Source organism: Melanostigma gelatinosum (assembly GCF_949748355.1).
Source record: "Melanostigma gelatinosum genome assembly, chromosome: 14".
NCBI classification, from domain to species: domain Eukaryota; kingdom Metazoa; phylum Chordata; class Actinopteri; order Perciformes; family Zoarcidae; genus Melanostigma; species Melanostigma gelatinosum.
The window spans coordinates 4,063,797-4,352,154 of record NC_136647.1 but is presented as its reverse complement, the minus strand read 5'-3'; the positions used below and the strand labels follow the sequence as shown (position 1 = coordinate 4,352,154).

Genomic DNA, 288,358 nt, shown 5'->3' with positions numbered 1-288,358 from the left:
AGTTGCCCACGCTTATTGACATGCAACAGACTTTTGCATCTCAAGCTCAGTAAACAGTCCTTCTCGCTGAAAGTTACAAATCAGAACTGCATACTGTGTAAGGAGGGCGTTCCTGGTATCTTCTAGGTGAAGCACCGAACTCCCAACAAGCGGCGATCTTACACCCAGGAGAGCGCTGTTTGTTCCTCATGTGAAAAGACAAGTCAACGTTGATTTGTCACCTAACTTGCGTACTTCTGTAACAGCACGTCCGTAGTTATTTTAACGCAAACAACAATATGTTTCTGAGGATACGTTGCTTGTTTCTACAGGAGTTCTCGTATTTGAAGTTTGATTTTGAAAAAAAAAAGCGAGTTTTTCTATTTGGAGCTCACATAAAAGGCAAAGCTGTGTACTGTTCCATCACAACATCACCTTTCCCTGCCACATCAGTGCTTGAAGTTGGAGTTTTCCCAGTTTTGTGGGAAATTGGTACGACCAGAAGCTTCTCTTCCGCGAGAAACAAAGATTGGCAGGAAGTGATGAAGGAAATTAGCAGCAACTGCTGTGTCTTACCGACAGCCAGCTGTCGTTTTGGGTCTCCGCACTTGTTTTCTACATTGATTTCATTCGTCTGAAGAAGCCTCTGCCACCAGCAAACTCCTGAGCCCATTCCCTCCCACTGTCACTCAGGCATGTAACACTGCCCACCTGCTTCAGGACACGCAGCAGCTGTCGCTCAACGCACAGTTATATCGGGAAGAGAGTCAGAGCTGCAAATATGCGCTGACCTCCCAGCCCCGGCTCTCTGTCTCTGTCTCTTCATGGGCTTCTAACTGTCTGTCTGCTGCTGCCTGTAACCAGAGTCAAGACGACACTCACTCGGATAGAATCACCATATATTTACAAGCAGCGCTGCTTTGCAGACAGTTGAAATACCCGCAGGAGTCCGACTTTAAAAACATGTTTAAAGTGAATTTCATAGATTGTAGTCGAGGCTCATGATTCCAATTTTGACAAATAAACCGCATTTTCAAAGAAGCGGACTGAGAAAAAATATTTTCACTGTGATTTTATGTCTACCACAAATCCAAACCTTACAGTGAACAAGAATAAGTAAATGCTTTCATCAGTAGAATGTAAAGAGAACAGTGTGAAGAAGCCTCAGATGAGTTGCTGATCGTAGTAAAAAATAAAAACACGAAATAATTAAAGTGCTGTGCGTACATACCACAGATTGTGTTATTTTACAATATTGGTTCTTAAAATATTGGCATTTCCAACCTTCCGTTTTGCTTCCTACATATTGAAAAGCTTCTCCTTCAGTTCAGTGAATCCCTGGAGATCTGAAGTCTGCAGCCTGCGATTTGAGAAGTGCCAGTTGAGAATGACGTCAAGTGTCCTTGTTTAAATCAATGCAACAAGAATATCACCTGTACACACATCAGACCAGTACGTTATAACTCAATATTCTGTTGTTCACGAGGGAGACAAAGGACAACCGGAGCTAATTGAAAGCATTTCTTTCCAATTTAACAAAAGAGAATCATATCCTCAAGTGTACGTTATGCAAGCGCTGCCAATTAGCACGAGAAATACTGTTTAATTATGACTGAAGTAGCGTTGCTTTGATCGGCTTCACATCATTATTTTTATTAATTTGTATCGACACTGTAACTGTTCAAATCAAAATGTGCTGTTGCAACAGGGCGTTCTTTTTTAAGTAAAAAAAAAAAGATGGAAAAAATATGCAGGTATCAGCCGTGATGACTGCAGGCATCACTTCTAACTTTGAATTTGTTGCTCCTTCAATGGAGTTTTGAACACTTGTTCATGTCAGAACGCTGTGACTCTGTAACCCTGGCTGTGTTTGCAGCCGCTGAGCTACAAAGGAGCCCATTCCAGTACAACAAAAGACTCAGCTGTTCGCTGAGTGTCTGGAGGATTTATACTTTCCACCAAATCTTTGCGGCAGCAGTTTGGCACATTGGAGCCGCACTTCAAACGAGTCAGCCTTCTCTCTTCTGAACAACATTTAGCATCCAACCAGCTGCTCCACTGAACAGGACAGAGACGGAGAACAGCCAGGCTGTGATTATTAGGGTTCCTGACATTTATTTCTTGATCATTATCATTACTAAAAAAAGAACAATGGTACTTTTAAGAGAGCGAGAGAGTTTCAGAAGTCACCAAGAAGGAGAGAGAGAGAAAAAGAGCAGAACGTTGAAGGAATCATACTGTGTGTTTACGCTTTCCAAACTAAAGCAACATGTTGCTTAGAATTAGAATTAGTTTGTATATTGATGAAGCTTTGGCTATCTTCATCAATCGTGTAAAACACACCAGCTGTGTTGCGTAGTGTGGCTGTACTACAGAGACAGAAGGCACAGTGGAAGCATGGATATGCCGGTCCTTAGAGTACATGTCATACTGTCTTTCTCAGAGATAACTCTGTGCTTTATCTTTGAAGCACAGCTTGCTTGTGCTCACACAGACATTTGTGTATGACGCAAGTGTTCGCGGCTGGGTTTTCACCCCAGAATAGGTCACATGCAGCTGCCAGTAACCCATCATTTACTTTAACCACTGTTTTTATTTTACTTGCGGTGAATGCACACGTTAATACATTCTTTGCGACATGTTTGTTTTTTTGGAACAAGATAGATTTTTCTGAGCTTTGGCACCGCGAATAAGTGCATCAACCAATCAAGTAGTGGTGAAAGGGTTAAGTTAACTCTATTCATCAAACAACAACGCAGAAGCTCCTGAGTCCGTACCGAGATTTAGTTATTTCAACCTCGAAAAAGGCAGCACACACTTTCTGTTCTTACCTTTCACAATAAAAGCTCCAGACATACAGTGTAATATTTGCAGGCCAGTATTTAGCATTTTTGTGTGGTTTATTCATCATGCCGCCAATTAATAGAGGTATGTACTTATGACTCGGTATTGTTACTTTCATGGACGTAGGAACGCATGATGTAGTTGTTGTGTCGAGCCAAAAAGGCTCAAACAGCCATGATGATGTGTGGTGTGTACAGTCTGGCAGGGAGTAGAGGTTGATTTGTATTTACTGTTTCTGTTTAATTATTTATCCCCCAAATGATTCTGATGTTCTTATGCAGGCTGCGGCTTAAGAGTACTGCCTCCTTTCTTATTATCATATTTAATATGTATTACACTGGTAAGTAAGTGGTATTAAATGTAACACACATGAACTATTTGAATGTAGCTTGTTGTGGTGACTTCTGCCCGCTGCATTAGCATCAGTCAGCTTTGCTAAGTGCACAGCATCAGTTTTTCAGTTGCTCAGACTTTGAGAATTGCAGGCACACGATGTTGGAGTGGAATATAAATTACAGACTTTGCAGTTTGTTTCCAGCCAAACCATACGATAGCTGTGTGCAGAGTTCGATACAGTACCTCTGGCTATGAAACAGACCCGCTGTGACTCTGATCAAAGACACCGTTCATCCTCAGAACATATTTTTAGCAGTGTGGCTGCCTATAGAGAGCACTATATTTAACAGCTGGAAACTTGCCTTGAGGACTCATACTTGAGTTTTCTGCAACCATAAAACCACCCAAGTCTGGAAAATTGTGAAGAATGACTCATCAGACCTTTTCATTTCCGTGCTACTGGAAATTGACGGACATCTTTGCTTGTTGACAAGGGACAAACACTGTGTCTGAATGGCAGTGTTGCCACAGAGACCAGCGTTGTCCAACTGTGTCAAACTGTTGATCAACTTACTGATTGCCAGCAATTGGCAAGAAAAGAAACTGTTAATGCAGCTTATTTTGTTGTTTTTTGTTCCGTAAGTGAGATGCGAAGAGCGATACTACTCATGTCTATCTGGTGAATATGAAGCTACCATGTGTATTGGACTATTTATTGTCCGTACAGATACAAGGGTACATATTCTCATCGAATTCAAGAAAGAGCTTGTTGTTGTATTTTTACAAACAGTTTTTATCATGAACACTTTCACACAAACATGAATATTATGAGGTGATGAAATGAGGTTCATTTGTTCGAGCTTCCGCGCCACGGATACGGAAGGCCTTTACACCCCGAGTGTGTAAAGGCCTTCAAACACAAGATGAATGCATTTCTCACCTCAAAGAACATTGGCAGAGCCTTTGTGTGTTAACACATGAAATATTTACATCTCTGTGCTATCTTTTACAACATTATACCGCATTACTGAAACGGAAATTGCGAGGCAGATGAGTGAGATGAGGAGGTGAAAAGAGGGGGGAAAGTGAGACAGGAGGGGAGCGAAGAGGAGAGGGGGATTTGCTGAGTGAGTGATAATTTGAGGATTGGACTTTGAAGCAGGAATCGAGTTGCGCCCATCCAACCTCTTCCCACGTTCGCTTGGCGTGGCTGCCGAGTCATTTCCATGGAAATGATGACCCCCCATCCCCGTTGTTCGTGGATTTTTCGCTGCAGGGTAAATAACGCCGAAACCCTCAAACGCAGAGCGATTTGAAAAGAACAGGCGCAGAGATGCCACAGTTACATCCGTGATATATTTGATTCCCTCTCTGTGTCTTTACTCGCCGTTTAATGAGTGCCGTCTGTAAAAACCCACTGGACACCTGGGGGTCCATCCATTACAGTCCTCCTTGCATTTATTTTCTTTTAAAGTGTGATCCAGCCATCAGGCAGGTCAATTAAGAGGGAACGTTCTTACTGCGGCGGACTGGCAGAGCCTGCTGTCTTTTCAAATCATTACAGCCTCCTCAGACCTCGGCCAGACTGAGGGACAAATATAATTAGATTCCGCTTGTCAATCAGTGTTTCCGGTTTCAAACGTACAGCAAGGCCTCCAAAATAAAATACAAAATAGAGTAAATAGATGCTGGAAGTGGCACTTTTTCCTCATTTCTGTTTAAAATATAACAGTCATTCAGTAGGAGGGGGCGGCAGTAGCACAGTCCTCCGAGGACTGTGCTACTGAGTCACAGTAAAAGTTGATTTCACATTTACATAAATACCTTTTTATTACCTTGCTGATTGTGCACAGTGTGAGTTCTGTGATTGGAACCATGTGAAACACTACAATCATGTATTTAACAAAACAAAATCTCTCTAAAAGGCCCTCATCAGGCCCTCCCGTCCTCATTATTGAGGCGCTCCAATATGTTAAAACTTGAATGTTTAATGTTTGCAAACAACTTCTCTTTTCTTTTTTTTCACTCTCCCGACAAAAAATGTTGTTCGTGAGACAAATGACAAGAACTGAAAAGGTCCGATTGGTCGCTGACACCCAGATGGATGTGTGTTTGATGGAAACGGGGTCTGTGCTGCCGGCTTCAATCTGCTAATGGGGATGCTCACAGCTCGAACATGAAGTCAGGGTTTGGGTCCACGTTTGAGCTGTTGAATTCAACATTTCAGAACTTTTCCTTTAAAAAATAAAATCCTCTACGCTTTACTCAACCGAGATATTGTGAGTGAAAGATTTACTATCAATGCATGAACATAAATGTTTCAATTAATTAGTATCACGTATTATTACTAATACACAGTAAGCACTGATTTGGTGATTTGCAAGTTAGAACTGCCATCTGAAAGGTCCCACATTGTAAATATTGTTTTCTTTCAGTTTCTTTTGTTTATGACAAAGCAGGTCTAAGTTTGTTTCCGGTTGCAGTGTATGCGAGTGACATCAGTTGGCAGGAAGTAAACATGGCAACTAAGTTCCATTAAAATACCTACGGAGCGCTTCAGACAGAGGGCAAATACAGGTTTAGTCAGACGGACATCATGAGGAAAATCAAGCATGTAAACATGTTATTGTTTAAACCTAAAAGACAAGGTTGCTGCTCACTGTTTGCCAGAGTCAAACATTTCTGAGCCAGTTGGCTTCCACTTCCTCTGACATCTCCTCTTCCAGTCTTACTTCCTGCTGACAAGACAAACAGGGGCTCTAAAAGCTCAAACTTCACTGAAGTGGCTCATATTTCTGGGCTCATTTCGTCTGTTGGTGCGCCTCTTTATTTCTGGAGATAAGTGGGCTGCTGCAGACAGAATGTTCATGTTGAGGTCCAACATCCTGTACACTGACAACAATGTCTGACAGGGAACCTTTCTGAAAAGTAAACATTTCAGGTATTTTGACTTTAATGGTCTTTGGGTCGTCCGTCTGTCTGTCCCATTCTTGTGAACCGATTATCTCAGTGAAGCCTTCAGTGAATTTCTTCAAATTTGGCACAAACTGATAACATTTTGGAGGTCAAACATCATGGTCACTGTGACAACCCGCGCTCGCCATTCTTGTTGACGCGATTTCTCTGAAACGTGTCCCTCCTGTTCTCGGTGGCCATGAGGCCACACCCCCTGCTATCATAAAGTCCTTGTTTTCTCCATAGCTGCTCGTCTTGATATTGCTAGGTGGTGATGTTGAGACAGTCGTGCATGCCGACTCCAGACCGGGGTGACGTCCATCATGTGGTTAAGTTTTGGCAACAACATTACTTCAGTTTAGGGGAAGATGGTGTTTTTTGTTGAATACTCCCTTTCCGTGCTGGCGTTTCCAGCATTAAATCCAGACTAAGTTGTTTCAGCTTCAAGGTCATGGTGTCTTTGTTTCTCCACGTCTCTCTGAAACATACAGATATCTATTCATCTCCTATATCTCCCTCTATGTCTCTTTCATTTTATCTTATGGTTTCTCCTCTGAAGTGCACTCGCTCTCTCCTCTCCCCTCCATCTCTTTTGTTTTTATTCAGCAAGTTCTTTCTCTCTTTCAGTGCATCTCCCTCTGTCTCTTCCACTTGTGACTCTCATTTCTCTGTTTTTCTCTCTATGTATCTGTCCTTTTCGTTTTCTTTTTTTTTAACTCTATCACATCCCTAAGAGAGTACAGCATGACCGATTGGCACTTACCATGAAAATTGGTGTTCTAAATAGTCCTAGACTCCCTAACAATGCACAGCCGTGCATACAAATGAATGTTGAGGCATCAGAGAAGATGGACAACTGCAGCCCAGAACCTATAATGATGATGCTTGCGGTAAATGCCGCAGATGTTTACCGGAAACCATGTTTGAAGTGCAGCGGAGTCAAAATCGCCATCAGTCAACTCGTGAATTGACGGCTGAGGTAATTTATGCAAAGAGGTTTTGACCAAAATTAAACTATATGTTACATGAAAAATCATGATCGGCAGACTAGGAGAGTTAGGCATCATGGACGGTGACCTAGTTCAAGCTTCAGGTGCACATGTTGTACCATGAGTTGAATCTCATCACAAGTCCCTGAAGTAGGGACCATCTGTCAGCATAACCCGGTCTCACTCTGAACTTGTCAAAAACTGCCACATCCATGTCTGCCCTTAGTCCCTTCTCTCAAGGAAGAACTACACCTCCTCGCCATCGATTTTTGGACTTTAAACATTCCTCTACTGTAATACCCGTCACTTCAGGTACGCCAATGCTGGGATCTCACCACAAACACCAGACACCACAATGAGACATACAGAGAGTTTTCCCTGGCTTCAATAGGCTTAATCAGCATGATGTGAACTTGTTTGGCAAGGGCTTGAATGTAACAGACATTCGTTTATATGTAAAAGCCCCGCACTCGAGCTTTAAGAATGCCAGCCATACAAATGGTGTACACATGGGAGGATGAAACACCTTCCGTTCCTGTGTGAGTTAACAAGATAGGAAATAGAACAGGTAACACATTTCCAGTATCTGGGTGTGGAGATTGACTAAATCCTCTCCCACTCAACTTTTTCAAAGCACATGCACTCCACAGCTTCAAAGTAAGCAGACAAATCCTCACACTACCAATCCCATGTCAGAATGTCATAGTCCTCAGCCTGGTTTCAGTTAAGTGTTAAAACAAAACTGAAACTTCAAATGACGGTCACCCAGGGAGGTAAAATCTCCAGACAACTCCAGTATCTCACCATCGTCTGAGATCTCGATGGGTCCAAGGGTCCATCGTCGAGATCCCGATGGACCCTTTTCACGCAGCCACTGCTTTTTTCAGGCCAACATAAAGCTTTGATATTTTTGATATATTTCTTTTTTTTTTAGCTTAAATATTATAAATTCAGTGTTCACACTCGCTTCTAAACATGAATTCTCATAACTTTAACTGTATTGCTTGCAGCAAGCATACATGTTTGATTTTTTCAAGGCTCTGTCAATAACGTCTCCAAATACAATATTGTTCTTTGACGCTGTAAGACCAAATTGTCCGTGCTGGCATTTCACTGTCTTGCTGCTGACGTGCGTAGCCCTTCCTACTCTGCCCCACCTTAGCAATCAGATCGCCTACTGACGATGTAAAGCAACCACGATTTGACCGAATGCCCAACCCTGCTGCAAACTATCTTAGTACCTTCATCATGTACTGAATTCATCCTCTCCTGTTTCTGTGCAGCACTGCAGGGTCAAGGAGGTCTTTATTGGTTCCCAAACCAAAGGACTCGTTTCACTCTGAGGCACTTTGGATAAAAGTGCTCTTCAAAAAGAGCACACTTGAAAAATAAGTAAATTGTGCTTTCATGCAGCAGTCACAGGGAAAGTATCGACCAATCAATGTTGGTCGATACTTTGAGACCGTCGCCTCAGACACTTTCTTCAGTTGGTGAATTGAGCGTCCACCTGTAATTCTACAAGTCTTACTTTGCTGCCACTGATAGCAGACAGTTGAAAACTAAACAGTTCAAATTATATCGGTGCAATGCTGCATAGTGCAACTGCTTCCTGTGGCTTTTCCTCTGTCTTCTCAGCTTGACATAAAGTTGTCCTGATTCTGAATTCATTGGATTACATATTTTGTAACTACTTAATTTAGAGAATATTCTATGTTGAGGGTTACTATAGTGTGTCTAACGGAAAGATAATAAAACAATTTCAGACACTTCTGAGGTCACTTCTTTCTTCGGAGAGTACGCTCTCTTTTTCCCATGATGTATGTTGATAGTCAGCTCTTAGTCAGAGACACTCAATTGGCCAAAGGGGAGCGCTTACCAAAGGCAGCAGAGGGCTATTTGCCGCCTGAGTTGACAATAGTTGGCTCTTCATCCGCAGTGAACATTCGTATCAATTTAAAAAAACGATCTTGGAGAAACATCAGATTGTAAATTGAATCATCCAGTCCGGGCCAACAATGTGCTTATGATCTCAGTTATCTAAACTTGCTATTTGATTGTGTCATATTGCAAACCCTTTCCTTTTTCGCGATGGTATTAGAGCAGCTGCAGCAGCCTGCAGTGTCGGCTAAAGGACTGGCGGATAGACGCGTCTGCACAGTTGCACCCTGCTAGCACCAACCAATTCAAAAAGTAGAAATCCAGCATCCTTTGGCAGCCGATGCATTGGTAGCAGCTTGTTGTCTGAAAGTTCCCTCAGGCTGGATTTATTGTTCTGCAAAGTTGCTGATTAGTTAATTAAACTTCTCTTTGGAAGGTGGGTCAGAAAGGGAAAAAAAAGCGTATCCACAACCTGGAGAAGCAATCACTATGTCAAGCAAGATTATGACTATATTAAACCAACCTACATAGCATCCAGAACGCTGGGATGAAATGACCTTGCCTTCGTTTTTTTCTGTGTCAATTAGCTTGTAATTGTTTTATAAAGCACAACTTTAATTAGAAAATGCAGTCATTTAATTTTCAGAGATTCAAATTGCCCAACAAAAGTAACTAAACCGACTGACAAACCGTAAACCTGGGACATCTGCGGCCCCAGTGGTTCTGGACCTAGGGGCAGTCATGCAGACAGCAGTTCAGTCATCACTGGACAGACAGTTGGAAGGACAGTTGATTAGTATGGGTGTAGCCTGAATGCTGATTTTCTAATGATTACTGGAATTGGATGGACAAAATGTCTAAGAAAATAAATGATGATCTTTTAGCTTTTCTGTCTTAACAAATACATTAAACAATGATGATGATTGAATCGCCTCATTTGCAAATATGTTCTCCACTGAGGGATTATGGGTATACACATATACCGATTTAAAGCCAGAGAGATTGTTTTTGCTTGGTCGACACCCCTGCTGAGCTCAAAAGACAACAGACGGGCTTCCAAGGTTTTGTTTCCGGGAAGCTGCTTTTGGCTGTGGGATTAATATTTATTTACTGTGGTTTTGGAAAACGAAGTTGTGTGCCATCTGGTTGAGCCACAGAAAATCCACAAGCTTCCTCTGAAAAATCCCCCACAGGCTCGTCCAATAGGCAGAGAGATCCCGCTAACGGAAAGGCATCTAAGCCAGTAGAAGTTGTCTGGATCACCATCAATCCCTGTGTAGTACTAAGGGAACACTGAGAAAGGACTGCGGCCGAGGCACGGAACCAACTACTTCTCAACTGGAAATAATTGTTTGTGCCAACAGTACTTTAATCTAACAGCACAGAGCAGTCCCTCGTCCTGCAACTGCATCCAAATGTAGTTTTAGTTGTGATACAGTGGCATCCTGGAGCTTTTACATGTCTGAACCACTTACATGATTGTTAAAAATAACTTTGAAACACTAGTTGACTTACTGGAGGGGTCTGGTCTTTACTCCACCAGCAAATGTCACCACAGGACTTACATCAGGAAGGTGAAAAGAGCTCGTATATACAATGCAACGTGTATGAATCTACATCAAAGGTCTAAGTAGAATTAGATACAGATATAGCTTGATCTTATAAAAGCAGCTGAGCAAACATTTCCTACCTCTCAGTAAGCCATTCGTTTCATTGTATTCCAGTAAGACATGGAAATAGCCTTCCTGCCACCTAAAACTACGACACACTATGGAAACCAGAAAACGACGTATGCCTCTTTTTACTGTAAATCAAACATTTTTGCACTTAAACTCATTATATTTATATGTACCTACTATAGTGTGCTGCAGGGATCACATATTTCATAGTTGGCATCACGCTGGTTCCGTCAACAAAAAGCCAATGGGATTGTTCAATTGGATTTTAGATTATTGCCGAAATGAAGGTATGCATTGTGTGTGTGTTCCTTATTTTGCTTTTTACTACGAAAGTCTAGCAACACGGGTCAATTTCCACTTGTTACATGTGTACAGTATTTTGAAAGGAAACTTCAGTCTTCACAGGAGACAACTTAAGTTTAGGCAATTGAAATACCTAGTTAGGTTTAGGCAACTAAACTAGGTTTAGGAAAACAAAGTGGTTTGGGTTAAAACGACTTCAGAAGTGCTGTTACTCAGGACCCATCGGGACATATTGTTGACTTCTCGTTTCACACGGGTGACATGTCTTTATTTTTCTTTCTTTGAATCAACGCTGTAAGGACAGAGGTTATCATTCTTTATCGATTGTGTAGCCATCTGAGACTTTCGTCAATTTTATTTATACAAACCAAAATAAAATACAGACTTGACATTCTCATTGCACTGCAGAGGCAGCTTTATATTTTCCTCTCCACCATGTCCATAAATATAGATTTGTTTTTTAAGCAAGCCATTAGTTCTCAGATGTCTAGTGTTCATCAGTTTGAAACCAACAGTGGTGCAGCTGCATAATCAAATTTGGTTCGCTAGGATTTAAGGGTAGACAGTGAAACATACAAGTTGTAGAGAGTAACTCCTCTCTGTGTTGGTATAGCATTGTTGGGAAATAACAGACTATGACAGAAGAAGACGTATTGTGCATTTGGTTGTAGGACTGTTGAATTCTTTATAATTCCACAGGCTGAACTGAATCAAACTACATCATGGCTTTCTTTTACTCAAGACTTTCTCATGGGGTTGGATTAGAAGTGCAGCATTAGTTCAGCAGGCACGTCTTGGACTTCATCTGTCTGGCCACTGTCTCACTCTGACTCATTCTCAATGAGCTACATCACCCTTTCTAGTTTTCTAGTCTCAAACAAGTAGGAAGTTCCTGACTGAATTATTTCTGGCTCTCAGTAACAACATCTAAGTACTCCGGTTGCCCCATTAAGAGCAGCACCCATGGATTTCTCTTGCAATATTAAAGAGTCTCAGTGTGTGATGTTCTCTAAAGTGACATTTAAGACTGTGAGAGTAAATCTAAAGCTAAAATAGTCCATGCTCCGTTATGAGTTGACTTGTGGTTCCAAGAAATTAGCAAAAACTGTTGAAAATGTTTCACAAAATTCTAAAATCTCTCGAAATGCTTTTTTAAAAATGGGATTGTTATTGTAGTTGAAGTGCTGCCTCATGCATCTTCATTGCATGTAAACACAAATAAGCTATGAAAAGCAGAAGTGCTCTTCAAATAAAGATATTGTTATTATTCAGCACCATTACTTCCCCCGAGGCTGCTTCCACAGCCAAGCGTATGAGTGTTTATGGTTCGTGACACAATTATGATTAAGATGTTAGCCTCTCACAGTGAGGGAGAGAGGGAGAGAGAGAGAAGTAAAAAGAAGAGGGAATGGTGTAGAGCGAGCAAGAGAGAGCAAGGAAAGGAGACAGGCAATTTAGCATCACTGTCTCTCTCCTGGGATAAAGGCGAGCCGCTCACCGCTGCCCTGTCACTGTGCTGCTCTGTACATCTTTCCCACACAAACCCAAACAATGTTTCGGGTTTTTTTTAAAGTCCCAATGCTCTTCTTACAAGCTATATCTCCAATAATCTGTAAAGTAAAATCATTATTTAATATTTGTCAGTGTAATTGTGTCTTTCCTAAATTATTGAATCATAACATTTTCTTGTACAATTAAACAACACAAAGCAGCTGCTTGGAGCTGTGGCACAAACGTTATAGATTGACAGATTGATGTGTGTCACGTCCTGCAAGCTAATGAAGATACAAAACACGAAGCAAGAACCATCAGATGATGAGGTACAGTTTCACAAATTCAAAAAGGAAGATCTCCAACTTTTTTTAAAGAAAGAAATTCACTGAACAGAAATGGAAACATTGTTTTCTATCTGAGCCGTCATGTTTGTTTTCAACACAAGCTGTGGTTCCTCTGTCCTCATCTACTGTTCAGTATCATATCTGACACACAGGGCCTACAAGCACAGGCTTTGCCAAATTATCCGAATCATGTGCTCAACATTGCCGTTGACAAGCATGCTAAGGCCACTTACAAAACAGAGAGGAGGAGAAAAAAAGCTTTTCTGCGTTAGTTTAAAAAGAAAACCAAATAGCCCAAAGTTACTCAGCTGTCCAAGTGTTCATTATGACATCCAGTCAGGCTTGGCCCCGGGCCTGCATGGCCTCACGTCTGTACGGCGGAATTTACCAGTGCAATTGGATGTTTTCTTATTCTTTTGTCATTTTGTTTTGCTCCGAAAAGGAGCTTTGTCAAATCCTGAACAGATTGGAGCTCTCATTAAATTGTTTACTGTTATTCTCTGACCTTTTTCAGTATCTGAACGTATTAGCCACTCTTGTCTCATCTGTAATGGCCCAGTACGCAGCTGCAGCACACAGCAATGAAGGGCTGTGCTGAGTATGTGGCCTCTGTGTTAATGAGGGGCAACAGAGTGGGACGAAAGGCAGAGGTGCTGGTGCACTCAGAATAAGGGTCAAAGAAGCCGTTATTTACTGAGTGCGATAAATTCACAAGCATTTATCTCGGTGACTCTGGTGCACAAACATTAAAGGACAAGTCCGGTTATTTCAGCGTCTTACTTTTGTAGTTTTGGCCATTGATCCCACTGGCAATTAATTGCTAAGATCTGGGAGCAAGACAACATTGCTATCAGTAGTAGTAGTAGAACAATGTAGGCCATCTTCTCTTGTTCTGGTCTTGGTCATTGTGTAAGTCACTAAAACTTGCTGTTTGGAGAGACATAAAGTCTAAGAATGCATGAGATCCTGGAATTTCCATTACAGTAGCATAAAAACAGAATTTGAATGTTAAAATATGCATATTAAGTGAAAGAAATGTGATCTGTTCTCCATCTTCTGAAAGGGTTAACCTTAAGATAAACATGTTGGTGGGGAGGCTGTTTTCACCACAGTTTCATCAGATTCCTTCTGCTCTTTGCCTCCACTGAGATGCACTGCTTCAGTGCTACCCTCTGTTGTTGTTGCTGAGCGATAATAAAAGGGGAAAAAAATACAATACAATAAAAAACAATTGCTCAAGGGGCTCTTCAGACGAAGGAACAAGACAGTTAATGGCAATGGAGGAGTGGTAGGGAGCAATTCAGGACAGCAACCACTGGATCTCTCCAGGCCTGGTTAATGGCTGAGGCGGGTGCACAATACAAGGAGAAAACCAACACATCTAAAAACATCGAACAGAGAAAGATTCCAAAAAACACACTTGGTGAAAAGACGCAGAGACAGTCATGTATAAAGCAGAGAAACATGCTTATTAGCGCAGTGCAACCAAATAAACCCTAAAACCATTACGAGAAGAGCTAATACTTGTTCTCTCCTCTTTAGCAGTGATATCTTCAGTAACTTTCCAGTCAGACGATCACATTTCTCCGCTAGCCTCTTTGCCCACACATTGCAACGGCCATTAAACTGCCTCTGGCTGTCGGCCATTTTGTATCTTCATACATTTGGAGGCTTATGAGCCCGAGGAATGGCGTATCCATTGGCAGCAGCCGTTGGGTCCTGGTACTGATCCACATGTTGTCTATAAAGGTCCTAATGGGGAGCTGCCTGGCTATTTGGCTGCAGAATTAACCAATAACATTTTGTAGAAACCTAATTTCTCCCTCTAATCAGAGACAGACGTTTTTTTGGGACCACTGGGCTTCCTTCGGGCTTTCTGAATGAGTAGTTGGCTGAACAGGAGGCACCATTGGACAGCAGCAGTGGAGGGGAAAAGAGTCAAAAGACCAATGATTTGATTTGCCTCCAATTCCCCACTTATTTATTTCCTTCCTGGCTTTTCAACTCCGCTTTCTTAACACACACTTCCACACTTATGAGAGTGGCCATTACTTAGCTTGTAACCAAGCACCATTTTCTTTTCTTAGTAAGCCTGTAGCCTAAGAGCTTATTGCAAAGCTATCGGTACTCTTTGTGCATGGAGGGATTGTCTATAGAAAGGACATGAGAGGCGAGTCATATTTCATTACTGCAGTGCATTTATTTTATGTATGTATATTTTAAGTGAGAGACGTTAGATCCGCAATGTAATACAGCGTATGTGTAGAAATAAGAAACATCATAAAAAGAATACATTCATACAACTTTGAAAAATATCATCGATTTGTTATTGTGTTATAAGTTGTACGTTTGTCCGTTTCCTACAGACAGTCAACATTGGTTTATTTTAACCAATCAGACCAGAACAGGTTCCTTCGGTAATAACAGATTTTAAAGGCACTAACAAATGATGCCGTCCTGCCAATAACGACGTCAGAAAATGGTTGTTTAATATATCGGTGTGCAAGTATACCGGATATTTATATTTGTGTGAAAAATATTGACCATAAGGACACCATGCATGTTCACCTCTGGGATGAAACATCCTTAGCCGAAGCCAGAATATCTTCCTAGAGACCTGATTTTACCAAAAGCAGACATAAAAGCCCCCATTTCTGTTAGTAATCATGATGCCATTTATGAGTAGGCGGAGCATAGGTAATATCTCTAATAATGTAGCCTGCTGTGGTGCAGCAGCTGTGGCGGCTTAAGGTTAGCAGAAGGCTAAGCTGATCTATTAGCAACATTTTCTCTCCATTTCTGAAACAGTTTGCTGGTATTGTTGCTCGCTACAGCCTTGAATCACAGTTTATCATCACTCATGCATTCAAAATCGATTCTAACAGTCAAGCACACAGCGAGATGTAGTTTGGATGTGACTTCAGCCCGTTATTGTGAGATAACTATTGTTTGCCTCCAGTGTTTGCTTTGTTTTGCCTCCAGCTAACACTGAGACGTTATCATTGTGTTGGCTGTGAAAGGGTCTGTCAACATGGCACCACCGCCAGTATAGTTTCTTTTTTTAAACTATCGACCACTGTTGTTATTGTTGTTCAGTGTCTGCTGTTGACACTGCCTTCATCTCTCATGGATTTTACTGCATCTTGGTGATGTATGACGTATTGAGGAAGAGCGCACAACCAACTCTCCGACAGGGTAGCTACCATACAGCTCAAACCCCTGTACTCTGCTCACATAGGGATGTGTAGAAAAGTACAACTCAACTCAACTTTATGTGTGTGTGTGTAGATCGTATAAAGGCTTACCTGAGAAGTGACACATTTACACATGAATGCTTGAGCACACACACACTTCTCCATCTGACTTCTGAACAGGTGACACTCAGGTGACACTTTTGTTGGTGTCACTGTGAGTGTTGCCTTCCTGCCAAGCTGCTGATGCTGTTGTCTCCACAACACCTGGAGATGTTTGGCAGCTTCTGCAGTATTCCCTTTTTTTACCCTTTCCTTTCGTCAAGGACACTTTTCAGTTGACTTTATTTCAATTTCCTGAAACAGATTAGTTGAGGGTTTCACATACCACTATCGATTCCAATAAATGCCATTTTTAATCAAACAATCTATTTTTTAAATTAGAACTGTGTTACCATTTGCATTTCATTTGACTGGCTTACTGACTTCTGTCGTCCAAAATGCTAGAATTGCTTTCATAAAATATGTAACAAGAGCTGTTGCTAATTTACAGAAATGCAATTATTCTAGTAAACAGACTCCAAAACTCTGTTTCAAAATGAATCTCCTCGCTGCTTTCTGCTTACCAAATTTCACTGACATGATCGTTTTTTAATTTTAGTTTCATATTAGTTTCAGGGTCAGTTAGCTGAGCTTTCCACACCAAACATGAACAACAAAAACAAAAAAACTCCTTGATGTAAACACATGTCAGAGTAGCCCTGTCAGCTCAACTGGATCTTGTTCAAATGTGTGATTGGACAGAACAGCGGTTTGTTCCAGGGTGAACAGTGTGTCTGCCATGACTGGCAGCCATATTTGGAAGCTCTTTGCTGTGGCAGGTGCTTGAGGATGGAAAACAAAAGAAAATGTGATGCAGGATCAGCTGCGTTATTAATCCCCACTCACAGGCTGCAGGTCTTTGTGAGGATTTTGCCAAAGAGCTAATCAAATAGCCTTGGTTACTTTTGGCTTATTAAAGCGGACCCTAATGAGCTTCCATCCGCTGGTTGTACATACATTCCATTTGTGTAAACACAATATCTCAGGAACGCCTTGGACCCAAGGATGAACTAACACGTTTCTGGGAAATAATTCAAGAATGAATATGCTAATTATGATCATTTCACACAAATGTCTAATACAATAAAATGATTAAGTGATGACATTTTGAACAGACATGGGTGTAAACTGCAACTCGACTGGCTGGCAAAGGCATATTACTATTAGTTTACTCTCACAGTACTGATTTCCCTATTTTCTCTCCGCCTAGACATCACAGAGATACGCTTCTTCATCTCTCTGCATCTCACGTCAAACAAAAATGAAAATCCGAGCGTACACAATGAGATGTCCCTGTTTTTTTTTTTGTTTTTTTTTTGGCTGACTGGTGCTTTGGATCCTCTGTAGCTTTAAACACTTCCTCAGAGGGCCCCTGTCTTGTGCCATTTGTTTCAGTTACCGCGTAATGTGTGCGGTTGTCAAAAACAATTGGCTTTGGTGGTCTGAGGCGTGCACTCCAAAGCACGGTAGACAGTAAATTGTATTTTTCCACAGAGTTATTAGGCCATTATTATGGAGCTTGAAGTGAACAATGCCTCCACGTCTTCACAGACAGACAATTAGAATCATCATTAATCGGCACTATCAGCACATCAATGGGGCAGAGAGGGTACATTGGAGTTATAGACCACTTATGGGGCAATCAATCAATGCGATGGCTAACTAAACTGTCTTTCATCATGCCTGAAGTGAGTGGCTGGTCAGTATCGGAGTGCAGTGTGTGAGAGGAATATTTACGCCATGTTATTTGTACTAATGTTGAGATGTACCCCATCGCTTATCTTAAAGGTCGTTTCCTACACAGTCTCCACAGCCGCATCACAAATCTCCAATCAATCATGGGTAGCTTCACCATGGAGGCCAAATGGTTTCAATAATAGCTGACTACATTAGAGCCAGACAAGAGAAAGTACTAGCTAACACAGTGGGACATTTAGCAGCTAAAGGGACATACATTTCTCTCAGGAGACCAAGGAGCTAAAGGAAGAAGGAATATTGGACTTACATTCACCAGAACTCTAAAATAATATTGTTGCTCCGTGTCTACTGGATGCTTAAACATGCAACTTTGCAGACTCGTTTGCCATAAGTTTTCTAAAATGGCATATGTCAATGTTGCGTGCAAAACAAATAAATGAAAATAATGCAGCTTTAACTTTCTACAAATTCTCTCCAAGATCTCAAACCATGCAATAGTCTGTGTTGATTCCCTCTCTGCCCAATAGCCCAAATGGAGCTGGATAATTGATTAACACAGTCGGTGCAAACCAGGCTGCAAAATGCGAGAAAGTTAGAGACAAAGATACTGATGGAGTTTGACTGAGACTTCGTATAAGTAAGTAACACAGAGGTCAAGGCGTTGCCTCAGCCGTTAAAATGTCTTCCTTTTTTTCTCTCTGTCTCCTCTCAGATGACCCAAGAACAGTGCACTCATAGGAACAATGTCCAGAGTTCAGAGAAACCACAAGTGTACAAAGTGGGAATATATGGCTGGAGGAAACGCTGCCTTTACTTCTTCGTCCTGCTGCTGATGATCCTGATCCTGATCAACTTGGCACTAACTATCTGGATCCTCAAAGTCATGAACTTCACCATAGTAAGTCACTCTTTTATATCTTGTTTTCCCCATTGGATCTTATCATCTGTGTGTGTGTCTGCGCTGATGTCTCTCGCTCTCTCTGCCAAGAGGATCATGAGATTGTGAGTGAGTGAGTGAGTCAATGTGCATCCATGTGGCTCTCCGCGGCTAATCTCGCATTCTGCTGCAGCAAACTGCATATTTTGGGTGGCCAGTTCTGACTGATTGCTCAAGGACCTCTCGTGGTTGCAGAGAATCACACTTTCTCAAAACACCGTTTTATTGCCTGTTTTATACTTCCATTGACTGCCTGCTGACTCCTTACTCACTATTTCCGGCCGGTAGTTGCTGCTAGTGATAACCCAGCTGAGAGTATCTCCAACCCCTCTACTGCTACTCTGCCACTTCAAGACAAACGCCGGCATACATCGCCGCTTGTTTTTTGAGTTTGAATGAATTGTGCGTTTTACAACCCCTTACAGCCCATCTGTGTCCAGTTGGCAATGTGGTCAAGTGCTTGCAGGTTGGTTTCTGCAGTGCTCCAGTAGCTGATTGTAGATGCACTACGTGTGCCTGACTGAATGTGTAGAGTGATGATGCCCTCAGTGTGTCTTCAAAGCGTCTGTCGTCGGTATGCAAATCAATAGGTAAAGAGTCATTTTAGTAGTTTTCTGTGGACTTTATGCAGCTATGATTGATCTTAAGTCTAAAATCCCTCCTCTGGACTATGAACGATGATGTTCAAATTGTGAGAATTCAAAAAGTTATAATGCTCAGTATATTTTTTTAATGTAATTATGTCCGACAAGCATAAGCCTTGAGAGAGATTATGTGTTCGGGCGTGTGTGTGCGTCAGCCTATTTGTCTGTCCACGGCTAATCTGGCATACTACTGGACCCATATTGTTTGTGCTCATTCATGAATGTATGCTCAAGGACCTCTCGTGGTTGTGGTGATTCACAGTTTCTGAAAAAATATATTTTATTGGCTGTTTATACCATCATTGACTGCTGACTCACTCCTCTTCACCAAATGGAAGGGGCCGCAAGTGCTTTAGTTTGGAATCGTATTTGTATACCACATATCTTGACCACATACTTGAACTAAAACACTTCAGTTTGTGGTTACGCCAAACTGAAGCAGCAGATACAATCCTGATTCCTGAATCCTCATTCAGTCAAACATCAAAGCAGTGATCGTTGCAGACACATCTGGCGGAGATCTGCACTCTACTGAGTGCACTTTCCTAGTTGTAATCAATGCGTGAACTGTGAATTTGGGGGTTGGGTATCCACATGACGAATCATGTGTGACATGTGCCCATTGAGACAGTACAGTACTGCCAAGTAAAGGACCTGGCTTTATACTCTGCATCACTTTATTGATCAAACTTAAACTCATTTACGATCTCCATTGTTTCCAGCTGCATTCTTTCTTTCTTTGCTTCTCGTTCACTGCTCATCTCTGTCTTGTGAAAAACACAAAAACAAACACCTTTTGTTCTCCCCATCTGGGGTGCATCTAGTCATGCATTTAGGATACAACCTCGACTCTGAAGCTGTCGCCCTGCTCCTCTCCGCTAAACCATGCTGCTGTCGCTGTACGCCAAAACAAAACAGCTCACATATGAACCATTTTAACTCAGGACCCCAGACTTGAATAGTCCATTAACAGCGTCTCGTTCTTTTCATTTCATGCTGATGACCTTTTAGTTTCTGGTTGTTGTGTTTTTTGCCCGACCAACTCTTCGTCAGATTGTTATCGCAACAAAATTGAATGTACAAACTTAATTTCCTGTTTGACACTGAAGACGTACTGACACCGGGGGCCAAATGCGTGAAGCGTTGTGCCCAGTAGGTTCAAATCTCTGCAATCACGAAGAAAGAAATATGCATGTACACAGTTGCCTTGTTATCAGCAAACATCAGGGACGTAATTCATGGCGTTCATATTAAAAATGAACTTTGCAAAGGAGATGAATAAAAACAACATGGACAGGGAAATAGAATGCTGCTTTCAATGTCAATAAAAGAAGTTAAGCATTGTGCTTTTGATAGTCATATGTGCAAACTGCAAATAGTCATACCCAATGACTGTCACTCTCAGTTCTCTCTTTAAAACCATGTGTGCACTGAGGTATGTGTTCCCACAACTTTTATTTTGGAAATATCACTTTCTGTGTTGGACATGGCCAATCATGTCTTTGTTTTTTGTTGTCTCGGTACATCTTTTACCCGTCAGGCCCCAGATGTTTGTGGTTTTATGAACTGGGGATACAGTCAGTTTAATCAGTCAACAAATGAGCAATAAAAGAGCAAAATAGGCATTTACTCCAATAAAGGTTCCATGGATTATTAGGTTAGGTATGTGAACAATAAAAAAGATGTTTGTGATGATCGAATTATGCCACTCCACATCTGCAGTACTACTGTCTTTCCAGAACCCTGTGAGATTATCTCTGTTTTCCTGCCTGGTTTCAGATTTACTTTCTCTTCCTGTCCCTATCTGTCTGCTCCATGCTCTGTCTCTCTCTGTGCTAGTAATCCTCTGTGCCTGCGATAAGTCAGATACAGATGCTACAGAGTACGACGCACACACACACACACACACACACACATTTATAAAGCACATACAAACACACATATGGTCGTTGCTGTGAATAATGTATGAGGTCTGCTGCACACTGGGCTTTAATATGAGATCTCCATAAATCAGAGAGCTGTTTCTCCGATGATGAGCTGTATGTTGTGACAGAGCGCTGCACTCGGCTGTAATGTTTTTAATGCGTCTCCCTGCAGATTACGGAATAAGAAAAACATTTTGAAATGAGGTGGGTAAGTTTGAAAAGGAAGCTTGTTGCACCATCCTCCCCCGGGTCCTCTCACATTGGCTTCCATTCAGTTTCAAATCAGATCACGGTTGCTGCTGTTCCTCAGGTTCTTAAATATTCACCTATTTATTGTTGGACATTGAATGAAGACTGGCACATTTAAGAAGAGAAAAAAATAACTGACTAAACTCAAGCTTGCAGATATATTTTAGTGTTTTTTCGCGTCCATCACTCATCCGTGTCGTAGAACAAATGCACTTCCACTTTTATCTGATGTAACAATCTGTATCGGCTCAGAGTGTCTTGTTTTGAGTGAGTTGGAGGAGGAGCGTTGGAGATGAGGGATGTTAGAGGCGCAAGAGATTAAATATTTACTGTACACCAACTGCAATTACAGAGGCATGTGTGCACAATGCATATGGAAGTGGACATCAGGGAGAATGCAGTGGTGGTGTTTGTGGGACGATGTGAGTCTACATGCACAAACTGTACAATGTGTTTCAAAGTTGATGTGCCATAAAAAGTCACTGACCTCGAGCAAGTTTAACATGTGTAGTTGTCAAATCTTACCACGGTCTCAGTACTGTATACATATGTGTGTACACAAATCTGCATGCGCTCAGATTTCAAGAGTTTTTAAAATATGAATGTAAATATGACAATGACACGCACACTGTTTATCCCCAAGGATGAAGTTGTCGCAGCAGAAGGGATTCTTTTGCACGCGTGCAGGATTTCTTTTCAAAATCATTTTTTAGTGCGCTCACAAAGCACGCCATGCCGGGAGGTGTCTGTGTCTGCCAGCACCAAGGGCTCTGGAGGCCTAAGGACAGAGTTACAGCACACTTGTGTACAGTGATGAGCAGGGGAAATGTCTGTCTAGCTTCCATATGAGGTGTCTCAAGATTTAAGCTGTCCACTTTTATTGGACATAATAAATTAACTTGCATCACCACACTGGTGTATTGTCAAGCAGTGTTATAGATACAATATGACATACTTTTGTCGTCTTTTTTTTCCAAAGATGGCCACTTTGCCTTTTCTTCAGTCCTCCGCCAACAACTACAGCTGCATGGCTAAAAATACATGTAGTTTTAGGACAGGCAATTTAGCCCTTTCACCAAAAAAACATGAATGTGTGTTCACTGGGTTCTGTCCTTTAGATACACTGCTAGCTTCTTGTTGTCTTGTTTCCTCTAAGTTGGAGTTCAGACCTTACTTTTCATTGGTCCATTCTATCAATCAATGGATTGTGGTCCCTCATAGAGAGACTGACCTCTGCTCGTCTCTGCTTCTCCACCGTAAACTTGAGCAGCCTGTGGAGCCTCTAGTCGAGTAAAGGGAGCCCTTGTGGTTCGGGAATAAACATTGTTGTCACAGTATGCCATGGTGGAGTAAAGTCTGTAGAACAAAATGTTGTTGCTCAAACCCGTAGCACAGCCTAAAACAAAACATCAAGTGTCCGATTCCCAAACCCACAATGCACCTGAAATTCTGCCTAAAACTACATTTACCGGTTGGGTTTAGCTCTCGTGGGCGATCCTTCACAGTTACTGCAGTGTGTCCCTTTTCCACGAAAACAAATTCACTTATTTTGTATTCATAAGAAATCTGTAGCAAATATGGAGCATACAGACTGCTACAGTGGTCAATAATAAACAAAAGTTGTATATAAATATACTGTATATTAAATAGGGTTCCAACTGTTTTACTCCCTGTACAACCACAAACACAATCCATTTGGCAGAAAGTGTGCACCAGTGTTTTAGATGTTCAGATCCTCTTAGATTAGACGTGTTCACACACACATCACTTCAAAGCATTTTCTCCATGCGGGGCAGTGCTCTCCACTCGTATTTTGAGCTATTACGAAAATGCGTGTCAAGTCCAACTTGAGAGCTCCCCGCTATACAAATGTCTCTCTAGATAACCTGCATTAGCGTGGGTCAACAGCTTATTAGTTGATGTAACGTCGAGTACTGTGCAGAACACACGGGAGGACACCAACAGACACGTCTACACAGATGCTGATATGTCGAGGCATGTGCGTATAAATGCGTATAAATGCAAAAAAAGTTTCTGTGTTCCGATTCTCTAGGCACAGACTCGTAGGCTATAAGGAAAATACATATGTGCTCATACTGTTCATGCTTGGTGTGATATTGGTCCATACCAAACTATTTAACACTGTAAATCATACGTTGCATTTTTGGCGTGGTAAAAATGTTATTTAACTACCTTTGAAGTGTTTAATCTTACATCAACTCCATCTTATTGCAGACTGTGTACCAGATGGAGTGGAATGCGTAACATTGATGAAGTAAATAAAGCTCCTAAGGCTGAAGCAGTAGCAGTGAGATGGGAAGCCCACAGTTGGCCTTCGTAGTCAGGGTCAGAAACTAAGAGAGCTCGGAGCAGAACAGTCATTAAAAGTTAATAGAATTCCCATGAATTAGAAATGAAGGTTTAAAAAGCTCCCAATTGGTCTTAATTAGAAGCAGCCACGCTCATTTCACCCTCCAATATGTTTTATTAAGATGTCAAACACAGCAGTGTCAATACAGCTGGTGTCCCCTGTTAATCAATCAATGCATCACCCAGACAGATACAGTGAACAGTATGATGATAGTCTTCCAGCACCATCCTCTTGTTAATGATCTGCAGAAGGTTTCCAGTAGTAGTGGAAGTAGTGAAGGGCCTGTGGGACATATTGGTACGTTTGTCTGATATGAGATCTGCAGCTTCCTTCATAAAGTCAATCTGTGAGTTTGTGACCGTTATGTTGATGTGTTGTTGCAGGTATGTCTGCGTGCACATACAATAAATGTCTGCTGTTGGTCGTGCAGGTGGTTATGAGTGTTTTACTCCTCGCCTCCGTCTCCAGAGATCTACAGCTCGCGCGGCTGCATTTGCAGCTTCCCATCATGTTTAATAGGCTCATTGCAACAGCAGAGTCAGCTGGAGACTCTCAGATTGAGACAGATTGAAGTGGCTACTCCTCATGTACATGGCGGTCCGGGCTCGGAGTCTGTGTGTGGTAATGAGTAAAAAGAGGGGGGAGGTGATGTATCGACTGCCCTCCCTTCTGGGTTCTTCCACTCCGGTGAACCGGGCCTTTCAGAGCAGTGATTCTCAACTGGTGGGTCGCGGACCCATTTTCAGTGGGTCGCAGGCCTTTGCCTAAACAAAAAAAAAAGAAATCCTGTGCTTTTATTTTGAAGGGGAATTTGTATGCAGTGGAGTGCCCTCTATTCACACTGCTTAACAATATTTGGCGTTACTGCCTTGTAATGCTAATATCAGCAGAGGATAAACTGAAAACGATACCTCTGTCAAATGACACTATAAGTAGACGAATTGAAGACATGTCGGATGACTTCAAACAACTTTACAATTTAGGCAAGTGGTCACTTTGCATTACAAATGGACGAATCTACAGACATAACAAACAAAGCAGTTTTACTCGTTTACGTGAAACATGTGTGGGATGGGGACTGACGGGAACAATTTCTCTGCACAAGAGAGAAACACCCTACACTACGACTGCAGAGGACATTTTCAGCTCAAGCTCAAACTGCACCATCCTTTCATCTTTTCATCCTCGATTTGGGTCGCAGCTTGTCATTAAGGGGTGATGGTGGGTCCCGCAGCCAGACCAGTTGAGAACCACTGTCCTAGAGGATCATAAGAAGCACATCGTCGGATCTATAATCATCAAACGCTGCTGCTGAGGCCACTGGAACCTTTTGCCTGAAGCAACGTCGTATGGAGTTGTTTTCTTACTGCAGCTGCTTTTCTTCTTGTGAAGCATTGTGGTGGTCTCTGGTGGAAGATAAAGAGGAAAAGGAGGACATGGACGATGGACTAGTCAGTCAAGGAAACAGGAACACAAATGGAAATGATTCCAGTCAATAATTAACAAATCACAAATACTCAATTTGCCTACAAATGTTTCAGACAGAATCATATTATATATGAATGAATGAATGAATATGACCGCCCCTCTGACCATCCTGATGAATAGATTTGAATGGGAATATCTGTCCTATTCCTATTCTATTTATCTCTAAAGCCAAGGGATCCTACAATGGCCCTTTCAAATCAGAATTAAAAATATAACTCATTTCATCACAAAAAGGACAAACTAAGCAAATGGTGACCTGTCAGAGGGACGTTGTAGCAAAATAACACATTAATATAGTTTAACTGTTTTAGAAACGTTTCCATTAGTTGCAGACATCTTGTACACGCGGTATCAAAGGTCTTTATTGCAGTTGCTTGACTTACAGGGTGCCATTATGCTGGCAGATAGGAGTTAACTTTGTTACTGCAGAGCACTTTAACAGCACAAACAACCAGGGATGGTCTGCCTGGTCTCTGCTGCCAGGGAGAGATTAATGAAGGGGAGGGGGGGATAAAAAGCTCAAAACACTTTCATTTTCTGTGTCTGGTTCCCCACTGTAGCCTGTACCTAAAGTGGAGTGAGGTGAACTGTTGTGACTGCGTGATACGGCTCACTGCTCCTGGGAGACAGAGCTGAAGCCCGCAGCCCAGAAGAGGCCAAAGCGGGGCCCAGGCAGTGCCAACAACTCTGACATCCGTGCCCAGGATGAGCTTGACCTCCACCCCCCCCCTCATCCAAACCATCAGCACTCACATACTCCCCCAAAGTTCACTGTTGGATGTAGTCTATCCATGTTTGTTGCTTTACTGAATACAGATTTCAGCAGGAAATTTGGCAGGTGTCATAGTGATGTCTGGGAATTTGTAGTGGGAGCTTCTGTCTTTTTTTTTTTTAATCTGGTCATTCTGCTTGGCAGTCAAGCGGTTTTAAACACTTGTACAACCCGTCCAATGTTCTCATTTGGCTTTCTTTCTCAGACACTCTGTCTTTAAGCTCACTGTATACCTTTTTTGTGTAACTTTTGTTTTGTAGTTGGTCTTTCAAACTAAATGCGAATATTTTGTGTCGAATAAGAAACATGCTTTTTTTTCCAATAAAGCAAACAAAGGAATAAACCAATCGCATTGTACGGAACGCACAACCAGATCCACTACTTCCATTCTTACCTTCACAATAAAAGCCCTAGTCATATACACTACGTAACTGTTTAAAGTAAAGGCCTTCAGTCTTCTGTACGCAGGGATGCAGAATGAAAAAAATATAACTTCACAATTATGTGACGTCCCACATTATGATATAACAGTAGAGGCTTTGAAATGGTAATGTAAGCAGTCAGGGCAGGAGATGACGTCAACGCTGCTGAGATGTTTGCCTCCTGCTGTAATCTTAGCAAGGGGTGTCAACCGATATTAATGGCTCAGAGGCAAACACACAGAGAAATACACAAGTAAATCAGTCAGTGTGTGCTTGTTGTGCTGGGGAGTGCAGTCTTTTGGAGGGCATTGCATATCGAGGCTCAATCACATTTCAGAAACTCAAAACAGAGTAAAACAGAAAACATTCACATGAACACAATCAACAAAAGAAAAACAAGAATCAGAAAACAAATCATAATCAGATAATTAAAGTCTAAGGGATTCCTCAATCAAAATAACTTTGAGGTTTTCAATTCAAAATTAGATATATTTTTTACGACTGCTGCCTTCTCCGAGCTAAAGTTATCCAAAGTCATTTTTGATGCTGCATTTTTTTCAAAATGTAGGGCTTTGAGTTCTTTAGTAAATTTTTGAGTCCACCCTTTTTTTTTTACGGAAACCTACGCAAGTATATCTATTTTTGTGTCGGTGGAGAAAAGGACAAGCTACAACATGAGAGCATTCTCCCTTTGCAGATAGCAGTTCAGTCGTGATGCATTTGAAGACACTTAGGAGATAAACATCCCTGGCGCCGCTATGGATTGTTGGTGATGGTGACAGAAGAAAGAGCAGTAATTGTCCCTCTGATTGTAGCCTGCCTTCCTCCGAGCAACACTGATACGCTTTGTCACGGGTCTCACTCATGGAAAAAGAAGGCGGGTGAAGAGAAGTCAAACAAAGAGAAGATGCAGAAGGAGGAGGAGAGGCAGCTGATGATAACTGCTTTCGACTACATCTAAAAGAAAGAACCCCATTTTAGCGTTTCTTACTTGTTGCCAGACTATAATTTTACTCTGATCTCACTGACCTGAAATATATTATGATGCTACTGACTTAATTGGTTTTATTGGGCACCATTATCAGTGATGTCCTCAGGCATGAGCCTTACATCTGACTGTTTTCAGTATGGATGCTTTGCAATCCTTTGCCAAAGTTTTTTATTTGGGATTTGTTTTTTAGGCTATAAGAACTGGAGGTACAATAAAACTTAACTTTTCATTGTCTTATGGTGTCATTTTATAAATTCTGACCTCCATTTCAGGACGCAAGTCTTCAGTCATGTTTTAAATGAAAATGTATGAAGTTGTCTTTCCATTGCAAAAATGCTCTATGGATCATATTTGACTTTTGCAATTTTGCATGCATCTAGTTTTAATTTTAACTTTCATATTTATTGTTTTTTACAGAGTGAGTACATGAAACAGTTGTATCCATCAATGCATCATCCACTCATAACTGGTTGCCCTGTATATTAAAAGCATTTATAACAGTTCTCGTGTGGCATTGCTAAAGTAAGTACAAGCTGTTGAGGGAAAAGGATTATTCTTTACACATAGGTGTCATCATGATGTGTAAGCAGAATAGGTATTACAAATTACATGCTAAAAACAGCAGACAACACATTGTGCCTCTAAGGTCACATAGTTCTGGGTGTTTCTTCGTCGTCCAATGGTGGGGAATTTGCTTTTCACTCATGTAAGTGTGTATCTCTGTCAAAAAGTTCAGGTGAGTCTGTGAGTGCAGTGACTGTGCAGGGAGCTCGTTCTCGTGTGGGTGGTGAAGAGAACTGTCCATGACACTGCTCAGCTTGCCAGTGCCTTTGTCCTTTCCGGTTGGGGGTTGTGGAGTGGTTTGGGGGAAGGGGGGTTAATGAAGCCGCTGTCTCAGTGGGTGTAACCAGCTCTGCTGCCAGGATCATCGGTGTTTTTTAAGTCAGTGAATTGAGTCTGACTTGCTGCCAGTCAGACATGTCCTTTCACACCATTCCTGGTCCTCGTACCAGAACACATGTGCAATCTCCACCTTTTACAACTCAGATTGTGTGGGAGACAGAGAAACAGAGACAGCAGTATTTTTTGTCCAACAAACTCATTATACATTCCACTTCTCTCTCTTCTCTAAGCACACTCCAAGTTGATCACATTTTAATTGGCAAAAACTGCCTTTTTCAAGGAACCCCAATTTAGTCCACCCTTATATTTGCCTCTGGTTTAACAGGCTATTTAGCTTTATCAGACCCGAAGATATTTCTCCAGTCCGCCCGACTCCACCAAATGCCTGTTATCCTACTTATCCGAATCACCCACACGATTGCTTCTAAACAGTAAGCTGAGCTCGACCCGAACAACATGCCCCAAAGAGTTACAAAAAAACACCGCTTTAAGCCCCTTCAGCCACAAGTATCCAGTCCGCCAAGCTACAAAACACTGCTTTTAAACAAGTTATCTTGCTGACCCAGCAATGCACAAACTAAGCCAGAGCGTCTCCCAGCCTATGCACGCCAGTCCGCCAAGCAAACAACCGTTTATTAATCCAATGTGGTGATTTTAATTTTAATTTTATTTTTTTTGCTGTATTCTCCATATCACATTGCGGGACTCCAACCCGGCCTCTCTGAGGTCTTATTTAGCACATTGCGGGACTCCAACCCGGCCTCTCTGAGGTCTTATTTAGCACATTGCGGGACTCCAACCCGGCCTCTCTGAGGTCTTATTTAGCACATTGCGGGACTCCAACCCGGCCTCTCTGAGGTCTTATTTAGCACATTGCGGGACTCTAACCCGGCCTCTCTGAGGTCTTATTTAACACATTGCGGGACTCCAACCCGGCCTCTCTGAGGTCTTATTTAGCACATTGCGGGACTCCAACCCGGCCTCTCTGAGGTCTTATTTAGCACATTGCGGGACTCTAACCCGGCCTCTCTGAGGTCTTATTTAGCACATTGCGGGACTCTAACCCGGCCTCTCTGAGGTCTTATTTAACACATTGCGGGACTCCAACCCGGCCTCTCTGAGGTCTTATTTAGCACATTCCATGAGAATGCACTTTTCCAGCTACAGGTTACTCTGCGGTCTTTCTCTGTGCCCAGATGCGGCCCTCAGGGTCTATGCGGTCCGTGAACACCTTCGGCTAAGATTACCAAAACAGATTTTTATTAAAATGGCTCTGCTCACCTTTTATTCGTGTACACTCCGAAAGTATCCGCGGTCCCACATCCCCGTCTTAGAGTTCGTCAAGTCCCATCTGGGGTGCCAAATTTGTTAAGGCCACAACTTCTGGACACAGGGAGAAATCGCCCCCCCCCCCCCTTGCAGCCATGCTGTCTCAATCGCCTCCAAAACACAACAGCAGGTTAAAGTAAAAATCAAATGGATTTATTATCCAAGAAGCATAAAAACAGATACAAACAGTTACAAACCGAATCACACAATTATTAACAAAACAAACATATATATATAAAATCAAATGTGAGATCCAATCCGAGCCACCCAGAAGGCTGGTCTGCCTCCTCGGTGGCCAGCAGAAGATCTGAAATCCCCCCGTGCTTCACACCCTTTGTCCCCTCAAAGTTGCATTCCTCAGCTCATCGATCAGCTCACTGATTGGCTGAAGTCCAACAAGCCCCACCTGGGCCTATGCCCCATTGTCCTAAACTTCACACCTCTCCCTGCCACTTTCACACCACCCCCACTCCTGCACATTCCTCAAACCCCATCTCACAGACACTGAATGCATGAAATAAAACTTAAAACCCTCACAAGTCTGATATTGACAGAGTTGTGATGAAAGAAACAAACTGTGGTAAAAAAAAAGAAGTAAGGAGTAAGTTCGGTGACATGTGAGTTCAAGTTAACAGGACGATAAATACTGCGGTTATGTTGGTATTCACAAAACACAAAAAGAAGCAGAAAGGCTCTGCTAATGAGGCATCAGGTGGCTAATGCCTTTCCATAATTGCTGCTGCTGACATGCCCTCGAGCAAGGTCTTCACCCCACACATGTCGTAATGATGTGTGACCAAATAACCGGGCAGATACGGAGTCACTTCCTGCGCTCTCGGTCCACCCGTCTTCATCAGCCGTCCGCGACAGGCCAGGCAATGTTTTACTTTTCTGAATCCGAAATCCTGTAATTGGACCGCTGATCTCCGGAGAGGAAGAGGCCAGAGCTGCTTTTGTGTCGACTGGAAGTGGCATTGATCGATATGTCACTTCCTGCTGATCGGTTAAAGCGAAACGCTAACATGAACACTGTAGTGCTCACGCGGCGGAAAATGGATGTGAAAAGCAATACTAGGGTAGAAATATCCAAACACACAGGTACACCAAGCAGGAGAGCATTGTGAGATGCATCAAAGTCATCGACCCAAACTCGAGAGATCTAGTCATCTCTTTGACGTTGTCTGCTCTCCGTTATTACTTCAAAAGGTATCTCGGTTCCACAGGGTTACACACTTCCTGTTTGGTGTTGTGCTTCCCCGGCAATGGTCGGAGTTGCATCAGCATTCCTTTTTTGAAGGGTGTGTTTCAAGAAATAAGCTTTGCGCAGCACTTCTTTTTAGTTTGTTGATGAGATGTGGCTCAACAGTGATACTCAGCAGCACTTTGGTGAAAGGTGACAAGTTCCTCGAGCCTTTTGATGTACGACAACCTCCCTCACTTCTTGCATCCTGACTGATGCTCTAATCAAGACGTTGTCGCCCCCTGAAGATGACGGAAGATTAAATTCAAAGGTAGATGAGGGGAAAAGGGACAAATTAGAGAAAGACAGAGGGGAAAGAACACAGAGCAAAGGGGAGAGATTTTAAAAAGTACAACACATTACATATAGAAAGAGGAGAGGTAGTCGGTAACAAAAAGAGCAAGAAAAGGAGCAGAGGAGAGGAGAGGTCAGGGTTTCTTTGAAGTGGTGTTGGGCTCCCAGAGGACTACAAAGCTCTGCACTTCTGCTCTTAAGGGGGAGGGGGGATTGTTCCACTGCTGTGTTTCATTTAAGTTTGGTTTTTAGACCATTTTTAAAGCATGTGAAGAGTTTGCAAACAACTCAGAATTAACAAGGATCAAACAAAACAAAACTGTCCTCCATCCTTAAAGAAAATATCTAGGGAAAACAGTTATTGACTAAATGACTACAACAAAATTGCAATCCTGCTCGAGGTTGCTGAGGTGACGGTGCAGCTTTTGGGAGCAAAGTCATCGCTTTTATTAGCACGTGCTGCCATGTTGATATTCTTCCTGGACTCTCTCGGACGCGCTAATTATGAACTACCCTCGAGAGCTCAGGGGAGAGCTGGCGCTTCTGTGCTGTAATTACCCAAGTTAAAATCTATTAAAAATGTTTCCTCCTAAACCCTGATTTTGAATGAATTAATCAAACTGATTTATGGCACAGCTCTCGTAGCAGTAGAACAGTGTGGACATTGGATGAGCTGTTCTGTTGTCAGCGGATGTTCTCTCTGCCCGTTTGATGTGCTCCTGTCAGTGTGGTGATCTCTTGTGTCATGCAGATAAACACTGTCTGTGTTGTGTCCCGCTGTGGAGATCGATATCAGCATCGACTCATCCGGCTGCTATTCTGTCCAGACTAGCAGGGAGGGCAGCACGGTTTTTGTGCTTCACTTGTAGGTGGTCCTTCAGAAAGAAGTCAAGTCTCTGAGTCAATGACAAAAGTGCTCAGCATGAGGCAGATATATATTTTAGATGAAATCAGTCACATGTATTTGTGCCCCTGCAGAAAAAAATAGAAGCCCACCATGCTGTGAAACTGTCTGAATCTCTTTCAGTCGCTTTCTTTACCGTGTTGCTTCGTCTTTGCTGTCTCCTTTATTTAAAAAAAGGTTATGAATGAGACCAAGTGTTTGAAGAATAGACGTGCAGCTGCTTTTGATGACTCCCTTGAAAGGTACAAGCTCCCTCCAAGACGTTCTTATCGATCCCATCACAGAAGTCTGTGATTTACTTGGTCAAATAATAAGCATTTTCTGAGCTCCCAATCACAAGATGAACATACTATGAACTAAAATAAGTTTAAAATAGTTGTTTTACAACCACGTTTGGACACATGGTTACAAAACAAATCTGTTTCAAACTGTTTTCATTGAACATAAAAAACTGTAAGCTTTACCATAACATAACCATTTGTAACTGCATACATGAGTGTAATTGTCCCAAGGCTTACAACAAAATACAACCACTTTTATTTGTGTTGCAAAACCTAAAACATTAGGCCGACCAATCGCATCTCTTACAGTCCGCTCAACTTTAGTCAAAGTGGGATCACTCACGGTCCATATCTGAAATGATAACTCACTTTATTGAGTAAGTTGTTCGACAGAAAACAATATTAAATACTCATAGGGGTCAGTTATCAAGACAACATTGTCTGTTTCTTGCCTCACAAATCTGAGGAGTTGCCGCTTTTCTCTGTCTCATGAGCCTTGTCTCACTCCCAGAGCGTCAAACACCGACGCTGAGGCAGTGACCCTCTGCGTCTTAGTACCGAGGCAGAGAGGCTGCCTTCACCGGCCTCATCTTACTCCAATCTCAACCCATCCACATCATTATTCAACGTATGGTTTGCACGTATCGTACATGAACAGACTCCTAGTTTTTCTTGCTTTTCCACACATAACATGCAATACAATCTTTCCAAAATAAACTTCCCAGCTCCAGGAGAAACGACGTAATTAGGTGAAGGCAAAAAAACGACTTAGTTAGGTTTAGGAAAAGATCGTCAAACACTTAAAACCTTCAAATTTCATCAGAAACCAGATCAGTATGTCCCCTCTCTCTCTTCTTCTTTCACTTCTTTACTTCTTTGCTTATGCATTAGCAAAGTAATTACAAAAGGGAGGATTCAGTGCTGCCATTTCATACATCTTCAAGACGAACCTAGTATAGTGATTAAACTATCACAGATCATATATTTCACAGCAAGAGGTTCATATCTTATTTACAGACCTCGAGGATTTTTTCTCAGAAAATGGATTGGTGGATGGATGGAGATGTGCATCTGTGAGGTTTGTGTGTGTGTGTGTGTGTGTGTGTGTGTGTGTGTGTGTGTGTGTGTTGCAGAGTATGTGTTTTGATGATTGAAAGAGAGAGAGTGTCTCGCTGCGTCTGTTGTTCAGCGTTGTGTTTATGCATGACTTCCCATTGTTCAGTAAAGTCCCATAAGGTAGAGATCAGGGGGAGGGGGGGCCGATTAAGCTGACAACTTCCAGCCGTACTCGTGGCCTGACTTTTTCCTGATGGGGGATTGGAGATAACATTGGGAGAGTGCACATACAATTCTCCACACAGCCCGGCGGACTAAAGTGAGGGGGAAGTAGCTGCCAAGAATATTTTTCATGCATAACCTACACGTTTCAGACGAGAGGGAAAAAAAGACCCATTATAGAAAACTTATGACGAAAGGTAAAAAAAAAAAAAAGAGGAAAATGGACTTACCGGTAAGTCTTGGCACTCGAAAAGCAGAATATGAGAAATATGGTCCATCTGTACATATTCCATTTAAAAAAAATTGTATTACTGCACTGCCACATGGCAATGCAATCCACGGGGATGGCAGATATAAATATATGAATCCCTAAACATGGCCGTCTCTTTCTCCAATCCCCGCTGGAGGCTGAACAAACACGATGACCAATCTCACGCTGTTTTCTCCCAATGCCGATCTTGACGGAGATTTGGCAGAAATCAAGCAATGAAAAGTGCTCTTTCTTCTTTTAAATTCATAAAAATGAAACCTACTCATAACTCTTGCAGGCTGGGTCCATATACGTAGCTAAAGAGACTCATAGGAAATAATAAATCCATCGCTCTACCCAGTTTTTTAAAAGGACACACCTTGATGAGCAACACCCTTTTGAGTTATCATAGTGTTGTTGTATGTATGGCATTTAAAAATTGTGGAACTCATCAGTCTCCCCTGGAGGTAGTATATGCTGTATATGATTAAACATGGTGCTTGTAAAGTGCACAGATAAGTGAACCTAAAGATGCTGAATCCAAAATGTGTATGAAAAAAATAGTTTCATGAAATTGTGTGTCGGTTACACTTTTCCAATATCCATTATTAATGAATATTGAATGTATAGTTCAATAAACTTTTGTAAGTAATTAATAATAGTTTGTTAATGAATTATGAAGTGTTAATTAATAGTCAAATTGTACAACTATTTGTCGAGAAAATACATTTTGATTTTCTCTTACTCGAAGCCTTTTAAATAACCAAAGGGACAATGTGGAAGACTTTCTTCTGACCAGCGCAATTGAATTAGCGAGTAATTATAAACTGAAAACTCAAATGCCAGTTAGCTGGTCTTGTGCCTGTCTTTGTCCGTCTGTCCCCGTCCCATCTGCCTTCCAGGCGTCGGCGCCCCTTTGATGGCGCTCGTGCCTTGAAGACGAGGCCATTCAATCTGAGCAACCCTGAGAGTCAATGGAAGTCTGTGCGTCGTAAATTTCTACATGGTGCAGAGGAGGGCAGGGCTCTTATTGAAGACCTCTTCAATGGCGTCTGGAGCTTCGGGCTCAGCACAAAGACCTCATTTAAACCAAGCCTTCCAAAGAAAATAAAAAAAGGAAAAAGGAGTTGGTAGGAGACGTAGATCAAAGGGAGAACTGTGTCCGCTCTGTAGCAGCACTTTGTACTGGAGCTGAAGGGACTTCCAGGGAGGTTAGATTGCGTGTTTCTATGATTTTGTTGACAAATTCATCATTCAAGTTAAACTGAGAGTTTCAGGTCACTACTTTGGATGATATTGAAATGATCCATGAGCTTGTTTTGCTGGTGTTGAACCATCTCATGTCAGGAATGGGGGAAAACAGTGGAGATATGTATGTTCATACAATATTTTATTCTGAAGGTATTTCACTAGAAAAACGACAAAAAATGAAGAGCAAATACTTTTTGATACTACTACAATAAAACATTTGTTTCATGCGGCATGACATTAACTATATTGGATTTTTCTTTAAAACTCAAGGTCCACTTACTTTCTTTGTGCAGCTTTCAACCACATCTCCCGGTCTCCCTCAGTGATGGCCTTTGCTGGATGTAATCTGCTCAGTGTTTGTTTTTTTACATGAACTTACCATCAAGCCTACATTTTTAGTTCAACCTTACGAGGTAACAAATTTAATTCATGCATACAGTTGTAAAACCTCGCCACGACTGCACGCAAACGTTGAAAAAAAATATTAAAGAAGTTCTAAATTGCTGTACGGCAGCAATGGTTCAAGTCTGTCCAGTTGCTCAAAATTGCACTGTGCATTACCGTATATGATTAATTCACTTCATGTTTAAGAAAATGTTGACTTCAACATATTTATCTGACAGCTGGAGTTATATTTTTGTATTTTATCAATGAAATATGGCACCGTGTTGTAGCTCAGAATAGCTCAAACTGTCTGTGTCAGAGCGTGATTAGAAACATCTGAAATGGATCAGTCCTCACCATGAGACGCTAATGATTTCTTTAAGTGCACTTTCGTCCTAATACGTATTTTAACTTGGCAAGTGCTGAGTGCAATTTCCAGTGCAGAACTTGAACCTTCCATTAAGTATTTCTCCATTGCGGTTTTGCTTTTACTTCGCGCCCAGACACACTAAACCAACACCAAAGAACGAGCGATGAGCACCGGCTGTTGCCTGTTTCTTGGGCAAAAAAAACAACGGCCAAGTAGTGCATGCGTTCTGTGCCTGCGAGTGAAAATAACTCCCTATATCAGCATGTTGTGGTAGTCTACATGCATCAATGAATAGGAAACTGGAAGTCCTATAGGGCTACGATATACAAGCCGTTGTTCTGATACATACATGAAACAAAGCACTCTTGCTCACCACTTCATTCCTGATGGCAATGCTGTTTTGAAGATACTCGTTCATTGGAATGATCAGATGAGATGAGGATGAAAAATGACAAGAGCCTTCTTTACGTTCGCTTGCTTTCCTCACTTCAGTCTCTTTTCTTGTGCACTGATTAAGTTTAAGCTGAACAGCCAATGGGAGGGGTTTCTCTCACAGACGGACACCGCTGCCGATACACATTAAACTAAATGCCTTTGTGGACAGACGTGACAGTGACCGAACCTTGTTTCAATCTCTGATGAAGCTTCATCACAAAGCTGCTCCAAGAACCATAAAAACAATAACCGCTTCCAATTAGCTCACGGTAATTACTTAATAATCAGGAGATAATAGCACCACTTTGACTACTGTCACAATTTATTCATAACCGTGTGTGTGTGTGTGTGTGTGTGTGTGTAGGTGTGTGTGTGTGTGTGTGTGTGTGTGTGTGTGTGTGTGTGTGTGTGTGTGTGTCCCTATGGGGACTAAATGTCCCCACAATGTTTGAAGGTGAATTGTGTCCTTTGTTGCTCACTTTTTGCTCAGGCTAAGCTAAGTTATTAAGCTTAAAAGACACAAAGTGATTGTCAAGAGTGAAAACCAAACATGCCTGATAACAACAGCAATGAATGAATAGTCCATTCAGAAAAAAAGTAATTTCTGTCGTCATTAGTGAGGCTTAACATTCTGAAAACAAGTCAACACATCGGTGCAGATGCCTTGGCGTCATTCACTGTTTCCAATACAATCTGTCTCAAGCTTTTTGAGTTGGAATTCTATCGTCGGACATAAAGAAAAAACACATTTTATTCTGTAAAATCTTGAAACACTGATTTGGTCCAAGTCCAACCACTACATCATTATTTCACTAGGATGGCAGCCACATTTAGACCGCCAACGTTGAAAACGTGTGAAACTCAACCAATACTATGTGTCTCTGTGTGTTTGTCAATCCAGTGCCGCTCATGGCATCTTGTGTACGATCCACAGTCCTCGCTGTGTCTCTTATCCAGCACGCTGAGCCCGCAGGCTTGTGCATTCACACGTCAATCACTGCCGGTGTGAAGACCTTGATGCCACGCTGCCGTCGGCCTCCGAAGGCCTCGCCGTCCGTCCCAGATGGAGATGAAGTTGAGAGGAAATCTATCGGCCTTTGACACTGATATGTGGCAGCCGCAGGCACAGAGAGCAGAGATGGAGTCTCTGAAAAGACTCGCAACACTGCAACCTGGCTCCCGTTCCCGTTCTTCATCATTTAGTTGGGACCACATGAAACATTTTGAGCCTTCATTTGCTCTGTATCTGTTGGTGTGCTTTTACATTATTTGCAAGGAGATGATTGTTTGCTGGCTGAAGTGTGTGTGGGGGGGGGGAGGTGACTTTCACTAAATGCAGACAATGTCAAGTCATGAGAATTAAGTTGCATCTTCTGCCAAGCAACGCCGGAGACCTTCAGACGGAGTCCCACGTCATCATGGAAGTTCACCTTGCAGCGCTTACTGTGTGTGGTATCCGAGCACCGAGCAGATGTTTCATCTCCACATCTGTTTGAAAATGTCTGCAGCCGTGCTATTGTTGGTTGGCATGCTAACAATGGCAAGGCTAACGTTGTGATGTTAATGTGTATCATGTACACCATCGTAGCTTAATGTGGTAGCATGCGAATATGTGTTAATAATAGTAATTGTATTATATTATATTATATTTAGAAATAAGCTATCTTTTTTGTAGAATTGCTGCTGAGCAAAAGTGCTTTGTCTGCGTCTGAGAACGTTCGCACCAAAGTGGGTTTCGTGAAGCTCTGTTCTCTCCGTCCTCGCTGCAATGTGAGGCCAGTCTTTTCAAAATGATACCTTGGAGAGCTTTTTCCAACGGCTTAGTTTTCAAAAGCGGGGGTTTAAAGTGGATGTAATAACCAAACGGAGAGAAAAAGATGGCTTTTAAAATTCATCCACATTAGTGTGGACATGAAATCCCTCGCACCACTTGTCCCCTTTTTCTTTCTCGTCCTCGAATTCAGTCTCCCACACTTATTTTTCCTCCAGCCCTCTAATCTTTTCATCAGTCTACTTCCTCTCCTCCTCCCCCTCCTCTGCCCCCCCCCCCTTCTCTTGACTCCACTTGCAGTCGCCTCATTTACACCCCAACATGTTGTCTGTCTCATTTTCTCTTTACCCTTATCTTGCTCTCTGTGTTTCTCTATCTATTTTACCCAGTCATATCTCTCCCTGACTTTATCAATACCCCCTCCTGCTCTCCTTTCTTTCATCTTTCATTCTCGGGCTCTCCCCCCTTCTCCCCCATCTGCTTTCCCATCCCATTGATGGATGATGTGGTGCTGTGTCGAGGGCCTCAATCAGAGGAGCGGGGGTTTCTCTGTGGAGAGCAATCTCAAAGCCAATTTCACTGATAGCCATCGCAGGGTGTTGCAACATGACGTCGCAGCTATCACCTGTTGAACTGGAGAGAGAGAGAGAGAGAGAGAGCGAGCTCAGACTGTAGGACAGAGGGGGAAACCTTTTTTCTCTTGTTATCAAGCGGATCAATTGAAAAATGTATTAGTTTGGAGTTCGGCCATGTTGGCGCCTGCATAACACATAGGGCCAACGGAGGCTGATTGAAAGATGCACTCAGTGTTGCACGACTGGAGAGGGAATGGATTGCAAGAGACGCATTGTTGACGCTCGATGGTGCTTCATTTTACTCTCGGAGTGCCTTTTTAGGCGGAGGGCTCGCAGGTGGCCGGAGAGCTCTTTCATGTATTCATTTGCATTTGAAACGCTCACGCATATTCTGCTGGAAAATGAGAGAATAAACAAGTGCACGGCTTCAGCCTCGGTCGTCGTATGTTTACCTGTGGCAAACACGCAGCTCGGTCCTACCTCTGAGCCCCTCGTCATTATTTGCCGACATGTGCCTGGAGGGTAGGATTTACACAGGCCATGATTTCAGTCTGGTAATCTGCAATACTACATGATTCACAATTCCTATTTTATCATCGTATTGTTGTCATTGTATCCGACTCCCTGCCATGGAAGTGCAAGTGTGAAACAAATATCCATGAAAGCCTTTGTTTTGTCTCTTGCTGTGTGCCAGTTAAGTGGCCGGGTTCCATTGTAACGGCTCCTTCATACGCAGCCAAGAAGCACAGCCTGAATCTGTCCTGCCTTCATTGTCCCATTAACTCTTCTGTGTCAGTCAATTTGTTGAAGCCACCATGTGTAGGATTTGATGTGAATATAGCTTTGGTTTTGTTTGATTTTGTTTGTAGAATAAGGAGACAATCCTGGTAGAAAATTGGTGCAGTCTCAGCGCGTTGATATTTGATGATTCTCTTTTTTTTCACATGGCATTGATGGTATGGTTAACGTTAAGGGGAAAGTGGAGTTATGCCAAATAAGCTGTTTATAAGGGCTGGTTAAGGGTGTGCAATTAATCAGTTTTCAATTTCAATTAAGATTTTGGGAAGATAAGATAATCAACTTTTACCACACTTGGCGGGTCAGGGAGGGCCGCTCGGTGGCTGGCCCATGCTTGGGTTTTTTTCTGCTGTGGTGGTGCACCTGGTGCAGGTCGGCCTGGAAAGGCCCGGGGTGAGGGTGACGCTTTACCGCACCCCTTGCCCAGACCTCGCAGTTCCCTGGTGCGACTGTCCACCGGGGCAGATCGTCCTCACTGTGTGGTCCGCAGCAATGTTTCTCAACAAAACATCTGGCGGGTCAGGTTAGGTACCTAAGGAACCAAACATCCCCTTCTCACGGAAGGACTATGGCTCCTTCACATCCAGCTCTGATTTGGGACATGGTGCCTGTGTCCCATCCCATATATCTATGAAAGTATGTGATGTTTCCCAATGTTGTTAACTTGGATTGCATACAAGAGCCCTCCACAAGCTACAAGGGGGGAGAGTATATCTAAATAGAATAACGTTTACTGTGTGGGAGAATCGAAATGTAGATCTTAACTTTAACTAAGCGGTATTCAAAAAGCCGGACTCCTTGTGATATTTTCCCCCAAAGCCTCAATACGTCTGTATTTGCTTTCGCCTCGGGTGGTGGCTTGATGCATATCGATGCAGACGCTCAATAGCAGGCCGAGAGCTCTTCATTATTGACAGCGGCGACTCCCAGCTCTCTGGAGACGTCGACTTCAGAAGAGGAGATGGAGGGAGACAACAGGCAGATAGATGATAAAGAAAAAGGGACAGACAGAGGGCAGGTATGAGCAGAGTGATTCAAACATCCAATATTACATCAGACCTCATATTTGAGCTCCCCCTCCGCTGTAGCACACACAGCTATTCAATCTGGAGAACAACAGAGGGAGCTGAAGGCACAAATGCTATTTACAAGACAGACGTTTTCTCCTGCGCTCACACCCCCACAGACAGCCAGGTAAACACAGCAGCTAGTCCCACATATCTAGCAAACACAAGCACACACACAATCAGTCCAAGAGAGAAGCCCAAGCGCACACACAATACATCATCAATAACTATCAAGCTAAAATAGTGGTGACAGTGGAGGCAATGCTGGGATGAGTGCAGATCAATTTGGTCCTTGTTGCAGAGAGAGCGCTTCCTGCACGTCATTGTCATGAGAACAATAAACAAAGGGAGACAACACAATTGACTGATTTAAAAAACGTCTATGATTTTTAACACTATCATCAGCTTGTGTGACAACTTGTGAATTCTTAGCTTTCAGAAATGTTCCACTTTTTCCTGCTTAATTAAATTGCAAATGTTACATCGGCCGGTCGTTCAAGTAAATTCTCCTCATGACTGCTGTGAACTTGACGCCATTTGACAGCACCAACACTGATGAAAGGCAGGATACAGTCTGTCCAGGCTGCCTCCTGCCTTATCTATTGTATGTATCCTGCCAGAATTTGTGAAGAGAATGGATTTTGAACAGGATATGCAGTGTGACGAATGGCTCATAAATCTACTGATTAGGCTGTGACATTCATTTAGTTGTCAGTTTTTTAGGTATAGATGTTGTCACACATCAGCTTTTGTGACTGAAGGACAGATATCCGTTGACCCTGCAGCTCGTCCGACACAATATGCACATTTTATTTGTCTTAGTGGCAAGTGAGAAGTATTATTCAAGGTTTTGTGACAGTGTGAGGCTGCCAGTTGAATCATGACATTATCTGTAACCTGCCATTATGCTCTGACAGCATGGTATTTTTTTAAATATTGAATAGAAACGCCTTCCAGCTGGGGTGGAAAGAGGGATGGAGGTGAAGAAAACGGGAGGCAGCAAAGCTAGAGATAGAAGTTAGGGAGGATATTGAGGGAGGGGAAAAGTGAGAGAAGACAAACGTGGAGATGGAACAAAAAGGTGATACAAGAGGAATGTAAAACTGACAAACAGGATCATCAGCAAAGGCAGCGAACAATAGAGTGGATTATGAGAAGATGAAAGGCAGCAGGCGAAGAAGAGGAAAGGAGGAGAGGCTGGAAGAGACGCAAGGAGGCACACCTGAGTGTTCAGAGGCCGCTGTCCTGTTAAGAGCGGCCCTGAATTATTCATGGCTGCTCGCCACGCTGTGCTGGCGGCAGCGCACTGCTCACTGCAGAGAATGAAAAGAAAGGGTTCTGACTCGAAAATAATCTGCCAACAGTGCAGCTGTGTTCAGTGTTTTGAGTCAAGTCTAATTGCAGTCCTTCACTGACATGGAGACCACGATTTGACTGATGGATGCAGCTGGAATAAGTTGAACGCAATGAATATTATTACTATTATCTTGCATTCTTAGACGAGTTCTCCCGATGGCTTTTGCCGCAGGATTTCCATTCACCGTTCACGTCATTGAAAAAGAATCCCCAATCACGAAGACACATAACATAAAAAACAATAAATGTTTTTTTATCTCACTCTTTCTGTCACTACGGCATGTGGTGGCTGAAAGGCGACTGAGACAAACAACGGGCTTCACTCTGCTCCGTCACTGGTGCTGATCCAAACCGAGATGTCGGACACTTGTGAATTACCATTTTGCATCAAAACTGTACACGAGTGTATTTATTTCATCATGGGAAATGTTTCGATGGTGACAGTCTCTTCCCCCTTAGCAAGCGTGGCCTCAGCAGCTAAACTCACGTGTTTCTGTGCTGCAGCCCAGAGAGAAAGCCTTGCTTTGTAAAGTCTCTGTGTGTTCAGCTCTCGGTACCTTTTCATAGCAGCAGATATGGACACATTATGCTCTATTCCGTTAGCAGATCAGTTCTAAATATTTCACGGAGGAATAGTGCAATGTATGTGTCTCTCTCCGTGGTGAGAACATAGTCAAACCCCGGCTGTGTCCAGAATCACTCCTTTTCTCACAGATACCTCACTAGTCCTTGACACAACTCAGCAGTTTACTATACAGTGGGCAGTAAATTGACGTTAAGGCCACTTACAAATTATCTTAATTTAGCCAAACCGGTATTAATAATATGGGAATATTATGGCTCAGTGTAACTTCGATATTACAAAAAGCATTGCCGGTACTTGTCTGCATTAATGCCAGCTGCTGGAGTTACAAAACTAACCAAACTAATGGTTTGTAAAGCCATAGCAGTTTAACGATAATGCTATTGATAGCCAATCCAAATATTATTTCAGCGAGGGATGAAACCAGCAAATTTCAATATTTGAATTCAGTTGGTAGAAATGTCCACAGTAGCAGCAACAGGTATCCGAGATGTTTAAGTGACCAAGGTAGCGCACTGAGGTGATGTCTGCTTTGTTGACCTTCCAGGGTTTTCCAAATGAAGGAATGGAGGGAAGTACCCTTAACTGGCATTCCTTGAAGAGGGAGCAGGGTTTATGGACACAGCAATGGTTTCTGTCTCTGTGTCTCTCTCCGTGGTGCTGAAACAGCAAAAATCAGTTTGTCTTTGCTGAGAAAGTTAAACGAGGTATCTCAATCATCTTTCTGTTTCTGTATGAATGTCAATTTACACACACACACACACACACACACACACACAAATCAAATGGAATGTGATACATATTCTTGCATTTCACACACCTTACCCAAGTGCTCACTAAGTTATTTTATAAGTACTATTACTGTACCAATACTATTGCTACTGCTTTTCAAATCAACGTGTCAACATTTATACAGTTACAGAATATGAGTATGTTTCAGTGATGACAGCTTCCCAGCGCCTCCAATGCAGCTGAGGGGGGTTATACTTTTATTCCACAGACATTCATTAAACGTTGTATGAGCATTTTTATCCTGAAAGGCTATTCATTTCCCTTTCTGACATCCGTCATTATACTTTTCTCTGGTTTCCTTCTTTTTTCTTGTACAGCTGTCGTGCATTCACACTGATTTGCAGTTCTCCAATGGACAATGGCACCATTTGCAGCTGTTAGGAGATTGAGTTTATAAGTGAAAGAAGCACCAGAACGTCTCCCTGTTAATACTATTGCAGTGATTTCTTTATAAAATGTCTTTATCAAATTGAATTAACTACTTGTGAATTCCTAAAATGCAGTTCTTTGTAAGTGTGTTTTAGGACTTATCTCCACAGAGAAAAGAGATGTGTGAAATGGAGAGGAAGAGGTACAGACTGAAGCAGAACATTATGTTTCAGCTGGTATGCATCCTCAGCGATTATTCAGACTAAGATATGAACCAGCCATTGGGAGGAATCACTTAGTGCAGGCTGTACATTTCAGTAAAGAGGGTCCACATGAATCTGTGTGTTTATCTCTAATAGACATACACAGTATATGTCTGCGAGGACCTGTATTTATGAATATTCTGTTGAGAACCTCCAAGTAGGGGAAATATATGTCTCCTTTCTTACAGTTGATTTCCGTCATCAAAGTGTCTGGAAATTGAGTTTAAATAGCGTCTGCCGGCCTCCTCTGACAGGCCTGCTGATTTCCACCTGGGGATAATTCAAAATCACAACACGTCCAGGACTCACCCCCTTGTTGCCACAGCAGTGCCAGCATTTTAATATGTTTTACACAGTTGGAGGGGGAGGATTACATGAAGGAGGCTTGAAAGCAGTCCTCAGTTACTTTGGGATTTCAAGGGGTCTTGATCTCCATTTGCTCATCAGAACCTGCGGGATGAACAGCCAGAAGGAAAACAAAAAAAGAATTTGCGGGAGAAGATGACATAGGCAGATACACATCTTTGTTCTCTCCCTTGCTTACTCTTCTATCACACTCTTGTCTTTCAGGGGGTGATCTCATTTAACATATACAATGACTGGATGAAAAGTGAAGGGTCAGCCTTGCTAGTTGTATTTGAGTCAAAGCAGCCCCCGAACCAATCTCGTCTTATCATTGCTGGTTAATGTCCTTCGGTCTGTTGCTGTTCCAGTATTCCAACTGTTTCAGTATACTGCACTGCAATATTGCAGTGCAGGAGCTTGCCAGTCAGCAAGACGATGCCTTACTTTTATGTACTTTGACTGTAGTTGTTGAGGTAAGGGGAAGCATGAGTGCTTTACTCTGTTGCTGTTGATTGGACGATTTCATTCAGGGACCAGCTTTTCAAATGGGTTTTCCTTGCCTCTGGGTCTTGGTTGCTCCGACGTTATTTTATTTACCCAGTTTCCTGAAACAATATGCCGGCTGCCACCTTAAGCTACTTTACTTTATTTACCAAATACAGTTTGCATACGCATGTGATGTTTGGCTGTGTTTTAATGAGCCTGGCTTCCAGGGAGAGAAAAAAAATGTACCTTGTGGATGTTAATATTTCAGTGAACTGTTCAATTTTGACAAAGTTTACCAAATTTACCACGTAAATGAAGTTCTTTATAACTGAATGATATGAGGTTTTCCATATTGAATCATTATGTACACATCACATCCATGTAGATATCCTCAGTATCAACTCAGTAAAACTGTTTATCATTGTTATTTGGTTTCAATTAACACAATTAAATGTTCAAAAAAGCAACTCATTCTCTTGTATTTGATATTGAAGTATAATGAGCCTGTGCACTGTTTATGTATGCACTGTGTACACCCCGTTTGCCAATGGATCAGTTTGTAAAGCTAATGCTGAAGTCAAGTATCAACCACTGACTCTGCACTGAAAAAGATTAAAGGAGATTAGGGCGGCTGATCAACGGGAGACAGTTGAATGAGTCTGTGTACAGTGTTCAGAGTTTGTACCTGATAATCTGTGATTGTGTAGCACAATAACATCTTATCTCTAAACATCAGGTGTGTGTGATATTAACTACAATTTTCCCCCAGACATCGATCTTGCCAAATAGAAGGATAACAGGTGTTTCTAATCAAAATGCAGGTGTCAGAAAAAAATAAAGTGGCAGGTGTTAGACCCAGCCAGCGAATCATGTGCATGGCTCTGCACCATGTTGGCAGGAAATCCGTGCAGAGAAGAGTGTGAACAGTCCTGGCTTGCCCACAAGTGCTGCACTGACTCCTCTTTGATGTTCGTGGTAAAAATAGAACACGAATTGAGAAAAAATAATCAAAACTTAACATAACTTTCCATCTTTGTTACATCGTTGTCACGTCAAGACTGCTCATCCTTCACCGTTCTGTGACTGCTTTGACTTCAGGAAACACTGATGGTTGCATTGAGTGTGGTTGAACCGTAGATTAACAAAATATGTTTGGAGATAGATGAGGGTATGTGTGGAATGCATGACCAGTTGATGTATGCTTGCTGTAAAAGCACAAGAAGAGATAATGAACTAACTGTTACTGTGTCTTTGTTCCTCACAGGACGGCATGGGCAACCTGAGAATAACTGAGAAGGGTCTGAAACTGGAAGGGGCCTCTGAGTTCCTGCAACCCCTCTATGCTAAAGAAATCCACTCCAAACCAGTAAGTCACTCGCAGAAAGACACACGTGTATATATTTATTTAAGACAGACACACATAAGAATTCAGGTTTGGTCCCTGTGCAAAGGCTAAGCTAGCCATGCTAACGATGCTTAGCTCACACCTTTGGGAATAAACACACTGATGTCCTATCTGTAAGGAAGAAAGACATGATGCTATGCTCACAGTTTAAACTACATCAGTCAGTCCATTTAAGCAATCATTCCAGTAGTGTCATTCCGCATATCCCAAATAATGCAAAACTGCATTTATTCCCTCAATGTAAGTAGTAATACTGGATGAATGACAACACAGAGTTTGAGGATAGAAGTTGCGATGGTGTGAAGAAATGAGTGTCTAATGACTGTGAGTGTGACAGTGTGAATTTGAGACCCGGAGCCTCCATCCAACACAGTGGGGGGACGATCCTGTTGGGACTGATACTGGAAGCATCAAACTACAAGCGGTCCCACACCGCCTGCATTTGCAACTTGTATTGATTTCATTAAGCGTCTCTCAATGTTGCTCTAACAAAGCTTAAATTACGTTTGCAGAGGCTTTCAAAATCCCCTAACACGGAGACTGTGGAAGGACAGGTTCTACACTAGATGTTCTCCCAAAGGTAGCTGAAATTCATCGACCCGTTTTCTGCTACATATTGGAGTCAGGTTACGGTGTCAGCAGACTAAGCTGAGTAGCCCAAATGTACTCTATTCACTTCTAAAGGATCCTAAAACGCTCTTCGGTCAGATGGGATATGTAGTCTGTCTTGTTGGTCTGCCACATAGACTGTGAATAAGAAGAGGATGTCGTCGCAGTGACATCACCCATCGGTTTGTGGACTGTGTTTTTTTAAGTCTGAAATTCAACATTTTGGCCGTCGCCATCTTTTTAGTTGGAACCAAAAGTGACAGGAGCAGGTGGAACTAATTGCAGTGAGCAACCTTTGGAACCTCACTGTTAAGACAGTGAGGTTCAGTGGCAGTAAATCAGGAGCAAAGGCATGGTCTTTGGAATGAACCCTGGCTTCATGTATGTTAGCCGAAGATGGTTTCAAAAGCAGTCAAGAAATGTTCTTGTAAGACAAGACATGGTGCGCCACATCCATAGCAAGACGTGCCATTTAAAGTCAGGCCACCCCATGCCAATAAATGTCACATCATAGCAAAATCCAAACCTTTTGTGTCATGCCACCTCTGGACGAATCAAGAAAGACACGGCAAGATGTGACCTGCCGTGGTTCGGCGGGGTGTGGCGTTAAGCTGTCTCGTAAAAAGAGGCGACAGGACGAGGTGATTCAAGACATGACGAGTCCTCTCACGACTTAACTAGACCATTGATGTGGTAACTCCATGCATAACTAGATATTTTGAGTCAGTTCACGCCATAATAAGAGAAGACGAGCCATTCCGTGTCATAACAAGCCTTGTCACGTCATGTAATCTCATGTCATAAGACGATAAGCTAAGACACGACATCATGACGAGCACCATATGGCTCCATGAGTGCACCTGTTCCAGACCAGGTGGTCTTTGTGGGGAATGAAGCGCATGCAACAACTATGCCTCCAGTGTGCAGCACAGAGCCACAACTTCAGCATCCGTTGTCTTGCAGGAAATCTTTAGCGTTTAGCGATCCAACTGCAAAGTCTGTCTGCGGTCCCCCCGGTATGTTCTGTTTACAAAATTAACATGCTGATGTGCTTCCTGCCGTCCTCATTGCAACTACAAGAGGAGTATCTGGACCTAGAGATGTCAGAGAAATGGAGAGATGGGCCCGATAAAGTGATATGCACTCTCCCCCTGTGTCTCTTATAAGCTGGCAGTAATAACAGCCGTGTGCAGGTAGTGGACGGATGTCTTGATAATGCAGGAGAGCAGCAGGCTTTATCGCCGCTGTCTTGGACCTTACGCAAGCTGAGAGGGAGGTTGAGCGATGGAGCACAATGCAGCGAGGTAGGAAAAGAGAGCCAAGTAAAGATGGAGATGAAGATGGGGAATGAGAGGGAAGGAGAAGAGGTGGTAATGGACACAGAAACAGGGTGACAGATGGACGAGGACTGAATTAGAACGAGAGATATGGGAAGCCAGCAACGTGCAGGAAGTGGCCAAGTTCAACACCAACTCAAACAAGCACAACATGCTCGCAGTGTGATATCGTGGCTGCGTAAAATATTAACATTGAAATTAAGTCCTGACTTCACCAAACAGTACAAGAAGCAGCTGTGAATGACTGCAGATTTCTCGTGCATTGATTTTCTCAATGAGGATGTACTCTCCAGTCCTGATGTAACTGATGCTCATACAGCAACGGTAACCTGCACACAGGTGTTGTGAATTAGCGTTTTGTAGAGATGAGAGAGACGTTAACAGGGGAGAGGACAGATCAAGGGATGGAGGGATGGTACTGTCGCTTAAGCAGAGGAAGTGAGAGGAATAGTAATACCAAGGAGGAGGTGATGGCAAAAAGCAATTGGTGACTGCAGGAGAGGATAGGAAGAGAGATTTAAAAAAAATGAAACCCAGGAAGACCCCTGCTGTGCATTGCAGTTATTGCTCTGTTAATATGATTGCAGTCTTTTCTCACTCACTGTCTCTTTTCTATTGAGTCCTTTCTCCATGTCTCTTGTCGTTTAGCCCTCTATCTTTCTCTTGTTCAGTTCAGAATGTGGACATTGTTACCTGAATGTGATAGAAAACCTTTTACACGATTCAGAAAGTGACCAAACTAGTATCATGGATGAGTTAATGTAGCATATAATGATACGGATCAAACCCTTACGTTGCTCTTATTTCTATATTAACAAAACTAGATGGTGAACATTGTGAAAAAGAGACAGATGTTTTCACTTTAGTTAGTGTTAGTTGAGTTAGTTGAGATCAAAACAGAGCTCAAATGGGAATAAATACTGGATTTATGAATTGACAGAAACATGAAGCTAAGTGCTTATGTTGCAGTATACCTGCTGTATGTGTAATTCCTAAAAAACATATTGTTTCCCATACTCCCATATGGGAATTCAATTTAAAGGAGACCATGCTGAAACAAGCAAGATATCGAGCAACTTTCCAAGTATTGTGTCTGAGCTGAGGAGAACACATGGAAAGATTGACTGATTTAGATCCAAGTCAAACTGCCCATTTCTGCTCCCTGAACGCCGCATTGTTGATCGCTTAGACATGTTGTTCACGTTCTCCATCTTTTGTCTGGTATTGATGTCAGCACAGCTGCAGGTAATGAGCGCTAACGAGTGAGCGGTGACTCCTCAGCACACTGGGGCACCGCTTTCAACCGAACGCCGTATGATCGTACGGCCGCTGCAGGCAAAAGCTGGCCATGTGGGGAGCACTTTCATTGTGAATCCAAAAAGATGGTGCTAGTCCATAGGCCAAAGTATTCAAAACATTGCCACATAGGGGCGTATGAATCTATTCTGAGCTCAACCCTTTGGCCAAAGCTTATCATTATTTATTTCTCTATTCCCATTTTAGTGCAGAAATATAAACATTGTACCGTTCGCCAGACATTTATCTCATAATCTGCCTCGAAATAGATATCATGCAGTCTGTCACAGATGGCAGACCAAGATTGGACTCATCACTTTTGTCAGTGAGACATGCAATGAACCTGTAAGACCGCTGTTATTACAAAGTCTGTTGAGACACAAGTCCTGGTTTGTTTTTTTTCAAACATTGTTGCAGTGATGTTTAAGTAAAAACAGTTTGTTTCTCCAAAAGTGTACTGAGGAATCACTGCTCACTTGTTTGCACTGACTTTTTACAGAGCTTCAGTTTGTCTGAGAACATGGTCAGTTCTTGTGTGTTTTGGCAACGCTTCAGTCCCTGTACAGTCGCATTCCTTTTTTTTATTTCTGGCCCTAAACCACAGTCTGTCAGTAAACTGCCTCGCTGTAGTTTTAAGGAAGTTTTAGTTGGATGCCATTCAGGAGGCTTTTAGCAAAAGCACTTACACAGTCTGGACCGTGTGTGTTCCTGCGGTGGTGTGAGACAAAGTGTTTTTGAAATAAATGTAGGTAGAACCAAAGAGCTAGTCGGACACCACCATTAGATTAGAGATGGGGATGTGTCTGCAATTTGGAATATTTCGGAACTGTGATTGAGAGTAACCTTAACTTTTCAGAAAACATTGTACTTTTGAAAGCCGCACAGGGATTGTTTCCTCTTCATATGATTTTGACAAGCGTACTTGGGTCATGGTAGTACGTTTTTTTTGTTATGATGTTAGAAGTTATCCAGAATAAGAATAACCGTGCCGCAGCATCAGCTTGATGTTAAAAGGCAAAGTATTTTTAGTCGCACACAGCTCTACCTTAAAATACGAGTGGACTATGCTCTATTTATCAAACTGGTTAGTTTTACATTCAGGTCACAACACATTGTTATTGTCATAATTCCTCGCTTGCCTACCATACATTTTGTGTATTTACTGTGAGAACTTCAATAACTTTGGCAAGAGCCATAATGTTATCAGTATTATACACACAAGACATATCCCCTCCTTGGCTGCGAGCGCAGCACAATGGCCAGGCCGTTACCTCTAATTAAGAAGTTGACTGAGGCATGAAGATTAGTCGGGCACAGAAAGAGCAAAGTGTCCGACGTGATCGGCATTACAGATTGGTGCAGGGCACTCTGGGAAATGGAAGTTCTCAAACTGAGCAGGAGGCTGGAGTCAAGATGAAACAATTGGAATACAACCATAAGAGACAACCAAGGCTAAAAGTCTACGCAGCTAAATGCTAACTTCTGCATGGTCGACACCATCACACATTTGTATGCTCTTTTTGAAGTATCGCATTCAAAAAGCTAAAAGGAAACGACAAAATTCCATAATACTTCCTCAATTATGAAGAAAAGTTAAAGGTGAGGTGGTTTCCTTCTTTGTTGAAAAAGAGTCGACGCGTCAAATTGGATCGAGAAACACCTTTGCCCAATAAAGTCTGAGTAGCAAATGTTTATCCCACATATTTCTGCAATCGCAAATAAGGAAGTATTATTGAATTTCGCCGTTTCTATAAAGCTTTTCTAATGCTCAAAATGAGTGAATGGAAACGGGGCTGAGGGTCTTCAGCAGTACCCTCTTGCACAAACAAAAGTATGAACCCATTGAGTTGGTTGTGTCCCATTTAAAAATAAAAATAAATGATGAAAAATCAGTATCTGCTCTTTTGTCTTCAACAGGTGATGTTTCTTTTTCTTCTTTTTCTTCTTATACCTTTCCCTAAAAATAAACATGAATCAATAAATAACCATTGCACCACAAACTAAATAGATACACTTCTCCATCTTCTTTTCGCAGGGCCGCCCACTGTTCCTGCAGTCGTCCAGAAACATATCGGTCAATATTGTCAACAGCAACAACCAGCTGCTCACACAACTTGTAACAGGTAAGACGCAGCAAGATTTCATGTATTCGTTTGTTCGTGTTTTCTTTTTGATGTAAAACATGTTTTCATTTTTCAAAAACCTGACAACAGCGACGACATCAGCTGCAACAGATGCACGAGTCCAGACTCTCGGGTCCGGAGCCACGGCTCTGTCAGGAGTGGCTGGATAGAGATTGAGATAAATAGTTCCTCTGACCCACTTAACTGTGCCAGCAGAGGCCTCAGTCGCACCACCGTAACTCTGTGACTCTTCTTTACATCCCCCCCCATTCTTCGCCTGTCACTCTCTAATAGAGTTGGCAGTCTTCTGTGAATGGAAATCACTTTGTGTAAACATGCACAGGAAGTGTGCTGAAATGTGCCCCTCTGGGGTCTGAAGAGGAGGAGGACGAAGCCTGGTCGGATGTTGCTCTTGGATGAATAAGCGGTCTTCGTGAATGAGGAGGAAATTCTATTCCCAGATGGAGTGTGACAGAATCAATTGCGCGCGTGTCAATCAGTCAGTCAATCATACTTTAATTGTTGAAGTCTAAAGTTTCAAGAGATGAAGTCAAAGCAGGTATGCAAACATCCACTGACCTCACAAGACATGTTCTTGGCCATAACCCAGCAATTGCTATGCCAATTAAGACAATTTCACACAAATGTCTGATAGGATACAATGAATTTGTTTGAAAATATTTTATATTCAGCAGTTTCATGAAAGACACCAAAATTCATAAACAGTGTGATGGGAGTTGGTAGTGTTTTGCTTAAGTCAGCAAGTCCTGCAGGACACCTTAAATGTCTTTCCACCTGGCTAGATCTTAAATGTACGAATACTTAATTCAGTAAGAAATCAGCTCCGGCTCCAGTCGCTCCTCTTTGATGTCTCCTCTCTTTCTGTCTGTTCGGTTCAGGGTCCAATGGATTTAAAGCACGGGGCAAGATGTTTGAAGTCAAATCCACCTCCGGGAAGCTCCTCTTCTCCGCCGACGAGCAGGAGGTGGTGGTGGGCGCCGAGAGGCTCCGGGTGATGGGTGAGTGGCCGGCTGACGCGTATGGAAAGTGTGGATTTAAAGCGAGAACTGACGTTATGTTTTTATTGAATTTGTATTACCGACCGCATTTGTTTGTCCGAAGGTATTTGTTGCTGCGACTTTGGTTCTTGTTCGGTTGTGGTTGGGTTGATATTGACTTCTTTAGGGTTACGTAGAGCGTCATAGCTTGAAGCTTAGAGGCACTGACCAAGCTGCGATATTTGACGATATATATTTTTTGAGCTATAAAATGAAAGCTCGGTGAGAAGAATGATGGTGGAACGCTCATATTTCCATAACGCCTCAGGAAGGAGAAGCTGACATGTAGCCATTCGACAAATTAGCTCATATGTGCCAACAAATGACACGAAGCTGCGACAGCTGATTTCCTGTGAGAGAGGCTGAATATTGAAGGCAAAATGAGTTCACTGTGAAAACATGACGTCAATCACAAGCAAAGCATCCGCATACGATGAAAGCCGCAACAGAGAAGATCATCCTATCGATGAGAAATGAAGTCTGATGCGAAATAGTCTGCCCTGCAGGAAGTTCCCTGTGGTCCATGTGACAAGACCGGTTCATGAACCAAAACGGATGCCACGTTGTTTTGTCATTGGTAGCCATAACAAGCGGTGAACAAATTAGTGCCGAATTCATTTAGGAAGATAACGTGAATGCATTATGTCCTTTTACAGTCTTTTGCAGCACATTTTGAGCATCCTACTTGTATCTGTGTGTGTGTGTGTGTGTGTGTGTGTGTGTGTGTGTGTGTGTGTGTGTGTGTGTGTGTGTGTGGCTTGTTGGATACAAATACACGACCATTACTTCTTCAGCACAAAGAATATTTTCAGTGATTATGCAGCCAGGTGTGTAGGATAAGTTGTGGAAGAAGCGTGGGTTGTTGGTTTCCCCGAAAACCAATCCGGCATATCTGGTATCTTTGTATACTTTCAGATGTTGAGCAAATTGCTTTCCACATACTTCCTCCCAAATAAAATATGAAGAATTATTACAACAAAAAGCAACACTGTTGCTGCAAATATGACAAGAAAGTAATGTTGGCAGTGTACATCTGTGAGTGAAGATATACTCCCAATATGTACGCTGTGTATTTGTAATGTAACAGCAGCACATCCTACCACGTATCTCGCTTCGTGGTTCACCCATAATGAATGTCAGGTGAGGTTAACACTATGCTTTGGAAATGTTTGAAACTTACATCAGAATATTATGGAGTCATGATTACAGAATGTTTTAGGTAGCAGCCATCAATGAAAGGATGGTGTCGTTGCTCAAATTCATTTTGATGGGACATGGAAGACACGAGACGAAGCGCAGGGAAACTCGAGGGAGAGACGGGGGCACGTCGTGATATTTATAGTAGCTGAATTCATTTACCATGTGAATATTTGCTGGAATCCGGCCGGTCGTACGAGTGTAAATAAATGTGTTTGCAGGAAGCGATCCCAGAAAGTGACACTGAAAATATGAACCTGACATATATTTCTCCACTTAATGCAAACAGATGGGCTTCCAAACATACCACTTACCAATAAAGACTGTTTTTACAGATTTAAAACTCTGTATTAATAATACAAAGCAGACGGCCGTGCTGCGCCAGGACAGATTGAATCGCCTCTTATTTCCTATATTTTGTACACTCACTCATTCAGTGGTGATTGGGAGATAACTTGAATCACGCAGTGAGCATAATTAAGATATAAAAATTAGAGAGCCTGCTGGGTGTCGAGCCCCAGCCAATTGACACACACACACACACACACACACACACACACACACACACACACACACACACACACACACACACACACACACACATATATTTAGCTGTGATGTCTTTGATTCATCATCTTTTCCGTTTTTTACATCCTTTCCCTTCATCCCCGCTCTTGGTTTCTTTAATTTCTTCCTTTCGTCCCTCCAACTTAAAAAAAGCTCTTTCCTCTTTCCCGTTTCCTCTCGAACATAATTCACCATTATGCTTCCATCTGCCATCATTCACCGTCACTCATCCATCCGCCCACTCGGTCATCATTCCATCCATTCAATCTCATTAATAGATCAACAGATATTTGAAGTGTCTCCCTCTTGACTGGGCTGCACAGTTCCACTTAAGAGCTCCCATGGGTGCACTATCTCTCTCTCCCGCTGACTTTCTCTCTCTCTCCCCCCCTCTCTCTCTCACACACACACCTCTGAGAGCCCTCTGTGTGAGCAATTACTCTTCATCCTCATCTACATTCATTTACATCCTTTCTAGCCTCACTGAGTCAGAGTTCATTGCTGTCACCCACCTCAGCAAAGTGCTCCTCTTAACAGAGGGAGACACAGATGGCGGAGATGGAGGCCGGGTAGGGACGAGTAAGGACAGGTCGTTTTTTGGGGGTTTTTTTAACAGAAGGGAGTTGTTTTTGACGCAGTATTTATTTGAAAGTCAAATCTGTTGGACTATTCACCCGTCGCTGTCTTTTTAAGTGTCAAACTTGAACATCCACAGCATCCTGACATCAATAAACACAAGAAGCTTATGTTTACCGAACCCACTGCTGTGATCGCTGTTGTGTGACGATCACGCAGGCGCCTCTTTGATTGCCAACTTGAAACTGGAAGAGCACGAAAAAAGTGTTTTTAGAAGATTTCCTGGGCTTCAGTAAGGTTGAGCACACTTAAGAAGCAGAAGACTCGCATGTTGTTGTTTTTTCTATCTCACTTCCTTATCACAACTAACTGTTCTTCGACCTTGCCACAAAAAACGTAATAAGAAATAATTGAAGTGCCCTCTCACCAACATGCCAAGTTACCTCTTTCACAGCCATTTTTAAGGTAGTTGGAATCCGCAGCCATTAGTGCCCTGCTCTACCTCTGATTGGCTGATTGGCTCGTTCAATAACTTCTCAGTCCCAACTTGGTCAGCGGCCCGAAGCTTCAAACGGTTACAATCTAGGTTTCCCTCTTGCATCACAAAATGTAGCAGTTGTTGTTACAGTTTCCCTTCACGTCTTTTCTTCTTTTCTTTTTTTAGCCAGTGAACTCCACTGCATTTTAAACTGACTGCAGATTTGGCTTTCTTCTTTTAATTAATATAATCCAAGAACCAATCGTACAAATCGGGCAGGGACAGAACAAGAAGAATAAGGGATAAACCAAAGCATGACTGTTGAATTCGGTCCTTCACAGCACTTCAGTCAGTTGTTGTAATGGTAAAAAGCCGTTGAGAACAGGTGGAGGGAGAGAGCCGGAGCAGAAACACAGAGGGGGGGGGCAGAGTGTGCCAATGATTTGCCAATTACTCCATTTATCTCCACGGCCGTTTGATGAGGCCGCTCAAGGCTGCGCGGCTAATCAAGCACATTGGCAACCGCTGCCTCAGCAGAAAGAGACGTCCCTTTGAGTTCCCAACAGGTTACTCATGTGACGCATACATGTCTCTGATTATTGCATTATAATGCGTCTTTGTGTCTGAACTTGATGAGAATTGTCTCTACCGGAGTCTCAGTGCCGCTTCCAAAACAATACTTTTTTTTCTTTTTTTTAACATTAAACTTCTCACATTTGTCCGAACAAGAATTATTCTGACAGACAAGTATGGGCAAAAGTAAAATACAGTGAAAATGATCAATGTTTCATCAAAGGATATGGCAAATAAGTGAAGAATCCTACCAAGCATTTAGTGTCCGATGTAAATTCCACACGTTTCAATGTTGGATTCTACAGACATTAGATCTCAAAATGATTGTGTTTTGTTGCATTGGTACATGGACATGGCACATTGCTTTTACTGTCACACAAGATCTGTTGTAACATTTGATTAAGATGCATGTTTAAATGCATGCTACGTGTATACATCTGCAGTAGTCTGTGCATGTGATCCTGTCTGTCTCTCACACATGAGTAAACTAGCAGCTGTAAGTGGGCAGATAAGACCTAGGGACGAGCTGCTAGCTGTTCTCTCGTCCCTTTGATGTATGAAGGGACTATCGAGGCTGATAAAGCTGCCTCGTGTCGTTACCAGGTCCGTCCTTCCACACCAATGACATCCATAATTATAACCCTGCATATAACTTTAACTGGCCCGACTGAGGTCATTGGAATTCCATGATACTGCTATCATTGGCTTCATTACGGCTTCTTCGGCTATTTACAGTCCAGTCAGACACGCTGACGGGCTCCCAGCAGACAGACAGTAAATGAGAACACAAACAGGTGGATTCATATGATTGGCTGGGTCAAATCAAAGTTAAAGTACTGTTTTTATGGTTTGTTTTATCCCCACTTTGGCAGCAGTCAATCAGTCTGTTACATGTGAGGATGTAACACAGTCTTTTTTCTTAAATAACATTGCTCATAGGTGCGGTATTCGCTAAAAAACTCTGATTCTTAAAGGCCGGAAAGCAAGAACTCCTTTCCAAAAATGGTTCCATGAGTTGATCTTTCAATAACGTCAAATGTTAGTCATGAGAGAACAGCGCCATGGCAGACCTTCAGACATACCGAGGTCAAAAGTCCAATTTGTATCCCAAGTTTGTGACTAGCCACCGGCCATACAACGCATCTTTTTATATCGCAAATAATAGAAAAATGTTGTAGTTCAGTTACAAATGTAATCGTTTAATCATATTTTTTAGAAATTGTAACTCCTAACATCATGTTGTCATGAGTGTTTAAAGCATTATCTGTACTGCAAAGCATGTAATTCTGATGGACAATACAATACCACATCTCTTTTAATGTAATGTTTAATGAAATGTATTGAAAAGGTCAACATGATACGTGAATGTAGACTGCAGTAAATCAGTGAGTAATTGCTTTTTGAACCGATTTCTCTTGAACCAGCAATTCAAAAATATATAAAATAAATAAGTTCAATAAAAAGCTGAAGGGCAGCAGCTGGTAGAGCAGCATATGTTTGTAAGTCACTGGGTCAGCTGATATCTCCTCTACATATTTCATGTTAGCTGCACCAGCTCAGACCAGCCTCGAACCAAACTCCAGTTCCAAAAATAAGCACTGCTCACCCATGCGATGCCTCCATGCTGTTTTCCCCTCAGAGCTCAGGGGGAAACTGCAGAGCAGAGCAACGGATAAATACAGAATACAGCTTATAGCGAAGACCGGACAAGGCCAGAGGTGTTTAAATGTTCACAGGCGGAGAGCCCAGAGGGAGGAACACAGGAGTCACCTTGGTGCTCAGGATCAGAGTCGTGTTAACACCCGTGCTTCGGAGAGACCCAGCGGGAGGAAGGACTAATGCGGTTGCTTACTGGTCTGTGTGGGATCCAGGGTTATTCAAAAAACTCAAACTAAACAGAAAATTGCGGACACTAACTAAAACTAAAATAAAATGAATTTGAAAAGTCAAAACTAAAACGAACCAACACATTCTCACACCAATGCGTCAAGCACCACAGCTCGGTCGTACTCCTACGCTTTAAACTGTGACGCTCTACATCACACACTAGCTTCAGTCAGTGATGCCGTTTCAATACACGCAGGTTACATTTGTCTTCACTGCAAGTTTATGTTGAGACAACAAAACCACTGAGTTAGGTTTGGGAAAGGAGCGTTAACTTGACTGACTAACGACTCACGGGACGAGCGAGTGACAAACGAGTCGCACGACGAATGACACTCGTGACATGCGACGATGTCAACGCCTCCCCCGAGGAGCCTGGGTGGTTCGGGGGGGGCTCTAAACTCATTCAATCCTATTTTCTCATGACTCGTACACGTTAGACCAGAGCTTGTCTGTGCTTGTCTGTGCTCAGAGCAGCATTCGCGTTTTCATAACCCATGAAACGACATTTCCGACCCAAGGGCTCCGAGTTGCCCAAACATAATTCTGTAGTTCTATAGACCTGCATATGCAAATAGGGCAGAAACGTTCAATATGACCTTAATGTTTCCTCTAAAACGTATTAGCCAGAGTAAATGACTTGTACATGAATGTAATTCGGGGACACGGTTGACTCGCCCCGACAGGGATTTTTGCAGCCGTCTGACAAGCTGAAGCATCGAGTGTAATTACAAACCTTTAGGTGAGAAACTAATTGGCCTGAGTTTGGAATTAATCCGGGGTTGTCAAAGTTGAAGGTAAATGTGGTCGCGAATCAAAAGCATACGCTGGCATGCTTTTGTGCGTGTAAATGTCAAATGTACAATGTGTATTCGGAATGTTTTCACGCTCGCATTTCAGTTTTTCTTTCTTTCGTTCCCACATGCAAGAGCAAAACACACAACACCCTGCATTGCCTTTATCACAATGAAGACTTATAAGAGGTATAAGAGCCCCACAGCATAATGACATTACCTGCTGATGGTTGTTTTTGTGTTCCTCCGTACGAGACGTCTTATCAGCAGCCGCTCTGCTTTGATGCACTCACCGAGTAATTACCACTCTACATTATGATCCCCGGCCTCTTTCATGTTCTTTGCCACCAAATCAAGGGCTGGCTGGATGATTGTAGAAAAGCTTTGTGAACGAAAGAAAACAAATGCGTAGCGTTGTGCTGCAGTGACTTCATCTTGTCTGGGAGTCTAAGATGAGAGTCAGACAGCTCTTTGGTGAAAATCATGATCAATGATGAATTCATGTTCAGATTTGGCCACGATCACAACCCCAAAACATATTTAGCTTCTTGATGTTACACATCAGGGGATCAAAATCATTCTAGAAAACTACCATGAGAGGAAGAACATCAAAGCTTCATGCTTTTAACTCATCAACGATGTTTCAAATGCTTTGTGAAGTTCAACAGGCTTTATTTCTAAAGCTTTCTTAGTTCGAGGAATGCACAATGAGCAAGGCAGCTAGACGTGTAACCCCCCCCCCCAGAGGCAGCCAAAACACACAATCCACTACAAGTCTTCACTAAGCAGCTGATGGAGGTGTAGTGGAAGGGAAAATATATTAAGTTGAAGATGGATTACATTGATAGAAAATACATTACATAAATACCATTTTATTTCTCATCTACTTGAAATTAGCGTAGAGATCGTATAGGTACACCCACGCTAAAGCACGTCATGAGTCAAATAAACAGTATTATATTTAAGACACAGTGGTTTTGGAGTTCAACATGCTGGATTTTGAGTAGTGGCTCAACCAAATAAATATCATACGAACGAAAACCAAACCTTTAATATTCCAACTTGTGTTTCCACAGACAGTCCTTCAAAGACTGAACCCCCCCCCCCCCCCCCCCCTCCAAAGTCCAGGACATCCTTGACAAAATCACATCAGCAGTTCAGCTAACATGCCGTGACATGTGGGACTGAGGCAAAAATCTGCATCTCCCACTCTGGTCCTCCAGAGACCGTGCTGAGGATGATCTGCTGAAAGCACGATCAGAGTTTCAGATGGCAGATGGACGAGACGATGCCAAACTCGTAACTCTTTAACAGCCTCTTTGTATAACGCAACACGCCAAACTGGAAAAGAGAGCACAAACATTGAATGTTAAACTCAGAAAGAGAGAGGGTAATGCGTTGTTACAGTTGAGGCAAATGATACATGTTTAAGTGGGATGATTTTATAAACGACGTCCAAAGTGCAGAGAGCCCCTGGTTGAACTCTGCTGGATTCATCTGATCGCAAAGCCTCCTTTTTAATATTTGTGGCTGAACTTTGACTGCCATTTAAAACCAGCTGGCTTTGTTTCTATTTAAAACAGAAGACATGAGCCTCCAGAGGATGTTTTATAGATCGCGTTGTTAATGCTGCAGAAGATATGAATTGTTTATTTCATCAAAGGTTACAAACTCAAAGTGTGTGTTTAACATGGGATGACAGGGACAGATTAGCTTCATCATCAGTACCGTGGCGGCGTGGCAGCAAAAGAGAAAACACTGACGGCAAGTTCACCATCATAGCCAAAGGGTGCGTTTGATGTTGAAACCCCACAGGCGAAAAACTTTTTTTTTAAAGCACTCAATTTTGAGAATTTGGTCCGTTTTGCTTCTGAACCATGTCTCCTTTCAGACTGGCGGAAAGAAAACATCCAGAATACACATTTAGGTGCGTATATAGATGCTTCTATATACGTTAGGTTTGTGTGTGCGTGAGATGACACAGAGAGGCGACTGTTCATTTACAACAACAATGGCGGATCCTATGAGGTTAGCGTAGATGCTGCAATAGCATCAATTGTATTTAGAAATGGAGGGTATTTCTTCATTGGAAGAAGTTCAAAGAACGATACTGAAGGCTTTTGCTCTTCTCCCGACTAGCTTCGGCTCGAGTTCATTGACAGATGGTTCATCCAATCACCTGCCAATTATTTCTTTCTGAAAAAGTTTCCAATGAAGGCTTCTTAGAAGGTTCTGTGTTACAAACCATCAGGCGGGTCAGGTTATGAAAATGACGGCCTGGTTCTCGACCTCTGAGTCGCTGCCCAGCTCTCCGATATGACCAGTGATTCACATTGTCTTGTGTTCTCACTGACGGCTGCCTCCGAAACACGATGTCAGAATGAAGTGAAAGTAAATCTCATTTCAGTCTGATTATCAGGTTGTATGAATGCAGTGGCTTTGATTTCTCCGCTCACAGACACAATGCTACCGAATCAGCTAACGCTCGTACGTCAAACTCTTTGTCGATACATGAAATAATACATTCAAAAACAGGAAGACCTGACATCAATAAGCAGAAACGGAATGCTACGAAAGGTTTCTTGTGATATTTCAGAAAGACTGAGCAGTGACTGAGAACAAGGTGTCTTAACTATTTGGAGGCCTGTTTGAGTTTTAGCACAACACAAACAGAAACATATCTGTGGTAAACCTCAACTACCAATTCTGCACTTGAGAAAAATATCTACCCTCACATGAAACTACCTGGGTGATCTTCATCTTTATGTTCCATCAACACCTCTCCCAGGCTCAGCCATATATCCAGCCTGAAGGCTTCAGTCTCAGACTTTTATTTCCAGCCCTCCTTGCCTCAGAGTGGACACCGTTAAGCCGTAATAAGACCATAAAAGACACCTCAGAGTTACTGCGTAGGGGGACGTCGCGGCGGAGGATTTATTCTCGGCGAGACAGAGGCAGCCTACATTTCATGGTTTTATCTGGTGTGAATGGGAAATGTGCTTGTGTGCGTGCGCCCATTGGATTCCTGTCAGCTGACCACGTTAAGGAGATGATGAAGAATCCATTAAACCCCAGTCACTGCAGCAACTACTGATCTGTGTGTGTCTGTGTGTTACAACTGTTCATCACTACTGCATTGGCTTTCAAGCAGACCATTACAATGAGTGGCGAACTGAGGAGACACTTGTAAAATCCATGTGAGTTTTGGAGATGTATGTTTGCGCGTTGAAAGCACATCCCTTGATTACCGTAGATGTGCTACGACTGCATCCTTGCCGGAGCATGGTAGCTTAACCGGGAGGCCGCGCACTTGACTTTAGAAACCTTCAAGGAAAAAAGCTCTCCTTCATGTACGTTTACTCGCAGGTTCTGTACGTGTGTGTTTGTGTCCCTCACACCTGGCTGGCTTCAGGGTTCGAGGGCATCTCCCGCAGCCTTGTTTCATGGCCGACATTAATCCAGGCGCCAGCGGTCATGAAGCCAGATTAGATTGTAAGCGTGACGGGAGGGAAGACGCTCTCTCCTCCCCTCTGCTCCGGGTGCCCTCAGCTGGCACCGGCTCGAACAAACGAGGCGCGTTCGAGAGCCCTGGCGAAGTTGTTTGCTGAGATCCCGGCTGGCATTGTTTGTTTTCCAAAAGCACTTGTATGTCAGTGACAGGCAGTCGGCGTCCTATAGCTGTTGAGGAGTGTAATGACCTCTCTGTCTTCATACTCCCTCCCAACACGTAATAGGCCATCTGTGTGTGAGAGAAAGAGAGTGCAGTTAGTGCTAATGCAGTCATAACATCTAGCATGGAAGCATAACCGACAGCCATGATGCCATTCTTCCAACACTGATGGCTGAGTTTATTTTAAGGTGACTTTCACTATCATCTATGGCCTGTGCATGTGCTAAAGAGGAAGAAAGGGGGAGGTGGGAAAATAACAGGTACACTATGATGTGTTTCGTCTTGAGTCGCCTGTATTGTACAAGTGTAAGACTCTAGTTGTATGATGTTGTTGAACGGCATAGTATTGCCTTACATCATGAGATATTTCGGTGTTGAATAATGCAAGCAAAAAAGAAACTGGACTGACATGAACTGGTTCAAATTTGGTGTTAAATATGACCTTAAAAAACATGTTTTTGGTCTTAACTCGGAATTGATGTGCTAATTATGACAATTTTACACAAATATCTAGTCAATGTCTGGAGATAAACTCCAACTTCACTGGTTTACGGAGGCCTATAACCACGAGTCGATGATTCCAGTTTTTACGTGAAACAGATGGTTGCAAATGGTCGGAAGATCAAATCATATCAAGTGACTACAGATTGTTTCCCGACCCCGAGGTTGAGAAGCTCTGATTGAGGCCCTCGCATTCCCTCCCTCCACCTCCGCTTGTCTCTCTTTGACCTGAACAGCTGCGGAGATGCTGATTAATGCGCACACAGGAACGCAAACACGAACAAGACAAACACGAGTCGTCCCACCTACACATCGTGTTCTAATTGTCAAGATGGATCATTTTTTGTTGTTGTTGTGTAACTACTGCTTGTCATTTGCCCGAGCGCTGCCCTCATTTGTGTCTGCCATATGGCTCACCCATGATCATTTTCAACAGGCACTGATTGAATTGGAAGAATACACAGTGAGGATTTAACAATAAGCAAATGATGGCAAATTCAGCCTGGACACAGGGCAAGTGCTGAAAACCGTTATGTCCATTTGTGTAGTTTTTATTTTCACAGCGTTCAATAAGCAGGATCAAGATACACTATACTGTTCTTTATTCATTGATGAATGAATGTATTCATTAATGAGCATTAAAAAGGAAAATAAACACCTGACAGACAAATTTAGAAGCATGACTTTAACATCGGAAAATTAAGAATTCCGTGGAGGAGTTGAGCATTGGAGTCCTGGATTCGTCCTTTACACTAGATGCAGAGATTCAACGGTGAAACCAAACCCCAGGAGCAACACAATCATGACAAAAGCAACAGCTTTTAAACAGAAACGCCTCAAAAGGACTTCTACATGAGGCCATATCATAAAGAAATAGTTAATAAAAAGGCAGCACTTCCTGGATCTGTCAGGGATGTGAGACAAAACAGGCAGAGGCAGTCATTGGGCAACAATAAAGGGTAATTCCTTTCCTGAAAAGTCAAGGCACAGGGCTTCATTAACGGCCGTGCTAAAAAGCCTTATTATCATGGCTAGATGATTTCAAACGAGACCAGGGTCAAAGAATTGCACTGATTACCCTGATGAAGGCCACAGGCCTGATGTGTTGGTCTTACAACAAGGTCCTGCAATACATGATGTGTGTTGCTGGAGTTACGGCCTCTTCTCAGTGAATATACCAGTTCAAATCACACACATGCTCAACCATCAAAGTAAATGAACCCCAACGAAAGAAAAATCTGTTTTTAAAAGGTCGTCAGAATCGGCCTCAAAACAGTCAGTCAATATATTGCATCTCACATTTTTAAAAACACTCTCCTCATTTAGAACGACGGCACATTTGAGCACATGTCATTTGAGAAAGGAGGATTTTAATCGTCCGTTAGCGCTGCAGGTCCCCCCCCCCCTACTTGTTAAATGTGTCCGGTGGCTCTTTTTGCTCTGTTCTGCCCAGATCCTCCTCCAGCTCTCTTTGACCTGCCGTAATGAGATGGAGGAGAGCGAAATATATCTCATGAGTCATTTGCAATCTCACTGTCCTGTTGTGAGAACAAAGCATGTGGCCCCGTTCAGCCCCTGACCCTCATCAGGTCCAAGCCCAACACGCACCTTCATCCTCCTCCTCTTTCTCGTCCTGCCTGCGTTTAATCACCGGAGTTATTAAGAAGAAAGAACTACGAAGACAGACAGAAAGGAAAGAAAAGGAGGGATCCCACTGAGGTAGAAACAAATGGAGAGGGACGGAAAATTAGACATTCAGGAGAGCTTTTTGAGAAGGTGGAAGGTAGGAGATAGGGAAAGAGATGAGGAAAGGAAAGGAAAATTAAGGAGAGAGGGTTGCGTATATTGTACAGATTATAAAGCACCATGGGTAAAATTAGCTATATATATATATATACACAAACTAAAATGAACAAGTATGCAGAGAGTTAAGTGAGGGAACTGCTGTATGAGCAACATGACCTGAAGCTGCATACTTTCAGTGGCTCTTGTGTCTTCCTTCGGTTTCAGATTTATGTAATTTTGTTGGTAAATGAGTGGAGATGCGCCACAGCCGGACGGATGGCACCAATTTCCCAGCATCGGGCCACCTGGAGCAAAATTTCAGCAGCGACTTGCAGGAGGTTCTTTAGTAGAGAGGATGAGGTGACATGTTACTCTCTTATCTGGCTGGCAGCTAATAGCAGTCATGGAATTAAATGAAGGGCTGCAAACAGCGGGGGGGGGGGGTTTCAGGTACATAAATTGCTACAATTGCTCTTATTCTCCCGCTGTTCCACAAAATGTCTGATGAAAAAAGAAAGACAGCATTAATGGAATGAAAATAAGTATCTGAGTATAATAAGAATGTGTAACTCGCCGAAGCTAAAAGTTGCTTGACTTTTTGTACATTGTTGATGCTTGTAGTTTCTCGTTGGTTGTGTATCATATATCTGGCTGCTGAACATTGGGCCACTTGCTGATGTATTCTGTACACTCACTACGAGCACGTGGGTCTGCAAAGTCAATCTTTGGTGGTTAATGCACTTGCATAGATTGAAAAGGCATTGCACTCAGCTGTGCATCCATCGGCAGTCTGCGCGTGCACGCGTGCGTACGTCATCATGTTCTACTAACTGCAGGTGAGAGTCTATACTGTGCTTTTTTTGGCAGTCATATAAAAACGGAGAAAAGCCACACAAGCTGGAACTAAAGAATTGTTTTAAATGTATGCTTGCAACATTGAAGGTCGAAAACAAACTGAAAGACCAACAAATAATTCCAGTCGAAGTTGCTTTAAAAATATAACAAAGAACCACATGTTTGTGTAATTAGTGACGAAACAAAGCGAGATCAGGATGTCTTCACGCTGTGATGTGATGCTGTTCTCTGTTGCAGCCCCAGTGTGTGGTGTTGAACATACTTATTGTTACAGCTCAACATAATTCACCATTTCACCGAAATCCCTGTTAATGATAGCGTAGCATGCAGCCTGACATTGGCAGTTTTCTTGCGGTCTTCCATCTTGTTCGACAATTAACTTTGGATGGTGTTTGAATTGCTCTGACACATTGTAAATACGCACACACAATCTAAATTTCAATCTGTGTGTTTTGTTCGTGTGTGTGTGTGTGTGTGTGTGTGTGTGTATGTGTTTGGAGGTAGGGCTGACGGCTCTGGTGAAGAGCCGTTTAAGGTAGGTGGTAGTTGTGGTCTTAATGGTCCAGTGTGGTCTCCCAGGGGAACGTTTTTGGAACAGATGGTTGGTTGGGTTATAGACCTAATAGAAATATACATCAGTGCTTCCACAGCGGTTCAAACTGCTGCCGTCATCGCCTCAGCAGCTCGCCAGTTACATCACCTGACCGACAGTCTGGAGAGAAACTGCTCTTCTCTGTACGGACTCTCTCTGAGCTGAAAGTATGAGTCGACCCCGGTAGTTTGACATAACTTAATAGCATGAATATGATAGGTTACTGTGTGTGTTTCACCTGTAGTGGGTCGGCGCAATAATTCAAAATGAATTTGAATTAATAGATATCTTTTTTTTGTAATTAAATTTGTTTTCAACAATGTTTTTTTGTTTTACTTGTGTAAATACTTGTCTTATGTGATCATAATGCAGTTCATTATTGCTGAATTAACTGCGGTATTGCACATGTTGGTAAATTAATACTTTTGACAATTTAATAGAATGATGTTGATGATTATAATGAAGAAAATCCAGACCTGCTTAGTTAATTTGTTAGGTCACAGGTCACATTTTGAGAGAAAAACACATTTCATATTGCGGCTTTGTCAAGTTCCAACATTACAATTTAAACCATTATTTGATAGTTAACACAAGGACTTACATTAGTTCTTATATTTGCTGATACAGCGTGCATTTATTCTTCTATGGGATTAATATATGGTGTTGTGCCAAGGTTTCCTTCTGCTTCGGGCTGCTTTTGTTTTCCGATCAAATGGGATCTCACCTTTCACTCTCACTTGTGGCAGACGCCAATGAATTGACGACGGTGTCTTTCGGGGAACAGTAGCGACATAAATCAATGGAGAATCCAAACGCGGTGATATGATCATCAGCAGCCTGCCCTTCCCCCGTTTTTAATTTTGAAGGCTTTTTATGAACTCCCACATCAATTTATGCTCCATGACCTTGTGAGCAATAAATGAATTGATCTAACAGTCTAATCTGTGCAGCAGTAGTAGCTACACTGCAGTATTTCACTCTCTGTAGCCGCGCACCTCTTGGGTTTTTCACATTGGCAGTAGCTCCCTCTACAGTCCCGCTACCTCTGTCGGTCATCAGATGCAGAGGGGGGCTGACCAAGCTGTGGTATTTGACAAGATGGGAGTGAGAACGGGTCCACTGCAAAAACCGCACAGCGCTAGTTCCCCCCTGGCTGCAATTCTTCATAATACCCTATTTTCTCCATAATACCCATAGTTTACCCCCCACCGATGGCTCTGGTCTGGGTAAACAAAATCATTTCTCAGTATAGCAGATGGCCTGAAATTCCAGTGTGAATGCTGTCTTATTGGGTTTATAAAGACTGTTAATCTTTCTGCTCCAATTTTACTTTGTTTTATTTACTCTCCTCACCCGGGGCGTTTTTCTTTATCCAACACATTTCTCTCTCTGCCCCTGTTTCCTCTCCTCCTCCTCCTCCTCCTCCCAGTTTTCTCTCTTTTCTCACCCTCGCTCTCCGATGCTGCTGTTCCTTATCATTAACACTCGCTCGCCTACATGAAATACCATTAAGTGAATCTTCACGAGGCCTCCAAACACAACTGATTTATCCTGCTGCATGCTTCATAAGTTTCTGATTGAGCTCAGCCGCGGACGGCAAAAACACTGAGGGAGGGACAAGAGAGAACACCGAGAGAGGGAAGGAATCTGAAAGGGGACAAAATGAGGCAGAGGAAAGGAACAGAGACACGAGGACAGGAGGGGAGGACCAAAGGAAAAGAAAGGGAACATGGAGGGCAGAGAGAGAGAGATGCAGAAGCAAGAACTAGAGTAAAGGAACGAGGCATTAAAAATAATGGAGGGAGGCAGGGAATGACTGAAGAAAAGCTGAGTGAGAGGCAAGGAATGAAAAGTCTCTTTTGGGGGGGGGGGAATAAAGGAAAGATTGGAAGGAAATAAGGTGAGGTTATGAATATAAGGTAGGAGAAAAGCAAGGAAATTGGGAAGGAAACAAGAAAGAAGAAATGGAGAAGAAGAAAGTAAGATTACCACCGAGGTCAAATGTTTTGAAACGTACTGATGAAATAATTTGAAAGGAGGAGGCGTAATATTTTGGAGGAGGTCGGAAATAAAAACCCCCAGGATGGGTTTTATCGATCCCTCAAGCAGTCTGTTTGTACATGTTTACGAGGCAAATAGAGAGCGAGGAAGGATGGAGGAACAGAGTGGTGAAGAGCGAGCGTGGAGGCGGCGGGCAGCGTGTGAATGCGGGTGGGCCGTATCGATCCGAGTCTGCCGGCTCCTCATCGACTGGGCAGCAGATGAGGACCGATTACACCGCAGTCAAGAGGCAAATGAAAGGAAATGCTAGTAATGGTCCGACAGGTTCCCTCCACCCCCTCTGTAACCATTAACGGCTTTGAGAATATTGACACGAATAAAGTAGCCTGTACCATGCGTGACCTGCGAGGTGTGGAAAGTCGCACGTAAAAAAAGATCATCGTGTCAGTCATCGTTTTATGTTTCTTATGTCTTGATGAAAACCAGAATCAATTTGATACACTAACATTTACATTTAACCTCTTTAGCCCCACAAGTCTTCATTGAGCCAGATAAGAAATCCATCTGGGATATTTTCCCGCTGTGAAGAACCCTATGGGCCTCAGTATATGAAGTTCTTGTTGGCTCTAACAGCGTCTTCAACCCCCTTTCAGTTGGTCGAGCTGGGGCACCCGTTGGTGAGAGACTGGGTCTCTCTGTTCGTGCTCCGACGCACCCTTTAGCAACTGTATGAGACGCAGCAGGCTTCCAACTGGCTCCAATGTAAACCCATTCACATTAGTGTTGGACAGTCAAAGCAACTGTCATAGTATAAAGAGCGAAAGAAGTCCGAGGAGGAGGTGTACGTGGATGGTTGGGTGAAACCCAGACGTTCACCCAGGAAACTTAGTTTAGTTTAAACCAAACAACGATCTTTTCCGAAGCCCGACCAGATACTTTTGTTGCCTAAACCGAACCAAGTAAACCTGAAATGAGTAAACCTACGTTGAAAGTTTATTTTAGGAAGACGCTGTATGCGCGTAACGAGGGGAAACTGGCACGCTGCGAGATGTGAATGTAGGCAGGATTTGAAAAATAATGGTGTCTGAAGTGTCACTTTGAATGGATTAAGTATTAAAATCTCTGAGTTGGTTTTAATACTGTAGCTAAATGAATGGAAGGTAGGATATCAATCATAAACTGAGTTTGCTTTGGAAAATGCTTAGCAGTGATGTGAAGTATATACCAGTCATAGTTAATGAGCCATAACATTAAAGTGTAATACTTAAATTAAAATATGAGGTGAAAAATGACACCCCTAAGACCTGCACACACCTTTCATCGCACTATTTCAATGTCAAACTACTGCCTCTCTTCATCTTGTGCGCATGGAGCACAGGTTCGCCACGATGCAGTTTGATGAAATCTTTGGTGAGTAAACATAGATTCTAAATCATTTTTTTCATTCATCAGTCCCTGATTATATGGTGTTCCTGCTTGGGTTTATTTTTTGAAGTCTTAAGTAATTATGAAATTCTTTACTCGGGCACGAGCCTGGCTTCCACATGCAGCCTTCAACAGATGTCGACGCACATGCATCAGTGAGGTCCAACACTGATGCTGGGTGATCAGGTCTTGCTCCCAATCGTTGTCCCGGTGCATCCCAAAGGTGTTGGATGGTGTTGAGGTCACTGTTCTTTTCAGGCTATATGTTATTTTCAAGATGCACAATGTGCAAAGAAATGACCTGAAATGAGCTTAAAATACACACACAAACTCGCTGCCTCGCTAATTAGCTTGGCCCGACACTCTTCAAGTCGACGTCCCCGGCAGGCCTATTTGCAGAGGAATATCAAGCGTCCTGCTCACCGTCATTCTTTCCCATTAAAGGCTCAGGACCCGCCGGCTGCAGGCTTCAAACACACAGAGACAGACAGGCAGGCGGACGTCGAGGGTCAGGCTCTTAACTTGTCTTTTACAATCTTTGTTGAAGATTGAAGCGCGTTACCCGCCGTGTGCTCAGTAACGTCCGTCTGCGTCTCTGCCTGTCTCACTTTAGCTTTGTCTGTCGGCACTGCTGTGACTGCATCCGCATGCCGTCATGCCACTATCACGCATGCCGTCATGCCACTATCACGCATGCCGTCATGCCACTATCACGCATACCGTCATGCCACTTTCTAGATGGCTGCACATGGGTTTGTCTTCATGTGTGTTTGTCCTGTGAGGGGATGAGATGATGCCCCTTTGTGCAATAGAATTGACTTTGCTGTCACTTACACCTGAGAGTAATGTGACACATGTGACTTCAGTTGGATTATATTGTGAGGTTTGTTCGTTTAATTTTTTCCGATTTTTGTAAAGATAAAACTTAAATGAAATGTGGAATTTTCAAAATACACAAAGCAGTTACACAGAGTGTAACTGCTCTTTGGAAGTGTTCTTTGGTGCTCCAAGAAGACAACGATGTCCTTTTGTAGCTCAGGAGACTTTTTCTTGTGATAGAAAGTGAAGAGAAAATGCTGAGTAAACACAAATGAGCTGCTTATATTGCACAACAGTTTGTCATAGTAAGTCAAACATAACTATATTATTTGAAGGAAACAAGCGAAATGCTCATATCAGCAGGCTAACTTGCTTACAGGAGCCAATGTTAAAGCCCTGATTCTTCACAGGTATAACGTTTATTATGTCCGACATCTTCGTTTAGCGCGTTAGCATGCTGACATCAAATAGTACTAAATACAAATTACAGCTGAGGACAATGAGAATGTCATTAGTTTTTCCAGGTATCGGACAAATTTAAATTTCTATTTCCTATAATGCTTCTGCATGAAAAGTCAGGATTACCAAAGTTACCTCAATGTCCCCTGTGGGCACCGTGAATATCCGTACAAAACTAAATTAGAATACATCCAGCAGGTAATTCGATTTTTCAGTACGGACCAAAGTGGTGAACCGACTGACATTGCCATTTCAGGAATGACTCGTGCATTCATATGAATGGCATTGACCTATCATGGATTTGTACTGGGGTGTACAATGCAAATTGGCTGCATGTTTTTCTCAGTATCTGACATTCTTGCATGGGAAAAAAGAAGAAAGTAACCTCAGGGAACTTTTTGATTTGAAGCTGATTTGAAGTGTTTGCTCTGTGACACGTGTGGGACAAAAATCTAAATCTGGACACATTTCTCTGCCGAGTGAAAGAACATAGTTTGATTGCGCTTTAGACCTTTTCTCTTTTGTGTTCGTGCCGATGGGGGGGGGGGGGGGGAGCAAGTGGAGGTTTGGAGGTGGCAGTCAATTTAATCACCTTTGTCCCTGAATGATCACCACTGCCCCGGAGTGACGTGCACATGTGTGTGTGTGTGTGTGTGTGTGTGTGTGTGTGTGTGTGTGTGTGTGTGTGTGTGTGTGTGTGTGTGTGTGTGTGTGTGTGTGTGTGTGTGTGTGTGTGTGTGTGTGTGTGTGTGTGTGTGTGTGAGAGAGTGAGAGAGATGCAGAATAGATATAATGAAAACTTTTGTCATAGTTCTACCTCCTAAGAACAAATTTTATCAGTAAAGAGAAATCATTAACATCCGTATTGATTTCATACATTAGACATTACCATATTCATCGTCAGTGTTACTTTGTGTCAAGAATCAATTCTATGGGAAACATTCAATAGAGGCAAGCGTGATTTGAACTGTTAATCCGAATCGAGAACTGCTCTGTGATCTTCCAAACCCACCGGCACACTGTTTTATTGTTGTCTTGGATGACAGCTCGTCACTCGGTGCAGGCTGGGATGGATGTTGCAGCTGACACTGTGGACGGCTGCTATATGTATCCTCCATCGCCGATGCCACGCCGGCATTGTTAGTGTCTCTCGCTGTATCACCGATCACTGTCGGGCTCGCCTCTCACTCCGCGCTCTGTCAGCATATTTAGGCATGAGAAAAAAGAGAAAAGGCGGAAGCTGGGGAGTGATATGAGGGTAAATGATTGATATTCACCTGCAGTGTGGGAGAACTTGTCGGTGGCTTGTCACGTCTTTCCTATAGCGGGCTGTACTCTGCCTGCTGCATACTGTATGTGACGAGTCGTACTCTAGTTGAGAAAGAGAGATCCATTGGTCACCCTGGCTCATGCCACAGTTGGCTTCTCTCTCTCCTCTTTTTTCTTGCCTGCTCTCTCATATGTTCTTTCTGCTATTTTCCCTCAGTTTCTCCATCTCCCCTTTCTCGGTTTTGCTCCCGTTTCCTTCTAAATTCAGCACTGACTTTGATCTCTCTGACTTCGCTCTCTTTACTTTCTCTAATCCGCCGGCTGTATATTCTATTTGACAGCCTAAACTTACTGTTGAGGTGGAGAATTGCCCCCCTTAATGAAAGCGGCTGGTTTGCTTATGCAATTCAAAGGAGAAAGGGCAAAGCATCGCAGCAGGGGTTTGCTGGCTATTTATTAGAAAGAGCTGCTGGCTACACCTCCAGTCTGACTGCAATTCCAAAAGGGAAGATTATTATATACTCTGCAGCAGAGAAAGTGAGAGCAGGCAAATGATGGAATGAGAAAGAGAGATAATAATATGGGGCAAAGAGAGGGAAATATGAAATGGATGAATATTAAACGGCAGGTCTTCAGGATGATTCACGTCCAGGAGTTTGTTCTGATGACTGTTACACCAAGAGCACCAGTTTTCAAACCAAAACGTAGTTCCACGGGGTTCATTTTAGCTGCGCTAGTGTGGGATGGTGATGTCAGTTTTCTGGTCCATCAGTCTATCCAACAGACTGAAATATCTGGATAACTGTTGGATAGATTACCATTCACGGTCCCCAGAGGATGAATTCTAATGACTTTCATACTCCGCTTATATTTCGTCTATTGCAGCCAACAGGTTAAAACGTCAGAGAAGAATCGCTGACGACCCTATTTTTGTGTCCACGATTACAGACGACCAAACTCTTTGAGTTTGCTTTCAGTTGATGGTTACCGTGTTTAAGCTGATGGAATAGTCTAACTAGAAACCAGGCCACGCAGGCCTACTCCACTGATAAACAAAACGCCGTGCTCCAATTATAACGTGTAACTTTGAAACGACAGCTCATTTACAGCAAAAGGACGTAAAGTTCGATTTGCCAGAAAAGGCTCTGCTTTTTGAGGGAGCGCTAATTCAAAGATCTAAATCCTAATCAGCAATACAAGCGCTTCGGTCACATGAAGAGGGTTGTAATAGTGCGACGTGTCGGGTTCTGATGACAGGTACAGTTTGCAAAGGCTGCCCTGCACAATTGGACTTGATCCGTCAGCTGGTAACCAAACAGATGAGTAATGAGCAGGCGATGGTAAACATGAAGGAAGCAGCTGATGGCTATCAACAGATGCAAATGTGAACTATGCTACTGTTGTTGTAGGCAGAGAAGATGTGAGCAAAGCAGTGCAGCATCATGCACCGAAATGCATGGAGATGAATGCAGGATTTCTGTTTTTGGTTATTGTTGCTCGTGCATGGTCCAGGACCACCACCAATCATTGAAATTATTCCTGGAGGGAGTTTCCTCTGTGCCTTGTGTATCTCAGTATTTCATCACCTCTGAGATACTTCAGGCCACAACAGATGATATCCACCGCTGGTCTGACTACTGCCTCATAAACGCACACACACACACACACACATTCACATACACACAGATGCACATGGACACACAGCTGCTCACATAGACACATTCATCTTTTATGACATCATTTATTTTCTCACCCGAACCCCCACCGGTCCATGAACATGTCAGCGCTGTGACGTATAGCTGCTGTCTGCTCAGTATTCATGTGGAGGCTGTGATCAGAAAATCAGATAGATCAAGTTGTATTCACGGAGGTGGAGTCGTCACGCTGCTGAAAACAAATAGAGACAGCAGGGCAAAAATATAAACATCTGCAGCAGTGCCACAATATCAATAATCTGTGACGTTTATTGATGAAATGGCTTGTCTTCAAACTCTTCATTAATGTTTAACACACTTTTTGAGAATTAAAACAATATGATAACAATCTATTGGCCAATAATATTTTTTATAAACCTAATGTACACATAGAAATATTGATTCAATTAACTCGATTTTTATGACAGAATTGTGACCAAGATACTAAATGTGCAACATAAACTTGTCAGCAAAGTCCAGACATCTGCCCCAGCGACTTGTAAAAATAAAATGTGGAAGCATATTTGACAGAAGATGAACTGAGAAGTGGTGCTGCACAGATACGGAGGTGAGGAGGGACTTGTCCGTCTGTCAAAAAGAATTGGTTGAAGAACTGGATTTGATTTCGGGAAAATCTACAATGTTTAATAACTGAATGAAGTTGGAGGCTAAGCTTTGTTAAACAAAGTTCAGCTAATTGAATTACTTCCCATGTTACTCAATTTCAGTTCAATTCAGTAACATGGTGCTGGTTATTATTTATTTTTTCTGATTGCATCACAGAGCATTTCTAATGCGCAGCTCTGTGTGGTATAATCTCTACAGAAATAGTTGCTGAGATTCATGGGTACTATTATTGCGTACCAAACTACAGATGAAAACTGATTAGAAAAAAAATCATTTGTCATGAATAACTAAAATAGCCCTTTATAACTCCAAATGATCCTGGAGAGTCTGCATTGAGGAAAATGAAAGCTATCATGAAAAAAAATACTGAAATACTGAACGACTGCTGATTACATCGCTGTGTTAGAACTTCCTATATGGGCGATAAAAAGGGTGGTATGAATATGACATTGCTTTTATCTTTTAAACTTGGGATTTAAGGCAGAGTGACAGCCAGACGTAAAGGAAAGAGCTTTTTCTTCTTCTTACTCCGGCTGAGAGCTGAGGTTTCGAATGTGAGGCTTCTGTTTTATCTTCACTCACTTTACCGCAGGAAAGAGGCAGTGACACGCACTGAGGCTTCCACTCACTTTACATCCTCCTCTTTGTCCTCTGGCTCTAACTGACTGAACAGGGATTCAAATGTCACCAGAGCTTTCATAAGCTACTGGGAATAAAGCTTTTTAAATTTCTTTTGTATGCCCTCAGTTTTGTTTCGCTTCTAAAAAAGAAAACACTGAAATATTGTGAATTGTGGGCTCGAACCAGGCTAATATTGACGGACAGTGGGAAATGCAACTGTGACCTATATTTCCAAAGGTTACTCTATGATGTCATGGGGTACATCCCAAGTCTCTTAATTGCATCCCCGTTTCCCTCACTTGGGTCCTTTCCTTGCGTCTTAGTCCCTCCCACCAGGGATGCATGGAGGAAACCATGCGAGGAGAGAGGAAACGAGGAAATATGTTTTAAGAGACATGAGACGTCCTTTCCTCTGTTGCGTCACGTGAAGCGACGTCTGTTTCTGATGACGGAGGATCAGCTGATCACAGCTGGATGATCTGTCAGTCAACTTTAACAGCTGGAGAGACTTTTGAGAAGTTTGTGTCTGTTCACAGGATCACTGTACTTAATAACAGTAACTGATAAAGACGTGACTGAATGAAATGATGATGAATGATGTAAAAAGTGTTTCGTCCCTCCAGCTCTCTCTGACTTTAATTGTTTCCATAATAAAAGTTATTGAGGGAAATGTCAGATTATGAAAACACAAATCTTTCTAATAAATGAAAGTTGTTTGTGGTCCTTTTGTTGTTCAGTCTACAATGAACATTTATTTAAACCAGACTGTGAATCAGAAAACGAATCAAATATAAAGCTTGAGTTTAATCTGTGATCCGTCTTCACTGTTTACATGTTGAACAAAATCAGTCCGATCGGCTGCAGCGTCCAATCACGTAACAGATGAACAATGAGGGGGCGTGTCGGCCGTTAAAAGACTTCCTGGAAGTCTGTTCTCGTGGGTCCTCGCTCATGGCTCCTCGGAGATCCCTCCTCTCTCCTCGGAGATCCCTCCTCTCTCCTCGGAGATCCCTCCTCTCTCCTCGGAGATCCCTCCTCTCTCCTCGATCCTCGCTCCTCCGAGCTAAATAAGAGCTTTGGGACGGCCTTCAATAAGGCGGAGCAGAACAACAAATATTGCTACTTTTCCTCCTCCATATATCTTCGATGTGTGTCGCAGAGGGAGAAATGTGCGGCTTCCCTGTCGTGCCTCGAACGGTTTTCAAACACATTTAGTCATGGCCATTGATCTGCACCTGATGCTTTGTTGATTCGATGTACCTGACTGCTCCAGTTTACTCAAGCCGAGCGGCGGTATTTGCACTACAGACGGCGGGAGCCTCGGGCTGAGGGCCAGCCGAGTATTTCTCCTTTCCAATGCTGTTAGCTTGCACGTCGTCACAAACAAGCGACGGAATGTAAATCGTACTTCAGGTGAAGTAAGTCAGAGCATTTCTCTGTACTTTTATTCTAACTTGTGTTTGGAAGTTAATGTATTTCTAACAAGACTAAATGTCTTTTTACACAGCATGAAATGAAGTCATTTGGAGGGCTTCAGTATTTATACTTCACATCTTTACTATTCCATCATATTTACAACTGGTGGGCAAAATAATATTGCATTTCATTCAGCTGATTGCTTATATTAGCATCCTCACATGCTAATGTGCTAATACACACATAGTAATTGTTGGATATTACCAAAGAGGATGTTTAGCATCCAACATTAAGCAAACCAGACCGTGGTCTTCACTTCTATAATTTGCTGAAACTCAATGCAAATGTGTTTACGTTTTCAAAGTGCAGCACGCATCAGCTGCGCAGTGACGCAGCACGTCACAGTGCGCCGTTTCATTTGACTCGTGCCGCTCACCGAGCTGTGCAGACAGAAGAAAGTAGTCAGGGCGCAGAAGCAGAGAGTGTAAAAAGAAGAAGAAAAAAGTCTGCTGCTTATAATTCTACTACTGCTGTGTCTTAGCGTATTATAAACAGAAATACTATTCGATAGACACCTGGAATATCAAACTTTCTAAACTACACATACACATACTGTCACAGAACATTGTCCTGTTGCCGCTTATTGTGAACCCTGATCGAGATTCACCTCACTGCCCACAGGAGGCCATGAATAAGAGATTGAAATCCAGTCTTCTGAACAGCAAAAAGACTGGCCTGTCAAGGGAGCATATTTCTGACATGTTGTTCTGAACTGCCAGTGTCAGTGGCCTAAAGTAGTGGCCGCAGGCCCCGGTGCACTCTTTTATGACGGGCCCTGTACGCTACTAAGATATGATGCATACACACACACACACACACATCGTCCCGTCACATGATCACTTAGAAACTTCACAATTGACAACATTAACATAAAATGTAACCGACAATTATCAGTGCATATCTGTACATGACAAAAATACCTAAGAAAAAAAGAAATGACTCATTTAATTGAATCATTTTTTATCGTCAATTCATAGTTTTAATCGTTTATGTAGAATAAGCAGCATATCATTTTGTTAAAGATTGCTACTGACTATTTTACCCCAAAAAATGAAAATTATGAAGTGGATGGGTTTGCCTTTTCGAGGGAATATATAGCAAATGGCAAAAGCGAGTTCTCTGAGTTATTCTGTGAACACAGGCCATATTTCTGAGTGTCCGATTACTGCCCAACATGTTGTTAGAGGACCCGCTCTCTATGCCCCCTCACCCCCCCAGCCCAAGGGTCCTAGTGCAGCCGCATTGCCTGCACTATATATTCATGCCCCTGGTTAGTGAAGCTCTGAGCAGCTTTAAGTCTGTTACTGCTTTTTCCCTCATGATGAAATGAGGTTTTTAGTTTAAAAGTACATAAAAAGTGTTTTCAGTGGGGCGAGGTGTGCGCGCTGACTGGAGAGCCGTATGGATCGGCGGAGTCTCAGAGATTATGTCCATTGATCAGACAGGAGGGGTTTGTGGTTTGTATCGACGGCGGCCTCCTGTCTGACGTTGTGTTCTGTGATTACAGGGGCAGAAGGAGCCGTGTTCAGCAAGTCAGTGGAGACGCCACACGTCAGGGCCGAGCCGTTCAAAGAGCTGAGGTGAGTCAGAGTCTGTTTTTTATCACAGCGCACAGCATGTGCAATGATTAATTACATCATGGGCAAACTTGTATGTCAACTGAGGCAGAAACACAGAGACATGAGTACAAATAATGTATAAACAGTTCATAAACAAGTAACGTTATCCTGCATCTACGCTGCGTAAAAACTGCAGCATTCACACACAAGCACAAACGTACCTCCACAGAAAGTAATCACTCGCTGAAGCAAAACTTTGTTTCCTACAATCTGATTTGCCATTGCTGACTGACCGTTACAGCAGAGGAAATTGAATGCAAAATCTATTTTTTGTGAAATAGAGGTGTAGAATCTGCTGATTTAGATCAGTCCTCAGTAACAGTTCAAACAATGAAAAGACTACAAGCCTATTTCTGAATCTGTTTACATCCATACACACACTTACCAAACGATATTCATTAACAGTGCAGACTAATATTCCAGTACCACAGAAAGGCAATACTTACATTTTTCTGTATTTGAATTCATGATGTATGGATAATTGATGAATCATCAATGCTCTACGAATGGCTTTAAGATCCAGTTTGATTCTTCAAATGCGTTTATCAGCATTTTTTTACCCAAGAAAAGTCTATAATGTGTCAAAAAATGTAGCATTGAAGGATTTAGAATCTATGAGCTCATTTCAACATCGACATTTATGCATTTTATGAAACCGTGCATATTATATTTGAGGTCACAATACTTCCGCAACTTACTCAAGTGTATACAAATCTTGCCACCTTTCTATTGACTTGCGGGGGGGGTGACACGCAGTAAAGAGGCAGGATTTACATGTAGAAATCTATAAAGAGGTGGAAAGAGCACTTTTCCATGGGCAATTAGTTCTCCTGTCCAGTAATGTCTGTCTGTAGGAGCCAGAATCACTGCTGTCTTACATGCAAGTTATCTTTCGATCAATGGGTCCATCTTTGGCAACAGCTGCATCACCCCTCCCCCCGTCCCTTCCATTTTATTTATCAGTCCCTCTGCACTTCCAAATCAACATCAAATGTTCATTGACATCAAGAAAAGTCAGAGCAATATATCCTGTATCAAAGGGAAATGGACCAAATATGTTTCAGGTGAGAGAGAGGAGTAAATAGAAGCTGAGAGGAACTGGAGACCATCTTGCAATGGGATAACTGCAGCCGTGGGCCCTCAGGTCAACACTGTTTGGTTGCCGTTGTTTTCCGATCCTGAATATAGAGCCTTTAAAGTTGCGGAGTTATAGTTTTTATGGTGAAAACAAAGCAAAGTTGACATTCATCAGAGCCATTTGGAGCTGGGCAGATAGTGGACAGTCGGTTTATCTGAGTTTTTTGGACTAGAAATGGATAACTGCTTTGGCTGGAAATCACAATAATGAGAGCAGTACAGTAAAACCAAAGACTCTAAGAGAGAAAGGAGCTGAAACGAACTGCTGATTCACATATTCAGGCGGCAGAGGGAGGAGGAATCAAATGCAGTTCAATGATTAACTGACCAGGTGAAGATATCGAAGCTTCCTGAAAGTCCAAACAGAAGTGATTGAGAATCCACCGGTAATAACCAGAATGGGCCCGGAAAAAGGTGTCGACGTACAGATACAGATACAGGCGTCAGGAAACAGGTTGCAGGGCTCAGATTAAGAGCACAAAGAGCAGGGAAACAAAAGCATGAAGCAACGTTGACAATCTGGCAGGGAATGAGTGGAAATGAGCCGATGATGTTTGAAGAAAGCACTGCAATCAGACAGAGATAAATGCAATAGTTTAATCTTCAAGCAAAGAATTCAACCCGCGTTCACTCTCCGGAGAGCCACTGATCTATTCCATTCTTTACATAGTCTTATATCGCTGCGAGGACAGGGTTTTCTGGGAAAGCTTTACAAAAGCTGAACGTGATGTCATCTGTCATGCGCTACAATTGAAAGACCACACTCTTGAATAAAGACAGGAAAAGAGCCCCATAATTGTCCACTTCTGCCCTTAAGTGGACTAAAAAAGCCATCCTGACCACAGATTTGTCACGAGGGACCAAGTTACAGCCACCTTTCAAGCCCGAGAGTTTGGGTGGACCCTGTCTTTAAGGCAGACAGGTGTCACAGGTGTTCTGCTCCAACAGTCAAATTTAACTCTGACAGTGTGTGTGTGTGTGTGTGTGTGTGTGTGTGTGTGTGTGGCTGCATCCTGCCTCGCTCTCCTCCGTCGTGTTAGTACCCTGTCCGTGTGTGTGTTGTTCCGTGTGGACAGCCAAGGATGTCTCCTTGATGTAGACGTCTTGTTTATCATCTTTCTCCTGGCTGTGCTGTCAGATGTGATGACAGTCAATCAGAGCAGAGAGAGAGAGACATCGTGACGGTGGCGAGAGAGAGAGAAAGGGAGACATCGTGACGGTGGCGAGAGAGAGAGAAAGGGAGACATCGTGACAGTGGTGAGAGAGAGAGAAAAAGGGAGAGAGAGAGAAAGGGAGAGAGAGAGAAAGGGAGACATCGTGACGGTGGCGAGAGAGAGAGAAAGGGAGAGAGAGAGAAAGGGAGACATCGTGACAGTGGCGAGAGAGAGAGAAAGGGAGACATCGTGACGGTGGCGAGAGAGAGAGAAAGTGAGACATCGTGACGGTGGCGAGAGAGAGAGAAAGGGAGACATTGTGACGGTGGCGAGAAAGGGAGACCTCGTTACGGTGGCGAGAGAGAGAGAAAGGGAGAGAGAGAAAAAGGGAGAGAGAGAGAAAGGGAGACATCGTGACGGTGGCGAGAGAGAGAGAAAGGGAGACATCGTGACGGTGGCGAGAGAGAGAGAAAGGGAGAGAGAGAGAAAGGGAGAAAGGGAGACATCGTGACGTGGCGAGAGAGAGAAAGGGAGAGAGAGAGAAAGGGAGATATCGTGATGGTGGCAAGAGAGAGAGAAAGGGAGACATCGTGACGGTGGCGAGAGAGAGAAAGGGAGACATCGTGACGGTGGCGAGAGAAAGAGAGATTTACAACAGGACAGAAAATGAGAGAAAGAAGAAGAACAAAGCCACAGTGCTGTGTGACAGTAAAGGGGAAAAAAGAAGAAAAGGTTTAAGAAAAGACAAACTGTGAAACAGAAAAATGCAACCCATAATTGTCAGAATACTTATGATATAAATGTTGAACCCCTATGGCTTTTTATAAGATGTATTTACCTTGCACACTTGTGTTTTCACATACTTTATGTTCTCAGGTTTGATTGGGCGTGTACAGTCTGTGCTTGATTGACATCCCCCTCACACCCCTGTGACATTACTACCAACCACGACGACCAAAACACCTATTGGCCGTTCTTGTGCTCAAAATGATTTTGTTTATTTAGGTGAAGCCCTGACCTTTGACCCACAGCCATCACTCAGCCAAATGTCCAGGGTCTAACCAAGACTTTGGTCCATGACAATGTAGCTCTTAATCCAGGAGGCAGTTTGTCATGAAACTTGCCGTGGATGTTTTTGTTTGTCACTGGATGACTGGATGACATTTTGACTTCATTCAACCAGTGAGTTTTCGCTGTATGTGTGGCAGTGCTTAAAGTAGCCGGTCGTTCTTACACTGGAGTAAAGGTTGTGAGGAAGAGGTTGTTCTCAGACCAAGACCTGGTCTTAACGCACCATAGGTTTCCTTAATGAATGTATCCTCAAAAAACATTTGCGATGAACATTTTGCACTTCCGTTCAATAATAATGTTCTTCTTAATTCACCGATTTTTTTTCAGGAATCTTTGCATTATATTTCCCTCAGAGCACATTCATATACAAAGCTAAATAATGTTGTTTTGGTGCCCCAACAGATACACTACAGCAGTCATATAGAGCTTCGTCCTCAAAACCAGCAACACCCTGCTGATACCTACTCCATTCAAATTCCAAGCAGACACCAGACTTCTTTGCAAGTCTTCTTTGCAAAATTGTAACATTATTTTGATCTGCAGTAAAAGAGAGGCGGAGATGGAAAGTGTCTGTGAGGTGAAAATAAGAAATTCTAGAAAGAGAGAAAAGAAGAGATGACTAAAGTACAACGTGCGAAGATTAAAGAATGAGAGGAAGTGAGGGGGGATAAAAAGGACGTGAGCAAGAATGAAAGAGCTTAGAAGGACAAAGTATAGGAGACGGGCAAAACAGGAGAGAGCGAAAATAGAACAGAGGACTCGTGTTTGTCAGATACAGACGTAGATAGATGAGGAGTACGGGACAAAAAGAAGAAAGGCGAGGAATGAGGAATGGAGGCATAATACAAAGAAAAGAAATTGAGCTTTATTTGACAGAGAAGAAATGCTGCAGAGACGTGCGTGACGAGAATTAGGGTTTGGACAGAGAAGGACTTTGATGACAAATATCTAATAACAGTATTATCATCAATCACTGCTGCTTTCCTTTCAAAATCATCCTTTCCAATAATAAGACAGTGTGAAAAGTCCCGTCAGTGTTGCGCGGATCATTTCTGAGCGCCGCTGCAAAGCCCCTCATCATGTGATTGTCCGTATCATTTGTCAGTCAGAGTCTCGGGCAATGTGGGTCTTTTCCTCCTCTCCAGTGTTTTGCATCTTTGGTGACAAGCAGTCAATTGAGAATGAAATATGGCACAAACTATCCAATTATATCAGAAAGGTGGAGCGAGCTCGTCGGTGCATGGCTAAAATCCAATCTTACTCGAATCTCTCCCAACCCTTTGGCAGGTAGTAATCGAGGATTCAAACCCCCATTTCGGGATATCGCGTTAACCCCCAACACACACACTCACAAACACACACATTGACAGTAACCGTCGTATCCATCGGGAGGTCATGCCTTGTCAACAGGATGTGTCCTTGAGTCTGACAAACACCTTTGTGAATGTGAAATGGCAGCGTCGGGGAATTTGATAGTACACCTTGATTTATGTTCCGGCCAATTCCGAGCACATATAAAAGGAATAAAAAATGAAGCAATAAGAAGGACAGTGAATGTGGGACAGTGAGAGAACAAAATGGAAGCGATGGAAACAGCTGCGAGGAGAATTGTGGCGGGGGGGGGGGGGGAGGGGGTTCTTCAGGTGAAATGAGATGTGGCTCAGAAGCTGAGAAACTGAAAGTTTTCACATCATGAAAACTTTGATCGACTCACCCAAAGTCAATCTGGTGAAGTTTGTCCCATGGCTCTTCCTGTATGGACAGTTTTTAGTGCCCTGCAATCTTCACTCTGCAATATTATTGTGCTGAGATTGAAAAACTGAGCTGACACACGGAAACGCACAGCAGGAGGCTGAATTCAGTATTATACGGGATGATCACAGCATGTTTATAGAGCGCAGCAAACAATAATATGGACAGTATACTGTAGCTATATGACAAAGTAAGAATTCAAGTATGAATCATGAGAGAGGAAGCCATCGCACCTGCGAACCAACCAGTGGTCTAGAGCAGAGACTCGGTGAACGTTGCCTTAAGCTCTTTCCCCTCGGTATCTTTTCCTCTTCCTCTCCTTGTCTTCCTCGCCTCTCCATCTCAGCTCTTGTTTCAACTCTTGCCGTCTCCAATCTCCCCTGCGCTCTCTCCATATAAATGGCTGCTCTATCTCGCGGTCCCTCCTCATCCTCACCCTGCCCTCACTTACCCTCCACCCTCCTCTTCTTCTTGCCTCAATTACCTTGATCCACCGGCTTTCCCTCGCCCCTCCTTTCCAAGCCCGATCTGCTGGTCCTCTTTCTTCTCCTCTCATCCCTCTGCCCTTCGTCTTCTCCCGTTCTTCTTTCATTCTCCTCACGCGCTCACGTCCTTTTTTTGTTTTATTGTGCTCACTTTGCTTCTCCCATATTAATCTCTGATCCTAAACTTCTCTCTCTGTTTGACCTTGTTGTTTGATTTATAATAGCATGAAGCTGCACAGCGCCGTTATAAGCAGTTCACCAAAAAAAGGAATACTGCGACACCAACGAGGAATTTGGGCCAAAAAACACATATTCCCATTAGAAATAATGGGCAGAATATTACATTACTGCAAAAGAGAGCACGTCTGCTGCTAGCTTTCACCATGATCACCTTAGCGTTAGAATAGGGAGCAAACTAAGGTCCCATATCCATGACACTTCTCTTCCTCTCCCTATTTCCCCTTCCCTTTCTGTCCTGACTAATGTCACAGTCGCACCTTTCTTTTCCCTCCCCTCACCCATCGTCATCCTCCACACCTTCAGCTTGCACTGATCTCAGTAATTCAGCGGATGGTGTGTTCCCCCAGCAGAGTGTCCGGCTGTTGGCGAAGCAATCAGCTGCACTCGCATCGGCCCGAGATTGCCATTTAACCTATGATTTGCTGCGTGTCACGACGGCAGCCGATTTCAACTCACCGTTGCTTATATATTTATAACGGCAAACCGTTCTGACCGCTGTGCTCGCACCGCACAAGAAACGGTTACGGAGAATTTGGAGAAGACGTCGGTGCCAAGGACAAAGGAGTTACGTGTCGAGGAGACGGAGAGTGCGAAAGCTGCCCGCAGGTTTCAGACTGTGCAGGTTTACATTTCCTGTTCATCAAAAGCCTCCAATAAGTTCTGTTGTTATATGAAGGCGGTCGATATGATATTTACCTTTGATCCCAGTTGCAGATATGAAATGCTGCCTGGAAAATACAGAGAAAGGGTAAGAGGAGGATGTACAAAAGTGAAACAGAAAACAAGAGGGAGAACAAGGTGGAGCTTTATCGATCGCTGTGGGGAAATGAGTTTGTGGCATCCAGAAAAGTAAAAGGTGAGATTAAAAACCAGAAAAACCAGAAAACAAAAGACAAATGTAAGCAGCACAATAAGCCGGAGACAGAAACTGGAAAAGAGCAAATATCTTGACATCGGCTTGTTAATAGTGCATGGCATTCTTGAAGTTGGTTTGTACGCGTATAGCTTCCAGTTTTCACAGTTAAATCGAGATTTTTTTATTATGAAATATGAAAAAGTGTTTGTATTAAAACGACACAGAAAAAAAGTGAAGGAAATGGTCAAATTATTCACGGGGACTGTGTAGGAAATGAAAAGTCATGTAACCGTGGGAGAGACATATTCCGTGGCCTGAACCCCGGCGGAGCAACCTGGGAGAAGGAGGGAGAAGGAGGGAGGAGGAGGGAGGAGGAGGGAGGAGGAGGGAGGCCTTCACGTCCAACACTGAATACCTCTTTTCAATTTGGTAGAAACTCCCTCTCTCTTCCTCCTCTTACAGCATTTCTTTGTAGGGTTGAAGATCCAGGTACCTCAACCTAGAGCCACAGAAGTTTTTTACATTATGGATAGCTCCTTCTCAAGTGTATCCAAAGATGACCTGAGAGGCTTTCATGGCTTCAGACTGCCACCAAGCTTGATGAGGATGCCTTTAGGCTTGTCGGGTGTTTGAACTCCATTTTTCCACTCGAAGCCAGAACCCCAGAGCTCTACATCCCTGAGCTTTTCTGAAGCCTTTTATCATTCTCGCCGCAACCTCCGTGGGACGAATTTTTTGCTCTGTTGTCTTGCAAAGCATAGGATTAAAGTCTCAACCATGTTCACTTAATGTCCAGACGCAACGGGTTTAAATTGCGCTGGCTCTAATTTGTTTTTATTCGCCCTCCGGTGGCATCGGTTAACGAGAATACTAATGGGTTGTGTCAGCACTGTTGACGCAGGCACAGACAGAGAAAGTAAAATAAAACAAGCTGGCCGAGTGAGTGATCGGCCCGATGCGTTTGGAGGAGAGAAGACATAAAACTGCAAATTAATCCAATTTAATCGAGCGCTCGTTTTGAATTCAGTATTTCAACTGAACAACTGAAAATCAAACAACGATGACGAGGCGTTCGATGATGTGCGTTTGATTCATCACCATGTTTCACGCACTGTAATTCATCTGTGTTCAGGCTTAACCCTCTGTGGTGCAGAGAGCAAAGGGTAATGCAAAGGAGATTAAAGTTTTAATTTGGAAACTTGCTCACCCTCGTAATCAGTGGAGGTTTTGTCACGTATGCCAGCTTTTGGTCGCCATGTCTTCCCTTCGGTATACTGTAACTCAGGCAGTGCATCCGTGAGAGTGACCCGCAAATGGATGCACCTCAATATTGTTCCTGAAATACCTCAATAAACTGAGCCTTCGGAAGGAAATATTTGGAGAGGCACCACAGATCAGCCAATAGCTAATAACTACTGTAATGATTTGTGTTACTTAAGCACATTGTACGTTGCAGAATACATTTATATTGGTGTTTGCCATCTAAAACTCAAATTCCCTGTATGGGCAGGTTGTTTTCTCAGAGCTTCAGGTGGACACCCCATCAAATGGCTGTTGGTCACAGCTAAAGTGTTTATGTTGACAAGTTGTACGGTTAGGCGCTGCTGGCCTTATGGTGAAGAAATAAACAGACAATCTTCATGCTACAATTTCGTGTGTGTGTGTGTGTGTGTGTGTGTGTGTGTGTGTGTGTGTGTGTGTGTGTGTGTGTGTGTGTGTGTGTGTGTGTGTGTGTGTGTGTGTGTGTGTGTGTGTGTGTGTGTGTGTGTGTGTGTGTGTGTGTGTGATATCAATGAAAACCTTCCAAAGTGTTGTTTTGTTGTTGGTGAAGGTGATAAAAACAAATGTCTGCTCCGTCCAGCACAGTGTCAGAATGACAGCCTAATAAACAGCCTGCTTCAGAACCGTGACTTTAGTTTACAGGCCCTTGTTAAATTGGACTGTTTGACACAAATCATACAAAACAAAATGGAACAATTCCAATTTTCTACTGACGATCATAACAAAGAAAACTAATTGTGGGTTCATTCACGGCGTAAACTTCTGTGTTGCCTTGCTTTCTATCCTTTGTTTTTAATAATTAGCTGTCCTACTCAAACGTTTGGAGGAAACATTATCGGTGACAGCGCTGTTCTTCCTCTGACTCTTCCCAGACTCGAGTCGCCCACTCGCTCCCTCGTGATGGAGGCTCCTAAAGGCATCCAGATCCTGGCTGAGGCAGGAGACATCCAGGCTATCTGCAGGAACGAGCTGCGACTGGAGTCCAAAGACGGAGAGGTGAGTCTATCAGTCGCGCAAATGAACTTTTCACAACCTTTATAACCTTTCGTTGAGTTGTTTGTTTGATGACTATGAAGCTGTGAAGGTAAAACACCTAGATTTGTCCGGGAAACGACCAAACCTTCCTCTCTGTGTACTGACAAGTTGAGAAATCAATTTCTTAACTTGTCTTGTCCTCCGGCCATACTGGCTGATGGGGCTGTATCTCAATTCAATATTTCTGCTGTCCAAACTTATTTTTAGCAAACAGCGATCCAAACAATAGTTAGCTCCCTCAGCCAAAATGGACCAGCATTCAGCTCATTGGCTGGTGGCACTTTCTCCACATACTGGCCGTCCACCAGAATCTGAAAGAGCCTCACAGAAAAGCAGGGAAATAGAGAACGGAAGTTGATTGTTTTTCTCATTCTTTTCGCTGCCCATCCTCCTTTCAATCACCAATTCTTTGGGTCTTTCACATGCTTACTTTCTCTTTTCCATCAATCTTTTACTCTTTTCCAGCTTCCTGACTTGTCCCCTTCTTACTTCCTTTGTCCTATTTTCTGGATTCAACTTTACCTATTTACCATAATTTTTTCCCCTTTTAGCTAATGCACTTCTCATCCTCATGCTACTTCTTTCATCCTTTCCTCCCTGCTCCTAAATTCCTCCAACCATCCCCTGATTGGTTACACACATCACTCCTCACATTCATGACAGCCGGCTGTGCTGATAAAAGGATTTCCCACCTTAGGTTGCACCAGTCATGTCATGTCAGATCTGTTCAAATCAGCGAAGGAGGATTAGGGAGAAGAAAGTGTTTCAAAGTTTCCCACAAAAACATTTCCATACGTTGAGACAAGCTGTGATATGAGATGGACGAGGAGAGAGAGACTGTTTCTGCAAGGTGCCCTTGGATTAAAAGTAACCAAAGTAGCCACGCCCACACCTCATCTCCTTGCAGTTTTCACGGGTGTGTGGTCGAAAGTGAGGCTGTTGAACTTATGATGGTCAATTCATATAATTAGAATCACGTTCTCACACTCCATTAGTTTTGCAAATGTCCATTTGTCAAACCTCTGTCACACACACATACACACACAGCCTTTCTCTCTCGCTCTCTCTCCCCTCAGGACCCCGACGGCACTGCCACGGCTTTGTGTGCAAGGCTGTGCAAGGTTGTGCAAGGCTTCGGTCATTAGACACCGACAAACCACACAAGCAGATACAGAAATAGACACGCACACACCTGAAGCCACTCAGAGTCGCATAACGACAACTCTAAAAGGGTAACTTCACCCAGTCTAACCAGAGGTGACAACGTGTTTTCCCACACCATGCACACAGCAGTGATGTACTGTGGCACACCTAAAACCTCTGGCTCTGAAAAGTGAAGCCAATGTGGACGTGTCTTTTTCTTTCCAACGGCCAACAGGAAGACCCTGGTGGCTAAATAAGTCTGACTGTATCGAAGTCATTGAGAAGTTGACCTTACTTCTCACTGAGTAAACATGAGTTTATGGTCTCAATCGCTTGTTTCAAGTCTTCTTCAATGCAGCATGGTTTGTAAATGATAGGCCCATTTCGAGTCAAATGGACCATAAAGCAGGGTATGCTTTAGGCCGGGGCTACCTTGTGATTGACAGGTTGCTACCATGGCGTTGCCTGGTCTGGGATTGTTTGTTTTGTGCTAGAACGTTAACCATTTTACAGTGTGTTTATATTTCATGAAAGTTGATTGTAACATTTTGGATTCTAAAAAGATAGCGTCCGGTTGTGCGTAGCGTCTGACGGAACACGTACTTTTCTATTTCCATCAATGCAGCTCTCAACAGGCTGCATAAGGACTTCAATACACAATCACAAAGTAAGATCACACAGTGTGTGATTGTGTTTTGGACTCTGGGCACTGCATGAATGTGGGTGACCAACACTCAGCGCTGTGACTGAACACATTCTGTGTAGACAATGATGGAGGACTGCAGCTGCTGCTCTGCTAACGTTCTACTTTTGCAACACAGACATTGTGTGGACATCGAGATAGCTTCATTGATTCTTGTTCCCCGAGGTTGTGTGCAGAGTACAATGCAGAGGCAAAGTCCATCGTCAACGTGCGCAAAGTAGGAGAGTCCTGGGAAATTAGAAAAATTTATCGAAGAGAGAAAATCTGTAAAAAACCTTTACTTGCCTCATCCATATATACTTTTGTCCTTCACTACAAACAAGCACGCTCTCAGCTGCACACATACATGAAATCATCTCGTCACACACACTTACACCCAGTGGCTCACACTGTCTGCCCCTCGTGGTGAAAGATTTGTTCAACAGCAGCTGTCTGAGGTAGTCAGCTGAGACTCTGCTTTAAAAGTGTTCCAGGTCATTTGACGGCGATGCCTCCCAGAGGCGCCTGGTAATGGCTCCTTTACCTTTTTTATGGTTGGAGAGCTCCTCCTCTCCTCGGCCAGTGAGATACCAGTTCTGTACGAGCCCCAGGAGGCCGGGAGGAGAGGGCAGATAGATGGGATTCATGCAGCAGTGGTTCGTGTCTGTGCAGTGGGAGAAAGGCAGTTTCTTCCAATCAATGCGGGGTTGAAGGCAATGAAATGAGTGGATGAGTAGCTGTGTGTTTTTTGCGGTGTTGCAGAATGAACATTTCCGGTATTTTGCTCTCTTTTTATTCCTCGGGAGACGAGAGGAATGACCCGGGAGTCAGCAGACAGTTATGTTGTGCTCTGTTTTTAGCAGGACATGGTTTTCAGGTGTACCCTTCTCTTTGTCAACTAAATATTTCAACAATTTATGTGTAATTTGCTCACGACATAGCTGACAATGCACAGCTGATTTCTAGTGTTTGAGTTTCCTTACATGAATCCCAGAGTGAAAATGAGTTTGTGCAATACATTTACACGTCCCTAGGCTGTAAAAGACTTACTTTTACCCTTTACCCACATCTTGTCTCCTGCTTCAGGGGTTTAAACTGATGATTTTTATTGGTGACAATCCCGCTTCCCTGTCCTGTAGGCTACCGCTGCCTCAATCCATGAGATATTTCTCCATCGAGATGATGCCAAGCAGATGCATTCTGGGTGACTTTTCTCACGGATACTACTCTGCCTCTTGAGAGTTCACACTGTGTACTTCAAATTCAACACACAGCCTCCGTCATTCACTGCACCCACTCAGCTATTCTGTCACTGTGCAATTAATGTGTTAGAGAGTTGCAATTACGCTGTAAGTATGGATTCATACATCTCTCATACATCAAATCTGATGTCAGAGAAAATGGATATTTAGAAGTCCAAACTTTAACCTTTCAGACTATCTGAAACCGTTATAACTCTACTTAAAGATGTGTTACTGGAGAAACGATTTTAAAGTTGATGAATCTTGGTTGCTACAAGGTGACTTGAGGAAGAGCTACGTATGTTTCACTGCAGAACTGGGTCCACACGGAGCTCTAGGAGGTATTGACTCTCATCCGAACTGCTTCTCACTCATAGTGCTTGCTGAAGGTCATGGTCTACTGGAGCCAACAGAACCACATCATCTGCAAAGAGCAGAGATGCAATTCTGAGGTCCTCTAACCGGACACTCTCCTCCCCCCAGCTGCACCTTGAGATCCTTGTCCATGAAAAAATCAAAAACAGAATGTTTCTGGAGACCCCTCTTTAGCTTGACGGCCTCCTTGCCACCATGACAGGCTCCAGCAACCTTCTGACCACAACTCCGAGCAGCCGCTACCACAATGAAGGTTTTTAACGTAGCTGCACTCTGATTCCATGTCTCAACCCTCCATTCCATGTCCCAACCCTCCCCTCGGTTGCACGAAAAATTGCCACTTTAAGACACGATAAGAAAGAAACGCATAAGATATTTTCAATTCTCAGGACCTTTAGACAATTTGCTTTTGTTTCTCATTGACTTTGAATGCCATTTAATACCACTGAAATCTGCTCCGCATTCACCTAGCAAGCGTGCATGTCCCCCAGAAATGTCAGAGAATCTCTTCAACGACCTCGAACTGCCTATTTCTCCCTTTTCTTCCTATTTGTCCCACAGGAGATCTGCTTATTGTGTCCCCCCCCCCCCCCCCCCCTGTTTCCAATTTCACCAGTTTTCTCTCCCTGTACACCAGATCTCTCTGGATGCTCGGAGGATTCGCCTGATGCGGCTGCCTGAGGGGAAAGCCTCCACCAGCTCCTCGTCCTCTGGGAACAGGCAGACTGTCTACGAGGTTTGCGTTTGTCCCAACGGGAGGCTTTTCCTGTCCCAGGCCGGCATTGGATCCACCTGCCAGATCAGCAACAATGTCTGCCTTTAGGACTGATACGTACAAATATAAATAAATACACAGATATCCTGAAAGAAAAACGGACAAAAACAGACAGAAGTACACATATTGCCTGCCTCCAGGATCAATAAACAGCAAACACTAGATACAAAGACTGCCTGATCTGTACCTATACAGACACACTAATGTATACACATTACAATTACACTCTCAGACTGATGTTTAGGCTAAACCGATATCTTTTAACAGGCCAGTACCCGAAATTTTGGATTCAAGCTGCTGACAGCTGGTCTTTTGTGCCAATATTTCAATGCTAAAAGATATTTTCTCCCTTCATTTTCTACGTTTCAGAGTGGAAAACCTTTAAAAACAGTATTTAGAGCATCATGGGACACTAAAACTCTCCTCTGTGTCGTACACATCTCTCTCAGCTCTTTATACACACAGCACTGCAGGAGTTATTGGGCTTTTAAACTGAAATACATGAATAAAAACAATAAAAAATCTTTGCAACTTTTTTATACAACTGAGGTCATATTTGGAATATACATCGGACACTGACTGGCTGTTTGATAAAAGGACATTAATGGAAATATATCGGTCTGACCCTAACAGTCATACATGACACCGCTATTTATTAATAGCGTACACACATACGGCAGATGCACACACTAGCTTACAGACATGCATTCACACAGTATACATGTAGTGTACGTGGTGTACACACACTCACACACACACTGACACTCTTTGCTCGTAGGAGCCTCCTGGTAGAAACTGAGAAGAAAATCTCCAGAGATTTACGAGAAGAGACACCGATCTGTTCCCTTTCTCCCTCAAGCGCATATCAGTCCGAGAATCACTAGGGTGATCACCCATTGCAACAGGCCCCGCCCCTTTTTCCTCGTTTTTTTTTGTTGTTCTCGGCTGGTCACCCCAGCTGAGATAACTGAAGGGTTTATACTTTTCCTGTTGTTCATTAGGCAGTTTAAAGCCCCATAATGTCGGCTATAAGCACTTAATCGCAACTATTCAGAATATTAGATGGTGTAATGAACATGAAGGCGTGTCATGGATGTATTATAAGAACTAGATACCAAAATGCCACCCATTCATTTGCTCGGCCGGCACTCAAGCTAAAAAAAGGTTTCCAGTTCACCGACTCACTCGGCCTTTAGACTTTACTTTGGGATTGTGTCACTGGTGTTAAAATCACTATTCGAGGCTCTGTGGAAGTTTTACCAACATAACACCTTCATGGATTGTACAGTGGCCTCTGGGGTGACACTGTTTCCAGCTCTCTTAATACATCCACCGGACGTTTTTGAAGGCCGACCTCTTATGAACACATACCAAATCCAGAAGTGTATGTGCTGTGTACGTGTATCAGCATTAAGTTATGTGAGTGTGACAATACATGAACCCCCTTTGGATTTTGTGGAAAACAGAAAAAAATGATGCTTAAATGTAGAACAGTGGGGAATTTCCAATTGAACTTATAAACGATTGGGTAAACGTGTATTCCAGTTCAGAAGGCAGACAGGAAGTCTTTCTTTGTTGAGATCTGATTCATTACAACACATTACAGTGAAGTTGTTTATCAGTAAATTAGCCCACAGAATATTCAGCCCATTTGGTCGTTGTTACAATCAGTTTAAAGTGTATTGTGATAAACTAAGACTGTTCACATCATATCACACTCACCCAACTGGGACAAGCCCCTCAAATAAGCGTTCCAGTGCTATCAGCAGTTCTTCATGGGAATTATTAGTGTAGTCACTGTTAACAACTATTTTGCTGACTTGGATTCTGACATTTGAACATGTTGTGGTGGAGAGGTGTCGCCAAGTTCTTCCACTTCTTGTGATATGATGTGAACATGGCACAAGTTCTGCCACACAAACCACTAAACCACTGGTCCAGTGTTTTGGTTTTTATTTGATGTTGATTTGAATCTGAGTAGAAAGCTGTTTTGATTTCACATAATGACTGTCAGAGTTCTGTTATGTGTGAAACATGTCATGAATGTTCACTGTAAGCTGCTTTAGCCTCGTCGGTGGTCACCCTACTTGTTTCTTGCACTGGGACGTTTTTACAAAAGGACAAACAAACTCTGTTGAAAGAGGGGAACTGTGCCTGTGCCTTATGTCGATGCACTTGTGGCAAGAAGAAGCACATCACACGGACTTTCTTTGGCATCAACGAGTAACATAATCTCTGATTTCAGTTCCGTTTCATCCCAATCACCAATCTTTCCCTTTGTGTGAATGCAAAGACCTTCGGCCACATCTGACTGCTAATGGCACTTGACTCTGCAAAAGGATGAGTTGTTTTCCCATTTACCCCTTCAGCTTCCCCAGTATGGGATGACGCTCTTCTTACTTTGCTTTTTATCATCATATATTCTGTGTGAAGACACGTACGTATTTCTGTTGATGATTTGAGTGGCACACTTATGATCCTGTGGAGTTCAACAGACAGGTGACCTGATGGGTCTGATTCCCACTGCTTAATGCAGACTACTCGGCCGAAAACATCTGTTTTCTCCAACATGTTAAGATCTTTATGTCTTTGCACACTTGGTTTTCATCTGAACAGGTTCAGATGATGAAAGCATGTTAATGTATGAACTCTTTTCCTGTGTTTTAGGTGGAGACCACTTTGATCTTGTTTCGTATTAATATGCAATACCAAAGCACTGCAGCACTGCTTCCTAGCTCTATTCAAACCCTATTATAATTAACTAGTTAGCTAGTTGGTCTGACTCTCTATGCTTCGTAACATTACTCCTCCACTGCTCGTTCTAGGTATTAATTGAAAACGTGATTGCCGTAAATCGGTTAGTTTACATGGAGATTGGCAAGCTACAATGTCCGTGAAAGCAACCGTACACTTAAAATGTCTGCTGCTCTGACCATCGTGCTACGTTGATTTGAATGGGAAGGTCTGTTTAACTCACACAAACACAGGACTTTCACCCAGGAGAACCCTGTTCATGTCCCATTTGAAACCAAAAGTCAACATTTCTGCACGCATGATACAAGACTGATATGGTTGTAACTATGAAATATAGTTTTTGTTCAGAAACGATGACATTCAACGTATCGGTGGTTTTGCAGAAACGTACAATGCCGAATTGTTTTCTGGCGACTGGGATGTTTTACAATACGATTCTTTGGTGTGTAAAGACGTAAAGATCTTTGGCGACAACACCCACGAGAAACTAGACCTTTTGACCCAGTGCCTTGTGATAACTCCTGAACACAATCATCGTAGCGCACTGCATTTATTCACATCTTGTGTGGCTTAAAGTGTCGCATCCTTCTGAAGAGTCAGGTGAACCCACCTGCTCACTGTCTCTCAGCTTCTCTGTCGCTGCGTATTAAAGTACTTTCAGAAATATTTCACAACAAAATGGAACCGACCTGTTGTATTTGTTTTTTGAATACATGTACAACAGAGGAATACAAATTTTTGTACGGTTGTATTTGTAAATAATGTATACACAACCACGTCGGTGCGCATCAAACAATAAGCGCTGACGAAGGACAAAGTCTGCTCTTTTTCAAAAAGGAAAGCCTTTTTTTACAATGTACATCACCATGTGTTTTATAGTAAAATGGCGGAAAAATAATGTTACCGGATTCATTGGGTTAGCATGTACAGCAATGTATACAATGTTCGCCTGTGGAGAGCAAGCTGGTTTTGTTTGTATGCCTTCTCCTTCCTGTACTTGTCTCTCCTGCTGAGCTCAGATGTTTCACACAAACACAAACTTGCTCTCTTTTTGTTTTGTTGTTGTTGTTCTGTTGGGCCCAAGGTCTTTGCATTCTCTCCAGGTGTGATGTGTGTGTGTGTGTGTGTGTGTGTGTGTGTGTGTGTGCGTGTGTGTGTGCGTGTGTAAATTTGTGCAACTACGAGTGAGCTTTTGTTTTCTTCTCATGCTCCACAGAACGTGTTAAATGATTCTCAGAGAAGCAAAACACAGAAACCAAAAGTAAAGAGAAGGAAATGATGCACAGGGTCAACCATGAGTTACAACGATGGGAGTAATACAGAAACGGACAACAAAAATCTATTTACTAAAAGACACAATCATCAGATTAATCATCAGATCATAAACAATGTCAATCGGACTGAAAATATTCCTAAAGAGTGCACAATGCACACATTCTGGGGTGTAAGTAACCTGAAGGTGATGCGATGATGACTCTGATCAGACATGACCCGGTGGATTATATTGCTGATCAATGAATAATGTCACCCGGACTACATTCTGTGATTCAGCGCTGTGTGTTCACGCTGAGTGCTCTGTACTTGCTTCCCAACATCCATCTTGCAAATTTCAATTTTTCTTCATTCTTCAGTCTGAAACTGCCGTTTATGGAGTAGTTTTAAAAGATGCCAAAATAAAAGGCGTTGTTGAAATTGACTGCAGTCGTCATTGGATCCTCCCTGACGAGACAAAAAAAACAAGACGAAATTCTACCTGCTGAGCAAGAAACCTTTATCGCTGCAGACCTCTCTCTTTTTCTTCATTTCACTTCACTTCATTCTAAATTGAATTAAACATGACAATACAATGGTCATGTTGTAAGCATCCAACAACTGCAACTTTCTTCAAGCTTTGAAATTGTCCCAAAGGGGTTGTTGACACATTAAAACATATACTGTCACAAATGTCAGAGACTAATGTTTAATTAACATCCGGGTTAGCTTGACCGGATGCGCCGGTATTAAGGATGTGTTATGTTTACATTGATCTACAGATGGTGGATCACCAAGTTGACGTTTCTGTAGGAGTCAATATTCCTCTCACTCTCTCTATGAAAGTCAGTGAAATCTCAAAAACAGGACAAGCTGATGGTTCAACATGCTAATTCTCATCAATATTATGCTTCCCTTATGTAATCTTTGTCTTTTCTTTGCCTGCTGCTCTGAATACTGTAATGCCGACACACAGAACAAGATGTCACACCGCATTGGAGGCGATAGTAAGAAAGTTAAAACACAAGTTTCCAGACTTTTTTAGATGCTGGTTTCAGGGCACCTGAGAAAAATGTGACTTGACGGCATCTTAACAAAACAGGAAGTCATCATTTTCAGCACTTCGTAAGTGCAACAATTTTCAAATGTTTTATTATGGAGATAAAAGTTAGTGAAGCCCAGAAAAATATGTTAAAAATGATGTTATAGTTTAAACTACTACTTTACGTATACATATATCTCATGGTGTCCCCTGATCATATCGTTGGTGATCCAAACAGAAACTGGGACATTCAATCTACCCAAAATGTCATAAAACAGCTCTCCAGTGTGTGTTATCTTCTGCCGTTTCCTGAATCACCAAGTTTCCACATTTGGTTGCCATAGTCATCATCTTCATGGAGCTATATCGTTCTGATGGCACGTGGGTAATCATATGTGTGAAATTGGTTTCCAGAGAGTTGTGATGCCTTTCTTTGTCTCTTGAGCGTAAAAACAGCTGACGTGCGAATAAGAACCAAACACGCCCTGGAGCTTTTTATCGGTGTTAATCAAGCTTTTTATTCCAGGGAAAATAATGTGAACTGTCTCTTTGTGTTTTTTAAGGAGAAAAGCAGGCGGTTGTTTAAGTCCACGCCTTAATTCAAAGACACAATTGTCCTCTAGATGCCAACAATTGTCGCAGCAAGTTGGCAACAAGTCACATTGAAACGCTCTCTGGCTGCTATTTCTTTATCTAACAACAACTATCAAAGGATGAAAGTTAGCAGGATTAGCGGCTCCCCTATCAATCACACATTCGATATGCCAACTTAACTCTGTTATCAGGGTTTTGACCCGTTTATTTTTTCTTCACTCAACAGCTCTGTCTTTGTCGTTTCAGCGACACTGACGGCTAACCGAGGACGTTTCAAAGTCGAGCGTCTTTTCTTTCACAGGATGGCGAAGATTTCACATGATTTTGTAAAAAAAGAAGCTTCTTCTGATTCTTCATACAAAGAGCCGCTCTCTTAGAGATTACTCTTGGATTATTGGAATAAGAAGCCGATAAAGATGAGAGTGATGATTGACCGGGCTTCTCTCCGTCTCATGCCTCAGCTGAAAGGAGAAAGGCTTTTCACTTCTTTTTGTTTTTTAAAGAATCTTACCGAAAAGCCTGCATGATGAGGAATGAACATGGACAATTTGACAATTTGGCTTGCACATTTTGGGTTCAGGTGTTACAGGAAAGCTGCTGTAAGAAACCTTTACTTTTGTGTGTTGTGGTTTTCAGCTTTTCATCTGGTGGATGGAAACGTTCTTCTCTGGTTGTCATTTGCTTGTTTTGTTCATCAATTTGCTTTCGCCTGTGCTCGTTACTGAGATTTATCACAAGATGTTGAGTGCCATGTGTTTGAATTCTGTTTCATGTGTAAAAGTGTAAAACCTTTAAAGTATATTTTGCGTTTGAGCTGTTTCCTGAGCTGTCCGTGTGCTTAGTAGGTACTGGATCAATGGTGTTCATGAATACTTTTGAATGAAGTCTTTTCACCTGCCAGTGGTACCAGGTGGCCGGGCTTTTTTGAATTAAAATGTAACACGTGGACAGTCTGTACTCCACGGCGGCTAGAAGAAATGCTAACCAATATATTTACAGTGTTGTTTGATGAGGTGTGGTCATTTCTCCTTTTTTGTGTTTATTTTTTGGAACGTGCCATGTGACCTTTTGAAAATGAATGGTTTCATTTCAGCGGAGATCAAGGACTCTGAAACAAAACACTCCGAGGCTGTTTCAAAGCAGTGGATGTTTTTGTACTCTTGGGCCCTCAAGAAGTGTTCCGAAAAAAGTTCCAATTCTGTGAATCTGAGATTTGTGAGATTGAGAATTTGATTTGTCATTTCGTAACTTTCAGGATTGTTTTTTCTTTCTTTTGTGTGTGTGTGTGTGTGTGTGTGTGTACCGTGATGAACGCAAAGGGCATCCTCACACATTCTATGCAAACAAAGGGATATAGAACACATTGTGATAATGCAATGAATTATGTCAGTAAATGCTCTTCGATTTATTATACTTTCTGTATACAGTTTGTATTTATGAGTTGCAATCTAAACTGTATCAATAAACTTATTTTAAAACGAGTATTTCCACCTGACACAGTGACAAAGTGTTTCACTGAAACCCCTCAAACACACACGCAGCAAACCTTGATCATCTTACATTTACTGGATCCAGAGATAACTACAGCAACACATCACGTCACATAACCCATCGTAAAAGTACAGGGATTAAAACAAGTAATGCCGAATTTTCACCACTGCGAAAAAGCTTGCGGAGCTCGCAAAGAGCGATGGTTCACTGAGAGATTAAGAAAAGTCTTGCGTAGGCAAGGAAGGATGTAAATAGTTCAATAGGAAATAAACAGTTTTAAACAATGTTGAAGGCCAACAGTGGGGTAAACTAATTTACATTGATTTTATAATTGTGTATTTCGTTTCAGCTATTTTAATTGATTGGTTGTTGTAGGTATCAGTCGGTGCCACCTGTGGTCATTGATCAGAAACAGCAGGAAGACACTCCGAGTGAAGGATGAAAAGAGCTAGGTAAATGGAGGAATATATTAGCAGTAGGTCAAGAACCCACATTTATTTCTAATTATTCTCGGCTAATTAGCCCGAGCTAGTGGGAGTATAAATGCTAACTGCTCCGCTATAGTCTAACCGTCACTAATTAACGTTTCCGGTAGCCACACCTAAAACCCTTCATATGGTTTTGTAAATGATTGTTCCCACCTCAGCCAAGCATGCGTTCCCACTCTGCTGCTCCGTGCAGCGACATAAACCAGAGAACTGCACATCTCACACTTCTTCCACGCTGAAACTGGCAGCAGGCCTCACAGAATAGACCATAACTAGCCAATCTTCTCCCCTTTTTGGTCTTTTTTTTGGTTTTCAAACCATTGCGGTCAGTGATTTTAGTTTCTGCTGACACACGGCTTTGTGCGATGTCAGTATTTTCTCCCTCTGCGTGCCCTGAGGTGCCGACATTTTCTTTCTTGTGCTTCAGGCGAGGTGTGCCCGCTGGATCTGTTCAAAACCTGCACTCGTTTGTTTTTTTTCTCACCCAGAATACAGTGGGAGGAATCACATGAATCATCTACAGTGGATACACAGTTGTGGTATTCTCACAACAGTAGTCCCATTCGTGCAAGACTAAATAGCGAGACAATGTGAAGAGGGTGAATGTCTATTAAAAGGGCATTGTTGAATCTCATGTTTCATTCATAGCCCCTTTATGAACTGTGACGGGCGTCTTTGTCCTGAATCTCCATGCATTTCTGATTATTGTGCTTCCATACATTCTTTCAGAAAGGTCAACGTCTACTGATCCTGGAACAGTTTAGTGAACCCACATACTTAATTACTTAGAATTCTCACCATTTTAGACTCTTTTAACTGTTTGTCTTTAAAATGTACCACATTCAATCACCTGTATCAAATATAATTTAAAATGTCACACCTTCCGTTAGAGGCGCAGACCGAGCACGTTCAGGCCCCGACTCTCTGAACTTTGTTTGTTGACGTGATGAAGGGCTTTTGATAAAAAGGCGCTCCAAACAGTTCAAGCTGTGGACTAATTAGCTGTTCAGTGATTGAAAGTGTGTACAGGAGCAAGTCTTCTGTACGCCAGAGCTGCACTTTTGTAATTGCACTGCAGTTGTGAAGCAACAAGACAGTGGGTTAGGCTGCACAAGCTGTTTACACTATTTGAATGGTCATCTTATGCCCTTTAAACAGCTGGTATGTTGGGAGAAAGGATGCATAGAACTGTGCAGGGCTAATTAGTGACAGAAATGTGTTTGTTTTTTTAATTGTTTTCTCCATCATTTTATCCAAAACCTTTCATCAGTCTCCTAACAATATAATTTGATTCACTAAAAAGGTTTTCTTTAATTCATGCATTACAAAATGATAAAACAAGGACTAAAGGACGGTTGCATTCTAAATAGTTTCTCAGTGTAAACAAGTCCCATGAAAATAACAAAAAGCAACAATGTTTGTCCATCTCGCTTTGACTTCCCTTCTGTGGCACTCAGTCCCAAGAATTCATCTTTAACGCGGCTCACAAACATTACATAACATCATTTAACATTTCTGAAAGTGCCGTTATAGTTTTCTACAACAGTTTGGCACTGTCGTCTTTTGCAAACTTTACTCAAGAAGGCGAAAATAGCGCATTTGTTGGGGACTATTTTCAGCGGCGGATTAATCCATGTTTGGTGCCCGATATGCCCTATATGATTATTTGAGGCAGCAGGATGGTGTGTGTGGGATTGACTCAATATATAAAGGGAGCTCTACGGCACTGAGGAAGGCGGTATCAGGCTTTTATAGACACTCTATGGGCTGTTTGTTAACGATACATGTATTGTTTTTGGTATTTTCCGATGTGTTGACAATGTGAGAATCATTTAACATCACCTTATCCTTTAATACTCCTTGAATTTGAAAGCAAAGTATTTTGGAAGCAAATGACTTGAGAAGACACCGTGACAGATGTTGAGTTAGTTGCTGGCTGTCATTTTCTTCTATTTCAGTATTCTCAGATCTTTATCGTTGCATTCTTTTATACAAAAGCAGGGTAATATCTGAATGTAAAAAAAGTTTTACCATTTATTTATTTGTTCCTTTTTCCCTGAAATACACGTTAACCTGCTTTCACTTTGCCTTGAAAACGAAAATATTCAAATGTTTAAGAATAAGGCTCTGTCACCATAAAACTACGCTTTAGAAATGTAACCGTGACCATTCTTCAGGGGGAAGAACCCAGAATGAGGACTGTAAACTTTTTAATGATGGGCTGATATTCAGGAAGCTGTGCTGCTCTGTTGGGCTGTAAAGAGAAACAAAAGATATAAAGGGAGAGAAAACGAGTGGGTGAGAGCGTGAGGGTGAGAATGTGAGACCTCCGGGAGTCGTAAGACTGATGATATCCACTGAGGCTTCCTGCCTTGTTGGGATGTAAACAGAGAGAGAGAGAGAGAGAGAGACAAAGGAGCCTTTTAATATCAACTGACATGAACATGTGACTCATATCAACACTGTGTGCTGGCATTAAAATATGTCTCCAGGAAACAATATGAAATCAGATTATTCATTCCCTCATAAAATGTCTCTTTGCTTCATAACAAATGTATCAATGAAAAGTGACAGCGTTGAACTTCTGCTACAGGAACAGATATCATAACAATTCATTGTGTGCGCTTGCTGGTTGAAACCAGACGTCATGTCGGATTGTGGGTGGTTATACAGTATGTCTTGATTCAACAAATAAACCAAATAAATGAGTCACTGGTCAACTAGGGATCAGAACAGAATTAAAAGCCATCGCTCAATACAATGCATGCGTCTCCAGTCCATTATATCTACGTGTCTCTCTCCTCAGCTTTTTATTGGACAATCATTTTTAATATTATTTTTCTAAAAGTAATATCTTCAGTCGAGGGGTTTCAATACCGCCCAACCCTAGATCACTTTGCATATTTTTTTTTGTCAGTTTATAGTGTTATATATCAGTTTCCCACCAGGATTTGTGTGTTGTGTGTATTGGAGCGCCCCCTGCAGGCCCACTCAGACATGATGGCGTGCCCCGAACTCCGTTATAGTAATTGTTGGAATGCTGTTCATGCAGCTTGAGATTCTTGTGAAAAAAACATTTGTATTTTGCCACTGTGTCCACAATCTTCACTCTTCAAGCATCATTTCTGGATGTAGAAGTAGCTAATCTTGTCCGAGGCATATAGTGACAACTTATGGTCTTTAGTTTTTATAAGACTGCAAAAGGCATTCACAGAAGAGTCAGAAACAACCTCTGTGATAGAAATGCAAGTTTATTCGGCATGCCCAGGCCTCCCTCCCGACCCGCCGCCCGACCTGCATAGCACCCGACCCCGATGCATGTCCCTGCGGGTGGTGGGTCCACAGGGTGGCTGCTCCATGGTGTTTATTCAGGCTGAGCCCGACCGGGCCCCATGGGCAAAGGCCCGGCCACCAGACGCTCACCTACGAGCTCCCCTCCTGGGTCTTCACAGGAAACGGTTCAGTTCGATTTCATACACAAAATGACTTGTTTAGGTTTGGGAAAACATCGTTGTTTGGGTTAGAATAACTACAGAAGGGCTGTTACTGAAGTACGTAATTACGTGGCAGATAAATCAACATTGACTTCTTGTTTCTTACGCGGAACGATCAGCGGTCTCCTGGCTGAAAGATCGCTGTTTGTTGGACCCACCCTCTTGCCCCTGTGTGGCTTTTTGCAGTCTTTACACTTCCTCGTTGAAGATTACGTGGATATTGTGGGATATTTACAAATGATAGGGCATTAATTAGGTATAGCTACGAATGCTGGATAAGACCAGCCTCAGTAATTTGTTCAGAGAGTCATTTTCGAGCACAGCTTGACACATTTCGTCAGCTTGATTGTTTCCATGCCTCATGTAGCTTCATAACAAATAAATGTGGTGCAGTTTGCTAACCATCAGAAGAAAGCCAAATGATAACCTCTATAGTTTAAGTATTGTATGGAGCTTGTAGCAACTAATGCTGGCTGTAGGAGAACAAATTGAATTCTGTGTTTAGAATAAACGGCTGCACTGCCCTTCGCCGAAACAAATTGTGCGTTTTGGTCCAGTTTCATGAAAAATTTGTAATATATCGTTGCAGATTATCCGTTTCAAAGCTAGAATCATTGATGCCAACTGCATCCGGTTTAGTGCCGAGCTGTTTCCAGTATAAGAGCGGTCAATCCAGCATGGACGAGCGGTCAGACTTACTGCGAGCGGAAATTTACGCTCGTTGAGACGCGGCACTTCTTGCAACTTTACTCGCTAAAACTTGTGTCAATCAACACCAAATTCGACACACGCCTTCCTGAGACTATGACGCTTCGAAGGCGGGCTCATTGAATGAAATCGGACAATGATAGGCTGAGGTACCCCCACATACACACACATGAACTGAGAAAATCCTATGGCTGAGACACAGAGACAGGCTCTGATGATGTTAGGAATCTCAAAATGATTCCTAACAGCTATATTTGGATGTATTGAATAATATGAGTGATAAAAAAGTGAAATATATTGTTATATAGTATATAACATTATAATAGAGCATGAGAGAGAAATGAGAATTCGGCTTGAAATTCTGTACTCAGACCTCCTATTATGCAGGCCTGCTTCACTCAATCTAAGTAAAATTAGCTTAGAGAGACCAAAAACCTGTTGTACTATGACACAGGAGTATTTGTAGAGTTCATTAGGTATTATTTAAAAAGAAATGTCAATGAAAGTGCTTTTTTTTTCAGGCGAACCTCAAACTTTTTTTCAATTTGAGCTGTGTGCCATCTTGATTCACTATTAACCAGTAACATATACACAATAGTTACACAATTGAACACATCTCACAAGTGTAACCAGTATTCCAGCATCAAAATTATTAAAATAGACCTTGTAGTTAGAGCTGTGGACTCTCTTGCGTATGGGTATGCAATTTTCGAGCAGAGGCCTAAAAATAGGGCTCGGTAGTCAAAAGCTTTGCCAACACTAGCTGTGTCAGTTCTGAGAGTTGTGGGTGAAAAAAACATTTAACGTGCTTTTAAAAACACCCATTCGCTGTGCTGTTAGACTGTCAGCCCGTAAAGCGTCAGGAAAGTGGAACATTCATCATCACTGTTCTGAGGTCGACGCAAAGCTTTCACACTATGTGAACAGTCGGCTCAGAAACAATTCAAATGGATGGCTTTACTTGTATTCACTTGATGCAGACTTCATTATGCTGACAGCTGTGATTGAAGAGAAAATTTAGAAAAACACTGTGGTTTCTTTCAGATGTTTTGCTGCTCCGCTAAATATGGGAATAAACTAAACGATGAAGACAAACAGTGTTGCTCAAAATGTCAGGATCCCTTTTTTTCACAAAACCATTCACAGAAGATTCATTCTTACTTGCGTTGATTGTTTGCTGTAACTGTCATCTGATTCTTTCAAAACAAGGCAAAGGTAGAAACACAGGAGCAAACAGGAGACTGAAGCTAGTTTAATGTTTGTCAGACATCCCTGTAATGAACCGCTGTCTCATCTGAATGGCACTTCATTTCTTTCCTCCAGAAGGGCTGACTAAGCTATTGATATGACGTCTCCATCTTGTTTTATTGATATGAAATGCACTGTTTGTTGGTTCAAAGCGCCAGTTCTTCTATATAGAGCTGGGTGGGGGTCAGTGTCCTGCTCGAGGACACTTCAGCAGTGCAGACTGAGTTCCCTGCTGCCTTTTGCCAAAGCAGGAGAAAACTAAATCCAAATGATCATATTACTGGTTGTATGAGCACAAAATGTCACCATCTAAAATGTGATATTATCAACACATAAACCAGCATTGTTCACAGAAAGACGTTTAATCACGGAATAAAATGGTGTGTAATTAACATGATGATCATAATAACATATCATTGCCTTTAAGACAGGATCTGAAACTGAACTGCTTGCAGTTATTTCGGACAACATTTGAACAGGTGGATATTTTGTGTGACATAATGTCAAAAGGGTTTTTGATTGTGTTTTTACGCACCTAATCTCTGTAAACATATCTGCATATGCAAAATCCGCAGGCAATGGGTCATTGCATCTCAAGCGTTCTGGTTTCTGTTTGTAGTCTGAGTTGTATTGTGTTGTATATCGTTTGAGCAGGCTTTGGTAAACAGTCTGTGTGGAGAGCAGAAGAGGCCAATTAATTGACTGTCTTTATACTTTGCCTGCTGTTAACCAGTCTGCTTTCAGGCTGGCTACCTATCGGGCTGGTGCTGAATGCACAATGAAATCATGAAGGGAAAGAAAATGAAAAGTAGTTTTCTCTCAATTAATGCACACAGATAAAAGCACCCGTGATCAATTTGACCCAGACAGACGTGATCACTGTCAGCCGTTTCCACTGAAGCTAAATCAACTGAGAGTGGACATGTAAACCAATCCGGTCGCAGAGGTTGTCTCTCAACTCCAGCTCCATTTCGCACGTCTCATGCTGATAATCGGACTCTGAACAATAACCGATGCACGGAAGAGGACGTCTTGACCCGGATATCTGCTGGCCACACCAGAACCGCCAGAAATATTGGCTGTTGCCCCCAGAGGCTAAATCGTTGTCAGACTGATAACCAATGGGTTGTGAGACTGTGAAGCACCTGTACGGTACGTGTATATCACACGTTTTAAACCTGTTCGTTACAGGACGCACTGTTTGGTACTTTGATAGTTTTACCAAGAAAGTTTTGGCAACATGCTCAGCATATAGTTTGACACAAATTGCAGAGTCTCAGACCAGTTTTCCTGTATAATGTGTGTATCTGAAAGTGTGTTTGTGTGTGGACACCAGAGTGTGTTGTCAGCGCCTCAAACTGACTGAACTATCCACCCAGCATTAATTGAGTTCACACACACAAACACATTAGTTTGCTCCGGGGGTGGAAAACGAAAGAAAATAAAACACACTTCACGCCATAATTTGTTTCACTGTGTCGCCTCCTGACACCACGGCGATCGAGGCAGAATATTAGAGGGAGGGTCGAATTTGGAAAAGTTGTTTTGCCCGTGTCGAGCGCTCGGACTGACAGACGAGGACGAGCTGCTTGAGTGTTTATCAGCCGCCGTCGTGAAGCTCCGGATGGGCTCTGATACAGACGGCCGCGTTTGTCTCCGAGGGAAGAATCCTTGGACGGAGACTGAGGGGGCGAGGAAAGGTGCCAATCTGCTACTGAAATCAGACGGATGAAGGATGGATGGATGAATAATTGAATTAATTGATGGATGATGGACCAGAGACGAGAAGTGAGATAGGGGAAAGAGGAAGGGAGGGAATGAGTGGAGGAGTATGGGGTGAGTGAGGGAGGGAGGTGGTGGAGGGTATGAAGGCAGTAAATGAGTCAGAAAGTGAACAATGAGCGAGGCAGGGCAGGAGGTGGGTGAGTGAGGGATGAGGGATTGAGTGAGTGTAGTGAGGGAGTGAGTGAATGGATGAATTAAGAGGGGAGAGTGAGTGCATGCATGAGCAACTGAGGGAAGGAGTGAATTGTTAATAGAATGGAACCTGCAGAGCTTTGTGTGATCTGTTATGTTCGAAATGGCGTGAAATTGAAACTACATTAATCAGAATCTGTTAGCGTGTCATGGTGTTTTATCAACGGGAAACTCTGATGACCTCTGATGTTCCTGTAGATTCCCTCTGGAGAAATATCGTTTCAGTTTCTTGTGTTTATCCCTTTCAGCCCTCGTGCAGACACAACAGATCATCCGGATCACAGACTCACAGACTCTCAGACGGGAGTCGGGGAGCGCTGTCTCCGTGCAGCGTTGGAGGACGATGGATCTGCTTTGGGAGGTGGATTGTTTGTTTGTCCCAATAGAATACACAGTGAAAAAGAATCACAATGACACTGCGAGTTGCATGCTATTTTTTTTTAAAAGACACCAAACATAATTGTATTCCACCTCTCTCGGTGATCCCACTCCAGCCTCCGTGGACTTCCGACCGGCTGCATTTATTTTCGTTTCGCAGCCTCCGTGCTGTCGACAATAATTACAAACAGACACAGAATATAACTTCCTCCCAGCAGGCAATGCGCGTTACGGCGGCAGATTAAACCCTAAAACAGGACACGTATGATTATAGTATTATTTTTCATTTAATATTTGCATTTTGGTCGGCAGCAGCTCTTTTTATCAGCGGCATTTGGTGAAAGCAGTGAATTGGCGTCCTTCAATTTTCTCTATGCTTTCTAGCGTGAAGTTAAAAAGAAAACTGAAAAATTTGCTCAACGTTTTATTTACTGTTGAAGTGGCATCTTAAATCCACGGTAATAACAAGCACCCCCTTTGTTGTGCACAAGTTTGAAAATGACAGCCAAATGAAATGGTGATGTTTGTTGATCGAGATATATACCTGTAGTTGTGCCGAGTCAGCTCAGAAACACAATGCAGCCATGGACACAAGGCCCTAAGCATCCTGTTATCCATCATCACTAACATTGACCATTCTTCATTGTTTGTTTTTTTCCAAGGTTTTATTTTGGCGAACACCCAAAAAGTTAATATGGAGACTCCAAAACGACCCTCTGTAACATAATATCAGTATAAATATTCATAATCATATATAAAATGAATGAGACGCATTACTTAGTTCTACCTTGCCACACCTACACAGAAAAGTTCTGGCTCCACACAAGCTGTTATACCGTGATAGTCGATTTGTGTCTAAATGTATCCAGATGCATCCATCATGTCTGTAGATGCACTTCAAGCATTTCATTTACAACGGTGTCATCGGAATGTGTCAAATAGCTCACAAAGACAGAGACAGACTGGACGGCGGGTCTTTCACCCCACAGCGTTCAGGCAGCGGCCCACTGCAGATTCACAACTTATGTTAAGAGTGTTTATTAACGCTCCATACACACTCCATCACAAACAAGAATCAAAGCATTGGGTCAAAGTGCTTGAGTCCTGCTAGAACGTGCCCTCACGTGTGCATTTGAGGAATTATCGATAGGTCAGAGCCTGAAGATGGAGCAGCTGGTTGTGCACTGACTTGTGCAACCAGGACGATGCATTATGGCCGCACAACGAGTCAAATTTGATAAATATGTCTCTGAACACATTCTGCAATTACTTTTCTTTAATTATAGATTTTAACCATCTGTGAACTGCCCGGCGGAGGTCTTCTAGTTAAGTATCGAGTTATCATTTCACACTGAAATTGGCTAAAAAACAAATGTATCGAGAATAATTAGTTTGATTAACCACTGACTCCACCATGGGTTGGCTGCAGTATAATGAAAAGCAGATGGTTTTCGGTCACGTTAGTGCAGACCGGACCGATCACAATCGAAAGAGTTTTTTAAACACATGCTGATACACACACACACACACATGCAGCGTGAGAGCTGCTGCAGCCGAAAGCAGAGCTGCAGGGCCCAGAGTGCAGTTAAACAATGTGTAATCAAGACAGAGGTTGGCTTAACAGCTCAATTAGCAGCCGTAATTAAAACACTCGCTCAAAGACCGATAGCATGGATCTCCGTCTTTTCTCCCTCTCGCACACACTGGAAAAGAATTGAACCGCAGCACACAGGGGTTTGTGAAGAACAGCAGAAATAACGTTTCTGCACACACACACACACACACACACACACACACTGAGAACAGGATGCTCTTTCATGTATTCCGTAATGATAGAATCCAGGGAAAAGCAACTCATGCATGCAATTATTAATCAGCACCACCAGCTTCTATACCGCTGCTGCCGTGAGAGTTCTTCCTGGGACTTAAACACACGTTTAATGTCCTGTCTCGGTATCAGCGTGAAGGAGAGGGAGCGAGTGTGTTTGAGTCTCAGTGGCCTTGCTGCTTGTTTAGTGAGCAGAGAGTAACGATGACTTTAACAACTGAGGGGGTCATTCAAGTGTAATAAAAGTTTTCCCTCCGCTCGTTGGAGTGAGTGGTGTGTTCAAGTGCTGGTGTGAGGCGCCGGACATCTGAAACGTTTTAGGGATCAATAAATACATTTCTCTTCTCGGGGCGCCCGCTTTTCAACTATTTTTCTCACAGTGAATTTATGATACTAGTCAGGCTTGGAAAGAGAGTTCGTCATCTGGTGGTTGAATGCAGTATATCCGGGTTTGATCCTCTAAATACATGTTTTTGAATATTACAAGAGTACAGGGCTGACCATGTGCAATGTGGAAGCTGGTCATTGAAAATGTGTGTCGATTTTTATTGCATTTGGAAAATGTACTATTTCATAAGTATGTTGTATCATAACAGCAGCATATACATGGGGTGTTGTATTCGAGTTTGAGGTATGGCTTTTTTTCCTGGAAGCAGTAAATACAGTGTTGTGCATCCTCTGGCTGTCGGCTGAAATCGTTGGTCTTGTTTAATGAAAGCTTAAAACATTCATGATTGTTTTAACTGGAGATGTTGTGGCTAGTTTTAAAGGAACGGTCTGGCCTGAAATAGAACAGGCAGGTAAAGAATGTTCAATGCTGCTCCAAAGCATGAACCACCTCTGAAAAGGATCCTCCACATTCAACCTCTGTGCTTTTCTGCAATCAGAGGTGGGTGGATAAGTCACCGAAACCTGTGATCTGATTTCATTACAGCAAAATAATCCTTTTACAGCTCGTCCCACACGTAACAACAATAAATCGAATAAACAAGAGTGTTCAGCGCTGAGGGAAAACGAGCACAAACAACCACTGAGAAAAAAAACATTTTTATCTCTCGTGTCACTTTTTACTGTATCTTCTTGCTGCTTTATGGCTTTTCCCAAAAATATTTATGTTCCATTGTCCAACGCGGTGCAGTTTTTATCATCATGATTTGTCGCTGTGGCCGCTTCTGAAGGATCTTGTTTGTAGTTTGGTTGTTGTTTTTTCCTCCAATAAGACTCCATGCGAAAAAGTAATAATGAGCATGTCTTACTTATTTTTGTTTTATCTATTCACTCATGAATATTTTAAAGCAATCAACTAAACAGACTGCCGTAAAGGCGATTCTGCAGTTAATATAAAAGGAAGGAACAAAGTTGAAGTGAAGCAGGAGAGAAGAGGTGAAACTGGTTCTAATAAGCTGCTGCTGACTCACATCATGCAGCAAGATTAATAATCAGCTCTGGATGGCCTAATTGAGAAATCTCACTGTCTTAAATCAGCGAGGAACAGCCGGCGGCCAAGGACACAAGAGGAAGAGCAATTTCCTATTTCCTGCAGCAGCGTTTCCATCAGTTATTAAGCTGCATTGATCTTTTCCTCCAGTGCATTGTATGGGATTTTGAAACAGTTTGAACAAATAAAGTGTGAGGAAGAGGCCCTTTGAAGCTCAGAGCAGTGACTTCGTGAGTTTAAAGGTTGATGCTTTAACGAACTCGCTGTCGATGATGTGACCTCATATCCAGATATTGTTTTTTTAGCCCGATTGCACGAATCAGTGAACTTCAATCACCGACAGTAAATTTCAGATTTTGCTTTCAGTCCCTGAAAATCACAAAGCATGATGTTTCCGAGGCCTCCGTCCGGCGATGTGCGATAACGTGTTTGAGTTTCACCATGCGAAGGAAAGAAGTTTGATACAGTGCATGTTTCTCAACAAATGCTGCTGATGATTTCCGGCTCACAGCTACAATATGTCCCAATATGTCCCAATATGAGCACAGTTTATTTAGTTGAGGATTGAGATGGAAAAGTCTATTTTGCAGGATTCGCTTTGTTTGGATTCACACAGCACAAACAAACAGAGAGCCGCGGCACGTAAACAAAAGTTCTTTCGTGGACTTGTCTCTTTCCAAGTGCTGGTGATCAAATGTAAACATGCATCTCATAAACCCTTGTGTTTTGTGTCCATTTCCTGTTGTTAGTTTGAAGCGTATATCCTGACACAGCTCTCTGTTTAGTTTGGAAGAGGACTGACACCCAGGCGTTCAAAAGCTTCCATGATCTGGGCCAGCTGAGCTGGAACAACATGGTGCCCACTTTCCACAACAAACTCAAGTATGGAACACTCAAGAACTTGAAAATCCTCCAAACATGTGAAAACACCCTCAGAAAACCACTGCTGATCTGTGCTCATTCGTTCGGAGAAAAAACCTGAAAACGTGAGTACAAATGTTGCGGTCCACTAAGTTAACTTAGCTGGTCTGTTTTAATAAAGTATTGTAGCGATAGGGATGGCCCAGATTTCCCATCATGCCTGCCTAATGCCTAGTGCACCTAGAAGACGGTTTCATTTGCTGTTTTATGTTCTCAAATGCAAATGTGACTTTTGTAAGTCTGAGTGTTTGTCACGTGTCTGTTGAGAACACGGCGGCTTGTGTTGGTTCGTGTCTTTTTTTGTGCTGGTTTATAGTTTGAATCATTTAAACATTCACTTGATCTTGTTCAACGGGGACATTTAGTTTTGTATTGCTTCTCAAAAGGGCGATACCGTAACAGGGACCTCGTTTAGAAACGCAAATAAGAAGGTGAGTTTCATCTTTAATCTAACAGCATGAGAAGGCTTCAGGGTTCCGGTTTGTCAAAGTGCACCTCTGCACATCTGCTTCTCTGAGCTGTCACAAACGGGCCTGTTTCTGATCTGCTTCTCTTCCTCGTACCATATGAATTATCTGTTGCTGCTTTTTGCTCCTTCGTCTGTTTTACATTCAAATGTTTTCACTGTGAAACCTCTTCAGGGAGTTTTGGCTTCAGCCAATAACACATGTAGATGTTCAGCATTTATTTTTCAGTGAGTAAAACAAGCATTTCATGTGGTATGATTATGTTGTAGTTGTGATGGCATTAATATAGTTTAATGATGTGTTTTTTTTCTCCCCGTCTTCCCATTTTTATTTGAATTGCAGCTTTTATTTTAGACTTGACGATACTTCTGTGGACTGCAATGAGCTGCTCAGCATTCACCCAGAGGAGCACTCCTTGAAGCTCAGGTGAACTCAGGTCTACATGGTTTTAAGTTGTTGCTCTTATATTTTTATATATTTTTCACACCAGTGTTGCTGGAGGGAAATGAGCGCCGGCTGTTTACAGTTCAGCATTAATGCACTGCGGCTCTGTGTCTGACTGAACTGAAGGCTTTAGTTCAACCCAGCAGCTATTTGTTCAACCTGCTAATGTTTGACCTTTAGGGCACACAGTGAACCGCGTGGTGTACTTAGCTATTGTTCATTGATTCCGTTTGTGTTTTGGCCATCCACCACTGCTATAAAAACACAACCTATCTGTTTCGGGATGCTCCTTTCACGACCACCCAGCGTTTGTTTCGAGCAGCTGATGAAATATGCGGCGCTCCGTAGGCTGTTCGAACCTTTCGTGCGTGTCTGCCTGTGGTTTGTTTTTGTATTTGTCAGGTTGCAATTAGCGCGCCATGTTTGTCAAACAAGTGGCAGCCCCGCCGGATCAGCCCTGCGGGTGTCCAAGTCGAATGCTAAACAAAGCATGTCAGCAATTAAATGTCTCTGCCCAGATTGTGTCCACTTAAAAAATCCAAACCCTCTCATTATTGACTCCAACCTGCACATAAACACGCTGATGCAACTACGTACACACACACCATGCAACCGTGCCGGCACTAATATCAACACAATGACTGTACAGCTTCTTGCAGCTCCTTTCTCAACATATTTACAAAGTGCGTTACTGTTCAAATGATAGATAGCAGAAAACCTTCAGTGTTACAGGAAGCGAAAGCTGAGCTGATATCTGTCCTGCTGCCTTCAGATGTAATAAGGAGGAGGTGTTTGATACAGTACTCAACAGCTGTGGATAGCAGATACTATAAGAATCACTCACTGACTTTTAGATCAATACAAATTGATTTACAGCTGCTGCTACAATCACGTTAAACCCTCGTTTAAAGGCATATCCTGGTAGGAGTTTCATTGAAACAATTGTATAAACCTTTATTCCCTCTCTGCACTTTTAGTTGAAGCGTTAAGTTTGCTCATTTTGGCAAAATCACCAAATGGTCTACAGAGTGACTTTGTACCAGAAGCAGATATGGTACCGAGAAACCTTTTCTGAGCTCAAAATCTCATCTCCGCTCAAAAGACTCACTGCTTCATATCAATGACTGTATATTGAGATTGTATGGACCCAGTAGTAGAGGTGAAATTATCCCCACATTGTTTGGAGCATGTGGTCAGGTTTTACACATAGAAGTACATTTTAAGGCCTTCTGTGAAATTGATGTGGACAAATGTCCCGCGACCCGCGTCTCTAATTGTGTGTGTTCCCTGTATTACATCTCAAGGTGAATTCTACTGATAGGCTGTGGGGAAATAACTCTTGAAGCTCTTTCTGGGCAGCTGCAGTGAAGTAGAAAACAACTCAGTTACAGAGCATCGCAGTTCGGAAAAGGCTTTTGAAACCAAATGTCGAATTTCAAATTTGCTTCACTGTCAGTATACAAATGATTGATTTTTTTTTGCTTTACGTTTGCTTACAGAGTTTCCCTGTAAACCTTGGACACTTTTTGGGGTTTTATACAAACTTGACACGAACTGCAGGAAAGGCCCTGTTAAAAAACAAAGGAAGTGATGAAAGTCAGAATTGTGCTACGTGGCTGCGCGACAGCAGCAGAACAGAATTGTACCCGACACGCACATCGGTAGGGCTGCAGTCGTTTTTCAGCTGTGGGTTGAAAAGAAAAAAAAATCTCCTGGTTGTTTGCTGTCACTTCTGAAAGTAAAAAATCGAACAAATTAGGGATGACATTCAGTGATCTCTGACAGTGAGTTATAATACGGTAAAAATACATCTTTTCGTGCTTGTTATCGGCAGCTTTTTACCGCTGGCAGCAACTGTGCTTTTTGTCACATTAACGGGATTGCCGGTGACTTTCCTTTTAATCAGTTCTATATTTTACCCGCTGCAATGACGTACCCAGAATTTTACTTGGTGGTAAATACAGACAAACAAAACTGTTAAATTGCTGTTTTAAGGCCCTGATTAAATCGCAAATCGTGCAGTTTTATTGAGTCTACATTAGGTGTCTGCACAGTGTGAATTTTTCAAATTCCTACATTTTGTTGGATAAGTTCTGCAAGGTAGAAGTTCCTGCTCCAGGTGTAGTTGGTTGTCATCGTCCTGTCATACATCGCTTTGAATATCACACGGAACAGATCACTGCAAACTAACCGTACATTTCAATTAACAAAACAAGGACTTCTCACAATCTTTTCTCAAACTAAGTTGCCTAATATCCACTGTTCAGATGTGGTGGAAGCTCAACAGAGAAACAGAGAGGACCGCTTTTAGTTCCCGAACCTCGTAGGTTGAGATGAAGCAAAAGTGTAAATCATAAGCTCCAGCTCCCAGGGGGATAGAAGAGTTGTTTTAATGTCTGCTCGCTCAGCGTGCAGATATGTAGGCCATTATGCTACAAGCATATGAACAAGCTCACATTGAGATTCCCTCTGTGTCTGCAAACTGCCCTTATCTCCGTATGTATAATGTATATCCGCCATCGCATTCCTGTTGTAACGGGGGTGACGGAAGTCAGCGGTGGATGTCAAACACAAGACGGCCTATTAAGCATGCATTAAAACTGCTGATGGCCTGTGGGTACCAACGCAACTCGTTTCTGCAAGACAGAATAATATCTCTGCCAGGAGAGACTGGGAAGGTCATCAGCAAACAGAGCCACAGCAACAATGCTCATTACTATTCATTGGAAGTGGCATGCAAATAGGAAAGAAGTGGTGCATGTGAGGCTCAGACTGCCAACAGCTAATGAAGAACCTACAAGTGGAGGTGCTGAGAACATGTTTACTGGTTGCTGTGCTCCTACTGCGTCGACCTCCGGCATCAATCTGTTTCAATCAGATGCTCTGGTGAAAGCTGTGCATAGCACGAAGGCCGGCGAGTACGCCTCCACGTTCTGCCGCTATGCTCAAAACATACTACCCAGGTTTATGACTTCTAAATTTCGCATGACTGTCCGATTCTGTCTAAATTTGAACCGTGGAAATGTTGAATCAATTAGCTAAACTCTTACTTGTCATGGTAAAAACCCGTCTTCCCCACGGTGCGTCTGTCTTTGCCTTTTCAGCGGGCGTTTCTGTGTGTGCGTGTGTGTGTTGTCTTTTCTTCTCCCACAGGAAACTCAGCCTGAATGGCCGGAATGTGAAGAGGTTCGCGTCGGTGGACCCGGGGGACTCTGCTGACAGAGCAACGGTCTCTCTTGCACTTTGAAAAGTTACCAGGTCTGGGTTTTGTCTCCTCTTGAATTATTTAACACTCTCTCATCCCTGTTGTGTGTGTGTGTGTGTGTGTGTGGGTGTGTGAGCTGTCTTAGAGCCGCTACTGCCTGTCTGACCTTGTGGCTCAGAAAACATTCAGATGCTCAGCATGCCTTAAGGCAAGAGGAGCACAGTTGCACTCAGCAATGATGAGCTCTCTGAAAACAGCGCAAGAATTGTCTATTCTGTTTTTCCTTTGAAGTTCGGTGGTTTGTATCCCTGTCACTGTTTGAGTTGATGACAATCAGAGGGAGCAATCCTTTGCCATTTGTGATTTTTTGATTCAAATTCATTTAATGTCTCTGTGTGCTGCTTTTGGTTCCAAATATCTGGTCGCATTTTAGGAGGAGTGCTCCGAGCGCCCTTAGCTTGAAATATATAAAAGTTCTGTACCGTCATGATTTTCGGTGACATGGTTCTTTGATAGAATTGATCTGAATGAACTTAAAGTTCAAGTTACATTTTTACAGTCATTACTATGTTTGTTATCAACTGCAGCTGCAGTTTCTTCATGTGTAGTCAGTCCTTGACAAATTACCGCCACCGACTGTCAGTCTGCGGGTTAACGTGCGGTATGCATGCTGGAAACGTGACAGACGTGTTAAACATGTTGTCACAGAGAGACGGTGACTAGAGCTCCTTAAAGCTACTAGTGATGAAAAACTCAGAATCTTTGATTTAGTGTCAAGTTTTTCTTTAAATAATGCTATTTTGCAGTGTAATTGAACCACTTTGGCGGATAAAAACTCAATCTGGTCAGGTGAGGACATTTTCAGTCACCCAGCAAGCATCTTAAAAACAACTACATGAGACAACTTGTATTCAGATCTTCGTTGTAGATGTTCAAGTAATTGCTTTGTCCCAGTGTGTTTGAAACACACTGAGCATATGAAAAGTCCACACAAGGTGACCTTTTGAAACTCAAATGAGAGATTTTTGTCAGAGTGGCACCTTAAGTCTCTTGTTTTCTGTCTTCGCTTATTGTTTTTCACTCTCTCTCCCCCTCCAAACCGCTTCTCTCTTCCAGGTCCCTCCATGTGTAATGGCTTCCACACGGAGAAGCCATTTTTTCTTTGTTTTTTTTACGAGCAGAACGTGAGATTAATGTTTACCAGTGGAGGCAAATGGCCATCCAGAGAGGTACCTGTCAGGACCCAGCAGTGCACTGGGCCTCTCCACGAGGCGATGGATGTTACACAACAGCAGGAGACGTCACCGCGGAGGAATGTGGGAATTGAGAGGGATTGGAGCGGAGTGCTTCAGTGACTGTTTTGGTACCAAGACATGAGTCACGCAGCGATAAAACAGGTCAGTGGATACCAACCTGACGAAATCATGATCCAGTTACATGATGTGCAGACTGAAAACAGCCGTGAGCTTACAATTTAATACTGTCTGAGGCGCCTGTATTTGTACAATTGTATACACCACATTATACACTGTAAATGTGCAACTTTAGCTCGCTAGTCGGTTAAATGCGGAGAAGACACTTAAACTGGAGGAGAGCATCTGTCTTGGTTAATTTCAGAAATGCATCTTATGCACTCGGGACCATAACACTTTCTTCCACTCTTTCTTTTAACAGATGAAATGAAACCACTGTACCATTAGCTAAGCACCTGTGGAAACCACACACAGACCACTGGACATCCCTGAACTTCTTTCTGAGAGCCGGTAATTAGCTCCTGAAACTTTTGCATTTGGAATGCGGTCGCACAGGGAGAGCAGCGATTGTCAGCCCATGGTGGGTCCATGGAATCGGAGCTCATTACATTTTCATAAGAAGACCCGCTGGTGTCTGTGCCGAGAGCCATTCTGGGTCCTGACCCTCGGCTTAGAAAATCACCGCCGAAGACTCTGAGGCCGGAGCCGGTCTCTGGCTGTCCTCACGCTAATGCACACATCTGTCTCTTCTGTCACATCTGTCTCCTGTCCTGAGGTCGTCCTGTAAACACTCAAGTGACGCTGTAAGCAGATTATTAGAAGCTCTGCTCTCTCAGCAGGCATTTTACTTACAAGTTCAAGACATTAACTCTGTTATTCCAACCTACACTTGCATGGTTGCGGGAGCAGAGAAAGTGCCCGGAGGAGAAATTTCTGTTGCAAGTTCATTTCAATAATGGGTGAAACTTTTCATGTTTATTTTCCTTCTTCTCTTGTTGTGTGCTGCCGGGTCAGAACCTTGAAGTAAAGTCTTCATTAACTGATAATATTCATTTTTCTGGGCTCTCTTTCAACCGACAGATTAGCAATGATGAGGGTGCACAGACTTTCCTGCTATGCAACAATGGTTTGAACTTGGAGTGAACAGCCAGGTTTTTTGTTCTATAGACAAATATCACACCATAATGTTTGCTTGAATGTGAGATATTAGAAAAGCTTGTGTCTGTTTTTGCAAATGTTGGTTCCATTTAGTGTAAAACGATTCTTATTTTCTGGACTGTGCATCATCACCATCGTACCTTAAATCAACAACTGCACCAACGTAAGCTTTTCATCAAGAAACGACATGCAGAAAAAATTTAAATAGTTGAGTATTAGCACTAAATTTGTCACCGCAACAATTTCAATTTCTGATTGGTGCTGTGCTATGCTTCATGGGAGAATCATCGCCTCAGTTGGGGAGCTCTTTTGCCTGAAACAATATCAACATCGGTGCACAGTGACACGCAGCTTGTCAGCCTAAACTACAAACAAAGGGCAGCAAATCCTCAACAACAAAAGAATGAGACGCTGTAGATTTGCCACATTTGTCACAACCGATGGATTGAAATTCCACTTTCTTGAGAGAGAGCTGGATTCACCTTTTAGAGCTTTTTCCCATCTGTCTCCTTTTTGCTTTCTATAAACATCAGATGTGACTAGAAATATTTCTGAGTACTCAAGCCGAAAGCTTTGAAACACTTTGTACCCATTGGCTGCATTCAGCGTCTCATTTTCTTGCCCACATCAACGTCAAACCATACAAAGGGTCCATTTATGGCATTCAGCAGCAACCCCTGCTGTGGATTTCTGCTGTTTCCCTCCGTGTAGCTCACCGTACCTTCAGGCCCAGCAAAGGGGCGCCACAGGGGACTTGTGTCCACAAAGTGTTTTTTCAGCCCACACACTTGGCCTTAATAACCTCACTGCGTGAAAAACCATCACCGCATTCTTCTCACTAGGCCTGTGACAGGTAGGAACTGTTGAAGAAGAAGAGCGTGCCAGAGGGAATGAGACACGAACCCATGGGAGGTAAGGTTCACGCTGACAGGGTTCACTGGACATGCTGTGAGGATCTCAAGAAGGAGGGAACAACATTCTGAATCAATCATTATGAAAAAGTAGTCGGGAATACAGACTGCTATCAACAAATCGCTTGTCACAAGGGCCGGCCCTCTTGATCCACAGCCGTCTTGATGTCTTTTCTGCTGCATCTGTGATGTTACTGATGACCCATTAAGCTTCTGCAGTCGACACCAATGGTCACTCATTGTAACCGCTTTCCTTGCCTCCGAGGTCGATGTCTTGAGCTGCCTTCCTCTCAGATGTTAGTGTGACTCACATGAGTTGCAAGTCACGTGACTCGTTTGTCACGTGAGTTGCTAGTTCGGTAAGTACATACTGCAGCTGCCCTTACAATGTACGTACTGTTGTATGCATTTAACTGGGACCTACCACTTCGTCATGACATGGCATCTTGAACTTTGATCCTCTTGCTCATATATCAGCAGCTCAGAGGATCCGTCGTGATCCCAAAGCTGCGCGGCTCAGCTTTTCCTGAATTGAGGAAAGAGGTGTGTGTGTGTGTGTGTGTTGAGCTGTATAGGAGCATGCCATTCTACCCCCCTCCATTGTCAGACATAATCTCAGCAGTTAGAGGGAAGAGTTGGAGGGCCCCCCCCCCTCCACCAGCCCACCCCCACAGCCTTCAACCCACAATGCCCATCCCACTGCTGAGCCCACAGGAAGAGACATGATGGATTTCGAAGTCAAGTTGTGTTGAGTGTCCTGATGAAACCAGGCACTGTCGGATTCGCTGCCGCTGCAAACGCGTCGTTTCTTGTGGATTATCCTTAAAAGGTGTGTGGGGGGTGTAGAGAAGATACATACCAAATAATGGAAGAGAGGACGAGGAGTCCGAGCTGAGAGAAGTGGAGGAAAACAAAAGAGAAGTTGAGCGATACTAAAAGAGACAAAAGGAAAATAAGATGGAAGAAGATAATCCCATGAAAAGATTTTTGGCTCAAGCAAATGTTTGGAATGCCAGAAAAAAGGAAATTGACGCATAGATGTGACAAACCACCCACAAACACATTTTAAAGAATCTCTGAGATTTTAAAATGAGAGATATTCTTTAAAACACAAGTGAAATTCCAGGATTTGGTTTGATTTTTGAAGATGAAAATCATGTTGAAGTGATTTGAAATATTTTGTGAATATTTATTTATTTTTCTTTTATTTCACTGTCTTTTATTTATTTATTTTCCCTCAACTGTACCAATGAAAGAGGATTGTTTAGTTATACCCATTGTGGGGCAAATTTATTTAGTTCTATACAAATAAAATCGACTCGATCGGGGATACATTAAAAGCGTCCTAAGTGGTCTGGAGATTCCAGCTTCATCAAACGTTTTATCAAACGGTGATTTCTGGTTTTACAAGAGAGAAGGCTGCAGGATGAGGCAGCGCACGGACGGGAATGTCTCCCACAGTTGACGAGACCGTCCCAAACGGGGCGAGGCACCACAATGAGGCCAAGAAATGTATTTCTTTGGAGTTTGAGTTTGAAGTTCAGATGCCTCAGTTGGAGAGTTTGGACCCGAGATGATAGCAAGATAATCTTGGTAACGTTGCGCCGACAGGAGGAAACAAAATCAATACAGTCACGCTCGCAAGGTTTCCTGATTCATGGATGGCTACTGATGCAGCAGCAAACACCTTGTGCCCTCTCCAGTCGCTTTTTTAAGTGATATAATGTGGACACGGCTGTACTTTCTTTACTGTCCTAATGATTTTATGTTTTGCCTTGAACTGGCAATGAACAAACTGGCATTGTCTTTAGTTATTTAAACATACACTTTACAAGGCCCCCCCCCCCCCCACACTGCCTGAGGTGGAGAACCTGAGATCAGTCAGACCCAAAGACAGTCAGTGTCCCTCACTCAATAATTTATACTGCGTTTATGTCATATGGGAGTTACAGCAAATACAAGTTTAAGACTTCTAATTGCTGTTCATGTCAACATCCAAGAATAAACGCTCAATAATACAGATTTCCCTGAGCTATATTGCTAATACAGTTGTTTTTATCAAACATGGGAATCACTCCTGCCATGAAGTGAATGCAGCTTTAGTGCTGATTAAGAACATCAGAGGGATCTCAAACACCTCAGTTACTCTGATATTCATTAATTTTTTACAAGGAAAGAGGAGGCAATAGTTCAATAAAGGACACATCACCAAAGACAACAAGGAGTACAAAAGACGTCGTCAACAATTCCGTTTTTGAACAATTATTTTAAATATTTCAATTTGTAGGATCTGGAAAGACTGTAAGGTGAGATTTCTATTCGTTTGTAATAAAACATTATCATCCGCTACTAGTTCTGTTTCTTTTCCCGGTTAAGTGCTGCTTCTGTCCTGTTCCTTATCTGCAGTGTGATGAGAGGATGTGTTTTCCGATTGATCCAGAAAACACTTCCCAGTGTGCCGATGTGTCAAGGCTGTCAGTCAGCCCGTCAGCCACTCTCTACAGAGGAGAAGTGAGGTGAGGAAGTGGCTTGTTGGGAGCTTTGTCTGACAGCTTACCTTGGCTCTGTGCGAGCCGTTGGGCTGTGATGCCGAGAGAATCTACAGCTGTGTTCTCATCAGTGCGCTGCTCTCAAAGATTGTTTTCTTTGAACTATGTTTGTGCTTTTTTACATTATTTTTTAAGTAACATTATTTCCACATGGCAGTCGTCCAGGGAAGCGTCTCTCACCTTGAGTGTGACGTTATCGTGATCACTGGAGGGATGTAACCAAAATAGCAAATTTGGCGGGAAAAACACCATTTGTTGAACAGCTGAATTGGACTGGGTTTCTCTGTATCTACGTGTTATCTACATTGATTGGGTCTTAAAATAAAGGAAAAATTAGTTTTGCGTTCAAATGTATAGAATGCGGGCAATACTTCTGCACACATCCAATGGAGATACACCTTTTTTACCTTTATTTGACATAAACAGAACAAGAAAAAAAGAACATAGAATGTGATTTATACATTGAAACACACAATGTCTTACGATTGGGTCAGAATTTCACTTCCCTCTAAAAGAACATTTGGGCGTTGCGTTGATAAATTTGGCGCTTTGGCTGCTGTCCGTGGTGCTCCGGTGATCCGGGGCGACTCTTTGTAGTGGCTGTGTGTGTCCGTGCATGTGTGGGTGTGTGCACGAGTGTGCGCTAGTATTTGGGGCGAGGGCCCGAGAAAATGAAAAAAAATTGCACCGGGGTCCAATCCCAATTATGTTACACTGCAGCTCTGTGCAGCTTAGAAAGGTAAACGGGTCACATGCTTTCCCATTGGACAGATGCACACACCATATGCTAATGTAACGAGTTAATTCCAGCATCTGTTAATTCTGAACTCATTTGGGAAACGTGTTTCACTGAGAAGCCCATGGATTAGTTAATTAATGGTGCACCGGGCAAACACAATGTCAACACTGGCACATGCACTTACATTTTCGCACAAAACTGCCACATTTAGATGTCTGCATCAGATGGTTAACGGCCGTGGCATACTTAGAGAATAGCTGTCTGTCGTCTTTTTGATTTTTTTTTTGCACAGTTGGCTGTCGTCAGCTCTTTATCAGTGGTCGTTTGGCTGATTGGCTTTGCTAAATTGGAGGTGGGGGTGGTGGACATTCGGTCGGATGAATTTCACTAATTTACTGCATTTATCTTTATTGTTGTTCCTCTTTGTTGCATCCGCTTTTTCTGACACTTTCTTTTTCTTGTTTCTCTGTCTCCACAGGCCGCAGGCTGACGACATCCAACAGATGTTGACATATTTCTGTTTCTGGCTCTAGATTCATGTTTTCACGTCAGCCACTATAGTTCTCCGACACTCTTGGCACACAGGAGAAGTTTGAATTGGGTTAAACTGCAACCGCACCGCTAGATGCCGCCAAATCCTTTACAGGATCATTTGTATCTTATATTCTACCTATCTTACATTATTTCCTCAACTTGTATTCCATTCATTCCTGACTACCAATACAGTGTGTTACTGTGTATGAGCCGATACTAACAGATTGAAATGTGACTGTACTGACACCAGCAGACGATCCTGATAGGATTGACGAGATCTTCAGGCTTTGATCTTCACAGTCCAGCAATCACAGCTGACAGTGTTGTGTATATCTTGCATGTTGAATTGAGTGAAATGCTCTGTATAGCAGAGCAGCACACACCCGGACGTCAATGTGTCTTCGATCACTCGAGGCTGTTTGAGGTTCTACAGGTACTGAATAGTTTAGCCGGACCGTACCCGCTCAGATATCTGATCAACGGACGTGATGATTGGCTGTCACGCTCAGCAGCAGGTACCTTTTGATCGTTGGCTTTTCAGGTCATGTGATGAAAAGGGATTTATATTTGAAGACGGCTCTGCTAGGATCAAACGCTGAGTCGAGATGAGCCGAGGTACGGCCTCCCGTGGGTCATCTTCATCTCCAGACGTTATCTGGAAGGCTAGAGGGCACAATTTACAGATGCTACAGGTGTACAGACATTGACAGATGAGTTCACAGTTAAGTGGTCATAGAGAGATGGAAGGAGTTTTAAAAATAAAGTCAAATCCTTCTAATGTGTTCCAGACGTGAGGGGATTCGGGCCCTTATTTGCAGAGCCAAACTAGGCCCAGCCGGGAACACCTTCCTCTCCTCATGACTGGGCTCCTTAACACCACTCAGTGCTGGAGTGTTTATTCGTAGCTGCAGTCACGCTTAATCAGTGCAGCTTGTATGTAGCCACACAAGTACGTGTGGCGCTCGCCGAGTGTCAACGGAGCATCCTGTGAGGAGATGTTAAAGAAACTGATCAGGCAGGAAAGAGTTGAAGAGCCTTCGTTTGCAATTTGATCAGAGACACATGGACTTTTAGAGCAAAGGCTTGCATAGTTGGTCTAAATACAAAAGTAAACATGCAGAGTGTGCTGTGCTAAAATCTGGTAGAACATCAGTTGGCTCCAGTTGTTGTAAAGCCTTCATGTGTCTCCTGGCCAGCAGAGGGTAGCACTGAGCGAGGGTTCACGCTGCCAAGGTGAGGTCACAGGTCAACAACAATGGCAGCCAGGACAAAGAGGAGGAAAAATCAGCCCAGCTGAGCATGTTACTGACAAGAGAAGCTCAAAAGCTGAAGCTGAAGATCTGTGCGGAAGAGTTTTGCCCACTCTTTCAGCGCCCGAGGAGAGTTTACTGATGCTGTTTGCTGCAACAAGGGGGCCTGAATGCTGCTGTAAGGTAGACAGCTCATCAAGCTGAGTGACAAGCTTCTGGGCAGGAACAACAGCAGCAGCAGCAGAGGAGAAGAGGAGAAGAGGACCAGACTAACAATACAGTCTGTGCCCGCAGGCGGAAAAACTGGAGGAGAGGAGAGGAGAGGAGAGGAGAGGAGAGGAGAGGAGAGGAGAGGTGAGGAGAGGAGAGGAGAGGAGAGGAGAGGAGACGGGTTAAAGAAAGCTTTCAGTCCTCTTGACAATCAAAGATATTTGTGGGTTTGTGAGCAGCGGGCAGCAGCTCAACAGTTCATCATACTTTTGACACTTGAGTGTGTATTTCTGGCAGTTTTTTTTTTTTACCTCATGTACAGGTGCTATTGCTGAGACATGTGCAGCAGAAAGAAAAACCACACAGCACAGTCATAGCTCACCAAACGGCATAGTTCTTATCCTTGCTAGTGGAGTCTTTGAGTTTCTGGTCCATCATTTTTCTCAGAGTCTCTAGACATTGGAGGTCACAATCTCAAGATACTTCATGCACTGTAAGACTGGTGATCAGCGTCTTCATCCCGCAGGGAACACAACACGTACTTGGTTTGTGGGAGTGAAAAACAACGAGTCTGGGTTTTCATCCAAGAAATTGGTTAGCAGAGGTGTTGCACTCTACATGGCCTTTGTTGTGTTACAGTCTGTTTGTGTCTGTGCTCTGCTTCTCTCAGTGCTAATATTACATTTCATAAATGTGTTATCGTCACCTCTGATTTTATCAGCGGCAAGGTGAAGATCTGTGCTGGTGGAAATTGGTTTTAAGGATAGGGTCATGCTCAGAATAGTGGGTTTTTCTCGAAGCACTTTTTAGAGGACCGCATTTTGCTTGTTTTGAAAAATGGGGGATCACTTGCTTAGTGCCAATTTGTAGCCAGTGCGTTACTTTAAATGAAAATGTCTGCTCCTTCACAAGACACAAACATCAGCTTTAACGCCTCAAAGCCGTGTTATTTACGTGACTTTTGTCGTTTCCCTTTGGTTTGACAGGTCATCTTGGAAACCAAACGGCGCACGGTTGAATCCTGCAGCCGTCAGCCCGACAAGGTGTCGCCGAGCAAGGAGCTGAGCTCCCACCTGCTAACTCAGAGCGGTGAGTCACCCTGGATATGTGCATTAGTTAGACTCATGCAAATCCAAAGTAACACCCGTGCCTCTTTTTACTTGGCTGCCTGGCATTTCCCTCCGACGCTCGGTAAGGAGAGTTCATGCCGTCGTGGAGCCGAGTGCTATTTAATTACCTGCTTTTCGAAAAACCACTGGGAATGCAACTAATCTAGGTCTCGTTCAAAGGGTAAACAAATGTGCCAGAAGATGTCTCCCATCACCATCCCAGCAGAGGAAGAGGGGGGGGCGGGGGAGGAAGAGCTTTCTACCACACTTATTATAACAATAGCCGCCTGAGAGGCTCTTGGAGGGGATTGAAGGCATGCGGTAATGGTGACATTGAATGGTTTTCATTTTGCATGACACCACAGTGAATTAATCAAGCTTTGGCTTGTGCTGACATTCAAATAGCGAGCTTTTGTTCTGAAGAACTTGATTGCGAATGCTTTGGAAAACAAAAGCAGGAGAATAAAAGGGACAATAAGTTTGCTTTGACTCAAGTGTTTCAGAGGTGCAGGTGTCGGAGCGAGCTGACAGTTCTGACGTCCGTGCAGTCAGATGTGTCGAGTAGGTTGGGGACTTTGATGTCTGACTTCGGAGCTCGAGGAAGTCCTCATTGTTCGAATGTGAAAGTTCTCCAACGGTTTTACTCTGGATAAATTAGAAGCCAACAGAACTTCAGAAAAAGTTCAAGCCGAGTTCAGCGTTTCAAAGCTGCAGAGACTTGATGACGAAACTGCTTTTTCTGTTCTGTTGTCTGAAGCAAGTTGAATGTTGTACATAACGTGTCTGTATTTGATACATTGTACACGTCTGTGTTGACACATTGGATGCATTTTGCATCTGAGGGAAACCTTTTATAACTGATTTAAAGTATTTTGCACACAGATTTGGCTTTCCCTCAGATATTGAACAGTGTTTTTCCTCCTCTGAGGTTGCCGTGCTATATATTCCCTTGAAAAAGCAAAGTCGTGTGTGTGTGTGTGTGAGTGTGTGTGTGTGTGTGTGTGTGTGTGTGTGTGCTTCATAACTAGCGTGCACCCATCATAATAGTGTGAGCTGCGACCCATTGTAACTACCTTACACCACTGCATTTAACGACATATTTGTTGGATGCTGCGAGGAGAGTGTGCTTATTGTTACTGATTATGATATTGATGATTATTTTTCTAGCTTCATCTTTAAATCTATTTTGGGACAGTTCCGTTATAAAACCTTTTATATGGCAGTATTGGTCACTAGACCTCTTCTATGACGTTTAGTCACGCTATGAATGATACTTATCCAATGATCTGACCCTTCTTATCCTGCTAAATCAACACGATACCGAGAACCCTTCACATTTACCTGACATTAAATTGACTTGTTGAAGTGAATAAAATGTACAAATGAAAATGACTTCAGTGACCACACGTGTGCAGTTCCTTTTCCTTTGCCGTTGTTAGATTGTAAGCCGACAACGTGAAGTGAATCCCCATCATGTCAGAGGTAGTCAAGTCAACGGGATGTTTGTTGTTGATGAGAATGAAATTGGCCAAAATGAGCTCTCAGGTGACCGGGGGCGGGCCATTTTAAAACTTCTACTGCTGTTGATGGACTCCACGGATAAGAGCTGCTTCATTATCATTAAGCTGAGTGAAGGAGCGGATGCGGAGAGGCCAGAGGGTGGAGGAGGGGCAGGGGACTAGAGAAAAAACACACATTTTAGTTTCAGAAAAAAAGTGCTTTCAATCCTGAAATCTTAAACTGTCTCAAATATACTCAATATCTGGAGTTTCCTCTTGATTTTATAATGCCAGTTAGCAAAGTAACATTGTTTATATTGCTGCCAAGAATCCTGTTTTCTGTCGACATAATGACACTCATTGCTCAAAGGACCAAATGAACCGCGAAACAAAGATATTCTCGCTGCATCATTCCATAAATTTCATTTTAATCAAAACAAAACAGGAAAATTGATCAGAAAAATAAATTAGCAATTAAAATGATCCATTTGTGCTGACTCTGCTGTTGATCTGACAGCTGTTGGTTTTGACTTGTGGAGAGAGCTGTGCTGCGTGTGTTAATGTATTTAATTGGACTGACTCGCTTCGCTGCTGGGTTCGTCTTTACGAACACATTTTTGCATGAAAAAGTGTTCAGCCGCGATGCTTCAGTTACCCCTCTAGCAAGAGTTTTGGGCGAGTCAGTTTCTGCTTGTTACGTGCATGGTGCCTCTTCAAAGAAACTCCCAGCCTAGGCTTGTTTCCTTTTTAATACTTTGTTCGGTTTAGGCTCCACAAGTACTTGGTAAGAGCGAGGAAAAGATAGTGGTTTGGGTTTTTAAGTATTGTTACAGAACTGGTTTCGGTGAGGTACAGAAGTTGCATTACAAAACTACTCTAGTACAAGTCACAGTCAAATTGTTTCCTCATGTAACACGGACAGCAGGGGAAGTCATGTGTTTGTTTGACCAGTCCAACGTCAGCTGACCAAGCTGCTGTCTTTGACGGGCTGGGAGTGAGAAAGGGTTGGGAAGGGTCCCCTTATCTCCTCATTCCGCTTTTGACTGACTACAATCATTGCGTCCCTATCCCCCTCTTTCCCTCTCCGCCTTCTTCCCAGCAGTCCTGACCTGTACTGTTTATTTTTCCTCTTTCCCATGAGAGGAAATGTGTTCAGATTTTAGCGTTGATGTTGATTGTGTGTGTGTGTGTGTGTGTGTGTGTGTGTGTGTGTGTGTGTGTGTGTGTGTGTGTGTGTGTGTGTGTGTGTGTGTGTGTGTGTGTGTGTGTGTGTGTGTGTGTGTGTGTGTGTGTGTGTGTGTTGATGCCTGTTTGGTTCCTTTAGGCTAACTGGCTTCATCTCACAGACATAAAGGCCTCAGACTTTATAAGACATAAAGCCTTTACAAACAAACAAATGACACTAAAGTGCGAAATACTTACCTGCAAATATTTCTTTTATTTTGGAAAGTAAGAACAGTAAGAGTGGACATGGTCTGCACCGTCTTTCAGGTTGAAAGAAGTAATACATTTAATACAGTTTGAACTAATACATTGATTGCAAATTAATCACACAAAAAAACTGTTTCCGGTGCATAAAGGCCTTTGAGTCTGCGATCACCATATTGTAACGATCAACGCTGTTTGCAAGTCTTTTGGGACACGTCTCGAGTCTTTTGAGACCAGTCCAAGTCTTCAGTCTGTGACCGCACATCTTGAGTTTGAGTCCAGTCTCAAGTGTATAAAACGAGTCATGTGTGTCTGCGTAATGTCACTGAATGGTGGCTATTAACATTACACAGTAACTGAGACCAAGTTCCTCGAATGTAAGTCCCCCCAAAACACACACACACACACTCCTGGAAAAAGTTTTGCTAGAAAGTTTTTGCTTTCATGTCTCATGCCTCAAGCCTTGGTGGTTTCTGTGTGTGTGTGTGTGTGTGTGTGTGTGTGTGCGTGTGTCAAGGAGAAAGAATTGAAGTTGCTGTTCATGATGGGAGTGTGTCTCTCTGTCCGTAGTGTGCTGCTGATATCTTTAACCAAGGTTAGATGTCATTTCCTCTCTTCTGGCCGGCCAAATCCTTTAACTTCCCGCACTTCTCGCACTCCGCTGTGGTTCGCACTCATCCCCTTGAGAACACACAGATGTACACTCACACACCGTCATAGTCTGTTTGTCCACTAAACAGTTCTTCACACATGTTTTCTCTCACTCGCCCTTCCTCAAACACACACAACTTTCTGCGGAGGGAGGTTCTGGGGAGGTAGAGGACGGGGTGTTTCACAAATTACATGCAGACTTTTTGCATCAAGCGTCACCCCCTCCGCCTCCTCCTCCTCCTTCCTCACTTTGCTGAACTCAAACACTGCCTCGGCATGAGCCATGACGGCGTGAGCTGCCCACATGGGTTAGAAACTCTCCAGAAACGCAGGGTTTTTCAGCTGGACTATGTGACTGTCGGACGTGTGGAATATGGCTCAGATCCCGGCGGTAAAAAAAACTCCACTGAGGAGATCCTTCAGCGAGCACGTGAAAGATTCCACCCACAAGGCTTGGGATGTCTTCTGGAGGAGCGTGAGGGAGAGGCGGCTGTCGGGTGAGTTGGGATAAGATGTGGATGTAGATTACTCAGCTGGTCGGCAGGTTGGAAAGTGGAGTTCATGCAAGTTTACTGCGGCGAAGAAGGAAATTGATATCAGGGATGGGAGATGAGGGTTAAAATCTTCCATTGTGGCTTATGACATTTTAATGATATCAACATGTATGTATAACGTGATACTTGGAATGTCAGTCTGTCAGCATCTGTGAAGTGTTGCTGTCTGTGATGTCATGGTGGTGTTTTGAAGCTTGAGATGTAGTTCAGAATGTTATGCAACTGCTGCCTGCATCACTTTGTCAAATGTGGGCCTTAAAGGTCCTCCTCTCCAGCCTGGTCTCATGGTGGTTTGCATTTCGTGACCATTTGGTAATCTATTCGTTTTGTGTACAAGGACACAAATTCTCCTTTTTTTGAGTACCAATGGAAAGTCAATTAGGATCTTTTCCGTGGAATGAAACCCATCCATGTGACGATGCGATGGTCAAAGCTCGTGACATTACATTAGATATTGAGAACGGCAGAAAATGATGGAGGTAGATGGGTCGGTGTTTTCCCAAACCAAACTGAATGCTTTTGTTGCCCAAACCTAACTGTAGCGCGTTACTTTAAGCCAACCATGATGTTTTTCCTAAGTGGTTTTGTGGCCTTCTGTTCGTAGTGTAATGTCGGGCCGACTGAAAAAGAAGTCTTGCTGAGTGACGTGAAAACAAATGGACCATTCGGGACGCTCAGCAGGAAACCACTAGATTGAATTTTGACTTATTTTTTTTTACCATTTTTCATAGACATTTTCATATACTGGCACTGTGACAGAGAAATGCCTCACGTTGTCTTGGGGAAACATGATTTTTTTTTTTCCTTTCCTGCAGCTTAAATTAATGAATTAATAATAATTTTGGTGGATGTGTAAAATGTCAAAACTTTCAAACATGTTTTAAGAAAGAGTTGGTGGAACCAGTGATGCCTGCTTGACATTAAGCTCTACTGCCAGATCATGAAAGTACAGTTTGACTTTTGATGATTGTGATGCAGGAACATGTCACCCAGTGTTGGTGCATCTCTCTGTAATGTATTTTTTGGAAACATTGAACAGACATGAACCGCATGAGGCTTTGCTTGTTAGGAAGATAAAATCATTGTTTGTTTTAAGTCTCTTCATGGGGGTTATTGATTTTCATAAAATGATTAAATAACACCAGCCCTGTTCTTTTTAATGTCTCTCGTTCCACTTTCAAAAGCTGCAATAACATCCTGGCCGGCTCCTGCTTGTTTCTGTCCATCATGTTGGTCCAAAACCACGAGCATGTGAGCTGTAGCTGTGACTGATTGTGGTTTCCCGTCTCACTGAAGCCGAAACAGTTTTCCAGCGTTTGTTGCAAACCGTGCCGGTGGCTCTCTTGTTGATACTGCGGGTGCTAAATGAAGTCCTCGGATCCAAGCACCCAGCAATCTCCTCACTGAGAGCTGTTGAGTCTCTCTCCATCTGACAGATCACGAGCGGTCGGGAATTCTCTGTTCTGACACTCAACCTCCTCAGCAGGCGTCTGGCAAGTGTTTCATCACCATTAACACAAAGCAGGTTTTCAGGAGATCAGTGGTCCTGGGACTCAGAGCTGTGGAGTGTGGTGAGGAAATGGTGTGTGGTTTAACTGAAGCTGCAGGGAATGGTTAGGTTTCATTTCCCTGGAGGTGGTGTGTGTGTGACTGGAAGGTTAATTCACTGAACTGGCCGTGAAAATGTCAAGGGGAACCAAAGGGCGACCTGCAGCCGTGTGCTGAGGAAGCCTCGGGTGTAAACGTGAGGGAGAGGCTACAAAGAGCAAATTGTAATGCTCTTCACTGTGTTCTGCTTTACATTGGCTTGCTAGCTAGTTATGTAGCCAATTTTGCTAGCTTGTTAACCTGGTACTGTGATACCATCTTGACGCTTTCTGTCGTGTGTGTGTGTGTGTGTGTGTGTGTGTGTGTGTGTGTGTGTGTGTGTGTGTGTGTGTGTGTGTGTGTGTGTGTGTGTGTGTGTGTGTGTGTGTGTGTGTGTGCGCAACCTAAGGCTGTCTTTTTACAGATTGCTTATGCTCATTACTTTACTTGAAAGTAGCTGAACTCCGATGACCCTGACAATGTGAATTCATGTTTGCCACTAAAATCACACTTTCCCATAAACACACACCCACACAGAGTTTGGAATGCAGCATATTGGTGATCTGCAGGACTGCAGGACTGCTGAGGCAGTTTTCTGAGCTTTTTTGTCACGATGCTGCAAAAATTCAGCACGGCCACCTTCAGGGGTTTAAATGAACTTCAGTGATGAAGGGAAAAGTTGAGGGAGGAATAATCCCTCTGCTGTATGTTTACGTCCAGCCTCACTGAGCGCTTCTTAAACCTCAAGGAATACCTCCGATTCCTTGACTCCCTGTGTGTGTTCATGTGTGTTGCTCAGTAAGTGCGTTTGTGTGGGAACTGTGTTTTTGCTCTGTGTGTTTAATTCAGACAGCTGGTTCTGCTTTCCCTGTGCGAGCTGATACCTGGCTCCAGCTGTGTGTACGCTTACATCTGTCAGTGTGTGTGTGTGTGTGTGTGTGTGTGTGTGCGTGTGTGTGTGTGTTTGGATTAAATCAACACATGACGTTATATCAGTCATGCTCACTGATTGGCTGAGATGGATTATGTAATCCTGTGCTCTATAATCCTGGAGCACATTTATACAGACGGGAGAGGGAGAGATGGAGTTTTTTTTTTTTAGAGAATCACATCAATGGTTTTGCATTAAACTGTGTGTATTTTACATACATTTATTTCGAATACTTTCCAAGCAGCCACTGATTTCGAGTAATTTCCATATGCTGTGAAAATGTTTCCATTTATTTAAAAATGCATAATGGATGGAGACGCAGCATCAAATCCAACCCAAATAACGTCAGTAACGCCCTATTAGCATAGAGTTGGACAACAGATTGTATTTATCAAATTACCAAAAGAACTTAGAGCTGCTACAATCAATGACATTTTGATGTGAGGTTGTATGAGCTACTTATCCAAAGTCAGTGTAATACCAGTAGATGTCGGTCGGCTCGCCCACAGTTTGGAGAAACCGACAGGAGCAAACACGGGAGCAAAGCAACGTACTGCTGCAGACGACTCAAAAGGATTTTATTTATTTTCACCCAACAGACTTGTTTTTAAAGATTTGTATCCCTGTCTCCTCAAAATTACGTTCCCATTCAACAAAACTGCATTGTGAATTACGTTTCATTATGATTTACATTTTTTTTTTTTTGCTATTTGAATGGGAACGTCATCTTGTAGGAGACCGGGGTGCAACCGGTTTACTGCAAATGAACCGTAGAAGAAAAACTTCTTCAGATGAAGAAAACAGAAAAGAGCACACCTGAAATATCCGATTAAGACCCATTATATACAGTATTTTGAGGTGGCTGAAGAAGCTGCTTGTTTAGGTTGTGATAAACTGACATCTGATTCTCCTCCTGACGAGCAAAGCATTTCTTTCCACCATGAGACTGCAGAACAGACCACAGAACCTCTGATATTCTCCAGAACAGATGCAGTTCTGTACATAAAGTAAGACATTGGTTGTCTCTGACTTTCCAGCACAAACAGCATTTAGTCTGCGCATACATTTGTTTCCAGCTGTGCAGACACTTGTCGAACAGCTAACAAAAAGTTCTTCCCACATATTGTATGGTAGATCATTAAAAATGCCATTTAAAAATAATGAGTGGTGGAATCAACCCAGTCTGCATCCACATATTTTCTTCTTTTCATAACCGAACTGTGTGTGAACTGAACCAGCTTTGCGTCTCTCTCGAGGAGCGACGGCCGTATTTAGCTGCAGTGTGAACACGGCCCGGGAGAATCGCTGCTCTCGTCCTCATCTCTGTCCCTCGCGTTGTCCTCCGCTTGTCTTTCATCCCTGTCTGTCTCTGAGTCTCTCCACAGGAGCATCTCTCCCGTCCGTTCTCCTTCGTTAGCCCGTCCTAATATTTACCCCTCTGCTAAAAAGTTGTCATAATTCACAGCCCAAATATGGTCTTATATTCAAACCTCAACGGCGACGCTGTGACAAACAGCCCTTGCCAGACAGTCTGTAAACTTCGGCGTAACTTTTTCCTCACGCCTGGACGGACTCATCACCATCATGAGGGTGGGGGTCTCCAGAAACTCCAGATGCAAAGTGGCAAATATCTAGAGAGAACTTAATGGTAAAAAGTTGTTTGTTTCGTCAGAGTGGGAGACAATGTGAGATGTTAAAAGGACATTTTGATCAAATCCAGATTGATTGGAGGTTTTATAGACTTGAAGCCATGTTTACGAAGTCATCATGTTTCTGCTCTTCAGCAGGAAAAAGACTTCACCAGATACTTTAATGTGACAGGAGGTATTCAGCTTCATACGGCCACCATGCTGCAAGTCCTCACCGTGTCTGCGCTGTGTTCCTGTTGAGTTTCAAATGAAATCTGTAAAGAACTGCAATTGACCTTTGCTGTGGCGTGTGGAAGCACCATCATGGCACATCAGCAGAGAGCCAGGACGTTTGATGGGAAGTTCAGTGATTACAATTTCTACGCTGATCTTGTTCACGTGTCTTCAGGTCGCCAACAGTCGTTCAGAGATTCTATGTTTCTGTTTAATGAGGTGGAGCAAACTAAGCCCTTTGTAGATATGTAGAAATACAACAAATCTATACTTTTACTTTGATGGTCTCACAAAATGTCATTCGTCATATTTTTGTTTTAAAGTTTTGGGCTTTTGTTTGTAAACGTGTTTGTATACATTTTGCACTTTGTGATACTGGAGAATTAAATAAATTATTTTATTTAAATACATACATACATACATACATACATACAGCCAAGAAGGAAGCTGGGAGAGGGCACAGAAAACGAACGCATCATTTCCTGTTGGGTCCTTTTTAGTTTTGGAAGGAAACCCAGCAGCTACCATTGTTTATTTACATAAACAGACAACTAATTATGCAATAATTTTACAGCTAAACAGCCTTAGGTAATAAAGTGGTTCTTGAGGATGAAGATAATTAAAACTGAAAATGAGAACGCAGAGTCACTGAGGCTCTGAGCCAAATGTGATGGAAGGAATCGATGTGAAGGCTGGTGTTTGTTCTGCAGTGATCAGAGATGGGCCAACCTAAACATCCACTGGGGGATGGGAACCTTGGAAACACACACACACACACACATCCCCCTCATGTCTCTGCAGCTTTGACAGAAAGAGTATAACGCACGCTAAGACAGACTCTTTATCATCAGCTTTCAAACGAACACACACACACACACAACTTCTGCGGTAAATGAGTTTCTTCTCGAAGTTTAAGCGCTGGGTCATATCAGCAGAGTGCCAACAGCCAAAAACAAAGTCAATTCATGGAAACTAGAGATTGAGACCATAAACTCATGTTTACAATGTTTACTGAGGTAATAAATCAAGAGAGAAGTAGAGTCATCATAGACTTCTATACAACCAGAGGAGTCGCCCCCCGATGGCCATTAGAAAGAATGCAAGTTTAAGGCACTTCCATTGGCTTCACTTCTAAGAAAGGGAGGTTGCAGCCTGGTCTCTCGTCATAGCTGTCTGGATTTCATCAGCATTATTACCTCATCCTGAGCATTGGGACCACATGCCTTTCCTCTATTCCCTTCTTCCTTTACATACCCACCTCCTCCTTTCTTCTCCACACTTCATTCTTTAACTTTCCCTCTCTCTGCTTTGCTCTTTTTCTCCCTGCTCGCCCACTCGGCCCTTCTCTTCTTTCCTCTCAGTTTCCTGTCTCTCTGACTGTATTTGTACCACAGGCTCTGTGTGTGTGTGTGTGTGTGTGTGTGTGTGTGTGTGTGTGTGTGTGTGTGTGACTATTCTGATCGAGGCTATATGTTACAGTTAAAAACCCTTTCCAGATGTGAAGTAAAAAAACAAAAATCCAGCTGGCATTAGAATGAAAGGATTCAGATTTCAGGTTTCTGGACTCCAACATCAGTTGGTTATCTTTTTACTGATATTTTCCCTTCTGCATGCATTCTTTCTGAATTCATGAATATTTTACAATATGGGGCTCTCCAAATAATTTTTATAAAAAATAGTTTGATTGCCGAAGATTAAATATGTGAGTGGGAGAAGATGAGAACCTGGAAGAAGCAGGTTTTTCTATCCAGATTGAGAATGAAAATGCTTCTCTAATGTTGCAGCAGATGAGACAGAAAGGGGCTTTGTTTGTTGAGCCATTCAAGAGCCTGTTACCACCGCCATCGACCACGTCTTTCTCCGTGAGTGAATCTTAATAGTTTTGGGGCAAATTGCAGCAGAGCTTTTTTTTTTTAACCATTTTGAAGAATGTCTGATTGTCAGATTCCCTTCGATTTCTGGTCTAAACAAAAACAGCAAAAGGTGGTGATTTTCCACCACTTCTCCATGGCCACATCATGGTGGAGGCAGGCTAAGCAGGGAAGCCCAGAGGTCCAAAGCCAAGTCTTTCGGGAGGATCCACAATGTGCTTCCAACACCTTCCAAACAACGAGGTGTTGACCGTCGTCCCAACTGGGGTTCACTTGGTTAAACAGTCAGAAAATGTCCAACAGAACAAAATATTCTGCAAAAACTGCCGAGATACAATCTGGAGGTCGTCACACCATGCACTCTTCACTCCTTCGCTGCACCCTACAAGATATGTCCATGACGATCTGTTCCTTTTTTTTTTTTTTTAAATCAACATTTTGAATGATCACACATGGTGACCAACGTCTATCAAAGCTAAATATGGCTGGTATTCGTGGCTGTCTTCTTAACAAGTGTTCATCCACTGAACACAACGCACATCCTGTATTTGCAGATCATGTGACCCCGAGGCAGAACGCAGTTGTTAAACTCAACGAGCCCAGTGTTCGCTTTGGCGGTTAGGTGGCTGTGACCGCTTTCATGAAAATGAAATGGCTGTTTATTTCTTTCTCGCTACTTTTCCAATCTCGTCGGAGGGACACATGATAACGCCGCAGACCACATATTGGTTGGGACAATGCAGGACAGCAGCATTGTGTCGGTGAGGCGGACGGCGGCAAGTCATCTCGCACAACGTTGCCCCCAAACAGACCTCATTTCCCCCTTCTCTCCGAGTTAGCATGTACACAGTCTGGTGCTGGGTGAGAACATTCAATCTGTGGGGGAACAAATGCCTTTTTTCTTATTAAACCTCTTTGTAGAATTAGAAGGTATAGACAGCTGGATGTATTATGTAATATTGTGTCTCGAGTATTGAAGTGATATCCCGTCATTATACTGCTATGGCAAATTGAGCAAACCATATTGAGAAATAATGCGTCTCCCATCGCTTTCTGACTTTCATCATAAAACCTTCAATTCAAATTGTTCAAGTAGAAACGTTCCACATATGTTGTTTCTTGATCAAATATTCTATATCTTTAACAAAAGCTTGTGTTTACTGACACTAAAGGGCGACAGCATTGGTGGCTTTTGACACACGTCGGCAACACTTGCCTATTGCTTTCAGTTTACGCTTGCACATCGACAGCATCTTGTCCTGATGTCCTTTTGTCTCTCGAGAAAAGCAAAAATCTGTATCTGCATATACATCGAAGTATAGAATGAAATGAAAGGACCCATGTTGGATCACATCCTGGGCTCATGGACAGTCTTCTTAGTGCTGCAATATTAGAATCTCTGCTGCTGTTGAGCGCATGTACACACGAGATTATTGACATAATGAGCATTCTTTTGTTTGCCGGCTTACGGTCTTGATATTACCAACACGACGGTATGTAAATGAGTCGTAAATCAAATGAAATGGTACATAAACCACATGGTGACCGCTTCATTCAGAAACTGCGTGAGATAAGATGAACTCAGTGGTCCATTCATGTGTATGTTGTGGAAGAATTTCATTAGAATAAGTGGAAAAACCCCATATGTGATTTTTGACCTTCAACTCTTTCCATCATTCTGACAAAAATCTCATCGAGTGCTTCACAGCACAGACGCTCGCATCGTTCTTATCCGAGCGCACAGCTCTCCAAAATGTCATCACATCCCAACAGTGGACACAGAATGTGTGGGCTTCAGCACGCTATCTGCTCGGCCCTTTAATGGAACGGACTGGGCTTTCCTTCAGATAGCCCAAAAAGTTTGACAGTTCGGAGAGAAGCACTTGAAACTTTACAGTGAATGAGTCACCACTGCAATGCGAGGTTATTATTCTCGGTGGGTTTGTCAACAAGCTTTTAATGCAAAAATATTGATTTTGCAGATCAATGCAGCAATAAGCAGTTTCTGATTCTTTGAGTTTCCTCCACCGCTGCAGCGATTCTTCTTCTTGGTCTTAACTTGACTGGTGATGCTTGAAAACTGCCAGACATCTTCTTTTTTTCTTTAGCGAGTGCTGCTCACTGGTGTTTAACATAATGTGCAGCAGTATTCTGACGAAGTTACCTCTGAGCCATTTTTCATAACTTATATGTGTCTCGTCAAGGCCGTCTCAAACATTTTTCATGTCATTGACCACCGCTTTGTTACATCATTTTGACTCACAGGTGGCCTGATTGGTTGGTGAGTAAACGTGAATGGTATCATCATGTGGATGAACTGCAACTGGAAGCATATTGTTACAGCCTGAGCTTCAATATGCCAACAACAAACATGGTAAACTGTGGGTGTTTTGAAGGTTGTTCACCGGTTCAACAGTAATGTATTTCAGAGCAGGACCTCACCTTGTTGGAGTGTTCCTGGGTGTCTTTGGATGGCAGCATGAGCGTCATGCTTAAAAGATGTAAATATAATCTTTTCTCAGTACGTTTCTGTTCAGGCTTAAGTGGGTTTTTAGTCTTTCTGGGATTACTTCCCCTCATTATGTGCATACGGAAATGCTTCTCTGCATGAGAAGACAGTCAGTCATTTGATTTTTCAAATCTCTTCTCTATTCCTCAATGATTGGGTGGGCCTGCAGTTCAACCATCTATTCCTGTAAATGCGTAGTGTAGAGAGAGTGGTTGTGATACTGATACACTGAAGGCTTAAAAATAACATTTTTGATGATTTTGAATCCATTTTTTCCCTTAAAAACAAACGGAGCCTGCAAAAGATAAATTCATTATTCATTTTTCTTTGCATGCCCTGAACACACACACACACGTGTGTGTCATGCACCTTTTCTTGAGGTTGCTGAGGAGATGGTGCCTTTTTACTCAAACAAGCTCCTCACTCTTATTAGCCCATGAAGCCATGTTGATAATGTACCTGTGTCCGACGAGAACTCTCCCGGGCCTGTTTTTTGGTGGTTCAGTACCGTGACTACCAAAGTTTAAGTGAAAAAGGATTTTCATTTTTAGATATCGTTCTAAACCATGAATTCACATTTTTTGATGAAATCACTTCATCTCCCAGCGCTTCCTTAAAGGTCAGTCCACCTTAAGTGGGCCTGAGCCTCGGCGGAAGTTGTCGCTCACTTTGCAGATAAACCCACTTCACTTGAATCAGCAAGTGGTGAGCAAGATATGCGAGTTTGGTTGCATTGTTGCATTTATTCACCGGAAAATAGCCGAAACTGAACACACGCTGCACTGTTACTGTCACAGCTCTAACGTCACACACGCATGCTTTCTCTCTCTCCCTTGACTACCCACACGCTAACGTTAAGCACACAACATGCACACTGATTTATCCCTCAATGGAGTTTACGACTTAAAATTCAGTTTAAAAAACATTTCAAAAGTCTCCTGAAGCTCAGGCCTAAGGGCCGTCCCACTTACAATACACTGGGTTAACCCTGGAATGTTACTTACATATGTACACATACACGGTCAGAGTATCAAAAATGTATCGTGTTTAACATCAATAATGTATCATATTCAGTGAAATGAAGCTGGTTAACAAGTCAGACTTGTGCTCCAGTCAGTGTTTGTTCGCCTTCTTTGTTTGTTTGTTCATTTCTAACTGGCACCAGGATTATTTATTGCACTGCTAGAGTGACCATCCAGACATGTTGATTTTATTAAGAGCTGCCGTATGTGATCATATCGGTCTCCACAAATTCAGTATTTATGAATAAATGTCTGTCGGCCTGCTCTATTCAGACATTGCACATACGATATCATCAGTCTGATATTATTTGTTTTCTGTTTTTTTCCCCTTTGTATCAAGAGAAGCAGATGAGACAGGAAAGGTTTGTTAATCAAAGGAAAGTTGGGATGGGATTAGTTTCGCAGGTAGCAACACATCTTTGATGATTGCTGTAAATGTTAAGTTTGCTGATCCTCGGGATCAGTTTATTGAATTCCAAACTGAATAGTGGTTCTCACAATCCAACAAACAGCAATCTCTTATTAGTTTCTAGTCAATGATCCTCCTTGTTTGGTATTTTTTTTCACTCTTGCATGTAGACTCATTTGTGCAAACTGTTCACATGCATATTTATGTTTTATGAAAGCAGTGGTACCCAGAGGAAGATCTTTACTGTGGTTGATGGGTGCTTTGGTGGTTTTGTGTCTTCTACCTGCTAGTGAGGCTGCTATTCACATCATCACGGGCGAAATTCTTTCTCTGCTTTTATGGCATCATTCTGAAACTGGAAACACATGAGCAGATGCTAAATGGTTCTCAGAAAGAGTAAGTGAAGCGTCTATATTCACAATGCGTCTGAAGGAGTGTGTGTGTGGGTGAGGGTGTGTGTGTTTGAATGGCCGTGACAGGATTGGCTGTGTGAAAAGCAGCTCTGTTGTTGAGGAACTTCTCTGCTCGAGTACAGACTGTCATGTCAAAGTGCCAGACGCCTTATGGCCTTAAAAGGAGTCGCCGTTTCTGGCGAAGACGCACGTCCGTGGTCAGGTTTGTGTCTGGACGAAAGCTCCTCCTGAGCCTGGCATCTTCAAAACAAAAGCTTTATCCGCCATCGCTCCTCAGCTGGACAGTGACTTGCTCCGTGTGCAGTCGTTTTTGTGTCGGATCTTGCAGCTCATGTGACATTTGAAATGAGTCCCTTTATAAAAAGGGCTTATTATTTTCTCCTGCTGAGAAATTTGATTGTGTTTTTTTTACTGCCCATTCCTGCCCATCATATCCTAAATCTTGTCCAAAGTTTGTGAACCAAAGCGCTAAATTTATCAAACTGTCAATTTTACAATCTGACTTGTGCTGGATGTTTTGGTAATTTCCTAGCTGACCACTGTATAACATGCTGCTCAAAAAGGAGTCAATAGTACATTTGTTGAGGACTGCTTTCTGTGGTGGATTAATTGGTCTTGGTATTTTGGGCAACTCTAAGTGGGACTGAATTAAAATAAACTCCAGTCTGTGTGTGTGTTTCGTTCGTTGGATCAATTCATTGTTAGTCTTGGTCGTTCCATTGGATTTGTTGACGGTGAGAAAAACACAGAATGTAGCCAAAGCGGCTCGTGAAATTGAACAGAATGTAAATTCACCCCAATTATCAGGCTCGTAAACATGAGATTTGGTTGCAAAACATTCACAGCAAACTTTATGGAACTATTATTTTCATTATGACCATGTTTGCTTGTTGTGCCTCTTCTTTAGTCAACTTTCTGTACCAGAGCTCTGATATTCTTGCCTTGAATGTGGCCTTGAATGCACCACCTTTTTTAAAATTGCTCCCTTCTTGCATCTGCAGTGTTGTAAAATTGACAACAGCAGCAACAAAAAAATGTACATGTGAATGATGACTAAAGCAGTGACCGGTGCCTCCTTACAATGCTACCACAGCCCCCAGATGGGGCCAAACCCACAGTTTGAGAAACACCGACCTGGAGTCTCCCAACCAGGTTTCACTTCTTTCCATTGTGCAATCAATGGAAATAAAGTTAGGAACTCGATCTAAAATAAATGGCCTTAAAATAGTCTGCAAAGGTTTACAAAGTTTGTTTGGTAAAACATGCAAAACCAGCATCCTTATTTAAATACAAAAGTATTATGTCGGTTCTCTAGCTGCCCCTGTTGTCCTGATTAGACTTTGTTTCATTTTACATGTTCATTTTTTAATGTTACACTTCACATTCTAAATCCCAGACCTGCTGTTTTATATCTCTGGACCGCCCAAATCATTTATCTTCAATAATGAGTTTGCATTGATGGCGACAGTCGATTTGTCAGAGTTGCTGTGTGGGGTTGGAAGGTCCTCATTTACCTGGAGGACACTGTCTGCCTGTCTGAGCCCAGCTGTGCCAGACGGATTCCTCCAGACGGCAAACAGCGGCTCACACTTTCCCTTGAAGACCTCGGCTGTGGCCCTGAGCGTTTTGCATAAAGTGATACAGCTACATGCATGGCATTGTTACTCTTTCAGAAAACCCCAGCGACAGAGACCCCTTTGTGCGCTGGGAACAAGTCCTCTCTGATTGTTGTTGTGCTAAATGACTGTAATTCAGAAAGCGAGGTGTTGCTTGTGTTCGTCTCGTCTGTCCTGAGAATGGAACAGGATTGCAGCAGTCGCACAGAAAGCAGCCAGGCGAGGAAAGGATTTCTTTCATGTGCTGTATCTGTAGACGGGCAGCGTGACTCCCACATTAATCCTGATCCAGTTGCTCTTTTTTGGAGTCCTGTGATACTAGCGGCTGAGGATTACTCTGCTCCCGCTGCGTCGTTGGGGGCGAACCCCTCCACCGGTTCATCTTCATGCAGCGCGAATGTGGTCGCTGCTGATAAAGCGGAGATGCAGCGCCGCCGTTGATCCCGTCAGGTTTCAGACTTAAAAAGAAGAATAGAGGGAAGGGGGGTGCCGGATCGAGGTCCAGTGATGCCGCAGAGTCCCCGGCGCCATCTTGCTTTCATCACCCGCCTCGGTTTTGTCAGCCGCTCATCTCGGCCCCCTTTTTAACGCTCTTCCTGTTTCCCCTCCCTTGCTGCTCCACTCGTTTGGCCTCCTCTTGTTTTCCTCCTTTTTATTGCCTCTTACATTTCCCCCTCTGTCATCTTCTTTACAACACTGGCATCGCCTCCCTTTCTTCTCCTCACCAACTGCCTCCTCTGTAGCTGATAGAGGACAAACCGATAACTCAGCCCCAGATAAACACACGGGAAACATGTTGTCGAATTATTTTCTTGCTTACTTAGCATCGTAACACGCTCTAAACTGCAGATAACAGCAGCTATTGCAGTATAGGAAGACTCCACTCCTTTCTGCAATATAAGGACTTTGAGGAATGTCTTAAAAACAGTGATCATTTGAATAAAAATAATTTGAATCTGCATTTATTACAATTTTTATTCAGAGGACAGATGTGCTCTGAAACTGGAACAAAAGGTGACAACACACTGACATTTCCCACTTAAATTGTTCCTCATTTTGAAGCAGGCACCCTGGGAGGCCCCTCGAGGACCCATGACGTCTATTTACCTTCCCTTAGTGGAGTGGAGTGTGTGAGAACCCACAGAGCTAACTTCATGGCAGCTTTATTAAAAACGAAACAAGATGTTCAGCTGAGTCGTGTGTGTTTGTGTGTTCGGTAATAATATCTGATATGGTTTTTATGGGTTTGTTTTGGAGTGTGTGTTTGTGGTTAGCAACAACAGGCCTTAGGGATTGAGATGTGTGGCAAGAAAGAGAGAGAGAGAACGCAGCCAAGAGGCTCCATGTCTACCAGCCAAGGATGGAAACACAAAGCGCACAGCAGCCAAACACACACACACGCACACACACACACACACACACACACACACACAGACAGTGTTGCAGTTGTTTGTTGAAGACTCACCTCTACTGAACCCCCTGAGCTATGAGGAGGAAAAAAGAAAAATCAGGATCTGTGACTCTTGTCTTATTGAAAGGACACACACACACACACACACACCTCATTCTCTGAAGATGATCCTCAAATTTCAAACTCTCAAAGAAAGATGCTGCTCCGGCACTTTCCTTTTGAAGAAGTCACCCTGCTCTTGCCGTCGCTCACACCAGACCCCTCTGTTCGGCGACATTCAATTTGCAGTTAGCCAGTTTTCCATTTGCAGTTAGTTGGCTAAATGTGAGACTCCAGGGATCTGAGGAGCAGAGTGAAGTTGAGCTATTGTCGTGGTGCTTCATTACTTAAATTTTCTCTCGTGGAGACAAAGTTCGGTGGAGGTGTGGAGTTTGGTGATTTGAGGGAGTTGCAAGTGATAGTTTTGAAGTTCTTGTAATTTGTCTGCTGAAATTATGAACAGTGACATTATTCTTTTCACTGCAGGTGTGGAGGTAGGCAGTAGTGTGACATGTCGTCTGCAGGTGTTATTGAGCCTGTTAATATCCATGTTTAATATCGACAAACCAAGAATATGTCTGCCTTCAGATAACATCTTCTGAGAAACAGAAGTATGAAAAGCTGCTTTTTAACGAGTGAATAGGGCAAACAATTTAACTAATAAATATCATGATATCATCCATTTGCTTTTGATACCTGGAGTTTGGCATTTTGATTGTCGCCATCTTGGTTTTTGGCCGTCACCATCTTGGGGAGTTGGCTGTGTGTTTGTTTTTTTCATATTGTTTTTTGAAACCCAGTCCTTTTGAAAACAGCTTTACCATTATGTCTACAATGCTTCCTAAGATGTATAAAACTACAAATATGTTTAATAGATGCAAATAGTTTGACAGTGCTGAAGACACTTGGACGTGTGTGTCCACTTTAAAGAGTGCTTTTGTGGTCTGTTTTCTTCAAACTGCAATTCTCAGAATTTGGACGTCTGTTTTTATTGTTGGCTGGTGTTTTAACATCTGATTCAGAGCTGGCATCTTTAAAAAGCATCGCGCAAACTCCACCCAGCTGCTCCATCACCACCCTTCAGCAAGCGCTCCCATACATTGTGCTTGCATCTGTGCAGAGTACCTCTCTGTGTCTTAAAAAGTCTTATTCTTGTGTGTGTGTTCATGTTAATACATCAAACAATGTGCAGATGTGAGCATCAAAACATAACTTTTTTTCTCTCATGTGAGTTCAAAGCTAAAAAGTTCAAAGCTAAAAAGTTCATCTTGGATAGTTTTCATGGACTATAATTTTATCCCATATTGAGACTTCCACAATTATAGGAAAGTGACTGCTCATTTGACAAATTGATTGCTGACATGAAAACCCACTCTTCATTATTGAGCAGCTATAAAAGTGTCCAGCATTAGACAATCGTCTGAATATGTGCGTTGCTTTTGAAAGCATGCGATTATCATCATCATCATAATTTAAATCTGTATCATCAGTCTTATCATCATTGCCTTCAATGTGTGCAGCTTCTCCTGCAGTGGATGGATAAATTCAATAGACTGTTATCCTCGATGTCGCCCAACATCTGTTATGGCCCAAATTCTGATTGTCATCATCATCATCATATCATCATCATCATCATCATCATCATCAGTGAGTAATGGAAAAAGTACCAAACAGAGTTGGCCTCCGCCCATTAATAAAATATGTCCACGCACGCTAACTCGGCTAACAGCAAACTGTGACGTTCAAGCTCACTTATTTTATATCATTTTTTGAATTCATATAGTGACTTTGCTGCTCTATAAACATGTTTGTTGTATTTAAAATATACATTAATTGTAATTCTGTTCTGAATTTATTCTTTTTTTAAATTATGTATGAAAAAGCAATTGTTTACTCATGAAAATGAACCTGTTGGAGTGTTGATAAAGAACCAAACCAAGAAGGAGTAGGATACGCATCTTTACTTCACATATTCCACACCCACCCCCGACCTAGAAGTGATGTCCTAAACTTCTTCAGAGACGAAGTACCTGGTGTCAGAGCCAGTATTAGTCCATCTCCTCTGAGAACACTGCAGTTCTAGAGTCCCTTAATTCAATCACTTTTCCTAAACTTCATCATTTTATCTCTTCTCTAAAGACCCTAACCCTAACCCTGTTCTCTCAACATGATTTCAACTTAACTCTTAAAAATGAATGATTGGCCCTCGCGTTTTTATAGCTTCCAAACCAGCCATGTTCCCCAATCTTTCAAACATGCAGTGGTTCAGCCACTAAAACAACAGAATCTCGATCATTCAGTGCTCAATCATTTACAGACCAAACTCCCTTTTGTTTTTAAAATCCTAAATAACCAACTGTTGTCCAACCTGCAGCTCAAAACTGCATTTCTGCAGAATAACTAATGGCCTCCTTGTAGCTGCTGACTCAAGTACTTTCTTCCGCTTGTCTAAATGCAGCCTTCAGCACAGTCGATCGTTCTATTCTCATTCACAGGTTAGGCAAATGTCTCTCTGGCTCTGCCTTAAACTAGTTTTCTTCATATTTATTTCAGTTTGTCTCTTTATCTTCTACCTCTGTCCCCGTTTCTTTTGGTTTCTTCCATGGTTTGATACTTTGCCCAATCCTCTTCTCCATGTATTTGGTTCTGCGAGGCCATTATATTCAAAAACATTTCTGTTCACTGTTGTGGGCATGATACTCAGATCGACCTTCCCCTTGAGCCTAACAACTACAACAAACAAACTGGCCTCAAAAACCGCTTCAGGACATGAATCCCAGATGACTGCAAACTTTTTGAATGGATGGATGGAGTGAAAGTCCATAAGGTCCCCCCCAGCCCTGGATCCAACCTTGCATTGTGAAGCGATGTGGTTCCTCAACAAAACAACACACTATTGTTCCAATCTTTTTCTTATACATTTTAAACTTTAAGATCTTCATGAACATGAAGAACATGTTAAAACTTGTAAATGTGTTTCTTTTCTTATAAATGTGTCTTTCTTCACAGAAATCATCACCCCCTCCCCTGGCGCCGTAATTATTAGTATTTGTTTAACCTACAATAACCTTAATATGCCATCTTACCCTCCTCTTTGAGTTGTTTTCTATTTATATCCTTACATTTTGATAATTGCAGGTAATCTTCTCAAATGTACCTGAAGCAACACGCCCACATACACCCTTGTTTTTTTCAATGGAGGGCTATTTTCTGTCTGAAGGCGGCGTTAACGGTGACTATAGGCTGCCTTTGTATTTGTGATGTCATCTTAACCTGTTGCTCTATCAAACTATTGATGTCTTTGTTTTTGCATCAGTTTAAACCAACCAGCAGAGCCGCCTTTTACCAACTGTATCTTGTCTGTCATTCTCCTGTCACCATGGCAAGCTGGTAAAACCCTCCATTGACAGTAAGCACACCATGTGCTTTTTGTGCTTGGAGCTAAACACCGAACAGATGGCATGATGGGTAGCGTGTTTGCTATTTTTAAAGCGGAGCTCCAGCCCGGGGGTAGAGTGAGTGAGGGGAAGTAAAGCGTCTCGAGAGCCTATTTGGGATAAAATGCTTTACGGTCTTTGCTTTGTTTTGTCGCCCCTCCTGCTGCAATATCTTTCTCTTGCTTCATCTAATATATGTTCAGGGGCCTCATTTGCGCACGGAAAATGTAAATTATTCAGTTTTCTTAACCGTGCGTAGGCACACCTGCAGGCAATGTTCCTGTTTTGAATCACAGTCCAATGTGCGCAGGTGGATCAGCCTCATGTTGCTCTCTATGCCCACATCCAAACATAAATGGTTGATGCAAAGCACCTCACGGATGTTGAAAGAAAGAAATGAGCCTGCTGTGATCAATGGCTCTTTACGGTAAATCATGGAAGGACCCGAGAGGAAGTAAAAAAAAGAATAATTCTGACACAGAAATCGAGGCGCTTGTGAGTGAAGTTGAGGTTAGAAAAGCACATTTTGTTTGGTGGGCACTAGAAGGGGATTACAATTAAAAGGAAATGCAGCAAATGGCAACATGTTGCTGCTGCGCTTAATGCAGTAAGTTCATCAAACAGGATATGACCTCAAATTAAAAAAAGGTTGTCAGATCTAAAGGTTTACATCCCACTATCAGAGCAGCTTGGTCTCCCTCCCATGGGGGCAAATACAGACGCTTACCGACACACAAGGCTGCCTTCTTCGTCAGTATGAGATGAAACAGACTTTCTACTCGCTTCAATATAAACCCATCCGCCTCATTATATACGGACGTAGTATAAAGAGTGAGAAAGTTGGCTAAGGGAGGGACAGAGGGCTGGTGGATGGGTCAAACTTCCTCACTTAATCTATAAGTAATGTGTGATATGACATGAAGTGAAATGTGTGATCATTAAAGATATAATGATTCAATCTACAATCTGGCTTCGATTCACCACCTCACCAGCTACGTTGCCAAATTTCCTCCCAAATGTTCGTACGTACGCACGGGTTAGCGATCCCGTAAAGGTGCGTGCATTGTCCCTTCAAGTTTGTTTTTGTGGTTCCCAACTTCCATGCGTTGTTTTGTGCATATGCAACAGTTATGAACAGGGCCCCGGGTCATTAAGAGTCCTTCAGGATGTCGATCTTTCTCTCTGGTTCTCTTTGCTTCCTCCAACAGCAACCACAAAGATGCGTTCTTTTTTAGACAGTACATATTCATTGAGTAAAACTTTTGCCTTCTTGGTTGAAACCCTTGTATCAAACTTCTTCTCTCATCCATAGCCAGCCCAAACCCTGCAGACCAAAAAAAAAAAAAAAAGCACTGAGCTTATTGCCCAGTGAGATGCCTCTTCGCTCGCCCTTATTGATGGGAATGAGATGTTCCTGATGGAAGCAGCAGTGCTGTTCTTGTTCTGGAAAGCTCTCTCTGAGCTGTCGAGGCTCCAGTCGATGGCTCTGCCAGCCGAAGCAGCCCCCCCCCCCCCCCCACCTCCGGTGCCAGACGTATTGTTGGAGAACGTTCCTATGTAAATGATTTGGTGTGTTTGGTTCCGTTCAGTCGTTGAGCCTGATGAATAGATTCAGGCTGTTCGATTAGTCCCAATGAATCACCAGAAGTTATTTTTCAGTGCGCAGCTCAAACTGCTTTATATTTTTAATATGAATCTAAAGGGATGTGATTGTGCATGTTTTACCTGTGCATGTGGTTTACTTCATATTCCTGAGCAAAGTCTTATGAATGTAAGATTTGAAGACTTATTTCTACCTTCCTGGACACTGATTTACATTAATTTCATTGATGATGAATTATTACAGAAACGTGCTTTCTTGGTAATTAATCACTTGTGAACATTCAGTTTCTTTTATTTCATTTTCCAATCTATTCATTTTTGTCAAAACAAACTCGGTCGTGTGGTGGTGAGCAGCTTTGAACTTCTCATTTCTTTGCTGTTGCATTAAAACAAACTCTGAAATCTGACATTATTGCCTGCTGAAATCTGCTTTTACGTCCCTGGAATACAGTCATATATAATATATGATAATCCTGTGGCTTTGAGTGTGATATGATCTTTTGTATTAAAACCGTTATGGAGGCACTCCAAAGGTTCTGTCCTCCAGTATAAAGCCTTGAATGTGACTCATATTCTTCTGGTGCTGGTAATACCCTCAGCTGGTATTGACTGCAGCAGTGGCACTGACTCAGCCGGGTCAACTCAGTTCCAACTCCACACTGAATGCACTCGCGGTGCAGAAAAAGCTCTTTAAAGCCATTCGGCAAATGGCTTGTCGCACCACGCTAAAAGCAGGACGGAAAGAGTTTCTCCTCCTCTGCCGCTACGTCAACATTCAGCTCTGTGGAAGTTGCTTTCAGCGGGCTATATCTTCTGTGTGGCTTTGTGTGGATAAAAGCGTCGACCAAATGTGAAAAGCGATGCGATGTGACCCCGGCACCCATTTCCACTAGCGATCTGAGCACGAAGCTCCCTGCTGTCTGGCACACCAACTGGATTCCTGTGGACCTCATAAATAACACACGTGAATTCTTACACAGAGTGGTGTTTTCCTTTGAGTGAAGCAGATGGGTATCATTGAGGTGAGCGCAGGTTCATGAAAGCCAGTCGGGATCCTGGTTCTCATCACATCGTGATGCGGCCCCTTAAAACCTCATTTGTCGCTGCAGGGATGGACGGGATGAGCGGGGTACAGCCGAGGCGAGGCAGGAGACTGAAAAACAATCTGTTTGTGTCGCAGTTGGTGCTCGGAGGGAGATCAACGTCTGAGGATCAGATTTAGAGTCGTGCTGGTTTGTACAGTAAAACATAAGTATGAGGATTGTATTACTTTGGTGATCATGTTTGTTGTTGGAAACTTGTTATTATAACTCATTTAACCCATTATAACTGCTCATACATGTTAACGTCCACCATGTTGGATGCAATATGCCATAAAGCCAAAACGATGAGCTCTGTAGAGCTGCAGAGTCAGAGATTATTCTCTGTGGGTTCATCGCTGCAAGCATCCCTTCATATTACCATTTGATTCATCGTTAATATTGAAGTTATTAATGATTGGAGCTGTAAAATCTAATTGACCTAACCCTCTTTTTACACAAAGGACCCAGGAGTTCTCTAAAAAGTTGAATTGAAAAAGTGGCCCGCTTGAAGCAAGTTGTGAATGACAGACGGTTGCTACAGCGAACCCAAAAGCAGCTTGAGTGGCATCTTAAGGAAACCCAGAGGCTGAACGTTTAAAATGCTTTCATTGTATCTCAGTCCTGAAGCAACACAACAACTCGCTCACATTTCTGCTGATCCAGGCGGAAGAAGTCGAAGGGTCTGGCTTCCAGGATAAGCCAGTCATTTACTTATTTTTCTTGGGGTCCCAAGCCGAACGAGTGAGCAGGATCGGCTGTAACCTCAGTCAAAGTACGCCGCGGGAGTTTGTGTGCCAGTTCGACAAAATGAAGAGCTCTGCAGCTCTGACAGCGCATGCCTCCAGCCGTGAATGAATCGCGGTTCTGTTTTTGTTTTTTTTGCAGAGGAGGGTGTTGCTGTTCAGCCGCTCTCTAAAGATTTATGATGAAGGGCTAAGAAAACAGCCCTTATCTTGAGCTGTTGCTGAAATAACAACATTGGAGAAAAAAAACAAGGCCTGCTATCCAAAAAAAAATCCCAGCTGTGATTCATATAAATGAGCTGTTACTTTTCATAATAGTCCCCATTTTTATTTTCTTCATAAATAGGCACCGTTCTACTTTTTTTGTTTTTCTCATCAAAACAGCAATTCAATATTTATTTTTACACATATAATCGTATCTCGCTGGCCATGGGCTCCACTCCAAACAGGGCCTTTGCTCATAAGTAAGTGTTGATGCTCTCAAGACAGCTCTGTTAATTACTAACCTCGCTGTCTCCACAGAAATATGCCTTGCACTTGTCATATGGTGAGGTCATTTATTAGTATTTCAAAGGAATGGAGAGCACAGCACTTTCAAGCTAAACATTAGCCACCATGAGCTACCGGTCACAACAGGCAACGTAAGGCCAAAGCTGTTTTTATTGAGTTTGGATACGTTTTTATGAATTCAGCTTTTTATTTGTAAGAGGAAGAATGTTGTTACTTCTTTCAAAACATACACAGTCTAACAGTCAGATGACCAAACTGCCAGGTTTAGAATAGTCTGAAGTTATAAGCTATTCAATCATTCAGTTGGAATTCAACATTTGGCGACGTTAATGCGTCAATAAATGTCGCAATGCACAAGGAAAGGAACGCGCTATGGTTGTGAGGGTCCTAATTACATTTTTCTTCTTCATTGGTTGATGCTGCTGTCAAATTGAAGGTTATAGAAGAAGGTGAATCATTCCTAATAAAGTCCACTTCATGCCACCTGTGCATGCACCAGTGCACTGCGGCAGCGGTTCAAAGTGTCTGGAATTCGTTAACAGTGAAGGGACAGGGAGAGGAGGGGAGGGGAGAGGAGGGGAGAGGAGAGGAGAGGAGAGGAGGGGAGGGGAGAGGAGAGGAGAGGAGAGGAGGGGAGGGGAGAGGAGAGGAGGGGAGGGGAGAGGAGGGGAGATGAGAGGAGAGGAGGGTAGGGGAGAGGAGGGGAGAGGAGAGGAGAGGAGGGTAGGGGAGGGGAGAGGGGAGATGAGAGGAGGGGAGGGGAGAGGAGAGGAGGGGAGGGGAGAGGAGAGGAGAGGAGGGGAGAGGAGAGGAGAGGAGAGGAGGGGAGGGGAGATGACGGGAGGGGAGAGGAGAGGAGGGGAGAGGAGGTATCAGTGGGTGGATTTTGTGATCCACAGCCAGTGTGTGTGTGTGGGGGGGGGGGTCTTCCATTTGACGCCAGCTGGCATTTCCTAAAACAAATGTATCCCCAGGGTGAGGGTTAAGGGTTATGGATTTAGTTAACACCCTCACAGAAGCACTGTCCTTTTCATTTGGGTTTTCGATCTTAAAAGAAAATCTGGGAAATATATCTCCATCTTTAATGAAAGAAAAAGTGAAAATAGCATTATAAAATCTAAGCTGGCTGTTGATGCTGTTGTATAACACATCAATACCAATATGAACATTGTTTGACCCCCCTGTTGCAGTCATTGGTCGCATGGTTCATCTGGATCCATCTCTTCTTTATTTCAGTGGCAGTAGGACCCTCGGGTGACGCGGCATTAACAGCGCTTGTTATTTCGTCCTTTAGCGGGTCCATCAATTCTGCTGCTGACGCTGTTAAAAATGATCGACTTTCCTTTATGGTCTCTGAAAGCAGGACTTCACTATAGGACACACGGGGCAAGACGTATAGCCTTATATGGTGTTATCGGGGAGTTATTTGTGCTAGTTTACAATACTGGATTTTCAAGACAGTTTTTAGGAGAACCAGTTTGTCTGATTGTCGTGTGAGTGAAAAAGTGACACAAATGGTTATTTAAAGAATTAAAGAACAAGAAACCCTGCTTACTTTCTTACCTCCACACAGTTGGCCAATCACGACCTGATGTGGGTGTGATCATCGAAAAGTTATTGTCAAAGTTGTATCGGATGCCGTTCCCCCACACATTAGCTTATGCTTGTTGTTTCTTGCTTTGTTTTGGTGTCGTCAAACCAGAGCACACAGATGTCGCACACATCTTACGGGAATAAGTGCAACTTACTGTTTCCATTATTGGCAGTTTCTCCATTGTCCATTTGAGCAAAATGCACATGAATCTGCGCAGAATCATGTAAAAACAAATCGCACAATCATCCAATTCTAACCTTTTTGTGAGTGTCAAAATAAATGCAGTTGTGCCGTCAGCACATCCATGGCAGCGCTGCAAATGGGAACAGCTAGTAGACGACACAGGATGAGTTTTCATGGTTTATTTATATCTTATTTTGAAGATACCACGCGGCAGCTCAGACATGTCGGGACTTAACTATGAGTCTGTAAGCAATGGGAGTGATGGCCAAACGACAGCAAACCGGTGAGTCGAAAGGTCTTTCCACTTCATCCTCTACTTTCCGTATCTTTCCCGCAGTTTACCTGACATTTTATCGATTTCATGCACCTCTCAGCATTCCCCAACCCTGCTGTAAACCTGTAAGCCCGTCTGTCGCTCTTTATGGATCAGATTGTTCTCCTTCATAAGCGTGTGCAGGGAAACTCTGAGAGGTACCAACCTCTCTGCACCATTGCCTCCGAGGCATATTCCTGCACATTTGTCATACTTGCCGGATAAAGTGACTCTGATTCAGATCTCCCCCACTTTCCTCTTTCTTCCTCTGAGCTTTTCACACAGAAATGGCTTATTCTCACAAAAAGTGATGCATTTATCTCCGGGTGGCCAAGCTTTTTGCCCAGTGCATTGTCAGCGGTTTTCTCTTTGCACAAGCCAACTCCGTCTGACCTGCTTATCCAGCACAATACGTCGACGCTGCAGCCCAGGAGAAAACTGTTCCTGGCCCGGCTGAAATCCATCACGCCACCTGGGCTCCTTATCACGTGGAGAGGAGGATAGAAAAGATGCGCGGGTGGTCCTAACACAGCTATGGCGGGGGGGGTGAAGATAAAGAGGGAATAGAGGAGAGAAAGATCATAGCGGAGAGGATGAGATAAGAGGAAAGAGGGAAGAAGAGATGTGAGAGAGACAACAGCAAAAAGTAGGGCGGGGTTTAGGAGAGATGTGGTCTGAGAAGCAGGAACTGTGACTGGTCGGATAAGGCAGAGACGGGGAAGAAGAGACGCTGATATGATGGACGATAAGCTGCGGCCACCACAGGCTGAATACACAGCGGCAGACCAGGTTGAATGAGAGTAACGACAAAAACAGGTGTGAGGTCAGACGGAGAGAAAATAGCAGAGAAAGCATCCGGCAAGCCTTTAAAACTGCTGCAGTTAGCCAGAACGTGGGAGGGGACTGTTTTGTTATTTTGGATTTCTATCAACTCTCTGTTCATATTCTCTTGAGGTTTCCTGCCATTTTCTTTCCTTATGCATTTATTTTGTCCATGCCTTTTTATAGCCTGTTCAGACACAGACACAGCACTCAGGAGAAATGCTTTTGAACCTCAAACGTTTTATTGAAAAATAAATGATTTGCAATGCGAGCTGAAAAAAGGTAAACTATTTCAACTTTTTGGGACACACACTGCAGATCAGCCAGTAGAGTAGAGGAGAGATCTAGGATTTGCATTCCCACATTTTTCAGTCACAAGTCAAGTTCATCCTATATATATATATATATATATATATATATATATATATATATATATATATATATATATATATATATATATATATATCTATATATATATATATATATATATATATATCTATATATATATATATATATATATATATATATCTATATATATATATATATATATCTCAAATAACAGATTCATGTATGTGCACCAGTGCAAAGTGCAAAAGAGCTGGCTGCAAGTGAATATAGATGAGAGGGTGTTGGTGATTAATAAATACACTCACAGCCAGTCACGTCAGTGGTTTCATCGCTCTGAGACAGCTGAGCCAATCACAGTTAAGCATGACAACAACAGCACAACAGACTAAAGACCATCTTGCGATGGGATCACACTAAACCGCAACAGTGTGTGGCTGACAGTGTTTTCACCTTGTAAATCTGTGTGCGTTTGTCATCACAGTCCTGGACACACCTACTGTAGCAGGGACCGACCACAGAAGCAGTTTTGACTGCGTAGCCACATTCTAACTCCCATCTCGTCAAAAAATGCAGCTTGGTCAGTCAAACTCAATTTCCTTATTCAAATGATTAAATAAACTTCTAGCTAATTCAAAGGCTTTAAAAGTTGGTCTTCACAAAGATAGGACAACACACACACACACAGCATGGAGAATCAGTCTGTTGATGGACATGCACTAATAACGAATGCTTGTACAGACAATTAAAAGCTTGGCTGCGCTCCTTTCTCTCCTCTGGCTCACATATTTTTCTGAAAAAACACACACACACACCCCTACACATGGATTCCTGCCGATTCTCTCTCTCTGTCATTTAGGGTCCCAGCAGCCGTGATCAGATTTCAGAGTCAGCCGAGTGTGAGTGCTACAGAGAGCAGATGTGAGAACATATCCTCAATATCACAACGAACGCTTTTCATGCTTTTCATGGAAGAGAAAGAATGTTCTTGATTCATGACAATGGGATGTTTCTTCATGGCTTTAAAATGATTATGACTGACTTCAGAGAGGAGGTTGGGATGGATGGTTGGGTCAAACAAACAGAGAGAGACACAAGAGGGTGGAGCTAAGTACAACCAAATGCAGACTAAGACATGTCAAAAATGTTACAATTCACTTCCATGAATTGAAAACACACTGTGAAAGGGTTAAAGTTGTAAGACGAAAAGACGGACAACTACCAGACACCGTGGCAGGGACCTGTCAATCACTGTGTAGCCCCGCCCTAAAGCATCCCCTGCTTTATGGTCTATTTGACTCTAAATGGACCATAATTTACTAAATGAACAACATGCTGTATTTAAGAAGACGTAAAACTGGAGATTGAGACCATAAACTCATGTTTACAATGTTTACTGAGGGAATAAATCAAGAGAGAGGTGAGGTCATTTGCTCAGAGAGTTCTATACAACCAGAGGAGTCGCCTCCTGCTTGGCTTCACTTTTCAGAATCAGAGGTTGTCACCTGTCTACACCAAGTAGACTTAAATATTAACTCAGCCTACGTTGAAAGTTTATTTTGAAAAGACACTCATGCTTGTATGCATGTATCATGCAGGAACTAACCCAAGCTAGAGAGTTACCTCCTACCTAGAGCGCCATAGTTTGAAGCTATAGGCCATTGACCAAATGTCATGCTTTTGACAAGTTGGGTGTGAGAATGCCAACAGCGGACCTCCTCGATCCATTACTGCCCTCTAAAAATATCCCACAGGGAGAACAGGACACACGTCACTCATCTTTCTGTCTCTGGCTTTTAAAGACAAAGCCCAGCAGTCATTTCAGAGTGCGAGCATTTTTTGGGGGGAAATGCCGGCTGTCAAATGTCACTATTATTCTCCTGAGCATTCAACCTCAGTTGACCCGTTTGATTCAAATGGGTGCTCACCGGGACACAACTGAAGGTCTCGCAGACAAACAGCAGCAGAATCAGTGAAACTAGTGTTCCGGCTCACAGTTTCAGCTGAATTGACAGATGACTCCATTTACTTTCACTCTCTAGATTCAACTGAGGTTGTTCACATTTTGTTGCAGTTCATCTGAGTGGATGCTCTAAAAACATGTGGGGTTTTTTGTGGTGTAGCCACCTCTTTGACTGCAAACATTTGTGGAGGTGGATATAAGTCATTTTGTCTATTTTTTGGCATAATTATACACAAAATGCAAGTCTAAGCAGGTGAAAGTGTCTGTAACCATGACTTTCCAAAAGCGCGATTTAAGAGGTGCTGGATTACTTACATGATGTTATCATATATGTATTATTGACATTTTCTATCAATAAGTTTGAGCACAGCTCAAAGATAATTATGGTAAGACATTGAAGACAAATGTGAGGAAAAGCAATGCAAAATGAATTTCGAGAAAGTTTGTGGAGCATCTTGTGTTCTTTCAAATATGACCGACAATAGTAAGTCCAGCCCTCTCTCCTCTCCTCTCCTCTGCCTGCACAGGCTGGTAATAACTAGCAGCAGCAGACTATGATCTCAGGTCAACTCCCACCACAAACCGAATGTGCGCTAAAGCAATAAGTGCAGAATGCACACGAATGATTACATAACAAGTACTCAAACCCACACGCTTAGAATGAATGTCATGTTGTAGTGACGGGCGCCAGCCACCAAGTGTCATGTTAGAGTCAAACAGTGAGATAGTCAGAGTCACAGAGAGAGGAAGAGGAAGAGAGAACTGGACTTACTGAGGCAGGCACACATACAGACAGTAAGATGTTTTACACGTCCATTCACAACAATCATACGGCTCATTAATCCGAAATAATTGCTTGAGTATGTTAACTCAAACAATCAGTATGGTTTCGGCTCAAGGTGGCAATCTGAAAAAGAAATATATATATATATATATATATTTTTTTTATAGCATTTATTTATGTGTGCACAATAATTCCACCACCGTAAATACTGTGAAGAAAGCAACAGTATGGCTGCTTACATACGCTCCCCATAGTTATCCAGCAGGCAGAGCACAGTTAATTTAGTCCTTAATTATCGGTTTACATTCCTCCTGATGCAAATTCCCAAAATGCACCAGAGGAATGCACGACTGTTTTTGTTTTCTTGTGTTCTGTCGTGGTTCTCTTGTGTAGCCGGTGAGCTACGATTGCATTTCATGTCGCAAAATGACAATAAGTTATCCCTGAAAGTGAAAGAGTCCAGACCCAACATAACGAAAAGGTTCATGGGGATGTTGGAGTGGTTTAGCAGGTTCCAGCTCATTGTTTTGGCTACTTTATTCAGGTCACTCCTGCTGCTCTTGTCGTCATCATTTCCAGCCAAAGCAAGAAGCAGTTTTAGGCTGAAAAGCTCCATATTGTCCAAAGAATACAGCTTTTAGCTCTGATTTTGGTCTCTGCCTGCTCCTGCTAAATGCTCCACTATTTTCACCAGCTGGGGAGCTGCAAAGTCTGGTGATAATTCTCCATCAAGTTCATCACTACGAGCGACCCCTTTCACACTGTCACATTGTTATTATAGATTGTCGTTTTTTACGTTGTTATTATAAAAAATATTGATTTAAAGCTGCTTGGATCACATTCAGCGGCAGTTTCACGCGTGTCAGGTGTCGCTTTGTTAAATGATGAAACTCTACACCAGCATGATGAGGTTTATTTTAAATTCTACCCCAGCAGCAGCAGCAGCTCCCCCCTCCCTCTCTCCATCCTCCGGCCCCTCATACAGTGGAGTTTTGTTTCTCACAATATTGACTCTTCAATGTTTAGTTGATGGAGTGCTTTGTGTTGGTCAGCATTTTCACCAACTGCTGACTGTGTGCTGCCAGTTATTTCCACCTGCTTCAGGCTGCACACTCCGGTGTTTTCTGCAACATATCTCTCTCCAAAGAGTCAGAAGTCAGAAAGTTGAACTAAACGGGGGCAGGGGTTCATGCTTTTCTGAGAGGTCAGACATGATATGAACCTCCTTCGGAGAATTTCATTAATTTCTTTCCCTTGACGGCCGAATTGCCAAGACTGCTTACCCGATGTATATTTTGTAGCACACATCAAAGCACTTTTCTTTCTGAGACACATACAGTATGAAAACTTCCCCAGCCTTTTCCCTTTTAGACACAAAATGATCAAGAGTCTATACATCTGTGTTTGCAAAAATGTATGAAATGTCTCCTAACAAGCCTCCTGAAACAGCGACCTTTCAGAGGATGTTAACTGTAATTAGGCCCGGGAGTGTTTACAGTAATTATACACCACCATCATCCTATATTCTCCCAGAAAGCATAATTAGCAGCTGCTGACACATTTGGGAAATCACCAAAACACTGCATGCCTTTCATACAGAAGGCAAGAGACGGAAAGCAAAGTTTAAAGTTTTTCATAGCAGGTTCATAATGAAAACATCCGTCTCATGACATTTACATTTGCCTAGTTACCGGTAACTATTTAATCGAGTTGAAATGGCATAACACCTACTCATTATGATACGATTTGTAATGATACCAACTGAACCATCATTTATACCTGTTTCAGCTGCTGCTGCTATTTTTTACCGCTATTTCATATTTTGCCGCAAATGACAATACAATATTTGCAATTTTGTTGATTGACATGTAAAGTCCCAAAACAACACATGATTTAAATGCACCTTTAAAAGCACATTTTATATATGCTTCATATACGGCTAAACATCGAGGTCCTTTGCACATATCGTCAATGGAATGATTCAATAAACCATACACCGTACAGCATATCATCTGTAAAGTTTTAAATGGATATCAGTCATTTTGGGCTGTGTTGATAAGACCAGACAAAGACTCCGTGAGGCTAACTGCTTTGAGCTTAATGCTAACATCACCATGCTAACATGTTGATGCTCAACAAGTATAATGTTTACCATCTTAGTTTAGCGTGATAGCGTGCTAACATTTGCATGGGTTAGGGTTCATTTCTCCGTCTGTGAAAGAACAGAAACACGATCCAATAGGAGAATATTTAGGACAGATGCTTGGTTGCAGTTGGTTGAATGTGTTGGTCATGACTTGTCTGTCGGGCCACATACAGTATATGTGTGCTTGCTGTGATCTGACGCCCTTGTCAGCAGGATTACATGAACTGATACAGAATGCTTAAATAGGATCTGACAAGTCTATTGATACATCAATAAATCATCTGATGACTGGGCAGAGAGGTTGCCTGCTGTCTAGAACAGCACTGTGTCTTACCGTGACACTCTGAACAGCCCACAATATGATATTCAGTGACCCAGTTCTGCCATCTCTGCTGAAAAATTGGTGGATTTATTTCATCTATTCTGTTATAGGACCATATATGCAACACTGACACACAGATACTGTAAGAGAACGACACAGAGCTACGTCTAAGACCACATCTGAGAGCCTTTGTCGGGTTTGTGCTAAAAGCAACCCACTTTTTTACACATACATTCTCTCACACACACTCACACACACTGTGGAACAGATCTAGCAGCATGGATTCTTCACTTTTTGCTTTGCAGGGTTTGTCTGCTGCTCTCATCATTTGGTTCCACTGAGTTTCTTTTCACGCAGCGCTAGCCTACATGCAGTATGTCCAATTCTTCAGCCTTCAGCACATTGGCCTCATTTCACTGTGGGTTGAAAATAGATTTTTATGGCAAAAAAATGTAGCTCAAAAGTTCATGCTTTCAAACACATGAAGTAGGACAGTAAACACTGCTGGCTGCTCCAATAAAACATGCTGTCCTTGTTGTAGAGACTCAACTTTTTACTCTCGGATTACAAAGCCGAAGGAAAAGTCCACACCAACAACACTGCTCTTCCACGAGCTTCTTTTCCTTCCTCTCGCTCTGAAACGTTGTCTGCACTGGACAGTAACGGTGCATGTGAACAGAGACTGGTGTCAAATGCCAGACGCTGGAAGAACCGGAGTAATTGCTGCTGTGATATTACTTTTTTGTTAATAAAGCTTGTGAGGGGAAAAAAGTATGTGAGTACTTCTTCCACTTTACTGATTGTAGGTTTCTGTCTGTCCTTAATGTCAACCACCTGTGCTTCTGTCTGTCTCCTTGTCCTCTTTTTTCCCTCTCGTCCTCTGGTAATCTCTCTCATACTCTACTTCTTTCTTTTCTCATCCCTCCATCCGTCCATGTTTGCCACCACGGCCTTATCTGCTCTTCCTCGCTGCCCCTCTCTGATGGCCTCACGGCTCATACCTTTTAATGTCATGATCTTTAGCAGCCAATGATTTTCCATCGTGAAAGGTGGCCTGACCTTTTCGTCGAAGCCTTCTTTCCGAACCCTCCTAATACAAGGAGGCAGGTTGTTGTGAGAATCGGGCTGCGGTCTCCAGTGATGGCAGGATGTGAACTGTATACAAAATGTTTGGGAAAATGGCTAATATATAAAGTAGACTTTATGAAGGGAAAAAGCCAAGGGCCAGTTCAGACCCCTAATCGATTTTGAATCGTGTGAGTCTGCTCAGTCAGAAGGGGTGATTGAAGTTTAAAGCTCTTACAGGCCCACGCACACGACCTGCCGAACACCAAACAGCAGACGGTCAGTTAGAGAAGGTGGAGACAGTGGAACATCAAGCAGCCAAACATCAGCTGTTTATCCTCAGCAGTTGGTAGAGAAGGAGTTTTAGAATATTGGACTGGACTAACATACAGCAGGCGGACTCAACAGCACATTCTCACACCAATGCTTCAAACAACGCAGCTTGGTCTGTGGCAGTAACATCATAACTATGACACTGGACCTATATAAATATTCAAAATAAATGTAGGAGGCTTTAAAACCAATATTTGCCCAGAATGTTCAAAATCGTACACGAATGTCATAACAATGGAGACTGACAGGTATCAGGAGTGAAGGTTTTGATAATAATTGTACATTTGTTAGTAATACATACTTTAAATGTAATGATTATTAAATTGGCCTGGATATAAGATGACTCTGATAAAGAGATTACCGGTACTCTCCCTTTTCCAGCGCTTGAAAATATTCTGTCTCGCAAGGTTTTTTTGACTCATTTGAACTTTTTGAATGTCTGTAATAACTGTAATTCCTGTCAGTTTGACAGATGATTCAGTCAGCGGTGTGTTTCTGCAGTAAAAGCGTCTGAAGAAGATTGTAATTTGTTTTGACGCGTCAGGAATGTATTTTTCTTCCCAAGCGGAAGCATCAACATAATGGCCACAGACGGCCCATAATGCAACACTCTCGTTAGGAGCTGGCGTTATCTGAAAGAACCTGCTGATTTAAATATGTAAATGTTAAGTCCCTGACAACAGCTTGTGTGTAGCTAGCAGCTAAAGCTGCATGGCCACACTTCACACTTCACACTTCATTAAAACAACCGACCGGAGCCACAACAACGTGACATTTCAGTTGCAATAACATGAGCGGATGACTCCAATAATCTAAAGCTATAATTTAGGAAGGTAAGTGCATTCATTATTAAATCTAGGTAATGAATAACTCATTCGTGCTCACTAATTATCCAAACCTAGCCGTGATACCTGCAGAGCTCTGAATGGTTGCGAGATATTTAAATAGTGGTTCTGACCTCCGCGGTGGAGTTAATGAAATAATGACTCGACTGCAATTTCTAGAGAGAATTGAGAAAGATGGAAAAAGCACACAGCAGAGAGAAAGGAGCTGGCAACAGGAATGAAGAGAGAGTTTACTGATTAGTCACCAGCGCTCATGTCTGCTGCCTTCTGGCTCAACTGATTACCACTAATGGACCTGTGGTTATAATGTCGGTCTACCACTGATTTACAGTGTCACAATGACTTCTATCTGCATCCAATAAGGTTATTAAATAAACTTAAGATAAGAGTGGTTAACTGGTTTTTTTTATTTAAAAGAACAGAGCCAAACAAGATGAAATAATATGTGTTAAAGTAAAATATAATCTCAAAAGACAAATCCAGCGTCTCTCTCCATTACCGTGGTGGCAGAGCTGACCTCAACACATTTGCACCGACTGTAAAAACAGACATGTTTGGTGGTTCAAAGTCGGTAGTCGCCTCCGCCGACAGATGACGGTCGTCTGTAAATGTTACATGATCTCCAATGATGAGTCTGAAATAAAGGCTGTCATCAGACAGCCTTTAGGGGAAAATAACATGAATGTGTGCTTTCAATCGGCCCTGTGCATGCACATATTGTCAAAACTAAAGGATTTAATGGAGATTTATAAAAGTTAAATCTATTTTATGGAGCAGAGGCTTTTAACTTTTGCTCTCTGTTCGTTTTTACGTTTTATCTTTTATTTGTAGCACAGCTGATATCAGAACAGAAACTTTGTCCAGCCGTCTGTTTAAACTGGACTCAATGTCGGTGGAGAATAACTTATTTCAATGGCATTTATTGTCAATATATTTTTCACATGTGAAAGGTCAAACTTTTTTGGCGAAAGCGCTGAAGAAAAACAAGTGTTACACAAGGGTTTGAAAGGTGCCACTGCAGAAATGGTTCACAGTTGCTTGGTCAGGTAAAAGAAACTCACTTCATGGTGCTTCTCTAGTGACAACAAATGGCAGACTTTGGCTTTAAAATACCACAAAGCCAAATTACAAGAGTCAAACGGGTCAATTTACAATGTGTTAACTTCAATGAAGTTGGAATTTACATGTCAAACTCAAAGTAATTTAATTAAACTACATAGAAATAAAATGTGCCTGATGCAAAAGTGATATTCTTGTCAAAATGTTATCATCATGGCTTGCCAATTTACTGTTTTATTTTATCATTTTATTGCCATATTTCAGCACCTCGGGGTCTTTTATGCAGCTCTATATTCAGTATTCATCTCGGACTTTTCGGATTTTTTATTCATTTTTTACTCTTTTATTTTTTGAATGTTGAAAGTCCAAAGACAAGTGTCCTCTGAAGCTGTTAGCAGTCCCATCGTATGTCTAGATCTGTGGAAAGAAACGTAATGTAAATCAAACTATATTCCACAAAGTGATGTTTATTTTTCAAGGTATTATCGCGTCCCTTTAAAGGTTTTGAACTTTTTAAAGGTCTGCTATTTGCAAACTTCATTGATCATTAGCAGTGTGCGAGGGTGCGTGTTATTAAGTCTGGCATTCAAGGCAAATGTCAGAGGGATTAATGCCCCCAAAGCTCAGGTACTGACTCACCGTGGCAATTAAGATAAAATGAATGTATTTGTACTGTTCCACCGCGCTGCTGCCCGGTCCGCCTGGTCTCATCAGTCTCACTGCGCCTCATTATGGTCACTGTGATTCATAGAGATCGACGACCGCACAAAATGACCCTGCACAGTACAGCATGTCCCGTCTAAGAAAGCTATACTTGGATTATACAAGAATTGACTTCACGTCGTGTCGTCCTCTGAACCAGACTGACCGTTGTGCTGAAGGTATATACCACCAAACACGTGTTTTAAAGCTCACACGTTCACGACTGGAAGGCTTGAAAAGTGGCTCGTTTGGAACATACCGAGCTTGTGCAAGTTTCTGTTGACTTCTTTGAAACTAGGAGCGACAAACTTTATTTAATCTTCAGGAGATGAGTGCTTGAAAGTCACCGGTAGGATTTTAGTTCATTATTCCTAAAAAAAAATAAAAATAAAGAGCGAGAGATGAGTCGGACGCAGACAGATAGTGATTCTGGATAAAGGAGGCGGATTGAAAAACAGAAAAAAATAAAAACCCAAGGAGAGACTGAGAGATGAAAGGAGAGATTGAGAGTGAAAGAGTTCTCCAAACGCTGATATCCAGGTCACCTCAAAGTGCTAAGAAAACCCAAAAGCTCAGTCTCGTCCTGGGCAGACGGACACGTGTGACCTGCCCCTCCACTCCTTCCATTAACACTCCACCCTCAACCAAAAAAAACACCCTGCAGATTTAATGCAACCGCAGAAAGTGCATATTAAACATTGGCAGCTTAAATACGTGTCCCCATTCACACTTCAGCAGTGGATTATGAATCACCAATAACGAAGCGGCTGAATTTGTTATTGTTCTCGAGTTATCAGTCATTGTTTCCATCAAAGGTTTATGGGCCCCCGGGAGGGGACAGCGTGGGAGAAGTCGGCCCCACCAGAGTGAGTTGAATGAGAAGTGGAATTAAGTTTTGGAAACAGAGTAAGACAGTGAGAGGAAACAAAGAAAGAAAGTAAGAAAGAAAGGAGCCACTGTTCCAGAAATACGAGTCTGCGTGTGACTTTTATGTTGTTGCTTCAACCAGAAGAGCAGGATCTGGTTTCTACAGCTTGGGGGGGGGGGGGGGAATTCATTTCATTGTTGGATCATCCATAGTTAATGTGTGGAGCATTCATTAATCTATTGTTATAAGATGTTTTTACAATCAGCTTCTGCCTGAAAGACGAGCAAAATTATCTGGTTGATTTAAATTGTAGATATTGGATGGCAAAAACAAATCTCCCAAATCTTATTCCAGCACACAAAGAAAGTAACGAATGAACTTCATTATTAAATCGTCCCAACAACAAAAGCTTCTCAAGCTGTCAGCATGCTTCTTGGTTCTTGGAGTGGTTATCAGATGGCCATACAGCTTCCCCCCTCACACCTTTCTAAAACCGGGATTGTACAAAATGTTGTACAAAACTACACACTGTTAAGGCAGCAATACACAAAGCTACATCTATAGGTTACATTATTTAATGTCTTGGCAGCAAAAGTACGTCATTTGGTTCAACTTTTTAACGTCAGCTGTAGCACTATATAACACTATAAACTACCCGCCAACTGCTTTTAAAATAATCATGTAAATGCTTTTGTATGTATTTTTTTTCCCTAGATTTTACATAAGAAAGTAACACCCCAAAGAAACCAAATCTTTTGACGCCTTTCCTTTCAGACCTCTTTGCCCTCACAGTCAATTGGCTTTTCTGGAGTTAGTATTAAGTCATTTATTGTCCAGAGAGGGAGTGTTTTCTCTGATACAGAGTGAGTTTTTCCCCAGCAGTGGATGAAGTATTTGTTTAGTCACTGGTATTGATCTGCAAACCCTATCAACCCTCTGCAGATGGAGATATTGTGCCGCCGTGCAGCAAAATCTTACTTCTTGCTCCTTTTTTAAAGCAAAGCAGAATGAGGTTGAATTAAGAACGCCAACAGGCAGGGAGACAGACAATCACATGCACGGTATAGCGCGGACAGGCGAGCAGAAAGTCACATGACTTCAGAGACAGACAGTTGGGTAGTGTAATAGGCAGACAGGCATTCACTCAGGAAGGGTCGGCTAATCACGGAAGGATGTCCTGTGCAGGCCAACAGGACGGAGCGATGAGAACAGCGCCTTTCTAAAAGGTTGTATTATCCTGAGTGCTGCAGTGACAAAGAGTCTGAGGTGAGGATGCTGGTGTTGTCACGGGAGGCCTCTGAGAATGGAGGCTGAAAGAAACGCTGAACGAGAGTGTTTTGCATTGTCTTGATGTCCGCACTGGGACACAGGTCAACAGAGCACCTCTCCTCACCCGAGTTCATCACATTTTTCTTGGTACAGTTTTGATGAAAGGGAGCTTGTTAAGAAAAAAAAAAAAGGTCTTTTTAATTCCTAAAAAATACACCAAACACACCTGTGATCACATGGAAGCGGCGAGTCACAACCTAGCAAAGCAAATACAGAATACTTGAAACTGCGATTTAAAGCTGCACGTGTTATTTTTATATGAGCAGTGATGAATGCATAGAGAATCATGACTCAACTCTGCGGTTCTTGAGCAACTTTAGAGACCCAAACGATACCCACATGCCCCTCTGGTCGATGCCACTCTGATTTGACATTTGGGTGAAAAATGAAGCCTCATAGAAGAGGTTCTTCACTGAAGGCCCTCAAAAAGTCTGTGCAATTACGTTTCAAGAGAAGCATATTTTCTCCCAGAATACCGTTCGTTTTAAACGTTGTAAATTAAAACAAAACACAACAAACAAACAATTGTTTATGCCTAAAAGCTGCCTAAAAACTGTGCTTCTGTGTTTACTGAATTAGTTTTTCAAGATTAATTCATGTTCATTGACCTTTATTTTACCTGGGTTATTCCTATTGAGATTACAAATCTTTTTTTCGAGTGAGACCTGGCCAAGACTGCAGCATAAAAAGTTCCACATGAGTCGTCTTCACATTTGATATTCCCTCATCACATCATTCCGCTGCCATGAATGGAAACGAGACACCCAGACAGGCTTTTACCGTTCATTTGACGGTCGTTTTCTTCTCGGGTAATGACTTCCCGAGAAATGAGTGTTGGTATGGCACACGTTCACAAGCACCATAAATACACAATACACAACATATTGGACACACTCAGTGGCGAGGAAATCCCCGAGGTCAGCCATCTTGGCTCTGCTGACGCAATGACGATGGGGTTTTCCATTCTGTGGAAACACTGAACAAGCAGCTCAGTGCCAGTAAGTGGTAACTTCACGGATTATGGAAACTTTTCTAAATGTAGCATGATGCATTGTATCACACATTTTACATTAAATATTAATGCCGTTTTAGCAACAAATCAATGCAGTCAGTATAATGTCTAGATACTCATTATTTATTCACACTTATTTTAAGCTTTAAATTTGGGATTAAATCTCCAAAGATTTTAAGTAAAAGGTGTTTAATAATTTAATAGTTCATAGTACTATTTCCAGTTCATTACGATGCAACTATACAATCATTTGTTAAGGGAATAGTTCTGATTTTTGGGAAATATTCTTAATTGCTTTCCCCCCTTAAATCCTTGTCATTTTTACATTTGTGTTTGGAGCAAATTAAATAAACAGGATACGACATGTTAATTATCTATATTGTCTTTTGGTTTGTGATCAAATACCTTTTTCGGGGTGATTTGGACCTTTTCAGGAGCACTTGGATCCACACTTCTTCAGCGGCCGTTATCCAGTCAGTGGCCAGAGTTGTAGCCTGTGTCGGGTTTTAAACTGCACCATCATAGTGGATGGAAGTGTTTGAGGTGAACCCCGCTGGACGACATGGTCAGGCAGTGGCATTGAAGGCCAGATCTGTTGTTGGACATAGTTGAAGGTGGTGAAGCTGGTGTTGGTGGAGGATTTCCTGACAGGAACACGCTGACCTTTGACAGTGACCTGAATAACAACTTCATAGTGTGCCAATGCGCTTTCAAAAACACTGAAAAGTTAGCAGACTATTAATACTCGTACAGTATATGTTACCTGAGCGACTCTACATCCTTCAGTATGGATACTTTTATTGGTGAAGCAGCCATTTCTGGAATCACACAGCTGTCAACATTTCTAATGACAGCATAGATATAACATTGACAATATGTGTCACTTACAATGTAAATCAATCCAAATTGATCTCAAAACGTTCGGTTTTTGAGAACAGAAATGTGCCGCAGTGGCTCCAGGTGTAGCTTTGTTGCCTTATCGGTTTCCACCCTTGGCCTCAGAGGAGGATGTCGCTACACCACCACATGCCAACTGTCACACTTGGTGTTTAGAGAACTTTTGGAACAATGATCGGGCTGATAGCCTGGTAATAACATCTCTGAACACGGTGCCAGGGGCTCTGCTGACCCTTGGCAATGTCCCCGCGCTTCCATCCACTGCCCAGAACAAAACAACCGACAACGCTTTATTTATAGTTTGTGTCAACAAGTACAGTTGGAAGGGTCGGCTGTGGGGCGTCCCTGTGACTCAGCAGGATAAGGCGACTGTCGATATGTGCGCAAGTTGCCGAAAGGCTAATATTCTCATCATACTTTAATAAATTGCTTTGTATATAGCTCATTCCCTATTTCTTCAATTTAATCTTTATATCTATTTCTATGACTACACAATTGCGGCCACCGGAATATTCCATCCTTATGTGCAGCTCTAGAGTTAAAAGCAGCATATAGCAATTAAAAACAATCACCATTGCTGTATTGTTGATTTTATCTTTACCACATTAAATTATGTTCCGTTCCCTTAATTTCCTTTTAATCTTAAATTATCTGAGGAAATTTCCTGAGCGCCGTGCTTTCGGCCACAGCTTCGCTTACGAAACAGTTTCAGACATTTGCATCTGCCCAGTCGTTGAACACTCTCCTGCAGCTGGCTATTCATCAAGAAGAAAACATAGCTGACAGTTTGGTGATATGCAGGTTTTGGCATGGAAATAAGGATGAACTTTGGAAGGACGATAACAAGATGGCAAGTAGAACGCAATCCATCAAGTACATCCCCAAACAGACATGTCTGCTTGTTACATCAACAACATTGGAGATGGAGCTGAATGGGCATTTTGAAACACACGGCCCTCATCTATCACTTGAGTGAACCAGTTAGTGCTTTGAACTTCACACCAACTTTCTCCCATTTTTTTCTCCAAATTTTGAATGCCTAATTTGATATGTACTACAGTCAGTGTGCGAAATACAGCAGGTAGGGGGGGGTCCAACTGCTAACTGTTATCCTGGAGAGTGCAGACGGATACTATCTCCTGTGACTAACCAGTAGCAGCTGGTACTCTAGCCCCTGAGCCCGGCTGTACCCAAAAATGGATACAAGACATTTGAAAAATGCTGCACAGACATTTTCTGACCGAAGTTTTTCAGAAGTACAGATGTGTTTTACAGCACTTGAATAAACAGCATGTTGGGTTTTGTATTGCAGGAAGGCATCCCAGTGTTTTGTAACAGTACCTTAAAATCAGGTATTTTGGGAAACCTTTTTCTTACGTTGACAAAAAAATCAAACTGGAGGGACACAAACATCTTATCCCCCACAAATCCACATACTCTTCTGAATCCAGATCAAGATCATTGACCAAAACGAAGAGCAGAAGAAAATAAGGGCCCAAAAAGTCCTGCCAGAGTATCCACCCGTTGGTTTTAGGGGGTGATCTCGGGACACTTTCCAAATGAACTATGTGCAGACGACCCGTTACTTCACACTCTCAGATCATTATGAGTGCTAATAAAGAGCAGCTCTAATCAGACCCCCAGTTAGTTGATTGTGAAGACCATGAGGCCGCTTGAGTCATCTGCAGCAGTGAATGTTTACTTCCACAGAGAAAAAAACACAGGATTTAATTAAGACATTTATTCCTGTGAGGAAGCTGTGGTTGTGATGTATTTTGGGAGAGATGATGTAACGTTCATGCTGTTTGTTGAATTGCACAGAGAGACAGAAGGGGATTTGCTATGGTGTGTAAATTAAGTCACATATTCTTGTTTAGCCTTTTATGTCGAGTTGCGTTTCTCTTCTGGTGAATTCCTGCGAGGCTAAACAGAGGAAGGCGGTTGTTTTGATGATCAATTGAATGCACGGTCAACGTGGTATCCATAATAATAGTGTTGGCTCGGACATCAGGGTGCTGTGGTGTGATGTGTGGACGTTGACATGTGAAACTATTTTTAAGCAAATTAAATCACATTTGAGAAGCTGGAAGCAAATAATGTGTTTTACTTTTTACGTAATAAATGACTTGAAATGATTAATTGACGAATTGTTTTACTTGTTTTTATGGTTAAATATTTCCCAGTGTACTCTACATACGTACAATAAATGTACACAGAAACTGTCTCTCACACACACACACACACACACACACACACACACACATGCACACACTGATGAAGTAATAGGTCTTGTAGAGTGTGTGCTGCAGTTTTCAAAAGGAGGGACACAGTTCAAGAGAGCAGGCCGCTTCCTGTCCTGCTACATCGGAAATACCAGCCTCGAAGCCTCAGAGGCTGGATTCAGATTGGACTACACACACACACACACACACACACACACACACTTAAAAGCACAAAGTTAACTCAAACACGTACACGCCCCAGAGCACACACGCAAGGCTAAGCTTGGGAGAGTAAACGCAACACATCACATCCTTGCATACTGCAACTGCCTCCCTCAAACACACACACACACACACACACACACACACACACACACACACACACACACATGTACACACTCATGCACGTACCACATATAAACACTCCCATCCGCTGGGAGTATTGTTGGATTCTTCCTCCTCTGACGCCCGTGAGGCTCTTGCTTGAGAGAAGGAAATGCAGTCTTGTGTAACCTTTATACGCCGCAGACAGACACTTGCATGCAGTGAGAGAGAGGCTTGTTGTAAGCAGAGCCAGAGGTCAGGCCCTGAGCTCTGCTTTAATCCTGGTTTCTAGTCAACATCGTGTCAGCCTCCAGAGACTGCAGGCCTCGCTTTCCCCTCTGTGACTTTGATATGAGCTCGCAAATGAATAAATACATGAATAACTCAAAGTGCGGTAAAATAGGTTGGAATACAAATGCGATTGGTGGTGAGTTGATGTAATGGCTTCAACACATTGTAAGGCAGGACATGGCAGCTGCCCTCTCTGAAGCTGTGTTGTCCTCACACACATCATATGATTAACCAGTTAGAGTTGGGGTAGTTTGATGGTGACCGTGGCCCGGCCAAAATGTTACACTGTTGCAGTATAAAGTGAGAAATACCTGAAAGTGTTTCGCCTGTACACTGGAATGTGCCACGTGTGATAGATAGAAACTTTTCACAAGTAAACAATCTATTAACGTCTGTAAATAAAAGGCCCAGCCAAAATTCCTTTGGCCTGTCCAATATTTAAAACCTATAGAAACGTGCCTGTCTAACCTCTGTATATTCTATATGACTCACAACCAGATGTTTTCAGATCTTTTTCAACCTACAAATCTTCTCACAAATGTTGCCAAAGAGTCGAAAACAAGCGTCCTGTTTGTTTCTCTCTTTCTGCTTTTCCTCCTCTTGCTGTATGACTCTCGACAGAGTGTGAAAAAGTCCATTAGTTGTTTGCCGACTCCCACTTTCTCCCCCTCCACTGGTGAATTAATGTAGCGAATCATGCAGAACGCTCTCCTCTCTTCTCCTCTGAGGGAGTTTTTCACATTTAGAATCTCATAATCAAACACCTACGTGTTAAATGGAAGGCCATTAAGGCTAATGGTATACCTTGGACTGAGCCAAGATGAAACCTTGAAGAACTACAGGCTATGAGGGCACGGCAAGGACTTTTCTCCCCATCGTGTTGAGGCATTCGTCTGTATTTCATTTCGTCTGAAGTGGCTTTTTCTCAAAGCTCCCCCCGCCAACGCTAACTGCTATGAGCAGGTCAGAGATCAGAACCGGAGGAAAATCTTCAATCTTGAAAAGGAGAAAATCTAGTTAATTTCCACGCGACTGTATTTTTGTAATTTAATCATCTGAGGGTTGTGATGCAGGGCCCGAGAAAGGTGAATATTGATTTCTATCATGAGTTTCACTACAGACCTCATTTGAGGCAAAGTGGAACTTCTCACTCCTCCGAATTGCCTATTTTGAATCATAGTATAAATTGCCAGCCTCAAAGCCAACTCCTGTCCTGTGGAAACCTGCGGTCAGTGATGGCCTTTCTACCAAGTGGGCAGAAAGCTCACTCTGGGATCCTTCATTTCCTTCCAGGGAGGGTCAGCAACATTCCCCATGTACAGATTGTATCTCCCCAATTTGACTCTCTGATCCTTCCTCCACTTCTATACAGTCACAGAAGCTCAAAGTAATGTCAGTTCGTGTGTCTGAACCTCATGTGTCTGAAGTGTTTACCTCTGGTTATTTTTAGGACTCCCCCCTCCCCTCCCTCGGCGTTCAGATGGTCCGGTCCGGGTCAGAGGAAGGGGAGTGGTAGGGAAAATCTTCAACAATGACTTCATTAACATGATGCCCAACATGACCAGTACTACTGGAATTTACTGCTTTATTACAACATTGGATATTTCATTTTTCCCTCTGGACTTAACTCTTCAAACATCTTGATGCGTCTGACTCTACATCCATTCTCACATGGAAGTTTGTTAAACTTCCCTCCATCCAAGAAGAAGCATGTTGATCACAAGTGAGTATGTGTTCAGTTGCAGCTCGTTTGTTGCGTTATATGACAGACGGGGAGATAATGAGAATCTTAGCCACTCACTTCTGCCTGTTTTCTTTTAGATGGCAATTGATGCTTGATGCCATTCATTAAGGAGATGATTGGTTAATTAGCTTAAAGAGTGGTATTTAATGAGGATCTGATGAAGACAGACTTTGGCTCCTGGGCTACTTATAAAAGTCTCTTCTGGTAGTTTGTTGAATTAATCGAAGACTGACTTCACATTATGAGGTGCATGAGAGGCTGGAGTGATGCTTGGCCACGATAGTTTTCGACAGAGTTTTGTGTAAATATGTATCAGCAGCTGTAGTCAAAGTGTAGCAGGCTTGTTCTTGATTCTCGGGGCAGGAAAGGAATTTGGAGCGCTCCATTATCCTCTGAGAGCTCTTTATTGTTTGAAGGCCGTGGGCAGGAAAACATCACAAGATCAGTTTTGAACTCCAGCAGAATAAAAAGCTTTTTCTCTGTCAAAAAACGGCGTAGGACTCCCTCTGAATGTGTGTGGGCTACTTTCAAAATGTGCTCTGTTGTAGAGAATTGATCACCTGCCAAATAATAGTGTGCAAATATTCAAACTTTGGAAATGAATTTGAGTCTAAAAACTTCAATATGTGTATGTCTGTGGAGTAACGCACTCCTGTATGATAATCATATGTAAATTATTTGGAAATGGTTGCTTTTATTCTGAAATCTGTGACCCGATCTGCAGTTTTGGTTTTATTTTTGTCTTTCTGCTTTCACCAGTGACATCAGTGGACCTCATAGTTGCACTCCCATTACATAACGTGTGACTTCCTCACCGTGTTGCTGCGTGTCAGTGAATGTGTGAAGCAGGTTGTGACGTGGAAAGCTGCAATCGTTCTCCATCGGTGCTCCAATAAGAATATTATGGCTCAAATTTTCAGATTCATAAGTAACCCAGTTAACAGTGAACAGAAGTGATGGAGTTGGTCACTGCAGCACAATACATCAATATTTTTCAGCTGCTGAAAAGCTGTGCTAAGATCCGAGTATATTAAAAAATCAAACGCTAATCCTGAGCCTCACATTAGCCTAAAACTTGTAAAATCCCTCTGCAGCTAAACCACCTGCTGAATTATGGATGTGTCCAGTACATGTACGAAAACAATCTTTAAAGGAATACTTCACCCGCAAAATACACATCTGTACATCGATGTACTCACCCCGTGTTACCCTGAGCTCTTGAAGGAAACTTTGGTTTCCCCGCATGCCTCCAAGTGGACAGGAGGATCAAACAATGGAGGAAAGTCTTGATGAATTGAATGAAGTAAATGGGGACGATTAACCATCAACAGCAAAACTATATCAAAACAACAGTTTACAAACTCTCACACAACTCGTGCAGTATAATCCAAGTCTCATTTATCCAGTCGTGTACTCACTACTTCCCAAACACATGCGTCTTCGCTAAAACCTTACTATCTAAAACAGTTGCCATCGTTGGATGCAAAGGCCAGTGAGAGTCAGGCGAGATGTCCGCTCAGTATACTTCTCATCTGCTCTACAGCCTGCATGGGATCATGGTAAAAGGCTGCCCGACTTTAGGAGAACACAGCAGGTGAAGTGCTCTAAGATTACAGAAAATAAAGAGATAACAATAAAAGAAATCCCTCCATGTGCTTTAGTTTGGCTTGTCGACTGCCGGTTTTCTGCCCAGTGACACAGTGCGGGCTTTGTCATATCTGTTTTTCTGAAATACCCCTGTAGTTCCTCCAATTTGCTTCACGGCAACCTGAGAGTATTTATACGAACTTAGTAAAGCCATCTCTCCACTGGCACAGAGTCTCAGGACAGACAGTGTTGTTAGCAACGACTGGCAACAGCATGCAGGAATGATCATACTGCAGGATTATGTCCGTCTATGAGCTCATGCAGATATACCTGCCAGCTCAGGATGAGCCAAGTCGTGTGTGTGTGTGTGTGTGTGTGTGTGTGTGTGTGTGTGTGTGTGTGTGTGTGTGTGTGTGTGTGTGTGTGTGTGTGTGTGTGTGTGTGTGTGTGTGTGTGTGTGTGTGTGTGTGTGTGCGCGCAGCCTGGAAATTTCATGAAAAGTCTGAAATTACAGTGTATTAGAATACAAATAACAAAAAAAACATAAAATGCTGTGTCGCGCGTTATCTTGAAAAGATGCTGAACTAGAACATGAATAAATATAAAAACAATTGTTCAGCAAAAAATGGAAAAAAATGGAAGCCAGAGATCAGCCTTGCCATTCCCACAAACATATTAGGGGAAATTGTGTGCTTCCTGTGTAATACCTAAGCCTAAAGCTATACCACAACCTTAAATAGTGTAAACGTGACCATAGACGGACATTGGCGTGTGTCTAGGGGCTCTAGATGGCTCCTGGGATTATTTTAAGTGAGTAGAAATACGTGTAAAAGGACTCTGTTTACAGAATAAAATAGATTTGTAAAGTAAAATATATAATATAACTTTAGGCATGTATGTTTTTGCAAAACAGAGAATTCTGAACAACTTCTGGGCGCTGGATATGAGAGCTGGGTGATGACCAGTCCTCACAGAAGGCCAGAAGAAGCCTGTGTTTGTGGTACTTCAGTGGTGACAGTAGGCAGCCGTCACAGTGGCCTTTATGACTTTTCCACATTAACTGTGGAATTCCTCTCCCTGAATGGCGGCTCCTGGTTTATCCTGATCTGTCACGGTCATTGAAACCCAATACTGGGTTTCCGTCAATGCTCACATGCCAGTTCAACTTTCCCTTTAACGCACTCATTACAGCTTCATACTGTGAGATAATAATACAAAGGCTGACTTTCTTTCTTTTTTTTTCCACCTCTAGCAAATCTCTAAACCAAATTGACTGGTTTATCAAAAATATATTCTGTCATGCCAGCAGGATAATTACAGGATATCACTGAGACGCCTAAAAATGAAGGGAATTTTCAAAAGCCGTTTTTTAATACAAATTGAACGTTTCGCTGATCATTGCCGACGTCTGCGGGACAAAGACGCAGCAATACTTCTGATGAGCATTGGATTTAAAAAAATATATTTTTCAATATTAAAGTTAGTTTTGTGTGCAGCTTCAACACATGTCAGGCTGGGGCAGATCGTTCAAGTCGAAAAGTTATATTGTACACACGCACAGACTTAAACTTCCACTTGCTGACTTGACTGACAGGGGAACACCATCAGAGGAACCGTGCAACAGGTAGAGGGAAACATTGTCTGCCGTTTTGACAGCTGACATCGACCTCTGATCTTTAAGAAGGGAAACACGAGTTCAATTTGGACTTTGGCTCAGAAATATGGCCGATGGTCAGATAGCAGGCAAAGGGTTAATCCGCATCAGTGTGACAAGTTGCCTTGACTCTCGTTTACTTCCACTGAAAGGGACAGGGTGACATTTTAGGAAATACGCTTATTTCGTGGATGCATTTTTCTGTTGTGGTTCAAGTATGAGAATAAGGTAATACACAAGCAAGCAGCGCCTGCAGGTATCCTGGCATGGACTGTGTGCCTTGTGATTTATAACCAGTCAAATCCATGAACCGGCTGATTCAACTGTTGCTAATTGATAATTGATGATAACATCGACTCTTGAGGTTATCCAGAAAACACACACCGTAATCAGCCTCAAAAGGAAAAGAATATGTCAAAACGGGACCTCAAATCCATGTTGATTGTATTACATTTGTCTTTTTCCACTGAAGTCATTTGTAGTGATTGACAGAAAAGCTTTAAACCCGAACACCAAACACAAACGGTCCGCTGAGCACGTCTCAGCATTCAGACACACGCTGTCCAGCTTCCTGGCGCTAGCAGGGCGGAGCCGCACTAATCGCACATCCAAATCTCTTACCGGAGCCCAGAGGGGCCAAATCACAACTTCCTCAGAGGCAGAGTCGTTTGGAAAGGGAAAGAGGCCGTTGCCTGCTGTGGTCATACTGGAGCCCAGGAGACAGCATCGCTCACGTAAACGCTGAGCTGAGTAGAGAGCGGCGCGGCTGAATGTAGTCGGTGTGCAAACATACCAGCAGAGTATGAAGTATGTTGTTGCTTCTGACAGGTGTGGAGTAACAGTCAACGTTAAAGATGCTAAATGTAAGCGTACCTGTATGCGTTAAACTTAAAATGTGCAACCTCTCAAAAGGTCGTGATCACTGTTATATCAAACTAATTAACCAAACAGGGAGGCTGTTTAATCAAGAGAGGACACGTTCTCTAGGAAACGCAGATGTCGCTACCATGTTGCTATTTGGCAAAGCAGCATCGCCTGTGCCAGCTAATTATTTTCCAATATATCTTGTTTTTTTGGCTCTACTCCTTCCTTGTTCAAACTTGGCACCAGAATGCAAACGCCTCTGGAGATCGTCCAAACAAGTTGTGTTGTTTTACACCTGTTTAGATAACTTTAGTTCCCGGCTGTTTTAGGAAATGATTCGGCCTGGGCTGGGCGCTGAGAGGAGGAGAAGTAGCAAGGTGTCCTTTAGCGTCAGAGAGAAAAGGTCTACATGGCAAAGCTAAACTTTGGACACTTGTCTACCCACGTGGAAGAGGTGAATCACATCTGAAAGGCTGAAATCTATCTCCTGCCCAGAAGTGAGCGATAGCACTCCATGCGGAGAACAGTGGACTCACACTGTTGGATCTTTTTCCTCTCCTCTCCTCTTTGGTACCTCTTGGGCAGGCAGAGGCGTCGGTAAACACAAGCACACTGAGTGCAGTCTACCTGTCTGGGCTTCCTGTACTTCTGTGTTTTTGATGTTGCAATTTTTCATTTGACGTCTTGCTGCCTTTTGGAGCCTTCAACGCTGTGAAGATGCCTCGTGTTGCTTTAACATCCAAACACCTTGTGGCATGTAAGGAATGAAAGAAGACAAACATTTGCTTTGGGGCTTTCTCCTCTCATCCAGGTTCGACTGACTCCGTCTGATTCATTCTTTTGACTTCAACACACATCTCTGTTCCAACTGCAATGCAGCGCCAATCCATTTCCATCCGCAAACTGCCCTCCAGTTATTTGGGTTTGAACGCTTCACACAAGGACTTCTGAAATAATTAAAAAAATGCTAATCACTCACTTCCCCCGCTAAGATTCTCCCTGCAGGCATGAGGACTGTGACCGCAAACATTTCCAACAGAAGCTCCGTCTCTGAGCTCTGAGCCACGATTGCCTTAAAGCAGAATATTCGACCTATTTAAAGTAGAAAACCGGTTTAAACGTCGAGAGCTTTGAACTTGTGACCCTCAAGGTCGCAGAATGGCGGGCTGTGATTGGTCAGTGTTGGCGACGGATAGGGACAGTGCTCGGAGTGATGTCGGCACTGAGAAAGTTCAGGGCTCTAACGCTGGTCGAGTCACATATCTCTGGATTTACAGATCCTCTCGCGGACATGCGAGGCCGCCGCTCTGCAAGCACACTTGATCCCTTTTCTGCCTCAAATGTCACATCTCCATCGTAATGCCGGAGAATGGGCTCTGCTCGCAGACGTTTAACAAGCAGGACTTTTGGGTCAGGATGAACACACTTCTGGAAATCCCTCTGTATTTCACCGTGCAAGCCGTTCATTTCTTTGGCTGCTACTCGCGTAAAGTCACTTTACTTCTGTCTGTCTGTCTGTCCTCTCTCTTCTGTCATTTTGATGATTGCTATATTCGCTGAATTCCCCCGCCCCCCCCCCCCCCCCCCCCACGTGTTTACGTATCTGGGCCATCTGCTTTGTGTCGCGCTGTTCTTCAGCGGGAAATAGCGAGACCACTTCATACGCCAAGTTTCCATCCTGCTGTCAATTTTAGACAAAAAAACTTTTCAAAAGTCACCAAAAAATGAAATGTGAATTCGGTGCCTTCCCTTCAAGTCTCACTGACCTAAGTAGGCAGTGAAAAACACAAGCACCAGACAAGAAGTGTTTGAAGACCCGATCAGTCATGGCTGCTGCTGTTCTTTAGTGGAGCCTAATGTCGGCCATATTTCATGCTGTTTGAATATGAAAACAAGAAATGCCCTTGGCAGGTATTCTCCCCGCGACGGACCTCTTGTGCAGCGAGCGAGAGCGAGAGAGTATTTTGAGACCCCTCAGACAATCCAAATCCTCTTCTGGGCCGTGCAACCAGACTGAGAAAATGATTTCTGTCGCTCCTTATTGTAAACATCCTGGATCCAACAAATCATTTTCATGCTTCACGCCAGAATGTTTTCTTTTCCACTCGGCCTTTCCTAATAATACTTTGCTTCAGAGTCTCTCATGTGGAAGGAATACTTGACTGCAGAAGAGGTTTATTGCCTGTTTATATTTGTGTTTGTTCTCACTATCAACATCTTTTGTTTTATACCGATAGAAATACTTTTGAGAAAACAAGGATTTCATGAACTTTTAAGAGGAAAGAAGATGGTAAATTGACTTTTACTTGTAAAGCGCTTTTCCAGTCTTCCGACCACTCGAAGCTCTTTAACATTAGATGCTCATATTCTATTCATAGCCGGGGCTACCATGCAAGGTTCCCCCTGCTCAGGACTATAACATCCATACAAGGACACATGGACGGACTAGGAGCAAGCTGGGGAACAAAGGACCGGGACATTTACATATCACGCTATTAAAGATAACGACATGTTTGGGGTTTACCACACTTTTTGTGTGAATAACTAAATTGAATTTGCAGTTATTGTGCATCATTTTCCATCTTACCAGCCAACTTCAGTTGAAACAAATGCTAATGTCGCAGATAGTCCTTCAAAGATCACAGTCAAAGCAAGAACAAGACAAAAGGACCAGAATTTGCCTCTTTTTTTGATGTAACCCGATTTGAAAACCAGAGCGAGGGTGCCTGTGATGTTTGGGCTTTTCAGTGTCTGACATCATAAGAGCTCAACATTGGCACCAAGGTTCTCAAGTCAGAGTGTACATGTGATGTCCATCAGATAATTGGATCTATGTTTGACTAAACACACACCTTTTGAAATGAATCCTTTTTCTTGGGCATCAAATGAGTGGCATGTGAGAACTTCTTCATGTGCACATCGATGGCAACAACCTCAGAGGGCGAAGCCAGGCCGAGGTATAGAAGATAGAGAGGGAAACATGGAAACATCTCTCTTCTCTCCCAGAAGCCCTCATCACACAGCCAATTAGCAGTCATTAAAATGGCCTCTTCCAAGAGTCACAGATAATCAATAGCCTGCATGTGCTTCCAGTTTTTACCCAAATGCAAATGTAATTTAACTTCATAAAGACACGACTGATTAAGGGCAAATATTTGCCCTCTTAAAGCGGGCGAGCGTGAAATGATTTTAATTGAATCAAATGCTGTTTTTCTTCTCTCTGTTTGCAGAGATTGAAGCCAGGGAGGCCTGTGATTGGCTGCAAGCGGCCGGCTTCCCTCAGTATGTGCAATTATTCAAAGGTAAATGTAAGGGTGTTAGTGTAATCCGCACAGCCCCCAGAGTCATCACCAAGATGAACAATGGCTGAGTGTTTCATTTGCTGTGTGTGTGTGTGTGTGTGCGTGTGCGTGTGCGTGTGTGTGTGTGTGTGTGTGTGTGTGTGTGTGTGTGTGTGTGTGTGTGTGTCAGACTGCAGGGTTCCCATTGACATTGAGTGGGCGAAGCGTGATCACCACTTCCTGGATAAGGATGCCCTCGATTCACTCTGCAGGTAACACAGGTGCACTTCTAAATCTAACACTTTTATTTGTTGTGTGTTAGAGACGTGTTCATTGAACTCAATGGTTGGTTGCTTTGACGCTGTTTTATTCAGTTATATTATAAAACCTTTTTTCTGGGGACCCACTTTTTAAGAATGACAAACCATCATTGAATCGGTAAATCAGCCATTTTGAAGCTTTGTTTTATGCATGAGTTATTGAAAACGGATAAACATGTTAAATACGTGTATTTGTTTAACATCATTGTGCAGTTACAGCTGTAACAGTGGCGTGCTTTTCTCTTGAGTGTTCCTTTAACTGTACTTTACCGTGGTAGTTCCACTGGGAAATGTTTAGTTTCGTCTCTTTAGAACCTTTTGCAGGAACATTCTGCTTCACATTCACTTACTGCAACTGCATTGTGATCTGTAGTCAATAAGATGCTCCAGTGGAGCAGTTAGAGGTTTAGTACCTTGCTCAGGGGCGTCACAGTGGTGGTAATGAGGGACGGGCAAATGCTGCCGTTTCCTCAGATTTATCCCGTTGGTCCGGGGATTAAAGTAACGGCCTTCTAGTCACAAGCTTGTTCTGAAACACAAGCGCTTGCTTACATTTTGGCATCTGTATCAGAATGTGTGCAGCAGGTCACTGTTAAGTGACACTGCCTGTCTAACCACCACACACTTTCATCTCTCCTCCCTCTTTCAGGAGATTAAGCACTCTGAACAAAAGTGTGGAAATGAGGCTGGAGCCACGGAGATCAAAGCGCAGGGTGAGTGTTGAGAGCAAACACCGAGGAACTGGAACACAGCAGGACTCTCGTATGAAGGCAGGCCGAGCCCGTGGGGGGTGTCACACCATGACATCTCCCCATTAAGCATCACTTGATTTTGACAGATACAAAGTGATCAGTCCTCCTCCTCCAGTTCCTCTTTCTAGGAGAAAGTGAAGTCCAAGAAAACCAAAGCTGAAGTTATAAAGAATGATTTTTTTATTTTATGTTATTTATTTGTTTTTGTAAATTCCAACTGGATTAACAAAAACAACTTTGACATTCTATCTACCATCCAGCACATTCTTCATTATTCTGTGTTCTAACTTTGTTAGACACAGTAAGATGATCTTCATTTTTTAAATGTGTCCATTTAAGTCACACCGCGTTGCTAAATCCACAATATATTCTCAAAACAATCAAAGTACATTCTAAAATAATATGTGTGATGTTTATATGCTTTGTTTGCATGAATGTAAAATGATGTGCATCCTTGTATAAATTATTGAAAACATCTTTGTGTTTGTGTAAATGTCGGGCCTCTGTGTTTGTCTGAGTATTCTGTTTGCACATTGTCGTGCCTACATGCATATATTAGTGTCGGTGCATATTGTGTTAAACTGTAATGTTTGTGGGTAATATTTCTGTGGTATAACCAGATTTTTGTGCGCTCTTGTCTGTGCAATTGAACCCTCCATCTTCTTCCAGGGAGACGACTTTGACGAAGAAGACTTCTGTGCCATCAGCCCCAACTGGACCTACGACAGGCGGATCCGACGATGGCGTCGCCTCGACTCCACGATGGACATCCTTTGCTTGTCTGAAAACGCCACCAGACGCCAGAATGCTTCTCTGTGTGACGTCGGCGACCGGCATGACGTCTGCTCCATCCACAGCTCCAGCAGCACTGAGAGCGAGGGCCGCAACGGACACCACAAGGGTCACAGAGACGCCATCACAACCCCCTCAGACGACCAGGAGACCAGCAGGAGCTCCTCCCGCTGCTCCTCCACCAACAAGATGCATTTTGTAGACCCCTCGTTTGGTGGACCCCCCTCCCCTGATGGATGTGGTGGAGGATCATACACCGTGACTCCGGATGCCGAAGGCTGCCTCCCAGACAAACCGCCCAGGAAGAAGGGCACCAGTCTGCTGAGGAAGATGGAGAAACTGAGGCTGAGGGGAACGACTGGCCTCCTCCCTTCTGCTCACAGTGGTGGTTGCAACAGCGAGAGTCGGGCCCGGCACGTTATCAGTAGTCCTGTTCAGGTCCAGCAGGAGGAGAGGATGGAGAGGCTGCACTGCCCATCAAGGTCAGGATTGTGGATTGCAATCTTTTAAAAAGCCAGAAGATCTTTTCACAACATCATCTTCTGTTTCAAAGCTATTTCCAGAATGATCAAAGACTCCTTTTAACCAGATCCGCAGGTTGTAGCTAAATCCCCAAAACTGATGATAGTAGTGAATAGTGAATATGAAAAATAAGTTAGAATAGTAAATAAAGCAATGCATTATTGGAGAATTACATTGTACTGAAAAGAAAAGACCAAGAAAGATATTTTTCTTGTGGATGGAATATTCTTTTGTGCCAGAATTGTAACTGCAGGTCTTTCCCAGAGCAGCTTTAACTGTAGAGTTCTACCTCCCTGAATGTTTCCAGCCTGCAGGGTCGACCCGACAGCCGTGTGTCCTCCTCGCCCTCGTCTCCTCACACCATCAGCAGCAGCAGTAGCAGCAACAGCCACTCTGAAAGCAGCAGCAACGTCAGTACGCCCAGCCCGGTCACCCGGGTCAGGAGTAACTGCAAACGCTCCGACAGCGGTGTCGGGGTCGTCGGTGGAGCGACCTGGAACAACCAGAACCACACAGGAACAGAGGTCAGTCCAAGAAATGTCGCTTGTTAAAATGCTAACATCGGCTAATCAATGGACATTTTGAATAATATTAAATAAACGCGATATTATATTCCCTGAATACTTTATTCTGTCCTTCCCTCATCCATCTGGTCACCCTCTCAGGACTTCAGGAACCAGATCAACAACAACAACAACAGCAGCCCCGAGGGTCTGATCTTCCAGGTCCCCAACGGGCACAAACCGGGAACCTTCCCCACCTCTCTCGCACACAAACGCACCCCTCTCTCCCCCATCATCGACGACACCTCCGTCAACTGGAGAACCGGGAGTTTCCACGGCTACCGGGGGCGACACAGTTGCCGGCATGGCACGTCATCGCTGGCCACTGGTGACCAGGTACCAGGAGTCCCCAGCCCGCTCGCTGTGCTGGATCATCGGCTGAGCATCTACGACAACGTGCCCGACGACCAGCAGCCGTCTGAAAGTGAAGTCGGCAGTGGCGGAAGTGGCGGAAGTGGCAGCGATGCAGAAAGGATGGGTGAGGAATCAGAGGTGGGTCCAAAGACTGTTACTCCACTGTTACTTGTATTTATTGTCATATATAGATCTAAATATATATATATGTATATATATATATTTAGATCTAGTATTACCAGGTGACTTAGCATCCATTTGCTTTAAGGCCTTAGTATGCTTCAAACAAAGCGTTTTTCAGATGGTCTATCAGTGTTTGAAACCTCTTTTCCAACAGCAGAATTTGGGGGAATGCATTCGATCATTTTAGCAGCTTCAAACAATCCGACATTCCCGTCCACTTCATGCAGCTGTGTGGAAGTACGAAGGGTTTAAACTTCTCTCTCATTTTCTCTTTTTCATTTTTCAACACAACCACTTCCAGCACTTTTCATGCGAGTACAACATCATAAATATCTAGAGGAGAGACTGTACGAAAGTGTGTGCGCCACTATCCCCATTTCAACGATTTATTGCATCATTCATACAAAGTCACGCAAAAGACAGAATTATTCTCCATGTTGTGAAGCAAAACATCTAAGTGGATGGGAATAATGAGGAGAGTCATCCTAGCGTGTGTGATATTCATATAAGGGAACAAACGAATGAGTGGCACAGCAGAGTGGAGCTGTCCAGGTGCTGAACAGGTGACCTCGCACCGTTGAAAGGCTTCTGTCCATGGTGCTGAACCCCCTGACTGCCACTACAGTGGACGAGTGGGTTCAAGGACCACATATACTGTAGTTATATCTTTTGATGTACCTGGCTATGACTTTGTGGATCCAAAATTACAGAACAGATCAGAGAGAAGATTTTTACCTGCTGAGGTAATTGTTGAGTCACTATTAGGGATCAACATGTACGATACACTTTGGTTATTATGTGTAACATGTCTGTAAAGTTCCACGATATGTTCCCTTAAGTAAAGGTTTTTCAGAGAGGATAAAATAGCTCATTGGCTTTCCTGCTTCTCGACTAAAGAATGGAAAGACAATCTAAAATAAGTCTGTGAAGACGCAGGTCTTCAATCAATGACATTGATATTGCTAAGCTAAGTTTTCCCATAAGGCCAGAAATCATTTTGTGAGTGCTCTAAAAATTCCATTTTAGATTAAAACAATACAATAATCGGTCTGAATTAATCATCCTCCTTCACACATAACTACACCCAAAGTAGAAGAGGTGCAATTTGGAATAAAGGTGGAACCCTCTTTGACAGAAACATGGCAGCCATGGAGGGAAAAGAGAAATCATTCAGTAATGGCATTTCTTCTGATCTTTGAAGAAATTGAGTGATACCTTTCCAAAATTGCTTCATGAAATCCTTCATTTACAAAATCCTAAAATCTGCTGAATCAATCAACTGAAGAAATTGTTTTTTAACACTTTCCTTTTGGGCGTTCTATACAACTACTATCTGTGGTAATTGAACAATGTAATATTTCTCGTTTATTACAGTGAAGTTACTCATTTAAACTAGTAGGTATAGTGGATTGTCAATTAGTTTTGGTGAGAAATGTTTCTTTGTGGAATCTTCCTTTGATCTTTTCCGAATGCTTTCCTCTCTCAGGTGGGTCGACTGTTGGCAGGTGAAGATGTGTTCTCTGCTCTGGACAGCGTTTTGGAGAGGATCAGCAACCTGCAACAGCTGGTGTCCACGTGGTCTGAAAATCTATCCGAGGACGACTGTCAGAGAGGTTCCTCCTCCTCTTCTTCCTCCTTGTCCTCGTCTTCCTCCCAGGACTCAACTGGTCACGGCTCATCGGCAGCCTCCCCGTGCCCGTCTTCCCCCAGCCACCTCCACCTGGAGGCGCAGCATCCAGAGGAGACGGAGGAGGTAAAGAGCCATGAGGAGGTGCCTGTGAATGGAGAGGAGCCAAAGACCAGATCACCACAACCCAGATGCAGGTGAGAAAGCTCGGAGTGTAATGCTGCAATTAAATCAAGGTTTCTTTATCGAGCGTATCATAGTACACAAACAAAATAACTCAAATTGTGTCACAAGTTAGGGTCATTAAAAAGACAGTCAACACAAAGAACAAAGAAGTGACATTGACGTTCCCCAAGTTAAAAGCTCATTTGTTTGCCAAATATTGATCAGCATCAAAATGCAGGTCAAAGAAACACAAGCAACACTTTAAGTGTCCGTGGATATTTGTAAATGGAAGCCTCTGTGTCCGGCAGGGCGCTGATGACAGTTATGGGGATTTATTCCCTCGTGCATCAACCAAAGTATAAATGGAGTTACTATGAGGCCCTGAAGATAAAAGCAGTCACCACACGGTGAATAGTTTTGATCGCCTCTTTATAGGGCAGCTTTTATATCTCTTTTTGTCACATATTTGTTCTCCGATATAGAGCAGTAAAAAGCTATGAGGCCTCTCCTGTACTGTGAAGTCAGCCACATCATCGGTGTTTGCTGATGGACGCTGCCACTAGTGGACTGGTCGAAAGACAAAAGGCAGCAAAAGTGCCATCTCAGGTGCCCCCCCCCCCCCCAGTAGAGGAAATGTGACGCTGTGCCCTCTATGGTGGCCTTATAATTGAAAGACGCAATGATGCAGTGCCGTAAAGGCTACATGCTAGAAAACCTCCCTTTCTTATTTATTTTGCCCTTTCCCCTCAAACAGTCCTCTGCTGGACACTGCTTTCTCTCTCTCTTTCTTCTCTGTGTGTGTTTTATTGGATCGTTTTAATACAGGTTCAGGTTATGTGAGTCAGATTGTGCACACTGATGTGCTTTGTCTCTAAACCTGTTTTTTAAGCACACCAGCATCAGGGTTTGCAGGTACAGGAACGCCTCTTGGTGCAGCACTTTGGTTAAACTGAACTATTGGATTCATTACGATGGATGAAGTTCAGATATTCATGGTCCCCAGGGGATGAATCTTGATTACTTTGTTTATCCCATGCAGCCCCAGCACCAGGTACACATTTCTACTCAAATGTACACACGTGTGTTTACATGCTAACTGCTAATCACCTGCCTAAAGTTGAACCAGATCTGAGAAAAGAGCAAGACGAGCATAAGCGAACATAAGTTGACTATCTGTGGTCATGTTCATGATAAATATTAGCACGCCGACATGTAATGTGCTGCGTGCTAAATGTCAGAACACGTGTTAACATGCGATCTGTAAGCACGTTAAGATGCCACGGTTAAGGCAGCACGCTAAAGTCAGTTCTAAAAACTAACGTGAGCATTCTTGTATGCTAATGCTAACTTGTTATAAGCACACTACAACTGAGAGTCTGACAGTGTCGAGCTGAAATGATCAGAAATGGCCACCATACAGATGATTAACCCTGATGATTGAGGTAATGTTGCGATTTTCCTTTGCCGCCACCCTCCAGACAAACTTAGCAATTTAGTTTTCTGGTGTGTAAACAGTGTTACAGCTTCATTTGGCTGCTAGCACCTTAATCTCCTTTGTGCATGGGGATCTGTTTTGTTAGGGTATCTCAATAAATCATTCCATGTTGTTACATCCAGTGTTTGTTTTCTGATTGGTCTTTTTCAAGTCCCTGCCCTTAGAACTGATGAGACAATTAAGAAAGAGACATTTGTTGATATTTTCTGTGATAAGATCTAAGTGCAAAACATTCATTGAATATATATTCTTCAAGAATGTGTGTGCCAACTCTGGGAGATAATCTCCGACCTGCGTCTTGATTGTGATATGTTAAAAACTGGCACGTACGTGTGTGTGTGTGTGTGTGTGTGTGTGTTTGCGCTTGTTTGTGTATTTATCTGTTCCCGCTGCTGTGTGTCCAGCAGAGTGAGCCAGCAGCTGCACTGGTCCAGCGAGCAGAACCTGCCCTCCCTGCCCACCAGTCTGGGAGTGGAGAGCCAGTCCGTGTCCCAGTTCCTCCTGCTGCAGAAGCTCTCCCTGCTCAAACTCACCGCTCTGATGGACAAACACTCCCCGTCCAGTAAGCAGGGCTGGAACTGGTAAGAAGTGTGTCAGGACAGAGGGGTTTTTGGGTGATGTCGTAGCGTGAAAAAAAAAAAACCCCAGTGAGGTTTGAGCAGAGGTTGTGGGAAGCAGAGAAACAAAGCTCTGTATTCCTGGATATTGTTTGTCATTCACACCTGCATGGAGAAACTTCTTCAAGGAAACAACAGTGGAAACGAGGGCAGATGGGTAAATATTTCACGCAGCCTATTTAGAAAATTCATATTTTATTTGTGGCTCGGGTGCAACGTGCCGCGGCGTAAAAACATCAAAACTGCTTCAAGAGCAATAAACCCCGGGAAGAACTGTGGGTGCTTCACCTTGTGTCTGTGTCCCTGGGGAGCATTTTGCTTTGGTTAACTGCTCAGGCATTGTGGGTTATTTTGGGTTCGTTTCTCAGTTCTCTTGTTTTCCTGACTGAATCTCTGTTTTGATATTTCGTTCTCATAATTCATGATGTGCAGAAGGGGATCGAGGCCAACGCCAAAATAACTGTGATGTCCCGCCACAGAATGAAGTTCGAACATTGTTTGGGTGTAGGTTGTGTCGAGCGAGTCCCTGCAACAGAGGAGACGAGCACAAAGTTAGCACGAGACAGAGAGCCACAATGGAAGAGACGGTTCAGAAAGGAGACGCCCCACTGAGAGTCGCTTTACCTGTAGAAGTCTCGCAGTGAACACAGAGTATGGCCGCTTCTTTCAAAGTAAACGTTGGACCAATTTTTCACCAGCCACACACACGTCCCCAACATTCTGAAACTAAAATGGAAATGGCAATTTTCAGACGGGACAAATCCGGAGAAAATGAACTTTGTTCAATATATTTCTCTCTCTCAGCAACACACTCTCTTTAGTAAATAGCTAATGTTAGCAAAGTAAAAATAAATACATCATGCAAACACTTCCAAACGAGATGGAGGGATGTGGGGAGAGGCGAACACGCAATGACCACTTCAGGAGACAGGAAGTGTACCATTTCAAACCATTGGTGGAGCTTTGAATGCGTCCATCTTTGTTGTAGAGCGTTTTTGACAGCAGCTACATTTACGGGACATACGGCAGGTTCTGGTAGTGTAGGATCCTTTCGTTCTGCGTTTATGTTCTTAAAGAGGTAGTGAGGGTACGGCAAGCCCTGAGGGACAGTAGTAGCAGTAGGATAAAGGAGGTAGCAACAAGATTTGGGACAGAAATCAAGGCCTTTTGTCTTTTAATAAGTCATTTGCAGACTGTTGAGCTCAAATCCTTTTCTTGTTTAAAATGTAGGATGTTTTCACTGCACTTTGTATTGACATACATGGATTTAATGAATGTTTTGCCTCCTACACTATGTTTTCGGAATAAGCCCTCGTGCAAAATCGAGACAAATTCATTTCTAAGAAGAGAAAAGGGCTGTTATGTTCAGTGAGATAATGTTGAATGACCATTGGATAAAAGAATCATCCTAAAATTACTCCTCACAGATATTCGTCTATCATTTTCGGGATCAAACATGTGTTCGGTGGGGGATTCCGGAATACCGGCCCGCTCATTGACAGCGGGTTGAAAAGCATCAGCGAGGCTTCCTGTAGTTCTGTGTGTTGTGTTTCAGCATTTCAAAGGGCTTCTTTTTTGCAGAGATTAAACTTTAATAAATCACATGAAAAGGGAGCGAAAAGGAGGAGAAATCACGTCAAAACTGACCTCTACGGGGGAAAAAACATCAAGTTAACGTTTTGTTCAACAAAGCAGGCGTTTTAAATGAGCACACACTCTGAAGTGCAAATTACTTGTTCTTACACAAAGTGAACTTCATGTTCCTTCACCTGGAACTGGTTTTGGAATGTGTGACAATAATACATCTTAGACACGCCGTCCTTTTCTATTCATCCCCACAAAACATGGTAAGTTCGTAATAATATCGCTGTAATTTCAGCCAGTCTTCTCATTGGTTACGCATTGAAAGGTCACTGACGAACGAGTTGTATCAATCTCCTCAATAACTCTTTGACTGAAGGCAAATAAACTTATTTCCCAAACTATTGCCTTAAGAGAAACCTGGTTAACACAAATGTGGGCAAGGACACGGCATAGCACTAAAACTCAACGCAGCTCAACAGTAACTTGTGTTTTAAAGCCGGACACATAGTGAGTAAGAAGCTCAACGCTCTGTCACTACAGCACCGCCAACTTCTCCGGGAAAAAAAAAACAGAAAAATCTCTCCAGGCTTCAACAATTACGTGAAGTCTTGTCATTTCAATGATTTAATCACTGATGCCAAAGCGAGAGCTAGAATACAGCAATGAACTGCTGATTGGGACGGTTGATACTCTGTCAGTTTGTTTCAGAGAGCCGCTGTTAGATGTGGACGACAGAACAGTGGGATGAAAAGAGCTGGAAAGCATTTAGAGTGCACGAGTGATATCGTTTTCTCTTTGTGACTCTGGGCCGTAATGTGGTTTCATACCGAGTAGAGAAGAGATTTCATTAATGATTGTTGGAGGTCTTCAGATCTCTCCTTTTTTAAATATGACTAAGCACTCGGATCATTTTCGAGTTTCGAGTTAGGAACTAGCATTCATTGCAGCTATCTATGGGTTTAGAAACTAGCATTCATTGCAGCTATCTATGGGTTTAGAAACTAACATTCATTGCAGCTATCTATGGGTTTAGAAACTAGCATTCATTGCAGCTATCTATGGGTTTAGAAACTAGCATTCATTGCAGCTATCTATGGGTTTAGAAACTAGCATTCATTGCAGCTATCTATGGGTTTAGAAACTAGCATTCATTGCAGCTATCTATGGGTTTAGAAACTAGCATTCATTGCAGCTATCTATGGGTTTAGAAACTAGCATTCATTGCAGCTATCTATGGGTTTAGAAACTAACATTCATTGCAGCTATCTATGGGTTTAGAAACTAACATTCATTGCAGCTATCTATGGGTTTAGAAACTAGCATTCATTGCAGCTATCTATGGGTTTAGAAACTAGCATTCATTGCAGCTATCTATGGGTTTAGAAACTAACATTCATTGCAGCTATCTATGGGTTTAGAAACTAGCATTCATTGCAGCTATCTATGGGTTTAGAAACTAACATTCATTGCAGCTATCTATGGGTTTAGAAACTAACATTCATTGCAGCTATCTATGGGTTTAGAAACTAGCATTCATTGCAGCTATCTATGGGTTTAGAAACTAACATTCATTGCAGCTATCTATGGGTTCAGAAACTAACATTCATTGCAGCTATCTATGGGTTTAGAAACTAACATTCATTGCAGCTATCTATGGGTTTAGAAACTAGCATTCATTGCAGCTATCTATGGGTTTAGAAACTAGCATTCATTGCAGCTATCTATGGGTTTAGAAACTAGCATTCATTGCAGCTATCTATGGGTTTAGAAACTAGCATTCATTGCAGCTATCTATGGGTTTAGAAACGAACATTCATTGCAGCTATCTATGGGTTTAGAAACTAGCATTCATTGCAGCTATCTATGGGTTTAGAAACGAACATTCATTGCAGCTATCTATGGGTTTTTTGTCCGGCAGTTAAGTTTTTTGTTTTCCTGCATCTGGAGAACATTAGTGTCCAATGGAAAAGAATAAATCAGTCGTTGGTATTAATGGTTAAAAGGTTCAAAAACCCTGATCTTTTTGATCAGCGCCCATGGTTTCTCTCTGCTCATGTTGTTCCTGCAGAGCTGATTTGAATGGCACACACACACTGGAGAGATCAATGGGGATTTATGTTATCAAAGAATGTTCTTTGGCTCTTCCCTCAAAAGGAAACGCATCCAAGCGCAGCCAAGTTGAGAATTGTTTTTTTTACACTTGACTGCTTGAGTTTACAAATTCCCAGGATATTTGCAAAACTATTTTTGATACATTTTCAACACAACTCTTCCCCCGGGCACTAGTCCATGCTGTTTGATTGCTTCCTTGTATTGAAAGGCTTCCAGAGTCTGATGGGAATCTTTTTCACCCGCAGGACTGTTCCTAAACCGCTGAGGAAGACTAAGGTGATGGAGGTGAAAGGCCGGCGGGTTTTTGGGGTTCCTCTGCTCCTCAGCGTCCAGCAGACGGGAGAGCCACTTCCACCCAGCATCCTCAGAGCTCTGGTCTACCTGAGGGCCGAGTGTTTGGACCAGGTAAGGAGCGTTGGTTTTAGAAACACTAGGAGACGCTGTTGGACTTGAGAGTGAGATCTAATGAATCCATTATGAGGCGGTTGCATCGACACAAAGACCATTTCAAAAATAGTTTCATTGCATTGTGCTTTTTGGGATATTTCAAAACGTACATTACGAGAGGGAAAAAATCAGGCCGAGCTAAATTCAACACTGAGGAAAAGAAACGTAAAGGAAGATGATCTTTTTATTTAAATCTGTTTTTGCTTTTGATGAAAAGTTCTCGTTTGCGTCGTGGTCTTTCTCAGGTGGGTCTTTTCCGCAAGTCAGGCGTGAAGTCTCGTATTCAGTACCTCCGAGAGCTGGTGGAGTCTGACCCAGACGGCGTTTCGTACGACGGCCAGTCTGCCTTCGACGTGGCCGACATGGTGAAGCAATACTTCAGAGACCTGCCTGAACCCATCTTCACCAGCAAACTCTGCGAGTCCTTCCTCCACATCTACCAATGTGAGCGGCCATTACTCCTATCATTAGCGAGTTCAAATGCTAAATGTGTGTATGATAATCATGCTGACATTTGTAGGAGCACAACCATGTAAACTGCATTATTCCAATATTAACAGGTTGGCTTTCTACTTGCAGATTTTCCCAAGGATCAACAGCTGGTCGCAGCTCAGGCGGCCATCTTGCTGCTTCCCGACGAGAACAGGATGGCGCTGCGAACGCTGCTGTTCTTCCTGCGGGACGTGGTGGCCTGCGTGGACGAGAACCAAATGACTCCAACCAACATTGCAGTTTGCCTGGCGCCGTCGCTTTTCCACCTCAACACCCTGAAGAGAGACGCCAACGCACCCAGGTGAGCTGAGACCACGGACAACAGAATTACCTGCATCAGATACCTTTTCACTTGCACTTAACGTTGGCTATTTAATTCTCTCAAGATTGAGGTCAGGTCTTTTTCAAAGGAAGAACATTTTTCATCCAATATCAGAAAAAGATGGAAATGAATGGAGGGGGTGTGGAGTCTGCAGCACATTGTCACAGTTAGACGTCTCTGCAGCAGTTACACCTCTGCTGTTATGACTCTCTGAGAGTTGGCTCATTTACTGCAAATTGTTAATGTGATATTTCATCTGGAGTTTATTTTTTGTCAATGTAGCTCATCAGCAAATACCTTGAACACATCACCAGTGCTTATTGTTTCAGATCAAATACCAAAAACAAGTGTAAAATATCTACTGACTGTATTTTATTAAGGATGGGATACCAATCTAAAAACATAAAGTCGACTTTCATGTAAAGATGACAGACTTTGTACTGTAGTTATCAAGCTAAAAACATGCAAAACCACCAGAAATTAATCATTCAATGTTTTTCTTCCTCCCTTTGTGGCTTCATTAGACGTCATGTTTCTGAGGTTCTCCGTTCTCACAGATGACGTCGCCTCTGGATCCGATCCAGCTGTCACACACTCTCACTTTGTCTCTGTGACGAAACGCTGTTGGCACAGTTTACACAGAGAGCCCATTACATCACCTCCGACAATTTCCATCGTGCCTCAACTTCACTCCCGTGTGTGTGTGTGTGTGTGTGTGTGTGTGTGTGTGTGTGTGTGTGTGTGTGTGTGTGTGTGTGTGTGTGTGTGTGTGTGTGTGTGTGTGTGTGGCAGAGGAAGAAGATGAATCAGGCTTTGATAAACACACGATAGTTGTTAGTTGATACATTGTTTGGTTCAACCTGTCCTCCTCCTTAGTCCTACTTACTCTTCTTTGCCGCGCTACACATTTTGTCCATCTTGCTTCCTTACTCCCTCATCTTCTTCTTTTTCCTGTCATCCTTCTTTTCTCCATCCACTCTGATATTGTCTCTTTCATTCTGCTCCTCTTCCTTCCCCGATATTACCCTCGTATCTCCTCCACACTGTTTCCTCTTCTCATTCCTGTAATCACTCTGCTTTCCGCGACTCCTCTTCCTCCCTTCCGTTCATCTCCACCTCTTCCTTTTTCCACTTTGGCTCTTTGTCTCCCTTTCAGGATGAGGGGAGACTAGATGGAAAAGGCAAAACAACACAATCGGCACTTCGTGCCTCCCGTCTCCTGGAAGCCAAAGTCCCAGCCTGTCAGACGCCATGTCACACTTTGTGGTGGGAACAGTAACAGCTGTTCTCCCACAGATCTATTGAATCTCATCCCAGAGTCTTTTCCTTCATCTTTCTGCTTGACAGGACTCATCACTCCTACAGAGATATGTACTTTTTAATGGTCGAACTTGTCGTCCGACCAACTCGGTTTGGTGCAAGTGTTGGTGTCTAATTTCCCCATTTTGCAGCGCTGGAGAGAATCTGTGCCGTTTGGTGTGACAAATTGTCACCAGAAACTAAAAAACATAAATGATAACCAAAACCTCTTTTGTCTCTACTTTAGTGGAGATTGATTTCAGTGCGCTCGCTGCCTTTATCTGAACGTGAAAGTGACCGAGGCCTTCTTTGTTCCTCTTGTTGCCGAAGGTCGAGTCACAGGAAGTACAGCCTGGGACGCCCAGATCAGCGTGACCTGAGTGAGAATCTGGCTGCCACCCAGGGACTGGCCAACATGGTCACAGAGGCTCACAGACTCTTCCAGGTACGATTTGTAATAAAACCTTCATTGGTTTAGTTCCTCACTGTTCTTTGTTCCCACCCAGTCCATCTAAATCAAGATGCTTTGGTCCAAAGAGTCATCACAAACTATGACGGTTTAGTTTTGCTATCTTTAAATCAATGTGTAGTAAAGTATATTAAAGAATATAACTTGAAGTGACAATGTGTTCTTAAAAGGTATTCAAATGAAATTCAGGATTCCTGCAAAGAAAAGACGTTGGAAGCGTACGAGACAGAATTAAAGGAATGATCACAGATCCTCTTTGCAGCTTCCAGAGTTTTGGCCTGGTCAGCGTTCTGGTGCTGCAGGCTCCAGTGAGGACTCCCTCGCTGAGGGAGGAGGAGGCCCGGTGTGCCCCGGTCAGAGCGGAGGTGAGGAGGAGCTGGAGAAGAGAAGGAGCAAGCTGCAGCTGAGCACCAAGCGCCTCCTGAAGGAGGCCAGGGAGAGGAGCAGAGGCTGGGAGAGCCATCAGGCTCCAGAACATGTGGATCTGGCCTTCAAGAAGGTGAATGTCTGACTTCCATTATGTATACTAAGGACATCAGGGGATGGGGAACTTACACGGCAGGAAGATAAGACAGCATTTATTCATATCATACAGATATATGTGAAAAAAGGTCATAAAAAAGTCATGACAAAATCATAGTATAGTATATATATCATGGTATCATTTTCTGTCTGCAGATGGACGACGGCTGCCTGCTGTGGATGTGGCGCGGCTCCGTGGAGGTGGAAGTCCCCGAGAAGGAGCTGCTCCATCGGCTGCTGAGGGAGCAGGAGCTGTGGGAGGGAAGCCTGCGCCAGGCGGCCGTCATCCAGACCGTGTCCAAGGATTCCGAAGTCTACCGCTCCCTCCTCGAGGGCCACGGCCACGCCCTGAGCTCCCGGCTCCCACAGGAGCGTCTGCTGCTCAGGTGAAGAGGCTCGCCATTTAGCCGCCAACAAATCACAGTTTTGAAGTGATATCCGCAGAAAGGAACTCATGATTGACTAAATAGAGCAGATGGCAGTTATTTCACGTGTCAGTGCTGGTTTTGACATCAATCAACTGCTTGCAGGGCTTTTTATTTTATCGCCATTTAACACAATTTGCATACGGTGGAAAGCTAAAATACTGTGAAGTTGGAATCAGAATCACATTTGGATTCTCCACCCTGATCATCTCTTCTCACCTACACTCTCTCAGGACCTGGCAGGCGGACCCTTCCTCCGGCCCTCTATACCTGTCCTCTGTGTCCACGGAGCACCCCGAGGTGCTGTCGGAGGGGGTCAGGGCCCACGTCCACTCCTGCCTCTACCTGCTGGAGCCCACCGGAGCCAGGAAGACCCGACTGACGCACCTCTGTCGCACAGACACCCGGTGAGGATGCAGTCGCTGTCTGTGTGAAGGATACCTGCTGCATAGAGACAGTGGACAGATTCCAAGAGAGGGGCTGTGTCCTCACTAAGCCTTGCTGTCTTTCTGAGTTGGTTGAAATGACCCTTTAAACCAGTCACCGTGTTTTTAATTTATAATAAATAACATTTGCATGAAAACGTGAGGCCCAATCTGAAAATGCGTCACAATAATTCGTGCACTTTATGTAATAAAGTCGAGTCAGAAATACAACGTGAGCAGCGGGAACTACAGAGAGGCTTCAAGGCTGAGAGAAGTCGATTCAAATAAACTGAGTTCATCTCATCCGTCTTAATTGAGCCCGTTCTGTGTTGTCGACCTCGGCCAACATCTATCTGCAGCACAATCACCACCTCCCCGTAGGTGAGCGCATGATGAGGAGGAACAGCCCTCCTCCTCGTGATTCCTGCCCTTTGAAACTAAGTTGCTGCAGGTTCTCCCGCTGCTTACATGATCAATTCTTCTCCCGGCGGAGCCCTGCGGCTCCATTTGTCCCAGTTGATTAAATGAGATGTTGCTCTGTGCGACTCAAAACAGGTGGTGGCGTCGCTCTCGCAGAGGGCCGGGCTCGTAGCATCTCCGTCATTAAACTGCGCTGTAGTCGCTGCTGCTGTCTCTCAGTCATAAATCTGATTGAACAGACTGAAGTAAAGACAGACCTGATCTACAGCTGTGTGATCATCTCTGCAGGCTTTCAGTCGAACTGAATGGATCGCGTCAGCACGCATCCAGACTTGTGTCTTTCTAATTTTCCCGACGAGTATGTGCTGAATAAAGAACAGAGGCGGCGGCTTGACGGGGAAATCTCCACGAGCTGAAACGAGCTTTGGTTCCAAGATCGTTTACAAAGCAACCGGCAGCCGTCTGAGCGCCGTCGGCCCGCCGACGCTCCCGTTACGCAAGAGTGATCGTGTAAGAAAGAAGTGGAAACACCCAGAGGGATGAATGCCTTCGCGCTCTCTTTTTGTCTGTCGCTTCCTCTCAGGACAGAGCTCGAGCTGAAAGTCTCAAACAGCCGGGCTGCTCTGGGCAACCTCGCTGTGACATTAATGTGAGACAACAGTCTCCTGTATTAGGAGATAAATATGCACCGATTGACACTTAACTAACGCTTTTTTAGGGTTAATAAATCCTTTATTATTTCTGTGAGCCAGCATGCATGCTACCTGGAACACAGTCAATATTAATAATCACACTGACAAGTTGAAATTCCAAAGAGCCTTTACCCGTTTGAATCTGGAAGATTAGGCGTGTACCTACCGAACATCAATTACCGTCTGGAAAACATGGTCCTCATTAAATATTCAATCTCGACTACCTTTTTGCAAGTTTAATCTTTCATGAGCATCTACACAAATATAATAGAGAAGAAGAAGCTTCTCGTGGCATTGACACCAGTCGAGCTGAGCGTTTGTTTTCCACTGACCTTTTCTTTGGTTTCGTCTTCCAGGGGCCGGTCCCAAGAGTGGCACAGCAAAGTCAGCGGCCATCTTCTGGCCTCCGGTCTCCTGGCGATCAGGGACTCCTTCAGAGCAGAACACAAAGAGACCAAGATATGAGTCGATGTGGAAGCTGAGGAGGGTCGAGTACTCACCCCCAACTTGTAGTCTGGTTGAACCGCGTCCCTTTCCTCATGGCAGAATGCTGGAAACAAGAAGACAACGGCATCCTTTTCACAAGACTTTCTGTTCCTAAAGCATGTTATCCAGAAAAAGAGAATCACAAATTGAGTTCTCTCCTGAAGACGGAGAAAGAGGCGGGGGAAACGCATGGCAGCTGCCTGGACGAACACAGGAAATAAGGACGGAGAACATCAGGAAACAGAATTTTAGCCACCAGACATTTGGCTTCAGTTGAAAGGGAAGAGGCGCGAGAAGGCAGGAGGACGACGGCGTCTGTACTAAACCCACGACTAGGAACAAAGCAACGTCACGGAGAGAAACGAGACACTGCAGCCCTGAAACACGGTGAGGCCACTCGATGAAGGGGTGTCAGAAACCACCAATCCTCCGCGTTCCAACGCCGCACGAACTGAACTGTGGCGGTGAAATCAAACCCTCAAAGGCTATTTATTTTTCAGACGCTGCACAAAGCAGCTGTGACAAGGTTTCAGCACCCGGCACCGTGACGGATATCCCACCAGACAACAGACAACTTTCCCCTCCATACTTCCTGAATATCTTAACACTTGTAGTTATTCTTGGTCAAGAGCGTGATGTCCACGTGTCTCTGTGATGTCCAGTCTTATTTCATGTTACTTCACTGTCCAAGTTGGCTTGTTCTATACATTTCAAAGTGTCAGAGTTATGAATTAGGACATGTGCGTGTAACGGTAAAATGCATTCAAAACGCCACATTTCAGATTATTTAACTTAATGTATATCTTAAAACAAATCTTCCATCGACGTACAAATCTCTTATTTAATTGCGAGAAATGTTCTCTTGTTTGTGTGCGTGTGAAATCTAGATTTATCAGTGCCAAGCGCCGAATTAAAATGTTTATTTCTCTCTGAACCCGTCTCCTGTTGTTTCTTCCTCCTCTGTGACTCGTCTAAGTGCCAAACAGATTGCACAGAAGCACAGAAGTGCCTGCAGGCGGCTTTAATTTCTGTACGAGTCTGTTCCTCCCATATGGTGGTAAAATACCATGAGGCGTATTTGGGATGAACTCGAGGTCAAAGGTTAAAGGCAAAGAAAGTGGTTAGCTGTTAAGTCAGCTCCCCAGAGATCAGATGCTTTGATTACATTCAATACATTTTCATAATATGAACCTTAAATCAAATGACTGATGTGCAAGGAGCAGCCTGTAGTGTAAGACTTACTGTGTAAGATTGTACACAGTACTCAAACATCCATGTTTACCTTCCACCTCTGGTCTGCACGTCCCAGCTGCACACCCCCCAAAACCTCTCCTGAATGTTAAATCCCCCCCCTCACCATCCCGCCTCTCTAATCCACCCCGAGACACGAGAGAAAGGGAATGAGTATCAGCCGAGGCCACCGGGTGACGAGATCCGTCCGTCCCACTGAGGCGGTGGAACGTTATTGCTTCCGAAGGCGTTATTGAAGCGGCAGGCTCTCTCCTCCTGGAGCGACTGTCAAAACACCTTTAACACCGTCCTTCAGCAGCAGCGGCTCAGGAAAGCGAGGCACGACTCTTTGAAAGCTGAATGCATCTTTCATGAAGCTGCTCTGGGAATTATTGCCCGAGAAGGTACCGAGATGAGCCATCAAGTCCTGGGACCTACGGAACAATAAGAGACGACTGGAAAGGAGAGTGACGCTATTTTGTGCGTACTCTAACAAGTATTGTATGACTTGTGGCAATTTCCAGAGTTGCACAGCTTTCATAGCGATGGAAGTGCAGGCTTAACAATTACAGGCTGCCTCAGAGTGCGTGTGATGTATAATTAACTTCATCAAATGGGTTTGTGTGCCTTGGACTTTAAATTCCTGCAAACAAAGCCCACTTACTCACACATGGAAGGCAGAGACTGTAATTGTCGTTATCTAGAAAGCAGCTCAAGTCTAATGTGACTTTCGATACGTCAACGGCTGCTCAGCAGAGAGGACGCCGCCGCAGAAAGCAATTAAGAGTTGAAATGCGAGCAAAGCTATTCTCTCTCTCTCTCTCTGGTGCTTTGTGTGTGATTAGAGCGTCTCTCACACTCACTCTGATGGCTGGAGTTGGCTGTAGACAATAACACCGGTGCAGTGTGTGTTGCTTTCATTCATTCTGATGCCCACAACGGTCGGACCCCATTTAAAAAAGGACACCTACCAGAATCCAACACGCATGAATCAGTGCTTTAAAGTGAAAAACAACGTTTTTAGTTCCCGAATAATATTCATGAATTCATGTTAATGGTTAATCAGCTATGTTAATAATTGATTCATTGTATTTCATTCATCAGCTGTATTTTATTTGAGAGCACAGTGACGATGCCCCCTTTAGAATACCCGACACTACCGCACGATCTGATCTCAGCACAATACCACCCGGTGGCACCGATCACAAGCCTCGAGAATAACTATATAGAATTAGCCAATCTCGCTAATGACCACGTTATCTATGCAGATCACACTGAGGCATCGGTGCTAAATTGAGTAACTTTAGCATGAACATGAATAACAGCACTTTACATTTGGTTTTTTTCTCTTCTTTTTAGCTTCAATTTCTGATCATCGAGTCTTGTTTTTTTGGTTAAAGATCAAATTTCATGCATCACGATAGTAAATCTGGCTTTAAACAGACAGATCCACAATCAGGCAATAATTGACAACAGACCGGGTGATTGTTTTGGTTTCACATCGGTTCTTTAATAAAAAAAGAAAGATGTTAAGGAATGGACTTAACATACGTGATGTTTCCTCCCAGGATGGATGTAATAACTCTGTTGGAATTGATTCTTAAAACCCAGCGAGTTTTTGGCTGCGACGTGCGTGATGGAGAACGTTTACTGTTTATCGTCACGTCGTCACGTCTCCCGCTCTGGATGCTGGGGCAAAGATGGCGGCACTGTGACATCACATCCTCCCGACGGGGTTGATGCCCAGGATGTCGAAGCATTTGGCCATGATGGCCGCCGTGGCCTCACAGAGCAGCATCCTCCACATGTTGACCTTCACCACCTCACCTGGAGAGAGAGAAACACACATTTCACAGGTAAATACTGCAGATGTACGACCGATATAGTACCATCGACTAACAGATTCAATAGGTGATTTAAAAAGAACTAAAGACAAGCTGCACCATTTCCTGTATCCTGGGACTGAACACACATCAGTCTGAACTGTTTTCTGTCTGACATAATGAAAGAACCTCCAGCTGGGGTTACTGCCACAGCTGAGAAAGTGAGACGTGGCATAATTAAGCAGCTCTAAACTTGAAGTTGGAGCACTTCAGTGCACCACAGGGAGGCGTTTCTAACAGGAACAAGTGGAGGACCAACAGCGCTCAGGCAGCTTTTAGAGTGAAACCTCCCGTTCGTGAGCAGAGCGTTGATGAGCGTGTGCTTTTGATCTGGATATCTTTCTGAACACGTACCCGTCTGTCTGTCCTTCTCGATGCAGTAGCAGCTGTCGTAGAACTCCGTGAAGGTGGTGGCGAGCTCGTACAGGTAGTCGCACAGCATGTGGAGCAGGAGGTCGTCCAGGATCTTCTGCAGGATCTCTGGGAAACGGAGGATGCACTTCCCCAGCTTCCACTCCTTCTCGTGGTCCAGCAGGACCTCCGTGGTCTCTGCTGCTTTCCTCAGCGTGGCCTCATCGATGTTAGCCAGACGAGCGATGGACCTATAGGAAGCCAATAATGCCATTAATAAAATATATATCACATATGAACGAAAACGTCACACTTGTTTGCAGGTAAGCGATCACAGCATTTGAGGTTAAAACATAATATTGTTAAATATTCACTGAGATGAAAGGTATTTCAAGGAAACTCTTTTGGAAATAAAAACAACTGCTTTTAAACCCAACACACCTAAATAAACTTTTGGCGGGCGGCAGCCACCAGTAAGTGCTCGATTGAGTAAATGCAGGAACATCGAATCCTCTGATGCGAGACTGCTCGCCCCCCCGCGCTGAAAAAAAAGATCAATCTTTGCCGGGCACGGTGCCACTTCAAAGTCTAACACCTCCAGGGAAGCTGGAGGGGAAGGGGGGTCAACGCAGCCCTCTGCGGCCACTCGATACAGGGGATAAGGGGGGGGGGGGGGGGGGACCCCAAAGACTAATCCCTTAGCACGAGCTCCCATCTCCCATGAGGGGCCAGCGAGGCTGATCTGATACGAGTAATGAAAGTACACCGGGACTAGCAGGAGGTTCTCCAACAGGGCAAAGAGGAGCAGAGGACACAGACGGGTCGAGAGGAACTCAATTTAAACTTTCAAGATACTTTCAGCGTCCCAAAGTGAGCGGCCATTGTGAACCTGTAGTGGCTCGATGAAGAACTCGGGCAGATTTAAGGACGCGTTTTAGTTTACGCTGCTTCCAGGAGTAATGCTTTTTACTTTAAAAAGGTGAAATCAGAATGGAACAATGTATCTGGTGGCAAAGCTGAATCATTTACAGTGATTTAACGTCTGCATTATTGAAGCCAAATTAAAATCTAATATGGTGAACATGAGCGATCCCCTCACCTGATGCGAGTGAAGGCGTAGAGCAGGTAGGCCGCCGTGTTGCCCCGGTCGTCCAGCATCTTGTCGAAGGCGAAGACGTAGTCGTTGATGCGGTTGTGGGAGAGGTCGGCGTATTTGATGCAGCCGAAAGCGACGGACCTCTGGGCTTTGGTCAGCTCCTCTGGGGTCAGGACCTGCAGTTGGACAATTTCAGCAAAGAGAAGTTTCATAAAAACGACTTAAGAGACACCACCCCCCCCCCCCTCCTCCTCCTCCTCCTAATGGCTTTAAATATTCAGATGACTCTGTCACTTTTATCAGCTTGTAATTACTGCAGGCAGTACGTCACCTTATGTTTCCACAGTAAAACCAGCGAGTTGAATTTAATCCAAATGATTACTCTAATTTAGCAGCCTGAGGATAAAAGATTAAATTGACTTATTAAGTCATCGCCTTCCCTCGAATGCGTGCGTGACGTGTCCGATACCACAGGGAGCGAACGGAGAGAGTTCGTGCAGAAAGTTTCGTGGCGGAGATTCGATTGGAAAACAAGAAACTTTCAGTGGCGCAGAGCGGAGGAGGTGACGAGATACGAAGAGACAGGTCGTAACACGACATATTATTATGTTAAAGAACTGGAACAAACAGGAAACAGGAAGAGACGGAACAGTTAATGAGAGGACAACACCCAACGGCAGAAGAGATGAGAATGTGACGAGACAGAAAATATATGACGACGTGAAACAAGAGAAAAGAACAAGACACAAACTGATGGTGTCATTTTTAACAAGATGGAGGAAATGGTGATTTATTGGGGACTTTTTTTTAATATGTTTATTTGACTTGTACAAGTTGAAAATGACCAAAATAAACTAAACTAAGGTTAGTAGATGTACGTTTGTTGGTTTGGGTCTTTGGAGAAAGAACTAGTATCTCAACCGGCCATATTCTTTAAATCATGTATCAAGCAAATAAACAAAGTACCACTCACTCTTTGTTTCAACGGCTTGTCTCAGTTTGATGTCGTTGTAAATGAACATTGTGTTTTAGAAACGGTAATGGGCCTCTTTTACCCGACATCTTTGACGAACTCAAGATGAATCCAGTGGTTTTCCAACAGCGGTGACCACGCCATGAGAAACAGTCGAATTAAACGGTTTCATTTGGAAACAAACAAACTGCTCTAATGCTGGCAGGATAACCAAGATTCATCAATAACAATCTGCAATCTATTTTGATAATCCGGTAATTGTGCGACAGCCGACTTATTAATAAATCGACCAATCGTTGCAGCTCCAGTTAAAGCCCACGATGCCGAGTCGTAGCGGGACAGACACACAAGGACACGACCAGAGAGGTCAGGGAGCCGCACGGCACAACAGGACCAGACAGGAAAGCACTGAACGCAACGGGATACACAAGGAAATAGGACGGGAGTAAATAATACAACAGAAGAACAGAACAGAGGATTATACAACACAACTGGAGAAATGAAATGTGAGCAGCAGTGTTAGCGGTAGATGGAGGCCAGGGCTGGTTTTAATGAGGCAGGGTTAGCAGATGGGAGACGTAGGCACCGACCCAGACAAACAGCGGAGCACCGGGCCAGACGAGCCTGCAGGGAAACTGTTGGCACCGGTTTCCCACAGCCGACCAGCATTCAAATCAGTGCTGTCCAACTGTGTACACTGCACCGAGTACTTCAGGTATTACTTCACCAGGTCAGCTGGGTCTCATGTGTTCTATCCCTCCGCAGGTTTACGTTCCGATACAAACACATGCAGCAGCTCACAACAGCCCCGGGACGAAGGGGAAGGCTGGTGAAGCGATGAGTTCTGGGTTAAACACAGAGACTAGCTGGAACAATCTGAGGTCAGACGGCGAACACAATAACACTTCCTATTCCTGAACTACCAGCAGACACTTCCTTTAACACGGTCGAGCTGCACCAGGGCCAGAGTCAGGGCGCTGCTGGCTTTAAAACAACACAATAATAAATAATAGCTGCAGCACTTTCAGGTATTAAACATTAACTGGATTGGAGCCTATACATTAAAAAACATTCTAAAAAAACAAATGACTACTCGAGGAGTACTTTCCGCCGCGACAGATGCAACCACAAGGAATACTTTGATTGTGGTTCTCGTGACATCATGACAAATCTTAAATGTGTGTTTTCCTGCTCGTAAAAAGGAGACAGTCACAGTACTTTCTAAGTTCAATGAAGTGTTATCTAATATGTTGTAATTCAGTATTACTGGCTAATCAGATCACTCTGATGAGAATGATGCATTTCAAGTTTTTCCTCTTGAACTAAAAAAATAAAACACAAATGTGACAGAGACTGTTTTCAGAAGAAGCGTCGGTGAGGCTGCAGACATTAGGAGGCGCAAGCTCACGAGAAGAAGAGAGGAGCCTGATGAGGAGAATGAAAGCGAGCGCGTGTTCAGAAGACCACATGCTGTCGAGCCGTCCTCAGAGCTCAGCAGACAAGACAAGAAATCTGGTGACCTTGTGTGTTCTTTATAGATTTCAGACGTAGTCGTCTCTGAAAGCGATCAGAAAGATCCAGAGTTTCTTGTTTTGTGCAGGATGAGAAGAAGTAGATCGTCTACTGTAGAGTCAGACGGTCATTACAGGGGCAACCAAGAACGGCGATAAGTGGAAATAACGAGCTGCCATGAAGGCCTCCCGGTTACTGAACGGCTGCTTGTCAAAAGGTTTAACGTTTGACAGAAAACACGGACACGAACTGATTCCAACACGAGCTGAAATAGTGTGTTATAGTCTGACAGCAACCATTTATTATAAAGAGAAGACAAACAAAGCAGACTACAGGTGATTAAATATGAAACAAAAACACCTCGCATAATTACACGAAGGCGCTGCAGACGGATTTGTCTTTGTTTATTTGTTGTTTTGTCTTTCTTTCTTCTCCAAAAAATGTAAATCCTTTCAGTTTTAATGGGCAGTTCAGGGGGTCTCAGGCCAAAATAAAACAGTGAACTCTCACACTCCTTTGCTCCCGTTCCTCATTAGAAACTAGTAGAAAGAACTTGTGTTGATTTCATGCCGTTGAAACTCTGTGGGCATCCCAAATGAAATTCACCTCCGTTTCCCCCGTTCCGGGGTGGAGGCAGAAATGTCGGACACTATTATCTTACAAACCCGAACAAATAAAACCAAAGCTGTCTGGCTGGCTAGACACCAATAGAGGGGAGAAAATGAAGCGTAATATCTTTGCCCTTTATTAATGTCACCTTTCTCTAACGGTTTATGAGACAGCAGAAAGAAACTTTTATTTGTTTTATAATGTTTCAAAGTAAAAGCTCACGTGTAAAGTTTGAGTTTCATATCCTCACAAAATTCGGCCAAACAATCCACCGACTCCTTGTAAATCAGCGGTGAGACACGAGACACCGACATCACACCGCTGAAGAAAGGCGAGCGAGGCGGCCTCTCTCTCTCCTCCTCGGCAGCCCAAGTTCTCACCTTGTCTCTCTCCTTCTCCTTCAGTTTGTCCATGCACCTCTTAAGCCCCTCCTCCAGCAGGTCCATCAGCCTCACCGTGTCTCCAGACCGGGTCTTAAACTTCTTTCTGAGCGAGAGAAGACGAGAAGAAAAACGTTCAGCGAGTTGCCGGTCGAGTCTTGAAGTGAAGAAAACCACACAAACCTCAAAACAAGATATCTGGGAGACAAAATAAAAGATGAGTTTGTGCATCGACGACTCAACATCCCCACACAGAACTTTCCAGCTACCATGACAACGAACCATTAGACTACTCCTGCTTGCCGACACCTTGGGGCGTCACATTCCGTACAATCACCCAAATCAGATGAGCTTCACAAGCAGAACGAGCCAAAAAACGTAACAACCACACTTATTTTCCTCTGTTTACGTGTAGCTATAACAGCTCCCCCCGTGGCTGCTTTAAGCCCTTATTGTCTGGATGAGCAATTATGAAAACAGCACGATCAATTTCTAATGGATTTTGGAGTGGCGCAGACATTGTAGGGCCAATTTCCGCCCCCTCAGGTTACCGTGGGGCGTTTAGCAGCACTTAGTTATGGCCTCCGCCAAGCGTAACATCAACCTCCTGCCTGGGCTCGGCACTTCCTCTCCGGACGATTGATTAGGAAAAAAACAACTTTGTGACAGTGTTCAAATTAACTCACCCCATCAGCCACGCAGTAATCACTGCTTACTATGAAATGGAATAAGTAATACACGGGGGGGGGGGGGGGGATACTCGGGATAACCACACTGGGATTGAGAAGTGGAGCGAATAATGAGAAGACGATGAGGAAGGAGAAGATAAAAAGAGGAAGCGGTGAGGGGGAAGATGAAGACGCAGACCGAACCGAGGCCACGGGGAGAGTCCGCAGCATGAAAAGTTTAATTTCCACCGCGCTCAGCGGTTTTTAGAGGATACTTCCGGTTTATGATAACTCGTGCCTCATGCCGAGCTGCTGCAGCTTTCACATTCGACTTTCCTCACACCGACGTGGTCGCGGTTTCATCTCAAAGTACGTTGGGAAACACAACACACGCAAAAGAGATATAGTTTCACAACTGCCCAACTCTCTGGAGCTCGGTCTCATGCTGTGGCCGTTAACTTTGAATCACTGTTGTCCACCTACGGCGGAACTTTTCGGCTCCCTCATGCTGAGTAATAACAGCTTTGCCTCCTTGTGTTTGAACTATCAGTTAAAACCACTGACTGTACCGTTTCTATTTTCCGATGCGGTCGTGTAGTAAAAATCTCTGTTTTATGTCGGACAATAAATGCAATAAAAACACGACGCAGCGGTGATAAAGACACAGCGAAGGACATCAGATGATTATAGTGCGGCGGTGACGGTGGAGGAGTCTCAGTCTTCAGAGGAGATGCTCGTCTTTGTTGATGATTTGGATTCCTGTTAAACTCTTATTAGTCCGCATGCAGCTACAACACGCGGCCCTTTAACGCTCAGTGTCGGACGTTTACTGCGAAAGCCTCCACATTTAACCCTTTAACACCCACCAACCGCTGCCTTCCATCGCTTCAGGAAGAGCCGGCTCTGTGCGTTTTAAACTCACTTGTCTTCCCCCAGCACCACTCCAAAGCCTGCGTGCTCCACCCGGGTCACCTGGGGGTCGTACCAGCCAATCATCTGAGCTGCAGCAAACACCACCTGGAAGTGTGTGGACTGAAAGAGAAAACGCACACACGCACACAAATTCAGTGACATTTCACATAAATGTCAAGTTATACTTTCCAGATAAAGAGAAAACTTCTATCTGGATGTTGTTAATGTTTAAAACTAACAAGAACAGAAAGATCCACAGAGGGGCGTCTGTCCGTGAAGTTTTTCTCGTCTGTACTTAAACAGATTTTAGGATACATTTTATTTCAAAAACACTGTACTTGGGTGTTAAACAACAATGTGTCTTTCATGCCATGCCACCACTGTGAAGACAAAAACAGAGATCTGAGTTTATAGTGTAGTGTGTCCTCCTTCAGCCCTGAAGAAGAAGAAGTAAAACTTATAGTTCAGGACTAACAGGAAACAAAAGGTCCCTCTGCTCCCCATTAGACGTTTTAGATTGTAACTTTTGGTATTTCCGTTCCCCTTTGTTTACCTTCTTCCTTCCAGGTTTATTTGTACGCCGTGTCAACTTTATTCTCCCTCTCTCTCCCTCTCTTCACCCACCTGTCCGCTGTCCGTGACGTAGATGATCATGTTGGCCTTCTCGTCGAAGAGTCTCTGGCGCAGGGCTGCGAGGTCCGAAGTGTCGTAGGTGTACCCGCCGTCCGACTTGACGATGGTGAGGGGGATGGACTGACCGGGGACGAAGACGATCTTACGACCCTCGTCCAGCTCCGCCAAGCCTGAGGAGAGACATTGAAAGAAACAAAAGATAAAGCAATGATGGGTGGATCGGTGAGGAGGGGAGAGAGAGGGATGGAAATGAGTGAATGGAAGAATTAGAGATAGGAAGGTACTATTAAAATCTTTAAGAAGACGTGTGAGTCAATATTGCCCCCTGGTGGTCACACCACAAACTGCAGGCTATAACTGCAGAGAACAACGTCACATTGAAGGTTGAGGATTTCAGTATTATTGGCGCAAAGCCTTTGATAACTCAGGTGCAGAAAAGGCACAACTTGAACCGTGTACAGAGCCAACAGGGGCTCTAATTGAGAGCCACAAAAAGACAGATTTTAAATGTGACTGTTGAGCTGCTGCACACTGACCTCTCTCCTCGAACTCCTTCACCACCTTTGTCATCATGTCCTGGTAGTACGACTCTCCTCTCTCGATGATCTGGATGTCCAGGCAGTCGTAAACCTTCTGAAACTCTAAAACACATGCACACCGTCGTCATTTAAGAACTGGTGTGAAGCTCATCAGATGCGGTGTGTGTTTTAATATAATATAATAGTTATAATAATACAATTGCAGATGCAGTCTACCTGCCCTGGAAACGTCACAGATGAGGTTCCAGGCTTTGATGAAGTCGGGCTCTTTGCTCTGCAGTCTGACGACGCACTGATAGGCTCGCTTCTTAAAGTCCTCCTCCTCGTCAAAACGCTTCTTCGACTCCTTGTTGAGGGAAGGGGAAGAGGAGGAGGAGGAGGAGGAGGGAGCAAAAAGAGCAGAGTGGATGATGTAAAAAGTAAATGAGGTGTGAAGAGCAGAAAGAACAGCTAATGTCCTGTGTTTATACATAATGTATTCTCACAATATACACGTGCAAAATACTGCACTGCAGAAACAAAATGCTCCACAGAATATTCTGGCATTAACTTTCACTTTTCATAATTGATATTGACATTAAAATTATTCATTAAACCATTTCCCGCGTGTGAACTTTGGCTTCATACCGTAAGATTCACAAATAATCATAAACTGAATAGAAGAAGTGGACGAAAACACGCTGTGGGAGCGACCTGTCAATCACTGTGTAGCCCCGCCCTAAAGCATACCCTGCTTTATGGTCTGTTTGACTCTAAATCATTTACTAGATGAACATCATGCTGTACTGAAGACTTGAAACTTGAGATTGAGACCATAAACTCATGTTTACTGAGGTAATAAATCAAGAGAGAAGTAGAGTCATTTCCTCATAGACTTCTATACAACCAGAGGAGTCGCCCCCTGGTGGACACTAGAGAGAATGCAAATTGAAGGAACTTCAGCATTGGGTTCACTTTTCAGAACAGGAGGTTGTTCTCTTCCTCTTCTTCCTTTCAGTGGGACTTTATCAAACACTAACTAGCATTAAACCAAACATTAGTGACTACACAATGTTTTGAAGTCTTTGTTTAAGTCGTGTGTCCTTTCTTGAGGATTCAGACAGAGAGACAGAAACACTTGGAGCTATAACTGACTTTGTAGAAGGCCTGAAGATCACTAATGGGCGGGGAGGATGTGAGGTAGTCTGGGAATTTATCCTGCAGGTGGGCGATCAGCATCCCGAACTGGGTCCCCCAGTCTCCCACGTGGTTCAACCTGAGAACGGCCATGAAGAAGGTGAGCAACTCTAGAACGACAGTGAAGAACCCGTCCATTGTTTGTTTACCTTCATCTTTCTTACTTCATTTAGACGCAATTCATAAAACAAACAATATCACACCCCGCAAACTTTAGGTTTTTTTGCAGAAGAGATGTATCTATTTCGCATCCATTTCTGTTCGGGTGTGGAGTGAACAGTACAGCCTCACAGGAATATTAATGTGGATGAAGACGCTCAGTACGGGACAGCGAGCTCAGCCACGCTTCGCAGCAGCGTGTCATCGTGTTTAAAATGCAGCAGGTTTGGTGAACAGCGACTGAACTGACCTGAGAACGTCATAGCCCAGAAACTCAAAGAGCCGACTCATGCTTTCCCCGATGATGGTGGAGCGCAGGTGACCCACATGCATCTCTTTGGCAATGTTGGGAGAAGAGAAATCCACCACTACCTACACACACACAGAGATTAAACAATAAATAAGACATCTCTGAGACATAAAACCTAATAGTTTGGAATTTAAATGTCTTCCGTGAGCATCTCTGTTTCAAACTCTGCTTCAAATCCTCCATCGCTCACAATGTTATCAAACAGAGACTCAGACTAAAGAGTACATGACTATTATACACACATTATTGTTATTACACGACGGTGTGACTTCTGCTGTGCTGCAGTCTGACAGCTTTTCTTCCTGAAGACGAGAGGAAAAAACTATGTAGTTTGCTTTTAGCCGCTTTGCGTCAAATGTAAATTAAATGAATACTAGCAAAAAAATTGAAATGCCCAAAAACTGGCCTTTAAAAACTGTTTTTTTTTGTTATTAATCCCGATCTGTTCAACTATTCTTTTGTATTTTTAACTTTGTACATGATCGTCTCAAATTTTACTTGCCATGAAGTGCAATGGAAACATAATTAGTGAATTAATAATGGCGTACGCATACGTTTAAGTTTTGCGGGACGATTTTTTTGCCAAGATCATTTTTCAAAATGTTCATTGTTGATGTCAATGTAGAAGAAGCCAATGATTTCACTTCTCATGACGTACAGCTGTTTAAAAACATCAACATCTGGCTTCACGCTACATGTTGGCGTGTGACGTACCCGCTTCTTGGATTCCAGTGGGGGGGGCTGCACGCCGTTGATCAGCAGGTTGCTCAACAGTTTGGACACAAACGGCTTCTTCAGGTGGATGTTGATGAACCCTGAAGACACGCAAGACATCAGAGGGGACGACGAGGACACAGCGTAAGGACTGTAGTCTGACATCCGACATTAACAACGGCTGACCATCTGAAGAGGTCGAATGAACTGTTGTATTTCCACTAATACTTGTAATCTATTCAGGACCAGCTTGTGTACGTCGTGTACCTGGAAGTTTAAGCTGAAAAAGTGTCACATTGTGCATTTTGTTGTGTTTTTGTATAGTAATGTTATTATTGTTGTTTGCCTTTTAATAAATGCAAATATTTCTGAAACTCGGAAAGCCCTGAAAGAGAATCACAGTCGGCTGTTTGGTACCTGGTCCTGCAATTTCAGTTTTCTGGACGAGTTCGTTTTCCGGAAGATTCTGAATGATCTTCTCTGCGATTTCCCTCGGGTTGACTTTCACTCCCTTTGCCTTCAGCATCTGCGATAAAGTCAGAGGCGGTTTGGCTTAAAATGTGTAAAATGAATCGATATAAAAGCACTAAAATCACACTTTTCATCCCGTAAAGAAGATTTTCATGACCTGCCAGACAGATAACATCAGTAAATCCCTGCAGATCTAAGAGCTAAACAGTGTGTGTGTGTGTGTGTGTGTAGTAACTATTTTAATAAGTTTCATTTCTAAATTTGATGTGTTGGATGAAACCTGCTGGCTGTGCTGGTTGAGCAGTTGTACCAACTGCTGCAATGCTACAATGACACCTCAAAATACAATCCTATCACTAACAAATATGGCCGCCGCCTAATTTATGAGCATATCTCTGGTAAACACAAGATGTAAAGTGGTGCTTTAAGAAGGAAAAATTCTCTTTTACAGATAAATCAACAACTTGGACCGCCCTAATAAAATACCCTTCAATGTTGGTAAAAATAGGTCCTTTCTGATTACCGGTTACGACTAAAATAACAGTGTTTTTAAAACCCGACTCATTCTTAAAGGTTGTATTTATTCAACAGTAGGAAAATGACATTCAAACAATTTGAGGATCCATTTAGCCGCAGTTAAAGAGTAATTTCCTTCGATTCTCAGACAGACTTGGCGGTCTAACCTGGGACATGGCCATGGCGCTGTTGCACTGGTAGTCTCCAAACTTGGCCTGCTGGTTGGGCGCGACGGACAGCGGCGGGTCGTCCAGCTCGGGGCAGGAAGCCCGGATGGCCTCGCCGAAAACCTCCTGCAGCCGCTGGTTTATGTTGGTCATGGATTTACCGCATCTAGTGGGCCTCTCCTCCTGCAGGCTCTGAGGACACACAGCACATCGGCGTCACAAACATTAACATAATGACGAGGGGAAGGATTTGGATGATGTGCAAACATAATCTTTGAAGTCATATTTTGGCAACTCGGCACCTGTTGGAACAAACACGCCAGGCAGATGGACAGTCGGGAAGTTGATTTATGCTGCAGGAGCAGTTAGGAAAGCTTATTTTTTACAACTGCTCTGACTCGTGTTGACAACAGCTTTAGTTTCTAATCTACTGAATAGTACAAAACTGACATTTGTAAGAGAAACAAGTTAAATAAACAACGACAGGCTGTGTTTTCAGGCAGGTTGTTTCAGAGTTTAACATTACATTACAGTCATTTAGCAGACGCTTTTATCCAAAGCGACTTACAATTCAGAGTCTATCACATAAATTATCATAAATATTCAACTGAACTAACAAACAGATGAAGCTTTGGATCAGTGAACGGCTCGGACCTCTTTACAGAAGCTTCATCTTTCGGCTCAAAGCCGCCAGCAGCAGCTGCAGCAGCACAGGAGGAGGTCGTACTCATGTGCATGGCAGAGAGCGCCCCCTGCTGTAACACTCACCCTCTTCAGGATGTTGATGCGGTACTTCAGCTTGGCATTTTCATCACGCAGCTCATCCAGATGTTGGGATGGACTCAGGTTCTGTGGCTTTTTCAGGCTCTCGATCTCTGCAGAGAGACTCCGGATCTCCCGCTCCTGTGAAACAAGAACAAGGAAAAACATTTACATTCGTGATGAAGAAGAACAAACCAATCTGTGAAATGTCTACTTGTGATACAGAAGCTTGATCCTGAGGAGAGAACAGAGTCTACACTACATTTAGCCCACCAAGCTGGGTTTAAATGTATTAAACCACCACTAATGCTGCCCCAACTCTGAGAATAACGGAGGCCATAAAGAGCTTTATAGCACCTCAAGTATCACAATGAAACCAAAAGCTGGCTCACTGATAGCATGATGCAACAAACACTCAGATTACTACAAAGACTTCCTGACATTCATGTGAACTTTAAACCTTACCACACGACAAGGAAAACAAATAGATTTAGTTGGACAAATTGGTGTTTTTATCATCACATTTTGCACTTTACACAACAGAGAAATTATAAGCTGTGATTAAAGACTCACTCATGATTCAACTTCAACTGAATAAAGGATGAAACGATGAGAGGAATAATACATAGTTGCAGCTTTAAAGTAATATCTAAATGATGAAACCAGCTTCCACAACCACTCAGGACCAGAGTTCAGAACTCACACAACACTTAATCTAAATATCTGCTCATTCTATACTTTCTTTTAAACTTTATAGTAACATCTGCACCAAAATGACACATCGAGTAACTTAACGACTAAATAAGTGGCGTTTGGTGAAATTAATGTTAGCCGAATTTAGGAGTGGTGAACACCTACTCGGTAGACAGTCTTTATTTTCTTCTACCATGTAGTGTATTTTACTGACAAGCAGAACAACGTTACATTGATAGTTTCTTGAATGGACTTTGGCTTCTGTAGGTGTGAAGCTATCCGACAGTCACACACACATTTAACTTAGCCTGCTAGCTAACTTTAGCTACATTCCCCCACAGGCCGGCCGGTTACCTGTTGTTGCAGTCGGGCTGTGTACTCGGTTACACGGTCTCCCATCTTTGTGAAACACCAGAGAGAAACTCTTCTGTCGGCTTAATGTGGAATCTCGTGGCTGATGAAACAGAGGAGGAAGAATTTAACAACTTTGAAACATACTTCCGGCAGAGGAAACGTCATCACCTTCTTCTTCATGTGTCCTGGCGGATCGCTATACGTCGTCAAAGGAGGACAGCGCCGCCTCCTGTATGCTGTAAGTACAGCAACATAACGATAACTACAGTCCACTTGACTAGGCCACACTTTATTGGTAAATATTGTACTTTTGGCTGCACTAAATACATGACAGCTATGGTTTTAATTGGTTAATATGGTTTTAATTAATAAAAAAAACATATAACCTTATAAAATACCCTACATTGTTAAACAGCACTAATTTTCTAACTTCTCAATGTGTCAAGATTGAAGACTTTTCTGTTTGCTGCTGCCTTTAATTGAACCACATTCAATTAATATATTAATCAATTTCCTGCATTTCTGCATTTTACTACTGTATTTTATTTCTTACACTGTTCTTAATTGCTGTTAAATCTCCTTTTCTTTTGCCTTATGTTTTGATGCTTTTAATGGTTTTAAAAGGACTGCACAATATATCGCCATTTCCTCCGGGACCGAGTTCGTGCAAGGCGTACACTATAAAACGCAGATCGGCAGAGATCTTTTCCAGACGTGGTTTGTGTGCGAGTAATTGCAGAATTGCGGCAGTGTATGGTTGATTGCGTGCAGCGTAATGTCTCAGGGAGACATCGATTATTGTTTCAATGTATGTTTTAAATCTCCTTTATTTTTGCCTTTATGCTTTTAATGGTTTCATGTGAAGCACTTTGAATTACCTTGTTGTTGAAATGTGCTATACAAATAAACTTGCCTTGCTTTGCCTTGACACCTTACAAAAAAAGCAGGACCGTTATATTTATCTTGTGACCCTTAAATTGGGCTAAACCGAACTGTATATAAAAAAATAATATTGTAAGAAAGTAGTTAGTAAATAGTAATACGAAGTAGGATTTTGAATGAAAGACTTTACTTGTAATTTGGTACTTTTACATTGAAATGTTGGTACTTTTACTTAAGTAAATGATCTAGTGGCTAGAGACATTTAAATAGCACTCCCTAATAAGATCTAGATGTATGACATTAGCTTCTTGTTTGATTATGATACAGAATGTTGCATGTATGCCAACACTCACCTCGATGAACTGTTTTCAGAGAGTAAATCTTAAAAGGAAAATATTCAATAAAATGTAAAGAATAAAAATAAAATACAAGAAAGTCATCAGCTCTCCCGAAAAAGTCAGAATATTGCAACTATTTATATGAAATGTTTCGTATTTTTCAAACAGCCCTGGTTATCCTGAAAAAGAAAATGTGCATTACATCCACACTTGAACGTCAAAAGGGACTTTGAGAGGCCGATAAATAAAAGTACAAAAAGTAATTTTGAACACATGAAATAGAAGAGAAGAACTTTTTTTATTTGTTGTGAAACTACAAAACATATTGTTTGGTTGTTGTTTTTGTGCTGGTGAAATATTTACAAATCTGGTCGATAGTACAGTGTCTGAGAATAAAATTCACAGCTTTTCGGGACTCTCGCGATACAAAGAAAAACAGGAAAAGCACACCCAAATCACAAAGTGCAATAAATACATGCTGTATGTTTCGAATAGCCGCCTCCATACACATGACCAGGTTCATCACCAATCGTAACACAAACAGATTAATTAGGGAAAAACAATAATCAAAGAGGGAGGGAAAAAATACACTTGAATTAAAAAAAAACAGGAATTATATCACAACCTACATGATGAAAAAATAATTATTTGTGACTAACAGCATTTGTTTTTCTCTGAATGATCGTGATTTCTTGTAGCAAAAACCTACATTCCTTCATCCAGATGTTGATATATATAAATTAGTCTTTATTGTTTTTTGATTTCGCGGTTAAACAACATTCGGTCGATCATGACAAAGATCAATGGACTTAAAAACAGACGGTTCCTATACAGAGAGTCCTATTCTTTAAAACTACTCGCTCTACAGCGGAGGAAAAACAACAAACAGTTTACATTCGGAACAATCAATGCAAACGTTTCTCTACATTTCCAGCTTCCTTTAAGATCACACAATGGCGGCCATGTTTGGACAATAAAGACAAAAGAAAGAAAAGAAAGAATAGTTTCCGTGTTGCTTTCCAAAAGGCACACTCTCTCACACAGCTGCAAAGGCTTTCATTAATGTCACAGTGTTCAACCTTTCAGAGCTGCATTCACACTGCGGGAGGAAACCAGATGTGCTCTGCTCAGTCTGAACAGTCGGATCGCAATTCACACGACTTTCACGCTGCTCAAAGTCTGTCGTGACGATGGAGCGCTTCAGTGGCGACACGGTGAGGAGTTCAGGTGTGTTCGGACACACTGAAGGAAACGCATGAACCACACCGGCCAATGAAAAAGCCACAGGTTGACTCTCCACTGGATCTGATCTACAGTTCAAAACTCTTCTGCACAGAGGTTGTTCTTTTTGTCAGCTACATTCTTGTTGGGAATGGAAACATGATTCTGTGAAGGGTTTTATCCAAAGCGCCCAACGTACCGCAAACACAAGATTAGCATGGTGACCCAGCAAGAAGGGAAACTCCTGATGATGACCTCGGCGTGTCTGAAACAATCTGTGATTTATTTTGTTCAATAAGACGTTCTGTGACTATGACTCGAAACAACAGCAGAAACGTCACAGGTGAGGGACCTGAAGTCCATGTTAAGACCCTAAACTTCACAATTATACATCAGCTTTGAGAAAATGTTGGGAGGACATCAGGTTTTGTCCCTTTTATACAAGTAGAAATCCGTGTTTTTGTTACTCTTCATTTATTTTTCATGTTCTGATCCTCTGCTTGCTGCTGTTTTCAATCTGTGACGCTCAAGATCTTTCATTATTTAGTGTCCCATGGATGCAATTTTCTTCCTCCTTTTCCTCGACTTCAGTTAGTCATTTACTACATTTCCTAGAATGCCTTTTAGCAGTCCATTTTTGTGTAGTTTGATCCGTTTTTCATATTTTTGTGTTTTCTCTACACTTTAAGTATTAGAAATACGATAAGAAACTGGTCATAAAAATGAGGTAGTAAGCAAAGTAATGAGAACGCTTTTCCAGTTCTTATTGAAAACTAAAACAGTTATGTTGCTGCAATGCATTCTGGTCTATTTCCTACTCCTGTGGTGGTTTAATTTGGCCTCTGCGTATCTTCTCTGATGGGAAAGTTGGTCATCATCAATATTAAAGGAGGATTGTAAAAAATGAAGTTCAGAAAACATGAGGTAAATCACCAGAGAAATGTGTTTTACTTTAAAATAAACACCAAGGACAACTTGCTCCACATCCAGCTACAAACACAAAGAGTCAGAGAGATGTTTCAGAGTCGAGGTCTGCTGCGGATTTATAACTCAGGTTGCCGTGGAAACAAAGTCAGACGTCCGGAAGTCTTCACTGAGCTGAACGGAACTCACGTAGCGGGAGAACGAACGGTTACCGGACCTCCACACGGTCACTCTGAAGACAGATACAGTGAAATACTCGTTCTCCTCCGACATCCAAACCAGTGCTCAGTTATGTTTGACTGCACAAGTATTAGTTTATTCATGTTGCTTACGATGACTTTGAGGTTAAACATTGATGCATTTCTCAAACTTCAATTGCAGTCTGAGAATTTAAGAAATCTTTTAAAAACGTTATGTCAGCATCGACTAGAAGGGTCTAACGACCAGAAACAGAACATTGGTGCTTTGATTTCTGGTATTTGATCTCAGGGACATACTTTTTGTGTGATTGGTTGCAGCCTGCAGGAGTGTTTTTGTATTTAATTGTGGCATCGGGGAACAAAAAAAGGATTGTAAAATGGGGTAATTCATTTATTTGGCCTCTAGGGGGCAGCACAGCAACACGTAGTCATTTGAACTGGTTAATATAAAGGCGTAGATGAGTGCAGCCTTAAAGACTTGATCAGAAGACCGATGCGTTCAGTTTTGCTGGGGCACCATGCTAATACAACAGAGCTTCAGCTGCAGAGCATCCAGTTCTAAGAGACATGAATCCAAAACTTCCAGTTCAGAGCGGAAACAGAGGGAAGGAAGTCTGACATTAAAACCACGTTTTAGTTCAGTCATCAAAAATGTGTGTGTGTGTGTTTCGACAATCAACAATCATTCCAGCGCATTTGAGGCAAAGGTTTTTGGATTTCCTTTTAATTATCCGAAAACCCACATCGTCTCTTTTTTCTTGTTACTTTTATCTCAAGTTACTTAAAGTGCAGACTACCCGATCTTCTACCTGAGTGTTAGTGAGAGTTAGTGTCGTTTCTACACTGTGTGTGTGTGTGTGTGTCTGGTGAGAGACAATCATGACTTTTATTTTACTTTTGACCTGAAGCGAGAAGAATCTCACCTCTCGATTCATCCGATCCAGTTCATTCAACAATGTTTGTAATGCAAAGAAATGATCCAGTTCTCCTCTCTTGCTGTCGTATCGTTCAGCTAACGAGGCTCAAACAGAAGGCATGATGATGATGATGATGATGATGATGATGAACCATCTGTGCCGTCAATACTGTGCACATCAGACAAGCTTCAGCTGTGCTTATGTTTGTCTGCGTATGAAGTTTTTTAAACGCTCTAAAAAACACACAGACATTACTTTAAGGGCAATATTAAACATCTCTTAACTTTGATAATTATTCTTGTTTTATCATCAGCTTAAGTTGCTCATTTTGCTTCAGTACCATTGTTTTGTGCTATATACATACACATACGGATATATATATATATATATATATATATATATATATATACATATATATATCCGTTTGTCCAAATGTGTCATTTTAGTTCAAAACTCTTTGTCTGCACACGTGTAGCTGTGTGACTTTGTGCTGGAATGATTTTACACACCTATGAGCCTAGAAACAGCCTGTTAGTAACAGAAACACAAAGTGGAAGAGAAAGTGAAATAATAACAAAAAAAAAAAAAAGAAAGCTCTAGCAGTGCTATCACTAATTTACAAACAAAGACTATCCACATTAGAAACACTGAGCACTTTAAAAACGTGTTTCTTCACCGTTTTGAGCGTTTTTCTCGACTGAACATATTGTTTATTTCTAAAATTCTTCATAACACCGCCAATCGTTTGCTTCATTTCATACGGGAACAGCAGGTCAAGACTCGAGGAGGGAAATACTTTGAAATGCGTCTCTACACGTCGTCAGCCGGCAGGTCGGGGATGCTGCTCTTTGCCCGTGTGAAGAACGCCATCTTCTCTCTGAAATCACACAGGAAGCAATTGAACAGTGTTACTAACTTCATGGTTAAAGTAGTAGAATGAGATGTTTATTCCCACATTTAATGCTCAAGTAAAAATGCTGTATATTTCTTCTTTAGGCACCATCACGAGGGACGTTTTCGGCTGTGTTAATGCTTTGAATTTTGGCAAGGATGCAGCATAAAAACACGAAATATGTTCCCATTGAAACACATTAAAACCACAATTTTTGGGCCATTACAGCATTCATGCTGTTTCAGAATTTGAATCTAAAGTCCTGGCTTCAAAGTTGTAGTTTTTACTATTTCCCATCAGATTCAGACAGTTACTCATGACAAATATGTGCTATTTACCTGGTTTCCAACTGGGGGCATTGCTGCAGTGTCTGATGCATACAAAGCTGTTGCTAGTCATGTACACATCCCAGAGTGGAAAACCATCCCTCCTTGTATTTGAGAATGTATCTGCATGTTGGCGCCAGATTACAGATAAATATGTCGTATGAGGTTATGACACAATACATTTCTGTGTTTGTCGTTTGTCTCACTCGACTGTACATTTCTGTGAGAAAGATATTCTCACAGCATTCATCAAATTCCTCTTCCCGTCTGAAATGCAACCTCTAAAAAGATGTTATTCACGAAGCAGGCGAGGGAGTGGGTGAGTGCGTGACTGCGGCTCTTTTTTCACACATACTGTGCTGAACACATTTCATGCATTCTCATCCTGGGTAGTCTGGTGCTCTTATCTAGAAACATACAGCCGAGTGTCATATTTCAGAACCCCCGCTCTGCCGGTTTCTCCCACCTGAAGGTCTGGACCTCGGGGACCTCTTTGCGGCTCCGGCCCCGGATCTTGTGGACCTCCTTGCTGCCGTCCTCATCATCTTCTCCACCCGCTCCTCCTGCAGCTGCTCCTCACGAGTCTGAACGGGACATGGGGCACAAGGAGGTGTCAGCGATACTGAACTCTGCTCTCCTTCATTTACAAACGCAAAGAAAAGTGCCCTCCAGAGAACTAAGGCTTGTGATAGGAACACCTGTGCACACCTGGATGCATTGGTAATCGGACCCCGACGGTCACTCACCTGTTTCTCCGCCTGCTTGAGGAGGAGGCGGAAGCGTTCGTCTTCTTGGACCCAGGCCGGCAGCTCTCTCTGGCCCTGCAGCCTCGCCTTCTCCAGCTGCGTCTTCAGCTCCCGCAGCACCCGCAGCTCCTGCGCCAGCCGGGTCTGCCGCGTCCGGGACACCTGGAGGTCCATCTCCAGGTCCATGGACGTCCGCAGCAGACCGTCCAGACCTTTAACCTGCATAGGAGGCTGAAGGGAGGACCGAGGGGGATACAGTTAGGTGCTGCAGACACAACCGGAACCAAAAGATATTGAATATTTAAGCTTGTTGGTCACTAATAAAGCTTAAATATTAATTATATAAAAAATCCATCTCTGAGGCAGCCTGTGAGAGAAAAGACAACACCCCTCTTCTCTAATTGCATTACTCTCTAAACTCACCACTGTTAACTGGCACGTTTGTGGACTTCTGCCTGCTGCTGAGCGCCAGCAGGGACACAGAGATTTTGCTGCCTGCCTCTAAACTAATAGAAGCTGGCAAATGTCAGAGCTGCATTAAACATTCAGACGGTTATTAAATATTAAGAGCCACTTCACCGGGAGTCGGCTGGCGGCTTTGAGACACGAAAAATGCAAATAGGCTCTCTCCGTCTCCCTCTCTCTGGAGAAAGGAGGCGGCAGTTAATGTGGACGCCGGTAAACCTGCAGGTTTGACTTCACTATTAAACTGTCAAGAGCTCGAGAAGCAGGGAGGTGACGGCAAATATACAGCAGAACACAGAGGCGCAGAAGTCCATCTTTGACTCAACAAGCAGCCACAAATATGGTCATTTAAGCTCAGGTCTGAAGCTCCAGTTCATGTTATGTTTATATATATAATATATATATATTGATGACATGAAATAATGTTACTGTAATGTCACAGTTTCTTTTTTACTTTGTCTAAGCGCTGCGCAACTATGTTAAAAAAAATACTACACAAAGGTACGATTATGAGTGAGACGAAGAACATGTTTCTGTTTAAAAAAATCGAATTTAAAAGCTGCAGACACATTTAAGAGACTTCGGAGATCATAAAAATGTTCATAAAGCGAGAAAACCCCGATTCCAGCGGCGTTCATATTTAAACGTGTGAGAATCTTTCCTTTTTTAACGAGTCTCTCCTAATTGATCCGGGACTTCACGTACAAAAATGAGCTTCATATTTTGCGAGTCAGATTCACATAAATGTGCTGCATGATGGTTTTACGTTGCACACACAGCAGCACAGACAGAAACGTCACACACACACACACACACGCACGTCACCTGAGTGAGTGAAGAAGACCTGAAGCGAGCAACACTTAGCCCAAAACACGCTGCGGAGGAACAACCTTAGAATACATTCATGACACCTTTGAGGCTTATTTGAGAGAGAGAGAGAGACGGTCTGGTAACTTGGTGCAGTGTGGTGTCGTCTAAAGGTCTGTGTTTTATTGTCAACATACAATTGAATGTAAAGTTTCCATAAAAGGAACGCTACAAAAAAAAAAAATCTCTAGCGTAGTGTCGTCATGTCACGGTCGTCCCCTAATCCGACACAGTGACCATCTCAAAAAAAAAGGTTTTTAGGTTTTACCTTCTTCATGCGCATGCTGCGTCTCTCTGAAGCGTTGCGGACAAACGGAGACTTCTTGGAGAGGGTGGAGCTGTCGCTGTCACTGCGGTTAATCTAGAAATACATTTTAGTTCATGAACACAACTGTACTCGTATTTTATTCATCAGGACAGAGATTTAAGGTCTGATGTGTGCTGATATTTCACTGTGGTATTCCTTTGCTGCTGACACCAGCTTCACTCACCCTGCAGATGTACTGGCTCTGAGGTCCGGGGGAGAAGGTCTTGGAGCGGATGATGGTGTTCCCCCTCATGAAGGGGTTCTGCTGGTGGACGTCCGGGCGGCGCTCCTTGGGTCGAACCACCGAGGAGTGGTGGGACGGCAACAAGTTGTCCATGCTCGTCTCCTTGTTCACCTAGACAAGAGCACACGGCGATAATAAGGAGAAGACGCCGACAGATCAAGAGAACGGAGCCTCAAAATGTTTTACGGATAGTTGGTGGAGCTTTTTTAATGTCTGGTAGAATGAAAAATGACTTCAACTCTTTAAGAAATATGAAAGAGGAACTTCAACAACCTATAAGAAGACAGAACAACACATCAAGAACCAATAGAGGTTTGAATTTAGACATCAAATGTTTACTTTGATTTCATCAAAGACAACAGAGAGAGTTGAGATGAGAAAAGACAAAAAAGAAGACAAAGAAGAAGAATACGCGACAACAGAAAGAGCTACTCCTCAAGTGGGTGTTGAAATTCCCCTCTGTGCCTGAAATCCCAAAAGTTACCTTTTCTGTGATGGCTGCTGCTGCTGTTGGAGGTTTGGTCACCTTTTCCTTTTCCTCTTCTTCCTCCTCCTCCTCCTCCTCGGCTTCCCATCGGCTGCTGTCAGGATAAAACCCGTCCTCTTCCTCCAGAGGTCCCACTCCCTCCACGCCGTTTCCTTCCTCGTCATCAAACATGTCCAGAGGGTCGCCGTGCCTGACGATCAACAACAGAGATGCTGTTAGAAAATGTCTGATTCAAATTATAATTATGCCAATTTTAGCCTGTATTTTATGGAAGTGAAGTTCGTGAGTGGCAGCATTTATCATTCAACAACTGCGTTTGTTGAATGACAAATGGTTTTATTTATCTACTAAAAATAGTCTGAGAGTGTAATTTTCATTTTTATTTCTCCGCTTATTTACGTGTAAATGGAGTATTTATGATTGCAGTAATTCTATGAGGTACTGTCTTTTCTATTTCCTACCGCTCCTTCAATCTGTATAATATGTTCAAGCTGCTATATGTGGAGGGATGTGTGTGTGTGTGTGTGTGTGTGTGTGTGTGTGTGTGTGTGTGTGTGTGTGTGTGCGTGTGTGTGTGTGTGTGTGTGTTTTTTAACGAAGGAGACAGGTGTTATGTTGAGAGGACACCGTGGTGGTGGTCGTAGGACGGAGGGAGAAGAAAAGTGTTATTCAAGGGACGGGGGGGGGGGGGGGGGGGGGGAGTCAAGCAGCTTTATTTACTGTCTAAACCTGCCAGGTTACATTCCGTCTGTGTGTGTGTGTGTGTGTGTGTGTTTCGTCACGCCACAAACACACACACACCTGGTAACCTGCTTTACGCTCAGTGAAGCGTTACACATTGTCTTTCAGGATAAAAATATGAGGTTAACAAACCAAATCTAGGAGAAACGGACAGGAGAGCCATCCTCCATCTCCTGTGGAGAATACGCTGACTATGGATTAAAACAAAAAAAAACACACTACAAAACAGCGAAACTCCCTTTAACATGCAGTTAGATGATGCCCTCACATGGACATCTAGAAATGGACGGTTAAATAAATGGAGAACTGTTAAAAAAAGTGAGATGGAATAAAAATAGAAATAAAGACAGAGGAGAATAAAATAGATGTTGGAGAGGGATCACTCACCACTCATCGTCCTCCGGAGCTCCGACTCCATCGCTGCTGGAAACACGAGTCTGAAACACAGAAGCACGTCAGGACAAAACATCCGACAGGTTCATAATTTAAAAGTGTCGTTATCAGACTGTATTATAAGCTGTCAACGTCTTTCACTAACAGCATATCTTTCACCCCAAAAATGTGTTCATACGGACCATTGCAGACATGTAGCAGTATTCTATGCTTTTCACACATTTCCTGTTTAACGCAAACTGCCGGACTAAAAATAGAAAAGCTTTCATTCAATTAGCTTTTAACAACACAAGTCAGCGTCAAATCTCACTGTTAAATGTCACTCTGGTTTAATGTACCCCGTCAGAGCCGCCGACTGGTCTGCTCTCTTTGTCCTTGTTGATCTCGCGCATGAAGGACCGACTCAGCAGATTGTACCACTTGGTGCATCTCTCCTCTGAGCAGCTGACGTCGGCCAGGCTGATCTGGGCCCCGGCCTGCGGGGGGGGGGGGGGGAAGGTAGATTAAAGTTAAGAAGACAGAAACATCTGGAGCATCGCAGCTCATCGTGTCTGTTCAGAAAATTCTGCCATTTTGGCTTTTTAGATAGTGTTTGATTTCTCCACTGTCCCAAAATATACAGTTTCAACTGTCCAAAAGTAAACGCTGGCCAACCTAATGATAAAATGTGAATTATTAAACATCAATCATCAAATAAAACCCCATGGAACGCTTTAAAAAATGTATTCTTTATGGTTCCTGACCATTTCTTTTCCAGGTCACCCTTCACTTGGAGTCCTGATCCTACATAATTTGTTTTAAGTGAAGTACTTTCCTTTGTTCCTTTGAAAGACAACTTATTTTTTAAAGTTGAATTGAATCTAAAGCACTCTGAGAACTGCCTCAGTGTTTGAATCGTGCTTCTTTCCTTTGTTTCTGCATTTTAAATCAGTGTCACTAACCAGACACTGTTCATGGCCCGACTTGCTGGTGTTGCAGACGTCGACCCTCAGCGTCTTCTGCCGCAATGCACTGTGGGATATCTGCATGCTGAACACCTCGTTGACCTCCACGACGTCCTGAGGCAGAGAGCCGCGTGTTCGGAAGAGGCAGCGCATAGTTTCCACGCAGGGCAGCACCGCAGAGCGCACATACCTGCAGGACAAACAGGAGCGAGATCGTATCATCTGCATAGAAACGGATGCTAAGCAAGCATCGTCTAATAAACAAGAGGTAAAAACAAGGGCCGTACATTTTGAGGTCAGCCGGCAGACAGAGGGCGCTGCAGTTGCACAGCTGCATGACGTAGATGGTGAAGCGTCGGTCTCTGGACTCGTAGCGGAAGCCGAGCTGCACTTGAGAGCAGCTGAGCGCCAACCTCTCCTCGTAGGAGCTGAGGAGGAGGTCAGCAGGGAGGCCCGGCCTGGAGGAGACACAACCACCCAGACATGCATACTTCTCTTCAAACATCATGTCAACTGAGACTGACGGGGGGACTTCAAATTATTATTTTGTAATGCTGTGTAAAAGCAATGTAATGACACCATGAAGGTATCGTAGATGTAAGTCTTTAAGTGTGAGGTCTTAGAGCAGGGGTGTCAAACATACGGCCCGCGGGCCGGACCCGGCCCACCACGTCATTTTATGTGGCCCACGAATCCGCCAGCAAAAAAAAAAAAATAATATTTTTTTTTTTTTTTTTTTTTTACAAAAATTTAAAGTTAGATGTGAAAATAAAAATATCCCCATGGTCGAAATTATGAGATAGAAAGTCGAAGTGATGAGATGGCATGTTGTCTGTGTGCCGACATTAAAACTATCACAACAGGTGGACAGGAGATGCAACAGCCCATAAAGAGGATTTCCAACAAGTTTCTCAACATGCGTACTTCTCTGTACTGAAACGTCATCAGTCTCAGCCAAAGTACTGTTCCAATTCAAAGTTCACATCGAGCCAAGCACGGCCCTAATGCCCGGATGTGGCTCGCTCTGCCCATTTTACCCGGGATGCATCGGAGGTGACTTGTCTGTACTTGGGACAGCCAAATATCCCAGAATGCATTTTGCACCAGCAACAGGAAACAATGGCGGAGGAGAAATCACACAACTGGAAGTACGTGTTGTGGAAGTCACAGATATCCCGGGAAACTAAACTAACTATGTTAGGAGTACCGTAGTTACATTTACACCGTCTTACATTTACAACCGGCCCTTTGAGGGCGACCGTGATGCTGATGTGGCCCCAGAGTGAAAATGAGTTTGACACCCCTGTCTTAGAGAAAGTGGAACTACATCCAGGATTTCAAAGGGTTATTTGTCACATAAGGTGAAATGCTTCGTGGTAAACTTCTGATATTGTGCTAAAGGCTTGTGTCAAAAAAAATAAGGATTAGAGAACAGAGATGCAGAGGATACGACTTCAAGAAATATTTCTTTAAATATGTAAAAAAAAAAAAAGGAAAATAAATGTGTCTAGTGCAAATAAGCGATGTACAGGTCTGGTGAAAAGACACCATCCTATATGATCATCTTACAGAATGTATTGTCGATTAGAAGGGGCTTCGTACCTGCGCTCCGAAGGCTCGTACACACCGCTGTCACCCGCCACCGACTCGTCAGACACCGCTGAGGTCACGCCCATCTTCTTTGGCCCCGCCCCGGTCCCTCGCAGTTGGGGAGTCGAGTCTAACGACAACAGGAGCAGGAAAACGCGGTGAGGATGTCGCTAAATTTACATTTCTGTCAAGGGATGATGCACCCCTCCTTTACTTTTGCAATACTGAACAGCGCAACCGGCCACAGGCTGAGGGGCCCAAAGTGTTAGGGGCCCCCAGGCCTTCACCTAAAAAAAAAAAGTGTCACTCAAAAAAAGACCTAAAATGACCACAAGGAGAAATAAGAAGAGACGCAAAGGGACTCACAACAACTTTGACAAAAGACAAAACAACCACAAAGAGACACAACATGGCTACAAAAGCACAACGAAGAGCGCCAAAACAACCACAAAATAACTTCAAAAACAACTACAGAGACACACAAACGGACCACAAAGAGACAAAGAAACAACTCGAACGCACGCGTGTCTTGCTGCTATGTAGGAGAGGCGACGGGGTCTTTTGCACGTCCGTGCTCAAGGGCCCATTGTCTCATCATCGGCCCATTCTTTGAGCACGTCGGTCACAAAAACCTTCGCCTGAAATGGTAATTGTACTTCCTTGGGTACTTCCCATTGCAGCGGTTAGAAGAATTTCTATGTTTCATCAAAAATTCAAACATAACTTAATCTCATATCATATGAATCTGCTCATAATGCATGCTAGTGAGCCTCTGGACTGGAAATAAAACTCCCACAAATGAAATCGAGGGACATAAAACAAGGAGCATATTTAACCACAGAGGAAGCTCAGCGGACAGCAGACGACTGTAGACAGTTGTGTATATTTTCTTTGTTTATAATGTAATTAGTGTGTTCCTAGAATGTGCGTTCCTAGAAGACGCCACAAATAGCTGTGTCCTCACGGAATAAAATGAAGGGTCTGCTGTTGTTGCCGTTGACCTGATCACAGCCCTATAAATAAAGCCTGGTAGCAGCAGAGATGGAGAGTGAAAGGAAACCAGACACCACGTCCACCTTTCACCTGAGGCTGCAACCACAAGTGGCGTCACGTTGAGCTGCGTCGGGGCTCAGAGCTGCAGATCAAACTTCAGTTGCGCCTCACAGCGATTCAGCTTTCATTCATTTCAGTTGCAACAGCGGCTCGTTGAGGCAGTTAGGGTTGTTAAGCCGATGTTACTTCTCCTCTGAACACATCTTCTCGACAATAGAGTGCTGCAGGGACGACTGGCTTTCGTAGGCAACATTAGGCTATAAACAAACTACTACTTGTGTTCAGCACAGACCTCATTTCATGCATCTAACCAAAAACCAATTCACTATTACTAACCGGTGCTGCAAATTCATAGAAAAAGACGTCTTCTAACTGCAGAACTTGCCTGAGAATCATCAAGTTTCCTTCATCACAATGCACTTCACTGACAGCTGTCTGATTTCCCATGGGTACATTGCAGGAGCTGTATATCTCACATGTATACATATAAATATATAGAAATGTAGCAGAAGTACACACAGGTGACCCCGCGGCTGTAATCCAACACCGCCCCTCAGCTCTCCTCTCACCAGCAATCAGGTTTCACACGCAGTGTAACATTTCTCATCACGCACACACACACACACACACACACACACACACACACACACACACACACACACACACACACACACACACACACACACACACACACACACACACACACACACACACACACACACACACACACACACACACACAGGAGAGGAGGATTCCTGGTGTCCCACTTTCCTTGGTACTCTAGTGTTACAGAGATAAAGCATATCTATCCCTGTCTGTCTGTCTGTCTGTCTCTCATTGGTGCTCCTCTAATTGCAGACGATTCATCCCGATTATCACTCTCATGCTTTATCATTTGAGTCGTTATCCTGCAGCCCCGCTGAGTCATTCTGCAAAACATATTTATTTTATTGCTGTCGAGTTGTGACGTGATTGCTTTGATGATAAGAGACCCAGAGTTCCTCACGGGTTTTACGACCAGTCACATTGAGTTGTACTGTAGTTCGTTTGGAAGACTTTCCACCGCCATGAAGACTCCATCAAACACCTTCAGGAGGAACTGGAACGCTGACTGCGAGTCAGACCTCATCATTTAAAATCAGTTTTGGACCAAATCCCTACAACCAGGTAGCAGAATCTGGTAAAACCAGAAGAGTGGAGGATGTCCAGGATGCTTGATGTAGTATCAGCAGTAACTTTGTTCCCCCTCTATGTCTCCCCTTCTTTTTCTGTTTTTCTGCACATATAATGAGTTGCGGGAACGTTTTGAATGAAGAAGAATCAAAGAAAGGCTTCCCGTTTACCTTTGACCTCCTCGTCAACTGCGGTGTTGTGGTTCTGCTTCTCCTCCAGCCTCCCGGGACCCCCGTGCTCCCCCTGCTGCTGAGAGTCCAGGCTGAGCTCCAGCTCTGCCAGCCTGCTGTGGAGCTCCAGATCCAGGCTCAGCCCGCCGGGCCCCGTCTGCCCCGTGAATGTCTCTCCGGACAGGAAAGTAGTTTCCGTGACAAGCGGCGAGCACGGCGGAGACAGCGAGGAGAGCGACGACCGGGGGGATAACGAGCTCATGGAGCGGGGGGTTTCTGACAGTCTGAGCGCCTTGATCCTGGACGACCCAGACTCCGCTCCGACACCTCCTCCTCCTCCTCCTCCCCCCGCCCCGCCCACTTGTCCCTCGGGCCTCTCGGCGAGCCTCTCCGCGGAGCCCGTCACCACCTCGTGTTCGTGTATGGTGGTGATGGAGCTGGAGGGCCGGTAGCCTCCCTGGCCCTCCTGCAGGAGGCTGTCCAGCTTGTTCTGGAAGTCCGGGTCGGCCAGCTCCGGCTGCTCCAGGTAGATGTCGGTGAAGCTGAGGGAGGAGGTGGAGCCCAGGCTGGAGGTGGTGGCCAGCGAGCCGCGGCTGGACGTTAGAGAGCCTCGACTGCTGCCGGACGAGCAGGACAGCGTGCTGGCCGACAGGCTGCAGGAGAGAGAAAGAGTTACGGTCTCAGGTTCCTCCTGTTCCTAAACTGGTGTTGTCAAGTCATGTGATGAGTCGTTATTCAAGTCAGTCAGTCAGAAAGCAGATAAATACATTTCGCTTTCTGATTTTCAAAAAATCCAACATCTTTATGACTCAAGATGGTTTCGAATGGAAACACTTTTTAACTGTACTTGTAAGTTGATCAGGAAGATTAACTTGAATGTGAAGAACTAACTGACTACCTCTTATAGCTGTAATTATTACTGTTGACTGAAAGACAACAGTGAGAGAAAATAAGAGAGATCAGAGGAGGTTTGGGAGAAGACAGCTGAGGTAGAGAAGAAACAGAGACAGGGAGTCTGAAGCAAGAAGAGGGAAGACAAATTAAGATGAAAAAAGCTACATGTGTGTGGAGCCGGAAGCAACACCGCAGGAAGACTTCTGTCTTCCACACGCTCCATTCCTTACTTTCCTTTCCACTCATTTCCTCTCCCCTTCCTCTCCTCTATCCCTCCCTCCCTGTTCACTCCTCTCTTCTCCTTTTTATTGTTTTAGAAAGATAATTTATCTTAAAATTAAAAGTTAAAAGGGGGGTACTAGCCTGAGGAGGAGACGGCGAAATCCCCGTCACTGTCAACCCTTCAGAGAATACTCATTTAAACCTAAAATCCAGGAAACGTGTACATTTCTTACAACAGCCTTGCGTCATCTCGGGGGGAAAAATGTAATACTGAGGCCGTATGTGGGTTGGGCTGGAAAATTAAGATTTGTAGCGCGATCACGACTGAAATCAAAAAGACGAACAGAGCAAAATGTCTTTCATCTTCAGGAAAATGTTTGGTCATTAAAGGCTAAATACCTCCCACTTCACTTCAAAGCTCTGCGACTGCCTGCTTGGAATCTAAAAACTAGAGGATTTGTTTTGCGGTGAGTCATCGGACGCTCAACGAACTTGTAAGAAATATGCTGAACTCAAGAAAAGATGGATGAAATAAATGGCCGTGTAAAATAAGTGCAAATGTAAATTAAGCCAAATGACGTAAAGAAATGCTGTGAATCAGTGAAATAACTTGGTGAGTACAGTGTTCTTATAACTGATGGTCAATTCTACAAAAACAACATCCATGTTGCAATAAACAGAAATGATCTTTTGAGACATTAACAGCAGAAATGAGATAAACCTTTTGAGTTGAGTATGTAGCGATGAGGCCAGTCGAACCGTCTCCTCCAGCTCTCTGACCAGCTGGTTCCTCTTGCAGTGAAGTCGCAGTCTGAAATGACAAAAACATATATATTTGTAAACTAATTGTTTTTTTCTTTTCAGACCTGTAAGTGGAAAGTAACGCCTTAATCTACTTCAAATCATCTTAAAAATGAACTGAAAACAAAATCAGATCCTTTGTCAGCTGCTTCCAGGTTGGACATGAGTCACCTTCACATTTAGGAATAAAAACACTTAACATAATCCTCCGTCTCTGCTGACGCTGGAGGTGTGAGCGCTTGAAAACAAAGAACAGAAAGGTGAGGCGACGTGTTTCGGGTATTGTGAGCAGCGGCTTTGTGTTCAGGTGACGGCGGTGTCGTTTGTTTGGAGGAAACCCCGTCCATTAACAGCTGCTACTATGATCCATGTTTTGAGTGGAAACAGGCCAAAGAGGGGAAGCCTTCGATCAGGTTACAGGCTGCTGCTGGTGTGTGTGTGTGTGTGTGTGTGTGTGTGTGTGTGTGTGTGTGTGTACTCATGCTAACGGGACTTTGTGACTGTTTCCCGTCTTGTTTTTAGTTCTTCTATATTGTACATGTCTGTTTTTTTCGCATGCCAGTTTGGTGTTGACCAAAGACGACTGTCAAGCACCAAAAGCCGGCATCAAACGGAACCGACCCGGGATCCAAGTACGGAAGGCAACAAATGATACTCAGTCATAGTGGGCCAGGTAGAGTCCACGGTCTCAGTCCGTGTGTCAAGACATCTAAAACTCAAGCGGATCCACTTTCTGTGAGTGTTTTCATTCTGAGCTTTGCTGACGTCTGCCTCCCTCTTCTGTTGGTTTTGTTTTTTTGAGGAAAATAAATTCTCATTTTAACCTAACACACAATGCACAGCAAAGCTTTGCTTTATTCCTGAGTGGATGTCTTATTGACCACGTCTCTGATAAGACATCCGCGGGCTCGTGAGGACAATTTTAAAACTTCTAAGTGTGAAAGTCCGTGCTGCACTCAAAGACACTGATTCAGTGCATTTGACATCTTCACAACCTGCAGACACTGAATACATGAGTGTCTGCATATTTCTTGTGTGTGTGTGTGTGTGTGTAGGCAGACTACAAGAGGTTCTTTTTGTGACCAGGCTCTGCAGCCTCTCAGGTTACAGGAACAGGAGACGGGACACAAAGAGAGACTGAGCTCAGGTAGAGTCCGACCTGAACGCTGAATAACAGGCGTCCTGTTAGAGGGGAGGGGGAGAGAAAGAGGGGGTGAAGAGGGAGAGGGGGTGAGAGAGAGAGAGAGAGAGAGAGGAGAGAGACGTGCAGGATCTTGGCGAGTCTGGTTCGCTGCCTACTGCTATTTCAGAAAAGAGAAAGTGCTCCAAAACTGAGTGAAGAGGATAAGTGAAAGAAGAGAACATGGAAGTCTGGAAAAGAGGAGAGGAGACATGGATAGAAAACAAGGAGAGGTGACAATGGGAGAGAAAATTAAACAAGGAGAGGAGACAAGGAGAAGAAAGGGGAGGAGATGAGGGGAGGAGAGAAGAGGTGAAGAGACAAGGAAAGGAAAGTAAGGAGAGGATACAAGGAGAAGAGAGGTGACAAGCAGAGGTGAGGAGAAGAGAGGAGAGGGGACAAGCTGAGGAGAAGAAATATGGAGAGGATACAAGAAGAGGAGACAAGCGGAGGTGAGAGGAGAAGAGAATGACGGTGAGAAGAAACAAGGAGAGGAGAGGCTGCTCATTGTGCTCACTGTCATGCTCGTCTCTAACTCTTAATAATCATGAGGGAGGTTTGACGTCTCTAAAGGTCTAAAGGCCAAAGGAGTCAAAGAGAAGTAGAAGGTCAGTGGTTTCATCAGCAGATGAGACAATAAGGACCACAGTTACACCGCTGTCATCACCTGATCCGACCTTCTCCATGACGCCGTTGTTCAGCCCTTCAGACATCTTGTAAGAGTATAAAAACAGAGGAACAGGTCCAGCTGTTACTGACAGCTGATGTCAGCGATGCGCTCATCCGAAGACAGAATGTTTCTTTTCTGCACTCCTCTCTTGAGTAATTATTATTTAGGGTGTGTATGTTTACATGGATGTATTTGTAACTGATATTTGGTGTCCCGGCCCTCCAGAGAGACCCCCCCCTCTCCTCTCACCTCTCAGTCAGAGCCTTGCTCTGGTTGTCTCTGGCGGCCTGCAGGTCTCTCTCCAGACGCTTCTTCTCCGACTCCAGCTTCTCGGCGTCGTTGGGCTGCAGCCGCTGGCGAGGGCTGACGTACTGCAGCTCCTTCAGCAGCTCCTCCTTCTCGTTGATGAGGATGAGGCGGTCTCGCTCCGGGTCCAGCAGCCCCGGCCACGCCTCGCTGTCCAGTTTGGCGATCTGCACCTCGATGGTGGCGATCCTGAAGAGAGCGAGGGGAAGGAAAGGGAAGGAAGGAAGGGAAGGGAAGGAGGAGGTGCAGGACATAACGGACCATTTAAGAATCATAAATTATTATATGATGTTAATCATTGATACATTAATGTGTTTATCTCTTCAATGATGTAGCTGGTCGAGGCGGAGCTCATTTTTATGATTTTATGTACTTGTGAATCCAGACAAAGAAACGTACCTTTTCTTGGCCTCCTCGTACTTCAGACTCACACGAACCTTCTCCGCCAGTTTGTTGGTGCTCGTCATGAACTGAACACAAACGGAACATGAACACAATGACACGGTGGCCGTCGACACGCATCGAGTCATCAACCAATGCTCAGATCCTTTACTTTAGCACCTTTTAGCACCTTTTTTTTTTAACTAGTCTGACAATATTGAATGTTGGGCTAACTCCTGCAGTCCAGACCTAAAGCCCAGACTCTCTTGCTCTCTGTGGCTTTCCCTGAAGCTGCTACTTTTCTCCGTGGTGATAAAAACAAAGTGAAGCTGATTTTCCGCCTGGGACTCACCTCAGCGGGGATGTCGGTCTGCGAGCCGGCGTCGGTGTAAAGCCGAGGGATGGACAGCTCGGAGTTGGCGAGCGAGGGACTGCTGCCCCACAGGTCCTGCTGGGAGCCCGAGTCCAGCTGGAAACTGTCCTTCAACACGGCCAGTTTCTGGACAAACACGGGAGGAAAAACAGGGGTTACTGGGACACTGCAGCAGGAAATGACACAAGGAATGAAAATACGATGTGTACAATATTAACAGCACCGTAAACGGCTTATTGTTTCTGAATCAAACGTTTTGTCCTTTGCACAGCGACCTTTTGTTTGATCGTCCGGGAATTGAAGCTACAAAGAATGAAGTTTGTCCCGACTGCGAGCGACTCGGGGCAAAGAGCGTCTGCAACATGACAGAACTGTGCGGTGTAAAAGATGCATCCGCTGTGTTGGCTCCATGTTCGCCATTTGTTACAGTGAAGGCTGTCGCAGTCGTCCTTTCATCTTTACAGCCGTGACGAATATATCTTATGTGACTCAGCGGTTGGTTTTTAAAGCCTGCTCTGGAATGCACCTTATCTTTGCTTTTCAGATGGGGCAGAAAACAAACAAACCAGCTCTTTGATAGCGGTCGTGTTGAAGTATTTTGATGATGTCTCCACCGACTCTCTCCCGATTGAGCAACGTTTCTACACACGGCTGTGAAACAAAATGGCAGCCCCGAGTGGCAACCAGAGATAATAAATAGGTTTATATTTGGAAGATTTTATTCCCACAAATGATATACTGTGTGCTCATCGCGTCTACAATTCCTCTCAAGGCTTTGGTAAAAAGAAAAACAGCAGCAGGTTCAGCAGATGCCTTTTTCTCTCAAAGCAGCAGCTGCCAGACTTCATTTATCACGTCCTGCGTGAATCATCCACAACGTTTACATTTAAGACATGGTCCTCTTGCAGCACGTCGTAAAACACGTCTAACCAACACTCCAAAAAACCCAAAGATATTCAGATTATCATCACATGGGATGAAGAACAGATGCACATCCTCACAACTGAGAAGCTGGAGCGAGAGAAAGGGAGGTGAAAAGTGACACCGCCGGCCCCGACAGTTCAGAGTGAGGCGGACCTTTTAAATTCTGAAGAGGAGCCGAGCGGCGCCGCTGCTCGCAAGTAACCAGGCTAGCTACATCAATCTGGGGTTTATGTCACGGCCCCAAAGACGAGGAGGCTCCTTGGTTTCGTTGTCGGTATCTGGAAGGTGCTACTTGGGGAGTTGGGTCTGGTGTACAGCGGTAAATGGTCCGATAAGTCTGGGAACCTGGGCTGACCAATTATTTGTTTCAGCTCAAAACTGTAGCTGTCAGAGAAGTCTGTTAGTAAGAACACACCTCTCTCCATTTCTCTAGCTGTCATCGCTCCACACACACACACACACACACACACACACACACACACACACACACACACACACACACACACACACACACACACACACACACACACACACACACACACACACACACACACACACACACACACACACACACACAGCTGTCAGCTGCAGATGGTAAGGGGGAGGGAGGGGGAGAGGGGAGAGAGAGTAGAGTCCACAGAGCAGATTATGTATTATTGAACACATCCTCCTCCCGCTACCTCCAAAACCAATCTGCAGCCAGAACGGCCTGATGAGAGCTGATATTTTAAATCTATATGTACGGGGGCGTGTGTTGGAATAGTGTCAACACTGGAGTCTTAAATGCTTAAATGGTAAAAGACGATTCATAGACGGTTGTTCCACGTTTTCTATTGCTTTGCAGACTTGTTGGTGCCTGGAGCATCAAAGAACATCTGCACCGTTAACAAACAGAAACACATCATTTTATGAGACTGAAATCTAAAATAGAACCTAGAGGCATTATAATAATGAGGTATTTGGAAACTAGAGACAATCTAATTGTCGTTGCATGGGGGCCCAGCATATATCACACCGATTTTAATGCTCGTCTACACTCCGCCCGTTACCTGCAGCCTGTGAAGTCCCATCATGCAACTTTAATACACACTGCAGGCACGGTGGAAATATGAAGATAACGCTGCACTGCAATGCTGTCTCTCACACACACACACACACACACACACACACACACACACACACACACACACACACACACACACACACACACACACACACACACACACACACACACACACACACACACACACACACACACACACACACACACACACACAACAAGGAAGGTAGGGGGTCATGAAACTGGAGGGAAACTAATGTTTTATGTGGAAGACAGGAGCAGAGTGGAGGAGAGACGTTCATGCAAACGGAACTTTAAACGGAACTTTAACTGCAACCTTGAGCAGTTTTGAAAAGAAGGATTTGCTGCTTTTCTCGGTTTTATATTAGTGGATATTGTCCGGGAAATATTTTAGGGTGTTGGACTGCTGGTCGGACAAAACAAGACTATTTGAATACGTCATCTTGGCCTCGAGGATGGGAGGTTTTCGCTATTTTATCGATAAAATAATTAACCAAAAACTACAAATCAGAAATTTCATAATCAGAATGCTGCCTAGGTGCAGCCTTAAATCCTTCAGTCCAGCCTTAAACTACACAGACACAGTGTCACCTGAAATATCAGCACTGACAGAGATAAAGACCGTCAGCCTGCGATTGCAGCTCCTAACTCACCGTCTTCCACTGAGAGGTACTCAGACTTTATACGACGACGGAAATGAAACCTCAGTTGATAAAATATCACTGCCACCAGCGAGATAGTTTTCATTTTCCAGAAAACTCATCTCAAACACCTCACCCTCTCCTGAGTGAACTCGACAGGCTGCCATCACAACGACACTAAAACACCACCTGCCGCCCTGCAGCCTCAGCGACTGTCGGCTGGTCACGAAATCTGTTTTAGTGCATCTGGCCCTTCTCTCGCAGCAATATAACGTGAAGGCGTAAAGACTCTCCTGGGAGTCGTGTGAAGCCCTCATCTCCTCCAGGTTCATTTCCTATTCTTACTCTTCGTCACAGATCACTGCCTGCCACAATGAGAGTTACTGTACCTCACAGTCCATCGTGGGGTAAGCTCAAACTTTTTTATTCTGGTCCTTGCCACATTTTAATCCATCTATTGAGAGGATTTGTGGACTATTTCATACCTGGGATGAGAAGTAAATGCAGTGAAATAAATGTACCCCGACAACCGTCGCTCAAGAAGCCGGTTGTGCCGACTACAGCGATATTTATTCATTTAATTTGTGGGGGAAAAGATGCACACGATGACGGGGCCTTGCTGTGATTTCTGACATGAATTCATTTTTTTTAGTGACTTGACTTTTTGGGTTTGTTCCCTCCATTAGAAATGTGATTTTTACCTGCATGAGTTCCTGTTTCTCCTTCTCCCCGGAGCTGATGGCGTCTCGGATGGAGCGGACCTCGCTGAGGATGGTCTGCGCCTCCTGCAGCTTGTAGCCATACGGGCTGTTGGACACCTTCTGGTCAATCCTGGGGGTCAGGAGGGGAGAGAGAGAGGGAGAGAGAGAGGGAGAGAGGCAGGATAGATGAAGGTCAGTTTGGATGACGAGTCAGAACGATGTAAGCAGCCGAGGGCTTTCATCCTGTCAACAATGTCCCCAGATCACTTCATCCTCTGTCAGCTGCTCGGGACAGAATATCAGGTAATTAACGCTCAATTAGCTGCTTTTTACTGATGTTCACGCAAGGAACTGGGTCAGCTGAGCGAACACACATCACAGCAGCACTTTGACTCCTTTTCATACAGTTACACTAAAGCTGTCCGGGGTAAACGCATCCTTCTGCTCTGGGAACGTAGGAAGGAGCTCGCTCACGGGCACTTCGACGGCCGTTCACTTTTCCTCACACGTATTTTCCAAGCTGCTATTTTGAGCTCGTGTTTACATATTCCTTTTTCCCCCAAATGCATCGCTGCACTAGCTGATTTCTAGTATACCTCCAACAGGGGAAATAAAAAAAACCTGTAGACTCGCAATACCTTGATGAGCCAAAGCTTGGAAACCTGCAGCCTCAGCACCAAAACCAGAATTTGAATGAGCTGAGGACAGCAGCACATTCAGCTGGCTTTTAACTGCTTCCACACTAAGATGAATGATTTAAATATGCATCATTTTCTAACTGGTTTTTTTTAGATTTTCTTTCAGACCTGCACATACCCTGTTGTTAGACGGGTTCACATGCTTAAAGCTGCGATTGGATCAACGTCTCAGTGACAACAGGTACAAAATGACACTGAAATGACTATTTCTTAATTGTATCCGACAACATAAAATGTGTTAATAGTGGTGTTAAACTGTCAGATGGAATTTTGAGTGATATTTTAAAATGAATAAACTGGACTGCAGCATAATTTGGTCAGAAACAAAACGTGTTGCCTCGGCCCTCCGACCCTCAAACCCTTCAGTAATGTGTTACAATTGGGCAACTTGTAAATGTTCCATCATGTCCGCTGGTATCGGCCATGTTTCATGTATGGAAGCAACGGTTGGTGAGAACAACTAAACTGTGAGTTCAGCTGTTTGAACAGCACAGGTGTTGATGCAGCCTGAAGCAGGAGGTGACTCAGCAACAGCTGAAACGGAACATGCTAAGAGTTCATTTCACGGTTTAAATGCGTCGACGCACCGGCCAGGCTGTGGACACGCTCTCGACCAGGTTGAGTACAGGATTAAATGCTTGCTGCACTTGTAACTTGTGGTGAACCCGCGTCAGATCCAGAAGAGACAGAAGAGTCGCTGCAGGAAGCAGCCAGCGGAGGCAGCAGCAGCTATGTAAACCCTGTCATCAGCAAGTCATGCATGCATCTGAATAACAGGTCCTTTCACATTCTTCAGAGAGGGAAGAGGGGGAGGGAGGATTGGACAGAGAGAGGGAGAAAACAAGGTACACAGAGAATGAGGAAGTGAGGGAGGGAGAGAGAGAGAGGCACTTGTCTGTAACAGGCTGAAAGAACAAGTAATCCTCACTAAGTCCTTCTCAAACAGCGACTTATGCGGAGAGAAAACAGTGTTATGAACCTTTTTTATAATTACAATCACAATGACCTCTTTCCAATAACAAGAGAGAAAGAGAAACATTTAAAGAGATACTGACTAAACTGAAACATTACAACAATTTAAAAGTTCCACCCTGTCACCATACTGTTGTTCTTGAGTCATGGTTTCATGGACAAGCGAGCGCCTTTACCCGTTTTAGCAAACATCTGCTTTTCTTAAGGGCCCTTATCTAAAACACAGAATCCCTCCCTGTGTGGGTGCTGGCTGAGATATGCTGACGTTTAATCTCTAGTGTGGGTCAAGATCAAAAAGAAGCATCCGTCTTCTGTTAGACCCTCCCTGCCTGGTTTCAAACTCCTGGGACTCTGGCTTTCCACCCTTAAAAACCATCATCGGGTTTATTTCCTGAGATTTTTTAAAGGTCCAGCACTGATGTCCTACAACCCAGAAATGAGTGAGCATTTTAGAACTTCAAAAAAATCAATGTGTTATTCTGAGTTTGTGATTAGATCCCTGAAATCAGGCTTAAAGTCACAGTGAGACTGAAGTTAGAGCATCTTTAGCTTCTGTGCTGTGATATATTTCACAGTGAGACTAAATAGTTGAGGGGTTTACAACTACAAGAGGGATGTAAATCATCAAATTCTCGACATTTGATTGGACCGCTAGAAAGTGGGCGGGCTTTGAGTGAAGCGTGATGCGGCACTAAGGAGGACCGTTGGGTCCACAAACACATACCTACCTCCCTTAAAAGTAGGAATGCAAGTAGATGCAGAGGCTTTTTGTCGGGTGAACCAGTGCGATGCTAACTTCCGGGTTGTTCTACAAAGACGCGTCATTCCTGCAGCAAAATATTGTGATGTTGAAAAGGGAAAGGGATGAACACAAACCGTTGCCACAAAGTTTGAAGCACACCATTGTCATAGTGACGGGTTCCCAAACTTTTTGGCTTGTGATCCCCAAAAAAAGTGATGTCTACTTGTGAACCCTTTGTATCTTTGACACCAATTGTGTCTGAAGCGGTTTAGAATTTAAATAAAATGATCCGCTAAATTACAAACACAAAGGAAAAGAGCCTTCCTGGAACCACCGGTCCCAAACTTTTCTCTCCTTCATTCGAACTAAAGGACATAACCCAAACCTGGGAACACAGACCCAGACAAAAGCTCATTAAAGTCTTTGTCCATGCAGTTTGTTATATTGTCACTTTTCTGTGCTACAAAACAGAACACAGCACGGCTCTCATGCTCCAGTATTTTGTGAAATCTTCACAGGAGCAGAAATGTCCGGCTGCATTCCAGCCTAAGCCTATTCGCATTTCTGCAAACAGCGATTGGTTGTTGAATGCCGTCCGATTACTGTAACAGGAGAGCAAAGTCACGGAGGAATGCCGTCCAACCGCTCAGCTACTCTTCACCGACACTCTCACTGTGCTGCGCGACGAAGGCAAGCAGACCGGACATTCCTTTTCAATTCACCATCAACCGACGGCTGTCGAGCACGTCAACTTCCCAATGTGGCAAACAAAAGAAAACAAAGTCAAATCAGCCTCAGTCTGATGCAAAGAACAAAGGGAAGAAGGAATCCCTTTCAAATCCACATTCCCAACTAATGGCTTGACAGGTACACCTTGCACATTTCTGACAAACCCACTTGTTCCTCTGAGGAGTGGAAGCAGGTCAGATAGACGGGGAGTTTCCCTCTAGAATCCACATTCTTCAGCTGTTGTTGCCCTGGTGCTTCTAGAGGCGTTAGTGTTTAATGGTCGGATGGAATGTGTGATAGCGTTGAGGCAATAACCGAGGTGATAAGCAAGTCCGCTGCACGGTAGTTTCAAACCAAACTTTCATCCGCTCAACTCAACACATTTACTGTTTAACAGGATCCTTCATTTCCACGGTGCGAAAAGTCTCAGCTGATGAAACCTCGACCTCGTCCTGATCATGTGTGCTTTGTTTTAACAGTCACGTGTGCCTGTTCTCATTCACGTGTTTGTGTCCGTTGCTGCTAAATGGGCACAAGACATTGATTTGATGACAGCTCATATACGGTGAACATAACTTCCACCACATGTTACTTTGTTGTCCGACAATGAGCATCAGCTGTGGCTTACAGACATTTAAATTTGGTGATCACAGACAGAGTTAGGGAAGACAGAAAAGGGTCTAGTAAGCATATTATCAGGTTCTGACTATGAACAGTGGAGTCTGTTTGACAGATATCTGTATCTATTCTCACTGGTTTTAAGTGGGACAATCATGACTTAGCAAAAATCTGAAGACCGTTGGTGTGTTTGCTGTTACTCAAAACCCATTTTTACATTCATAGCAGTTAAGAGTTTTTGAGTGTTGAACGCCCAATAATTAATAATTACGGATGTAATCTGGGACGAGAGATCCAAAAACACACCTGCAATTACAGACATAGGTGATGCCAAAGAGAATGAATGGAGGTCTTTAAGAAAGTAACCGCCGGAAACTTTCGGTTCAGAAAAGTGAAGCCAATGAGAACGTTTCTTAAACTTGCATTCTCTCTAATGGCCAGCAGGGGGCGACGCCTCTGATTGTACAGAAGTCTATGAGAAAATTACTACCGGTACTTCTCACTTCATTTATTACCTCAGTAAACATGATTTCATGGTCTCAATCTCTATTTTAAAGTCTTCTTCAATACAGCATGATGTTCATTTAGTAAATTAAGGTCCAATTTAGAGTCAAATAGACCATAAAGCAGAGTGTGACTGCCTAATGATTGACATGTCGCTACCACGGTGGTGGTGTTGTTGTTGTTGTCTGGGAGTTGTCAGTGTTTTTGTATTGTGACACTTTCATAGCGTGTTTTCAGTTTGTGAAAGTTCACTGTCACCTTTTGGTCACCTAAAAGTGTCTAATTCAGCATTGGGTTGCACTTAGCTCCACCCACTCATTTCTAGTTTCAAAAAACCAAGATGGCGACGGCCAAAATGCCGAAGTCGAGGCTTCAAAACGGCGATCCACGAACCAATGGGTGGCGTCGTGGTGACTTATTCCACCTCATATACTGTATACAGTCTGTGCTTAAAGCGGGCTTTCACTTCACTGCCACACATGTCCAGACCCGACCTGCATCATGGTTTGACCTATTTTTCCGCATCCACCCTGGAATACAATGCCGAAGATTTCACAAGGATCCGCTCTAGAGTGGAGACCTTTAGCAAACTATCAAAAAAACACTGGCTTAGTCTTGACTGATGGCCAAAACAGAAAGCTGTGACGTATATTCTCAGGGGGAAAGGAGCTGTAAAGTACCAGGAGATGACTTTAGATTGCCCAGACACTCCACCACAGTAAAGGTGTGTTGTAGGCAGAAGATAAATCTGTAAAGACAAAGGGAAGGTCACACATACACTTGCTATTCAAGTCAGATTCTCACTGTCTTGCTTTGCGCGTCAAATTAAATTAGGAAGGCCGGTGGTCGCATAAAGCGCGAGGATCAAATCCCAGAGTCGGCTGTCAAAGCGATATACCTGTCAAAATGTCCTTCAGCCAGAGTTCAAGGAGGAGGAGGCTAGAGCGGAAAGCTCACTCTAGGAACTAATCCCTCCTGAACAGAGAGAGGCTGGCCGAGTATCCGCGTGAGGACGTCGGGATGCCACACTTACCCTTTGAGGGTCTCGAAGCCTTGTTCTTTGTACTGCAGCTCCTGCTTCATACAGGCCAGGTCCCGCTTCAGCTTGTTCACCTGAGACGCACAGACGAGAAGGAATATTAGTGTTGGCCCGCTGGTATTTCATTTTTAGGTATTAGTCAGACGAGGTAGAAACAGGAAGGAGAGGCTCTCACCCGACTTTTGGCTGTAGATATTTCTGCTTTTAGGATGTCTGGGTCATACTTGCTGGAGGACGACGATCTGGAATTCACTGCAGGAAAGGAAAGATGAGAAGAGAAGAGAAGAGAGAGTCGTTAGAGAATCCATTATACGCTTCTCTCATTTGTTTATTTCACAGCTGTTTCTGTATTTCACCAGCAAGAGATGACAGAAGAAACACGTGAGCGAGAGACTTCTGCAAAGACTTTAAAAGAAAACGTAAATCATCAATACCTCTCTGATGTCTGTTTTTACACTCTTCTGACAGACAGATAAAATAAAGCAGCACTGATATCAACAGAATCCTACGAAGCATTCCCTCCCTCCTCATCTTCCCTTTTCTCCGTTCCCTCTTAGGTCAGCACCGTCGAGGCCGTTCCCACTCGGTAAACGGCACACCATTCTACGTCAAGATTCACCAAAACACACCGACTCTGACATACCACTGCTGATAATCCGCTATCCTCCGCATGGAGGCCTTTAGAATAGCATCATGTGGTAATAAAACCAGAAATCACATTCCCCACACCTGTTTTATTACTCGTTTTGATGGCGCTAATCACACACGTCTGAAACCAGAGTCATCAGTCAGCATTGACGTGTTGGGCGACTGCTGCTTTTTAAAAGTAAAGCTGGAATCAGAGACATTGTTGAGTCTGTTTGTGATTATTGGATGCTAATGTACACAAGAGGGGGAATGGATTCACACACAAAAAAGTTGTTTTTTCCTTTCTTTAATATTTCTATTTTATTCCCTTCTTTTCTGCTTTAATATTTAAACAAATCTGTTCCTATTTAAAGTTTTTTTTATTATTCTTTTAATTTAATCATATTTCAATTATCCTCTTTGATTCAATGTGTTTATTTTCCACTTATTTTTTTAATCATTTTATTCTCTAAATTATTCCCTTTGTTTTTTTTGTTCTCTCCATTCTTTCATTTACCGTATCTATTTTAATAAATTTTTTCCTGAAATCCATTTATATGTATAAATATTGTTGTGGACAGCTCAGGCGTCAGCAGCACCTGTTATGCGTTACATTGCTGTCAGATCCAAGCAGCACTTCCTGCTTTGTTTTCCCGCTTCCAATTCTCACTTCCAAAAAATGTCCCTGAACGTACGATAAACCCAAGCTGTGCTGAGTCTTTGTCTTGCTACTCACAGCTGGTCTGTGACGTGGACTTGGTACTCACAGCTGGTCTGTGACGTGGACTTGGTACTCACAGCTGGTCTGTGACGTGGACTTGGTACTCACAGCTGGTCTGTGACGTGGACTTGTTCCTCCACGCGTCGTTGAGCTGCCGGTACTCCTGCTGCGCCAGGCGGAGCCTCTGCTCCTTCACCTGGTAGATCTCCTTCTGGGCGCTGAGCGCATCGCTGGCCACGGCCAGGTAGTCCCGCAGCATGAACTCCTGCTCCCGCTGCCACTGGGCCCGCGGGTCCTCCAGCTGGGTGCTCTCTGGAGGAAGACAAAGGCGGAGAGGAGGACAGTGAGTGGAGGAGGAAGGGGATGTAGGAGTTGAAACTGTGAGCTACAGATGTCTGTGGTCAAGTTCCAGTTGTTGAGTATTTTTAAAACTGGGTGAAACATGACAGTAAATCAGAGATGAGTTATCAGACTTATCACATGACTTGTATTTATTCTGGTTAACTTTTAACAGTGAAAACATCTTAAGAGTTGTCATAACAGACTGATAAGACACTTCCTGATTATTAGAACTCATGTATCCAAATGAACAATTCAAACAAACTACATAACCAGTGGACTATTGATTTTTAAGGTTTCTGATTCATGTATATTGCATGCTTTACGCATTCACACACAAGAATACGTAAGTTCTAAGTCCTCTTTCTAAGTTCTTATGTCAGTTCTGGCACACAACAGAAAACAGAAAAACATCAGACATACATGTAGGTGTAGATAGTTAACAAGGGACAGGTAACAGGAATGGTGGGGGGAGGAAACGTAGACCAGAGATGACGAGACGAGCAGAGAGACGAGTAAAACACAACAGTACACTCACTGGTGTTGTGGTCGACATAGTACGCTCCGACGGCGGGGTCGTGCACCTCCTCCCAGCCCACCGGCAGCTCATCCCCGATGCAGTCGGCGAACGTCAGAGGCTTCGTCTGCCTGAAGAAAAAACAGTATGATAACTGTGCAATAAACTAACTGTCCCAAACGACTAAAGATATTTAAAAGAGGCAGAACAGGTGTAGTAAACTAGAGTATAATGTAAAGAGTCACATGATCATAATGAAGACGTTGAGTCAGCTTTAAACAATGCACACCAGACTGTCAGTTGCTGTTCTCAAACAACTGACATTTAGTGACTTTTAGACGATTTACGATCGTTCAGCTATAGTTCATCAACAACAACAAATATCAATCGTCAACAATTTCAACAATTATTCAATAATTTGAGACAACTATTAAGAAAAATGTCAAACATGAATTGGTTCCAGATTCTTAAATGGGAGGATTTGCTGGTTTTGGGACTGTTGGTCGGACCAACGGCAACTATTTGGAATATGTCACTCCAGCTTCAGGGCATTTTATTTGTAAAATAATTCTTAGCTGCAGCCCTAAAAGTCACCTAGAATTTAAAATATATTACGTAGTACCCCGAACATGATGCTCCAGATATTATAGAGTCCGAAAAAAGTGACCAAACTAAAACATCCGGGCTCAATGAAAGCAGCTCCAGGAGGCTGAAAGGGAGAGGCAGGGAGAGAGTGTGAGTGGAGGGGGTGGGTAGTTTCACTGAGTCCTCTATTCACCTCCAAGGGGGGAGAAAGGAGAAAGTGTGTGTGGGGGGTCTCGCTAGCCAGTCACAATAGGAGGAAACCGGCCCGTGGCATTCCACAAGCAGCACTGACGCATCGCCTGGAGGTTTCTGGGGCAACCCTCGGCCTCACAGCGGCCCGACTCAGACGGGACGCTCAACTCGACCTCACACATTTTCATTCCCACCTGTTGTTGTTGTTGTTTAGTTTCTACTGCAACAGCAGGAAAAATGAGCCTGCAATGAAGGGAACGTGTGGTACAACTTAAGGAAGTTATTATTGTATCGTGTCTTCTCGTCCCATGTGAAGATAAGACTTCAGAAGCTCCATTCATAAAGATATTGTTCAAAGAAATGAATCTAATATAGATGGAAAAGAGGTGAGAACACCTGCGACGGTCTCTGTAGATGCCATTGCCATCCAAAATTCAAATAACTTTACTTTCTGACAGATGTTACGTAGCTCCCTCACACAAGGAGAACATTTTTTAAGATCGCAATAGAATATCAAGAGCTAGCTACATAATGCATTTTCATATCGTCATCTGCCGTCTATGGTTTCCTGATTGCATGTGAATGCAGCATAACGTACTATTGTTTTAATAGGACGAGCTACAGCTCAGCCAGCAATGTCCCGCCGTCCCAATGAAGGCCATTCAAACGTTGTAGTTCTGGAACGTTCTTCACGTCAACATTCAGACAGTGCAGAGTGGCATTTCATTCTCGAACAAACCATCTTTGGCCCAGTGTAGAGACACTGGTTTGAAAAGCATGTTAACTACGTGAGAGCCGATAGTTTAGTACTGTAGCGAACTCTCGTCGCAAAACCTGAATCCAAACGATCTAAAAACTTAAATACAGTATCGGCAATGGTCTTAATGAATGTGAAACTATGCTTATCCTCAGAGACGACCAGTAACAAAATGTACAAACGTGATGAGAAGCACCTCTCATTGATGGAGACGACAACCAGCAGAGTATGAAGCTCTCCTCTTTGGCTTTGCTGCCTCTTGAGGTTTTTTTCGTGACTGCAGATACAAACAAACAGAGCGACGGCTCACTGCTGAAGAGCGAGAGCGAGACACTGAACTGGGTCCTTTTTCAGCTTGATGAATAATGAAAGGGGCCCCGGAGAAGACCCCCTCAGCTCCGCTCTAAATTTAGCTCAGGAAGACGGGGGAGGCTTCGGCCAAAGCGCCGATCCCAGAGAAAGAAACAGCCGGCCGGTTAGTCTGGCCGGTTCTCCACATCCCATTATTTCACTCGGCTCAGCCACTAAAGCCCGTCCCTTCCTCGCTGCTCTGCCCTCCATTTCACCGTCGGTCATTCAAAAAGCCACGTGTAGCTCTTCTCCCATGATGCACTGCAGCCCCGCATACTGGGAACAGGTAGTGGACAAGAACCGCCGTGTGTGTGTGCGTGTGTGTGTGACAATGACATCACTCGGTGCTACAAACAACCCCAGAACAGACAGGAGAATATAATATATGATAAGAACACTTATTACAGCTGATTCCTAAACTAAAGAGCACTTCTAGGGTCATTAATATCTCGGGGTTGTGAATAGTTAAGATTTTTAAACCTCAACAACGCATTTTATTTTGTTGTCTGATGAATTGTGACGGCTACAGACCGCCAAAGACAACGAGAAGAAGTCCAATCCAGTAAATACACACAAAGAATACATAGAATGATCGAAACTCTGGTTCGGGTCCATTCAATTGCTTCCACAGCCATCACTTCCAACTTGCTCATTGGAGGTTTTAATGGCAGGTTAGTCAAGTGTTGCTGAAGAAACGTATGCACTTAAAAGCATATGGTCAACCCCGGCTACAGCCAGGACAAATAAAAACAGGTGTTATTTACTTTGCACGTCTAGTTTTTCTACCAGAAATTAGGAATTGCTGATGTTAATGTCGGATGTTTGACCTCCTACTTATACCCAGAGTGGGTAACTCTGCGTTATGTAACTGCTAAACCGACCAATTATTGCAAAGTATGGGTTGAGAGTGTCACATGATGGTCTGCGAGTTTTTTAAGAAGCTTATCTGAGAGAATAACTGTGGAAAACACTGAGTTCTTGGGATGTTTTTGGCATCAAAGTGGTCTAAAAGTTAATCTGCAGGATATTCACACAGGTGCCATTTCACCCTTTAAAACTCCCAAGCCAAGTCCACACACACACACACACACACACCTCCAGGTTTCACATACCAAGGTAAACAGCCAGGCCGGGCCCCGGCGCTCTAATGCAAACTGACAAAGCGTGCGGCAGAGTGCAAACACACAGAGAGGCGGGCTGCATGTCTGAGCGGTGAGTCACACAAACCTTCATTCAGAGCAGCGTATAAATTCCTCAAGTGGAGTTATAAGGCTTCCAACTATGTTTCATGGGTTTCAAGGTCCAACAGTACACACACACACACAGTATATCCCTTTCACCCTCACAGTGTAATCCATTATGCTTAACAGACGAGGCATCCAAATAAAATGTATGTTTATCATAAAAGAGGACAGATTACTTGGAGATCTGCTGAGTCATTCTGCACGTTATAACCTCCTCGTTAAAGTGACGCCGCTGTTATCCGGATAACATTCCTTTCACCTGACGACATGCATTCAATGCGTCACTGCGAGGGCGGAGGGATGTTATTGCACTCTGAAGAGGAGGCAACCTCGGCTTTTTCTTCATTGAACATCCTGAGATTTTCTTTTCTCTCACATCAGTCCTGTTGAAGTTCAGCAGAAAGTTCTTTCATCGGAACTGCATGACTCAGAAACAGAATGTCTTTTGAATTAGAAAAATGGGTTGTCGTTTTTGTTCTTTTATCGCGTTTGTTTCGAAAAATAAATTAATTTCAACCCAAAAAAAGGGATATTAAAAAAAATATTAAAAAAAGATGGCCGTCATAGAATATTTCACATGAAATCGGCACTAGAAGTCATGTATGGCTGCAGGTAAATTAGATATTAAAATCCAGATCATCAGATATCTGTGAGACACACACACACAGAGCTGTCAGTGTCAGAATAAGGCTTGCTGTCTGTCTTCATTCCTGAACCACACCTACAGTGAGAAGGGTTTCACAGTCAATTCAAAGACCTTGAGTTTCTTTCATGTGTGTCTCCTCAGCTTCTGTGTTCTCCTCCGACAGCTTCTCCTCTCGTCGAGGATCATTTCAAACCGGTTCTTGGTGTCCTCGCCACCCTTGTGATGCAGGAATTCAAGCTCATTCAACTGAATGCACTCGTGCCACATTTCTGCGGTTAAGAGCAGAATGCAAATACCACATACTATTACAGAATATAATATACTGAACGGGCAGAAAGGCTTTTGATCGCAATGCAAAGCAAACCGCAGACGCCAATAATCAGTTGACAAGCCGACAGTAAGGTGATACAAGAATGAAAGGGGAACGCTATGACAGATAAAGTACACGTGACTAACATCTTTAGGCCTATTTTGTTTTTTTGGTGTATTTTTCTTACTCCTGCGGATGATAACTGGTCAAACATGTCGGCAGACTTTTCCTGCAAGTACGACTTAGTTTGGCAGCAGGAAATATTTGAGTAATCTTAAACATCTCTGCTTCTTCCTCCCTGAAGAAGCAGAGATGTGTGACTGTGGTAAATATCACAGAAGTGCTCTAACTTCTGTGTTCGCGAGCGAGTGACAGCTCATGAAAACATGTTTAACGTTTAAAATCGGAGGTTGTGAACAGTGGACAGAAACATGGGAAAATGGCAAAAAACAAATCATAAGATTAAAAAAAAGAGTGGGAGATGGGCGTTTAAAATAGAGAAGGGGGGGGAATGGCATTAAAAAGATGTATTGACTTATCTATAAATAAACTAATCGTGTCAGCACTTATGCAAGGGTATGAATGGGCTGAATAGATGAAGAAGTCTATTTTTTCTCCCACAAGAACAAAAGAACACGCTGTAAAAAATGTGCTTCTGTGACGAGAAGCAGCATCGATGTCTGCAGTCAGATCAGCTACGATGTGGTCGGTTATGTATTAAAGAAAACTCCACTGCAGCGCCGTGCAGGTCCCAGTTAACAGTTTGCAGCGCTGCACTTTGACTCCGTGCACCTTGGCATGCAGTGAAAAGGCTTTCAGATGAATCAGGTTTGCGCGCCACTCGGTCCTTCGCGCTGTGTTTCAGGAATGTGTGTTTTTTCTGAAGGAGTTTGTTTGGGGCTTTCTACTCTTTCCCCGCCGAGTGTCTGAGTGTAAAGCAACCAGAAGAGTTTCACTAAAAAAGGAGAAAGTCTTCATTCCACCTGCCGCAGACTGCAACAACATGACGAATGTGTCTAGAAGTCTAAATGACTCGTACAACACAATGTTAGGACTCAAAACTACCTTTATCCACTTCTTACGAGTGTTTGTATTCATTCCACTTGTTGTTGTCCTGTCGCGTATTCACACTTAAGATTCCACGACAGTCCACTGTGTGCACTGCTGATGAATTGTGGGACAGTAACCTGAAAAGTACATGGATTTAAATAAAAACTACACACAGAATTGCTGCCATTTAAATAAATGGGGTTATTTTTGGAAACATGCCTTTAGAAAGAAAACAATGTGCATTTTAAAGTGAAATGCATCAACGTGGTGCACTTTGACAGCAGAGTTGAGAGTTACAAAACAAGATGATGGAGATAAAAAGGATTATTGTGCACCGTCGGGCCGAATGAAGATGACGATCGAGGACAGAGCGGGACAAATAAACATCAAAGAAATATAAATTCTGGCTTCATGACATCCTTATCTCACAAAACACTTGCAGACCATGTGACTTTTTTAAGGGGATATATACGGATATGAAATGTTTTATATTTGACATATTTGCAGTTCTCAGCCATGTGAAGACGTAACGTGACGACACCACCAAGATCAGAGGAACACTGTCCGAGAAGCAGAGCTGGGATTGGTGCGTTCCCATCTTCGGGTTGTTTGCTTGTAGTGTTGATGACGGAGGAACCAAAGCTGATTGTACAGTTGATTAATTAGCATTTACTACGCACACTAAACATGCAGAGACAAAGTGAACACACAGCAATAAGTGAAGAACTTGTGTGTTCTCTCAAAACCAAAACCGAGAAACGGAACAGAAAAAAACCACAACCGCTAAGCTTCCAGAATTCTAGACATAAGCCATTGAAGGGATTTCGTGTCAAAGTCCGAGGGGTCGCAAGGAACTAGTGAAGATGAAAAACGACTATGGCATGAAACAGATGTATAATGGGAGTTTTCTAAATCATCCACTCAATGTAAACAATATTACAACCACCTTCTTACTAACTGATTATTGTATTTTACACAACGCAGTGTTCAACTAATTATCTCAGGCCTTTTTATAAAGGATTCAAATGATTTTAGCGGCCTAATCTCCTCCAGCAGGTTGTCTTTAGATCAAAAACACCCGGACAAAAGGCTGTAAAGTGAAGATCATGTCAAATAGTCGAAAGCCCCAGAAAAAGCTACTCAATGGGCTTCGTGGTGAGATTGTTATCTCCACCTCCAAGTGGTCTGAAAGCAGAGAGAAAGGATGGAAAATGTAGAAAATGTCCAAAAACCCTCAGAAGGAACATTTAGAAGCATTGACTCCTATTTGCATATACTTTACAGCCATTGACTTCCATTATTTCACTATGGTGTTGAACCTGCCAGGCAGCCATCAGCTTCTATTCATTTTACAATGGTGTTGAACCGTCTAAGCAACCATTGGCTTCCATCATTTCATTATGGTGCTTGACCTTCTGGCCATACGTTGGCTTCCATTCATTTCCTTATGGTGATAAACATGCCAGGCAGCCATCAGCTTCTATTCATTTTACGATGTCGTTCAACTTTCTAAGCAACCATTGGCTTCCATTCAATTCACCGTTAGGTTTTGACTTTCTGGGCAACCATTGACTAACATCCATTTCACTACGGCAAGAAAAACAACTTGCAATAATCCACTCTTTCTGATCATCACAGGAGTAATCATCACAGTGAACATTGAGAAATGAAAAAAGGATGGTCTGCTATGGTGATGTAAATGTGATGTGTAGTTAATTGGTAGGTGTAATTGGCTTTAATGTGCCTCTAACTAAGACTAATGCAGAACAAAAATAAATATTAAGCAGGCAGAGAAGCACAGATACATCAAGGGGTAAAGTATAAATCAAGTGTAGCATAACCACATTGAAAATAACTCAGCTCCATTACCATCCATTCCCGAGTGAGTGTACGATCTGTGCTATTTCTTAAGGCTACCGTCTCACGAGAGTTCATCCCTCTGAATTCCAACGTCTTCTTTCTCTCATGATTTGAACAGTTTATTCCCCGTCTCCGCTTTCAAGGCTAATGAGACATCACTTGTGAACGGAGAAGAAACACCTTGTTTACCTCAAAGATCTATTTGATGCATTCAGTTCACACAGGCTTCTCGTTCAAGATTCCCTCTCGCTGGCATTGTGCTGTTCATCACTCACTTAAAGCTGTTTCCAGTCTCACACGTCCAAATTATACCCAAAACAACACTGATTCTTATGCAAATGTCCCATCTGGATGTGTTATTGAAGACGGCTGCAGAGAGCCTCAGCTGTGTCTCAGTTTCGGACAGTTAGTTGGTAAGAAATAAGACACAAGTCTTTTTCGGACGATTAATTGAGAAAATGATCCGCAGATAATTGGATGACGACATACGTCAGCTGAAGCCCTGGTTGTGAGTATTAGGTCTCCAGCACAGTGTCAGATCAGAGTGGATCCTGCATGTTTTCTGGGTCAGTACTTACTGCTCGTCACCGTCTGTGAACCTCAGTATTTATGTTGTGCTACTATTTCGGTGTCTCAGTTTTTAAATAATCCAGAAATCCAAAAATAAGCTCCTGTGCATTGTCGACACTTTACTAGACAACTCTATTTTGCCTAACAAAGATCAGTGTCGCACTCTTGAGCCCTGCTAACAAATTGACCATCAGTCTTGACATTTGGGCTAAAAACGAATTATTAATTACGTATTCAAATGTCCCGTTTTGTTCCAAACCACAAGGTATTCAATTTACTACAACATTAGGCAGAAAATTATCTCATTTAACAGTTTGGAACCATCAGAATTGACCGAAACAATTAGAAAAAGTTGCTGATTAATCTTCTGTAAAATGGCAAATCTTTGCAGCTCATGCAGAGGATTTTATGTTTGATTCTTTTCTCCACCATCACTTCTTCCCATGCACAGCTTAAAGGTGATGCAAAGATCACGTTTGATTGAGAGACTAAACCTCAATATTCCTCTTTCGAATATCACTAATAGCACGAGAGGAATCGCCTTGAGACGAAGGTGTGATGTGGATAAAGACCTTCATTTAAGATCGGACTTCCCTGACAAAGACATGCTTATGAAATAAATTGAAGTACATTAGAGAGCTGACATTACAAAACATATATAATATCGACATCACACGATCAGCTTGACACAGGGACGTGACAGCTCATTAGATGTTAGGTCGTATAGCTTATGGGATAAACGAGCTAAACATGCGTGTCTGGTTTAAAAAAGGTCTGACTCAGCATCCTCATCCCCCTCATGTTGGGCAGAGACAAACTCGTATGATTGACTGGTTTGCGGCCATATTAGTCAACTGAATATTTTGGGGTTTTGGACTCCTGGTACCTGCAACTTTTTGTATTATTTTTAGATATTAAGCAGAGTAACATCCAATAACAGCCTGTAGGGAAATATTCTCTGCTTCTTTTGAACATTAAGCAGTGTTTAACTCCCCCTTGTTCTTGTCTCTGCTAAATTAAATGTTTAATAAATTAATATTAATATATGGACCTGCTGTGAAATGCAATGAAGGACTGACCTCAGGTGAACAGTAAAACCAGTCTATCCATTTTTTTGTATGTTAAAATAATCAACTTGCAATGTACAAAGTATCTTATCTTTCATGAACCTTTTTCAAAAATGTTTGCATTTTTCAAATTGTTGAGATTATGATTGATATTAATAATTTAAAAATCAATCAATGGATGGGCTATGATGATGAACTGGGGGCCAAAATGTTGCATATTTATGCATATTTTATTCATCTTTGCTTTTGCTGATTTGTGATAAGCATTCATGTTAAGGGTCACCTGACATGAACAGTCTCTGCATTTTGCAGGGGGGACACGTGCAGCCTACTACAACACAACTCTCTCTCACACACACACGCGCACACGCTCCTACCTGTCTCTGGGGTCGATCCAGCTCGTGCACTGGTTAACGTGGTCCACGTAGTAGACTTTGCCATCAAAGTCTCTGGCTTCCTCCCAACCCTCAGGTAGTGGCAACTCCTTCCTTGGCATGTCAGGCGAGTCTCCATGTAATGAGCTCCTCTCTACTCAAAATCATAACGAAGGGAAACCATCGCTGTTCTCTGTCATCATCATCACCTCCACCATCAAACAGTATCAGCAGCTACTCCCAAAAATCCCGGTCTGACGCGGTTTGGATTAGGCCAGAATAATAATCCATAATAATCCACAGATTAACAAGGGAATCAAACCTCAAAGAGGGAACTGTTCAAAATAAAAAATAAACTCAGAGGATGAGATAGTTCCAGCAGGCTGCACTCGTGCACCAAGTCATCCGAAATATAAACACAATGTTGCTATTTGACTTGTGTTTTTTACAGTTGTGAGCGCGTGTTGTTGCAACTTTTTTGTTCTGCAAAACTTTTGAGGCTGCCTGATAACTTTATTATTGTTATTTGTATTTGTTTTAAAGTAGACTAACAATAGTTATCCACGGTGCACAGAACACGGTCGGTGCTGCTCGAGTCTCGACGTAAACAGAACAGCAGCCTCAGGTCGATGGTCCATAAACATCCTGGGGAAAAATAAAGATTTAAAAAAATGAATTGAAAAGGGAGAGGAGTAATGTGGGTTTCACAGTGAGAGCCGTCCAAAAAAAAAGTGCCATTAAAAAAAATCGTCTAAAATCCCCAAACTGGACTCGTTCCTTCTTCTCGCCGACAGGCCACCATGTTGTGCAGCAGTAACCGATGATAGCCGCACAGCCGCGGGGTAACGAGCAGTGTGAAGGACCGCCGGGGAAAGAAGAAAGTATACAACCGGATCCTACAGCCGTTTAAACTCCAGTAAAAACAAATCCGCGAGAAACTTATATGTAAACGTTGTTGTAATGTATCCGTTTTGCAAAACCGCACGGGAGGGAAGCGGCGGCGTTCAGCGGCGGTAAAAGTCTCTCCCCAGTCCCGGTGACTTCAGCCGGTCGACCGCTGTCAAGTCAACACACACATTCACCATAGCGTCCGGTTACCATTTCAAAATAAAACCTAAATTGACACATTCAGGTAGCAACACAACACTTCCGGTCACAATTGTTTTAATGCAGAATATTTTAAAGGTTTTAAACCCACAGCAACGTAACTTAAATGGGCTCTTTTGATTATATTGTGGCTGGTATTAACAAGACACTAATAACATACTTTGTTAAATGATTTCGCTACAGCAGCATTTATGGTACAGGTAAATAAAATAACAGAGTAAAATATTAAATATAAAAAGGGAAATCCACAGTATATTCAATAAAAATAACAAAATAAAAATATGAAATATAAAAATGCACAATATATACAATGAAATAGAATAATATTTCAATTAACTAACTAAACAATCGTGCAAAGACTTAACCAAACAAAACAAACAATATTAGGGTTATAATAGGGTGATTGATTTGGCCAGAGGTGATTTACATTTATATTATTTCTCATGTATTACTGCATCATTGACTTTGTTTACTGTCTATGTGTAAACTGACATCAGTATTCATATGTATCCTTCTCTTTTTGTCTGTACTGTACCATGTTGAAGCTTATCACAGTTTTGTCCACTTTTATTTCCTTTTTAATTATTTTCTTGATTATTCTATTTGTTTATTGCATTTATTTGTGGTTTTCCTTATGGTTGTGAAGGTTATTTTCTGTTAGATGCATCTATATATATATATATGTACTTATTTATTTTCCTATAAATACTGTGTTTTCTAGTTATCTTGGTTTCTGTATTAACAAACTTTCAAGTCCGCAGCGCCCTCTAGAGGAGAACGTGTTGAACTGCCGGATGGATCCTCTTACTGCTGAGCGATGAAGGCTGACTTCAGTTGCTGCACCTCAGGTCCCTTTGCTCTCTGACTATGACGAAACCTGGAGGAATGACTCCTGGCTACCTTCGTGTCCTGACGCATAATAAAACACACCGTTTGTTTTGAAGGTCTGAAGGATTTGTAAAGTAAAAAGACACCCCTGAAATGTGTCTTTATTTTGTCCCTGACTAATCTGAGGGTTGACAGCAGAACAACATATACTTCTGGAGAACTGCATTCAATTACCAGTTGATTTATTTTGTTTACCGATTTCTGACTTTTTAAAAACGTTTTTTTCATTGATAAACCTGCTTGTAGTTTACTGGAGTATGCTATAGTTCTATAGAATAATGTTCCAGAGCGAACATATACTTTTACTCATCTCCATTCATTTTACACATTTATTTTACATGCAAAAATGTATGTTGCATTGATATGCTGATGAAAACTACTGTGCCAGTAAAGACAATATAAAAGTGTACCCCACCTCGACCAATCACAATACTCACACATAAACTGGTGTTTTTTTACTTTTCATAATTAACGTACAGTTTACTGATAATACTTAAATACTTTTACTTGAATTCTAAATGTAAGACTTTTGCCTGAGGTTTGGACTGTTGGTTGGACAAAACAAACATTGTGAAGGTGTCACTTTATGTGTGACATCATTTCTCACTATTTTCAGAATTTGAAAAAAACAAACAATGGATCAATTGAAGAAGAAAGTAATCAGCAGATGAATCCATAATGAAAACAAACAGTTCATAGTTCAAAATGAGAACCACATCAACCAACTATCCTGCTTTTACATTGATGCATATTATCAATATTAATCTAATCTAGCCTAAATTATTATTTACCACAGGGGACAGTTTTGTTGAGTACATATTTCTGATTTTCAATGATTTTTACTCGTAATGAACCTCAACCGCTGTTTATTTCAGATGTAGAATAATATAATTGTGTTAAGAAGTAGGCTGTATGAGAACACAACATTTGAGAAAGTTTCCTGTAGGATTCTTTGTGTGGAGTGCTGAGTCAGAGGCCAGAAGATGTTTGTAAAGCAAGAATAAAATAAAAAAAAATATATATATATATATATATAACTAAACTTGACTTGAATGGAGCACTTCACCTCTGTCTCCTCTCATGGATGGAGAGAGACGAGGCGTTTTGTGATGGCCTTCTGACACACTAGTTAAAAGTTATTTTCCTTGCTCATCTTTGAACAGCAAAAAAATACATATTTTACTGGTTGGAGGAAATTAAAACCGGCCCCTTCACAAGATTTTACATTTAGTTTTATAATTAAAACGTTTGGATTTAATTACCCAATACATGTGTTTACATGAGAATATTTCGTGTGTACATATTCAAAGTTATGTGGTTCTGCTTCTTCGATGGTTGACTGGCAGCTCTCCGGCTCCTGATGCCTTCAGGTCCTATCGGAAATATGTTAATTGGCTCACACGTGAGCCTACAAAGTGGTGAACAAAAATTCTTTAAAAAAAATACTGAGAACATTTAGCAGGGTTATGACGGCTGCTAGTCCATAAACGCATAACTTGTAAGGCTTCTGCTGCAGGGATCTGACTCAAAGACCATGTGTTTCTAAAAGTCTGATTACAGGTGCAACGTGGTGGGAAATAACATTGTTCTGTTAACCTTTAAAGCAAGTCAAACAAGCACCTCCAAATCCTTTGAATTGCCTTATCTTTATTTGTATCACTGTCTCTTGCATGTTGCAACTGAACGTTACAGAACAGTGGAGTCAAGAGGATAAGCGAAGTTCACAAGCTACCCTTGAACGCGGCATTCCCCTCCTCTCCTCTCGTCTTGCGCGTCTCGAAACCAAAACAAGCAGCGAGAGCTCGGTCGCATGTAGTGAGTCCAAGGAGAAGGAGGAAGCGGCAGTCGGTCTCAACACGGTCCGGGTCTTCAGGACGCAGAGACTCCCCCCCACCCCCCTCTCCTCCAGGTTCTCCGGCCCAGCCCTCCGATCGGTGCGCTCCACATATGGTTCTCCTCCGGCACATCTCCATCGCCCTGACCGCCGCCGTGGCCGCCCTGGGCTCCGCTCTCTTCATCGCCTTGAACTTCTTCTACAAGAGGCGAATATGGTCACCGCAAGCGGAGTACTGCACGATCAAAGAGGTGACGCGGACCGTTTCCTGTGATTGTATTTATTGTATGTTATTCTGTTGTTTCTTCAACTATTTAACTTGGACGTGACGGTGGTGAAGAGACTGAAATTACATCTGGCTGACTGACTGACTGACTGACTGACTGACTGACTGAATGAAATACAACGCTGCAGAATTCTGATGAACACATAATTGAGATGGTGGTGATGATGAAGATGAAGATGCAGATGATGATGGAATGATGCTCGGTGAATAAGTGGTGGCAGTGATGATGATGATGATGATGAAGATGGTAAAAACAATCACAATGGTGAGCATGCTGAAGAAGAATGAGTCTGCTGCATGAATATCTGATGTGCCAATGGTATGCTGATGATGATGATGATGATGAAGATGATGGCTTTGATTATGTGATGGCAATAATGATGGTACTGGTCAGAAATATGTACAATATGTACAGTAATATGTACAGTAAATATTGGGAATAATGACGATGAAGAAGGTCAACAGATGTTTGTTTAAATTGGTGGTGACGATGATGATGGAGATTTTGATGTTAGTTTTGGTGGTGATGATGATGACGCTTCCTATACATAAAATAACAGATGATTCTGATGATGAAGATGATTTCCTGATGCTGAAACTACAAAAGAAGATGATGATGATGATGAAGAGGTTGATGTAATGAGTGAGTAGAAGCTGATGAAGATCAAGTCAAGGAGAACATGAAGACATGGAAAAGTGACGTGACAGCGACGATGATGATGATGATGATGATGATGATGATGATGATGATGGTATCCATAATGTGAAGATGGTGACAAAAAGATGATGGCGAGGGCAGGTGGATGATGTGGGACAAGCAGGTGATGAAGATGGGAAAACATACAACAGCTTCCCAAATCTTTAAAATGGCCAGACGTGTCTTTCAGCTCCTCGCGGTGTGTCAGAGACAGACAGTCTTAATGAAGGACTCTTCAACGGAGCAGTTCAGCCGCAGCCTGAATATCTGAAGACAATCTGTTTGCTCGTCTCTAACCTTGTTTCCCATTCAATCAGCTGCGGCCTGTAATACGCCTGCTTTATCTGGCTCAGTCTGTATTTAGAGGATAATGTTGTCAGTGTCTGCCAGCAGCTCGCTGCAGAGGAGGAGAGGGGGGGGGGGGTAAATGTTTGTATCCCAGGAGCCACATTGTACCGAGATGCATTGTAATCACGTCTTCGGCTTCGGAGAGCAGGGGAGTTGACTAACAGCGCGGGGTTTCTTTTTTTCCCTTTTTTTTGACCTTGGGGAGTTTCAGCAAGTGGGAGGGCGACAGAACAATCTCCGAAAGAGTAGAAAGAGATCCGAGCTGCTGCATGAACTGTAGGAGCAGTTTTGTTGTTGATGCAGATTCTTGCCAAAAATGCAGATGATTTGGCATCAATGACAACGGATCAAAATGGATTAAAATCAAAGCAGCAGCGGCAGAGATCTCCTGGCTTTTCGCTTTCGGTCAAGCTCCAGAAACACAGCTACACTTCCCATAATGCAACAGGACAGCGCCTTTTTTCGCCAGGCCCTTGCCGCCTGGTAGACGCCCCATGTCTTTTAAACTTTCTGTTATGAATTTACAATCCAAGCCGTGATGACCCTGATGACATCACTATGTCCACCTACCACCATATACAACCACCAACACCACTAAAGCGCACGAATCAACATGTCGTTGTATCTGGTTTCTTTTAAAGGGCCAGTGTTTCTTTAGTGAAAATAAGAACCGTTGCCTCAGAATAGAGCCGGCCCCCATGTTGCTACGGTAGCCCAGAACGGACAAACCAAACGCTGCTCTAGAGAGGGCCAACCTTAGTGCTCGTACACGCTTGGCCCACGGGAGAAGTTTCAGTTGGTTGCAATCTACAATGTCATCAACAGATGTCGCCAAATACACAGGACCTTTTAATACGAATACCAACAGAAATGTAAAGTGGTTGTTGGGGGAGTTTTGTGTTGGAACTATTTCTTGTTGAACAGCCGGGTGCACTGACTGAAGTCTTCACATCGAGGTTTCTTGGTTTGGTACGATCGTGTTGGTCCAGTTTGTGACGAGTAACTCCCTAAAACTACATTAACATTTTTTTTTGTATTTATTTTTTGCACAACTTAAACAAACAAGATTCAACGGGGTAATTTGTGGGTTTTAGAGGCGTTAGTAGGTCTCATCTCACTCTCTGGAAGTAAGAAAATAAGCGGATTTATTGTATGTTGACAAACAAGACAAGATAGAGAAAATGGTTCCATTGATGATGATATAACCATGAAATAACCCCGTTCCGTGTTGAATTAAACATGTGTGCTTCATCTTTCTTCGCGTCTGCTCCGCTATCACCGAACATTCCCGCAGTGTGACGGTCTCTTTGCTCTGCCCGCAGGAGGAGGAGGAGCGCGGGAAGCGCCAGGTCCTGGTCCTCGGTCTGGACGGGGCCGGGAAGAGCAGCATGTTGCAGGGCTTGACTCACGGGGAGTCGGCGGCTAAGAGAGGCCGCTGCCGGCCCACCCGCGGCTTCAACTTCGTGAGCCTCAACGCACGCGCCTGTCAGCTGGACTTCCTGGAGAGTAAGACTCCTTTTTTATCCCTGGAAATAAAACACTGGGGTTCTGTGTGGAGTCTGGAAGGCATTTATGTTTTATCAAATAGCATGAAATGGAGAATTAGCAAACGCCTTTTTAAGCTTTAAAATTCACTACAGGGGTATTTACTGACGAAAATATTAAAATCTCTTAAGCTTGAGTTAACCACAGACCTTATTTCAGGCATCTAACAATATAACCATTTTTTAAAAAACTATCAAATCTGATACATGGAACAGGAAGTGCAGAAACTGCTGACTCATTTCAGGGTTTTAGGACTTATTCCTGAAGCACTCCATTCTGTCATGAACTTAAACCTGCAATTACTGATTTATTTTTTGGGCAGCTTGGCGACAAATGTTAGTCCAGTATTCTCTCTCTTTCAGCTCCGTTTTTGGTCCACCTGAGTAATATCTCTTTAGCTGCTAGATGCTCACCATGTTCACCAGCTATAGTCTTTGACTGCTGTTTGCTGCTGAGCAGGTAGTGCAGTGACTTTTTACTGCTTTTCCTCTGAAAGCAATGCTGTGAAAGAAGAAGAAGAAACATCAGACAGATAAACAATGAGCTGAAAATCCCTTTAAAGCTCCGTAAATCCGATGGGAGCTGTAGATTGAGGTGATAATTCTCTCTAAATTCATCAATGCTAGCTGCCACTTTCACAGTCCTTTCACATTGTAATTAACAAGAGGAGGATTATAGCTGCTTTAAGTGTCGATGAGTAACTAAGTGGTCGTAAGAATAATCTGAAATCTGGAATGAACAATGAACAGATTCAGCTCATAGCTCGGCTGATCCAGAGTTCAGTTGTTTCTCCCTGAAGCTCGCTGCATCCATCACTGCCAACACAGAGGCTGTCTCTGACACTCGCTGTGCTGCCCTTACTTGTTCAGTTCCCCGGTTTTCTGTCGGGGATCGGAGTATCGCATGGGAGTTAAATCTGTGACAGAGAACCTTAGAAACTGGAACTGTGGCCTTGTCGTCACAAATATCATTTAATTTCATTTAAATCAGAATCAGCTTGATTGGCCATGTATACCTCTCTCTGTACATACACATAAATAGAAATGCAGCTAAAAACAAGGACAGCAAAGCTTAACAAGAGTAAAGACAGAAGATATATGTAAACAATACAACAAGGAACAGCAACATGCAATGTCTATCGGTCAAAATCTGTGAATTGTAAACAATGACACAGTATTGCAGTGCGTGCAAATATGCTGAATTATGAATGGATGTTATTCGTGGACATGTACAGTATATGTATGCATGTAATGAGCATGGGGAGATCAAATCACACGGGTGCAATAATGCGAGGCGGATGAGTCCAGTTGGATTGTGTTTATGTACAAACTCATGAATCCTGATAATTAGCATTCCTTTTGAAAGCCACTGCGCCGCACTACAAATAACATACATCACTTCGCTCTTCATTCAAGACCGTCTTCAGCGCGAGACGCTCGGCTACAGGCGGCCTCAGAGGGAGTTTCTGCGGATGTAGTCGGAGGAATGTGTCACGCTCCGCGGCTGATTTATTCATGATCTGAACACAGGGGTCGGTGGGCGCCAAAAGAATTCCTTTCTCATCTCTGAAAGTCAGAGGAACACATGTCACCGCCCACTCACTCCGAGCACGTCAGCGGCCCGGTGCGGTAAATGTTGGGACACTTTGTCGAGGCGACATTGATGCAGAGGCATGTTGACAGCTTATTGCACGCTTACACGCATCAGGAGCAGTACAGTGCACAGGGGTCCAGCTAAGAGCCTTTATACTCCAAATGAAAAGACGCAGATCAGTTCGGGAAGTAGTCTCCGGCTTTCAGCAGCTGACATTTGGGTTCGTGCTAAAGGGAACTAAAATATGAGTTCTCAGCTTCCCTCTTTAGTATCGACACTCAAGTGTGTTTGAGGAACTCCCTCAACTCAAGCTCACAAACTGACAGCGTGGGTGCCTTTAAACAGACCCTTATTATTCAATGCTGCAATATACACAAATGCTGTCCAGATTATTAAATATTCATTGTTTACAGCTTTTTTTCTTCTTTTTGAGATGAGGAGAAGATCAGTTTCAACGGGCCTCGCTCTTCTCTTAGAGACTTTGTCTATAGAGACACTGGATTTAAGGATTTGACAATGCAAACAGACAAAAAGTAAAAGAAAACTGTTTTGTATTTTCGTCAAGGTTACAAAAGAGACTCGGGGGGGGGGGGGGGGGGACACAAATCAATGGGGAAACAGACTTTGACACGACACGTCCAACGCCGTTGGATGCATGCCTTCTTGGGATTCAGCATATTTGGCTGCACATCTCGGGAGGAAAAACAAACTTGTTTGGAGACTACGACTTGTGTGGCTGCTCAGAAAGTGCCGCCACAACTCAGTGGCTGCTGTGTGTGTTCGTGTGGGTGTGTGTCTAATAAGGTGGCCTGTAGAGCAGCATCCCAGCCGAGCTCCCTCTGAATGTAACGCACTGCACACGCCGCTGAGCCTCAGGTCCACCCTCTGTACCGTATCAGGTAAACGGGTATTTATTGCTGCCACATCACATCAGCAAAAGGTGCAGCGCTACCCAGTTTCCTAGCAACATTCTCCATTAAGTCCACCACTAATGAATTCTTGCTGCGCTCTGCTGCGTCGAACTCGGAGGCGGCGACAATCTCCAAGAAAGCTTTATATTTCAAAGACCCCAATTTGATTGGCCACCTGCCTGAAAATAACAATTTCTATCCAATTATGAAAAAGCCTTGTGAAGAACATTATCTGTTTACGCGCTGATGTAACCGGAGCTCACATGTTTCTTGCATTCATTGACCAATCTCTTATCACTCAGCCATAGATTAGCCTCTTTCCAAGAATCTCAGAGCCAGGCCTCTTCCCAGCAGAACAGTACAACATGATAAATGGGATTAGCTTTTGATTCCCACCCTTTTTTTCTTTTTTTACAATCACTTTTCAACAATACCTGAAATTACTCATTAGCCGTCATAAATGTCCTCCAAAACCGAGATCAGGACACCCTCCATGTGTGAACCACGATGACAAAGATGCTGCTCAGCTTTTTGTGACAAGTCAAATCAAGGAATCACACCTCAATACTGACACAACAAATAAGGAGAATAATTATTATAAGAAGAATACTTTCGTGCACAAGAAGGAAACTACAAAAAGTAGAGAAAAAGGGGGGTTAGAGACCACAGACGCAATTCAAAGGAATGCAGATTTAGGAGATGAAGTTATGTTCTACAAACTATTCTTTGAGAAGAATATTTGAATTTGAGGATGAAAGCCGGACATTTTCAGCTGCGCCTGAACTCATCATGCATTTGAGAGTTGGAACACTTGAAAAAAAAACAGCTTAAAAGTCAAAATGTGGAAAATCGTTGTAATTCAAAGCAGAAAGTCAATTATTTCTTAAATGTATGACACATATACGTTTTCTTTGCTGCAGTCGGCGGCGGGGAGGACCTGCGGCGGTACTGGTCGGACTACCTGAGAAAGACTCACGTTCTGGTGTACGTGGTGGACTCCTCTGACAGGAGCCGCCTCCCGTTGGCTAAGGCTGAACTGCACCGCCTGCTGAGGGGGCAGCCCCAGCTGCCCGTGGTTGTCTTGGGAAACAAGCAGGTACAATAAATGACATCATTAACTACTATGCTCACATGGCGGTTACTGCTGATAGCCGGCCGGTGACACTGTCGTGGAGGCAAACCTTCTGGTTCCCTCTTAGGCTAACACTGTTAGCTCTGCCAGCACTGTTGCCGTTGTTTGCACTGTTTGCACCATTAGCTGCTAGCCGTCGGCTCAGCCGTTGCCAAGTTGAGAGCCGAGGGGAGGCAATCCCCTGAAAACAAGCCCACAATGATACACGATAACAAAGGAATAATGTCACATGAGGTCAAAATGTTAAAGTAAAAGTGCTCAAACGAAGAGTTTGTTCCCTCCTCATTGACAGTGATGATCCATCAGACTCGTGAAATAAACATCACTCCATTTCCTCCTCCGCTCACATTTCTTCACCCTGCTTGTGGAATTATGCATGACCCTCCGAGGGAAGCGGGAATATTTGTCACATCTACTGTCAGAGCGCTGCAGCTTTCATCCTCGCAGTATTAGCCAAAAGATCTATCAGAGACATGTAGGCTGTAAACACTGGAGACAGGTGGGCATCCAGGTTAAAACTGCATCGTTTGGTTAAATAATGAATGGTTATTAGAGGTCTACATCACATATAACAACAGCAATTGAATTACTATTTCAAGGTAGCGTCTGCTTCACTGAAGCAACAAAATTATTTTCATCAAATTGTTCCAAAATATCGCTACATCCACCGCTTCTGTTTGTTGTAGTTTTGCCTGTTAGCTCATTGCAGGAGCTACAAATGGAGGCTGTATATTTTGCAATCTGAGTATTTGGAACAAATTGATCAAACAGCTGAGCTGTGGAGAAGTGTTTATTATTTTTTCCTTCGCAGGATTGGTGAAAGCACATAATAATTAAACACCGCACTCATGCCTGTTGCTTGTAGATGGAAGCTGAATTCCCCCAAGCAAAAATAAAAACAGAAAACATCTGCATCCAGCTAAAAAAACAAACTTTTATATGCATACATAAATATACACATATATACATACACACATACGTACATATGCATATATACACACGTATTTACATTTACATATATACACATGCATATATATGTATCTACATATATACATAGATACATACATCTTTGTATGCTGTGCACATGACGCAGGTGAAATCAAACAGATAATGTCCTCAGGAGGAGGACAGTGATACTGGCTCTCTCCCACCACACTGCTCTGTTCTCTGCCTCGGCACTCGCTTTGTTTAAAACAGCACAAAGGATGTTTCCAGAACAATCTGTGTGTTGGAAAAACACACGGCGCGGTGCAAAGAAACGGGGGGGGGGGGACACATCTGGAGACTCTAGCCGGGGTTGAATGGTTCGTGTAGGAGGGTGGCGTTAAATTCACCTCCTTCATACAGACTATATATAGAAGTATGTAAGTTAATGCTGATTTTATTCTATTTCGGGAAGTCAAATCAGCTTTTTAAGGTGGATTACTTTTGTAGGTTATGTCCAGTTTGTACTGCAGCTGCAACTGATTTTTTGTTTTTTGGGGGGATAAAATGAAAAGGTAAAATCAAGTAACAATCAAGTAACATTCGATCTAACACTCACCCCTTGTCGGCTTGAAAGGCTCTTAAAGTCGCAGCTCGCCTCTTCCAGGACGACTGGTATCTGCTTGACTTCACAACAGTTGCAAATGATTCCAATTATTGTGCTCTTGACACCTATATTTTTACCGAATTATGGCTAAATGTACAGTTTATGTTTGTTTATGGATCAGTTAACTGTTTGCATTTGTCACCAGAAAGTAGCTAACTAAGCTAACTGTGCCCGGCTGACCCCCACAAGCTCAAAGTGAAAGCGGTGTATTGGGAACACACTGATCTGACCAGGGCGATAGTTTCAATAGATCATTTTACGCTCATTCTTATACCTTTTTATGAACGCCTGTAGGGTCTATACATTATTACACGGAGACTTTATGTCGTACCGGAGATGTTTCTTGGCTGATAAATAATTCTTTATAATTAATTAATAAAGGACATTACATTTGCCGTACATTTAAATGCATACAGCGACAACTGATGCAATTAGAATAATTACAATACAAGATCAAACCACAACAAATTATTCAAATTATTATTGTGTGTATGTACAGTACTGTAAATTGTAAGAGACAGCCAACAGAGTTTAAGTGTTTTCACGCTCTTCACAGGATAAGCCCAACGCTGTGAGCGTGCCGGAGCTGCACGAAGCCTTGTCTCTGGGCTCCATGGCCGAGGACAGGAAGCTGTTCCTCTTGGCCGCCCAGCTGGGCTCTGATGAGAACCTGAAGAACTCCTGCCGGGGCCTGGACACCGTCCAGGACCTCCTGCTCCAGCTCGTCTGATCTCATCCCCCCCCCCCCATACCCCCCCCCCCCCCATACCCCCCCCCCCCCCCCCCCTATATGGAGGGATGGCAACAAAGCGGTGGCTGAACTCAATCTTCCTCCTCCTCTTCCTCCTCATTGTTAAAGCTCTGACTTATTTGAGGCAGAGATGGAGATGGAGGTGGAGGTGGAGGAGGAGGATGCTGAAGGCTGCGGGAACCGTGGCAAAGAAATCACTGAAGAAAATGCCAAGATGGAGCGCAAAGCCTCCTCGTCTTCATCCTTGACCTTCTTCAAACCACGTCGGCTTGTTTTCGAAAACAGCTTCAGCTCATCTCATGGTACAGGAGGAGGAGGAGGAGGTGCAGAGCGAGGAGGACAGAAGGACGAAGGTTTGACACAAAGTTCCCCTCCTGCCAATGATTCAGGCTTTGGACTAGTCTGAACTGTGACCGGTGTATTTAAGCATGCGTACTGTTCTGTATATAAACGGAAATATGTCAAGTTTGTAGATCCATTTACAAGATTTCGTCTGGTTTTGCTGTTGACTGAAGTCGGCAGAGCAGAGCAGGTAATATTCAGGGTTGCCAGGTTGGAGCCCCGGGGACTAATACTGGGGATTTAATCAACCGGGGCAAGTGGGCTTTGCTGATATCCAGGGGGATTTCATGAGGGGATTTAAAGGGACACACTGACATTTTTTAAAAACCTGTGTTACTTTTCTTGTCAAAATTCTTGACGGGGGGGAAAGTGTCCTCTCTTTTCCATGACTCTCTTCACGAGAGAGTATTTTGAGCTTCTCCATTTGAAAGCAATCCCTCTTTGGTTGTGTGTTCAGTCCCAACAAAAAATACACAAATTACACCCAAATAAGCATTGAATTCATTCACCAGATGACACTTCCAGCAGAACTATATGTAGGTGGACAATCAGGAGTCGTAGAAGGTCAATGTTTGCAGTTTCTGAAGAAACGTTGATGCGCTGAACGGATTTGAGGAACGCCTTCGTTAAATCAATTCTGAGGGAGCGAACATTTAAATCACATTACCGATCAGCTGTTTACGTTTTCCCGCGTCTTCATCGGCAGCATGAAACACGGCCAGAACGAGCTGACGTGAGAGAGACGTTCAAACTAATTCCTGAAGACGTCTCTCCATTTTTCTCTTGAAGATGAGTTCGATGACCGAGCCGAACTTGTTCCCGGTTCGCGTTCCAAAAGAAATGAATGGAAACAAGCTTTCATTTGCGTTTTTCTTTGACCAATTTTCTCAACATTTGTTTCAAACTTGTGAGACATTTGAATGGAAACTTGTCTTTAGACAAGAACTCGTATGCAGTGAAACACACGTCCTTGATTGTATTAATGCAGATGTGAAGTGCTGTATTTGACTTAAATCTACCTGTACACATAAACTGGAATCAGCGAGTCTGATTTTTAATGCTGTGTGTGCAGCAATGTTTGCTTACGACGCACACGTTTTTAATGAATGTGAAGTTGTATTCCTTTTGATGTACTGTAGTTCTGCAGTCGTGTTGTTTTCACAGTGATCAAGAGTTCAGTGGATTGTTGTATGTGCATCGTTTTTATAAACAATGTAAATGGAACTGTCAGGTATGGATTTATGCATGTCTTTATGTTCTGTTCTTCTCTTTTAAATGATATTAACGTCCCGGCTGCAGTTTCTGAAACGGCAAGTGATTTTACACATCAAAGTGTGTTTCCAGGGTGCTGGGGAACACTACTGAGTATGTGGGTAAAATACACAGCATGAAGTCTGTGTGAAGTCAGATGAACGTCCTCAAGTGATGTCACCCGAGTCAGCGTCAGTTGGGACTGCAAGTTTGAAAATGGCAAATGTCTTTTGCCGATGAGTTAGACGGAAGCGAGTTGACCAGACCTCTGTAGCCCGATGCTCATCTCTGCCTGCAGGCCAGAGGCTCGATGCTACATTAGCCGCTGCTAGCATTTACACACCACAATCTCTGACCGAGCTGTCGGCGGTCGAGTTGCATTGTGGGTAATGTAGGCGGTGGGGTTTTGATGAGGAAAAAGAATGCATGGAATAAAAAGAATCTCTGGTTCTTCTGCATTTATATTTTTTTTACTGTCCAACAATGTGTTATGAGTGAGATTCCACGTTGGTCTGCCCCTTAAAAAAAAATCTTTATTTAATAATCTTGTTATCTCCTTGAGATTAAAATCTATTTTGCATGGAAGCACAGATGGAGGTACGACTGGAAATATGTGGAGAGTAGACATGCCAGTGAACATAGTGATGTACTCAACCTATGTGCACACAATATGCTCTCAAACAACATGGATGCATCCAGAAGACAAACCGATAACAAGCACCCAATTGGGAAAACAAGTCTCTCCCTCTGCTGACTGCATGTGGATGCAAACAAACAGATAAGATCTACGGCAGATAAGCAGCCTGACCTGACTTTTGTGGGGCAGAGTTCCACAACATGTTAACAGGAAGCTGTTTTCGCTGAGGCGTCACTCATATTCAAGACATAATCCATTCATTTGCCAAATAAACACTTTCATGCCCTGTGACAAGTTAACACATGGGGAAAGGCAACAATGTTGGCAAACTTAAAGTGAACAATTCATTTCTAATATATATATAATATATATATATATATATATGTATGTATTCACTCTTTATTGTAAAAAAAAAAATATATATATATATATATATATATATATATATATATATATATATATGTATATATATATATATATATATACATATATATATATATATGTATATATATATATATATATATGTATATATATATATATATATATGTATATATATATATATATATATATACATTTTACAATAAAGAATGCAACTTTTTTAAATCTCGTATTATTATGCTACATCCCACATGGTCGCAGATAGAAAGCAAAAACTATCCGAAAGTGTTATAAAGTTACAAAGTGAGTACTTTGCTGGAGGCTACTGTCCGCTGGTTAAATTACATATAATAAATGTTACAAATGTTTACTCCAGTAATATATTAAACGCTTGTATGAAATAATGTAGTCCTTTGGCTCAGACAGTGCAGAGGGTTCCTATAAATAAATCTGCAGTACTTATGAGCATACGCTGCCTGCTGTCAACATTCTTCACTTTACTGAGAAACGTAAATATGTAAAGCGTGTCCTCATGGTGGCACCAGAGGAAACAGCAAATGTGCAATTTGACTTGAGTCAAATTTCAACGGCAGATCTTCGTCAGTGTCGGCTGTTTCTTGAATTGTTTTCTTTGTCTTTCTATTGAGAAATACAATTACCAGCCGACAGTCACACAACATCGTTCCCTACATGTCAGATATTGAGGAACATGTATTGTTTTGAATTGAGTTTTAGTTTAAAAAAAATCCATATTCAAGAAAACAACCGCAGCTGGCGTGAATCGTTGCGCAATCATACCTCGCACAGCATCCACGGTCAAACATGCGTCACAAAGCAACTTGGAGTTCTTGGAACGAAGCTGTAAATGATCGACGACAGCAGACGAGGTGAGACTATTGTTCTGCCGTCAACGGTGTGCAGCCGACAGTCAAGATATGATGCTCAAGGTCCACATGACACAAGCAGGGAGAGGAAAGTCCTCTCTTGGTTCCACAGTGAAAGTCATTCGTCAACGATTACACTTTGTGAATACATTCATGGTCCCCAGAGGCTCAACCGTGATGACGTCTCCTCTCGTGCCACTGTGAGGTGGATTTTTTTTTTTAGGTTCCAACTAAAATTTCTCAACTATCGGATGGATTAGCTCTGACATTTGACACATATATTCAGTAACGGGGTTACAGTCGTCTTTCTCGGGTAGATTCATTTATTACATGTCACTTAAACGAGACACGTGGTTCTCCACTATTGAGGAAGGGGGATTATAAACGCTGGTTTCCACAGCTGGATTTCTCCTGAAGAAAGTCGATTTCTTGACTCTGAATAAGTTCCAAACACACACACACAGAAAGTCAGGCGGTAACTGTTTCTGTATTACAGTTCAAATGAGATCGCCAAGCTCCCAAAATACGTTTCAGGGGTTCGGGGAGAGATGTAATTACTGACCCGCTGCACGTGTAAACTGATTTAAAGTAAGTGCATGTTCAATATTGTGTTCCCCAATTACCCGGGGACGTGTTTCTTCAGCTGAAACCCCACATGTACTCCTTTCCATCTGTGATGCGGTGACCTCGTACTTTTTGATTTCATAAAAGTCTCCGTTTTGCTCCCAGCTGTGCCGTAAAGCGCAGGTTTCAGGACCAGATGTCGCTTCATCTGGATTCATCGCTCTAAAATAAAGTGTTCTTTAAGAATTGAGCATCCTTGAGGAAAACGTGGCTTTTTTCCAATATATTTTTACATCGACGCCGCCGAGGGTGTCGAACACATGATGAAAGCAGTTCAGACAAAGCTTGAAGGTTTCGGTCTATTAAATGTTTTAGAAGTCACTTCAGTTAAATCCTGCTGTGTTATTCTGTCGACACTCTGCAGCCATGGGAATAAGTCACATGAGTCACATGAAGCAGGAAGTTACATGACTAAGTGTCCACACGTGCTCTATAGCTTTTAGAGAACAAACTACAGAAACGCGGTGCTTTTCTATCACTGAGCTGCTTTATGGCCGACCTTTAAACTGGATGCTCCTCTAGAAGTGACGCATGTTTCCATCTACCTGTCAAACGAAACCTCTGAGGATTACTTCACTGGTTTCTCCCCTCGAGCCATCAACGCAACCACAGTTCTCCAGATGACGACGCATCTGTGTTTTGCTGAAAATGTCAAATTCATTTTAAGGAGTGGGAGTCTCTTAACAGACGCCACAGTTGTTACATCAACAAAGAAAAAACCTTTTAACGACTGCATCCTCCATGAAGCGATGACGTCATTGAGTGCGTCATTGCCTGAGGATTGTGGGATAAGTCAACTTGTGATGGAGCCATTAATATGTAATCAAATAAAAAGGCTGGTGGATGTTTCATTCTATCCGTGTATTTGGTGCAAAGATGTTTAAGTGTCTTTTAAAACTGGACAGAATGTTGACCGGTTCGAGTGTTTTAGAAATGCAGCATGCTTTCTACACATATTACATATTAACATAGAAGTGGCAGACCTACAGAATCGCAGACATTTTTTAATGACAAAAGTTAATATGTGTGCAATGGAGATGACACGACAGTAAGTTTCTTCTTTACTTCCACCAAAATGCTCACAGTATGCGCGCGCGCGCGCACACACACACACACACACACACACACACACACACACACACACACACACACACACACACACACACACACACACACACACACACACACACACACACACACACACACACACACACACACACACACACACACACGGAACCAGTGCAGAGGGTTCAAATTATGCATTGCTTCGTTTTAATGGTTCATTGCGCTCAAGCATCAAAATGCTCAAACGCAATGACTCAACCAAAATGAGGAGTAATCCACTGCTGAAAATATATTACATATATATTTTTCCTCGTTTGATAAAACTACAGGGGGCCGGCTGTTTTGGGACGTTAATGAGCTTTTTAAAACTATATATTCTTGAGATGTTTTTAAGAGATCTTCATGTGGAACCAATGAGCTCGGAGCTGAGAGACGGAATAACACATTGTTGGGTTTGGTTGTTGACAATGAAACAAATATGAAATAAAACTTCTCTTCAGAGACTCTCACGCAAACATTTCTTTATTTCAGAAGCCATCCTGGTGATGACTCCAGGCTCTCTTTACTGTTTGTCGTGAGTCTGAGCGGTTCGATGTTCTCTACCAGCGTCGTCGTTGAAACTGTTTCACACGATTAAAATTCCTCCACAAAGAAATACGCAATAAAGTCCAGACTAACCAGACCGTAACCAATCGGTTAACACCCTTATGAATTCATAACGCGGTTAACTCTGAAGCTCAGAGCTGCACGCATCTCCAGAGCAGTTGAAAAACATGACGCTGCAGAGAGACTCCTCTCAGACGTCAACGCGCTCGTGCTTTAACTGGAGATCAAGGAAACACGGAGAAGAAGTCCTCCGGTGTGAATGCACCGATACATAAAAAAAACATCTGCAAAATGAGCTTCAAGGTATTTAAATGATTCTCAGTCACACACCTGGAAACAACATGCGGAATAATTAAAACAGGAAATCTTTACAGCGAGGACAGTAACAGAAAGGTCCTGAAGTCGTGCGGTCCTCACACTGGACTTCTGTCCCGTTTGTGTCTCCAGAGTGAGATCCGGAAACACACGACAGCGTATATAAAGTCTCTTTACTGGACCGGCGGAGCGCCCAGCACCTGGACAAAGGCGTCGTAGTGCTCCTTGTGGCACCGCTGGTACTCGATGATCTTCCTCTTGATCTGTTTGGGTGTGTCCTGGTAGTAGTTCTTCTCGTCCCGGGCCATCGCCTGCAGGGGGAATAAAGGGCTTCAGTTCAAACTGCAGAAAATAGGCCCGTGTTCTACGTTACTTCCTTGTTGCAAATATAAAATGGTAAAAGCATCATGAGGGACTTGTTCAGGCCTGAACTCGGCTGGCGCTCTCACTTTGAAGTCGTCCCCGTGCTCTCGCATCATGTACTGAACGTACTCCATCAGGTCGGATGACAGCGTCTTGGAGTCTTTCTCTGGACGGTCGGCCTCCTCCTGCAGCTCTGCGCCACACAAACACAAAAGACATCTCAGAAACATTCATATTTCTTCCATCTTGTTTGTTCGCATTTAAGGATTCATCTTTTTCATTTCGGTGCGACGACAAGGAGCATAAAAATATATTCTAAAACTCAATGAAAATATGCAAATCATCTCTGTCAGTCTTCATAACAGGAAATGGAAATAAAAGCACCGGCGGCGTTACGGGAGGAATGAAAGTCATTCTGAGCTGAAATCCAGAGCAGCTGCTGAAGGCCGACTCCTCTGAGCCTCAATGCCACCGAGCAGAACGACAAAAACAAAGATGGTGGAAGTGAAGCTCTGCTTGCTTTCAAATTGGTCTAATTAGGGTGAAATCATAGCGAGCGTCTTTTTGGAATTTGTATAAAAAGGCCACCAACAAGAGTTCTATCAAAAGATGAATCTCTAAAGCACAACAAAATGACAGTGCACGTTAATTCACATGGTGCGGTTATTAAAAAGGAAACGACTTACGGTTGACTACGTAGGGCTTCGTCACGATGCCGACCGGAGCTTTAGTCACTTTATCTTCACCGAGGAGCTAAACGTGTGAACAAAAGACATGCGTTTGGATTCTGGGTGAACTGAAGAACACAAACGTTCTTCTCCACAGAAATACAACACAGTTACTGTCCTCGCTCCAGAGCCCACGGGAGGCCAGCATGTAGACGTTATGGGCCGCTCGCAGTCTTCAGTAAACTAAATGAAGCGCTGCCTCGAAGGACAACATTTAATTCAATTAACCGTACGGTGAAACTGTCCCACAAAATAAATGATAAGAGCACCATCTTCTCTAAGCGCCAGAAACACGGTGTCCGTTTCAAATAATACATTTAATGACTTTTAACTGGAGTGATCCATTTCAATTTAATCCTCGTCACCAACACTCGGTCGCTCCCTTCTGGCACAAATGAAACCGACACAACATGAAGAGATGTTTTAAAATCTTGACCCGTAAAAGAGTCTTCCTGCATTCACTAATCAAATGCTTAAGTAATTTTATGAATATGACTGTACATAAACACCAGTTCAAAACAGTATAGCTGCTCCTCCAACATCCATGTCTGTCCAAAATGTCCTCACTTCATCATTTTGTAGACATTTGTGTGGAATTGTCATAATTAGCAGATGATTAGCAGCCGTGACACTCAACACATTTATTCAACATCGCATTAAAAAACGCGGTCTACGAGGCGAGGATGTCTCAATTTGCCTCGACTCCTCTGTCCTCACATCTCTTTCTCGTTTTAAGCATCAGTCATCAATAGAGAAACTGCTTTCTCGTGATGTTGCACAGCCCCATTCTGAAGTCTTTGTCCCGCTTAGAGGAATCACGTTACTTACGCTCTTTTTCGCTATTGGCAGCGTGCGGTTTGGATCAAAGGCCAGACCCATCTCCTGCAGGTTCCTGGTCGTGGACTTATTGTCGTCCCAGGCGTTTCTGATCTGTGTACTGAGTGAGAGGAAAGTTTAGACGCACGATGAAACTAAAACAACACAACAGTGCTTCTGCAGGAGCCGGCCGAGACAAATGTATTGTATATATTTATCTCATAATCAGAGCAAACTAAAAGTTCAGCCCAATGAGAAGCATCAACTGTCTTTCCAGTGAAAACTGTGTTTGCATACAATTTACAGTTCTTGGTATATTCAGACTATTGTTAAGTACAGAACTGTGATAATAGGCATTTTAAGTTGGGTGTAGAATATAATATTCTATATATTCGTTATCAAATACCCAGTCCCCCTAACATCTCTTAATCTGAAACTTTAAATCAATTATTGGTAGCAATGAAACGACAAAGACCTGCTAAAATAAGACATAAATAATATTAATAAACCCCTTCATTAATCATTAATGTGAGGGCAGACTGAGTAGTTGAGCCACATTCTGGGCTTCACTGTGATTTGCTGAAATTAATAATATAAATCAATTAAAGAAAATATTGATGACTCAATTAAATATCATTAATAAAACTATCTCAAATGTTTCCAAATTTCAAGATTCGGTATCATCTGCATATCTTTGGGTTTAGGTGTGATGGGCCATATTTCACTGTTTTATAGGCTGAGGGGATTAATCAATCAACTGAGAAAATGTCCATGTTTAATTATTAAAAGTACATACAAGTGTCTCTAAAACCCGTATAATTTATAACAATGACAGTGAAAGGAGCCATTCTGCATCGTGAACAATTGCATGACTTATGTACGTAGGACTTTAAGGAGTATATTTTATACCATAGTATTCTACTTTAACTTATGTAGCTAAAGGATATGAACACTACTTACACTACTGTGTACTATAAATACTACAAATATCGGGTCAAATGCTCAGGTAAACACTTCTCACGTGGCGTCAACATGCCCCCCTGTTAGCCAACATGAGCTAACATGCTAACGTGCCGTTCCACGCTTACTTTTCTATCCGCGGGTTGTATTTCTTGAAGGTCTGTTTCTTCAACTTCTTCCGATCTCGGCTGTAGTCGAACTTCTTTCTCTTCCCTGACTTCTTGGCTTTCGGCATGTTGGAGGTTGTGTTCTGTTTTTACTGCACAGCGAGAGATTTGTTGTTGGTAGTTGAGGAAGAAGGCAAAGCGTGGCCGAACCCCGGATGTACGTGTTTGTTTAGTTCCGGTCATGTGACCGGAAGCCTTGTTTGCACTTTGAACCTTTCAGTTCCGAGTTATTTAAAAAAATAAAAATTTAATTAATTACGTTTTTTTGAGAACACACATGACTATAAATGTACACAAAGTCAATATGGACTTCTAATTACTAATTACTTTCTTATGTGACCAGTTTATGGTGCATTATTAAAGATTAAGCTACCTAGCAATATAAGAAGTATTTCAAATTAGCACCACCTCGACCACGTTCTACTTTAAGTACCACTTAAGTATACATCAAATACAAGTGATCAATAAAACACTGACAGGGGTCAGTCAGTATAATGAGTACTTAGGCTTTTGATAGTTAGTACACAATACTTTTATATTTATTCTTTAGAATGCAGGACTTTTACTTGTAATGGTGTATTTTTTGACTCCAATGTCTTGAGAGTAACAACAAAAGATTAGAGACCTGCAAGCTGGTTTAATAGACAGAAACAGTGGGGTTGAATATATTGAATATGTTCGTTTGTAAGCTTGATCCGCTCGCTTCATCCTGCAGCCAAAATCTTTCTTGATAAATGATTTTGAGTCTCATCCAGGAGAACATAAATATAATATAGTATGCTTTTTCCCCCCATTACCTGATTTGTTACACACTGTGGGAAGAAACGTTCAAACAAACCACATCATTATGAATGAAGGTATTTATTACAAACTAGAATTGCATGATGTTACGCGCACAATGACGTTTGATTCTGACATAAAATGAGCAGGAATTGCCCAAAGAACAAATACAGATGTTTTGGGGGACCCTTTTACGATGGACAATTTTTTCAGTTAAATAGAGACGTTACGTAAAAATACAATCTGGATTTTAAATCTGGTCACAGACATTTTTTAAATGTTCCACCTCAGATAGGCGTTGAACCAGTGGTCTGCTAAATGTTGACATGTTGAATGACACATTATTGCAGTTGTCAACATAATTCAACATTAATTAAACAAACAAAATGAAAACAAAAACCTGTCGACGATGCTAAAAGCCTAAAGCTTTCGCGTACATTGTATTGACTCACTAAGATATTTCTGCTGTATGAAAAGCACTTGAGGCATTAACATTTCATTTTGCACATTAAAGCACTGAGAAACATTGCTGCTTTGATCACATGATCCAGTCAAGTTACTTGATGAATGAAGGAAAATTCACGTATTTCTTTTCTGTAGGGGAAACAAAGATGGCCTCTCCATTCTTTGTCTCATCGGTCACCATCTCCAGAACGGACTCCGCCACATCAGATATGCTGAAATTAAAAAAGGGTAGAGCGAATAGTGTTCACAGTATCAGACATGGTCACGATAATGTACTTAAACGTGTGCACAGGGCTGGGCGATATTTCAATATGATAATGTATCGTCTTTCAACGGAACCATATCGGGATATTTCATATTGTATGATACAGAGTTGCAAAGATGAATCAGTTGTCACCTGTAAAATTAATTGCCAACTATTTTGGTGTTCAATTGAATCGGTTTAAGTAACCATTCAAGACAAAAAAAGGTGAAAATTCTCTGCTTCCAGCTTCTTAAACGTGAATATGTTGTAGTTTCTTTACTCCTCTATGGCAGTAGACTGAATATCTTTGAGTTGTTTAGACACAAGACATTTGAAGACGTCATCTCTGGCTTTGGGAAACATAGTGATTGACTTTTTCTTAATATAACAATAATAATAATTCGTAATAACTAAATAATCAACAGATTAATAGATAATGCATAATGTATAACACAAGAGAGGTCTAAATATTATGACATTTTTTTGTTTTTGTACTGAAAGTCTATGTTGCTGCAGAACAAACAGTTAGAAAGATTTAATGGAGCGAATAATGTATATTTCTTTGTATCACCTTTAACAAAACGACACAAGCAAAGACTTACTTTACAACCCCAAATTTCTCAATCAATTGTTCAGTTACATCAGCCAAGTGGGAGAATTGCCCCAGGTTGGTTTTGATGGCGGTGTAGAGGTCCGTTTGGACGAAACCTGGGCAAAGGACGTTGAACCGTATACCGTAACCTGATGCAGTGGAGGCGGCCTAGTAAAAAGACACACACACTATTATGCTTGAAATGTTCAGAGACACAATGCATAAAACAAACACTTCACTCCTGAATCATAGCAATTTAATTATATGCCTATTAAACAGCCAAACCCCAAGTCTGACTATGTCAAGCTGGTGGATATTGACATAAATTAGCTTGCTTGTGATCCCAAAGCTAGGACCTAAAAGCTATACAGCGTATAAAGTAGAATTTGTCTGTACATGCACTTGAAAAAACAATGCATTAAACTTCTTTTCAGCAGATGTTTTCTTAATCTCCCTGGACTATCTTCTGGAGAACCGTCCTTACCGCCATGGCCCGAGTGAAGCCGACCACTCCGTGCTTAGTGGCCGTATACACAGGACAGCTTGGGAGAGGGCCGAGACCTGCAGGATGCGGGTTATATCAGCCAACATTAGCGTTAAATCCTGACTCATAAAGGATGCACAAAATTCGACCTTGTCTTGTCGTGCTAACAGTGCAAACAATGGCAAAAAGTGCTGACAGCTAACAGTGAATACCTAAAAGGGGAACTGGAAGGTGGGCGCTACGCTTTCGCAAACGACGCCGTCAGAAGAGGGGGCGTCGTCAGCTGTAGCCGCCGGAACTTTGATCAACTTCTTTTCTGTGACCAGTGTAGCATTAAAGCATGGTGGAATTAACAAGCTAGCTGGCTAAACAGCTGGAAGGTGGCTAGTTAGCAAGCTTGCTAATTCCACCATGCTGTAATGCTATACTGGTGAAAGAAAAGGGTTAACAGTCCCTCCGAACTCACAACAATCGCCATTTTATTCTTGTGCTCGTCAAATGAGGAATTCTTTGCAAACCAAATTATATTATTTTGGCCCCATGAACAAGTAAGGAAGTATATTTTTCTGTTAAAAAACATCTCAACCCCAAGTTTTGGTGATTTGCATGTTTTGAATGTAATTTACGCTTTCGGCTGGTAGGAACATCTGACCCGAAGGTTAGGATACAAACAAGGCAACAGCTCTTCCTGCTAAATCCAGTTAATGGTAGAGACTGAAACATGGCACAGACTGGATGTAAAGTGTTGTGAATGTAATGTGTGTCATAACTAGAACTGCCTGTACAACGTTGTAATCAAAGCAATCACAGATGCCTTGTTAAGAAATTATTTTTGATCTACTTCAGGAACGCAAAGAATGCTGTCTTCTTTTCTTGTGAAGAAAACAACACACATGCAGTGCATTGTGGGTCATACCTGCCAGGGATGCCGTGTTGACGATGACCCCTCCGCGTCCCCCACTCAACTTGCTCATGTGCTCCAGGGCCAGGTAAGTCCCCCTGATGACCCCCACCTACGACAGAGAACACGTACCGTTGATTATGGCCTTATAAGGCCTGAATCCAGTTTTTTCTGCTCATGGGTACTTTGGTATTTCCTTTGTGTTTCAAATGCCGAATGTAAAAAGCCGCTACATTTAACCGTTCGTTTTTTTTTCACACTCAAACTGCTAAAAAAAAAGAGGAAATGTAAATCGGTTTGGCGGATGTGCAAACTCATGAAAGACTATTATTAATTATTTTGTGGTGAGGTGTCACTGCCCTTGGGGAAGTGGTGTCACTGGGCAGAATAGCAAACCAGTTGCAGTTTGTTACTCTCTCGACTTCTCACCAGGTTTATGGAGACAGCTTTCTCCCACATCTTCTCATTCAAGATGCCGGCGTTGTTGCACAGGATGTCTATTCCTCCGAAGGTGTCTGCGGTTTTCTGAAAGGCAGCTTGAGAGCAGGAAGAGAAACAGTTATTCGTTATCTTTTCAATCTCATTATCAGGTTGAGCTTTTAACCCCTCCGTTTTTTTCATGGCCGATGTAGCATCCTTCACAGCAGAGCTGCAATGATTAGTCAGCTAACCGATCGACCAGCTCTTTTCAATTCAGGTTATTTGAGACTAACAGTCTCATATATGTTGCATTTGAATCACTCACAGTCAAGTGTTTGTCGTGTACACTAAAAGTGTATAACAAAAAAAAACGTATAACATGAAATATAGAATCCAGCACATGAATGTACAATAAATTAACTCATAATCTCTGTATAGTTTGAAACCAGGGTAGGAAATTTACATATTTTTTGGGGGCAATTTTTGCCCCCACTAACTGAATCCAGGGGCATTTTCAAAAAATTGGGGGCACTTTTTGAAACTTGTGAAATAACATTTAACCTTTGTTCAAAATAATATATATACTTATTTAGGCTTACAGTATATGAGCAATTGTCATCGAATGGCAATAATAAGACTATTAGGCAGTAGTCTACAGATTCAAAGTGTTTTCTTCGATTTTTCTAACAAAAACCAAACATAAATCGGACAATCATATTCAATTTCATTCTTATTTCTTTGTGGTAATTTATTGTTATTATTAAATGTTTTAAACAACTATTAACAATTATTAAGTCAACGATGCCTTGATTACATATACATCAGTCATTGTATGGAATTATTGAGGAAAAATATTTTTGTAGCACCTCAAATATTGTGATATTACCCATTTTTGTCCTGAACATATGCATTAGTCATTGTGTGGAATTTTTGAGAAAAACATTTTTAAATCACCTTAAAAATTCAAAATAATGTGCCATTTGAAGGTACAAATTCAGTTCAGAGTTTTTACTTGGTAAAATATCTTAATTGACTGTCAGTCAGGTATTATTCATTTCCAGCAACCCTCAAATCAAAGAATAAAGACACTTTATGCAGAATTTTGGTGTATTTTCCCTTTAACTCACGAGATGCAGGCAGCATGTTTTATACTTAATGTGAATATAATTCATTTCATCTAATTTCCATTATGCAATATATATACTTTGTTGGCATTTATTCTTATTCTTATTCTTACTCTTAAACCGGATGTTCGTCTGAAGAAACCGGATGTTGTCTCACGTTAATCTTTCAGTTAACTTTCAAAGTCCTTCGCTCGCTCCCGATCTGCGCCGTTTGAATGAGTTTACCGTGAATTTCAGGATATAGGTGCACTCAAATTGAAGTGTCTGCTGAGTTGACCGCAGTCACAGGTCTGATTAAGAGGCGCTCCATTTTTTTATTCGTTTAGAATGTTCGGGGGTATTTTTTGCCCCTCTCCTAGTGATATCAGGGGCAAAATGATATTTCTTTGGGGCAGTTTTGCCCTTTGCCCTCGTGTATTTCCGACGCTGTTTGAAGTGTGAGTTGCGCAAAACGTGTATGAGTAAATAGTCATGTCAAAAGAGTGCACCTTTGAGCTGTTTAAACAAACCCTGAATTTAACACATTAAGGCCTCGGGGTATGTTTTTTTTGTTCTCCCTATTGTTGACAATTTAAAGTCTGAGGAAATAAATTTGCCTCACACCTTTAACTACAATTAATGTAAGCGTATACGTCAGGCACATCTGGTTCTCGATATGAAATGCCCTTTGACATCTCGAAACATCACACAACTCTGCAACTCAGCTTCATGCATTCCTAGGCTTGTTTATTTAGATGAGAGACGTTCCAGCTGTTTTCCTCTCTCCAGTGTATGGGTGCGTATGTGCGTGTGTGTGTGTTTGCATTACCTTTTATCTGCTCCTCTGATTCCACATCACAGTTTAGGAACAAAGTTCTCTCTTGTCCATATTGTTTGTCGAGGACTTCTACTAAACTCTTTCCTGCAGCTTCGTTCACATCCAGGAGGGCTACCTGTACAATTTCAATAAAGAATAAAGCATGTTGCAGAACTAGTTGATGAAAAACTTTATTTTTGAAGATCAAAGCCAGTTTAAATATTACTGACTCATCGGCAGTTTAAAAAAAATTTTTTTTACTATTGAAGATAAATTAAAATGAAAAGATGAGAAACCACTTGTGATACCCTGCCTATTACCACTTCCTGTTCTGCATGCATGGTATATGCTGGTAGTACACAAACAAGTACACACAAACAAGCTTTACCTTGGCGCCGTTTTTCAGGAGTATCTCCGTTATTGCTCTTCCGATCCCCAACGCTGCTCCAGTCACCACCGCGCATTTACCTTCCAGTGCCATTTCCATCTGTCAGCAGAAGACTGGCGAGCTGAAAGAGATCCTGCGAAGATATACCAACGCAAAGAGTCGGTGCGCTTAAAGTGACACCGCCCATTTATACTGGAGAAGCATACTCCTCCGTGTCTGAACATGTGAACATTGCTCACATTGGCACGTGACTTGCGTGAGTTCAGCTCACAGAAACGACACGGCGCCAACTTTCCGGTCAAACGCGTTGCGATTTAATACGTTTTTACCGTGATATTACGTGTCGGTGTACGCTATGAAGTGACTGAATGCATGTTGTGCTTCGGTGAGACACGTTGTTCAATTCGGCACATGTTGATACTTCCATTAAAAATCGAACTTTTATCGACAAAACTCAACGAAACTCCTCTGGAGCAGCGCTAAACAAGTACTAACGTTTGAATGTGCAATCCTAAGAGCTTGTTAGTGTATTACATGCATAACGAATTGTATCCTTGTATCTCTGGAAGACCACTTACTTACAATTCCAATGTGTTGCATCTCTGTTTATGTAAAAGGCAGCATAACACTGCCACATCTATAAATGGAGCTTGGGGTGACGATGAGAGGCTCAAACACGTTGGAGACACAGTTGTACACGTGGCCACTAGATGGAGGCACAGTGCTGTGTGACTTGATGGCTTCATCGAGATATCTTTAAATCAATATGAATGGGACCATTAATAAGACATTGAGAATTCTAGTTCTTCCTGATTTTGCTGTTGTTGTTGTTTTTTCACCCCACAACTAATTTGTGTGTGTTTACATCCATGAAGCAAGGCTCGGGTTTGCACTCGTCCTGGCTATTTCTAAGGGATGCTTTCTTTCTTGGGAGTGAGTTTAACCAGCAGCACTATCAGCTGCTTTCAGGGTTGGCACACCCCGTCCTGATAGCCCCCAATATACTGGTGTTTCATACCGGTTTCACTCAGATAATGTGGGGAGTTGGTTTTTCGTGACTTGAAGTGAGTTGAAGGAGCTGAATAAAGATGAGTTATGGTTAGTTTGGGTCAGACACTTTATGGATGATGATCTTTTTTTAACTATAACATAAATAGCATCTTTTTTTCCAGTTAATGCTTGAAATGGTGAAGGCACTTGCGAATGACAAAGTCCATTTCATTACAAAATGAACCAAAAAAATACAACAAGGAAGATATTGGTTGGATAACAATGAAAATAAATATCAAACAAAACGTAAGCCATACCCTCTAACTAATCCTTCCTGCGGACGTCTCTGTCAATACACAGTCAATTATATGCAGAGCACATAATGGATGAGTCACTACATTTATAAAAGGTTCACAGCTGTATTAGTCCCACCCCTCCTTTCCTTATATTAGCAGCCTGTGTATTAGGCTTTTTTACCCATCATGATGTGTGTGTGTGTTTAGGACACTTGTTGCTTAAAGGGTTTTGATGAGCATACTTGGCAAGACTGTGCACGCTGCTACAACAGTAGAGCTCACTGTAAGCATATCACAACCACGAGAAACGTGTCAAAAAGCGGCAAAGTGAAAGAAGAGCAGACATCATTTCAGTTCAGAGCTCCGCAGGCCGTGACGAAGTTCTGTAAATAAATATGACTTTAACAAGAACAACAACTGGCCGGTGTTGCTTATAACAGGAACGCCGGAAATAAATAGATTCTGTGGAAAGTGGAAACTAGCTTCAAGTACCTCCAAAAGTATGTGTTGTATATTGATGTGTATTTTATAGTTTGTGACTTGTCCATTTTATTGTGCACTGACCTCTGTGTACTGTGCCACTAGGTGGAGTGCAGAGTTGCCTCATGGTGACATGTTGCCTGAGTCCATTACATCATGGTGCCTCAGATACAGAACGTTTAAACACATGGACACAAAGAGAGAAGTTCTTTATCTTCTATATTTTCAACAAAAGTATTTATGTGTTCAATTTGGTATACTTTTTCAAATATGGTTCTGGTTGTGTTTTCTCTTTTGGAAGGACATGCTTCTTAAACGTTGTTTAAGCTGTTGCCTCCATGTTGTACCCAGTGATTATATCAAACCAATTTTAAACCAATTTTCATTAATTATTACGTAATATGTTGAATATATGAATATTGTTTTTATGAATATGTTTTTATACTTTTGTCACTGATATTTCTTCCAGTCTTTGGAAAATTCCTGAAAGTCTGATTTATTATTATTATTATTATTATTTTTAAACAGACAGAAAGACAGATTATTATATAACAATTGTAATGTTGTGTTAATATTAATATTATTGTTAACTCATTGTTGTTTTTTTACTTTCGTGCCAATAAAGCCACATTAAATGTTAATTGAATTTAATTGAATTGATAGATGCATGTTCCATTCATTGTTTTAACAAAATCTTACATTGTTTTCAAAATACTCACAAAATATTTATTCTAGATATTCTATCGGAGGTGTTAGATACACCCAGAAACGGCGTGGGGTCGTATCCGTGTCTCAGATCAATTACAAATTAGAAACTTTTTGTCAAGTGAAATCCAGCTCCTCCACTCTGGTGATGACATTTAGGCACACTATGTAAAAGTACGACATACTGAATGTATTTCAGAGGCACGGATCTAACCGGTAGGAACGGTTATGAAAAAGCGTCTCTGTGAACTCACAGACCGGGGCCCACAAAGGCCCCCCCCCGAGCCCGTCCTGCTTACGGGGCAAATCCACCATTTAACCGCTTTCAACTGTGATTTGCTGACCAGCTGCTGACTTGTGTTTTCATCCCGGTGGCCCTTTGCCATTTCACTGGTGACTACACTGCTAAAGAGCTCCAGAGAGCCGGACAATGGCCGAGAGCTTTACATGTCACCAGTGTCATCGGACGCGAAGAATGAGCCGCCGCCATTGAATGAAATATCAGCCTGTTTACAATGCGGGGCCTCCATGGGGGAGGATGAGCCAGGGTGTGTACCGACATGTCAATACACAGGAGACTGTTAATGCAAACGCTTTGGTGTGTGTCTGGAGGATTGTGTGGTCTGGAGGGTGTGTGACGGGTGCGACAGCCGAGATAGAGAAGTGTGGGGGTTTTTTTGGAGGTGAGAGGGGCTCATTTCAGTTGCACAAAAACAAACTCTGGTGTTACACACGAGTGAAGTAACCGGCGCACAGCAGACGGCGTGAGGTCTGTCATCACGCCAAAGGCTGTTCTGCTATTGAAGTGCTTCTGCAGATAATAACAGAGGTCAAATGTGTGCTAAAGAGCTAAAAAACAAACACTCACAAAAGTGTTTTTAATTCAGTAATAAAACATCCACATGTAGCTTATGAATGCAATGCTTGTTGAGCCATCAAACCTCGGATGTCGGAGGCTCTCGCAAGCTCTTGAAAGCACCACAGAGTGCTTTCAAAATGGTTTTGAATGAATTTTGGTTTTGAAAATGAGACTTTCTTTCGTCTTAGAACTTGAACCTTTTCACAGTGTTCTATCAGTTCACCAAAGTTAATGGTAACATTTTGGTCACCCAAAAATGTCTCATTCCGCTTTTGGTTGTACTTTGGTTGTCACTTCTGGTCGCTAAAAAAAAGATGGCGACGGCCAAAGTGCTAAACTCAAGGCTTCAAAATGGCCGTTTACCAACCAATGGGTGTCGTCACGGTGACCAAGTCCACTTCTTATATATATAGTCTTTGATAAAGACAAGAAATGGGAAAAAGTACAGCGCCCCTAAAGCTCACTAATTATCAAGGTTTGTTGTTTTTATCATTTGTTGAAAAATAGAAGCTTAAAATCGTCACTCTTGAGTTCGATTCTGGACTCTCTTCCTGGAGTCTCTGCTGGTTGACTCCAGGAAGTAACTGCATCACATTGCACAGGACACACACACAGTCTTACAATCTTCAACAATTACAATACATTTTACAGATATATGCAGAAACTTAAAGAATATATCGAATCAGTCAGATTGATGCATCAATGAGGAGAACTGATCCAGTATGGGATCGCCTCAAGTTAACACGGACATTTAAAGTGTGTGTGTGTGTGTGTGTCCTGGTCTCGTAGCTGCATGTTGTGTCGATGTTGTTATGAACGGGGACAAACGGTAGCCGAGCAGGGACAAAATAATAGAGAGAGAGAGACAAAGAGAATGATGCAGAACAGAGGGATTAGAAGGGATTGTCCCCACTGGTGTGACACTGATGTGTCATGGCTTGTTTTTCCATGTGAGGATCAAAGAACACATAATTGAATGACATTTTTACCATTTCACCGTCAAAACATGACTTCTAAAACTTCAAATTCATGACATAATAATAATAATAAGATGACTGCCTGGACTCAAACTTAAAATATCACACACTTCACACTTATCCCCAGTAGGCTGTCCTCTTTTGTTTATTTATTTTAAAGAGTAAAAGATCTTTGTTTTTGCTGATCATCAGTGTTGGGTGTGGTTTTCAGGTGCCACAAAGCACTTTTCTGACCACACCCAACCACACCTTGCTGTGTCTGGTCAGAGCTGAAACACAAAAAAGCTGAAACCTTTTCTGGATTCTGAATGTAAAAATATCTGCTGTTTTAATCTGAGTTTTTGTTTGAAATGGGATGATTCAATTGTAGGTGCGCCTTTAAAAAGTGTTTTTTAATTTAGTGACATATATGATTTTATTCTAAATGAACTGCTGCCAAACATAGCCTCATGGATTTGTTTTTGTTTTCCACTTAAATGAAGAACTACAAAACTCAATGAACATTTTAAAACGCAAAGACTGAAATCTACCAGCTTTTAACTGGCACTGATTTCCACACCCGAACATTGTGTTCAGACAGGAACCTGACATTTACAGCACTTTGTTTGTTTTTCTCACCTGGAGGACTGGATGTCTGACGGTGATTTGACTAAAAACCGTGAGCCGCAGCCAGAGGCTCTACGGCCGGTCCGGTCTTGTCCTCAGCACACCGTTCAGTTTGGGGGGTTTTATGAGCCGTGAGAGCCTCGTGTCATGTGCGACTTTGTGGGTGTCGGTGCTGCTGCGTTTTGCAGAATCTCATGTTCAAAACATTTTGGATTGTGCTGCATTTAAGTTTACTTGGTGAAGTATTTCCCAGAACGTATGACCTCATGGCCTGGACTCAGGACAATGCTGCGATCAGATTGACTCAGAATGTACATTACGGAACATTTCGGTGAAATTTTAGGTGCAAAAATGTCAAGATTTCTGTTTCAAATTGAGCTAAAACAAAAAACTAAAGGCCTATGACATAAAAAAAAATTCACGTTTTGAAGGTCTTGTGTTTATTGTGACTCCAAGGAATGAACATTTCGTGAGGCCTTTCTCTGATGATTAAGAGGTCAGCTAAATAATAGCGTGTCATATTTATAGACATTAATATCAGTTGTATGACGGCCTCCCGCGTTATTTCTTCCTGGTCTCATGATTCAGCAGCACAGGTATGAGGAAGAGTTGTGTGAGTGATGGATGTGAATTCATGGGGTCACGAACCGCACGATACTATCGTACATGTTAAACGTTAAACCCCTTCTTTCTTTATCTACAGTTTCTCTTTTTTATCCTGTATACACCCATCAACACACCGATGCTGCACCCTTCATAGTAATACAGTCACTTACAGTCGGCAGTGAGAAACCACACTCATGTCATGATCCCTGCACTGACGGAATATTTCAGGCTTTAGTCATAAACACTCGAGGAATCCTGCAGGCCGTGTGCAGCAGCTGAAGTCTGTACAGAGAGAGGCTTCCGCTCTGTTTGTCAGCACTTTTTTAGAGAGACAGCGAGATCCTTCTTGTGGCACTGGCACCTCTGCGTCACTCAGCGTCAGTCTGCGTCACTCAGCGTCAGTCTGCGTCACTCAGCGTCAGTCTGCGTCACTCAGCGTCAGTCTGTGTCACTCAGCGTCAGTCTGTGTCACTCAGCAGCAGTCTGTGTCACTCAGCGTCATTCTGTGTCACTCAGCGTCAGTCTGTGTCACTCAGCAGCAGTCTGTGTCACTCAGCGTCAGTCTGTGTCACTCAGCGTCAGTCACTCAGCGTCAGTCTGTGTCACTCAGCGTCAGTCTGTGGCACTCAGCGTCAGTCTGTGGCACTCAGCGTCAGTCTGTGTCACTCAGCGTCAGTCTGTGTCACTCAGCGTCAATCTGTGTCACTCAGCGTCAGTCTGTGGCACTCAGCGTCACTCAGCGGCAGTCTGTGTCACTCTGCGTCACTCTCTGGCAGCTTGTGTCACTCTGCGTCACTCTCTGGCAGCTTGTGTCACTCTGCGTCACTCTGCGTCACCCTGCGTCACTCTCTGGCAGCTTGTGTCACCTACTGACATACATATACATATAAGCAGAGGAAGAGTGAAGATATTTTCAAACATGTATTTTTGGATTGGACATTTTATGTCTTTTAATTTTAATTTTAATTTTAATTTGTATATATACTTTTAAATGATTATAAAACGGATGATTTATTTTCATTATTTTAGCCGATCATTGTAAATGACTATAAAAGTAATAATTTGGAAAGTGTATTATGTTCCATTTTGTTGCAAAACCAGCAAAATCATACTTAAATAAAATGAATGAGAAACAAAAAAGTACAACGTACTTACTCTAAGGATGCATACAGAGAACAGGGGGCTCCGGTGACTCAACTAAAATCATAAAACTGATTTATGGAAGCTGATCTGTCGTAACAACAATGGGTGTTCTCAGGAAATGTCTCAGGAAATGTGTCTCCGCCCCCTCAGCTCCGCAGCTTCTTGACGGTTGCCGAACTATGCTCGCCTGCCACAGCTGAATCTTTCCGCTGAACTGACACAGACTGACGCTGAGTGACGCAGACTGACGCTGAGTGACGCAGAGGTGCCAGTGCCACAAGAAGGATCTCGGCCCTGCACCTTTTTTAACAGGTCACACTTCATATATTTTTCATATATCACACAGGATGTGGACAGGTTCAATAACAGAGGACTTTGCTGCGCATTGATCTCGAGGTCCTCAAATCTTTTATTTGTGTGCCTTGATGTTTTGCGATATGGTTATGGAAAATCTGGCAAGCTGATTTCAATATATAAAAATGTTGTTATACCTGCACACATTATTGTTGGATAAACTTGGGTCAGTTTTCCATCAACGGTTGGACGTTACTTTTACAAGTAATTTTAAGTGACTTTACGTTGACTTTACTTGGAAAATGTACCGTAGTTCTTACGTAAAAAACAATTAAGTAGTTTATACAAAGTTGCTTGATCTGCATAATCTGATCCAAAACGTTGCATTCATTTTTTTAAAGTAACGTTAGATCAAGCAGGATCTTTTTTTTTATCAGTGGAGTGGAGTGAAAGTATAAAGTTGCATAAAATGGAAATACTCAAAGTACAAGTGGGCCGCCTCTAATTGATGTATAGCCTGAAGTACTGTGTACTTTCTTACATTCCATCACTGGTAGAGGCACAGCTAAACACACACACGCAAGTTAAGTCCGACTCTGAGTCTTATTATGTAATCCACCACACAGACTAAAAAAAGGGGCCCTTTAATGTTGAGCCACACGTTTGGTGTTACTGAACACAACACATTCTCACACACACGCAACAGAAATGGCATCAGCACAGACGAACACTTAAACTCCCAGGCTGTTATGATACAAGTATAAATCTTATTATAAAATAATTAGGGAAGCCAGAGAGAGCGTGAATGGCACACGTGCAGCTCCGGTGTGGACACGTGTGCATACCGTGGAGGAGCAAATAGTAAAGAGGGGGTTTAGGTGCCCTTTTCCACCACTTTTATTTGCATATTTTAGAGAACAGAGTGACGTGAAATGCGAGAGAGCGAAGACCAAACGCCAAGTCACCCTGACAGCCTTTCATAAACATGAAAACACAGTAAAAGCCTTGTGTTTTGGGCAGATGTTTAATGAGCTAACGGTGATTTGTGGACGCGTCGCGTTCAGAGGGCGAGAGCGATGTCATCTTTGCGCTGCGTTCAGGTCTATCGGAAAAATCTTATTTGTTGCACAAATACACTATCGTTAAGTGAGTTAAGGAAGTAAATTTGGTGAAAGAAAAAAATAAATGACATAGGAAATACATGTGCCTGTGTAACTATTACTTGTTTTAGTGTTTTCTGTAGTCTACATAGTTATACATCCTCCCAACATTTACATGCATTAAAAATGGTATAAACAATGAATTAATTTAACTCCAACGGGTGCTTTTGGAGCACATTTATCTGACAACTTTAGGAATTAAATATCTTAGAGATTAAAACATTCAAATAAACAAAAAAAAACATGATGCATTATTCCTGTTAAGTAAATAAAACAAGCTCCAGCATTAAAAGGCTGCTGCTCAATAATGATAACCTTATCATTTATAATTTAAACTATTCTTAAAGTGACCATTCTGAGTAACTTATCTTTTGACACTTAAAGTACATTTTGCTGTAAGATTTTGATTTCAGGACTTTAACTGAGTATTTTTACACTGTGAACTCTTCAACAGGAAAGTAACATGAAATGTAACAAACGTGTTACAGTGAAAACTGACCGCACATAAGATGAATGTGTGTCACAAGCTTTTAAGGTTTGACATCTGTGACTGATTGTGAAGAGTCCTCTGGTCATGTGCTGCACTGATAGGCTTATGTAGACCTTTGTGTATCTACAGAAAAAGATACACGCTTTCAGGACAAAGGAAGCTTCAATGCAATCAAATCACCCGTTGAAGATGACATACATACATACATATATATATATATATATATGTTATATATATATTGGTTCTAAGCTGGTGAATGTTTAGTTTTGTGGAACCAAAGTTGCTGTGATGTGACATGAAGGTGCATGGACAATTTTAAATCTATTTTTTTTGTTCATATATTATTATGTTTATATGAATGA

General features: G+C 42.8%; 7 protein-coding genes across 10 annotated transcripts in view; 3 read left to right on the top strand and 4 right to left on the bottom strand.

Moving 5' to 3' along the window:
- Window positions 1-98,588, top strand: part of sgcd (sarcoglycan, delta (dystrophin-associated glycoprotein)) — a 100,642-nt gene extending 2,054 nt beyond the window's left edge. The window contains exons 2-8 of the mRNA XM_079283877.1: window positions 18,505-18,690; window positions 46,180-46,281; window positions 51,598-51,685; window positions 52,585-52,704; window positions 78,114-78,186; window positions 87,074-87,197; window positions 91,315-98,588. Coding sequence (XP_079140003.1) covers window positions 18,505-18,690; window positions 46,180-46,281; window positions 51,598-51,685; window positions 52,585-52,704; window positions 78,114-78,186; window positions 87,074-87,197; window positions 91,315-91,500 — 879 coding nt within the window. The 3' untranslated portion in view covers window positions 91,501-98,588. The remainder of the gene's footprint in view (window positions 1-18,504; window positions 18,691-46,179; window positions 46,282-51,597; window positions 51,686-52,584; window positions 52,705-78,113; window positions 78,187-87,073; window positions 87,198-91,314) is intronic.
- A 30,256-nt stretch (window positions 98,589-128,844) lies between these two features.
- On the top strand, window positions 128,845-196,631 carry LOC306787859 (rho GTPase-activating protein 7; the record flags this gene model as incomplete). 4 transcript variants are annotated; one of them, XM_079283162.1, is made up of 17 exons in its annotated part: window positions 128,845-128,968; window positions 178,568-178,639; window positions 178,809-178,890; window positions 179,588-179,651; window positions 180,360-180,964; window positions 181,312-181,528; window positions 181,670-182,059; window positions 183,591-183,928; window positions 185,799-185,972; window positions 189,950-190,109; window positions 190,397-190,595; window positions 190,731-190,944; window positions 192,595-192,709; window positions 192,996-193,232; window positions 193,412-193,641; window positions 193,914-194,087; window positions 195,574-196,631. In XM_079283162.1, 17 exons carry the CDS (start codon window positions 128,845-128,847, stop codon window positions 195,680-195,682), a joined length of 3,504 nt encoding a protein of 1,167 aa, XP_079139288.1. In that variant the 3' UTR covers window positions 195,683-196,631. The 4 variants fall into 4 exon arrangements, with proteins under 4 accessions (XP_079139288.1, XP_079139287.1, XP_079139289.1 ...); XM_079283161.1 differs by having other exon boundaries at window positions 185,796-185,972; XM_079283163.1 differs by lacking the exon at window positions 128,845-128,968 and adding an exon at window positions 171,079-171,211 and having other exon boundaries at window positions 185,796-185,972.
- A 1,793-nt stretch (window positions 196,632-198,424) lies between these two features.
- On the bottom strand, window positions 198,425-211,949 carry rars1 (arginyl-tRNA synthetase 1). Its single transcript, XM_079282780.1, has 15 exons — window positions 211,812-211,949; window positions 210,771-210,905; window positions 210,003-210,194; window positions 209,266-209,374; window positions 208,849-208,949; window positions 208,075-208,196; window positions 207,624-207,744; window positions 206,706-206,835; window positions 206,487-206,591; window positions 205,942-206,120; window positions 205,328-205,437; window positions 203,738-203,843; window positions 200,267-200,439; window positions 199,171-199,418; window positions 198,425-198,760 (listed from the first exon to the last, which is right to left on the bottom strand). The coding sequence occupies exons 1-15, from the start codon at window positions 211,854-211,856 to the stop codon at window positions 198,651-198,653; spliced, it is 1,986 nt and encodes a 661-aa protein (XP_079138906.1). The 5' UTR covers window positions 211,857-211,949; the 3' UTR covers window positions 198,425-198,650.
- A 1,395-nt stretch (window positions 211,950-213,344) lies between these two features.
- On the bottom strand, window positions 213,345-251,772 carry wwc1 (WW and C2 domain containing 1). Its single transcript, XM_079282806.1, is given in 23 exon segments — window positions 213,345-217,170; window positions 217,978-218,044; window positions 218,047-218,095; window positions 218,258-218,488; window positions 219,858-219,950; window positions 220,081-220,251; window positions 220,625-220,817; window positions 221,756-221,805; window positions 222,100-222,237; window positions 222,703-222,895; window positions 222,993-223,163; window positions 224,308-224,425; window positions 226,692-227,344; window positions 228,529-228,618; window positions 230,708-230,953; window positions 231,164-231,234; window positions 231,498-231,644; window positions 234,866-234,995; window positions 240,162-240,241; window positions 240,343-240,419; window positions 241,624-241,827; window positions 242,393-242,502; window positions 251,381-251,772. Coding segments are annotated over 23 exon segments (3,468 nt in total). The 5' UTR covers window positions 251,500-251,772; the 3' UTR covers window positions 213,345-217,103.
- Window positions 251,773-255,319: 3,547 nt separating this feature from the next.
- arl10 (ADP-ribosylation factor-like 10) lies at window positions 255,320-264,039 on the top strand (the record flags this gene model as incomplete). Its single annotated transcript, XM_079283122.1, has 4 exons — window positions 255,320-255,457; window positions 257,860-258,043; window positions 261,507-261,682; window positions 263,866-264,039. The coding sequence occupies 4 exons, from the start codon at window positions 255,320-255,322 to the stop codon at window positions 264,037-264,039; spliced, it is 672 nt and encodes a 223-aa protein (XP_079139248.1).
- A 5,167-nt stretch (window positions 264,040-269,206) lies between these two features.
- On the bottom strand, window positions 269,207-273,352 carry nop16 (NOP16 nucleolar protein homolog (yeast)). Its single transcript, XM_079282979.1, has 5 exons — window positions 273,158-273,352; window positions 272,082-272,190; window positions 271,212-271,278; window positions 270,612-270,718; window positions 269,207-270,473 (listed from the first exon to the last, which is right to left on the bottom strand). Exons 1-5 carry the CDS (start codon window positions 273,262-273,264, stop codon window positions 270,336-270,338), a joined length of 528 nt encoding a protein of 175 aa, XP_079139105.1. The 5' UTR covers window positions 273,265-273,352; the 3' UTR covers window positions 269,207-270,335.
- A 695-nt stretch (window positions 273,353-274,047) lies between these two features.
- On the bottom strand, window positions 274,048-279,532 carry LOC306788625 (15-hydroxyprostaglandin dehydrogenase [NAD(+)]). Its single transcript, XM_079284211.1, has 7 exons — window positions 279,391-279,532; window positions 279,015-279,138; window positions 277,092-277,198; window positions 276,678-276,774; window positions 275,762-275,838; window positions 275,288-275,445; window positions 274,048-274,653 (listed from the first exon to the last, which is right to left on the bottom strand). The coding sequence occupies exons 1-7, from the start codon at window positions 279,487-279,489 to the stop codon at window positions 274,533-274,535; spliced, it is 783 nt and encodes a 260-aa protein (XP_079140337.1). The 5' UTR covers window positions 279,490-279,532; the 3' UTR covers window positions 274,048-274,532.
- Between the last annotated feature and the right edge of the window lie 8,826 nt (window positions 279,533-288,358).

What these genes read in the sequence shown, in the direction of transcription:
- rars1 (XM_079282780.1), bottom strand. Translation starts at nt 211,856, where the DNA reads ATGGGAGACCGTGTAACCGAGTACACAGCCCGACTGCAACAACAG. An exon ending in CTGGGCTATGACGTTCTCAG is followed by an intron (nt 207,745 to 208,074) that starts GTCAGTTCAGTC and finishes GGCCGTTCTCAG; the next exon opens with GTTGAACCACGTGGGAGACT. An exon ending in CGAGAAGGACAGACAGACGG is followed by an intron (nt 198,761 to 199,170) that starts GTACGTGTTCAG and finishes CTCTCTCTCCAG; the next exon opens with GTGAGGTGGTGAAGGTCAAC.
- nop16 (XM_079282979.1), bottom strand. Translation starts at nt 273,264, where the DNA reads ATGCCGAAAGCCAAGAAGTCAGGGAAGAGAAAGAAGTTCGACTACAGC. An exon ending in TACAACCCGCGGATAGAAAA is followed by an intron (nt 272,191 to 273,157) that starts GTAAGCGTGGAA and finishes CCTCTCACTCAG; the next exon opens with TACACAGATCAGAAACGCCT. An exon ending in TGCCAATAGCGAAAAAGAGC is followed by an intron (nt 271,279 to 272,081) that starts GTAAGTAACGTG and finishes TCACACGTTTAG; the next exon opens with CTCCTCGGTGAAGATAAAGT.
- LOC306788625 (XM_079284211.1), bottom strand. Translation starts at nt 279,489, where the DNA reads ATGGAAATGGCACTGGAAGGTAAATGCGCGGTGGTGACTGGAGCAGCG. An exon ending in TCCTGAAAAACGGCGCCAAG is followed by an intron (nt 279,139 to 279,390) that starts GTAAAGCTTGTT and finishes GAAATTGTACAG; the next exon opens with GTAGCCCTCCTGGATGTGAA. An exon ending in GAGAAATTTGGGGTTGTAAA is followed by an intron (nt 274,654 to 275,287) that starts GTAAGTCTTTGC and finishes TTTTAATTTCAG; the next exon opens with CATATCTGATGTGGCGGAGT.